Source organism: Typopeltis vanoorti, chromosome 23, assembly GCF_054136105.1.
Source record: "Typopeltis vanoorti isolate ZY-2024b chromosome 23, IOZ_Tvanoo_1.0, whole genome shotgun sequence".
NCBI classification, from domain to species: domain Eukaryota; kingdom Metazoa; phylum Arthropoda; class Arachnida; order Uropygi; family Thelyphonidae; genus Typopeltis; species Typopeltis vanoorti.
The window spans coordinates 58,327,552-58,615,909 of record NC_143571.1 but is presented as its reverse complement, the minus strand read 5'-3'; the positions used below and the strand labels follow the sequence as shown (position 1 = coordinate 58,615,909).

Here is a 288,358-nt window from a genome sequence, read left to right as displayed (position 1 = left end):
AAAGCTTTTTGATTTGCAATTCTTCATGCAAAATATATTCTACACGGTCTTTTGAAATGCCTATAGTCATAGCAATTTCACGCACTTTGAGTCGCCGGTCAACCAATACCATATCGTGCACTTAATCAATGGTTTCTGGTGTTGTTACACTTTTTGGACGTCCTTCACGTGGATCATCTTCAAGGCTGGTACGGCCACGTTCAATCTCGGCAGCCCATTTCTTAATTGTCGAAAACGAAGGAAGAGTGCCCATAAACGTTTATGAACTTCGAGTGAATTTCTTTTAGCGTTAAACCTTCTTTTACAAAGAATTTTATAAACGCACGATACTCGATTGTATCCATTTCAAGGGATACAGACAACACTTTTGCTTCAGACAGCTGTATAAAATTAATCACTTGATAGAATGACTTGCAATTTCACATCGATGCTAATGGCAGATGTCCCAACGTAGAAAAAAAAATCTTGCCAATAATGTTGCGATTTATGGTCAAGGCCGAGAACTTTTTCGACAACCCTCGAATATACTATTGAAACATTATTGTTATGTTTTTTCATAAAAATAAAAATAAAAATTCAGCATACATATTAGTGAAAACATTAGTTTCTGATAAATGTGTTTGTTCAAGCCACGTTTTCTCCTGTCTACTTCAAAGCTTATGTAGATTTGATTGTCTATATGTATGTGCTTGGAAACATATATGTCCTGTAGCTACTTTTTCTGCATGACCTTCATCAACAGTTTATTATTTTTTGGTCTGTGGGCAGTCCTCAGTCCTCCCTGTTTTCAACAATCTTTGACAGACTGTCATGTCAGAAACGTTAATTCCACTACGGCAGAAAATTAATTTCCACTACATTAATTGTCTACAGCAGATCATTTTGGATTCATTTTGCTTTTTCTAATAATAAATGAGCTTGAATAAGCGAAGTGTTCCTTTTTTTTTTTGCTCACATTTTCCTTTTCTCCTGGAAGAAAAGAAAAATGTATGCAAAAAAACTGCACTTATGGAAGTCTACAATAATAACAAAAAGGAAGGAGAAAGAATTTCTCAACTTTTGACCCCGATCCATACAATTGCAATGATGTTGCTGTGCTTCACAAATTTCATAGCCTGAACAAATATCGACTAGGTGCTATCTCCATGTGCTTGCTCTGCGACGAATAATTAGTCGCTTTGAAACGGGATCGCTGTGAGTTAGACCTGGCAGAGGTTGCAAACCAATCAATTCACGACAAGCGAATAAAGTTGCTAATGCCAATGTGGAGCAGGCCATGAATAACAGTATTGGTTGCTGCAGTGTATGCACTGTATTAAGACACATGGATGTGCCTTACACAACTGTCAGGAAAATTCTACGGAAGATTATGCATTTCTACCCATTCAAGATAACACTGACACAGGAGTTGAACCTACAGGACTTTGAAACTCAACTGACATTCACTCAGAATACCCACAATTGTCGGGTATGGGCTACGAAAAGCCTACATGCAATCCAACAAATTCCTTTGCATTCACCCAAAGTTACTGTCTGGTGCTGGTTTGCAGCTGCGTTTATCATTGGACGATTCTTCTTTTTGGACATTCGCCAGTCGGGACTTGTGACCTGCTCAGAGCTGCCGAGAAATATTTTCATGAAGGATGGCGTCCCTCCACGCATCGGTCAATCCGTACAGGATGTTCTTCCAGATCATTTCACAGAATCCAGAGTGATCAGCCGTTCGTTTCCCACTGTATGGCCGCCTAGTTCACCCGATCTGAACCCCTGCGACTTCTGGCTCTAGTGATTTCTCAAAGACAGGGTTTATCGGAATCCTGATAACTTATCGGCGCTGAAAGGCAGCATAACACAGTATATGCTCATCATCAATCCCGACCAGTTGCGTTCTGTCATTGACTATACTGTGCAAAGGATGCAGTTTATGATATTCCGGGAAGGGCAGCACATTGAACAGTACGTCTCATGAATGCATAACGGAAGTGAATAAAAATGTGTTATTTATGCTTGGTTTGCTTTTCTCCTTGCACACAGAGAAAAATTACTAAATCTACATCCCGCCCATCATACAGCTCCCTTGGTGGTACATTTTGGAACTACTTTTTTTTCTTCTAAGATATCGCTTCCGCATAACGCACTATGTATTCCTGCAAAGTTTTGCATTTGTATTACTGGGTAACGCTCCACAAGGCCTTAAAGAGGACAACAATTTAATTTTGATCACCCTTCATCCTCTACTATTCGGAGAAATCCATAGAGATATTGCTTTTTCAGAGGCGTTTAGTGAAATCTGTTAGAAAGACCTCCCGAGCAAACTAATTGGAAATCCAGATTTCTCTTTGGTATCGCACTGCATGTCGGCCTCGTTTCCCAAGTGGCCAGCGCATTCGCTTTTTCAAGCCAAGGGTTCGAATCCCACCTAGGGCATGGTTGTTTGTGATTGTCTTTAACTACATATGTTCATTCATACAAATATGTATATATTCTCTCAACATGGATTGGGTCACAATGGGAGAAGTAAACACCCACCCACAATGGGAGAACCCTGCAGTGGGTGAAAATACAGGCTGATCATCTTCTTATGATCAACATGTATGATTCTCAACTTCTTATATATGATTCGAACTTGACACTAAGCAACCTACGTATGTAAAACTTCCTTTACATTTCCAATGATGATAAATGTGTTTCAGAACAGAAAATAATGTTGAACATCTTGCTTATTCCTCTTCAACCATACCATGCTGCTAGTGTTCGATGAATTTCTTTATTCTCTGCAGCAGGCCATAGAAGTTAAATCACTTCAAGAAGGTCTTCATTCATGGATAGTCAAACGATCAGCCAGCATGTTCACGTGATTAATTCAAGACACCTAATTAGAATCTTTTTTTTTTCATTTAAATAGCAACACAATTCATGTTTAGCATTACACGCTAATTCAGCAACAGAACTAATGAAAAACAAATTAAATTAAATTAATGAGGATCATTTCTGATTATATTCTCATTCTTCATCTTTCGGAAGCTATAGACTATTGAAAAACTTGCCTTATATGGCCCACATTAGGAAACCGAAAGGAAAGCATATTAAATGACTATCATAAGCAAAATTAGATGCTGTTTACGTATAATCGAATGCCAAAGAAATTTTATCATAGACTGTCATTTTAGTGATCAAATAGTTCGCGAAATTCGCGGAATCAAACAAGAATATGAACATCCAATATTAACTCAGTCGACCTAATTAGATGATGGAAACGCACTAAGCTTAGTTCATTTCCATCATAGAAACACACTAAGTGAAAAAAAAAACTTAAGAAACTAAAAAAAATTATTCATCAATAATGGGAAAGGAAGAAAAGTGGTAAAATTGAACGTATGCATGTAGCTCGTTATTAATGGATTCTCTCAGCTAAGAAGACCTTAGGAGTCCACAGTTGCAGACCTTCTTCCAGAACACTCCACAACCTCACTTTTCATGTAAGCTCTCTGCTTACAAGCCAAACACCATCTCGGATATTGTGCAAGATCGATTTGCGTGATGTGCATCTTAACTGATCAATAGATACTGTTGGAAATCTGTGGTACAGAGTGACAAATAGCGATACGTATCTGATCAGGTGCACATATTTGGGTGTATATAGTTCTGAGCAGAACTATTTAACACAGTTCATGGTCCTATCTTTTAAATGTGGTGGAAAGATCATTTAATAGATGGAACAATTCAAATCTTTCAAATGTGTATCAAAAACCTCTTTTAAAACCTTTTTTTAAAGAAAACTTCAGCTTGTTCAGCTTGTTAAACAAATTATCCAAAGTAATGGGACAATGTGGCATAAGGTAAGTAATTTATCTCTGAATAAGCATCTCTTTGGAGCATCTCCTTATATATAAATATATATATATATATATATATATATATATATATATATATATATATATATATATATATATATATATATATATATATATATATATATATATATATATATATATAGTTTTATGAAAAAAATTGAATGACTAGAACCGAGATTTAATTAAAAAGGTTTTAATATAAACACACTACTAGTTTCGGCCTGTAACAGCCTTCTTCAAGTGACATTATAAAAGAAAAAACACTAAACATTGAGGGTTAAAAGACTATGAACATCATAGACAGTCTTTATACATAATTAGCATTAAAACGTTGTAGTTGTATTTGAAGCTGTTCTTTCATTTGTTGCATTGTTGGGAGAGTGCGTGCTTGCTGCATCACGTGAACGCCAGTACATGATTACAGCTGAATGACTATCAGGGAGGTTGTAGCTTAAGTTGTTATTTAGATGAACAGGATTGAAGATGATTTCTCTCGATTCCACAATTTTTCTCTCTATTTCGTCACTGCAACGGAAGATGTTTGTAGATTTTTCCCAGCAGACTTTGTGACTTTGGTTATCATCATTATCATCGAGAGAAATCATCTTCAATCCTGTTCATCTAAATAACAACTTAAGCTACTTTCACTCTCCCAACAATGCAACAAATGAAAGAACAGCTTCAAATACAACTACAACGTTTTAATGCTAATTATGTATAAAGACTGTCTATGATGTTCATAGTCTTTTAACCCTCAATGTTTAGTGTTTTTTCTTTTATAATGTCACCTGAAGAAGGCTGTTACAGGCCGAAACTAGTAGTGTGTTTATATTAAAACCTTTTTAATTAAATCTCGGTTCTAGTCATTCAATTTTTTTCATAAAACTATGTATGTTAACCGAGTCAATGATCATTCTGTCATATATATATATATATATATATATATATATATATAAGGAAAAGTGCTTTCATAGCCAATTTTGCACTTATTTTAGAAAAATCCGATGAACTGGTAACAGAAATTAAGAACAAAATGACTAATACTCAAGTGAGTATTAATTTTTTAAGTTTTAATTTATTAATATATAATTAATAGGATATATGATGTTATATTATATTGTTTAGAATAATTGAATAATTAATATTACAGTTATTATACATTTTATTAATTTATAATTATTATCACTGAAAGATTTCGCAATTCTTTTGTAGACTGCACAAGTTTGTATTTACAAAAACACAGCTAGACTATTTATAAGATTCTATGCATCAATGGCATTTTAAAATGAATTAGGCAAATTTCAACATATAAATTCAAATTATAAATATTTATCTATTCTTCATTGATAAAATAATCTCTCTCTCTCTCTCTCTCTCTCTCTCTCTCTCTCTCTCCCTCCAATAATACGAATGATTTATTAGATTCAATGTATAATTTGTTCTCAATTTTTTTATTAAAAAAAAGGTCGGACACAGGCAGGAAACCATAAAGTTGTATATTATACCATGCTAGTGAAATTGAATATTAGAGAGTTAAAAAATTATGTAAAATATTAATCAGCCTAAAAGATTTGCTCTTTCTTCTAAAAAGATCGCATTGCTTCTTTCTTTCTATCTTAGAATGAAATTTTAAATTTGTTGAAACATGCTTAAATACAATACTCAGTTCCGTTTGCAAAATCTGGTAATTAAAGCACATATCGAAAACATGAATACGAACAGTCATTGACAAAGGAATAGTGTAACTACTTTCTTGATTTATTCTGAGTTATATTCCATTAACATTTACTGTGGTGTCAGTCTTTGAAAGTTGGCTCTCACAACAGAAAGAGTCTTAAAATCACTTATTCATCAAGCTTACACCTGCATCTATAACATAAGTAGAGTTCCGAAGAACTGCTTATTGGTAAGAAATCAGCCATTTTGGAGTGGCTTTAAAAATTAACCGTTCTCCCAAAGCTACCAAAAAATACGTGTTTGGCATTAAAATAAGTAAGGAAAAGATTTATGTTATAAACGAATATGAATTTCATAATTCTCGGTTCTGGCAGGGTTCCAAGGGAGTGGGCAGATGATAAGATAGCATCATTGCATACAGCAGGTGGTTCCAAGACAGAGGTATCAAACTACAGACCAATTAATATATCAGGAGTGGTTTTTAGAATATTGGAAAAGTTGATGAAAGGTAAAATACAACAGTGGGTGGATAGGAATGCGATATTCTATAGTGAGCAGCATGGCTTTATAAATGTAGGTCCTGTCTTAGTAACTCATTCACATTTTATAATAAAGTAACAACAGAATTGGATAATGGTAATGACTACACCATGATACTGCTCGACTTTTTCAAGGCATTTGCCAGAATACCATATGGAAAACTATTACAAAATCTGGAGAGGAATGGATATAAGGCTAGTAGCATGGATGGGAGTAGTTGACAGACAGACGCCAGAGAGTAGTGTATGGTGAGTGGAGTCTAGGAGAACGATGGTGACTAGTGGAGTAACTCTGAGAGTACTAGGGCCACTGCTCTTTAATTTGTATATCAGTGACATAGGGAAAGATTTAAGAGGGAACATTCAGTGGTTTGCTGATGATTCAAAACTGGGGACAGCAATAGCTGATAAAGGTGATATATATATATATATATATCCTGCACGATAATTTAAATAAATTGGAATTGTGGGAAAAGGATAATGATTATCAATTTAATGTTGTAAAATGTAAGGTTTATGCACTTCTGGTTGAAAAGGTCACATATGGTGTATCATATTGATGGTATTGGTTTGTAGGAAATTGATGAAGCTAGGGACTTGGGGATAATGGTGGACAAAGAGTTGAAGTTCAGAGGGCATATTGCAAATAGTAAAACAGCTCAATGAATTATTGGATGCTAAAAACACGCTAACAAATAAAGATAAGGAAGTCATTATCCCTCTTTATGAATCGGCCACATCTAGACTACAGCGCACAGATTTGGTCGCTTGGATTTCTTGGGGGACCAGGAGGTAGTCTAAAGGATTCAGAGACGAGTGACCAAGATGCTGACAGGTCTGTGGGATACTCCCTATGAAGATGGGTTGAGGGCTTGTGGGTTACAAAGTTTAGTTGATAGGCGGAAAATAGTGGACATGATAGAAACATTTAAGATATTAAAGGAGTTTTATAAAATTGGTCAAGTGAAATTTTTCGATATGTGACAAATAGAAAACTAGGAACCATCCGTGGAAGTTGTGTAAGAGTGTGATTAATAGACGTTTGCGGACAAGATTTTTTGCATGGAGAGTGGTGAATATGTATAATGGGTTGCCAGAATTGGTTGTGAGTTCCCTGATGGTGAATGGATTCAAGGAGAGGTATGATGGGATTTGTGTGTGTGTGATGGTTGATTTGGGTCTCCCGCAATGAGTCTCCGGACTCCATCCAGATGGCGTACATAATAATAATAATAATAATAATAATAATAATAATAATAATAATAATAATAATAATAATAATAATAATAATAATAATAATAATAATAATAATATTCTATCATTATGTTTAATAAGACATTCTTTATCACGACAGTTAAACTAGAGCAGTTTTGGCTTATGTAGTGTAAACATTTTTATTTATTTTTTCAATAAATATGCACCACAGAACTAAATACTATACATATAATATATATGTGTTAAGATTTGCGGACAAGAGATAGCAACAGTCGTCTTTGGTATAGCTCCCCCTTAAAACCTTGATTCGTTGACAGCTTGAGTTCACAATAGTAATGGCCGAAAGCATGTGACCGGCTGCCCACCGTCTTTCAAAAAGTTAATTACGGCGAAGGGGACTCTACTTAACACCTGAGCAAAAGGCGTTTAGAGGAATTATTTATTTATGTATCTTACTATAGATATAATTTTGCTTTGTCTAATTAAAACGGAATTATAACAAATGGTAAAGAATATTTTATCAATTAACCTTGATTATCGGACGGTTTATTACTGCATTGCAATATATTAATATACCAAATATGTATTGGGCTAGAAACCTTTTTAATTGTTTACATGAAGTATAATTTAAAACTGTTCAGAGTGGAATTTCATATTGTCGATATTTCCGTTGTTTTCCTCTGTTAACTGTCAATTAATGTGCATAACATATTCATGTCAATTCAAAAATTAGTATATTAAAAATTTGTAGTATATTATTATTAAATGGTAACATACTAAAAATCAAATGTGTCAAAAGTTACAGGACGTTTAGGAAATGTTCGCCTGTTTTAGCTTAATTATATTCTACAATTATTGGCGTGTCTAAATTTTTCACTACAAATAGTTCGATGAAACCTAAAGTGTGTATCAATTTTTATTTTAAAATTTTAGGCAAATTCTAATAGAAATCCTAAATGTTAAATTTCATAAAATTCCAAGGGATAGTGTGGAATTGTATTGACAATTCCACACTGTCAGTTGAAATCATTTTGCAATAAAAATGATTCTATTGAAACCAAAATTAAATCACTTAGACATATTCATTAATATTCATTCATTAATTTAAATTTCATGAAATTCCGTCTAGTTGAGATGAGTTTACTATAGTATATAATTACGATATGTATTGTCTTTTTTTCCCCATAAAAATTATCTGATTCGAACTGAAATTAAAAATACCTGGTAATTTTTGTAAAGACCCTGAGTACTAAATTTCTATAAAATTGGTCCAGTCTGAGTTCAGGAAAGGAGAAACGGTAAATGAACAAAACGAAGCTAGTAGATGCTTATGCCAAAGGCACCTAAAACAGTAAACAAACATTTCTTTACCACGAAATAGTAGTTGTTTCTTGTTTTAAGCACAACTTGGCTTTAGGTTTTTGCTTGCCTAAGTAAATAAAAAAAATTTAAAAAAACATTCAATTGAACTCCTATTTTTAGTTTCTTTATACTTTCACAAAATTAAAAATAATTAAATTAAAATAAACTAAAATAGAAAATTTGCATTTTATTAAATAAAAACATTTCCTACTAATGTAGTCATGTTATTTTATTATAATCCCAATATTGACGTTTTTTTTTTTTTTTAATATCAATGGAAAGTCCCATCCTTGTAAAAGTGCTGCCCCAAGCATGCCTTTTTTTTGTTGATACCTAGAGTTGGTTCTTGTAAGAGACTGCATATTCTATCATTTGCTGTTCGATTTCTTTGGAGTAATTTCATTTACAAGAAACCTAAGTTTCAGAGTAAGAGCATGATTCCGTAGAAAACTTCCTCCATCTTAGCGGCATATTGTTTAAGGCAATTACATGTAGCCTGCTTCACTGCTAATAATAATGCTTCACTTCTAACAAAATACATCTCATGCTGCATCGGTTGTCGCGCAGAATAATAAGAGTCGCGTTCATGGCTTACTTATAAGGTCCTGTTCGAGAAGTATATTACAGTCTCCAACAGAAGTCAGTGATATTGCAAATGAGCAACAGAAAGTACAGGATTAATCTTAGAAAGGGAACTATACATAGACACATGGAATATTCGGGGTCTACTGATGAGTGCTCTCGAGATTGTCTGTAAAGAGATGGACAGGTATAAATTTGACATCCCAGGAATTACAGAGACCAGATGGAATGGAGAAGGTCACTTCAAAAGACAGTATGGTAAGCTAGTTGTTTACCATCCTGTCTTTCGAAGTGACCTTCTCCATTCCATTTGGTCTCTGTAATTCCCAGGATGTCAATTTTATACCTATAAGAAGACCAAGAGACTCAAAGCATCATGGGGTAGCTGTGATCCCACTAGATTGGATGTTAGAGAAATTCCTAGTGGATTCACAGAAGAAACATCAACTCGGTTGGATGATTTTTTTGAAGACTAATGAGGAGAACTCACCAGAAATGTTTTGGGAAGGAGTCAAGATGATAATACAGGATACAGCCAAGCGGTATCTCGGCCCAATAAGAAGACCAAGAGACCCATGGATATCAGACTAATCAAAAAGAGACGCAGGGACTGGAGAATATAAGAGATTACATAGAGAAGTCAGAAGCGCCATCAAGCAGGACAACGAAAAGTCTATACTAATAATGAAGAAATAGAGTTCCAGATGAGGAGACCCAATTATAAAAGGATGTTTTATTTAGTTCGTAACCAAAAACACAAGTTTAAGCCCAAATTGAACGTCATCGAAGACAGGAATGGAGAATTATTAACAGAAGAATTTGAAATCAAAAACAGGTGGAAAAAATACTGTGAGGAACTATACAATACAGTGGATAAAGAAAATTTGGAGGAGCCCTCTCACCAGGAAACTTCCCATTTGGAATCTATTCCAATTAGGCATGAAGTTGAAAGAGCAGTTAAGCAGCTTAACAGCAGTAAGTTCCCAGGTGCAGACGGAATTCCAGCAGAGTTAATTAACGCCACAGGGGATGTAGGGATAAGATTGTTTCATAGATTGATTACAAGGATATGGGAGAGAGGATCATGGCATGGAGATTGGAAGAAGTCGATTTTCATGCCACTACATAAGAATAGAGATATGCAGGCTTGCAAGAACTATAGAACTATTAGTTTAATACCTCATGCAACCAAAATTTTATTGACGATCATACTAAATAGGATTGAGGCCAAATTTGAGCCAGAAATGCCCGAGGAACAAGCAGGTTTCAGGAAAGCTAAGGGCACCAGAAATCAGATCCTTTGCCTTAGACAAATCATATGAAAATATAAAGAATTCATACTCCCTCTACTAATGTGTTATTTATTTCGTATTCAAACACAAGTGGTACAGTAGTAAGTAAGTGGTACAACATGATTTACAACAAATTAGGATACATTACAATGAGATCAGCTTAGATTTGGTAGGTGAATTATACAAGGAAATAATAATTAAATATGAAAAAAAGAAGCTATACATAACCTATGTACAATAAATATGGTCAGATGTTCCTCCAGTTTCTTGCACAATCAACTGCTCTTTCTGTACAGGAAATAAGGTCCTCTTTTGTGGATGGAAGAAAGGGGCAAAAAAGAAGGTGTTCCATGGACTGGGTTGTCCCACACTCACAATTGTCAGGCCAGTGAGGCAGTCCCATTTCATGAGGTTTGGTTTGAAAACCTCATCAAATGGGGCTCGAACGACAACGTCCTGTCGTTCGAAGTCTGTTGAGACTTTTCCAAGTATTCCAGTCCAAGTGGGCACCACGTGGAAGATGTTCGGCTGTTGGAATACCAGTATTATTTTCAGGATATAGTGCAAGCCATTGTTGAAGTCTTGTCTCTGGGAGGTTTTTAGGTGGTTCAACAGTTGCTAGGAAGCTATTTTGTGATCTTAGTCTTTGGGGCACTGCAGTCTGGCCGAATAGTGGGTGGCGTTCATCATTCATTTGTCTGCTTCTTTCATCAGCTGAGAATGCAGATCTTCGAATTGAAGGGGGTGCAATATCAGCCAAAGTATACAGGTCTTTTAGTGGCGTTGGTTTCAGGCATCCTGTAATTAAGCGGCAGCTTTCATTCAATGCTGGATCAAGTTTTTCAGCATGGCAGGATCTGGAAAATACCGGGCAGGCGTATTCAGCAGCAAAATATAAAAGGGCCAAGGCAGAAGATCACAGTGTGTTAGGGTCTGCACCCCATTTGGAGGAGGTAAGCTTTCTTAGTATATTGTTTCTTGCATTCACTTTTGCCATTGTTTTTTCTATGTGGGTTTTATATGAAAGGGTGCGATCAAGAGTCACACCGAGGTAGATTGGGTTCCAGGAATGTTCTATTTTCGAGCCTTCCCAAGAAATTTTTAACTTCCTGTTGGCTTCCTTATTGTTAAAGTGGAAAAGGCCAGTCTGGGTTTTCAAAGGGTTTGTTTTTAGTTGATTGCTGGTATAGTATGTGGTTAGACTATTTAAGGCAAGTGATAGAGTAGTTTCAATGGACTTGAAATTTTTTGATTGAGTAGCTATGGCAAGGTCATCAGCATAGATAAAATTTCTAGTTCCTGGAAAGATATGAGGAGATCATTGACGTAGATGTTGAAAAATAATGGAGATAACACACTAATGTGTTTATTAGAGTACTCTAAAGCTTTTGACTGTGTTCAGCCTGTGAACACAGTGAAAAAATCTTCGACCGATAGCCAACTTGTACAGAAAAAAAGAAGCCACGGTAAGACTAGGTTGGATTGACTGATTGGCTTCAGGTTGGAAAAGAAGTTAGGCAAAGATGTTTACTTTCTCCTCACTTGTTTAGTATACATGCAGAAGATATCATGCATGAAGCATTGGATAAGCTCAAGACAGGAATTAGGATAGGTTGCAGATTGATCAGTAATCTAATGTATGCTGATGATACAGAACTCCTTTGTAATGGCAAGAAAGGAGTAGGACAAATTCTTGACAATATTATCAAGATCAGTAATAACAGAGTACTTCAATTCAATCCTAGCAAGACAAAGATTATGGTTCTCAAAAGAAATACCAACAGAGTAGCTTTGTAATGGAGAAAGAATTGACTAACTCAGCAAGTTTGAGTGCCTAGGATCTATTATTAATGTGAATAATTGCTGTTCAGAAGACATCCGGTCATAAGAAGATTAGAAATGACTAAAACAACAGTCAGAGACTTGTCAAAAATCCGGAAGAATGGATCTTTTTCAATGAGAACAAAGTTGAGGATTTTGAATGCAGTTGTTTTTCAAACAGCGGCTTATGGATGTGAGACTTGGAACCTAAAAAAATCGGACGAGGAAAGGATAGATACATTTGAGATGAGGTATTACCGAAGGCTGTTGAAGATATCATATACTGAAAGGCGTACAAATGAATGGGTGTTAGAAAAGATCAGTGGAACTTTAAGGCTCCTTAAGGATATTGACAGAAGAAACTTAAAATATTTTGGACACATTGAAAGGATGAAAGAAGGATTACTCAGAACAGTAATAGAAGGTAAAGTTCCTGGGAAAAGAGGAAGGGGTAGACCGTCAGTGAGATGGATGGATGGATGGTGTGTATGTATGGAGTGACTGATCTTCAGAGAGTTGAAGCTTCCAGAAAAGCATATAACAGGACCACATGGCGAGGCCAGGTGTGGCACATCATCATGTATCGGAGTGACCATACAGTATCTATGGATGCCCAGTGAACATATAGATGGATGCTTCACTTCAGCATCAGTTTTCACTTCAGTATCTATCTCAGAGGAATGATGCTACGGGGGTCACAAATTGGAAAAACCTTCAGCAGAACTATTTACGCATCATGAATACATTGAAAAGGCTGATTTCATATGAATTCCATGGCGATGTACAGATTATCAAGAAGTTTACTATATCACTCAGCATTGATATGAATCACAAGATCCATAAAATCGATCGGCAAGTGTCTTGAATGATAAAAAAATGAAGATGTTTTTTCAGATGGATGCCAGTGGCATCCATTTGAAAAAAAAACAAAACAGGTACTGATTTCTTTGCATGGAGAGACTTCACGTGTTTGCCCATGTATATATATATATATATATATATATATATATATATATATATATATATATATATATATATATATATATATATATATATATATATATATATATATATATATATATATATATATATATATATATATATATACCCAGCCAAAGAAAGACCACTTCTACGTTTTCAGTTCGCTGCCTACAGGAACTTTTTATAAGCCTTTCTTCGACCAATTCCCGAGTTAGTCAAGCTCTGGCACAGGCTAGTCAGATTTTTCTTACGAAACTTAAGCTTTTAATGATATAATTCAATATATATATATATATTGTTAGAGTTAGAAACCTCTCACAAAATGGCCACAGTTGTCTGCCATCTGTGATGTGATTAGCTAAAGGTCGAGAACGGCTGCCTCCCAGTTTCAGAAAAATTAGTTCGGGCTGAATGATCTCGCCTACTCACTTTTGGAATAAAAACATTAACCTATCCCTCAGTCATATGAACTGAACCATACTAGAGGCAGTTACGTAGAGTAAAGTGATACAAAGATCCAGGTATCTTATCTACACTTCTCAGAGGAAAAGAGAAGCCTCTACAATTCGAGGCACCACTAGAATGGCAGATACATTTTGTAATCTACAGTAACACTGATCATTACTTTGTCATCTGGAGATCTGAACTGACGGAGGAGTGATTAGACTCCAGTGAACAGTTGAGGGAGGTGTCTTTTTTTTTCTACAGTGTAATATATGCGAAGACTTCGGGATTGTAACATTGGCATCGTGGAATGGTCCAAAATGTTTTCTTTATGAAGTAACATTATCGTAAATCGATTTTGTTTTTAAATGTCGTTGTCATATTCTCAGTGGGAAAACTAAATGCATCTCTCTCTCTCTCTCTCTCTGGCAAATCTATATGTTCTTCGAGATGAAAACCCTGAGTTTCTAAATAAAAAAAACTCTTCCACCTTTGTATGAGTGTTACAGGGCTTTTCAACCTTCACTTGAAAAGCCCTGTAAACGGTTCCCCTTTAAATCAAACGGAAGGCAACACAGAGTGAAAGGAAATCATCGTAAAGTCCACGACTGACTACGGAGACTGGCTTTAAAACAGTTGTTATAAATCAGATAGGAGATGGTGCACTGGGCTGAAGTATTCTTATTAAATTCATTAATAGTAATACTTTAAGAAGGAATTTAGGTCTGCTAGCAAATAAATTTCCTAGTGAGCTTTCTGTCATGTGTGTATGAGATGTGAGATTTCAGACCTAAACTATAGAATATCACACATTATTGGTGTTAAGAAAGGAACCTAGTGATGTTGTATCTACTACCCAACCGATGGTTTGTAAATGTCTTTAGATAGTACATAAATCTCATCGCCGATGGAGATGCACCCTGTTATCGGAGTCATGCTGTAATACAAGATTACCGGATTATCCTTAGTCCATCAGTAGTATTAATGTACTATATGTTTATAATTTTCGTGGATGAGAATCACAAGAAAAAAATATAAAATTTTCTTTCTTCTTCGTTTTTGTGATTTTCATCTTTGTGTGTGTGTGTGTGTGTGTGTGTGTGTGTGTGTGTGTGTGTGTGTGTGTGTGTGTGTGTGTGTGTGTGTGTGTGTGTGTGTGTGTGTGTGTGTGTGTGTGTGTGTGTGTGTGTGTGTGTGTGTGAGAGAGAGAGAGAGAGAGAGAGACAGTGGTCATAACAATAGATGTTCTTAGGATCGAATGAGCTATGGATGCTCTTTATAATGCACTGCATAAAAATATTTAGCATGGAACGTGCAAGCAAGATCTTTTAACAAAGATGTCACCAATTTCAGGCGTTTCAAATTAAGAGCTCAGGGCTTGTGACTTTTGCTATTGTGAGCACGGGCTGCCGCACACATTGAATCTGAGACTGGAAACTTTCACACAAAATGTTTTCAGGTGCAGTGCAGTGCACATGGGCTGGAAAAAATTTGAGGGAACATTGGCTTGAGCAAAAACCTTTTGCTTTTAGAACTGAAAGTTAGCCGATCTGACACAGAAATGTTTTCCTTTACAAACTCTGGTTTTTCATTCTTCCTCAAAACAATCAAATCGGTGGAGAACATTCAAAGTTGGGACAATATACAGGCCTGATAACTTTAGTTGTTTTGGTTGTAATTCCAACAAAACCAAATAACATCCAAGGTCTGAGAAAAATCCACTAGTGATCTTATTTGCCATTCTTTGTTTCATGATAGCGATTGGTTCTAATAATAAAAGAGGAAAGTGAGGCCATGAGGCTAGAGCATACAATGGAATTCACTTTAACAACTCTACACGTCCGTTTTTATTTCCTTTGCATTAGAGAATCAGAGAAAGAAATATTTGTTTAAACAATTGGAATATATTTGATTGCAAGTCCCATAAAAGCACAATTGGCATGTGTTACTATAAACGATCTTTTGGATCGCCATTAATATCTATGCTGGTAATCATTTATTAATGAAGTTACAACGATTTCCTTCAGTTTCTGTTGGATTTATTAAAACAAAACAGCAGCTGACAAGCATCCTTTTTTTCAGTGCAACTGCAAACACACCGAACATGCTTCTCCTCTTCAACTTTTATTCTATCTACTTCTGTTGCCCTGGAACAGCCTTGCTCATAAAGTATTCCCAAGCAACTACAACCTGAAATTCATCAAGGAAAATATCAATAAACGTCTTCTTTCTTAATGTTCCAGTTCCCTTTCCCCACATGGCACCGATTGGCTTATATTTTCTTCGATCTCTACGTTGATCAAGGAAAAAAAATGTGATTTACCAATCAAAACGTTTTTGTTCCTTTAAATCAAGTTTTTCACTCTTAAATGTTATGAATTTCTGTAAGAATCTGTGATGAATATACTGTTTCAGATTTAATGGTTTTAATGTCTGCCATCATTTATATTGGTTGGAGTTGTGCTACCCTGTCATTTTGATGTTTCATTGGGATGGCTGTTGATGATGATCTCATTTCTCGAAAGTTTAGTCAACCTATAAGTATGTTCTTATCACAGCTGCGCAAGAAGGGATTTCTTCACTTTCGATTTGAAGTGAAGTGGGTTGTATTCCTTGAGAAACACAGAGGGTAGTAAAAGGATGAACGAAGAGAGAGGAAGCATTTCTTTCCCTGAGTTTGGGGTTGAACTATGAAGAAATGTTAAACAGCTACTGTATGTATTTCAATCGATTTAACCACCTTATCGGCCATTAAAGATCAAATACGCATCCTCAAAAGCTTCGTATCTATAATAAATTTCGATGTAATATCAATGGTATTACAATTTTAATATGCACTTCGCATCCATGGAAATGTGGACGTATATATACGTCCTGGCCGGTAGCGTGGTAAGAGAGAGAGAGAGAGACGGGGGACGGAATTATCGATACAAGCTCAGATGACCAGTGACGAGGAATATTTGTAGAAGATGTAAGTAGCAGAAAACTGGTATCCGTGTGAGATTGGGGAGATGTGAGTTATTAATCAACCTGATTGTTCTCTTCTCTTCTGTACTAACTCAAGTATTTATAATAGCTCTTAGAAAGGCCCCACTCAAAATGGAAAACAGTATTCGATAGGTGGGATGATTTTCCATGATATTTGTCCAGTGATGGATGACATAAGTAAGCAGACCTCCTGTTGATCGACAGCTGCGAAATCCATATTGGTGATCGATTGCCTTCAAGATAGCATAGGAATTGAGTGTTGAGACTGCTCTCCTTTATTTAGAATTGAGGTGAAAGAAATTGTACCAAGTTCCAAGCTGCAGAATAGATACTAGTAGGAATATGAAAGTATAAAATGACAACATACAATGGAAGTCAACACACACACACACACACACACACACACACACACACACATTTACAACACGCCTGGAGAAATGACATCAGGACTAGGAGGCTTTTTTGATTTGATATCTAGTTTATACGATATTCTTCTGATCTCATTCTGACAAAAGATCGAAGGAGGCATCGAAGGAATTGGCAGAAAACTAAGAAGTTAGGTTGGCATTTTCTGTAGTTGGTCATGTAGTTAACCATCCAAGTGTAAGAGAAGTGGATGCAATGTTACACAAATGCCATCAGGATATGAATGCTAAAGACAACATGATTTATTTGGACAGAATGCACGTTTCTTACTTTTAGATTTCAAATTCATTTTGGTTTTAATTAGTTCAAATTAGTTAGTTTTTTTTGTATTTATTCCAAGCTTTTGTACAAGCGGTAAAGCAAAATGGAATTTTGGATAAGCGCCAGCTATGATATGCTCTATTATTCACTTGTATAACTTTGACACACCTTTTAGAGAATTAATGCTTTGGAGAAGTAGAATTTAGAGTGGAATGGGGAATAAATGTTTCCATTTATTCCCCAATGTCATCATTCACATGCTCAGCACATACTGTATGTTTCAGTCTGAAGACTGGAAACAATACCCCTACTAAGAGAATGGAGGCATGGAAGTTACCATCGCCCACTTGCCACTCTTATGATGCCACAACAACACATGGTCGAGAGTGGCTTTGTGTATGTTGTTCCGTGTGATAAGAGATCCATAATGCATTGCCTTCTGCATTACCCAGAAATACTTAGTATTTCTGGGTAATTCAATACTTAGTAGGATCACTAATAAGGAAGAGAATTGAATATGTAATAATACTTTGGATTTTGCCACTGTGTTTGATAAGATTCAATAGAACGTGGTATGTAAACTCAAAATGGCCGTGCAAAATAAGCTTTGTTTAATGAATAGGAGAGTGGTTGACTGACAGGCATTAGAGAATAATGTATGCTGAGTCCAAGAGAATGAGGGTAACCAGCGGGGTATAATACAGAATTTTGTACTTTGACCATTGTATTTGAATAACTTGTAATTAATTATATTGGAGTTGGTCTGAATAGTAATATCCAATTAATTACCGAAATACAAAGTTAAGGTTTTCAAAGACGTTTTCGATAAATTTTTGAAAATCAACATTTTCAAAAATGTCGATTAAATCCTTTCCTGACTCCAATTAGTTGGTGATATGGGATCAGTTCAACGTTGATAAATGCATTTTGGATTGAGGACACTGCAAGAAAGTATTTTATTAATGATAATTTGGTACAAGTGGTCAATAAAAGAGACCCGAGCATGATGATGGTTACAATTTTAGTGTCCACATTGATAGGTAATTAATTCATCACCTCAGATAATAGCACTGTTGGAGCAAACCTAACATGTAGGAGTACATAAGCTATTTTTCATGTAGAAGGCTTTAAGAAGACCACATTGTTAATCTGTGTTCTTCACATATGGTTATCTCGATTCAGTTTATAGTAATAAAAGGATTTATTAGGTAGTGGTAGCGAGGGGGGGGTAACTAAGATGATGTATCTAACTCATGGAATTGTTCATATGAAAACAGACAAGGAATGTGTCCTGTTGGAAGTTTTCGGTAGAGACCACATTATGATGTAATTAAAAAGTTTAATAAAAAAAAATAAGCAATTAAAACCCAACAAGTTTCATAAAATTCTTACGACTTACGAAATTTGTTGGGTTTTAATTGCTTATATTTATTAAACTCTTTATTTACATCATAATGTGATCTCAGTACCGAAAACTTCCCATAGAACTGCTAAACCACAGAAACTTAAGTTTGTAACAAGGAATGTGGTCTTCAAAGTTTGAATATCACATTTCCTCAGTGTGTTTTCATATCAACCATTCCATGAGAGGAGACATGATTGAAACGTAAGTTGGTAAGGGATCTTTCAATATAGATATAAGTGAGATTTTACAGCTAATTGGGAAGAACTTTGGTTTATCCATGGAAAACAAGTAAGGATGTGTGATTCAGAAGTCTGAGATCCAGGTTATTTCACATCTCTTGCAATGAATGTGTAGAATGGACTACTAGTTGGCGTAAGTGCATCCTCCTCAGTGAATGTTTTCAAAGAGGGATATCTAGATATGATAGGTATTTAGGTATTGTGTAATTTGGAAAATGACCCTCTCTCAATAAGTTCTCGACTTCCTGGTGGAACTGTATAATAATAAAAACAATATACCTAGAAAGAAAATTGCCTGATATTATTCAATTCTTACTAGAAAAATATTATGTTCACAGAGCAGCTATAGAAAATTATTCAGAGAATATTTAAAATAACTATTACACTAATTTTAAAAATACTTATTTGTGCTTTTCTTTCTCCATTTCACAGGATACGAATATAATCTCAAGATCATTTTCGAAGAGAACTTCAAACTCATTTATAACACAAACCTCAAGTTCAACCAGCATCACATCTGTGCCAACAACAACAACAACAACACGTCAAGAAGTCACAAGAAGTGGGAGAGAAGTCGCTACCCCAGCATTATCAACAATTCAACCAACTCCTTTTTCTTCATCAACTAGCTTACACACAGTATCCTCTAGTACTCAAGACATAGCTATGGACTCACAAGTCTCTACAAAGCGACCGTCATCTGTTACTGAGAGTAGTAGTTATCCACCTGAAACATTTATATTTCCATATACTACTGAAACTAGTTCTTCCGAAAATTTAACAATGTCCACCATTCTCTCTTTATATGAAAGCGACAGTCCATCTAAATATTCAACATCCCAAATTGAATCTTTTCCTGAAAGTACTATTCTGCCTGTAAAATCCACAGTTCCCTATGTTACTGAAAATAGTTTACCTAGAAATGCTGAAACGACTGTAATTCAAACTGTTTCTGACAGCAGTAGCTCATCGGAAAAATCAGGAACATTTACAGTTATGCCTATTTCTGAAAGCAATACTCCAAACGAAATTTCTACGTCAGTAACTAAATCTGGTTCTCAAAGCCGTACTACTGAAATTTCTACGTCAACAACTACATATGGTCCTGAAAGTAGTATTCCATCCGAAATTTCTACATCAAGAACTAAATCTGGTTCCCAAAGTAGTATTCCATATGATAGTTCTACAACTGAATCTGGTTCTAAAAGTAAAAGTAGTTCTCCATCTATAAATTTTATAAATCAATCTGGTTCTCGATATAGTGTTCCATCTGGAAATTCTACATCCGTAATCGCATCTGTTTCTGAAAGTAGTATCAGTACCCCAACATCAATTGGAAACCCTGCAATGTCTTCAATGCAATCTGTTTCTGAAAATAGTAGTTCTATGAAATCGGAAACATCCACTATTCCTAGTTCTGCAGACAGCAGAAAAGTCTCTTCTACTCTAGAAAGCAATGGTTTTTTATCCAAAATTTCTACAGAATCCACCCAGCAATCTACTTCCTGAATTAATACTACCAGTAGTAGTCATTCCGTAAAATTTGAAACATCCATTGCCTCATCCGTTTCTGAAAGTGGTAGCCCTTCTGCACACGCTACAACTAAGTCTTCTGAAAGTAGCAGTTCTTCGTCTGTGAAATCTGAAACGTCCACATTTGCATCTGGTTCAGATAGAAGCTCTCCCTCAGAAAATTCTGCAATGTCTACCACTCAATCTGTTACTCTCGATAGTATCTCTCGATATCAAAATTCTACAAGTCAATCTAGTTTATTTAGGAAATGTTAACTTAATTTATAGTTCTGAAAAAAGCTCACCTAGAAATTCTGCATCATCAACAAGTCAGTCTACTTCTAATGGTAGTAGCTCTTCATCTCGAAAATCAGAATCATTCACAGTTTCGAAAATAGTTCGTCATTTGAAAATATTGCACCATCCATTAGTCAGTCTGTCTCTGAAAGCAGTAGTTGTGCATCTTGAAATTCTGGAAACATTATCAATTTAGTCTGTGTATGAATGATGTTAGTTCTTTATCTAGAAAATCTGAAACATGTATATTAATGTTTGTATATTAATAAGAATAGTGGCCTTTCAACTTTTAGAACAATGAAAATTAAATCTGTTCCTGAAAGTAAAGGGTCTCTATCTAGAAAATCAGAAACATCCAACTTCCTATCGGTTAGCATGGGTGGTAGTTCCTCGTTTGGAAATTTTGTTGCATTTAAACTTCACTGACTTTTTTTGAAAGTGCACTACTGTATCAAAATTTGATTATGACTATGTTTTAAAAGTCAATTTGACAGAATTGATTATTTTAATGCCACATTATTTCAAATTTTGTTTTTGAAATTTCAAATGTATCAATCCTCTCTGCTTCTGAAGCGGCTGTATTCAAAAATTCTCCTGGAGAGTATTGCTACTTCATCAACTACTCAACCAACAGATACATATTTTATTTTAATCGAGCGACTGGTTTATTACATTTCGTTAGATGACAATGTTTTTTAGAAATGATGGCTGTATGCAATTCTGTGTAATCTCTAAATAAAGTTAGAATATAATAATATGCAATATACTAAATAAAATACCAATTTCATTTAGTATATTGCATATTTAGTTTATTAACTCTGGTAGCTATTTTTAAAAGATCCACATATGAAAAATTGAAACAGCAGTGGTACACATGTTTTGGTAAAAAAAAGGAGCTACTGAACACAAGGGATTGCAACATCACTAGTTGATATTAGATTATTCACAACGTAGTAAATATTGTAATCGATACCGATTATAAATAATATTTCTGAACGATACTCAAACAGTTCTTATAGGAAGAAAAGAAATACACACACACACACACACACAACGTGAACTCAGTGACTTCGAGAGAGGTGTTATCATGGGCTGTCGCATTGGTGGCATGTCCATACATGGCACTGCCGCTCAACTGTAGTATCCAAAATCAACGGTTGTCGATGTGATCAACAAATGGAGACGTTCTGGCACCACTAGTGCACGAAAACACCAAGGCCGGCAGCCGAAAAAGGACTGACAGGGACAGGAGGGCGTTAAAAAGGGTGGCACACAAAAACAGGCTATAACCGGCATCGACAATCCATGATGAGTTCCACAGCGCCAGTAACACCATAATGAGCACTAATACTGTGCGAAAAAGAATTCCATTTACTTGGTTTCCACAGAAGAGCAGCGGCACACATGTCGAATATCACGACGAATAAGGCGGCTCATCTGGCTGGTACTAAGCTGCCTTCATGGAATCACAAAGAGCATGTGAACTGGACAATTGATCAGTGGAAAACGATACTCTGGAGCGATGAATCAAGGTTCACCTATTTCCAGTCTGATGGTAGGCTGTGGGTGTGGAGACAATCTGGTAAGCGCTTGTTACCAGATTGTCTTCACCCATTTTGTGGGTTCAAAACACTGTGGTAACACAGTAACACAGATGGGTCACTGGTCACTGTGATTCCATGAAGGCAGCTCAGTACCTTGATATTCTGGATAATCAGGTGCTGTGTATACTGTGGAGTTTTTATGGAACGGACACGTGTTACTATCAAGACGACAGTGCCCCATGTGACAAAGCTGCAGCTGCTATGGAATCGTATGAAGCAATAGGTGTTAAATGACTGCCCTAGCCTGGGCAGAGTCCTGAGCTCAACTCCATCGAACATTGTGATGAATTGGAGCTATTGAGATCCAGAGCAGCAGGTCCTCGATCTATCTCTGAACTCGGTGCTTTTGATGGAGGAATGGAGACAAATTCTACCTGATGTCTGCCGCACATTGGTTGAAAGCCTCCCTCAAAGGGTGCAGGAAGTTATCAAAGCCAAAGGCGGACATACCCGATATCAGGGTTCGCCTGCTGATATCAATTGTAAATTGCTAAAGTGTCCAGACAATTATTGGTAGATAGTGTATATATATATATATATATATATACTGTATATATATATATCTTGACTACTTTTCCAATAAAACCTGTGCAGTAGATTCGAATCTAAACAGAAACAAGGATTTGTTCTTTCATATACTCTCTATATTTGGTTGGAAAGATCTGGCCTTTAATCCTGACCAGGATCTTTATAAGGGTTTTTGGTCTGAAGAGGAATTACTTTTCTCTTAGAAGTCTGGCCAATATAGTTCAAGCCACACGAGCAGGGGATGTTGTAGACTCTGGCATATTTGTAAAAAGGATAACTGTCTTTTGGAGATCTTAAGAATTTGGTCTTTGAAGGCTTAACCACGCTACCGGCCAAGACGTTTATAAACGTCAAGATTATCATGGATGCAAAGTGCGTATTAAAATTATAATACCATTGATATTGCATTGAAATATATGATGCATTCGAAGCGTATGAGGATAGGTATTTGATCCATAATGGCCAGTAAGGTGGTTAAAAGCCACTCGTATTTAATGTGGCTTGAGGAGTCTGGCAATCTTATTGGAAACTCTCCCCGTATATATGGAATTACGATAGTGGAATTATAATGTATATCTTCAGGCTGTCTTTGCAGAGGGGTCACAAAAAAGTATCTTGTGGATCAATTTTCTAGGATAACCATTCTTTGTAAGGTTATTTGATATCAGGGAGAGTTCATCTTTGAGGTCTTTATCATGTGTCGTAATGAGAGAGGCTCTATTTTTTAGCATGTACAATGCTAAGTTTCTAAAATGTGGTGTGAAGAAGTGAAATGCAAGAATCGACCTGTATTGGTTGGTTTGCGATAGACTGTAAGGCTGATGCATCCATCTGTTTGTTTCTTAATTAAAGTGCCCAGAAATGGTAATTGGTTTTCTTTCTCAAGTTCTAAAGTGAATTTAATTTTGTGGTGCAAAGAGTTGATCTTGCTTAAAAACTCAAATAGATCCTTTTCAGTGTTTTTCCAAACAATAAAAACGTCATCCACATCTCCACCACACTGCAGGTTTAGGGTCTAGTTAAGATAAAATTTTACTCTCAAATTTCTCCATGAAGAGATCTGCACAAGGTGGTGAAAGAGGTCTTCCCATTGCAAGATCTGATAATTGTTGATAAATAGTTTTATTCCATTTTAAACAATGATGGAACAGAGAAGTGATGTCTTGGGGAATAGGCTTCTTAAAATGCTGATTACTTCCTCTACTGGAATGTTGGTGAATAAAGATGTAACATCCAGGCTTGCCAGATCTGTATTGGAGATCAAGATGTTGCTTAATTTCTCCACGAAATGTTGTGAGTTACGTATGTAAGTATCCGAATTGCGGATGTGTGCCTGCAAAAGACCTGCAAGATGTTTTGATAATAAATAAGTAGGCGAATTAATTCCATTAACAATGGGGCGTAACACTATTCCATTTTTGTGGACATTGGGAGAGTATAGTCTTAGCGTTAGCGGATGCATAGACTTTAATCTAAGTTTTAAGTCTGTTTGCCAGCTATCCATATTACGTAATAAATCGTTGGTATCATTGTAATTCTTCAATGTGGGGTCTGAATCTAAAACACGGTAGGTAGATGTATCAGATAGTAAGTTATCTTTTCTTTCTAATCACTGGTGTTTGAGATCACTGTAGAGTTACCTTTATCGGCATTTGAGATAATGATTTCTTTATTTTTCCTTAACTTAAAAATAGCTCTTTTCTCTAGAGAAGTGATGTTTTTGTTGGGAGCTCTTGAAGAAAGAATGATACTGCTTTTCAGTCTGAGATCATTAGCTATGGGCTCCGGTAGCAACGAAACTGCCTTTTCTATATTGCATATGTGATGTCGACTTTAGGAATTTGATCAGGGGTAATAGCAAAGTTGAAACCTTTTTTAAATATACTCACTTTTGGTTTTGCTAAAACGTGATCGAAGAAATTAAAGATGACTGTGTTATCCGACACAGTCAAGACTAGGTTTTGACTGAAAACGTTTTTTGTAAAGTAAGTTAAATTTTTTAATTTGGCTTTGTTTGCTGATTGAAAAGGCCTTGTCATAGCTATTATTTATCATTCTATCTAAACGTGACCATATGTTTAGTGTAACAGTTTTAGCGTTTAAGTGGTCTTACATCTATATATCTTTTACCCTGACGAAGCCAACAGCTATAGTTGGCGAAACTAGTTGGTACAACTTAGTTTGGAATAAATCTGACCTATAAACTCAAATAGAAGTCAATCTTTCCTATAGTTCTTGTGGTGAAAAATAACCGTTTCATCATTATATATATAAGTCCATTAACCATTAAATACTGTTCTCATAGTAGAGGTCTTTCCCCTAGGAGCTTCATAATAAAACTTGCCAGAGCAATTTAGTGACCTATCACTCACCAATTCGCTCTATTTTTTTCTCATATACATTTTTATTGCTTGTGTTTTCTACATATATTACATGGTCCTTGTTCATTAGATTGGCATCTCTCATCTGAATCTTTTATAACAGCAGCTACTGAACACTCCTTCAAAGTTAACTTTATGAAAATTTTTTCAGAAAAAAAATTTCTGAAAGTTTAGAGTTAACTCTGAAGGAGTGTTCAGTAGATAGAATGAATTTATTCATCCCTTCAACTGCACTTGGAACAGTTGAAGGGATGAATAAATCACCCTTCTTTCTCTTGTTTTCTAGTGTCTGCAGTCTAAAAATTCTCAATCTGTCTTCATAATCAGTATTCCATAATCCTGGTATCATTTCTAACGATCTCCTTTGCACTCTCTCTCCAATATATCTGAATCACAACGGAAACCAGACCTGCACACAAGTCCAAGTGAGGTTTTATCAAGGGCTTGGAAAGAGGAAAAATGACACCGTTATCTTTACATGTGAATGTTTGTTTAAGCATTGCAATTATCTTTTGAGATATGTATGCAATCTTTGCTACATTTCCCCTTAACTTCAACTTCCTATCTACTAACATTCCAAGATCCCTAGTCTCATCAGTTAAATAATAATTTTAGTTTAATCCTTTATCCAAGTGTAAGCAAAGTTTGTTCCTGAAGTATCTTCAGGACTGAGGCAACTCATGGTAAAGGTGGACCAAGCTCTCATCACTCCTTGTCTTAGTATCTCCCATAATGCAAAGCACAACTCCTTGCAGTCATGTATAATGCTATGCATTAAGGGAAGGGCCACTACCCAGACCGGTTTCCTTTATTGAGGTCTCGTCAGTGGGAGCCAGACCCAGAAGTGGTGAATCACTACTCAATAAAGGTCGAAACCAATCTGGGTAGTGGCCCTTCCTTTAATGCATACCATTATATATGTCTGCAAGGAGATGTGCTTTGCATTATGTGAGATACTGAGACAAGGAGTGATAACAGCTTGGTCCACCTTTACCACAAGTTGCCTGTCCTGAAGATACTTCAGGCACAAACTTCGTTTGTTTGCACTTGGATAAAGGATTAAACTAAATTTATTATTCTAACCAAGTGGGACAAAAACTTCCAACCTCATCCGTTTCTTTAAGCATAATCTCAACAATATGACATTGAATATCTAATCACCAGTGAGTGCATGATTTTACTTTTACTGACATTGAACTGACACCCACTTTCTCATGCCCACAATTCAAGCCTATTCAAATCATTCTGCAAGTACTCCATATGAGCAGCATTCCTGATTATCCTACCTATCTTTGCATCATCAGCAAATACCTCTATGCCACTTGTCAAATCCTTTCCAATACCATTAATGTATAGATTGAACAACAGTGGACTAAGCACTAATCCTTCAGGTACATCATTGGTTACCTTAAATCTTGCAAACTAACATCAACCATATACCACTTTTTGAGATATCCGTCAGCCATTATCTTATCCACACTAATATTCTATAATTCAAACCCATATTCTCCAATTTATGCAAGTCTACCATGGTGTATTGTCAAAAACCTTAGCAAAATCCAAAAGTATCATGGTGTATCCATTCCCCTTGTCTAATTCAATGGTAACATTGTTATAGAATGTGAGCAAGTTGCTAAAACATGACTTTTGGTTAATAAACCCGTGTTGCTCATTGCAAAGTAGATTCACTGTCAACCCATTTTTAAATGTGAGCCCTAACCAATTTTTCCAAATTCTTCACCACCATTTCTGAAGTACTAATTGGTCAATAGTTGGATACATCAATCTTTGCACCACCTGTATGCAATGAAATTACCATACATTCTTTCCATTCCTGCATTATCTTCCTGTTCTGAGACTCATATTTAACAGCCTGGTCAGACAGGCTACACCTGAATGCATTTGGTATCAGGAGTCTAGAAAAACCAATAACTGGTATAAGGCCTAACACAGTCATGGAAACTAAATTATAAAGGAAGGAATGGCAAGAATGTAAGTGTAAGAGTAACATTTATATAACTGTGTTAATGCTAGGAATGGGCTTTGTCATGGAAATGTTGATGAAGAGAGAACGATTTCGACTTTGTGTTCGTCTGGTTCAGACCAATCAAACGTGTGCAAAGAGGTCTACATATGTAAGGCACTAGAAAAGAATAGAGATCTGCAAGTTGTCCAACTGCATCATGCAGACAAGAGTATACAAAAGAACATCCAGGTAGATTGTCTGTATACGAATGTTAGTAGTATCAGAAACAAAACGGTAGTGTTTGTTGCCTTAGTCAATATGTTGGGACCTCAGATTGTAGTCATTAGTGATACCTGGATATCAGAATCGGACATGCTAATTGGTATCGAGCATTAAGGTTACACTATTTTTTAGGAAGGATAGAGATGATAGGAGAGGAGGGGCATACTGCTGACATCAAATTACAATCCAGTTAGAGTTGTGACCTATGATTGTAGTACTACTAACAGTATTTCATGTGACAGTGAGTTTGAAGCCATCTGGTGTGAGGTGGAATATAACAAGATCAATTACATAGTGGGATGTTGTTACAGACTGAGTGGATCGGCTGCTAGTGATGAAGAAATGCATCACCAAATAGAAAAGATGAGCGCAAAAAAGAGTAATCATAATGGGAGACTAATTATCCAAATATTAATTGGGTAGAAGTAGAATCTCATGAGAAGAATGAAAATGCATTTATTGAGCTGTTGCATGTGACAGAAGGAACTCAAGGTCGAAGAATGTTAGATTTGATTTTTTGATTAGTGTCACACGGTGATTCAGTTCAAGACTATTCGGCCTCCATTTGGTGACAGGTCATCATGCAGTACTCACTTCCGGAGTGACTAAATTTATGAATGTTCCATTTAGAAAAGGTTGCATGTTGAATTACAAAGCAGGAAATTATGACCAACTGAGGAGTATACTGAGTTCAGTGGAATGGGATCACTTGATGGATGGGAAGAATATCAACGGTGCATAGGAAGTACCGGGTGATCAGAAGATCAGATGAGTAACAGAAAAGTAAACATTCAATAATTCGAAAAGTATAGACAGTAGCACGATGCGGTTTTCACAGAAATGCACAGAAAGACATGGGATTTCTTTTTAATAATGAAAAATTTTATTGCCAGAATAGTTACATTTGCCACCGACAGGTGGCGCTTCATTTGTGTCAGTAGTTTTTACAGTGGAGCAGCACAGTTTGCAACGCAGCTAGGATTAATAATGCTGAATGTGATGGCAGTCATTCACGAGAATGGCCGTCAGCCATGGCACGACACTGCACAGCATCGAAGAGGGTTTCAGCTGTAATTCCTGTCATATGGCGAATAGCTTCTTTCAACATTGCAAATGACATCAGCCGACCTCTGTACACCTGTGCCTTCAAGTAGCCACATAACCAAAAGTCACAAGGTGTAAGGTCTGAAGACCTTGGTGGCCATTCGTGTCTGAAAGAGCGACTGAGGACATGGTCATCACCAAATGTCGATCTCAGCAGGTGCTGGACAGCACCTGTGATGTGCAGAGGCCCTCCATCCTGTATGAATGTTACAATATGGAGTGCTTGCCTCTCTTGCAAGGAGGAAATGATGCTATCTCTTAAAAGCACTGCATAATGCTCGACTGTGACAGAAACAGTTTGAAATGTACCACTGTGGACTTCTTCAAAGAAAAAGGGGCCTATAATGAATGATGCAGTTAACCTGCACCACGCTGTCACCTTTGGCTGATGCAAAGGGGTTTCCACAATCGTGTGTGGGTTATCTCTTGCACAGATGCAGCAGTTGTGTGCATTTACACTTCCATTAAGCAGATAATGCCTCTTCAGTCCACAGGACATTTGACAGCCAGTCCTCACTGTTTTCCATTTGTTGAAAAGCCCAATCTGCAATTTCATGACGTCTCTCGAAATCGGTTGGTTGCAGTTCCTGTACGTGTTGGATTTTGTAAGGATACCTCTTGAGGATGATCACCACAGAGTACAGTATGAAATGCCAGTTCGTCTTGAAATTTCACGCGCACTGCATTCTCCATGTGCGGAAGCTGCCGATTGTGCATCGGTCTCGTGCACAACTGCAATAGTTTTTTTGGGTCTCCCGCTTCTTGCACGTGCTTCCAAACTGCCAGTGTCCTCGAAGCTTTTCATCATAGCTATCAGTGAGGAACAAGACATCAGTCCCTTTCCACTTCTAATACCTTGCATCGAACGATAGGTGCGCAAAGCCGCACCTGCACATTCGGAGTTCTGATAATACAGCTTAACTAAAAGTGCTTTATCTCATAACAATAACATGTCTCACCTTAGCAGAACGTTTAACTTCGGTAACAAACGTTAAATACTGAAAATTTAACTTCAGTATTCACATCTGAACGCACCTCAAGGTTTAAATAGAAACAGGCAGCAGCTCCGGGACCACTACAGCGCCACCTGTTGGTGACAAATGTAACTATTCTGGCAATAAATTTTTTTGTTATTAAAAAAAATCCTATGTCTCTTGTTGTGCATTTCTGTGAAAACAGTATCGTGCTATTGTCTATACTTTTCAAATTATTGAATTTTTATTTTTTCTGTTACTTTTGGATCACCCTGTATTTAAACAATACTAAAATGATGCAATATCAGAGTGTGTTCCTAGAGTTCAAAGAATAAATAGGGTATGAGTCAAATGGACGTGTAATCTTATTTCACAAGAGATTCATAAGAAAAGGATGATGTGGAAGGAACACTGTGTGCATAAGGATGATGTGGAAGGAACACTGTGTGCATAAGGATGATGTGCACTATGAAAATTATAAGCAGTAGGCTAGAATAGTCACAACTGTTGTATGGAAAGCAAAGTTTCCATAAAAAAAAAAGTTTCTAAAGTTTTTATTCTGAAATCAACAGGTTATGGGTTTGGATCTCACTAGAGAATAGATGTTTGCAACAATCTTTAGGCAGCAGGCAAATTCAATCATTCTGCTTTTGAGAGGTCTGAAAAAGTTGTTTGGTCTCAAGAGTTGGGTTCCAGATTATCTAACTTTAGTCCACCCAATGTACAAGACATCATTTTTATTAAATGGATCATGCAGCATTTGGTACTGTGGATGGAGACTCACTCCACTCTTTTAGCTCAACTAGCTTAATTTGTTGAGAGTTTCTTCACCTGGTTATAAATTAGAGATGCCAAGAAATTATAATGTTTAAACCTTTATTCAAATGTAGGCAAAAAAGTCTACTTGTATATAAACAATATCATGGTAATGAATGTGAAATCACTAGCCTCTATATAAGTGCACTAAGTCATGAAGATATTTACATTTGCTTATATAGTACTTGGATAAATGATCAAACAACAATATAATTATAGGTATTATTTCTGGGAAAATTCCCATGTTACTCCTCTAAAATAAACTATTATTTTAATTGCTAATATATAGCCTACTTTCGTTTAACAATATAATTTGTCATCTTTAATTTAGCTTGATGGTGACCTGTGGTCTTACTGCAAAGATCACTATCAAGTTATCAATTAATAGTCCAATCATTACATTCAACAGAAGTGGAAACATTATGAAATTTTGAAACAAAATTTTATTAAAAAACATGCGAAATGATAATGCTTACTGACAAATAGATATCGGCAGTTTTCCAATTTTTACTATTATACAGAAAAATATTTTCTAATTTAACAAATAATAGTATTCAAATTTAATTAAATACAATAAAAGATAGTTGGTCCGAATGCCAGCATGAATCTGCTTTCATTCTGACTGTAATGCTGAAAACAAGTAAATCATATTGGAGACTTAATGGATTGTATACAGCACTCAGAAAGGATTAAAATAGAATTTAATACTTCCTATATATTTCGTCTCAGTAAATGAGACATCATCTTCAGGGATTACAAAAAAACTAATGTAACATCAAAAACAAATAACACACAATACTAAGCCCAACCACGTGGGTGACACTAAAGTTCTATCTAGGTGGAGTGCCTTCCACCTAGATAGGACTTTTAGTGTCACCCATGCAGTTGGGCTTAGTATTGTGTGTTATTTGTTTCTGATGTTACATTAGTTTTTTTGTAATCCCTGAAAGATGTGTCATTTACTGAGACGAAATATATAGGAAGTATTGAATTCTATTTTAATCCTTTCTGCGTGCTGAATACAATCCATTAAGCCTCCAATATGATGTCCTCACAGCACTTAAGCCTCTACACACAAAAACAAGTAAAGGCACGTGATCATGATGTGACTGGTTTCCCAAAATTTATTTTCTTTATCAAGAATAGCATTCCAAATCAAGCTAGCCCATCTGTTATCTTTTGACATGTTTTTGAAAAGTCACATTGTTTACTTTGGTTATTGACAAATCAACACTTTAAGAAACAGGATTTAATTCAAAACGATAATCTGAGTACCATAGTCTTTCTTGTGGCAGCTACTACTATGCTCTCCTATGATATGGGGGGGGGGGGGGATCTGGAAAGTTCTGATAAACACCTAGAACAAAATAATATTAAAGTGCTGATATAACCACAAGAAAGAACATACTAGTAGCAGAGTTATGAAGGTAACTTGAGTTCTTATATTTTCATATGTTTTTTTATGTAGTTATATCAGTTGCTTTAATATCATTTTTGTTCTAGGTGTATATCATAACTTTCCAGACCCTCTTGCTTCATATATAATAGCTTACTTTTACCTTCTTCACGTCCACAGCTGCCTTTATTTTCAGCCACAGCTTTTCTTTCTGATGGATTCAGGTATTTTTTTGTGCCTTCTGATTTATAATTGCACGACTTTACTCTTTCTATGACATCCTTTACTTTCCAAATCCATGACATCTTACTTTCAGCTACAGCCTTACTTCCTGATGCATTAGGATGTTTTTATAGTTAAAATGAATAAGGAACACTGACTGCTCATCATTGTAATGATGTTATTATCCAGTGCTAGCTAAACCTTTCAAATAACTTGTGAAATGGATCTTCAATTCATCTAATCTTTTTTTTTCCCTTTCCAAATCTCACATGAGAGGGAAGAATCAACTAGAAAACAAAAACCCTATTACATGCCTATAATAAAGTACTGTGGAATATTTTTCTTTGCCTGTAAAATTGTAGGGTGCTAAATAATGTCACTAAAATAACTAATGATAAATTATGTATTATAAACTTATAACTTAATCACTGTATTACAATTATCTTTTTTTTATATCTTTAAAGAACTTCCTACACTAGATAATTATTTCATTAAATAAGTTAAAATTTGAAGTATTTTTCATGGGATGAATTCAAAATTTATTTCTTTAATATATGTTAGAAAAGCATGTCTTAGAAGTCACTGTCATTATAAAGCTTGCAAATACATTGAATTCTTGGTAATTTGTTAATCTGTTAATCAAAATATGCAACTAACATTCTTAACAAATTTATCAAATTTCATAATCAACTTAAACTGCGTTTTAGTTCTTGTTAGGAAAAGAATTTTTTTTTTTTTTTTTTAGTTTTCTTATACCCTAACAAGGTATATGGTTTTGCAGTGAACATTTCCATACATATATGCACTTCTAACTTTATAACAACACTGCTCTTTAAAATTTCAGGATTGTCTTTTTTTTCATTAAGTTCACAATTGTGATTCTCTGATTTTTAACAACTAAATGAAATGAAAAAAAGAAAACAGAAACTTAGAAAACAGACAGCAAAAGCACATGGCAGCAAATTAAGAACATTATGAGTTTCCATCCTGGATCTGAGCATTTGTATTAATCCATCACTACACAAAATGCAATTAAAACTGTTTAACATACAGATACTAAATTATGAAAATAAATCTGAGAGAGATGCAGTACTCTTTTTTCTTTTTCTTTTTAAATCTTATTTGGTATTTTTTTGTTTATTGCTTTTGATCTGAGATACAAGCTATTGTATTCTGCAAAATGCATTTTCAAATTACATTATACTTCTTAATTAACTTAGTCTCAGTTTAATAAATAAAAAAAAGCTTGATAAGTTAAATATTCCAAGTTTTTTAACACACCAATATTTTATAATTCTGACTAGGAGTACAGACATACTATTATAGAAAATGTAGTATGTTAATGATTATAATCATATATAGCCGAAAAAAGTGTGTGTTGTTGAGTATCAATAACATCTGTTCATAAAAACAAACATGCAAACTTAAACAGCTTTTAATTTCACTGTATGGAAATGTACAGCAACAGTTAAGGCAGAATTCTCAAATGAATATATAAATATATCAAGATTTTCTTGCAAACAAGATGAGATTTACTTTGTTCTGCAACCACACAACAACATATTATATTGAAAATTTGTTTATTTCAGCACCTCAAGCTTTTGCAACATATAAAAAAATTCATTAAAAAAGAATAACAAATTTAAAATTCTATACAAGACAACTTAAATATGAATTAATGATTATTTCATTTTAAAATGTTATTCTTGATGCAGATGATATCAAATGAATAATGATTTTTGAATAATAATAATGAATAATCAAAAATCCTGAAATAATAAGATAAAATGTGCCCTACTTTTAATTATGAGCAAAATTCATATTAAGCAATATTTACACAAACTTATAACTTGGATAAAAAGATCAAAAAAATATATATTTTTTTAAAATTTACCCTCTTTACAGCTTAAAGTCATCATTAAAAAACAAGTAATAAGCAACCTCATAAATAATACAATAATAAATTAAAAATTAAATACAACAGGGGATAGTTATGGGGTCAAGTGCACGAAAACCAACAATTTAAACTGCATTTAATTATATTTCCAAGAATAAACAGATTAGTTAGAATTAGAAAAACATCACATATTTCAATACATCTTAATGATAAAATATATATACATATATATCTATATACAGACACAGAAATGGTAGCATGTATATTTTGAAACACTCCATAAATCTCCCAACAGCAAAAAAATAATAAAATCTACACAGCAAGAGAAATATTACTTTAATATAAGTTATTTCAGATGCAGAATTTATCTTGTTTGAAATCATCTTTAAAAGGTACCTGTGGTATAACTATAAACAAAATTACATGATAATCTTTCATTAAAGTTTATTACTGCGGTTATCATGTAATTTTGTTGTCTGGTTGAAATCATGTTATAGCTCATACTGGTTAATTAATATTTTCTCAATATTTGTGATTATTTTACTAAGAAGTAATATCCATATATAAAATGATAAATTTCATAGAATATATGCTACATTTCATTAATTATGCAAACTTTGGAATGCAAAATTAATTAAGGAAGAAAGTTCATGTTATTTGCATAGGATTTGATTCTGAAGTATCAAACTACTTCACACATATTTTATAACCTCTACATACAACAAGAAATAATTGTTAATGTGCAGACGAAATGATATAATACCAACAAGAAATGAATTATTTGGTATGATATGATAGGATAGGATATTTACCATAAGAATTTGGCAATATGACAGTATATTTGCATATACTATCATTTTCCCAAAGGTACTGTATGTTGAGATTTAATAACCTCCAAATATTTGAAACACACATTAAATTCACTAACAAATTTACAGAATTAAGTATCCTTGAGATTGCTTATATGTTTATGCATGTACGAGAGAAATAAAAGAAAAAGAAAAGTGCTTTACATCCTTATGCAGGTATCAAGGAGATCAGTTGTTAATCATTATCTCAATCTACATTTTATCTTTTTTTAAATCTGATAACTTTTAAAAAATTATTTTTTACTTTCATTTTAAATATATCATTAATGCAAACAATAACTTAAAGTGAATCATGGAGTTACTGCGTATCTTCTTCTTCACTTACAGTCTAGGTAGACTGTTGGAGCACTACAAAGGTGACAGCCCTAACATTCTCTCTCTCTCTCCAGAAGTTTCTGTCTTTGGATCTGCTTAACAAAGTGGAGAAAGAAGAATTAGTCCATTTTCTAATATTATTGATGCAGATGATTCTAGGTCCCCCCCCCCCCACTGTCTTCCACCAGAAGTCTAGTCCTAATTTACGTAAGCTATCTGATCTAGCTAAGTAGCCCAGCCACCAGAGCTGTTTCTGACATATTTTAGTGATATTTTCCTGTTTTCTAGCAATGGAGGAGATTTTCCTTTCTAACCTCGTCATTTGTTACATGTGCCGTATATGGTATCTTGAAAAGTTTTCTGTAACACTTCATCTCAAAGGCAATAGCCTTTTCTTATCTTCCTTTAGCAATGTCTAACTTTCACATCTATATAGTCAGATAGAGTTAATAAGGGTATTGATGAGGTAGAGTCTTGTAGCTAGTTGTATTTTATTGTACTTCAAAAGTGGCTGCAATCTCTGAAGGACAACAGTTGCTTTAGCAATGTGTGCTTTAATGTCATGTTTAGACCGGCAAATTTGTGTACTGTTTGCTTCCCAAATAGTGAATCTTTCTACTTCTTCCAATTTTTCATCATTAACTGAAATGTTCATAAGGTTATCGCCTGAAGGCATATTTTGATTTGTGAATACTTATCTTTATTCCATAATCACTAAGTGCCTCATGAACCCTGTCAGTTAATTTTTGTAACTGATGTTCATCCCCTGCTATTAGGTCAATGTCATCGGCAAATCTGAGATTACTGACTTTTTTGCCACCAACTGTAATTCCAATACTGCTGTTTTCCAAGGCTAAGTGTATCATATATTCCAAATAAAGGTTAAAAAGCATCACCGAAAATATGTAGCCTTGACGAGATTTGAAAGGCTTGCGATTGATTTCTATTAACATTTCTGAGGAATAGTAAATAGTTTTTAGGCATGCTATTTTATTATCTATTCCATACTGGTTCAGTATTCTCCACAGTGCCTCATGCCATACTGAATCGAAGGTCTTCTGTATATCTATAAAATTATGAAAGTATTTTATTATGTTCAATATATTTTTCTCCAATGAGATGAATTTAAATAAATGATCTATTGTACTCCTATTTTTATGGAATCCTGTTTGGCTCTCTGAAAGTATTTCTCTCTCTCAAAATATTTTAAACAAGAGCTATTTTTCCTCTTTACAAGGCACAATACATCACCTCTGGACTACACTGTACAGATTTGGTCTCCAGAGTTTGGGGAAAATGAAGCTATGAAATGGGTGTAAAAAAGAGTTACAAAGATGATATCAGATTATGGAATGTAGATTATGAGAACAGATAAAAATATTTGGATTGCAGACACTAGTAAACAGAAGAAAGAAGTAGTGATATGATAGATAACTATACAGTTAACATCAACCTATATCCTATAACAAGGGTATCATAGGATAGCAGTTGATGAAATTTTTTTTGTTAGATGGAAGGTGGGGAGAGATATCTGTGGAAGTTAAAAGGATGAGAATGAGATTTTTCTTTATCACAGGGCAGCGAGCGAGTGCAACAATTTCGTTGAAGTGGTGAATGCATCTGGTATGAACCAATTTAAGGTTATGGGCAGTTAGTGTAGGTGATGTAAGGCCTCCTTGATTATGCGGAGAACTCTAATCATACGTAAAAATGTGAATCAAGTACTGTGGAAGGAGGAGGATGGCTGCAATTTCAGAGCAGCTATTACATATTTTTTAATAATTAGTGATACTGTTATTGCTGTTACCATTATGGTGCTGACTGAATTTCAGAGAGGAATATAGATTCTCACCTATTAAAACAAAGTCAGCCAAGCAGCTGCAAATTACAGTCAACATGCTGCTTTCAGTACTTGACTCACTTTTTTACATGAATTTTTTTTTTTTTTGAAATGGCACTTACTTTAAAATGAAATGAGTAAGCTGCATCCCCACCCCCCCAAAAAAAGTAAAATAACCAAGTCAAAATAGTAAACAATATAGCAGTTGGTAGCAGTATCTGCAAATTTTCTTCACCCTCCTGTGTAGAAATTGTCTGGAATCTTAACATAAGAAACAACTATATTCCAAATTTTGTCAAAAACAGTTGGAAGACAAGGCTCACAAAAATGCTTGAAAAGAAATTACTCTCCCCCCCCCCAATATCTTTACCTCAATCAGATTGGACTGGATTTCCTAGATGGCCTTAGACAACTTAAGAAATAACTACAATCCAAATTCAATCAAAAATGATTTTTAACAATGCAGCCCATAGTTTATCTGTTGAGCAGATTCCTCCCACTTTCTCTTTCATTTTAGTTATTTTAGACTCTTGAATTTCTCAGGAGAGCTTTAGGAACAAACAATATTTCAAATGTGGTTAAAATATGAAAGGATGCAAGCTGTAAAAGTGCCTGGGAAGGAAGTGATTACCCTTCCTTTTTGTCCAACCAGATTGAAATTGTGAACATAATATTCTCCAAGTGTTCCAGTTTTAGATTAATTGGATGAAATGCTTTAAATTTGGTAGGCTCTGCTAAGAGACTGCAGTTTTTATTTTAAATTAAATACTTATCTGAAAAAAATTTCAATTTAAGAAGTTTTTTTGAGTGACTTCTTAAATTGAAATTCAATTTTATTTTAACTCACTAACAATCCCCCAGATACAACTATCTGAGGCTACTACTAGGCATGGCTAACCCTACTCAATATTTTAAGATTGTATAGAAAGACTTATTTCCTTACCAAACAGAAACATAAATTTATTAAAGTTATTTCCATATTGTACTCTAAATAAAATATCCTTATCAATTATAAGTGTTTAAGAAAGTTGCACTGATTTATACACAATATATTTCAAATGTGCAAACTGCCACTTACATTGTATTTGGCTGTTAAATAATGTTTTTTTTTTTATCTGATATAACTTATATTTTATAAAATTTGCTCTGTGCAAGAGTAAATAAAAAATAAAAATATTCAAATAATCAGGAAGGCCCATGTGGTCCTGTAGAAATAGCATTTGCATTCATAGGCACTAGTCTACTCTCAGAGAAAGAGCATTCTAAGTTCGATAGTCGGACTAGAGAAACTTTTTCTAACCCTTTCTTCAACCAATTTCCCAAGTTAGTTGATTTCTTTCACAGATAAATAGGGTTTTCTTTGCAAGAAGCCCAAGTTTTTAATCCCACAACTCAAGAAAAATCAATAAAAAACACATGGCATTTCAGACAATAATGTATTGCATTGGGATTATGAACCATGAAATGGTGTCTACTCTACTCTCCTCACTGGATGCCATTGATAGTTTTGGACAGCTATCTCTGATTGGCTAAGAGTGGAAGTTGGCTGACCCTCAGTGTTCAAGAGTTAAGACAGGGCTGAAATAGCCTTGCCTCCTTATCGGAAAAATAAGTCATTGCTGTATTTTTTTCAATTTCAAAGAACATATTTTTCAACATCTTGAAGTTGAATATAAACTTAGTAAACTGTATATATTCTGCTATAAGAAATTTCAGTGTCAATGAAGCAACTTCCTATTTGATTTTACTTGCTGCATTATAAATAAAGACACAATTCGCATAACTACGCATAGACATGTGCACAAAAATGCTCCAGAGTTGCAGAGTACGTAGAATTTTTTTTTCAGTGGGGCCACGAAGCATCCAAAGCTCATAATTGCATTCTGAGCTACGATTACAGAAGAAAATTAACTCATACAGTCAACCAGGGTATAGCAAACCTGCAGAAATTAAAGGATTGGTTGGGTGTAGCATATATATCCAATTATTTGCTTAAATTTTGTTTCGAATAGCACTCTTAAAAGCATCCTTAGTATTATCCTTAAAAGTCCTAGTCCATATGCTATGGACAATGACTTTTTGATCATTTTTCAGTGCATGCCTGAGTTCACAGATGTATGAGGTAGTGAAATTTGAAGAAAAATTAATTTCTAGCAAGTCCTGTTCTTAAATATATAAGGATAAAGGGAATGGCCACACGATGATGCTGCTGGATTTTGTAAAGGTTTGTGGAACTCTTTATGTAAACTGGAACAGATGGAGATGGATATGAAACTGGTGATATGAATACAAGGGTGGCTAATGGACAGATACCAAAAAATAGTATATGGAGGAACACAATCTAGGAGAAAGCAGGTGATTAGTGGTGTGCTGCAAGGCTCTGTAATTGGATCACTATCGTTTAATTTGCACATAATGATATAGGAAATAATTTGAAAGGAGATATTGTTGTTTGCTGATGATGCAAACTTGGGTAGGGTAATAGTTAATCAAGGTGATGTAGAAAGCTTGCAGTATTATCTAAAAAACTGACAATATGGGCAAAACATAATGGATATCAATGCAAAAAATGTAAAGCTATGCATTTTGGGGTAAAAAGATTACAAACTGTGTACCACACTTAAGTAACTGTACTCCAAGAAATTGATAAAGCCAGGGATCTGGGAGTAGTAGTATATAAAGTTGAAGTTTAGAGAGCATATTGCTAAAGTAACCAGAGTAGCTCACAGAATTATGTGGTTATTGAAGAACAAACCAGCAAGCAGAAATAAGGGAATGAGGAAGTGGTAGAGTATCCAGAAGCAAGTGACCAAGATGGTGAGTGGTCTATGGAATGCTTCTTGAGAAAATAGATTGAGGATTTATCAGTTGCAATAGTAAGTTGATAGGTGAAAAAGAAGGAATATGATAGAAACATTTCAGTTACTTAAAGGATTTCATAGGATTAATACAGAAGAAATATTTTAACAGTTGTGCTAGAAGGCACAGGACAAGCAGTCATCACTGGAAATTGGGTAAAAGAATGAAGACTAGATTTTTCACTTGGAGAGTGGTGAATGAATGAATGAAATAGGTTGCCAGAGTCAATTTGTGAGTGCATTGTCTATTAATAGAAGGTTCAAGAAAAGGTACAACAGATATTGTGTGGCTAATTTGGATCTCCCACAATGAATCTTAGGACTCCATAAAGGTGCCCATGCAATAGTAATAATATGCACATGAAATAAAAAATAAATAAATTCAATTTTTTTTTATAAATATATAACTTTTCGATAATATTTTTCCTAATTTTTTTAATGTTTCCTAATGGTGTTCAAATACATCATGTTAGTGTTTAAGGTTAACACTAAGAATAATGATACAAAGCAAGTTAGTGCCAAGACCTATCACTGACAAAGTCATTCCATCCTTTATAAAGGATCACATCTCAGACACTGGCAAGTGTCCTGATTAGCTTCTCCAATCCTTTAATCACACCTATTGCTTTTCTTCCACTCCTTTGAGAAAATGCACAGTGAAAAGCAAATTAAACAACAAGGTTAGTAGAATTTGCTAATTCTTTTACTCATTCTCTTATTGATTCTCGTAGACAGGCTTATACGTTGGTTATGCATTTCTAAATCACTTAGGGAATTGAACAACGTAGATCCGAATATAAATTAAATTATACTTTAATAAATATCTCTAATAAATAAATATTTGGGAGGCATACATCAGCAGACCTTCAGCCCAACAGCCAAGAACACCTACTTAGCCCGCTAGAGGGCACCATCAGGACTTCTAGGAGAACGATAGCTTCATATCTTCATTCTCAGTTACTGTGGTGTAGTGCCTGCGTGCACGTGCCTTGTTTGCAAGTTCCTTTTGAAAATGGCAACGTGACTTTGCCGAAATATCGGAGATATTTATTTATTAAAGTATAATTTAATTTATATTCAGATCTACATTGTTCAATTCCCTAAGTGATTTAGAAATTCCTTATTGATAATCCCAATATTCCATTTAATCCACTATACAGGACTCTCACTACAGAGAATTCATAGGGACTAGAGCACTAGTTTGTTATAGTGGATAGCTTCAGTGAATTTGGTTTAGAATAAGCATGGTGTCTACCAGAACTTCAATGAGGACTTTGTGGGAGTTACTTATATTGAGTGGCTTTTTATAACAGCGTTTGCTAAAATGAGAGCTGACTGCATTATCTTTAAAACCATCTAGCTAGGCTATCTCTATTATTATATTTAGTTCTTGCATGGTATGCTCAACCTTAATGTTTATTCTTTGCATGTATATCCTGGAAAAATGATCACTTCCTAATTGCAATTTCTGCAACATCCACCACTTTCCAATCACCTCTTTCCATTAAATCATTTTTCCTGTATACTTGCAAAACAACTGCAAGCAATCACCAAGTGGTCAGCATATCCGCTTTTTCAGCCAAAAGGCTACAGGTTTGAATCCTGCCATGCGCATGGATGTTTGTCTGAGTGGTGGTGATGGTGGTCAGCATTAGATGGCATTGCTGTAAATGATGAAGGTAGTTGCAGTTGGTGGAGACGGAGAGTTGTAGAGTAGGAACCAACCTTGATGAGTCTTAGCCTCCCTGGAGGTTATGTAATAATAATAATAATCAAATAGAAATTCAAGAAATTCACTTCCTAACATACATATTACTTTCTCTTTTAAATCCATTTTTAGCATGAATGTAGAGAATGGGATTTAGATACATTTGTAGGCCAAATAAAAGGAGAGTATTCTTTATAATTAAAATCCCCCAAAGAATACCCGCCTTTTATTTGGCCTACAAATGTAACTCCATTCTTCACATTCTCAGGACTATAACAACACCTTATTAGATATCCTATCCTATCCTATATGTCAGATGACTAAGTGAATAGCTTCTTCACTCTCCAACTAACAGGCTGAGAGCTCAAAATTTCACCATGGCCTGGATGATTTTGACTTTAGGTAGTAGACAACTGTCAATGCCTAATGTGAGACCACAATCCTGAACTAACTTGTAAAGGTTCCATGTCTGGTCTCATCTCTAGAGCAGTTTTAGATTATCTAATCTTTAGTCCTTAGTACCTAAGCTACATACTTTTATATCTGTTGTGTGCAACAAAACTCTCTCTCTCATATATATATACGTAGAAAGTATTTTACCTTGGGTATAATAAATGTTAAAGATACCAAGCTTTTTTAAACCTGGTTTTACTCCATTTCCCAAGTAAGCAAACAGACAAATAAGTCAAGTTTGCGCCTGCACGTAATGCAAGTCTAGCTGACTCTGCAGGTAGTGCAAGACCAAGGTAACTCATGGTAAAAGTAGAATAAGCTCTGCACTACCTGCAGGGTCAGCTAGACTTGCATTACGTGCAGGCAAAAACTTGACTTATTTGTCTGTTTGCTTACTTGGGAAATGGAGTAAAACCAGGTTTAAAATAGCTTGGTATCTTTAACATTTATTATACCCAAGGCAAAATACTTTCTACATTTATATCTCCTCCTGAGATTTTTATTTAATAAGGTTAAAATACCTTATGGTAACTTGTTCTGGTAAAATACTTATAAGCTCTGTATTACTAAAATCTTGGTATTTCTAGCTTGGCTCCCACTGATGAGACCTCAATAAAGGTCGAAACCGGTCTGGGTAGTGGCCCCTTGCCTTTAATACAAAGCATCATACATCTCCTCCAGGAGATGTCCTTTGCATTATGGGTAAATATTAAGATTAGTGATCAGAGCTTATTCTACTTTTACCATGAGTTACCTTGGTCTTGCACTACCTGCAGGGTCAGCTAGACTTGCATTACGTACAGGTGCAAACTTGACTTATTTGTCTGTTTGCTTACTTGGGAAATGGAGTAAAACCAGGTTTAAAATAGCTCAGTATCTTTAACATATATATATATGTATGCATTTCATTTTTTAAAAAAGGAGGGTTCTTAAGACACACTAACAAAATGTTTATGGAATAAATTCTTGATATACATTTACTCAAAGGATGTATACAGGATACTCTGACGATACTGCAAAGACTTGTATTATTCTCTTTCAAACTGATATGTCAGGCCTCTAACACATCTCTGCCTTCCAAGACAATACTAACTGCATAATCCACATAGATCTTGATCATCCTCAGTCTTTTTTTCTTGTAATCCTGGCATCAAACACCCATTTCTTAATCTTTCCTCTCCTAATCTCTTCAAATGACCATACTCTCTTAAATCAGCTGTGAACACACATTCCTGAATGCTGATAATGCTAAATTCCTTTCTGATCTCTTTAGGTTTAATATGATTTTACTAGTGATGATGCCATCTGTGCACTCTAACTTTTCTATTTTCCCACTCTCATATCTGTGGTCTCTAGTCTGAATATTATCTTCCATACTGCAAGTTCGGTGTGTTTTAGATTTCTCTCTTATTCCACAGAAATTTATTCAACTGGTCCCAACACTAAACCAGCTTTGTTTATTCTATCACCTTTTTTTTTTTTTTTTCTCATATTTAGTTTACACCTTCACAAAAAAATTGTGCCTAAATAGCTGTAATGTTTAATTTTTTTCAAACTAATTGGCCACTGAGAATATAGTTGAATGTTTTCAATTTTCCTGCCAATTTTTTTACCGCTGACTTTCAGAACCAAATTTATTACAGCAGTCAACTGGGGAAGTATGTAGGGATTCATTTAATATAAATGAATCTACCTGCATTAATTAAAGAACTGATTTTAATATCTAAACTTTGATACCAAATTTAATACCATTTATTTTCATAGTGATAAATCAAGTTATAAAAATATCACTCAACACATTTCAAGGTTTCATGGTAAGCATAGTTAAAAATCAAATTTAAGTAAAGGTGAAAGCTAATGTATCAACATATATCAAACAGAAAACTATTCCTGATATCAGAAATATATATATATATCATGCAGAATTGTTATTTTTTCTAGCATGGCACCATAAAGGCTACTTGAATGATCACTTAAAATAAAAATACTTTCAATGAAAAGCATAAAATGCACAAATTATTATTATTATTACATGACACCTCCAGGGAATCCAAAGACTCATCGAGGGAGGGCACCTACTTTACAACTCTCTGTCTCCACCAACTGCAACTACCATCATCATCTACCACCCACCACCACTAGATTTTCACCTACAATCATAAACATCCATGCCCATGGCAGGATTCGAACCCGAGGCCTTTTGGCTGGAGAGCAGTTACGCTAACTACTCAGTCAACCAGGCCAGGTCATTAATAATATTAATTCTGAATAGAATATTAATTTATTATCTCTAGCAGTATTTTACTGATTTTTTTTTTTTAAACTGTGAATTTTGCTTGGGGAAAAGGAAGCATGTGGCATATCTGACTAACAGATGTGGTAATTATACAACTTTTTTATGGAAATGCTCAACTGTTTAGAAAATGCATTTAAGTGAGTTGCAGATTTTCAATAATCAGTATAATCATGATCAAAAGCTGAAATTAAATTTAGCAACAGAGATGATATACAGTAACTCTGAGGCAGTCAGTGATCAAAGTAGAGGCTCTGAAGTGCAAAGACTGTATTAGAGGCCGTGTGGAATATAGTATGAGGAGGGAGGGTGGATCTGTAAAGTCCTGATAAACACCTAAAACTATTAAAGCAAAAGATATAACCACAAGAAAGAAAATATGAGGCATAAAAACATAAGTTACCTTCAAATCTTTGCTACTTGTATATTCTCTTTTGTGGTTATATCAGTCACTTCAATATTTTATTCTAGATGTTTATCAGAACTTTGCAGACTCCCCCTCCTTGTATAGTATGCAGAGAATTTTAGAAACAAAAATCTTCCTTAAAAACTGAATTTTTATTTTATTATTTATTATTATTATCTAAGACCTCCAGGGAGTCAAGGACTCATCGAGGGAGGCTGTAAATTACCTAACCCAGCTATCATACCTACCCTTGAATTCATTCTCACTGGATGCACTCACTACCCGTAAGGACAAATTATTCCACTCACTCACTGCTCTCTGGGAGAAAAACCTAGCTCTTAACCCTTTCTTGACTGAGAACAACTGTAACTTCCATGGATGCCCCCGTGTTCTCTCTCCGCTTTCTATATAACAAAAAATTTCGTCATTTGAAATGCTATAACACCCATTCAAAAGTTTATAGAGCTCTATCATATCACCCCCTCTTTCTCCTATTAACCAGAGTCTGTAATCCACATACTCGCAATCTGTCTTCATAATCTAAATCCCATTATCTGAATATAATCTTTGTAACTCATCTTTGCACCCTTTCCACAGCTTCTTTATCCCCTTGGAACCCAGGAGACCAAATCTGTGCACAGTAATCTAGGTGTGGTCTTATCAAAGCCTTATAAAGAGGCAAAATTACTTCCTTATCCCTACATGTCAAGGTTCACTTCAACATACCAATTATCCTCTGAGTTGTATTTGCAACTTTTGCTATGTGACCTTTGAACTTTAAATTCTTATCCATCAATACACCAAGATCTCTTACCTCTTCAGTTTCTTGTAGCATAACCCCACTAATATAACATGCTGCTGGAACTCTAATCATGCCAAAGTGCATAACTTTACACTTACTAACATTAAACAGACAGCCATTTTTGTTAGCACAGATTTCCAGTCAATTCAAATCATTTTGTAATTTCTGAATATCAGTAGCATCCCTGATTGCCCTGCCTATCTTCGCATCATCAGCAAACAATTGCAAATCTGATGATAGACCCTGCTTGATGTCATTAAAGTATAGATTGAACAATAATGGCCCAAGAACTGAACCTGAGGTACACCACTGGTTACCTTAAATCTGGCAGATTTACACCCACTGTATACCACTTTTTGATATCTGTCTGTCAACCATCCCCTGATCCAAGTCAATAGATTATGTTTTATTCCCATATTCTCCAGTTTATACAACAGCCTATTGTGTGGTATCCTATCAAATGCCTTAGAAAAATCCTTTATCCAACTCGGCCTTAACATTGTTATACAATATGAGCAAATTGCTAAAACATGACCTTCCTTTAGTAAACCCATGCTGTTCTCTGCATAGTATAGAATGCTTGTCTTCCCATTTCTGTATGCGAATTCTTACAAACTTCTCTAAAATCGTCACTACCACACCAGAGATACTAATAGGTCGGTAGTTAGACACATCAGTTATTGCACCACCCTTGTGCAATGGAACTATATTACATTCCTTCCATTCCTGAGCTGAGACTCAAGTTATACAAATGTGTGAAAGGCCTAGCCAATTCAGCTGAACATTCCTTTAACAAACGGGTAGATATTCCATCTGTCCCTATTGACAAATTTTTATCCAGGTTATGCAAAAGCTCTTCAACCTCATTTTCATGAACTTCTAACTCTTCATCCAACGTAGCAGTAGCACTGTGCACCATACTACATACACCTGGTTGATATATCTTAGTAAAGTGAGCACTCATTAACTAAACAATCTCCTTAGTTTCCGACACTCATGTACCATCTGCATTCAGTAAAGTTATTCTTCCACATTCATTCTTTCTTTTGCTTGACACATAATGATAAAATTCTTTTGGATTGCCTTTAGCTTGCATGGCCAATTTCTTTTCATACTCTGTTTTAGCTTTTCTCACAATACTCGTTACTTTTCTGGCCCGAGCTTTATATATTTCATAACTTCTCTCACTGTTATTCTCACGATATTCTTTCCACATCAACTTCTTCTTGTAGATCTCTAGCTTAATAAGGCTGTACATCCATTTTACTCCCAACCTATTTATTCTTCGAACACTAGGGATACATTAAGATACCGCCTCGTTCAAGCACTTTTTCAAAGATTCCCATGCATTGCTGACATTTTTTCCATTCAGTAACTGATAGTATTCTATCTACCTACCATGGGACCAAAGATAATATTCTTCTAAGTTGATCATAATTTCCAGCTTTGTAATTTAGCATGTAGCCTGATTTAATCGGAGCTTCAATACAAGTAGATACTTCCCAAGAAAGAACAGCATGATCACTGTCACCAATTGGTGGTAAAATAGCCATATTCATAACAGAGATCCCTTCTGATGCTATGAGCAAATCCAACACTCTTTGACCTCGAGTTCCTTCTTTCACATGCTGCTTGAGAAAGTTATCTCGCAACAATTCAATAAATTCCTGTTCTTTCTGATTATGAGATTTCTCTTCTACCCAATCAATGTTTGGAAAATTAAAGTCACCCATAATGATCATTCGCTTGGTACCATAAGGCTAAATTGGCGATGCATTTCTTCATCCCCTACAACTGAGCTGCCAGGTCTGTAGCAACAGCCCACCATATATTTCATTCTGTTAACCTCCACTTCAAACCAAATAGACTCAAACTCATTGCTACATGAAACATTGTTACCCTCATTGTTTTCTTGTATTTCTACCGTAACTGGACTTAAGTCATCTGATATCATTAGTAGCACTCCTCCTCTCCTATCTCTTCTGTCATTCCTAAAAATAGTATATCCGTTACACTCGATCCCACTTACCATATCCGATTCTGATAGCCAGGTTTCACTAATGCCAACAATCTTAGGCCACATCGTATTCAATAAAGCAACAAACTCAACCCCTTTGTTTCTAATGCTCCTAGCATTTGTGTATAGACATAATAAATTACGACCTAGCCTATTCTTATAATTAGATATGCAATGTATTTGGTCTTGTTCTAGAATTTTCTCTTTTCCCTCCTCAGACATACTTAAAAGGTCCAAACCCAAAGCATATTTTTCCACTCCTTTGCCACATACATAACCATGTTCAAAGGCATTCATATCTTTATCTCGTTTGTATACCATAGTTGAACTTTCACACACATTTTCCCCATTCCTCCCTTGATGATCTAGTTTCCCTGACTCTCTGCATTAAGTCTCATACCAAGAAGTAATTTCTCCAGGCTTCTGACCAAATGAATTCAAGTGCAGGCCATCATTCTTATACAAATCTTTTCTGCCATCAAACATACCCCACACATCTAAAAACTCACATCCATATCTTCTACATAGCCTGTGCATGAAATCATTTGCTATCATTGCCCTCCTTCTTAACTCAGTACTATCATATCTAGGTAGTAATCCTACAATTTTTACTCTCTCACATTTCTTTCTCGCTTCTTCCAACAGACCTTTCATATCTTCTCTCATACTATGTTTGTCACCACTTAAATTATTAGTACTTACCAGCACTACCATTTGTTTTATATTTCGTTTTTGGTTTTCAATTACGTTTGTCCTATTTTTAATTTTTGCTCCTGGGAAACTAGAAGTGGTGACTCCCTCGGCAAGCGCAAATTTTACCATACCATATTACCTCTTTTTTCTTAGATATTAATGGACTTACCTTGTTGTTATCAATATTTTGATTACCAAGTTCAGTATTTTCCTGCCTGTTGTTGTCATCCTTTTTCTTATCCTGTCGAAGTTTAAACAAACATTTTTCCACCTTTTCCAATTCCCTGGTCGATTTCCTAATAATTTCTTTTAACCGAGCTATTTCTAATGTCAGCATATCCTCAGATAAATTATTATCATCACTGCAGCAGTGTTTTTGTTAAGGACAAACGCTCTCCTCAGTAGCAACTTTAGCTTTAGTCACTGCCTTGTTACGATGAGTTTTTGGTGCCATTTTCAAGAACTAATAATTTCTCTGAAATTATGTTATAAAACACTTTAGTGCAATAACTACACTAATAAAAGTACAATAATATACTAAAAATACACAATTAAATCTAAGGAAATACTTAATAAATCAACAAAAATCACAAATCTCTCAGGAGCTCTCTGACAATACATCTTTTTCACATGAATATTCCAAAGCTGTTATTTCTCTTCTATCAGAGCAACCAATTTTGAGAACTGTGCACAATATAATTTTTTTTTCTTATTTATGAAAAACAGTATATTATCCTACATTATGTAACATTTGAAGTTGCAAGCAAAAAACATGATTTCCTCCTTAATTTTACATGAAGAGATCATGTGACCTCTTATGTGTGCTGAAAACTCATTAAGAATAAAAAATTATTTCATTTGTTGCTTTTCCTACTGCATTTAAGTGCAGTTTAGCTAGCTTGAATATTGGACATAATTTTAAGAAATATTCAGCTTAAGTTAAGAATTTATATCAACAAGAATTAACAATGCATATCTATATATAATTTTTATTTCATTTCAGACAACTGGCATAATGAATCTATGAGTAAGGAATTCAGCACATTTCAATTATGTACAAAACATTTACAGGGACCTTCAGATAGAGAATCATTTCATTTTGTTTGTTTTTAATATCTGAAATTCTCATTTCTAGTATTAATATAGCAGTTTTGTAAATGACAGCAAACAGGCTGGTTGCTTACAGTTTTCAAAATGCAAAATAAACTGTACTGTTATGAGTTCTTATTAAAAGATCTCCATAAAAGGAGTTTGAGATAATCTGAGATGAAGATGAGACTAAAACTAATCTGTAATGTTCTGACAAAAATTCATCATGAATCTACCAGAATAAATAAAACATGGTTCTACTAATTTTAATCAATGCTATTTGACCTCATGAATTCATGACAGCTAATCATTATTTCATACCACACACACCTGTGTTTAGTATGAGTATATGAAAGAGAGAGTGAAAGAGGTGGGTGGAAGTACAGATGAGCAGAAGTTGCACACAGAAGGACTCTGTAAGGGTCAGAAAGGCACAACTTACATTCGTATGAGAGGAATGCATTCAGACCTTTCATAGTCAAGTTTGGAATAGTTGATAGTTGTTTTACATTTCTTGCATACTTCAGTAGACTAAGAATGAGACTGTAGTTCTTGTGATAAGCCCCTTATGGTATTTCATTTTTTTTTTCCTTGGATTGCCTTTGTAAAAAGAATCATAATTTACAATCATGAATCGTTTTACAATTGTTTCTCTGTGTTAGTTTTGGTTTTTTAACATGTGTGACCAGCACTTGCGATGTGCCTGTTATTATTATTATTACCTGACACCTCCATGGAGTCCAAAGACTAATTGAGGGAGGGCACCTACTCTACAAGGTCCACCAATTACAACAAACTGCAACTACCATCATCATCTACATCAACCACCCACCCACCACTAGTATTTTCACTGACAGTCACAAACATCAATGCCCATGGCGGGATTTGAACCTGCAGCCTTCTGGCTGGAGAGCAGATAAGCTAACCACTCGGCCAACCAGACAAGCTGGAAACACGATTTTGTCATACTTTCTTTAAGTATTCCCCTGATTACTGAGTCTCCATACATAATTTTCTCCTTAACTTGTTTTTCTTGTTTGTTCAGTCAGTCTTTATTGTTCTTTCGGATCACCTGTTTCTTTCAGCCCTGCTTAACTTCGCTTCTGCAGTTTTTCTATTTCGCACTTTGTCCTATGAAGGATAATATTTAAGGGCACTATTTCTTTATTAATATCCATTTTGTTCTCCTCTATTTCCATGGCCACACGCATTATTAACATCATTTTCCATCTTATCAGTATTTGTTGCGTTCTCATCACCTAACACATTCACTTTTAAAAGACTTAATACATATTCTCTCTTTCCAGTTTCAATTTCCTTCCACATATTCTTTAATTTTTTCGGCACATACACCGCATTGAATAATATCCCACAAATTCAAATCGTCAGACAACGTGGTCTTTGTCACCACTGTTTCGCGCATTGGTGCCATGCCAAAAATATCACAATAAAAATGTTATAAATATACTAATACTCTAAAAACATGAAAATCTACACTAATACATTATAATACTCTAATTTTCTGATGAAAAACAACAAAACAGATAAAGATCGCTAATTTCACACAGTCCGTGCAGTTAGCATAGTGGCTATACGCTTCGCAACCATATGCCTGGGAAAGGAGTGTCCTAGGTTTGATTCCTGTCGATGACGTGAGCAGCTCAAGGATCTTCCTCAGTCAGAGCCAAGTTAGCCAGTCTTGGGCGTGGATAACAGGGTTTATTCCCCCCAGTTTATCTGGTTTTTCATTCCGCAAGCAGGCAAACCAGCCCCATGAACACACACAGATTACAGTCATGAATATCGCCCTTAGGGGATGAAGCAGAGTGGCAGCGAACCGGCTGCATTAATATGCCAGTAACCTTAGGAGGGGACTCAACCCGTCCTAGGACATATGAGAAGGATTTCACACAAGTTCTAAATTATACGACCACTCATTATATAACCTTGAACCCAAATATGTTAAAATGAAATGTAAAGCATTTAAGATTTTTGATGTACTTAATGGATTCTGATAATTGTAATAATTTCAATCTTCTTTATTGTAATTCACATCTGCTAAGAATTGGGATATCTGTTGTTCTTTGTAAAGACATTCTTTTAACAATAACAAAGACAATATGTCAGCCATTATTTACATGAAGTGCACATGCTCACTGAGGAATTTGATGGTGACTGACAGCTGACAGAATATTCAGCACCATGGCAAGGGGGAAAACAAGAGGAGAGAGACTGTAATTTTGAGAATGGCAGCTAGAAAATTTAATTTTTTAGGAAATTTTTAAGAAAACGTGACAGTCTGAAGAATATTAACAGAAGATTCTGCAAAGGAATCACAGCACTGTGAATCTTTAAACTGGAGGAGTTGAGACCGACAAGTGATCAGTAAATAAAAGATCATTTGAATAGACATTCTAATTCAATATTTGAGGAAACGCTAATGAAAACTTTTATCTCCTGTCTAAAGGATGATGGATCTAATGAAAAAAATAATGAAATTAGTAAAATCTAAAATTTTAAAGTGGCAGTGATTGTGATGGTGATCTGTGCATCATATTGAACTGCATGAGGTAAGATTAATTATACTCCAATGAAATAGGAGATGAATGATAAATAAAAAAATTTAAAGAGATAGTTTTGTATTTTCAGAAAAGGCTGAACAAAGAAACTGACTAAAGAACACATTGATGTAGAAATTTGTTGTGAAAAGAAAATGTTCAGTCTGATAGACGTGATGAAGTATATATTGAACACAGTAATACAATGAGTCAGAGAGTGAATGATTTTATTCTTTTAAGATAAAGAAGGCCTTGGATCCAATCAGTTTTCTAGCAATTTATGTAATTTTATTTAAAATGTATATATTGTTTTACTTTCATTAAATGTATATATTTTTTTATTTAGTCTCGAGTCAATAATATTCTGGATTCTAAAAAGAAATAGAGTTATAGGTCTTGAAAGTTTATTTTTTACTTGGTTAGAGTATAATAAATTTGGTTTAATCCTTTATCCAAGTGTGAGCAAACAAAGTTTGCGCCTGAAAGTATCTTCAGGACTGGGGTAAGGTGGTACAACACCAGGGCAACTCGTTGCAAAGGTGGAGCAAGATACCAACACTCCTATCTCAGTATCTCCTATAATGCAAAACACATCTCCTTGCGGATATGTCTAATGTTATGCATTAAGGGAAGGGGCACTACCCAGACTAGTTTCGACCTTTATTAAGGTCTCTTCAGTGGGAGCCAGGCCCAAGTGGAGATACCAGGAAGAAGCATTAGTAGGTCATCTCTACCTATAGGAGTTGCCAATTGGTGTGTCACCCTTGCTCCAGCTTTGCAACGAGTTGCCCTGGTGTTGTACCACCTTACCCCAGTCCTGAAGATACTTTCAGGTGCAAACTTTGTTTGCTCACACTTGGATAAAGGATTAAACTAAATTTATTATACTCTAACCAAGTGAAAAATAAACTTTCAACATCTTTCTCTAAATCCAGAGTAATTTATTAAAAAAGGGTGACACACCAATTGGCAACTCCTATAGGTAGAGATGGCCTGCTAATGCTTCTGCCTGGTATCTCCACTTGGACTTCTCGGCCTTTAGGCTAAGTTCAAGGTCAGTAAAGAGTGCCCAAGTCTTGCACTACCTTAAGGATCACCTGTAACCAGAGACCATCTGTGGATTCCAGTAGCAGATTATACCAACCAATGAGAGAGCTTCATTCCTGCCGCCCAGAACCTCCTCGTGTGGCCGATACTACAGCTGGGATTGAAATCACGCCGACGTATGAGAGAGCTCCAAAACTTGTGGTAAGCCTGGAAAAGATTGCAGCTTTGGTAAGAAACCTTTGTTTTATCTCTCACGTTTCCTTTGTCTGGTTTACACTCTTTGTCTGCTCGAATTTAAGTAGAAATCTATGAGAACTTTACTATTTTAACATAGCGCCCTCCCATATTTCTTGAGCAATGTCTTCGGCCTTACTGAGGGTGAGAACCCTTGCCTTTGAAATAGACGAGACAATTGATAAGAGGGTGTTTGCTAAAACTATCAGTAAGAATGTAGGGGCAGAAAATATCTCTGGTTTTACACCGTACGGGGGCGGCAAGTTTCAGGTCGTCTGCAAAACCGCTGGAACAAGAGATAAACTACTAAAGGGTATTGAATGCGAAGGGAAAAGTTTTCTTCCGTTTGTAGTAGGAAGGACAGTCAAAATAGTGAAAACAGATAGGTTCCCGATCGAATATCTAGAGGAAGACGGCAATATAATAGCTAAGGTTTTTTCGCAATTTGGGTCAGTTCGCAATATAAAAATTGGCACAGACGCCGATTTCCCTCAGTGAAAATCGGGAGAAGTGTCGTTCTCCATCATGATGGATAAGGAAATCCCCAACTTCATTATGATCGGCTCAGCCAGGGTGATGGTAAATTATCCTGGCGTGAGGAGACAGTGTTTTCGGTGCGGGTCGCTCGGGCACCTGTCCGCAGATTGCAATAAAAACGGATGTAAAAACTGCATGAAGTTGGGTCACGCGACAACCCATTGTAACGCACCCTGCCTGAAATGTAGGGATGCTACCCACAAGGTCACCGATTGCTCTAAAAGAACAGCGGCAGAGAGAACAGGAGGCACCATATCGCCAATCCCAGCTAACATTCCTGCAAATAATCCGGAACCTACAGAGAGAGACTCCCCTACGCCAGAGAAAACTGTGAATGAGGCTCACGTTATAGATCAGGCCTTGTTTCCAACACTTCAAACACCAGTCATAGAAGACATAGCTAACGGAAATCATTCACCGCCCAGCAAAAAGGCAGAGTGGAAAACGAAGGGAAAGAAAAAGCGTAAAGCAAGGAATAATACTGAAATTGAAGAAAACAGCAATGAATATATAAAGGAAAGAACGGAGGGCAACTCCAACACCACCACACGACCCCTTACACCTGCAGTCAAAACTAAGCAACATAATGAAAGTGAAGATGACACGTCAAATTCGGAGGAGGAAGAAACAAACGAACCCAAAACCGACACCCAAGAAAATGAAACAGAGGAGATGGAAACGGCCACTACTATGACAACAGAGGTTGAACCTACCCCCCCCCCCCACACACACCCAGAAATCATAGGAGACGAATGGTTTTGCAGCCGACAGGCAGATAAGACAAACATGACAACCAGACAATGTGCAGGAAACAGAACCTACCGAAGATTCAGTCACGAACGGTTCTGTAATCTTGAAACATTCCAAGCAACCCCAGTATGTAAAGGACAAACTGTTCAAAAAAATGAGTACAGATGGGGAACCATCGTTCATATTCTTCAGGAACAGCACGGGATTCAAATGGGGGGAACTCTACTTTGCTGACATCACTAAGGCTGAACCAGCTCCAGTACAATGCCACCTAAGACTAAACGAGACGCAGGCTACCGCGTTCTGCGAACTGATAAATTCACTATCACACGTGGAGATGAAGACTCAACACCCACAAACTCTAATGGATTATGCCAGGAAGTTTTCAAAGAAGAAATGAGGGAGGAAAAAAAAAAAAAAAAAAAAAAAAGGTCCATATATCTAGTTCACATAGGAAGGGGAAGATCTGAGAACCCGAGCTGCAAAGGCTTACATCGAGGCGGTGCAGCTCCTTGTGGGCTGCATCGCTTGGGCCAGGCTCTTCCCCTCTCCTTTTCTGTTCCTATATCTGTCCAGTCATGTGTATGTATGTATGTGTGTGTAAATGTATGTACGTGTATGTAAGAGTCCTCTATTCATTTGTTTTCCACTCACCTTCCCCGGACAGCCACCTGAAGAGGTGACTGGCCGGGGAGGGCTGGGAAAAAGAACGGATGGAGTGAGGAAATGTTGGAGATCTGCTTGGTTTCTCACTCTTGAGTGAGGCCAAGTAGATCGACTGAGGCCTCTGTACCTAACTACCACTATCAACTCTACCTATCTACTCCTCTCTTACTATCAAGCTGGCTCTCAGCACAACTTTTTACTCTTAAAAGGCCAATGATGAGATGATATGAACTCACATTCTATCTGGCTCCCACTGAGGGAACCTCAATAAAGGTCAAAACTAGTCTGGGTAGTGGCCATTCCCTTAATGCATAACATTAGACATATCCGCAAGGAGATGTGTTTTGCATTATAGGAGATACTGAGATAGGAGTGTTGGTAGCTTGCTCCACCTTTACAACGAGTTGCCCTGGTGTTGTACCACCTTACCCCAGTCCTGAAGATACTTTCAGGCGCAAACTTTGTTTGCTCACACTTGGATAAAGGATTAAACTAAATTTATTATACTCTAACCAAGTGAAAAATAAACTTTCAACATCTTTCTCTAAATCCAGAGTAATTTATTAAAAAAGGGTGACACACCAATTGGCAACTCCTATAGGTAGAGATGACCTGCTAATGCTTCTGCCTGGTATCTCCACTTGGGTCTGGCTCCCACTGAAGAGGTAGAATGGGAGTTCATGCCTTTCATCACTGGCCTCTTTAGATTTAAAAAAAAAAGTTGTGCTGAGAGTCAGCTTGATAGTGAGAGAGGAGAAGAAAGATAGAGTGGATAGTAGTAGGTAGTTAAAAGAGGCCTCAGTCGATCCACCTGGCCTGACTTAAATGCCAGCACCAAGCAGATCTCCGACATTATCTCCCTCCATCCGTTCTCCGGCCAGCCACCTCTTCAGATGTCTGGCCGATGAAAGAAGTGAAAAAACAAATGCAGGAAGACACACATAAATTGAAAATCAAAAGAACTAGGACACACATAAACAGAAACAACAAAGGAGCTAGAACACGCATAAAGAGAACAACAAAAACAGAAACAACAAAGGAGCTAGAACACGCATAAAGAGAACAACAAAAGTCGGTGAATTAACAGAAAAGTACTGCAAGAACGGGGGAAGAGCCTGGCCCGAGTGATGCAGCCCGCAAGGAGCTGCACCGCCTCGCTGTAAGCCTTCGCCGCTCGGGTTCTCAGGTCTGCCCCCTCCTATGTGGATTAAGCGTGAACATACAAAAACAGAACCAAGAAACTTAGAAGGGGCTTTTTTTTTTTTTTTTTTTTTTATGTCATATTTGCCCTGCTATCTCTTACCGCTTCCTCATAGTCTTTTACCACGTTTTCCATCACTGTGAGTACGTGTACTGACTCTTCATCATTAAGTTGCCATATTCTCTTCAAGCATTCATTCCATTCCGCTCGGTCGTAAGTGACTTTCCCAAACTTGAGCCATATTTTAAGACTCTCTAGCTCACCTTCACATTGCAAAGCCACGTCTCCCTTTTCTAGCCTAGCTCCCACTGATGAGACCGTATTCGCCAAGACGTGAAAGACAGCTCCAGTTCGAAGAAGAAAGAACCTGTGCCTACCAGTCGAAAAGAGAATCCATTTCCCGCGGCCCGAAGAGAGAGCTCCATGCTCACTTTCTACAGAAGTACCTCGGTGTTGGTAAGACCTTTTTTCTTATTATTGGCTCTTTTACCCATTCCTTCTGGTATCTCTTTGCTTGTTGTGAGGGACACCGGGCGTTCCCCGACTTCGCCCTCCTTTACCTCCCCCCCTTCTACAGCCAGTAGTTAGGTCTTCCCCCAACAATGCCGTTATTCTTACCCAGAACTAGAATGCTTGGCATCGAAGTCAAGCGGCTCCCAGATGAGCGGACGTTAGTGAAAGCTCTGATTGATACAGTAGGGGCAGAAAACATATACGGTTTCACACCGTACTCAAAAGAAAGATTCCAAATTGTAGTTAAAAATGACCAAACAAGAAGCAAATTATTAGAAGGTTTTCCCTGTGCGGGACAAACAATTAAACCTTATTTAATAGGGACTTTACGAAAGACGTTAAGAATAACTAGATTTCCCTTGGAATACCTGGAGAATGAAGACAACGTCAAGAAATTTTTTAGCCAATGGGGCGATATTATTAATATCAAAGCATTTGAACATCCAGATTACAAAGGCTGGAAAACAGGCGACGTTGAAGTACAGATGGATATGAAAAAGGAAGTTCCCAACTTCATTTTAGTGGGCCAAACAAGAGTCATGGTTAACTACCCGGGTGTTAAAAGATTGTGTTTCCGATGTAACTCTGAGGGTCACCTAGGGGCAGAATGCCCAAAACTACAGTGCAAAAATTGCAAATCAACAGAGCACAAAATAGTAAACTGCACAGAAGCTTGTCTTAAATGTGGGGACTTGACCCATAAAGTGAACATGTGCTCGCACAGAACAACCTCAGAAGTAGCCGGAGGGACCATAATACCGATCAGGGCTATACCCCTCAGTACACCTGAGGTATCATCAGGGAGCGATTTTCCAGAGCTCCGGCAACAGACCAAAAAAGAAACACTAGCAGAAAACACAACCTCCATGAAACCCGTAACGGGTAAGACACCCAGGGCAACCCGCCACATCAACGAAATAACAGCCAACTTCGAAACCCACAGCAAAGAGGAAGAAGTTGTAACAACCAGCGCCCCAATAAAGCGCACAAGAGAGGCAGAAACAGAAGAGGCAAAAAAGGCTAAACAAATCAGCCTACTCTCGTCAGAAGATGAAATGGACAACATCCAAACTACAAGCCAACGCGAAGGCACCCAGCCCCTTGAGGAGGCGGTAACAAAGACAGGAAACCTATCCCCAGTAGCGGACCAACCTGCAGAACCCCATTCACATATCTGCAGCACGGACATTTATAGCATCACAGAAATGGAATTTCAAAACGACCTCGTTATGGATATTCCAAACAGCTCCAATAGTGAATCACAGGTGGAACATGTAGAGCAACAAACAGACAACACCCCCCCTTCCTCCAAATACCAACATGGATTTTAAAATTGCCACTTTAAACACCAACGGTTTACGCAACCCCTTTGCACAAAGCACTGTCTGGAAGCTAATGTTAAGGTACAAAATTAATATCCTCCTGATTCAAGAAACCCATTTTTATAAGCATTGGGACGTGGAGAACTTCTCGAGAAGCTACCCAGTCACTAGCTACTGGTGCTTTGGGGATGCTCATTGCGAGGGGTGGGGATACTAATTCGCCCCCCAATCGCAGGGGGTTCTTCAACGTCCAGAAGGACGCCATGGGACGTCTAATAACGGTAGACTGGAAGTACGGTGGCCGTACCATCCGGCTTGTTGCAGTATACGCCCCGAACAGCCCATACCACAGAAGCGGTTTCTTCTCTGCCCTTGAAAACTACCTCTTGGGAGCAGAACACCTAATAGTAGCCGGGGACTGGAATTGTGTGGAAGACACACGGTTGGACAAAGTAGGCGGGAACGCAAACTCCGGAACCGCCGCTCTAAAAAGATGCTGTGTAAATTTTGATCTCGTCGATGTCTGGAGGAGGAATAACCCATCGAAGGTAGAAACAACGTGGTGCCGCGGCCAGATATCGACGAGACTAGATAGGGTGTACGTGTCCCAAAACTTGGAACAGTATGTTCAAAGGACACGTCACACCACAGCACACAACATGTCAACAGACCACAAATTGGTCATTTTAAAAATTACACTCCCAGAGGTTATGGAAACAGCCAGAGGTCCCTGGAGGCTTCCTCCTACCTTTCCCAGTCTTTTTAGCGACCAGCTACAGAAACTCTGTGATGAATGGACAAACATCAACTGGGACCTGGAAAACCGGCTGCACTTTAAGTGGCAGGCTAAGGAACTGTTTCAAAAATGTGGGCGCGAAAGGGTCTACCAACAACGTAAACGGCTGAGGGATCTCTACAGGGAACTTGGCTGGTACCGGTCAAGCGAACGGAGCGGAGTTCCCTGCGGACATCTTATCAGACAGGTAGAAATAGAGCTGCAGCAAGAGCGGCAGAGTAGAGCCGATGACCTCGACTTTCGAACGAGACTCTATCTCAGAAATTTGGAAACACCCTCTGCCGCATTCTACAATCAACAACGGGTGGCAGCAAACGATGAAAGAACGATTTACCAGATCGAGGAGAAAGGCCAGATTCTAAATTCAACCCATGAAATACTCCGTCACTTTCACCAGCAGTATCTCGGCATCTTCGCTGACCAGCAGGGCACGGATGACTTCAGTGAGTGGGACGTCAAACGTTTTCCCGAGCATCTTAGCGCCCTGCATGACAGGCCGATAACTGCAGCTGAAATAAAAGCCATGTGCAAAACGATGAAGACAAAAAAGACCCCAGGGCCAGAAGGACTGGGGATAGAATTCTATAGATCTATCTGGGACCTTGTACTGCCAGCACTAGTAAAGATCTTTAACGAATTCCTCACTTCGGGAAACATCCCCGAGGAATTCGCTAAGAGCTATACAATCTTTATCCCCAAAAAAGACCGAGATCGGACTTTGTCAAATAACTGGCGTCCCATCTCCTTAACTAACTTAGACTATAAACTTTTCGCAAAAATTATCTGTACACGCATTAAGGGCGGAATAGAAAACATAATAACAAGTTCACAGGTCTATGGAATCCCAGGTAGATCTATGGAATTTAATCTCTTCCTGCTAAGAGACCTAATCAGACTGGCCAAGGAAAAAAAATACCCCCTGGCACTTCTCTCCACCGACCTGGAAAAAGCGTTCGACAGCGTCAGCCACACGTACTTACAGGACACCCTAAAAAAAGTGGGCATAGGCCCGAGACTTCGGCGTACAATTAAACATATGTACGCGGAGGCCTCGACACAACTGTCTATTAATGGGTTTCTGACAGAACCAATCCGTATAAAGAGAGGGGTTAGGCAAGGCTGCTCACTAAGCCCTCTTCTCTTTTCCCTAGCATTAGAACCCCTCATTAAAAGAATAGAGAACACCCCTGCAATTAATGGTATTCCACTGCCCCAAGTTTCCAAACAGTGCAAAATAGTAGCATATGCAGATGATGTAGTGGCCACACTCAGAGACTCTGAGTCTATCTGCATCTATCTTGACATACTGCAAAACTTCAGCATAGTCAGTGGTCTCCGAGTTAATGCACAAAAAACCAAAATCAAAAATTTTGGAAATTTCCATAACACCGGACTTCCCTACGGTTTAGCGCTGCATACACAGCCGCTAACAATACTAGGAGTTCCCTTTTCTGAGTCGCTAGCTTTACCAGTTAAAAAATTACAGGAAATAAGTACGGAAAAGATAAGTCTATTCAAACCGACCTTTTTCTCCTTTTATGGCAGAGCCACAGTGATAAAAATAATCATTACCCCAATGCCGATGCACACAATCAATATCACAGGCATCACACTGCTACAAGAAAACTAATTATCCAAAAAACTCGTAGATTTCTTCTGGAATGAAAAAAAAACATGAGGTTAAAAAACAATACTTGCAACTAAAACATGAAGAAGGGGGGTACGCTCTGCCTGATCTCAAAAGCTTGCTTTATGCAAATACATTCAAAACCGTACGGAAGGCCTTAAACTCAAACCATATTTCAGGCCTCCTAATTAGATATTTTATAGGACTTTTCCTCCCCCTCTTTGGAACCACGGACTATGCTGGACCCCGTGCAAGGGTTGTGCCCAAGTGGTACCGCACACTAGTAAAATCACTCACAGTACTTAGAGACAAAGGAACAGAAATCCTCACACACAAACCAAAAGCAGTATACTGGGATTTCTTCCAACTCTCCAGGCGTGATACACCAAACCTCGGGACAAACAATGAAATTCTCTTTAAAAACATCAAGAATAGCTGGGGACAGCCTTTTCATCGGGATCTGGCCTGGCAAATAGCCTATGGGCGGCTCCCGGTGAAACAGGTTAAATCTAGGTACGTACCCAGTCCGTGCGATCCCTTTTGTGATGTCTGCCGGGGCGTGGAAACGGTGGAGCATTTCTTTTATTTTTGCCCACCAGCCCAACGCGTCTGGCAAAGACTGAGCACAGCACTGGGAATCCCGATGCTATCACTAGAAGAGGTCATATACTTGCAATTCCCGCCACCAGTCAACAAGACCCAAAAATTTGCCATTTTTTTAATTAACGTCTTAAAGTATCACATCTGGAAGGTACGGAAAAAATCCCAGGTACGGGACGCAAATTTAATGTACGCAGGAATAAGGAAAGGTTTCTTTTTTTACCTTCCTAAATTTCTTGCCCAAGAGAGACATCTACTAGGCGACTTTAAATTTGTGAACAAATACTGCAAACCACCGAAAATATGCTTTCTTATACAGGGACGCATCAAGCCCTGTATATTTCTTTAGTATCTCCAAAACTCCACCTAACTCTCCCTAGGAAAAGTAACAACCACTCTGTTCTTCCTCGCCACAAAGCTTTCGCTGGCACGGTTTCCTTTACTCCAAATAAGGGGGGTAGATCTGAGAACCCGGGCTGCGAAGGCTTACTGCGAGGCGGTGCTGCTCCTTGTGAGCGGCATCTCCCGGGCCAGTCTTCTACCCCATTCTAAGTCCCAGTGGTACCAAGTTTGCAAGTTCCTTATTTTGTTTCCTTTCAGTTCAACTGACCGGACCTTAAGTCCTTTGATTTTTATGTAATTTAAAAAAAAAAAAAAAGTTCTAACTGAAATTATTGTTTTCAAAACAGGTCAATGGATCTCCTTCATAGATAACTGATGAAATTATTAAGGATAAATTTATAAGTGAACTATTAGTCAAAATTTTTATGGTTAAATTTTCTTTTTTTTTTTTAACAGATAAATTGAGAATGTGTCACAGACCAATTAGCCATATAAGGCTAAACTGGTTGACTGAGGCCTCTTTTACCTCCTACTGTCCTACTCTATCTTTCATTATTCTCCTCTCTTACTGTTCGCTGACCCTCAGCATGCTTTATTCTCCAAAGGCCGATGATGAGAGACATGAACTCCCATTCGACCTCATAAAGGTCAAAACTAGTCTGGGTAGTGGCCATTCCCTTAATGCATACCATTAGACATATCCGCAAGGAGATGTGTTTTGCATTATAGGAGATACTGAGATAGGAGTGTTGGTAGCTTGCTCCACCTTTACAACGAGTTGCCCTGGTGTTGTACCACCTTACTCCAGTCCTGAAGATACTTTCAGGCGCAAACTTTGTTTGCTCACACTTGGATAAAGGATTAAACTAAATTTATTATAGAGTTATAGGTCATTGCACCAGTCAGACTGAACTCTTATGTAATTACTTAACACTCAGTGTAAACACAATCTCTTTACAGAGATAATACCATAAATGGTGCAGCTGAAAGATACTTTTCAAATAACTGGAACAACAAAGTTGATGTAATGATGACATGATAAACAAAAATACCTTGACGTACCTGTTGTTTGACCTGTTTCTTTGTAAAAACAGGTTTTCAATGTAGAAGAAATGAAGACCATCACTTTGGTTTATTTAGATTTATGGCCAAAGCTACTCAGGCTACGAGGTCAGTGTATTATGTATGTTAAGTGAATACTCTAAATGGTCAGTTTGCCTGCTTTACGGGATGAAAAACCACTTCAGCGAGAACCATTCTGTAACTTACTACAAGCAAGTTAGAGAAATGATTCTCATCAGAGAGAGTGAAGAAAATAAACCATGGAAGGAAGGAAGGAAGAAAAGAAAGAAAGAAAACACTAGAAGTCAAAGAGATCCTCCTTTATGGCATTTGGTATTGATAAATTAGAACATGAGGTGGGAAAAGTGACTTCTGTAGTATATTTTGGAAGGAGAACTGGTTAAAAAATAAGATCAAGAGTGTTTGGAGAGAGTGAAAAGGGTTATCTAGTATTCTGGTTAGCAGAAGGAAGATTTTCAGTAGATCACAGCTTTACTGTATATACAGGGTGGTTCAAAATTCCATGTACAAACTTTGAGGGGAGGTAGAGAACATCAAACTCAACCATATTCACATACGAAAGCATGACCAGAAATGCCACCAGAAAGTACTAACAGGGACACAAAGATACAGAAATAACACAAGGCAGTAAGTAGTGTAAAAAATTTTATTAGGCGTAACCGAACAGTTCAATAGTAGTTGGATACATAACATGGTAAACGAGGTGCACGTCTGCCATCTCAGCGTTCGTAAAACGACGCATTTTCTTCGTACGACGATGAAGGCTTGAATGAGGAAGTCCCAACTGCTCATCTGGAGCACTGGAGAACAGCGCCACCTATCACTTTTGGGTGGCATTTCTGGTCATGCTTTCCTATGTGAATATGGTTGATTTTGAAGTTCTCTACCTCCCTTCAAAGTTTGTACGTGGAATTGTGAACTGAATATTGATATGTCGACATCAAAGTCAGCTTGAATGATGATGATGATGATATCATTGTTAGGATAGCTAGACTGCAGACAGTCAAACTTCACAAATAAAAAAAAAATAAAAAATAAAAAAGTCAAAGAGATCAGAGTGAGTTTCAGAATCTGGGGAGTGGTAAGACAGTAGATGAATGTAACTGAATGAGGAAAGGAAACCTTAATCCAGAAAAGTCAAAAACAAGCATTCTAGATTTAACATTCCCATTCTCTGATAGGAGAGACATCAGATTACACAAAACTATAATTGCTGCCATTGTTGTGGAAGGAATTGTGCAAGTATGGAGATGTGACAATGAAGATGTGCAGTTATAGTTGCTGTGGCTGATATTTGAGTTTATCAAAAATATCATGTTGGGTCTGGATGTGATACCTTGTATACAAGGTATATAAACACAAATATACCTTGTATATTTGTGTTTATACCACAAATGTTGGTATGTTTTTAACATTTACATTTTAAACAGTCTTGGTGACTGAGTGATTAAGTCTCTGCTTCGTCACCAAAAATTGTGGATTTGGATCCCAACTACTGCATGACTGACAGACTCATCAAATAATAGCTGACATTCAGTGCACTGTGTAATAACCAATAACCACGGTGAGTGTTACACAGGATGACTAAAATAAAAACCATATAATATAGCATGTAATATTGTGAAGTTTATTTTTTTTATCTAACCAATACACAAAAGGTTGCTAAAATAAATAGCATCACTGCTGTGTATGGCCATTACTAAGCATATATGTGAAGTAATACTAATTAAATATAGGTGGAAGGTAGGCTAGGTGGCGAGTGTAAAATAATGGTCATCATGTGGGTTGCAGCAAGATAAATTAATTTTATATTTATTGTGTGATGATACTGTGCAAATTTTAGACTAAGTGTTGTTGTGCAATGTTAAATATTTTAGACAGCATTATTTTAAATTCTTTGTTTCTTGTTTAATGCTCTAAAACAAAATGGCAATGAGAAGGAGATTGCCGAATAGATCGGCATGAAATACAAATAAAGTGAATGGTGGATTTTTTTGACAATGGTATGGTGCTATGAATGTAATATATATGCAAGGGGAGATGTTGCTGATGTTTATGGGAGAGGCAGAATAAGAGAAAGGAGTGAATTTGGATATGCAGAAAGTGCAATATGCTGATGGATCACACCTGTGCATATTGGAAATTTAGACTGGTTTTATTTTCTTTTTATAAATCAATTCAGAATAAGGAACATGCAATCGTAAGTGAAACAGATGCCAAGAAAGATTGTGCAAATGTTAAGAAAGCATACGAAACTAGGGGCAGCAAATAATCTGCTTACTTCTTATAAGTTGACATGTGCATTGGACAAGGGAAGTGGATACACAGTAGTATACTTACATAGTTCAATACTAGGGCAACTCATAGCAAAGGTTGGTAAAGTGCTCTAGTATTGAACAATGTGTTTTAGCGAACGCTACCATCCGCCGAAACTTTTATAGTTTGCTATATATTCGGCATGAACTCTTTGATTTCTATCTTTGAGTTTCTTATTCGGCTTTGAAATAATGTGGGATTTAATATCCCCTTAATTTAAATCATTTTACATCACTGAGATGAAGCCTTTTGGCTCTTTATTTTAGTATACTTACATTTTATAAAGGCTTTTGATAGACTGCACATGATAAGTTGATAATTAAACTAGAATGAATGGGATTGGATATTAGAATATGCATTGGGTTGGAGATTGGCTGTCTGGTAGGTATCAGCAAGTTGTGCATGGGAGAGCAATATTCCAGAAGAGGAAAAGTCACTATTAGTGTGCCCAAAGAGTCTATTTTAAGGCCATTGCTGTTTAACCTTTATGTTAATGATATCAGAGAAGGTTTGAATGAGGCTATCCAGTTGTTTGCAGAGGATGCAAAGTTGGGAAGAACTGTGAGGAGTAGTTGGCTTTACAGAAGACTTGAATAGAACTGAGTGAACAGGCATGGGAGACATAGAGAAGCTGCCAGTTTAATGTTTCAAAGTGTACATTAAAGGTTTCAAAATTTAGAAAACAAAGATGCAAAATATACACATGTAGGGAATATATTGAAGGAGGTGAAGGAAATGAGATCTAGGTGGATAGGGATCAAAAATTAAGACACACTGTTAAAACTATGAAAACAACACAGCAAATTCTGGCAATGATGAGAGGACAGTGACTTGTGTAAAGAGATTCTGGGTCGATTATATATAAGTGATCAGGCCATATATGGACTACTGTGCAAGATTTGGTCACCTGATTTTCAAAAAGATGAAAAGGTACTAGAAAGGGTCCAGAGGCAATTGACAAGATGCTATTTACAGTCTCCTATATAGGAGAAGGGGTAATATGATAGAGACATATAAGTTAGTAAGGAGTTCTTATCATATTGAAGAGTTTTGTGGTGGAATATGAGGGGGGGGGGGAACAAGAGATGATCCTTGGAAACTGCATAAGGAGGATATGAGCAAAGGAGTGAGAAGTAGGTCATTTGCATGGAGAGTGGTGAACAATTGGAATTCATTGCCTGAGAATGTGGTGTCCGCAGAGAATGTATTTAAGGCAAGGTATAACTTTTAAAGGTACCTGTGCCATAACTATAAACAACAAATTACATGATAACCACAGTAATTAACTTTCAGGTGATTAAAGTTAATTACTGTGGTTACTGTGTAATTTGTTGTTTAAAGCAAGGTATGATGAGCTGTGTATGTGACAGATGACCTTCCCCCATGACTCTATAGGTCTGAGAATAATAATAAACATGAGGAAAATGTTTACATTAATTCAATAATTTTAAAAGCATCTTGTAGTTTCTTGTTGATTTCTAATTAGTTCATCATCAAATTCATTTCTATGTGCTCTCAAGTGGTGAACAGGATATTTGAATAGTATTATACAATTAAGAGTACATTACTAGCTTGTTATCAGTAATTTTCCTCCAAATTAGTCTATTATTTGATAAGACTATAAGATCTGACAATACTGTCAGATCTCATATTTTGGTCTTCTAACATACCCCTCTAACTTACATCAATCAAAAAAGACCTCGGTCTTTTCTTTATGGGTTAAGAAGCAAAAAAAACCCCAGAGACATGCTACCCAATAACATATTTCGAGTCGAGAAAAACCAACAGTGCTCACCACATTCAGAAGAGGGAAAAAAAAGCTCAAAGAACACAGGCAACTATTAATGTGTAAGTAAAATGTTTGTCTTTTCAATTCTTAGGATTATATACACATGAAAGCATGTCAGATGCTTTCAAAATATACCAGTAATCACAGAAAGAAAGAAAATAGTGAATACCAGTAATAATACATCTCTCACATGGGCTACTAACTGGTCTATGCAAGTAAGATTGTTCGAGGCATTTAGCAGAAAATATTGTATGATAAAATAATCTCATCAGTCTGATAATAACTATATGCAACAACTGTAGCATATAATTCTAATGAAATATTATATATCTATCTATATATATATATATATATATATATATATATATATATATTTCCCCCCCCCCCACACTGATTTCTCTTTATTGTTTGGCATGTTCTATCAAAAAGCCTCACATTAACTTGCACTATAGTTTTTTATATTGTGTGAGTAAAAAATAAACGGAACTTGCTTATGGGACAAGGCAAGCTCACACATTTTCTAATAACTATGAGAATTAGATAACTATGAACAATGAATAAGTGTCGAATAGCTGCTGTATATGCTTCAACAGATTTAGAGGGGAGTAGGAGAATTACTGATGCCAATTCTGATAAGAATAACTATAGAAATATTTGTTAAAAAAAATAAATTAATTAAAAAAAATGCAATCAGCAGAAACTGAATTGGCAAAAACTGAAATAGAATTGAGTGAATGATGAGAAGCTGGGAATTCATTAATTGAACTGGCATCTTTTTTTTTTTTTTAAGTTATTACTTCTCATTAGTCCAAGCTACTAACTTTGTACCAACCCCAAATCTATCCAAACTTGGAATATTGCTTTAACAATTGGGATGTGTACCAAAACCCTCTCTAAATACGAGATATATGATATGATGTTCAGAAGAAGGTAGTTTGGCTGATTGGTGAACACCTCCCCTTCTCTCAGCTTCTTCTCTTCAGTCAGTCTCTTCTTTTTTTTTCTCTCTCTCTCTTATAGATGGCCAAGCTTCCACACTGTGCCTCTTCTGCAGATAAATCCATGGGTACTGTTCAGCAGAACTGGTATTTATCGTCTCACACCCCAACACATACACACATTTCTACTACACCTGCAATAACATGAGCAACAGCTGTCAACATCTTTTTACAGTTAAATTATCAACTTACCAAAGAAGCTGCTATTCCCATCATTCATCTTTCATTCCACCTCATGGGGAAGGCTGTTCCACAGAACAGACTATCAAAGAATATATTTGCTCTTAACCTCTGCCCACAAATAGCATTTATTTATTACAGCACTTGCAGCCTATTGTGTGTAGGAGCAATATAAAAAGAAAAATAAATAAAGTTTTTATAATAATTTTTGGTTCAATTTAAGGATTTTTCTTTTTTTCCCTACTTGTTTAATGAGCTGTAATTCAATTAGAAGTAATAAATAAAATTTAAGAATTTGCTATTTATCACTAAAAATTTTAGTTAACTAGTTTTATACTCTTGACTGCATTGTTAGTCAAATCGACAGCACCTTTAGTTTTTAACTAATAGGCTATGGGGTTGAATTCAACTGCAGGTGCTGATGTTTGTGAATGTCATTAGGTGGTAGATGATATTATCACCCAGTGGGAGACCACACCATCACCCTGAATTATTATTCAAGGTGATGAATTATCTAATCCTGAAGAATTATCTAATCCTTAACATAGCCCAGACTCTGAAAAAAGTAGTATAGGTTCTAACCTGAGATGGGCAGGTGTGGAGAGGAAGGAAATATCAGCTAAATATCAGGTGCATCTGTTAATTTTTGAGTATTTGTACTTTTTGTGTTATATAAAAAATTAAATTTTCTATTAGTAATAGTCTCAGTGTTTTACTAGCTTTGACTGCACATTAATTAGGATCTAATCTTGTGTAATTTAGTTCTTAATTAGCTATCTTAAAATTTCATATAAGGATTAAATTACCATGATTACATATTTTCAAAATATGTAATCATGGTAATATTTACCTACTACATCAAAAGTAAATGGCTAATGAGGCTGCATTGCATATGAATATATCACATGCATTTATCGTATATAATATTAAACATAAACAAAATTATATTAAACAAACAATTGCATAAAATTACTTAAATATAACTGAAAATGAATTAAACAATAATAGTAAACTTTGTTCAGCTATGTTATTAATGAAGTTATAATGTTAGAAATGTTTTAATAATATATAACAAGCAGTGATGATGGAAATACAGAAATCACGGTTAATAACCTTACATAGTAATATGAATGTGAAACACAAATACAATAAAAAAAAACTCATTTGATTGACTGAGGATATGCAATTCAAAAAATTTTAGCAGTTCAATATGAAACTGAAAAATAAAAAAATTATTAATATACTGAAGATATTAGGTCTCTTATACTTAATACAAATTGTCCATTTGTATTCAAATCTTTCTACTGACCATATTGACATAAAATGTTAATATAAGAAGCAGCTAGAAGAGATGGGATAATTAGTCATTTCCTGATTGGCAACCAGCTTGCTTTCAAATGTCTGATCTGAACTTGTATTGAAGAATAAAAGGTCTTAATTTAATACTAGTGTTTATTGATAGTATATAATAAAGTATTTCAAATATTTCTTACCTAGGAAATATTTAAAATACTTAAAATAAATCAATAAATGCATAGTTCAGCCATTATAAACCATACAAAAGAAAAAAAAATAAAGCAGTTATGCATTAAGAGGAGCATATGTATTAAGAGAGAAAAAAAAAAAACTTTTTTTTTTTTGAGCAGAGCCACCTATTAGAAATGAGCTGATGTAAAAAAATAGCAAATACATTTGAAGGATATATTTAAAAACATACTGTATAAATTTAAAGATTTCTTAATTGAAAGATATAACATATCCAATCAGCTTATAATAATCTGGTGTTGGGATGAGCATTAGTACTCTCAAGCATTCTACATTTGAGTTCAACTTATGCCACTTGGCCAACCAGACCAATAAAATGTAGGCTTAGATTCTAATTGCGACATAGATGTTTGTGAATGTCATTAGGTAATAAATGATTTGAATCACCTGATGGCTACTACAAGCTTAAAATAGCTTAACAAAATACAATGTTTGGGCTCCAGGGTGGAGTTTCTATATTATTTAATCCCAAGTCCATACACATTATTTATGTTGCAAAGATTTTTCCCTTTGCATGTGCACACAATTTGATTATATGTATAAAATCAAATTCCCTTTCTGGGAACAAACTTGGATTTTGCATCTTGCAAAATAGCCAAACTAGGTAGAAGAATATATGCAATTAACAGACATACAATACTTCTACTACCAAAGGTTTAGTACTATAGATGGGCTAAGCGTAATAAAAGTTACATTTAACCAGGAAACCCTTATCTAGATGCTAAAAATAACAAGTCACTTCATGTCTAGCATATTAGCAAGGTAGTGGACTCATGACAGGCAATGAAATTTATGACCACTAAAACATACATTCACAAACATTCATGCCTACAGCAGACATGTCCTATTTGTAAAAGAGTGAGCCACATGGCCAACAAGGCTGGCAGAATTAAAATATGATTCAACAAAGGATAAATGCTTTGTTCTGTGGAAACCTTTGTTCTTTGCCTGTTTTCTGCTAGTAAACATTTTTAGTTTTATCATATAAAGAGATTACTGTTTGTTATCACAATAAATAAATTTGTTATATAGTAGTGAATGAAAATAATTGTGCTCAGCTAAATCATCTTCATGTAGAAATATTAGATTAATATTTAAATACTTTATCTGTACAAACTTGATAATATACCATCTTTCTACTCCAAATTTCAGAATTGTACCTGAACAATTCCTTGAAATGTAGAATGTTTCATCGAAAATGTAACTCTATGGAGGAAACTGCCCCATTGTTTCACCTTTTTCTGAGTTATTTCTACCTACATAAATCAAAATTTTGAAAACATTCTTCTCAACCTGATATCCTGTACTGAAGTAAAAATCAATGCTGATCATACTTTAATATCACTTTACATGATAATATGACACTTCCAATTTATAATTCATGACTAAACATTTAATGAGTATTCAAATAACTTATGCAAAGAACAATAATTAAAACAGGCTTTTCATGTGAAGAGAAAAAAAAAAAAAGATTAAGCATTTTAAGTACACAAGTGAGTACATTTCAGCTGTGCTGTTATGTTACTGTTTCACAGTCAACATAATTTACTTGATAAAAAATACAGTTATAGTGTTCCTCGAAATGTCATAATTTCATTTTCACACTGGGATTCTATCTACAGATAAAAAAAAAGTTCATAAGAGGTTTGGTAATATTATAGATATAATTATCATCATCAAATTCCTGACATGTACCCTCAAAGAGTGTACAGGATATGATAGTACTACATGAAAAATTTACATCATTACTAACTTCCTATCTACAATTTTCCTCCAAATCAGTCTGTTACTTGTCAAGACTCCAACATTATCAGATCTTATATTTCTATCGTCTAAGGCACTTTGTACCGTATCAATTCACCTATATCTTGGTCTTCCTCTGGGTCGTTTTGCTCCCAACCTGGCAGAGAACACTTGTTTTGCTAATCTTTCCTCTTCCATTCTGTTTAAGTGACCATACCACCTGAGATTAGCTCTGCTAACGCATTCCTGGATGCTGACAATGTCTAGTTCTTTCCTAATAATCTCGTTTTTAATATAATATTGCCACTGATGCCATCTGTTCACGCCTCTAATCTTTCTCAGGACTCTCATATCTGCAGTCTCTAGTCTTTGGTCAGGTGTTTTACTTCTGACCCAGCTCTCAGATCCATAAGTTAAAACTGGTTTGAACACTGTGTTGTATACAGCTAATTTAGTTTCCCGACTAATTTCATTTAACTATTTTTGAAAAATTAACAGAATGGACTTAAAGAATGCTGAGGTAAGAATGAAGAGTATTAACTACTATTAAATTATGTAGCACTTATTTTGTACTTAATCACTACTACTACTTTGTAAAACTGATGCTAATAAGTGATGTTTTTGGACATGTCTTCAGCATTTCCTGATCTAGTATTAAAATGTGATCAACACTGGAACTTTTCCAAAAATGATAGCATTATGTTACCCAATTGCTTTAACATCTATCAGAGTCTGTCAGCCAAAATTCTTTGTACCTACAAATCTGCTTGCTTAATGTGCACAACAGCAACAACAGTTCTGTTTCTTAGTGCTTCACAAGAGAAGTGCTAAAGTTTAAAGACACATCATGATAATCATTTGTATATTTGCAAAACTGCTGGACTAGTTTGTTGAGTAAATATGTATATCAGTGATACCTTCAGGTAGTAGATGATTTTCATTTCCCATGTAGACCACTATCCTGTTTATTGGGGGTCTAAAGTGTCTTGAAACCGTTCCATGTTTGGTCTATAGAACAGAGTTTCCAAATTGTCTAACCTTAAGCAAGTTAAGAGTTTCTTTGATTTATGACAGGATCACAAAAATCATGACAAATATTTGCATTGTTTATCATCATTAGAACTTTAACTCTGCACTGGAATTATCAGCTGTATTGGTGTTTATTAGCACTTCAGACATGATTATTTCTTCCAGATAACTGTTCAGAAAATATAGCGATTCCAAAACTTCACACAGCAAAGTGATATCATTGTATATGATATCACTAGGTGGAACACAGGACAAAGATGGTACAAAATAAATAACCAATCATCAACAATTTAGGTTGTCAAGCATATAAACTTCACTTGAAATGCAAATAAATTAAGAATTTCTAAAAGAATTTCAAATACTATAAATTCTTCAAAGTTTTTCTGTACTGATCAGTTTCCCCCTTAATGTTCACCTTAATGTAAAGTTTCCCCTTTATGCCACCTTATCATCCCACAGTTAAAAAAATATTTCATGAATTTCTGAATTCGAATTTTCATGCAAGATACTAATACAAATAATATAACATGAATTAATTTAGAAATGCACAGTTTCTATAAAATGATACATATTTTAAATGCAAATATTTATTGAATTGTTTTCAATTAAGGAAGTAAAATATACTATGAATGAAGTTGTGAACAAGTGTAAAGTTTTTTTTATTATTATTATTTTTATTTGAATTGAAACAAGCTCATTGTGAAGTTCATGTGTAGTTCAGGATGTGAGAAAACTCTCACTACAGGGAATTTTGAAACATCAGGAATAATTTGTTATACTGGAGTGAACTTCTTTTAGAAAGATGATGCCTAATGAACTTTGGTCAGGACTTCTCACTTGTTAGTTACAGAGAATGAATCATAATGGTCACTAAAAACACGTACTAACCACAGTCATGACTATTTAATTCGTAAATATTTCATCCCAAGTATCTTGGGACATCATCAGTACAGTAGTTCAAACAATACTAGGAATAACCTACAGTTAGGATGCATGATTACAATGGAATCTTAATATGCATGCAGTAATATGTTATATATTGAGATTCCATTGTAATCATGTACCCTAACTGTATGTTATTCCTAGTATTGTTTGAACTACTGTAATGATGATGTCCCAAGATACTTGGGATGAAGTAATTACGAATTAAATAATCATTACTATGGTTAGTACATGCGTTTTTTAGTGATGAATTCATCACAGGTTTCGTTATATAAAAAAAGAATCATAACGGTGTTTGCTATAATAGGAGTCCACTGTATAGTGAAGCTGCAACTGAGATCTTGCTAAGTGCACTTCGTCATTTTCAGAATAAATGAAACTACAATGTAGTAATTTTCTATTTTAACTCTTATAGTAAAGTCACTTTCAATGTACATATTCCCTTGCACACAGAAAAAAAATCAGTTGATGTATCGTTGGGAGCATGAGGTGACCACTAAAATGGTACTTTTTCTACCTAAGCACTAACCTATTCAGGAAATTATTATTAAGAGAGACCACTAGGGAGTCAGAAACGAGGAAAAGGAGGCCATATTATTTGCACCAGCTATTATACCTGTTCTTGAATTCACACATGCAAGTAGCATGAATTAATTCAAGTGCACACACACACAAAAAAATAAAAAAAAAGCCAATGGCAATCCATTCCAATTATTGCAACACTACTAGAGAAAAATCTAGCACTACCCCCCCCCTTCTTCACAGCATTCATTCTCAACTTCCAAGGATGCACTTGCATCCTTTCCCCACCTCCATAAAATGAATAATTCCATCTACTGAAATTCTGTATAACTGTTTCAGAAGTTTGTAAGTCTCAATAATACCACCCTTCTTTCTCCTGTTTGCTGGTGTCTGCATCCTACAAATTCTCAATCTGTTTCCTAATCACTATTCCATAATCCTGATATCATTTCTAATACACTCCTTTCCACTCTCTCTCTCTCTCTCTCACCACACTATCAGAATCACCACAGAAACCAGACCTGTGCACAATAGTCCAAGTGAGGTCTTATCGAGCCTTTGTAAAGAGGCAAAAATGACTTCCTTATACATGTCAAATGGACATCCAAAATTTGTTGTACAGATTTTCATAATCAAAGGTTTATCCAGTGGCAGCTGGTGACAATAGAAACAGGTGGGGCCAGGGGCCAAAAACTACTTAATTTTTTTATATTTATATAGTGGGTTCTATTATTGATTTATAGTTATTATTTCTATTACAATAATGTTTAGTCAGAATCCACTGATGCATTGAGTTATTAATTTTTTTAAATTGTTAGGACGTAACACATACATGGGCTCAACGTATTAATAACACAAAAACGCGAAAGATTTGCAGTTGCGGGCATAGCTCAACGGACTAGAGCAAAAAAAAAAAAAAAAAGAAAAGCTCAACGGACTAGAGCAATGAACCGGAAATCCAAAGATACTGGTTCAACTCCAGCTGGCCTCCCTGCAAAATGTTTTCATTTTTCAAGTGTTAAAACAAAAAAGTTATTATTTCTATTATTTATTTTATAAATCAATGTCGAAACTTCCGAGAAACGTTTTTCCAATAAACTATCGATTTTGTTCATAGTTAAAATGTATGGTTTATGGACATAATAAAAATTTAAACTTTAAAATAAATTATAACAAAAAACGACAATAATAATTAAACACACTAAAAACAATAAAACAGATCAACAATGAGAATAAATAATAAGACAATGAAAGAATCGCCCACTATTTACATGCAAATGCAGTGACTGGGCCAGACTAAACTGGCCTCAAGATAAGCGTTGCGCCCGGTAAACAAACACGATCACTAGTGCACTTGCCTCATACGTGCCCTGTGTTCTACACATATAAAATAGGGCCAGCCATGGCTGGCCCCAGAGACTGTACTAAGTCGCATTATACAATACTGCCACAAAATACTACAGTAATTTTTTTTTTAAACAATAAAAGATATTGGAAATAGATCAAAAAATAATAATTACAAGAAATATTTTTTTAAAACTACAATTATTGGGCTAGTTATACAAATATAGGTAGGGCCTGGCCCCTATGGCCCCTATACACAAGCCGCCCCTGGGTTTATCCTATCTACCTGGAAAGTTATATCATGATATCCTCCTCATTCTATGGAAGTGCATAATTTTCAATAAACCATTAGGTGAAAAAAAAGGGCCTAACACTTGTGCTTTTAGTTGAACATCATATGTTCACTTTGGAGGAATTTCTTTCAATGTTTGGCTATTCAGTGGGCAAACTAGAACTCCAGATTTCAGAATTGTACCTGAACAATTCCTCGAAATGTAGAAGAAACTGCCCCATTATTCATCTTTTCATATATAGTCAAAGCAAATTGGCTTGTTTATCACTTTCAGTGATATGCTCAATGATCTGCAACTTGAAGAGCTTATACAATATATATATGACTAAGAGTTTATAAGCAAAACATTTAACATTTATTTTAATTGTCAACATGACATTTCATCCATATTGCACAGGATTTCTTCAGGCGTAAACATACAAACTAGTAGACAAAACAGGACTTACAAAGGTAACAACTATTATGCAGCTATAGAAGAGAGTGATGTTATTTAAAAATATTTCTAACTGCATGTTGCATTGTCCAGAAATTGTGCGTGTTTATGCATTCTCATGCATGTGTTTGGCTAAGGAAGGCTAGGATGTACAGATAACCCCCGTATAACAAGGCATTCCTACAACACAGTTCAAGAACTGGGGAAAATTTTAAATTCATTTTGTTCGTGGAGTATTAAACATTTTAACACTTCCACTGTTTTCTTCTTTGTACTATTCTTTGTATGTATTATTGAACCTTTTTTTAAAGAAGTGTTAAATATTTCTCTTTTGCAAATTAATTTGTAGCCCTGAACAATGTCTGCCAGAAGTAAAAAAGTACCTCTTAAAAGACATTTCATCTCACTAGAATTAAAAATACAGATTTTGGATCATCTTAAAAAGGGTGAAAGTATCATATGCTGCAAAACCTTGGATTTAAATGAAGCAACAATCTGGACCATACAGAAAAATGAACAGAAAATTAGAGTTTCTGTTGCTGCAGGCTGTTCTATCTCCACAAATATGACAGCTCATCCCACAGCACCAATACTTGGAAAAAACCTCTTAGTACGTGAATTGATGACTGAACAAAAAAACAGATCCCACTGGACACACCAATGTTATTAAACATAAAGCTTTAAAAATTTACAACTACTTAAAAGAAAATGTAGAATCTGCTATTAACCCCGACTTTGTTGTTGGCAAAGGTTGGTTCAGCAGTTTTAGAAAACGCTTCTCATTACAAAACATAAAAAATACAAGGGGAAAGGCAATAAGCTGATAATGAAGCTGCCAAAACTTATCCAAAGGAATTGCAAAAAATTATAGAACAGGGTGAATATACAACATATCAGGTTTTTAAAGATGACAAGATGAGCCATTGGTGGAAAAAAATGCCCAAGAGAACATTTATTATAAAAATTAAAAATTTGCACACCAGGTTTTAAAGCATCAAAAGACCATGTAACATAACTTATGTGCAGTAATGTTTCAGACGATCACATGGTAAAATCCATGCTAGTTTATAAATCCCTCAATCCTCGTACAATGAAAAACCTAAATAAGAGTGCTTTATCGGTATATTGGATGGCAAATACGAAAGCTTGGGTAACTACCGATTTATTTAAAAAATGGTTTCTAAACTGTTTTGTACCAAGTGTGGAAAACTACTTAAAGCAGAAAAATGTAGATTTTAAAGTTCTATTGATGTTGGATAATGCACCCAGCCATCTGAACGATTTAAATCACCCAAATGTCAAAATAATTTTCTTACCACCAAATACAAGTTCATTACTTCAACTGTTAGATCAGGGAATTATAGCTACATTTAAAACTAATTACATCAGGAAATCATTGCAATGGGTTTTGAATAAAGTGAACTACGAATCTATCGAAGTAATGGAGGCATGGAAACTTTTACAATTTTGGACTGTATTAATCTCATAACTTCATCCATCAATGAAATAAAACTGACAACATTAAATGCCTGTTGGAAAAATATATGGCCAGAGTCAGTTCAAAGCAAAAATCTAATAGAGCCAGCAGAAAACAGAATGGATGCAATAATAAACTTGCTTAGTCTCTAGGAGGGGAAGGTTTTGATGATATGAATATCAAAGATATTCAAAGAATTACTGGTGGAAGAAGAGACTGATGAAGCAAATTTGGTGGAAATGGCATCTGGGAAAAACCAAATTAATTCAGAGGACGATAGCACAGACGGAAACGATGAAGTTAAACATTTTACCCTAAAAAGCATAAAGAAAGGCCTAGACTTAGCCAAACAATTGGAATTATATCTTCTAAATGAAGATCCTTCCACTGAAAGAAGCACAAAATTTAAGAGAAAACTTCACAAGTGCTTAGCTCTATACAACGAAATTTATCTCAGCTCAAAGCAAACAATTGAAAATAACAGATTTTTTGCAAAAAGTAGAGCATAGAACTCAAGATGCTGCTGCTGAAAAAAGCTGAAGATGAGGATATTTTGCCAGAAAGAAAATGCTCTCATTTAATGATGCTTAGTAGTGATGACGAAGAAAACATTATGTAATTATGTAACATTACATAATAATATTAATATGTAATACTTTTGATCAATTATTGTTTTAATAAACATACATCTCTCTTAGTTATAAAAAGAAAGCTAGTATAGTTTTTTAACTTTTGGAATCTAACTTTGTTTTTTGTTCTAGTTCTTTGTTTCGTATAACACGAATTCGCATAACACAGCATTTTTTAGGAACCTAACAACCGTGTTATATGGGGATTACCTGTATACAGGCAAGTTGATACTTAGATTAATATTTAGATGTTTAGGATCTAATGCCATTTACAAAGACTCCCAGATTTTTCTCTCCATTGTAACATAGCAACAGCATAATGCACTTGATATCTCATTTGCAAAGCAAATTGTAGGTTAGCTGAAAGGAGCACGTGATGACAAAGCTGAGGCTTCACTACTATGGTATTCAATATCTCAAATGTGTTCTTCAATACATTGTTTAACTGATTTTTCTGTCCATAGTAAGATGACCGGCAATAAAATAAAAAATATATATATTATTTTATTTTATTTATTTTTTATTTTTTTCAATTCCTTTGTGAACAGTGGAATGAGAAATGCCCAACTCTGGGTAGGGCAGGCGACTTCTTCAGGTTTTATAAAAATATATGATCAAGAACGTAGTCAATTCATGAGTTCTCAGGCATCCTGTAGACTTACATTTCTTAACATTGTTGGTTTCTTTAAGCTGATTTAAAGAAACACAACTGGACAGACCTGCCATGGTTGGATTAGCATAAAAGATTTATCCCAATTCTTGTTGAATACACAAATTACTGAAAAATATTTTGAATACCATAAAAGCATGAGTTTTTCTGTTGAACTATTGACACCTTGATATGAACTGATCAGAATGAGATAGGTGTGCATATTACAAACTGTGCAATATGCACAACAAATTGGTATAACAAATATTTGCATTCAAAATACTCAATGCTAAAATCTTATAGATGAAATAGTAAGCTAGCAAAAAAATAAAAAATTAAAAAAAATAGCAAAGTTCATTTCTGTTTTTTCATCTCTATTATCTTTCTATTACATAGTTCTCCAATTACTCAGAGATATATAAATTCATAAAGAATTATTTTTGGATTCTGTATAAGTCTTTTGTGCAGATAATATGACTTTAAAAAAAAAAAAAAAATCGGCTAATGCCTTTTTATTCCCGTATATAAGAAGTAGGTAAGGCCGTTTAGCCATATCTAACTTTTGGAGACTAAGTGGACAGTTCAATCTCCACTGGTACCCAATCAGAGATAGCTGGCCCAAGGTTATTACTAATTAAGCGGCACGCAGTGAAGAGAGACGGTTCAACAAGTGCCGCCATCTTGTGGTCCCAACACTCTTATTTAATGTCTGAAATAATGTGGGTTCTAATGTCGATTTTCTTGAGTTTCCGGGACAAAAAACCCGAGTTTCCGGCAGAAAAAACCTGTTTGCCTGTGCCAGAGATTGACTAACTCAGGGACCGGTCGAAAAAAGGCTTAGAAAAATTTCTTCTAGTCACCGGCTAGATTCGAAACCAAGAAGTCTTCCTTTGTGCGGTCAAGCGCCGTGGTGTTCAAATGTCACATCCACTGATAATATGACTATTAGGAACAAATTATTATCACCTTCAAATCCTTATTTACTTACAGATATTCAAGTAGGCTAATGCTTAATTTTAACAGGACAAGCAGTTAGTCTTGTGCCCACAGTCTACATAAAAACTCAGCCATCTTGGTTTACAACAGGCTAACTTAGTTCTACTTGTAAAAGGTCTAATTAATCCTCTGCATCACAGGTAGGATTTGAACTCAGATCTCTTTCCAAGCATGCAACATGGTGAAACCACTGAAAGTCATGGAAAGAAGGGCGATATAATCATTTTTTATCTGTGATGTTTTCCCATAACACTTGTAACCCAGAAATGGACGGTGGGAAATTTGTGTGGACACTTCTCCATATCCTCTGTGTTTTTTAGAATGTCATAAGGAGGTAAAATATAACAGTTTACTGGAAATACAGGTTGTTTTGCAGGCTTTTTATTTCCTCTAAAATAAATTTATTCCAACCCACATAAACAATGCTTAATAAACCTTAAAAAAAAATCTTGTGCATATTTATGTTTCTTTTGTAAAAATAAACTAATCAGAAATACCGAGAAAACCTGACAGTTTTCAATGAAATTTTTCATCTATTATAATTTTTCCACTTAAATAAAAATGAACAACTCTGTCACTTAAAAAACATATAGAATGATAATTATGTTGTGGAAAAGAATAATTTAGAAACTACTACATGCTAATATAAATAATTGCTAAAAAATTTAACTGAAAAATTCTGAGAAAGTCTTCTTTCCCTTTGAGAAATGAAGTATATAATTTTTACTAAATTTTAAATATCATATAAATGGGTATCTATAAGAGGATTTTTTATGCAATGGATTAATTTATATGAAATTATACTAAAAAATAGATATCTTATATTCTCTGCTTATTGCAATATATACATGTCCTACAACTTAACATATACATTCATCTTTTTAAACATTTTCATCAAACCTAGTTACTAATAAACAGGTAGCAGATTTAAACTGTCTAACAATTAATAGAGTGGATTTCTCCTTTGTTATAATATTCCTGTTTTACAAATGGACATTAACTGTAGTATTCCAAATTCCTTCAATCAATAAAAGCACATCATTTTAAATAGTGCTTAAAACTGCAAGACATCAACAATTCTACCCACTGTAAAAATTTTAGATGGTCATAAACAAGAAAAAAAAAATCTCATTTTGATGCAAAATATTTCATAAATAACAACAGCATTCAAAAATAACTTACTTTCTATTACAGTTGCAATTAATTAGTATATATAATGAATTCAAATGTGTATGTATGTGCATGTATATATACACACACATTCATATGTACATATTGATAAATGACAATGTTTGATATGTTTGTTCATGAGTAATATTAGAGACATTTAAAACTCTAACAGATACTATAAAATATTTATGATGTGGTATATATACAGAACATGAATATGCTTCAGAGAACACACGTCATTATAATAACACAGCAAATATTAGCTTACCTCCTCTGAACATTTAGAGCTGAATAATTACACCCCAACTTAATTTAGCTCTATTATGGAATGAATTACTTAAAAAAAAAAAAAAATCTCTTTATCAGAATACATCTCAATGTTTTTTTCCACTTTTTTCCCTCTTCATCAATGTGTAGTTGGCTGATCATGACTGGTTAATTCACACACACCTTAAAGAAAACATTGCAATTCTGCAGAATTTTTTACCAGATTATGCAGAACATTTGGCCCTGAAAATTAGCACTTGTCCATTATGAAACAGAAATGTGAATTTTAATCAAACTTCATAAGAAGCAAGATTCTCAAGATTTCTTGGTGCATTCTGGCAAGGCAGCATCCAAAACATAGGTGGTCCTAACATATAAGACAAATAAGATAAAGCATTAAAAATATAGAATTATACAACTCAATAATAACAATTAAATGGCATAACAGTTTCAAATTTCATATTATTGTAACTGGCAAGTGACTTTGAAAATATTATTATTATTAAGAGAGAGACCTCCAGGGAGTCAGAGACTCATCAAGGGAGGCCACATACTACACACACCAGCTATCATACTTATTCTTGAATTCATTCACACTGCTTGAACTCACAACATCAAATAGCAATCCATTCCAATCACGCACCACCCTTTAAGAGAAAAATCTAGCCCTCACACCCTTCTTGGCAGCCATCATTCTCAGCTTCCAAGGATGCCCTCCCGTCCTTTCCCCACCCTCCATAAATTAAAAAATTCCATCAATTGAAAACCTGTATGACTCTTTCAGAAGTGTGTAAGTCTCAATCATATCAACCCCCCGTTTCTCATGTTTGCTAGTGTCTGCAGTCTACAAATTCTCAATCTGTCTTCATAATCAGTATTCCACAATCCTGATATCATTTTTAATACTCTCCTTTGTACTCTCTCCAATATATCAGAATCGCAACGGAAACCAGACCTGAGCACAATAGTCCAAATGAGGTCTTATCAAGGCCTTCTAAAGAGGCAAAATAACAACCTTATCTTTACATGTGAATGTTTGTTTCAGCATTGAAATTATCTTTTGGGTTGTATTTGCAATCTTTGCCACATGGCCCCTAAACTTCAACTTCATATCTAACAACACTCCAAGATCCCTAGTCTCAGTTTTTTCTAGCCTAATCCCACCAATATAATACGACATTGGATATCTAATCATGCCGAAGTGAATGCTTTACATTTACTGACATTGAACTGACACCCATTTTCCCATGCCCACAATTCCAGCCTATTCAAATCATTCTGCAAATACTGCATATCAGCAGCATTCCTGATTACCCTACTTATCTTTGCATCATCAGCAAGTGTGTAAGTCTCAATCATATCACCCCCTGTTTCTACTGTTTGCATGTTGCTTGTCAAATCCTTCCCAATATCATTAATGTACAGATTGAATAACAGTGGACCAAGCACTGATCCTTGTGGTACACCACTTGTTAAAACCTTGCAGACTCAGATACCCCATATACCACTTTTTGATATCTGTCACTCAGCCATTCTCTTATCCATGCTAATATTGTATAACCCAAACCCATTTTCTCTAATTTATGCAGCAGTCTGCAATGCTGTATTTTGCCAAAAGCTTAGCAAAATCCAAAAGTATCATGGTGTATCCATTCCCCTTGTCTAGTTCAATGGTAACATTGTTATAGAACAAGAGCAAGTTGCTAAAACATGACCTTCCCTTAGTAAACCCATGTTGCTCATTGCAAAGTAGGTTCACTGTCAACCTATTTCTGAATGCAGGCCCTAACCAATTTTTCCAAAATCTTCACCACCACTCCTGAGATACTAATTGGTCGATAGTTGGATATATTGGTCTTTGCACCACCCTTGTGCAATGGAATTACCATACATTCCTTTCATTCCTGCAGAAGTTTCCCTGTTCTGAGACTTATATTAAACATCCTGGTCAAAGGAATGGCAGTTCAGCTGAACACTCTTTTAGCACCCATGCTTATATGCCATCAGTTTGTGCAACAGCTCTAATACCTCGGCCTCACACATCTGCATTTCTTCATCTAGTGAAGAGGTAACAGTGAGCTCAATTTTGCATTCACCAGGTTGATAGCTTATTATTAGCTGAACAACCTGTTCTGCATCTGTAACCCCTAACGCCATCTGGATTTAGAAGTTATTCTTTCATATTCATTCTTTCTTTTACTTGCAGCACATCGATAGAATTCTTGTGGGTTGTCTTTAGCACAGTGAGCCAGTTTCTTTTCATAATCAGACTTTGCTTTCCATACAACAGTTGTGACTATTCTAGCCTGCTGCTTATAATGATCATAATGGATGGCATCCTTATGCAAACGGTATTCCTTCCACATCGTCCTTTTCTTACGAATCTCTTATTTAATAAGATTACACATCCATTTGACTCCTACTCTATTTATTCTTTGAACTCTAGGGACACATTCTGATAATGCATCATTTAAGTATTGTTTAAATGCTTCCCATGCACTGTCGATACTCTTTCCATCCAGCAACCGATCCCATTCCACTGAACTCAGTATACTCCTCAGTTGGTCATAATTTCCTGCTTTGTAGTTCAGCATGTAGCCTTTTCTAAATGGAATATTCATAAACTTAGTCACTTCCCAAGTGAATACTGCATGATCACTGTCAACAACTGGATGCAGAATAGTTACATCTTTAACAGAAACACCTGCGGACACTATAATCAAATCTAACTCTCTTTGACCTCGAGTTCCTTCTGTCGCATGCTGCTTGAGGAAGTTGTCATGCAACAGTTCAATAAATGCATTTTCATTCTTCTCATGAGATTCTACTGCTACCCAATCAATATTTGGATAATTAAAGTCTCCCATTATGATTACTCTTTTTGTGCTCACCTTTTCTATTTGGTGATGAAGAAATGCATCCGATCCACCAGGTCTGTAACAACACCCCACTATGTAATTTGTCTTGTTAGATTCCACTTCACACCAGATGGCTTCAAACCCACTGCCACATGAAATATTGTTAGTAGTATTACTACATTCATAGGTCTCAACTGTAACTGGATTTAAGTCATCCAATATCACTAGCAGCACCCCCCCCTCCTCTCCTATCCACTCTATCCTTCCTAAAAATACAATTTACAAAATATAATTTCAAAGAGAGTCTTGGAAAGGAGAAGAATTAAAAAAACTAAACTGGAAACTATATTTCTCATATTCTCTTTTCTTCCTATATTTACCAAACTTTTCCAATCACCTTTGTTAATCTATCCTAAAAGTTCACATTACCTTTGTATCATAAAATATAAGACAGTGAGGAATACACTGAACCTATTAATTCTCAATAGAGAACCTATAAAACAAGTAAAATATTTCAGCTAGGCACATTTTTTAGTGAAGATGGCAAATTAAATACGGAAATAGATAAAAGAATATTATCTATTTCCGTTCAACAATCAGCTTTACTTATAAAATATTATCTATTTTATAAGTAAAGCTGGTATAAAAGAAAACCAGTTGAATAAATATATATGGAATAAGAGAGAAATTAGCCCATACTCAAAAACACAATACTCAAAGCAGTTTTAAGTTAGTGATCTGAGAGCTGAGTTAAAATAAAGTACTTTATCAAAGATTAGAGACCAGATATATGAGTTCTGAGAAAAATTAGAGGCCTGAATAGATGGCATCAATAGCAGGATCATATTAAAAATAAAGCTATTAGAAAGGAACTTGACATTATTAGCATTCAACAATATGTGCACATGGCTAATCTAAGGTGGTATGGTCATGTAAAGATAACGAGAGAGAGAAAAGGGTTAGTAAAACAGGTGTTTAATGCCAAGAGGGTAGGAAAAAGATTCAGATGGATTGTTTCAGTCAGACTGAATTGTTAGATCTGTCAATATTGAACCACTGAAAAATATGAGACTAATTTGATAGAACAGGAGATAGTTAATAGAAGATTAGTAATAACGTAATCGTATAGTGTACTATCATAGTAACCTGAACACTTCTTGAGGGTATTATCAGGAAATTGATGATGTATTCCTTTAGTTCTTTGTCACCAGACAAAGAATTAAAGGAATTCAGTGTGATACATGTGTATTTAGCTTGAATGTCATCTAATCACAACCTTAAGTACAATGTAATAATCCATTCTTCATCTCTACTTATCAATATCCTTTTTAGTAATGTACTAATTCTCAGTGTTACCTTCTGCTGGAAAGGAGTCCTATAAATTTCAATTGCTTGTCCATTATCACTATTCCTTTTAGTAACGTTTCTTCAAGGATTCTTCATGAATTCAATCTATATGCTTCCTTCAAACCAGCTTGAAAACTGTCTTCCTACCTACCACCAACAATGGATACATTACCACCGCTTTCCTTACCAGGTGTCTATCAAGTACCCTGCTCGTGTCATCTTTAATATTTTGGACAGCCCAGCTATTCTGCCTTAATTAGAATTGAAGAACATCAAGACATTTTTAAATCTGACAATTCTGGTCTTGCTTCTCATGCTGTTATTGACACTACACACAGAATTCTTTGGAAACAGGCAAAACTACTTCTTCACTCTATCAAGTTCAAATTCAACTGTCTCTTCTTTGAAACATGTGAAACACTAAGAAATCATCCAAATCTGAACCAAACAGCCTGTATGTCAATATCCAAGTTTTGGGAAGTGATCACTTTAATTGTTCATAAGTTTTTTGTTTTTTTTTAATTTATAATTATTTTATTTTTAATTTATGCAACCTATTGCAATTGTTCCTTTGAATGCTAATAATGTAATATCATACTTAAGCTGAGACCAAGACATGAGCTAATACACACGATTCATGACTCATTATTTCATTATTCATCTTTTGGATCTAGTTAATGGTCTATCGCCTTGGTGATGTCCATGTAACATTACATGAAACATACTGGAGTTTTTTAATAAATTCTATATAATTTCTGTTATGAGTGTGAAACAGTAAACCTGGTCATACAATATATCCACATGATTCATGACTCATTATTTCATTATTCATCTTTTGGATCTAGTTAATGGTCTATCGCCTTGATGATGTCCATGTAACATTACATGAAACATACTGGAGTTTTTTAATAAATTCTATATAATTTCTGTTATGAGTGTAAGTCATGAAACTTACTTTAATATCCATAACTTACACAGTTATAGTTGAGTGTGAAACAGTAAACCTGGTCATACAATATATCCACAGTGCTAGACTACTTAAAATCTTTCTGAAGGGAGAATTAATTTAACATTAAATGACTTACTGAGAATGGTTTAAGCCACCTATATATATAACTTAAAGAAACAGTTTTCACTTGTTTCAAAGTTATTCTAATAAAGAACATAATGATAACTTTCAAAAAAATCTATGCTTAGAATTCACTTCTTGAATCATATAATTTCTTCACATAAGTCCAATTTATATTTTTCACATTGTATTAAAAACAGTTTATAAAAAAATAAGCTCTATGTCAAACATGTTATTTTGAATCAAATTAAAATATTAAGTTACAATAAATGTTAGACAATACTGTTCTTTTAATTGCAGTTTTTCAGTATGAAAAACATAATAAAATTACTGAAATGTGCCCTTGGCAGAGGGGGGGTGGGGGGTACTCCCATCTACAAAAGGTTCATTATAAACCTATAGTACATTTTGTACTGTAGATGGGCTAAGAATTTTTTTTATCAATTTTTTGATAAAATGCATATATATATATATATGAATATTATCAAAAAATTGATAAAAAAAATTCAATATATATATATATATATATTGTATTTTTCATTTATTTTTTACATAATCCAGAAATCCTGCTCTAGAGATCAAATAAAACTTTTTTCAAGTCATTCCAGATCTCTAATAAGCAGGATAATGGTCTCACACTACGCAATGACATTCATCTCACACCTACCGACAATTACAAACATCTGTGCCCATGGTCAGATTCGAACCAGCAGACTTGTGGTTGGAGAGCAGGTACACTAACCACTCGGCCAACCAGGATATTATGATAGTACCAAATGAAAATGTTACACCATTGCTACATTCTTAATTAATATTTTCCTATAGTTTTACATACTATTTGTCAGAAAGTTAATATTGTTAGATCTAATATTTCGGGCTTCTAAGAAACCTATTACTGTATCAATCCAACTAGATCTTTATCGTCTTCTGGGTCCTGCCATCCTGCCAAAAAACATTTCTTTTTCCCTAAACTTTTCTCTCCCATTCTGTTCAAGTTACCATAGCTTCTGAGATTAACTCTGCTCACAGATTTTTGAATGCTAACAATGTCAAATTCGTTTTTAACACCTTCACTTTGAATGTAATTTGTTGACTTCCCTAATCTTTCTCAGAATTCTCCTGTTGTCTCTGATTAAGTGTTTAATTTCTATTCCATTTCTCAAATCCATAAATTAAAACTGTTTTGAACACTGCCTTGTATATTGCTAGTTTGGTATTTTGAGAAATTTTGTTCTTATTCCAACTAAATTTATTTTCCATCTAAATTTTCCTATCATATCAGATTTGCTAATTCTGTTGTCTATTTCTAAATATAATTTGCCATCTTCAGTAAAAATTGTGCCTAAGAAATGTTTTAATTGTTCTACATGTTCTTCATTCAGAATACAATTGATGTTTTCAATGCTTCTGCATTTTTTTCATTCTCTTTTTCCTTTTATTGCTGATTTTCATACCAAATTTATTAAAGCAGTTATTCAGTTTAATCTAAGAATCCTGCAAACTTGAACAGGATTTATTTAGAAGTATAGCATCATCTGCATAAAATAAACATCTGAGATTAATATCTCCAATTCTTATACCAAGTTTCATACTACTTTCCTTTGTAATATAATCCATATAGATGATGTGGAGATAACATGCACTCTTGTCTCACACCTCATTTAACATCAAATTATCTTTTTGTACCTCCTTTAATTTTTAACTTCTTACTTACAGCTCAAATGTAGACTGTATTGGTTGATGAAATGTCCCATTTAAACTATATAGTTGTAGTGTTAATAAATCACAGATGGGTTTACCTTATGTATATATTTTAATTAGTATAAAATTTTCACCCCAGTATCAAGGGCATCTTCAGCATGACTTGCAAATTAAACTACAAGAGAAACTAGTATATTGAACACACTGACATGTGAAATGCATGTACATAACATAGAGTGTCATGGTCTAATTATATTGAGGTTCTAGTAAAATCAATTTTAACAAGATTTAAAAGTGAATAAATGAAAATAATAAAATAAAAAAATAAAAAATAAATTAATATATGTATAATTAAATTTAAGTTAATTCTAGAATTTGTGTGAAGAGCTATTTCCCATAAGAGGGATAATTAAGTCCATTGTTTTTATTTAGATTTGGTCACCGTAGCAAGGCCTTAACTCTTTGTATAAATGTTCCAAGAAATTACTTTTATGAAGAACCTTATGAAGATACTAGGGTAAAATTTTCATGCTAATTAAAATATATGCATAAGGTAGATAGATTCATTTTAAGTTATTTATTAAATATCATGTCTCACATTCCTATAGTCATGTTATATTGCTTGAACAGTATTTCTCGTCATATGCTTTTTCCAGATCTACAAAACATAAATTCAGATCTTTGATTTAATTTCCATGATTTCCCAACAATTTGTCTTAAAATGAAAATCTGATCTCAAAAACCTCTATTTGGCCTGAAAAACCAACTTCAAGTTTTTCCCACAATTTTCTTTAGTCTTTGCTCAAGTATGGTTGCATAACTCAGTACCAAGAACAGTGAAATTCCTCTGTAGTTCTCACATTGTTTTATTTCCCTTTTTAAGATGGGTAGTATGAGAGGTCTACTCCAATCAACTGGAATTCAACCCTTGAAAACAGATATAGATAAAATTATTTAATTACTTTATTTTATGTTTGTAAGATATATTACCAATCAATAAATGAAGAACATCAAAATGTGAGAAAGAATTGATTGTATTCAAAAAATGGTCATACTTGAATACATGTTGTCTGCTTATGCTAAACGAGTGACTTACATAATTGTGGCTAGAATCTGTTCTGAGCATATGTCAAGATTTCTGCCTTGCTATTGATCTTTCTCTATAATTAAAATTATAATTACAGAATTAACTCACGTAAAATATTACTTATTAGTAGAATTTTCGCCTGAGTATCAGCATCTTCAGTACATGTATAAAGCTAACTGAACAATAACTGACAATTCCAAAAGGTGCCACCTAAGTAGCTAATGTAAGATAACTAAAAAAGGTTAATAAATTTCCTAACTTATTAAAAAAAAAAATATATATATATATATATACATATATATTTATATATACAATTAAAAAAGCTAGGAAAGATTAGCTGATTTATAAAGTACTATCTCCACAAAGATGATAGACGTAAACCATTGGATCTGTTTGAGAGTGAAGCAAAGTTTCACGTTTCTTTATAAAGCCATTCCACGAGGAACCGGCTTTTGTGAAGGACTCTGTCTTGTTCCAATGAACTATGTCTAGTGTTGATGGCATGTTCTGAAAGTCCAGACTGTTCAGGTTCAAGGTATTGAATATAAGACTGGTGTTCTTCTAGTTGAATAAAGGCAGATCTTCCTGTTTGTGCAAAATAAGATAATCCAAAAGAGCAAGGAATCTGGTAGAATGTGGAAGCTTGTCCTTTGGAGAAGTGAGAAGGGTGGAGATTTTTCTGAATGGTCAAAAGGCAACAAAAATATTTAGTGGTTTTAAAACTTTTGCTATGCATTCATTGCCTTGCACATAAGAGATAGGAATATGCATTATTTCTTCTGTATTAGTGAATGCATAGCAAAAGTTTTAAAACCACTAAATATTTTTGTTGCCTTTTGACCATTCAGAAAAATCTCCACCCTTCTCACTTCTCCAAAGGACAAGCTTCCACATCTCAGTTATCCAGGAGTCTATCAGATTCCTTGCCCTTGTGGATTATTTATTTCGGACAAACAGGAAGATCTGCCTTTATTCAGCTAGAAGAACACCAGTCTTATATTCAATACCTTGAACCTGAACAGTCTGGACTTGCAGAACATGCCATACACTAAATATTTTTGTTGCCTTTCGACCATTCAGAAAAATCTCCACCTTTCTCACTTTTCCAAAGGACAAGCTTCCACATCTCAGTTATCCAGGTGTCTATCAGATTCCTTGCTCTTGTGGATTATTTATTTCGGTCAAACAGGAAGATCTGCCTTTATTCAGCTAGAAGAACACCAGTCTTATATTCAATACCTTGAACCTGAACAGTCTGGACTTGCAGAACATGCCATCAACACTAGACATAGAGTTCATTGGAACAAGACAAGAGTCCTTCACAAAAGTCGGTTCCTCGTGGAACGGCTTTATAAACATGTGGAACTTTACTCCACTCTCCTAATTTAAACAGATCCGATAGTTTATGTCTATCCCCTTTGTGGGAGATAGTAATTTATAAATCCGCTAATCTTTCCTAACCTTTTTTAATTATATATATATATATATATATATATATATATATTAATAAGTTTGGAAATTTATTGACCTTTTTATCTTACATTAGCTACTTAAGTGGCAACTTTTAGAATTGTCAGTTATTCTTTAATTAGCTATATACATATACTGAAGATGCCTGTGATACTCAGGTAAAAATTCTACTAATAAATAATATTTTACATGAGTTAATTCCGTTATTATAATTTTAATTATTATATCTACTCATGGTATTTCCTTACTGAAACATGATCTCTCTCTCTCTCTCTGATTCAAAATAATAGAGATGTGAGAAACAAACAATTGAAATATTTAAAAAGGAACAGAGGTATTAAAGGAAATGGATTGGTAAAAAATACAGAGTAACTTTAAAGGGCATTAAGATCATTCTCATTAGCAAACAAAATTTTTTAAGTCTCATATAACTAAAAAAATCAGAGTGATGAGTTTTTGGAACATATTTTCTGAATTTTCCTCCTGCTGAGAAAAACATAAATGGGATATTCATAGTATGTTTCACTAAAGGAAAGTAAGACTTATGTTTGAGACAAACAATTTTCTTTCATGGAGAAAAATGAAGTGGGAAAGGAAATGCATTTTGTTCTTCAGCTAAGTTAGGTGCAGGTTATTATTATTGAGAGAGAGAGAGATCCAGGGAGTCAGATATCTCTGAAAAGGCCATTCACACCAGCTGTCATACCTGTTCTTGAATTCATTCATGCTACTTGCAAATACAACATCCAACGGCACTCCATTCCAATCATGCAATACTCTATAAGAGAGAAATCTATCCCTAACTCCCTTCTTGACAGCACTCATTCTCAACTTCCATGGATGCCCTCACATCCTTTCCCCCCACTCTCCATAAAATGAAAAATTCAATTTACTAAAATTCTGTTATAACCCTTTCAAAAGTTTGAATCATATAATCCCTCTTTCTTCTGTCTGCAACCTACAAATTCTCAATCTGTCTTCATAATTTGTATTCCACAATCCTCATATCATTTTTAACACTTTCCTTTGCACTCTCTATCACTGTATCAGAATTGCACTCTCTATCACTGTATCAGAATCACCATGGAAACCAGCAGACCAGCTCTGCGTGCAATAGTCCAAGCGAGGTCTTATCAAAACCTAGTAAAGAGACCAAATAGAGACTACCTTATCTTTACATATCAAGGTTTGTTTCAGCATTGCCATTATTCTCTGAGCTTATGCTACATGATTACATAATTGTGGCTAGAATCAGTTCTGTTCTGAGCATATGCAAGATCCTGCCTTGTCATTGATCTTTCTTTTTCTCTCTATCTTTACAAATTTTGCTATATGACCCTTCAACTTCCTGTCTACTAAAACTATAGGATGCCTAGTTTCATTAGTTTCTTCAAGCATAATCCCACCAATATAATACAACATTGGATATCTAACCATGCCAAAGTGTATGACTTGACATTTATTAACAATGAAATTACAGCCATTTTCACATGTCCATAATTACAGCCTATTCAAATCATTCTGAAAACACTAGATATCACAGCAGCACTCCTAATTATCTAATATATCTTTGCATCATCATCAGCAAATAGCTATATGTCAAATTTTTTCCAATGTTATTAATGTACAGATTGAATAGCAATGGACGAAGGACTGATTCCTCGAGGCATCAGTCCTTCACCACTGGTTACCTTGAATCTTGCAGATTCACACTCTCCATATACCAACTTTTTAATATCTGTGAGTCAGCCATTCTCTTATCCATGCCAATAGTTTATAATCCAATCACATATTCTCCAATTTATGTAACAGTATTCCATGCTATATTCTGTCAAAAGTCTTAGCAAAATTCAAAAGTATAATGGTTGAGTTTTTATATTTTTTTTAAGCTCCAATTAATAAGGAGAATTATTATTCTAGATAATGCAGAGGGAAAAAAATCAAACAAGATAACTGTGTACTGTTGTGTTTTGAAGTATAGAGGTAAAAAAATATTCTTCTGAGATGAGAGAGAGAGAGAAAAGATGACTTCAATATTGAACAGTACAAAATATAACTAAAAATGTTAACACGTTTGCTGCCAACCATGAGTATACTCATATGACACTTACCGTTGGTAACGAGATTACTCGTACTGACCTTGCTTGGCATGCGGGGCAAGCAACAAAAGTGTGTATACTTGTAGTTGGTATATGAGCCTCACAAGCCAACTACGAATATACTCGTATGTCGATTACCGCTGCCAACAAGATTACTCATACTGACCTTGAAGTGAAATTGCTTGACATGGGTAACAAACTATGCCCGAGAAGCTTGGCAGTGAATGTGTTAATGATCGATTGAAAGGATCATGATGTATTCTTTTTTTTTAGTGTTGCAGGGTGATCAGCATTCATTTTAGAAATTATGGACTTTACAACCGTGTTATAAATAACTCTTTTAATTTCCCGACGTTTCGATATTCATATTAAGATCATCTGGAGCATATACAAATATACAGGACAAGTTGAGTTACATTACATACAGTAAGCTAGAGAAACAATGATTTGATCACAAGTTATTCTAGTGGCATATTAGAAAAAAAAAAAAATTAATTATTTAGAAACTACATCAAGCTAAATTCTCTTTATAATAACATGAGCAAACATTCTTTCTTTTTCGGTCCTTTTTTTGGGGGGGGGGGAGCTGAATCTTAGCCTTATAAAGAGGGATAATAACTTCTTGATATTTACTTGTCAATGTATTCTTCAACATTCAAGTAATCCTTTGAGTTATTTTATCAATATTTTCAATATGCCCTCTGAGCCATAATTCTCTGTCCACCATTACCCCCAAAGTCCCTAGCATCATTAATTTCCTGCAGCCCAGTAAAATCAATGTGATCCTTTTCGACCAGAAGTGCATAACCTTAGATTTTGCAACATTAAATTAATAATCATTATCCTTTGCCCACAATGCCACTTTATTTAAATCATCCTGCAGGATATCTACATTACCTTTATCAATTATTGCCTTCCCTAGTTTAGCATTGTCAACAAACAATTGAATATCTCCCTTTAAATCTTTCCCTATATCATTCATATACAAATTAAATGAAAGAGAAGTGATCCTAGAAACGGGCCTAGTAGGCCGATTTGCACCAACCTTTATAATAGCATTCCATTATCATCTCATAGTCTTTGATTGACATACTATGCTTTCAGCTCTGTAATTGAAGCACCGGTCAAACTTTTATGTTGTCTATCCAGTTTATTCTAGATCTGTCTCTTCAAGTTTTCCATGCTGAAAAAGAGGCAGACCTAGGATAAACTGGATAGATAATATAATATATGGCTTTGCAAAATCAAACGGTATCATATGTATCCATTTCCCTTGTCTTATAAAATATCAGTAAATCACTAAGGTATGCCTACTACAGAGTATTGCATTCCTATCACCCACTGCTTCATTTTATTTTTAACCACAACTCCTGGAATATTAACTGGTCTGTAATTTGTGACTCTTCTGTCTTGGAGCACCTTTAAACACCTTTATGTAATGGAACTATCTTACCTATTCCACTCCCATGGACCTTTGCCAGGGCTGAGACTTAGATTGAACAATGTCACCTGCGGCACTACTAGTTCTCTTGTATATTTACATAGCACATGGGCTGGCATGTCATTCAGTCCCAGTGCTGTATTCACATTGATAATTTTCAATATGTTGAGCACTTCCTGCTCATCTACGTCAATTCTTACATTAGACTCTGTCATATCAGCAACTGCAAAATCCCCACTTGGATGATACATGCCTGCATCATTCAGCAACTCAACTCTTTTTTTTTTTTTTTTTTTTTTTTTTTTTTTTACTTCTATCACTTTTCTTCCAATGCCATTGATTCAAGTCATCCTTCCATACTTCCTCTTGCTTGTGACAAAAAAAAAAAAAACTCTTTTGAATTAACTTTGGCCTGCTTTGCTAATTTTCTCTCACAATCTGATTCATCTTTCTTACTATACTATCCTTCTTGCTTGAACTTTATGTTCATGAGTATGCTGATAGCCTTTTTTTTTTCGTATTTGCTCCACAATGTTTTATTTTATTGCAGCTCTTGTACTATATCCCTACTCATCCACTTAATCTCCACTTGGTTTATCCTCCTGACTGTGAGTATGCAAATCTAATACTGTTTCTCCCAAACAATCCCTGACCACTTTTCATGCATGACTGACATTCTTTCCTTGTAACTTTTCAAGCCATGGCACTCTTTGTGAATCCTTTTCTCTATACTGCTGGAAAAATTATATGACCTATCTTGAAGTTTCATAATGTCAATTTGCTTGTGATAGATGGTGTAGTGGGACAGTGCATAGAAGTATCTTTCTGTTTTCATCGGTTTTTCTATAAAATTAAGCAGCCAAGTTTATTCTGTTTAGAGGCATTTAGGAGAGCATTGTTTTTTAAATCGCATGCATCTCACCATCAACCATCACAAAAAATCGGTATTATAAAAACACTAGCAGATAGGGAATATAGCATTTCCCAGAGTATAGAGAAAAGAAGCTAAGAACTCGAATGCCTCAGTCCTATCCTTCTGCAAAATGATTACAATAAAAAAAATAGTGATTCTAAAAGAAACTATGAGACAAAGAGATGAATAGAAAAAACAGGAATATAAAAGAGCAGTACTGCATCCTTATATGAGATCTGTTACATCCAAGATTTCTATGATATTGCATCAACAAGGAATAAAAGTATTTTTCTCACTTTTTCCCCCCCATTTTAAAACACTTCATTCAACATCAAGTTATTTGATCATAGCCTCTAATGAAAGTAATGAAGTTTTATTTTTAACCAGGAGATGGTATCTCATGTAATTAATTTAATTTCTTCACAGACTGTTGGTCCCTACCAAACATTAATTTTAACAGATACACTCTCAAAGGTACCTTGCTGCTGTTTTGAAAATACATAGTAATTCCTATCTATGACAACAGGTAGCACTATTTATCTCTCATCCTGTTATAAACTAAAACCGATCCTGCTCTGCAGAATAATCTTGAAATAAATAGATAAATCAGATAAATATCAATAAATAGAGCGATACCATGAAACAAAAAATTAATTCAACAAGACTGATTTTCATTTGTTTCACTGCCAATTGTAATTCTTCAAACACTCTCTTTAACCCTTTAGTATGTATGCAATGCTGTTAACATAGCATTGAGTAAGCTTTTCTTCACATTTCACAACATGAATTAGCTTAGTGTAATTATATACTTGAACGTACATTATGAAAAGGTTTTTTAATAGTGCTATTTAATAATAATAATAATAATATACAGGAATACCTCGATTATCGCGGTTATTGTTGCCACGAAAAATACCGCAATAATTGGGATAAATAATGCGTGTAAAATGGGTGATCAATGCCAAGGATTTTTCAAATCTATTAATTAAATTTTATATATCAAGAAAAAAAGAAATGTGTTAAACGTGTTAAGTAAAAAATGAAGGTTCATTAAGAAAAACAAGATTATTCTTTAATCTTTATTTATATATAAGAAGTTCATACAGTACATACAATTATTCTTTCTTGGATAAAAAATGGTGTAGAGTTGTCTGGTGGAATTTTTTCTTTCTTTTTTCTTCGTATAAAACTCGGTAGCATCAGATGGAATTTTCAATTTCCCAATGAACTTTCAGTGATCGCTCGAGATTAGGATCGCCTTCCAAGATTTTTTCTTTAAAATTTTCAGCAATTCTAAACATTTCGTCCATTTCTTTGAGGGTAAATTTCTTCGGTGCCAAGTCAATTTGTTCGTCATTATCATCGATTTGAGCATCTTAAGCAAGTTCTCTCTCGAGGTTAATTAGGTCTTCATCATCCAGCTCCTTATCATGTGACTGAAGCAGGTCCTGAACATCACCTTTTTCAATTTCTTTTAGTCCTAGATTGAAGCCAAGCTCAGTTATGTCATTGCCACGCTGCTCTGAGGTTGCTAGAAGTTACTTCACTCCATGCTTCCTTGACATTCTCAATGCAATTTTTGATATTGAATGCCTTCCAGAATTCTGTCAAAGTCATAGCTTCATCTCCTGTAGTCTTTTCTATTGCTTGTGAAAAAGTTCTTCGTAGGTAATATGCCTTAAAGGATGCGATTACACCTTGATCCATTGGCTGGATGATGAAAGTGGTATTAGGTGGTAAATAAATAACTTTTACATTTTTGCACAAATCGTTCAGTGCTGTTGGATGACTAGGTGCATTATCTAATATCAACAAGATTTTAAAATCAAGATTAAATGACTTGCAGTATCTTTCAGCTTCAGGACAAAAACAGTTTTTAAACCAATCCTCAAAAATAGTTTTCGTCATCCAAGCTTTTCTGTTGAATCTCCAATGAACAGGGAGAAAATTTTTATCTAAACTTCTAAGCGGGTGAGGATTTTGTGAACAATAAATAAAGAGAGGCTTCATCTTGTAATCTCCAGAAGCATTGCCACATAGTACACGCTCCTTCGAAACCTTGTAGCCAGGCTGTGATTTTTCATTCTTTGCTAAAAATGTTTTAGTGGACATCTGCTATTAAAATTTTAAAAACTGTTTCTTTTGGAACTCAAAAACACTTTCAACTTTTCCAAAGTTGATATGCAACGTAACTGCATGGACTAATGAATTTTCAAGACTACACAGATGGACCGTTGAAAATCTGTAGCAAACAGGATAATCTTTTTCACTGATTACATGTAAAATTATTTATAACAGCTTAAGATGTTATGAAGATCATGTCAAAATGTATCAAGAAATGAAAGACATCTACAATGGATTCACTTTAATCCGATTCAGATGTTAAAAGGTTTGGTAATTTGAAAAAGAGAAAGAATTATGTCACTGATTATGTTAGGAAGTGATTTTCTATAAGCAAAATTAATGTACATCACCTGCTAGAATATTAACAAAGTGTATTCACTCACAGCATTCTATATGGTGGGTTTTAGAATTGCAAAATTCAATAACTACCAGATCTATGGTATTATTAACTGCTTAACACATCCTGAAGTCCATAACATATTCATGATATCTTGTCCACAACCTAATGAATATTTGAATTCTTATATATTATACATTTCTTATTCATGTGCTTCTGATTCTCCCTTTCCCCAACCCTTAAACCCAGAACAAAATCACTTTCATCAGTATGGAATAATCTAACACATGCTGCATAAACAATCCCATTACTTCCACAAAGGTCACTTACACCATCTTCATACCTACTAAATTCGTTCTCTTTCTTTCTTCCTTTTTTCCTACTTATGCAAAATAAAATAACTCCTCTATGATAACTTTTAGAATGCTTCATGTTCTTACTATTTTCTTTTGCCTTTGAGGAAAAACAATATATAAGCTTCTGAAGAACATTTTGAAAATGCAGTATAATTACAAACTTCATCAATACAAGTTCTTGATGTTACAATAACAAAATCCTTTAAAAATCCCACCTTATGCATAAGATGTTTATAAAAGCCTCTTCTGGATGGGCTTGTGTAGCTCGCTGAGTTTATAAGGCTTGTCTTAAATTAAACACCTCTTCCACATATATCACATCACCAAAAGAAGTTAGTGATGTTACAATAAGAATAAAGATCATTTAAGAATATTACCTCTTCCGCATACTTCACTCAAAAGAGCTATTTTGGGTTTTCTAGGTCTGTGAGGACCTTTTTTCTGTAACTGTTCTATGGCTGTTTCATCTGTTAGAATTGCCTGAAACTATTAAATAAAGAAGATTATCATCATATTACAGCAGCTCTCTATAATGATCTCTATACACAACAAAAAGAATAACAATGTAATAAAATGTTGGAAGTTTTTTTCACTTGGTCAGACTATAATAAATTTAGTTTAATCCTTTATCCAAGTGTAAGCAAATAAAGCTTGAGCCTGAAGTATCTTCAGGACTGAGGCAACTCGTGGTAAAGGTGGACCAAGCTCTCACATCACTACTGGTCTTAGTATCTACATAATGCAAAGCACATCCCTTGCAGAGATGTATAATGCTATGCATTAAGGGAAGGGCCACTGCCTGGATCCGGTTTCGACCTTTATTGAGGTCTCATCAGTGGGAGCCAGACCCAGAGGTGGTGATACTAAGGTGGAAGGAATGGAGAAGTCATAATAACCTATACAAGTTGCCAAAAGATGTCTCAGCTTATTATTAAATTACTCTGGATTTAGAGAAAGATATTGAAAATTTTTTCTGCTCGGTTAGACTATAATAAATTTAGTTTAATCCTTTATCCAAGTGTAAGCTAACAAAGTTTGCACCTGAATTTTTTCAGGACAGGACTATAGGTAAATATGACTTCTCCATTACTTCCACCTTAGAATCACCACCTCTAGATCTAGCTCCCACTGACGAGACCTCAATAAAGGTCAAAACTGGTCTGGGTAGTGACCCTTCCCTTAATGCATAGCATTATACTTCATTACTTCCACATTATTTTCCACAAGGAGATGTGCTTTGCATTATGGGAGATACTAAGACAAGTGATAAGGGCTTAGTCCACCTTTACCACGAGTTGCCTCAGTCCTGAAGATATTTCAGGAGTAAACTTTGTTTGCTTACACTTGGATAAAGGATTGAACTAAATTTATTATAGTCTAACCAAGTGGAAAAAACTTCCAACATCTTTCTCTAAATCCAGAGTAATTTAATAATAAAGTGAGACATCTTTTTGCAACATATATAGGCAAATATGACTTCTCCATTACTTCCACCTTAGTATCACCACCTCTGGGTCTGGCTCCCACTGACGAGACCTCAATAAAGTTCGAAACCAGTCTGGGTAGTAGCCCTTCCATTAATGTATAGCATTATACATTTCCCAAGGGGAATGTGCTTTGCATTATGGTAGATACTAAGACAAGTAGTGATGAGAGCTTGGTCCACTTTTACCATGAGTTGCCTCAGTCCTGAAGATACTTCAGGTGCAAACTTTGTTTTCTTACACTTGGATAAAGGATTAAACTAATTTATTAATGTAATAAAATATAAGGGAAAGTTAGTAAGTTACAAATTGTTATAAAAAAGTGAAATATAAACATCAGAAAAGCATTTATATCGCTACATAATGCTCAACATTTATACATTTGTGGCATCTCTTTATCACAGCAGCAGAGAATTCTGTCTGTTGTCTCAGCCAACTCTACATCTCATTTTCATTGCCAACACGAGTCTCACATTAGGCAATTGAAGCCTAAATGGTTTGAAAATATTCTGTGTTTGATCTTTATAGCAGTATTTCCAAATTATGTAAAAAAAATAAAGAATGCAAAAAAATATCTTAGTCCACTTATAGTACTAGCGTACTACAGGTTTATGAACTTTTCATGAGTGATAGGCACAAAAAAAATTATACCGACTAAAACAGATTTCACTCATGTTCAAAAAAACTTGTCTACCAGGATTTAAATCTATTTTACACATATGAAGACTATAAAAACTCTTTAACAATTAAATGGATACCAAACAATATTAACAGCATTTATAACTATATTTAAACACAATTAATGTTTAATTAATTTTAAATTATATATATTTATATACATAAATACAGTAAAATCCCTTTTTTACACTTTTCAAGGGACTGATGGAAAAAAGTGTAAAAAGCAGGAAATGTAAAAAAAAAAAAAAAAAAAAAAAAAAAAAAAAAAAAAATTAAAAAAAGGCTAAAAGATGACTTACTGCTAGTATGTGAGTCTACATACCAGATTACAAAATTTAATAACTGAAAATAAATGAATTTACAATTACTTACATTTATCTATTTAAAAAATCTTTAATTGTCGATTATTTTTGCTTTTCATTTTTTTTTTTTTTGACATAGCGCCAGATTGCTTTGCATTGGGTTCGATACTTGACCTGTTTTTAACTATCGTGTTCAAAGTGGACACGGAGAGTCCAAGATCTTTTGCTAAATGCACACGTGTTCCGGCATGCCAATCTACAAGTTGCAGAATTGCCATCTTTTCTTCTACCGAAATACATTTTCTGTCTTTTTTCTCCATGTTACTAACATGGATAATCCACCAACGCAACTTGAAAGCAACTTTCACACACTAAATTACGTAGCAAAAATTCTGTAACATCAATTCATACTGCGATTGAAAAATCACGGTATCGCTCATCACTACATTACTGCTGCAAGCGTGCAAATCACCTTTATAGCAGAAACAAAACTACAGCTGAAAGCAACGCCATCTGGGAACAGAAATGCGCAGATTTCCGCAGAAATCGATTCGAAAATCACTACTGTCACCTGAAAAAAAAAACGCAAATCACGGGAAATAACGTCCACATCAAGTTGTTAATGGCAGGAAAACAATATATCGTAAGAATAGGTCTTAAGATGGGACCAATGGAAAATGACGTAAATCACAGGAAAACGTAAATTGCGGGAATAAAATCTGGGTTTTACTGTATACATAATTTTATAATAAAAATTATGTATATTTTTAATTAATTTTAAATGTTTAATTGATTAATCAAAAATAAACAAATGAATTTTCTGAAGCAGCTTGCAACAGACCTAACATTCAGCAAAGCAAAAGGAAATATATATATAAATTTCCTTTTTATGATACACATAACTAGCAATAAAAAAAAAAAAAGCATTGTGTAAGACCTAAATTTATGAATTCATATCCTTTTTCAACTATGGACTAAAGATTTTAAACTAGCCTCAAGTTCTGTTAATACGTTTTGCTGATGACAGTACTAGTATACTCCTCCCCTGATATAACAAACCAAGTATATTAAAATTAGAGGGGGGGAAAAAATGAAACTTCAATTTCTTAACCATAAATACACATCTCCATGCCATCTTTAATTGGAAAAGAGAAAAACTTTATCAGTTTCACAGTATTTCTTCTCATAAAAAAAAAAAAATGCTTCCACACATCTGCCAATATCTGGATTGTCAGATAATAAATCTCTCCTCTTAGACTAATGCTAATGTTTAGTCTTTTCTAACACAAACACATCATCGCTGTGACTTCCTTAAATTCTAAAAGAAATTATGTATTGTTTTTATTACTTCTCTTCATAGCAATGGCTTACTTCATTCAAATTTCTCTCTGTAAAATGATAATACACATTTATACACAAAAGACAAGAAATCTATAGCAAATCAGAAACCTAGAAAAGGTTAAAAAGCATGCTCAAAAGACTCATTCCATGTAGGGTCTCCAAAGACAGTAGTGATAACTGTCACACCAGACAAACAAAAATTCTCAACTAAAATCTGTTGCAGTACTTAAAATACTGTTCCCACTGAAAATAATAATAAATATCCTTGATACTAGAAGAGTGAGCTTTAACCTGATCAACAACTCACTATTTTGCTCTTCATCAAATAAATGATCCATTCAAATTTATGCCTGCTCACAAGCACTTGCACAAATGTTCAACTGAATTGGCATCCATACCCCCCCCCCCCCAAAAAAAAAAAAACAGTGAGCCGACAACCACCTTCAAATCTGCTGAAACAACTTACAAGGGTGGTCTGAAAAGTTCTCGGCCTTGACCATAGATGGCAACACTATCAGCAAGATTTTTTTTTTTTCTAAGTTGGTACATCTGTCATAAGCATCCATGTGAAATTGCAAGTCATTCTATCAAGTAGTTTGTTTTATACAGCTGTATGAAACAAAAGTGTTGTCCGTATTCCTGGAAATGGATAAAATTGAGTATCATTCGGTTATAAAATTCTTTGTAAAAGAAAGTTTAACACCAAAAGAAATTCATTCGAAGTTCATAATAATTTATAGGCACTCTTCTCCCTAGCTTTTGACAATTAAGAAATGGTCTGCCAAGTTTAAACATAGCCGTACCAGCCTTGAAGATGATCCACGTGAAGGATGTCCAAAAGTGTAACAACACCAGAAATCATTGCACGACATGGTACTGGATGATGGGCAAGTCAAAGTGAATGAAATTGCTGAGACCATAGGCATTTCAAAAGAACATGTAGGATATATTTTGCATAAAGAATTGCAAATGAACAAGCTTTGCGCAAGATGAGTGCCGCGCTTGCTCACAGCGGATCAAAAATGCACTCGTATGAAAATCTGTGAACAGTGCTTGGAGCATTTTAACAAGAATGAAACTGATTTTGTGCATTGATTTATTACTATGGATGAGACTTGGATTCACCAGTATGCACCAGAATCTAAACAGCTCTCAAAGCAGTGGATAGAAACTGGTTGTTCAGCGCCAAAGAAGACAAGGTCATGGCATCGATGTTTTGGGATGCTAAAGGCATTTTGTTTATTATCTTGAAAAGGGTAAAACAATAACCAGGGAATATTATTTTAACCAGACTAGACAGAAAAATTTGTGAGAAAAGACCCGGTTTGCAGAAGAAAAAAAAAATCATCTTTCATCAGGAAAATGCACCTGCCCACAAAGGTGTTTTGGCAATGGTAAAAGTAATAGATCTGAACTATGAATTGTTGGAACATCCACCCTATTCCCCAGATTTCACTCCCTTTGACTTCTATCTCTTCCCAAAACTAAAACTCTCCCTTGCTGGTCAGCATTTTTCTTCAAATCAAGAGGTGACTGCAGCTATAGAGAGGGGTATGTTGCAGATCTTACTGAGAACCACTACAAGGACAGGATAATGGTGCTAGAGCATTGCTGGAATAAATGTATTAGTCTTAAGGGAGATTATGTTGAAAAATAAAAATAATTTTGAAATTATAAATTCATTTTTTCATTGTTAGGCCGAGAACTTTTAAACTGATAAGCTGGTTTGTTGTTTACTGGTCACACTGGACTAGTAATCACCATAGCAGCATAGATGCTAAAAAACAATAAAATATGAAATGAATGGATACAGATAAAAATGTATAAAATGCATTTTTAAAAAGAAAGGTGTACAAAAACAAGTCTATAAATGGATAAAAATTACTTGTAAAACAATCAATGAGAAAGTGGAAAAAGTTCACAAACAAATAAAAAATAAGGCATTAAATCTATTAAAATATGATGAACGGTGAGTAGGCATTAAAAAATTCACACAGGTATGTTATCACCTCTCAGAAGGAAGGAGCAGGTGAGATGACCATGACCTATGTGGATCTGAGCAAGTACAACTTCCTCTGTTCAAACCCTGCACAGACTAGACTGCCATAATTTAATTTCCGGTAGAGCTTATTATTAGTCTCTCTATTCCATGACGAAGGCCACTAGGATAGAAGTTTGTATCTAATAATCTGCCAGTAGTCAGCATATATGAAATAAGCAGTTGGTGGATGATGAAAAAAATGTCATCTTCAAGGTCATCCTCTCCTATAAGAGAAAATGACCTTGCTAATGCTTCTACCTTAGTATCTCCACTTGGGCCTGGCTCCCACTGAAGAGACCTCAATAAAGGTCGAAACTAGTCTGGGTAGTGGCCATTCCCTTAATGCATAACATTATACATATCCGCAAGGAGATGTGTTTTGCATTATGGGAGATACTGAGATAGGAGTGTTGGTAGCTTGCTCCACCTTTGCAAGGAGTTGCCTGGTGTTGTACCACTTTACCCCAGTCCTGAAGATACTTTCAGGTGCAAACTTTCTTTGCACACACTTGGATAAAGGATTAAACTAAATTTATTATCAGTTGGTGGATGTTTGAGAAACAAGCTGACCTTGTTGCAGTATCTGCAGCCTCGTTTTCCTTTATCTCAACATAACTTGGTATTCAACAAAAGCACACATCCAAGTGTAACTTCCATAATTGAAAAAGGAGATATTAGATTTAAGAGAGCACCAGATGTTTTTGTAGCTCTAGACTTTTAATTTCCTGAAGTGAGTCTGAATATATTATGCACCTCTGGTAGTAATACAATCTAATAATTTGGTGCTAACTCTATTGCATACAGATCAGCTGTAAAGTTGGTACACTCTAGTGGAATTTATGCACATCTAATGCTGCCTGGAAAGACAGAAGATCCCACTATGGCCTCTGATTTTGAACCACTTGTGCAGACAGGCACAAAATCAGAGAATTCAATTCTATGAGCTTCAAAGAGCTGCTTTGAACATGCATAAACATCCTTTCTTCATTTAGTTTTGTTTGGTATTGTAATACTGTTAACATTAAAATTATGAATAATGTCCAACACCTAAGCCTGTCGACTAGACTGAAGTTGCTATGGCTTCTTTTGCCAAGATTAACACAAAAAATTCATGTACACACAAAGACATCATTCATTAATTTCCAGCATCTGGACACTCCAAAAGAAAAAATTCTGTTCATTCAGCAAAGCAATGTGGGTGACTGAAGTGATGCAATGACTTTCAGGATAGTTTTGTCATGTTACAACATGTCTATATAATGCTTGGAAAGAAGAATGAGGAACAAACAGTCATGGTGCCCACCTTAATAAGATGTAGGACCTCCTTTCACTGCAATGACTGCAGCAATCCTACAGGACATACTTTCCACAAGCATACTACAGTGACAAATATGAAATTTGGACCATTATTCCTGTAGACATGTAATGAGATCCTGGACTATTGTGGAGCAGACGTCCCTTGACCTCACCAAATGCTCCAGTTCATCCCACATATCTTCAATAGGGTTGAGATCAAGACTCTGTGGAGGCCAGTCAAGTGTGGTGATGTTCATGTCCACAAACCACACAGTTATAGTCTTATGACATGATGCATTGTCTTGATGAAAGAGACAATAGCCATTTCTATAGAAACGTCACAGAGTAGGAAGCATTGCATTGTCCAGAATGCTCAGATACTTCTCAGAGTTCATTGTTCATGACATGACAAACTGAGGTACAAGGCTAAACCAGGAAAAACAGGACCATACCACACACCACACCACCTCCAAATTTCATAGTGGGGGTTACATATTATAGTACAAGACATTCACTGGGCATCTGCCACACCCATCCAGCTGCTTGGTAGAGGGTGTAGCATGATTCATCACTCCATAACACAGCTTTCCAAGCACCCACATCCCGCTGTCAATGCTCTTTGTACCACTGAAGACAATGCTGCATATTGGTTCAGGTAATGTGGGGCTTACATATTGTAGTACTACAATGGAAACCCATGTTGTAAGCCGCTGATTTGGGAGCATCATATTCCTCCAATTTATGCTGCCTACCAACACAACTCATTATATGGCACAATGCACCTGGCCCATGGAGATGTCCATTTACTTCTTTCCAAGCAGTGTACATATCTACTTACAAAACAATATGCTAGTATGCCCAATTTCTTTATAAAAACTGTCCTGAAACATTTTGAACAAACCTCATATTATATATTTAAATGGAATATTATTAAATAAAACAGACATAATTAAATAAGTACAAATTAAATTTTTTGCAATTAAAATTTATTTACAAACATAAATTATTTACAATTATATTTTTTTTCAAAAAAAAATTTTGCTTATCAAATAAAATCTGTTTTTGTAAATTTTTTAGACTAACTCAGGCTCAACATTCAGCCTCAGACTTGTCGAGTCTCCCCAAACCCGAGGCATGATATAGGCCATGAGCCTAACAAACAAGGGAAGATGAGATAAAACTGTAATACCTTTGAATTTTTTTTTTGCCATCATTCTCACACTGTTCATTTCATTTAACAATCTTTAAAAGCTTTATTCCAGTTACCTAGAATTTCTTTAGCTTCAATTTTTATGCCACCTATGAAAGGAATAAAAGATTATTTATAACTGCTGATTTCCTTTTGCAGTGCTCTTTCTCCCATTTCTAAGATTTTTCAACCTGATGGCTGAACACTTTGCCACCCTCAATAATATTTATCATCTGCCCTGTTACCAATGTCTTCCCATAGTTTTGTTTAGCTATTTTAACAAATACTTTTCTTATATTTTTCTCCGTATTCTTCCAGGACACTAAGTGGCTTGTTTGCCAGGAACTTTTGATATCGTCTTTTCCCAGATTACCTTTTAACTTTTTTGAGTCCATGATGATGATAACTATTTTAAATACTCTCGGACAACTTCACTATATGCCTTCCTGCTGAATCAATCAACATTTTCTTCACAGTTTGTCACTAAGTTTCAATGGCTTAGTTCTGGTTTAAAAACTTTCACTTTTTTTTTCATGATATTTGTATATTGAGTCTACAGCTCATCTCTGAAAACTGCTTAAGTTTGATACTTCTTGAAAGTTTCTTTGAAATTTTCTGTTTACTATGATGCTTATTTTTATTTGAAAAATTAATTGGTGATAACATCTCTTTCAAATCTCATATACTTTTTTTTTATCCTGAACAATAGTGCTGTGTGCAGGTAAGTGATAACGAAGGAGAAACAAGGAATCTGTTGATATGCTTCATACACTGCAGATCAATCATAGTCACTGAAGAAAGCAATATAGACAGAAAAAAAAACGGAATGAACAGCTACATGATGTGAAAAAGCTGACAAACTTGTTCAATAGGTTTGAAGGTGGTTAATGAATGAATGCTGATCATCAACTGGCTTATGTTAAGCTTGAGATAAAATGGAGAAATGACAGTAACTGACTATGCAGAGCAGTGCTCATGAAACTACTTTTTTATGTTGAGTCCATACATGAGAGGTAGGGTGATCAACCTATAGTCAATTAGTATACAAGAAGGCTACCCATTGTAAATGAGGGTGGTATTAACTAATTAGTCGTATTAATGCTGCTGCGGCGTTGTAATATTTTAATTATCTTTAATATAGTCTCTTTAATGCTTTTGTACTCTTTCGTATAAAAATTTATTCCACCTTTCCCACTACTTGTCGTATGCCTATGAGTACTGGATAATTTATTTTTATTTCGACTGTGCCACCAGTATTGTTTTTATGGCATAAGACTCAGTAACACAGCCAGTAGATCTCTCTCTCTTTCTAGCATAAATTTCTTCAATCAAGTTTACATAAACAGCCATGGTTCTCAAGTATTTAAACTATGCTTTTAATGCCTTATTTGTTTCCTGCTCACAGGTCCATGTTTATTTGGGAACAGTGCATTGTAAATTAAAAGATTAGGCGGCACTTTGTTGTCATATAATCAAAACACATTTATTTACATTAATACATTAATTAAACTACTAATTATTTATATGAAGAGCCAAAGGCTTCAATTCGGCGACATGAACTTATTTAAGTTAAGGGATATTATATCCCATATTGTTTCTTAGCTGAATAAGAAACTCAAAGAGTTTCATGCCGAATATAGAAACTATATAAAGTTCGGCGATTCCAAGCGTAAGAAAATACTTGGATAGTGCAGCACCTGATCCATTAGGTAGTGCAAGCTGAGGCAACTCATAGAAAGGGTGGAGCAAGCACTCACTGATGAGACCTCAAAAAAGGTTGAAACCGGTCTGGGTAGTGACCTTCTCTCATAATGTTGAACAATAATACAGCTCCTAGGAGCTAAGTTCACATTATGGGTAAATATCAAGAATAGTGATCAGACCTTGCTCCACCCTTTCTATGAGTTGCCTCAGCTTGCACTACCTAATGGATCAGGTGCTGCACTATCCAGGTATTTGCTTACGCTTGGAATCGCCGAACTTTATATAGTTTCTATATTTGGCATGAAACTCTTTGAGTTTCTTATTCAGCTAAGAAACAATATGGGATATAATATCCCTTAACTTAAAACATTAATTAAACGATAGAGAGGTTACTCTCTCTACCTATCCGTTAAACCTTTAGATTAATAAAACAAAACTTTCCTTTTCAATACTAAATAACCTTACAGTACAATCACTCATTTACTTCTCTGCTTATTAAATCATATTATTGAAACTCTAGTTTACTCACAAAGAGGTTAGCTAGCTATGCCAAGTTATCTCACAAATCATACACCAATTAATAACAAATCAAAGGACTCTCTCATAGACACTGCAAATTCCTAGTACCTTATATCTTAACAGTCCATCTAAATTAATTCTCCTATATTACATAAAAGAAACATGGAAAAAAATTGGAATGAACTCACATATGCTCTGTCTTCTGGGTCGTGCACTTATTCAAGGATTTTTCACCAGAGTCCTAGACTTTACTTCCGTCTCGGGTCTTAGATTTTCTTTCTGCAGTGTCCTGCTTCACCTGTGCTTCATGAACGATTTTTGGCGGGGTTTCGGAATGCTGATCTCTGGCACTCTTGGGCTTTGGAAGAGGGGTCCAGTATGCGGAACTTATGCAGTCTCGTTCAGAAGGCAATGCATTCTCCGCTGGGCGCTGAAGTCTGCTCCTCATCCTCGATTATCATCTTCTGGTAATCTTCCACAGCCAAATCCAAGATCGAAACAGCCTCAGGTGGATCGGCCTCCCTTTCTCCCCAACATCTGGCATGCCCCAGCAATAGTCATGTCCTGTTTCCAACTGCCGATCTCGGTGTTCTCCTCAGTCCCTTTTTATTTCACGTTCTCCAGGACCTTACACGAAGGGTTGAGGTCCCCGAAGAATTCAATGCAACTCCTTGATCTTCTGTTTAGGCCGACCCGTTCTTCTCCTGGTGTACTACACAAAATCTGATTAGTCAGACACCAGAACTTCATGTGATCCGAGCCGACCCCTTTTAAGTACATCCTTGGCGGTTGGCATATACAGAGCACGTAAACAAAGGTTTTCAAAGCACTTAGTTAAAACAAAGATATATAGTTTCTAGTGACACAGCATTTTCCTTTGTTACTAATTCTAACCATTGCTTATTTACTACATTTTTGGGCAGGTTACATTTTCCTTAGGATTATGTACATTCTTTTATACAAGTATATTTTTTTCAACACAAACTTTTTAGATGTGACCTCTATAAAAATCTATATAAAGCGCTCGTAAAATATTACGCTACATCAAATTTTACACCGTGTCAGATTCCTTCCTAATATCTTTATTTATAATATGATTCTGCCACTAATATCATTGGATCACGTAACTAATTTTTCTCAAATTTGCATAGTAACCTAGTTCTCAGATCCATAAGTTAAAACTGGTTTGAACACTGTCCATATCAATTAATTCTGCTAATTTCATAGCAGGTTTTGCTAATTCTTGTCAATTTCCATATTTAATTTTCCACCACCATCAAATTCCTCACATGTACTCTCAGAGTGTACAGAATTTATGATAGTAGTAGTACTATTTGAAAAGATTACATCATTACTAACTTCCTAACGATAATTTTTCTCCAAATTAAGCTGCTATCTGCCAGAATTCCAATATTGTCAGATCTTGTATTTTAGTCTTCTAAGGTACAAGAAATCTTATTGTATCAATACACTTAAATCTTTGACTTCCTCTAGATTTTTTTCCTGCCATTCTGGCAAAAAAACACTTGTTTTCCTAAACTTTCCCCTCCCAAAATGCTTAAATGACCATATCGTCTAAGATAACCTCAGCTTATACATTCCTGAATGCTAAAAATGTTAAGTTCTTTCCTAATATCCTCATTTTTAATATGATACTGCCATTGATGCCATCTGTTCAATCCCCTAAATTTTCTCTTAAATCTCATATCAGTATTCACCAGTGTTTCATCAAGCATTTTATTTCTAATCCAACTTTCAGATCCATAAGTTCGAACTGGTTTGAATACAATCTTTTACAGCTAGTTTAGTTGCTTAGAAATTTCTCTCTTATTCCATATAAATTTATTAAGCTGACTTCCTAAAATATCAGCTTTGCTAATTCTGTTGTCTATTTCCATACTGAATTTGCCACCTTTACTAAATATTGTGCATAAATAGCTGAATGTATACTTGTTTTACAGAATTGCCATTCAGGATGCAGTGATGCATTCAATGTTTTTGTCTATTTTCATGGACTTTTATTGCTACTGTTTATCAAATTTATCACAGCAGTTATTCAATTTACTCAGGAATTTGTACAGACTGTCATCTGTCAGAGAGTTGACACCAGGGGTAGAATCACAAAAGTGTAAAAGCTCACACAAGAAAGCACTCATAACAACATGAGCATCATGAATTTCCTGATATGTACCCTCAAGGAGTGCACAAGCTATCATGACAGCACCGCATGATTAATTGATCATGATATTACTATCCTATAAACAATTTTCCTTAAAATTAGTCTATTACTTGTGAGCACTCCAGTATTGTTCGTATCTAACATTTCGTGCTTCTGACTGAATCAATCCACCTAGATCTTGGTCTTCCTCTGGGTCCCTTTCCTACCATCTTGGCATCAAACACCTGTTTTACTAACCTTTCATGAATGAACACAGCACAGAGGAACAATAAAATACAAATTGATTAGATCCTATATTTTGTCTCTGTCAGAGAGAGAGATGACACCAGAGCTCCCATTCCGCTTAAGTGACCATGCCACCTTAGATCAGCTCCGCTAACACATTTTTGAATGCCAATATCAAGTTTTTCCTCATATCTTCATTTCTAACATGATTCTGCCACTGATGCCATCTGTTCAAGTCCCTAATTTTTCTCAGAATGCTCACACACATCTGTTGTTTCTAATCTTTAATCAAGTACATCATTCCTAACACTCAAATTTATAAGTTAAAACTGGTTTGAATATTGTCTTGTATACTTGATAGCTTAATGTTTGGCTAACTTCTCTCTTATTCCATATAAATTTATTGAACTGGCTACCAAGTTGTCTATTTCCAAATTTAATTTGGTATCTTCACTAAAAAATAAACTGCTTGGAAGGAAGTCAGCAGACACAATAGTGAGGAACAAACAGGCATGGTACCCACCTTAATGAGATGTAGAACCTTCTTTCACTGCAATGACTACAACATTCATATGGGGCATATTTTCCACAAGCATACAATAGTGATCAATAGGAATTTTGGCTCGTTCTTCCTGTCAGCATGTCACGAGGTCCTGGACTGTTGTGGGATGGATGTCCCTTGCAACCGATGCTCCAGTTCATACCACAGATGTTCAATAGTATTAAAATTAGGGCTCTGTAAGAGGCCTGTGAATTGAGATGTTATTCATGTCCACAAATCATGCAGCTACAGCAGGAATCTTATGACACAGTGCATTCTTGCTGAAGGAGACAATGGTCAGTTTCATAGAAACACCAAAGTAAGAAGCATTGCATTGTCCAAAATGTTCAGATACCTCTCAGAGCTCAATGCTTATGGCACCACAAACAGGACCATACAATCACACTACCGCCTCCAAAATTCATAGTTAGGATTACACACTGTTAATAAGATGTTCACCAGACATCCACCACACCTGTCCATCTTCACAGTAGAGAGTGTAGTGTGATTTATAGCTCCATAACACATCTTTCCAAGCTTCCACATCCCACTGCACAGGATCTTTGCAAAACTGAAATGTGATCTTCGTAAAATGTAAGCAAGAGTACATTGAATAATTTTTCTCTCAAAGAAAAGTTGTTTTGGAGTTTAAGCAGCTCCATTTGTGCTGAGCCTGGCATTTCGGCAGCACTGACACTGAATGGTATTGAGAATACATCTAAAGAAGACTGTGGGTTACGAAAATCACTCAACCTCTCTCCGAACTCGCTTAGCAACATGGCTAAGTGAGTTCATCAAGAGAAGAACAAGTTGGACTCAGCGAGAAGCTGAAAATGAGTTAAGTCTTTTTTTGTGAGTTGTGCCTCCCAAAGTTTGAGCTTGGCCACAAAAAGAAAACTTGTATATCACGAATTCCTTTTTCAAGAAAAAAACACATAGAAAGTGGACATGGAAAAGTCTGAATGGAAAAACTAGTGAAATTGACTTTATCCTCAGCAATAAGAAGAAAATCTTTCAAGACTGTTCTGTTATAAACACCTTCAACATTGGGAGTGACTATCGTATGGTACACGGTAAAATCCAAATAAAGTGCCAAAAAGAAAGAAGAAAAATGTTTCCGAGATCAAAGCAAAACATAGATGTGCACAAATGCAACATTAAAAATGTTGACCATGAACATGAACTAAACAATAGATTTAAACATCTTATTATATATGACATATGCTATAGACAATGTTGATCTATCAAAAAGTAATGACATTACTCAAAACCTTTTACAATGCTTCTTGAAATATCTGGTACCACAGAACAGAAACAAGGTAAAATCTCTGAAGAAACAAAACAGCTTATGAAGAAACGAAGAGAAACGAAACAATAAATTAACTTACAGATTAAAATTGAATACACTGAATTATGCAAAACAATCAGAAAAAGTATCACAGAAGAAATAAGAAAATTCAATTGTAAATTCATACAACAAACTATTGAAAACAACAGTAGATTCAAAAAAGTCAAACAGCAATTGATGAACAGATGGTTGCAGTCAAACTACAAGACGGTGACCATCACCAGGGATAAATATGCTATAGCAAAAAGAGATGAAGAATTTTAATGAATATTATATCAGGATGATGAATTAAATGAAGAAGAAGACAACTACGACACAGCTGAAGTACCACATATTCTACCAGAAGAAGTTATGTGGAGCATCCAAAGCTTGCAAAATGGATAAGCTGCAGGTGAGGATGGAGTTATAGCTGAACTTCTAAAAACAGGTGGAGAAATAATCTACAAACCTTAGCAAAACTATTTGCTTTATGCCTGAAGAAAAGTGATGTACCAACAACATGAAAGAAGGCTACCTTAATTCTGATACATAAAAAAAGTGAGATAGAAGATGAACTGCCAACCTATCAGTGGTTTACAAAAGTCTTAGCTCATAGGCTTTGTGCGACTCTGGACCTAGCGCAACCAAAAGAAAAAGGCAGGCTTTCGAAGGGGCTTTAGTACAATGGACCATATTCAATTTGTACAGCAGATTATTGAACGGTGTAATGAATATCAATTACCACTATGTCTCAGTTTTATTGACTTTGAGGAAGCCTTTGATTCACTTAAAACTTGTGCAATACTTAAAGCATGACGAAACCAACAAGTGGAGGAGCCATACATCAGAACCATCAAATCAGCATACACCAATGGCACAGCAGCAATTCATTTCAATTGCTGTTATCGTTGTCCTAAGTATATGTAATGATCTACTTGTAATGATCTACATTTACGCTTTGCAGAGGACATAGTTATCTTTACTTCAACTGCGCATGAATTACAGACTTGTATCCATGAACTCCAAATTGCTAGCAAAACAGCTAGCCAAAGATAAACCTAAAGAAGGCCCAACTTATGTTCAATAGCTATGTCCAACCAGAAATAATAAAAATCAATAGTGAGGAAATTAAACAAGTAGATCATTACATATACTTAGGACAACGATATCAATGGAACAAAATATCATGGACAAAATTAAAAGGCACACGATGCTTGGATGAAAAGCATTTGGAAAATAACAATCAATATTCAAAAGCCAAGTACTATTATGCCTGAAGAGAAAAGTTTTTAACCAATGTATTCTTCCTATACTAACATATGGCTGTGAAACATAGACACTGAATGCAAAGGAAATTCAGAAATTAAGAACAACACAATTTAGTATGGAAAGAAGTATGCTTTTGGTATCACAAGATTGGATCACAAAAGGAATAATACATGGATACAAAGTCAAACCAAAGTCTCTGACATCGAACGAAGAGCGAAACATCTGACATGGCAATGGGCTGGGCATATTGCTCGAAGACAAGATGGACAAAAGAAGTACTGGATTGGATTTAACGAGAAGAAAAACGACCACAATGCCGACCTAAATCACGGTGGATTGATGATACCATCAGATTTGCAGGAGTGACATGAAAAAGGAGAGCCATGGACAGACAGTTTTGGAGTAATCTTGGAAAGGCCTTCATCCAGCAGTGGATCGACAATGGCTGATAATGATGATGAATATCAGGGGTGTATAGCAATATCACCGATATTATATTTTTGAGTTAAAGATACCAAGCAATTTTATAAGCTAGGTTTTAATCCTTTTTCCCAAGAACTCGCTATTGACAGTCTGGTCCCTGGGGATGAATTCTTGATGCACAATGCTGTGAATGTCGAAAAAGACGATGAGCATGCACTTGGTCGAGCTGCGGACCTGCCTTGCCTTTTTCGGTTGTGGAGATGATGGGCTCTTCCACTGTGAAGACTGTTGCTTTGTCTCAGTGTCGTACCCATACACCCAAGTTTCGTCACCGGTAATGATCCTTGACATGAAGGATGGGTCATCTATGGCAAGCTGACAGAGTTCTTGGTAGACTTTGACATGGTGTTCCTTCTGCTCTCCTGGGTCAGCAGCCTGGGGATGAACTTAGCAGCAACACAGTGCATGTTCAAATCACACGTGAGGATCGCCTGGACTGTTCCATATGACACACCAACAATGGCAGCAATGTTGCGGAGTGTTCTCCGATGATCTTCATCCACAAGTTGCCAAATGGTTTCGACATTTTTGGGGGTTCAGCTCGTTGAAGGTCTTCCTGATCTCTCGTTGTCTTCCAGTGATGTTCTTCTACTCTTGAAGCTCACGTGCCACTCAAAACACCTCGAATGACTCGTTACAGCATCGCCGTAAACTTGCCGAATTATGTCAAACATCTCTGTCGCAGATTTGCCCAGTTTCACACAGAATTTCACATTCTCTCTTTGTTCTAACTTGCTGTCCATGATGAAATCGCAGACATGGTAATGCACATGGTCAGAATAGTACCAGTTGCACAGCTCCCGATGTACACAGGACGATGTCTTTTGGCATACTGACTTATGAAGGTCGGTGCTCCCTGTGACTGTGTGTACAGCCTTGTTCTGCCATCTGTTGGCATGTTACAAAACTAGTCTCAAAACTTTTTGATACCACTTTGTACATTCTTATTTGGAATTATCATATATATATATATATATATATATATATATATATAACTACTTACAATTCTCATTCAGCACTGCCTTTTACACAAATGCTTTGTTCACACTTAAGTGCTCCATCCTGCGTTTCCTTCCATCTGCTGGCTCATTCTTCCTGTCAAATTCCTTCTTTGTCTGAGTCAATTATTCTATGCCCTTTAGGACCTTTAACATGGCAGCAATGTGCAGCTCTTTCCTTTCCACTCCCGACAACAGACTTGATGTGGCAGTGGACCCAGGTAGAAGATTCTGAAACCAAAGACTTATGACACTTCTTTCGATGACTAACAACAGACCATACATGGCAGTGGACCCAGGTAAGAGAAGATTTAGAAAACCCTAAGACCAAGTGTCCTTGACATCTCACCTTATATGGACCCAGACTTCCATTGTAAGAATGTGCCCGCCTCTCGAAACTTCCATATGTGGTCATATATTGACCTTCGGACATGCTGACATCATACTTCATGCATCTTTGGAAATTTTCATATTCCTCACTATTCTTAGAATTAGACTTATTGATTAGACATGCGTTAACAGCGTTACATGATGACGTCATGTGCCACATTACGTCATGTAACGCTGTTAATGCTGTTATTTAAGCTATTAAAATTATAAGATTATTACAGACAAAATTAACATTTCTCTAGGTATATTCCTGTTGAAAGTTTATTTTTCACTAGGTTAGAATATAATAAATTTAGTTTTATCCTTTATCCCAGTGAGAGCAAACAGAGTTTGCGGCTGAAAATATCTTCAGGACTGAATATAATGTTGTACCATCTTACCTTGGTAAGTAGTGCAACACCAGGCAACTCGTAGCAAAGGTGGGGCAAGCTACTAACACTCCTATCCCAGTATCTCCCATAATGCAAAACACATCTCCTTGTGGATATGTATACTGTTCTGCATTAAGGGACTGGCCACTACCCAGACTAGTTTGGACCTTTATTGAGGTCTCTTCAGTGGGAGCCAGGCCCAGAGTTGGAGATACCAGGCAGGAACAGTAGGAAGGTCATCTTTACCTATAGGAGTTGCCAAAAGATTTGCCACCTTTTTTTATTAAATTACTCTGTAATTTAATAGACATTAAAGGTCGAAACTAGTCTGGGTAGTGGCCAATCCCTTAATGCAGAACAGTATACATATCCACAAGGAGATGTGTTTTGCATTATGGGAGATACTGGGATAGGACCGTTAGTAGCTTGCCCCACCTTTGCTAAGAGTTGCCTGGTGTTGCACTACTTACCAAGGTAAGATAGTACAACACTATATTCAGTCCTGAAGATATTTTCAGGCGCAAACTTTGTTTGCTCTCACTGGGATAAAGGATTAAACCAAATTTATTATATTAGGTATATTCCTCTTAAAAAACATGTAAAAGTGATCATGATAAGTTAATAGTTACATATCATGAGAGATTTTACTCTGCAATAGCCTAAGAACCTCCAATTCATCTACCTCTGTTCCCACATTCTTTATCACACGTCACAGCATTAACCTCACTTGAACGATATACCTTTGCAAAGTGGTCACTCAGTAACTCAACTATTTTATCTGCTTTTGTCAGATTCATGGTTCCATATTCTTCCATATGTCATTCATCCTCTTACTTGCGACATAATAAAAAAAACTCTTTGGAATTTCCTTTTGCCTGCTCAGCTAGTTTCTTCTCAATCTGATTTTGCCTTCCTTACCATGCTGGTCACATTTCTTTCCTGATCGCTGTACTGTTCATGAGTTAGCTGATCATCTTTTGCCTTATATACCCTTCACAACATTTTCTTTTTTTGCAGCCATCTAACACCTACCCAATTTGACTTCCTGACTTTGGGTATACAGTGATATTGCTTCTGTCAGATAACTCTTGACTATCTCCCATGCACTGTGAACATCTCTCCATTGCAAATCTTTATGTCAGAGTACTTCAAGCTGCATTGTATTCATATCATAACCATCTTGAACCTTGTACCATCTTGTATATGTGGAACTACCTTGTAGTTCCACATATATCCCCACTGAGAACCAATGCATAGTATTTTTCTTGTGTGCACAATTAATGTTTGGCGCCTTCCAAAAAAGTTTTTTTTGAATAAAATGTGAATAAAACGAACAGGAAATGAAAAACAAATGAAAACCGCTTTACAGTATATTACCTACGGATTAGTCCTACTTATATACATTTTTTCAAGTTATATAAATTTTCAAAATAATATAAAATAGTAATATAAAGTTAAGAGATTTATTCAAATATTCTCAAAAATTATAGTGATATAATCGGGTCCAGGAAATAATTTCAGAATTTATTTGTTTGTTTCCGGGAAGATCTGAAGGGGCCAGAACGGAAGACGACGTACATTCATAATTATATGTACCATTCTGTACCATTCGTTGTTTGTTTAAACTCTTATCTCATATTTTTTGACATCTTTTAGGCACCTTTTCTTCTGTGGCGCCTGAGTATATTGCACACTTTGCACACGCCACCAGCCAGGCCTGTCCCCACCCCTATATATTCTGTCAAGACAGAATATTCTTCATGGGTTGCAATCTTCTCATCTTAAGATTTGGTTTAATGCTACTGTTATTTATTATTTAGCAGGATCTTACCTGTTTTAGTCTATTCTGTCTCATTAACACAATTATGTTCAAGTGATATTTCTTCAATTCTTCTGCCAGCTCGACTTCTTTTCTGTTAACACTTCTTTTGACGATGAGGTCATCTTCATTTGTGCTAACACAGAGTTTGTTCCAGTTGCTATTGTCGCTATTTGTTCTGGTTACCTAACAAAAACAGCAAGGGCCTTGTTAAATTGGACAATGACGAAAATGGCATGAAATTTCATTTATGTTTCTTGATGTTTGTTTCTGATTTAAGCCAATACAGAATATGGTTTGGTCAGCTAAGTTCCAAATTGCCAGCCCATCCTTGTTCATTTAGTGTCTGGTAGATATCTACTAAGAGCCTCCGTAGCTCAGTCAGTATAGACAAAGGCCTTTGGTTGGAAAGACCTGGGCTCAATTCCTGTCAGTGAAGTGAGGAACCTCTATTTGGTCTCTTCAACAGAAGGTGAGTTAGCCGATCTCATATGGAGATGGGGGGGGGGTTCATCCAGAAACTTGGGTTTTTCATCCCCCAGAACAGGCGAACCGGCCCTGAACACACATACTACAGCCAGAAATACTGCCCTCAGGAGGATGCAGCAAGGAGTGATGACCTGGTTAAAATAACTAGTCATAAGTCCATCATTAGGGAGGGACTCAACCCACTCTAGGATAGATGGATGAGTAGGATAGGATAGCTGTCTACTAATAAGATGCACCATGTGAAGTGAAGGTGAGGATTGGATTTTAAGTTAAATGTCTTAGTTGGTTCTCTGCATTCTTTAAAGTTTATGTGGAGGTCTCCTCCCAGTTATCCATCCATTGTGATCCTTAAGTGACCCCCAATTAAATCAATTATATAAATAAATATCTTATTTAAGTTAAGGGGATAATAAATCCCTCATTATTTTATTTTAAAGCCGGATAGAAACTCAGAGATCGAATCCGGCTTTAAAATAAAATGAGGGATTTATTATCCCCTTAACTTAATTTATGCTGCCAGAAAAATAGCCTCTTGGCTCTTTATCGAAATATCTTATTTACTTTCTTTGTTATGAATTAACCTACAAAAAAAATAATAAAAAATAAAAACAACTGCCAGTGCATAAGCTTGTCTACAAGTTAGTCTGATCCAGTAGCTATTGCATAAAAGCCATGATACATTATTATATATAATACTTTTTATAAATGTATTAATTATTGCAACTTACCTGATCACACATTATTGCTATTACAAAAATTCCAAATAAGATACTTTCAATTAGAAGAATCACTGAATGAATCCTGCATTTAAAAAAAAAAAAAATGTAATAAGCATCAAGAATCAGTGATCGAATTAACAACTACTGATTCATAATAATGCTTAACAGTATAAACAACACCAAGAGGGAAAAAAATACATTTATTAAACTCACTAATATTTTGCTGGTTTTCTGACCTGCATCATCAAAGCACAATGATAACTGTGACAGGCACACAGCACTGAACTAAATAAGTATAGAAACAATTTAAATTGTAACTGACACCTAATGTTCTTACACTGTGCCCTCTATGAGCCAGATAACTACAAAGTTAATATAGGGAAGTCTGGCTATTAGGTCTTAAAATGATAGTCTCCCAGATCTTTGATAAATTAACATGACCATTTATGTTGAGGTTGGAAGAGTGCTTCATAGCTGATGCTGATTCTTTACATATGTTGATTTCTCTACATATATAACACATGCTGACTAAAACTACTTCACCATTATCCTGAATGCAAAGTTATGCACTTTGGACAGAGAAGCTAGAATGAGGTTTACCATACTGGAAGAACTTTGTTTCAGGAGGTGGAAGCAAGGAATATGGAGATTTTGGTTGACAGGGAACTGAAGTTCAGTGTAATTATTGTGAAAGTTGTTAGGGTTACCCAAAAAAATACTGCTATAATGCAAAGAATACTGATTTGTATGGATAAGGATATAACAGTTCCACTGTATAAGATTCTAATTAGGCCTCATTGGGATTTCTGTGCACAAATCATCATCTGGCTACATTGGTGATAAGGAAACACTGGAGAGAGAGTGTATAGGCAAATAACTAAGACTGTCTCAGGACTCTGGAGGCAGATTGAGGGAATGTGGTCTTCAGAGCTTGGCAAACAGGAGGAGGATGATATGATTGAGACATGTAAGTTGGAAGAGGAGTCTATCAAACAGAAACAGGGGAATTATTACACAGGATAATGGGTGACTCAAGAAAAAGAGGTCATCCCTATATGGAAACTATACAAAGGCCATGTGAGTAAAGAGGTGAAAAAGATACTTTTCTTTGTTGGCTAGTGAACAAGTGGAATGCACTGCCAAAAGTGGGTATTCAGTGCTCCAAGGAAAGGCATGATAATTGTGATCTGTGAGTGTTCAACCTCATACAATGAGTCTTCGGACTCCATGGAGGATTGGAAAATAATACTATCAACAAATACCTAATATGTACCTTGAAGTGATATGATAGTACTACATGAAAAGGTTATGTCACTTAACTTCCTACCACTAATTTTCTGCCAAATTAATCAGCTATCTGTCAGGACCCCAATATCATCTGATCTTATATTTTAGTCTTCTAAGGCACAAGAAATCTTACTATATCAATACACTTCAACCTTGGTCTTCCTCTGGATTTCTTTCCTGCCATTCTGGCAAAAAAAAAAAATGTTTTTGCTAATCTTTCATCTCTCCCAATTTGTTTAGGTAACCAACCATACCATTTGAGATTAGCTATGCACATACATTCCTTCATGTTAACAATGTCAAGTTCTTTCCTAATATCCTAATTTTTAATATTCTGCCATTGATGCCATCTGTTTGCACACAACCCAATCTTTTTCAGATTTCTTATATCTATTATCTCCAGTCTCCAATCAAATGTTTATATTTCTAACCTCTCTCTCAGATTCATAAGTTAAAACAGGTTTGAACACAGTCTTGTATATGGCTATTCTAGTGTTTTGAATAATTTCTCTCCAATTCCATATAAATTTATTCAGTTGATGCCTTAAAATGCCAACTTTGCTAATTCTGTGGTCTATTTCCATATTTAATTTGCCACCTTCACCATAAATTGTGCCTAGATGGCTGAAATGTTTCACTTGTTCTATAGGTTTTCTATTCCAGATACAGTAGATATTTTCCATGTTCCTGCCTATTTTCAGAGTCTGTCTTTTATTGATGATTTTCATACAAAATATATCTTCTTTCCTACTATCTACTCAGGATAAATTGCCTGCTATCTATCAAGTACCCTGTTCCTGTCCACTTTGCTATTTCAGACAGACTGGCTATTCTGCTAAAAACTCAATCCAAGAACACCAAGATTACATAAGGTTTCTAGAATCAGAGGGCTCAGGCTTGCTTCTCATGTCAGTACTGTGTATTCCTTGAAATGTGCACAACTGTTATTACCCTAATCTTTCAAGCAGACTGCATGCTTATCTCCAAGTTTTGAGAAGTAATCACCATAAATTGTTCATAATTTTTTAAAAATTGATTTTGAATTACACAACTATACCTGGTTTCCTGGAACTTTAAAAGCACTTTTTTCTTTTCACTTAGCTGCAACCAAGATATGTGGAAGTATACTCATGATGTTTGACTCATTCTGTGTTCATACTTTGAATGTTACAACCAATTATTTTGCTCTCTCTGAATGATGTCAGTGTTACAGTAATCAAAATATAGTTTTTAATAAATTCTAATTTCTCTTACATTCCAATTTAAATCTGTTTTTCAAAGTATTATTATGTCTAACCACATATTTTTATAAAACATGTAGACAGTGCTGTGCTTTATGCTTTTTCTCTCTCTATCAGAACACAAGCTGACTTGTTTGCCAGGAACTTTTGATATGCTTTCTTCTTTTCCTTGCCTGACTAATTAATCATGGAATTAAGATTTTGCTATCCTTACAGACAACTTTACCACCAGAACTTTATGTATACATGAAATACATAATACTAGTAGTAGATAGTTTGTGTTAAACCAGTAGCTGCAGAAATCAATTCTTCTGATTAATAGAAATTTTCCTATTCCTCTTTTATACCCCTCATCTCAAAGTACATGATGAATCCAATCAATATTTATCTATGAGTAAATTTTTTCTAGCTAAAGCTTTGCATACAATCATAAATAAATTTATCTCGGTATCAGTCTACTGTATATTACCATACAATGCCATATGCAATATTCATATCACCAGAGTGTAACTGTGAGTCTTCAAGAATTCTGAATTTATAAAGCAAGTAATTTGCTTTCATGTAGTGAAATATTTCCTAGAACAGTTTTATTTTATGTAATAGTAAAGCAATTAAGTGACTTCAGAAAAGAAATGTTCTGCATGATAAAGGTAAACTTTGCCAATCAATTAAGCCTAGTTCTTCAGTTTGAATCTTATGAAAATGGTTTTAAAGTCGATTCACTCTGTTCTCCAATCTTTAAGGTGAGAGACCTTGTAAATACAATTTATTAGACTTGTAAGGACTTGATCTGAAGCCTACCAGATAAACAAACTGACAATATTTATTATATGTACATATATATATTATATTATATATTTGCAATAATACAGTAATTTTATTACTGCAAATATTTCAACCAGAAACTGACTGGTCATCATCATCAGTGCATCAGCATAATCACAAGGTGGAAGCTACATGCCAGATGCTGCCTAATGGGTGGTTACAATAAAATAAGATTACAAATTAAGGCACAAATTTAAAATTAAGTGATTTAAAATAAAATTAACTTTAATTACATAATGAAATGACACAGAATTATATTAAATTAAATTTAAAAAACAAAAAAATAATAATTATAATGGAAGGGGGGGGGGGCATTATTGCTTGCATTTATGAGATGAGATTTTCTCAAATCTTGGCAATAGAGAAGGCATTCCAATTTAAATTTGGGTGATGCAGAAGTGCTTCAGCATTCTCTTTAAATAACCACTCAAACCTAAACCTGCATTGATCTAAAATGTAAGTACTAAACCACACGATATCATTTTCAGTGTCCACTCCATGCTGAGCAAGACCAGGTTTATTGTTGTTAATATAAGATTGGTGTTCTTGTTGCTTTTCAACAGAATGTCCTATTTATCCAAAGTACAAGCAAAGGCAATGAACTTAGTAAACACCAGGGGGGAGGGAGATAGAGAGTGGGGGCCCATTTTATTTTTCTTTCGTGGATGGCAAACCAAGAGAAGATTTTGTTGATAGAGAAAAAAATAAGAACTAAATTATATCTTTTCAGGATCTTAGTAACTGTCTAAGAGATGCCTGCAATATATGGGATAGAGACTCAGTGTACAGATTCAAGGTTTTAGGCAATGGGCTTGTAAGAGTCCAAGATAATTTAAACTTGGAAATTGGAGCAGAGATTTGATTCTCTGTTAAGCAAAGATTTGAGGATGCCTATTTTTTTGAGATGGATGATGTGCTGAATCTTGCTGTATGTAGTGGCCTGTGAAGGTAGATTTCCAGTAAATAGAAGTAGCAAGTATTTCAGAATGAATATGGAAAAGGAGGACATACAGGACATCTAATTGTCCATCCTTTTCTTTTTCTGTAGTAAAGTTGATGCATGGGTGTAGGCTGCTGATTTTGATTAAAAAGGTAAGTAGAGATTCTTCTGAGTCTTGCCAGATGGCAAACACATCTACCCATCGAGCCCAAAAGGAAGGTTGGGGTTGTATTGAAGAGAATAGGGATTCTTCAAGAGATATTCTAATTAGAAATTAGCAAGTGCAGGTGACAAGGAGCTTCCCATGGCAATTCCTTCAATCTGTTTGTAGAATTGGTTCATGCAGATGAAATAGCCTGAGTGCATAACAAAATCAAACAGTTCAACTATGTCTGCAGGAAACTCATCTGATAACAGCTGGAGAGTGTCAGCCAGAGGTACACTAGTAAACGAGGACTGGATATCAAAGCTAATCATGAGGTCTGTAAAGCTGAAGGATTAAGTTTTTTTTTGTCAAAAAAATCTGATGAATTCTTCAGGGAGGTTTGTGTATGGCCAGTGCAGAAGCTTAAAAGACGAGTTAGGAATTTGGTTATGTGATAGGTGGGGGGAGAGTCTATGCAGTCCACTATGGGTCTGAGTGGAACTCCTTCCTTATGTATTTTTGGAAGGCCATAAAAATGTGAACTCCTACCAAAATGGATCTTCAATTTTTTATCTTTGAGATCTTTACCCCAACTAATCACTTTGTTGAGTAAGGAATTAAGTTAGTTAATTTGGCTGTCGGTAGGGTTCTAGGGAATCTCCTGGTAAGTGGACTGATCTTGTAACAGATTTTTTTTCTGTAAGCAATGGTATCCATGATAACTACAACTTCACTCTTGTCTGCTTTCATTATGGTGAGATGGTTATTATGTCTTAATAATTTTAGGATGTTGATTCTTGATTTCAGCTAGAGATAAGTTTGAGGGAGGAAGTTTAGCTGAGTAATACTGAGGGGACTTTGAGTCGAAGTTTATTAGTACTATCACTTGATAGGGCATGCATCGAACTTGGGCTGGAGTCCCACAAGGTTCTGTTTTAAGCCTACTCCTATTTTTCATCTATATGAACAATATCCATCCTCACATAATAAATGACACAAAAATAGCATGCTATGCAGATGATATAGCAATCTGACACACAAGCAGTAATCCTCAATAATCTGAAAAATCCTAAAGAATTCAAGAAAAGGTTTAGAAAGATGGGCAAAGGAATTTAAACCCAGATAAACCCAGAAAAAACAAAACTGAGCATCTTCTTCACTGCTAGAAAAATAGACACAATTACAAAAATCAAATCAAAATATATAATACCAAAATAGAAAATAAAGTTTCCAAAATACTTAGGCCTAACCCTAGATACTGAACTGAGATTTACAACTCATATTACAAATATATCTAATAAAGCTCTTATAAAGCTTAATATCATCGAAAGGCCTTGTGGAACAAAGTGGGGTGCAAAACTGAAGACATTCAAAACTACATATATGGCACTCATACAACCTACTATGGAATATCCAGCTTCTTCTAGTTCAAAAGAAAAACTTGACAGAGTACAATCAAGAGCGGCAAAATTATCATAGGTGCAGTCTCATCCATAAATAATCTAAAAGCTCAACAAGAGTGTGGGCTTCACATACTAGAAGGCAGAAGAAAACTCTCCACAGTTAAATTCACTAACAGAATCAGGAGCCACCAACAGGATCACATCTCACTCGGGACTTTTGATGCCTGGACAAGAAAATCTAGACTAAAGAGATCATCTACGTTACAATACGATCAAGAAATTAGTAAAACAGATTGACTTAAGAGCACCTATCCATTGAAAAAAATGAGCCATTCTTTTCCACTGTTCTATCAATAAATGAATATTAGTGAACTATTGAAATTAACAAAATTCAAAATTTTACCTAGCAATATGTACAACTCTACTTGATAAACTATCATCATCATGTGTCATCTAGAATTACATTCTAGACCAGCTTACTTACACACTAGAAAGTATTTTTAACCTGGGTATAGTTATGTTAAAGATACCAAGCCATTTTTAACCTGGTTTTACTCCATTTTTTCCAAGTAAGCAAACAGACAAAATGTCAAGTTTGCGCCTGCAATTTATGCAAGACTAGCTGATCCCACAGGTAGTGCAAGACCAAGGCAACTCGTGGTAGAGGTGGAGCAAGCTCTGATCACTAATCTTAATATTTACCCTTAATGCCAAAACACATCTCCAAGAAGGGGATGTATGATGTTTTGTATTAAAGGCAAGGGGCCACTACCCAGACCGGTTTCGACCTTTATTGAGGTCTCATCAGTGGGGAGCCAGGCTAGAAATACCAAGATTTAGTAATGCAGAGCTTGTAAGTATTTTACCAAAACGAGTTACCATAAGGTGTTATAACCTTATTAAATAAAAATCTCAGGAGGAGATATAGATGTAGAAAGTATTTTTAACTTGGGTATAGTTATGTTAAAGATACCAAGCCATTTTTAACCTGGTTTTACTCTATTTTTTCCAAGTAAGCAAACAGACAAAATGTCAAGTTTGCGCCTGCAATTTATGCAAGACTAGCTGATCCCACAGGTAATGCAAGACCAAGGCAACTCGTGGTAGAGGTGGAGCAAGCTCTGATCACTTTTCTGATATATCCATTTTTCATGTGGTTTGCTACTGATGACACCTGTTTACTTATCTTCTTTGCACATAAGACCGACATCTGTTTCTTCCAGGTTCCTCTATCCTGAGCTACCAGTTTGGTTTCTCTCCAAGCTCTTCCAGCCAATCAGTCTTCTCTCCTTTTCTGTCATTCTCTGCCTCAAGTTAATTTAAGCCTTCCCATTTTCCTTCTGAGATTTATGTCAAAGTTACTCTAGGAATCTTTCTGCTTTCTATTATCAGTATGTGCCCAATCAATTACCATCTGCATTTTTTTATTTCATCAGTGATGCTTTTTTTTGCACAGTCAACTTATATAAGTTATTTGTTATACATTGGGGCTAAAATATTTTTAATATTTACAAATACATTTCGTTCAAAAACTATTTAATTTAGTTTTTTTTTTTTTTTTTTCAGCTTTCATGTCACTGATCCATATACATAATACAGCTTTAATGTTGCTACTGAAGATCTTTATTTTGGTTTTATTATTACATTTTGAAGATTTCCATATATTATTTAATTTTCTGAACACAATATTAGCTTTTGTCAGTGTTTGCATTTCCCTGCCAGTTCCACCTTCAGTATCTACATTTGTAAATGCAAATTCTTAACTTCTATAGCATGCTATTTGATTTTGATCTCTTCGTAGCATTTGCTGTTTAGTTTAAGAACTTTTTGCTTTAGTCATATTTATTTTAAGACCAATCATTTCAGCTGTTTTATACAAATCTTCTGATTTCGTTTCTATCAGGTAAGCAAAAAAGTTCATGCGGTTTTTCATAATAAAAATTAAACAACTGCAGAAATTTTCATAAGATATTTTATTCATTAAAATAAACACCTTCACAATCTACAACTCTTTTCCAACGAGATACAAGTTTGTAAATTCCACTTTTATAAAATGTTTTGTCTTTAGAAGTAATAAACCTAGCAACCTCTGCTTCAATCTCTGTTTTATTGCAGAACTGTCTATTTTGCATATGATCATCTAGTGCCAAAAAAAGGTGATAATCACTTGGAGAAATGTCAGGAGAATATAGAGGATGAGGGAGTATCGCCCATCCGAAAAGGCAAGTTTTGCAGTATGAGGTTTTGCATTGTACTGTAAGAATGGCACTTTCTTCCAATTAACTAGTCCTGGCTGTTTCTGAAGTAACGAGTCCTGCACCCATTCGAGTAGCATTAAGTAAATCTCAGCCGTAATTATTTGGCCTGCAGTGAGAAACTCGTAGTGGGCAATACCAGCTCCAGTCGACCACATACAAAGCATAGCTTGCTGGGGATGAAGTGGTGCCTTTGAAGTGCTCAGAACTGGATCATATGATAATAACCAATGATAAGGTTGCTTCCAGTTAGAGTACAAGATCCATTTTTCATCATAAGTGAGCAAGTAATCCAAAAAAGTTCGTTTTTATGAAGTGAAAAAAGTGAAGAACTGATAGCCTTTGAAGTTTATTGTCATGATAATGCATGTGGAACCCATTTGCTTAGCTTCCACGATTTTCCCAGTTGATACAAGTGTAATTGAACTGTTTCACCGCTTACATTGTTAAACACTTGTGAAAGTTCTTGATATGTTAATGTAAAATTATTTTCCATAGCAGCACATAATTCTTCACTGCACTATAATTCTTCCTGAGCATGGTGCATCTTCAAGTGATCACCAGAAAAAAAAATTTTAAACCATTTCTACGCAGTACGTTCTGCTACCACATCTTTTCCAAATGCCACACATATCTTACAGATTTTAATTTACAGAAAAAAGAGTACACACCAATTGACTGATGCATATCTGTGCCTTATGACACACACAAAAATTGCACTCTGCAAACCACTACAAAATTATTATTATTACGGGTATCTCCATAGAGTCAGTAGACTCATCGCGGGAGACCCAAACTATCAAAATAATATCTATCATATCTCTTGTTGAATTCATTTACAGACGAAGAACTCACAACTGAGTCAGGCAATACATTCCACTCATTTACCACCCTCCAGGTGAAAAACCTTGTTCTCACACCCTTGTTAACCACACTTTTCCTTAATTTCCAAGGATGACCTCTTGTTCTTCCATCACTATCACACAGCTGAAACATTTCCCCTGCATTCATCTTATAAAAACCTTTTAGTAATTTAAATGTTTCTATCACATCCCCTCTTCTCTGCCTATCAACCAACCTCCGCAATCCACAAGCTTTCAATCTATCAATGTAGGGAGCATTTTTTACATCACTTACCAACTTAGTCACTCGCCTCTGAACCCTTTCCACAACCTCTTCATCTCCAAGGAATCCAGGTGACCCAGACCTGAGCACAGTAATCCAAATGTGGAAGTATCAATGCTTTATAGAGGGGGAAAATAACCTCTTTATCTCTGAATGTTGGTATGTTCCTGAATAACTAAGTAATCCTATGTGCAATATTGGACACCTTAGCAATGTTAATGAAGAATTATTTTCAATAGCAGCACATAATTCTTCACTATCGATAATGGAAGGTCTTCCTGAATGCAGTGCATCTTCAAGTGATCACCAGAAAAAAAAAATTTTCAAACCATTTCTACGCAGTACATTCTGCTACTGCATCTTTTCCAAATGCCACACATATCTAAAGATTTTAATTCACAGAAAAAGAGTATACACCAATCATTGCAGCAAAGCCTACCGAAAACTGCAAGAACTCTTTTTGGTTCCTGATATTATCATTGTATTTTGATGATATCAACTATAACATACGATTCCATTTAATTGCTCTTCTTGCACCTGTAACTTTTTTCATAATCTAATCAATGACTATATTAAACAATAACTCAGACATTACATGACTTTTAATAATTAACTGCAATGTTTGTCTGTTAATACTGTCAAATACTTTATCAAATCTATAAAATTTAGGTGTAATGAGCTAAATTCTGTGCTTTTGTCATGTTGTACCATCATTTTGTATATTGGTTTAAGCCAATAAGAATACAATTTGGTCGGCTAAATCTCAAATTGCCAGCCCATCCTCATTCGTTCAGTATCCAGGTAGATACCCAACAGGGTGCACCACGAGAAGGTGAGGATTGGACATTAGGAATTTATTGAAATTTATAGGAATTTTTTTAAAGGAATGCAGAAGCCCTGGTCGGTTCTCTGCATTCCTTTAAAGGCTATGTGGAGGTCTCCTCTCAGTTATACAGCTTTGACCCTTAAGCGTTCTCTGCCAGGTTGGCAGGAAAACGACCCAGAGGAAGACTAAGATATAGGTGGATTGATACGGTACAAAGTGCCTTAGACAATAGAAATATAAGATTTGATAATGTTGGAATCTTGACAAGTAACAGACTGATTTTGGAGGGAAATTGTAGATAGGAATCTCGTAGACAGGCTTATACGTTAGTTATGCATTATTAAAACACTTAAGGAATCGAACAACTTAGTTAAGGATATAAATTAAATTATACTTCAATAAATACTTTCCGATATTTCGGCAACGTCACGTTGTCATCTTCTAAAGGAACTTACAAAAAAAGGCACGTGCACGTAGGCACTACAACACAGTAACTGGGAATGAAGAGATGAAGCTATTGTTCTCCTAAAAAAAGTCCTGATGGTGCCCTCTAGCGGGCTAAGTAGGTGTTCTTGGCCGTTGGGCTGAAGGTCTGCTGATGTAAGCCTCCCAAATTTGCGGCAGTCGCATACAACCAAATTTGTTGAGGTTTGGAGAATTTCTTAGGGCTGAGGCTGATTCCATAAATAGTCTTTCGAATTTGTATTTGCTACGGTGTATTACTGTAGCTTTCTTCCACCATATTCTGTGGCGTGTATCCAGAGCATGGTCTACAAGACCAAAATGGCTGTACTTGTGAAAACGGATGTAGTCCTTGTGTTCAGAAATTCTGATATTCGCTGTCCTGCCTGTTTGGCCAAAGGAAGACAGTTTACAACTGCAAGGGACCTGGTATACACCAGGTAGGTCTAGGAGAAGTGGTTGGTCTTTAGCTACAGTAATACACCGTAGCAAATACAAATTCGAAAGACTATTTATGGAATCAGCCTCAGCCCTAAGAAATTCTCCAAACCTCAACAAATTTGGTTGTATGCAACTACCCCAAATTTGGGAGGCTTACATCAGCAGCCCTTCAGCCCAACGGCCAAGAACACCTACTTAGCCCGCTAGAGGGGCACCATCAGGACTTTTAGGAGAACAATAGCTTCATCTCTTCATTCCCAGTTACTGTGTTGTAGTGCCTACGTGCACGTGCCTCTTTTTGTAAGTTCCTTTATAAGATGGCAACGTGACGTTGCCGAAATATCTGAAAGTATTTATTAAAGTATAATTTAATTTATATCCTTAACTATGTTGTTCAATTCCTTAAGTGTTTTAATAATGTAGATAGGAAGTTAGTAATAACGTAAATTTTTCATGTAGTACTATCATGTAGTACTGTATACTCCTTGAGGGTACATGTCAGGAATTTGATGATGATGAATTCTGTGCTTTGTTCAATGATGTTCTTTAAAGTAAAAATGTGATAGTATTCCTATCTGTTCTAAAACCAGCTTGTTCATGGCTTAATACCTTCTCTACTTCATTTTTAATCCTATTTATCAACATTCGAAAATCAATCTGAAAATTAACGTTCTTGGGCATGGAATTTTTTTGATATCATTTATCTGCTGTTCCATTTTTTTAGCAGTCAAGAATAGCCCTGAAAACTCATCACAACATGGCAATACCTAAAGCACAAGATTAAGTTCTTACTTCTGAGGAGAATCTTTGTCCCAGTGAGCAGAAGCATTATTGCAGTGATGATGATAATAATATATCAGAGGATAATCTGACATTGGAAATATCTCAATTAAATGAAATTATTAAAAAGCTGATCAGAGAATTGATCAGCTTTTTAATAAAGTTGAGAAATCATTGGAATATAACATACAAATAATTGAGAAATCATGCGAATATAACAAGGATCTGTATTTAAGTTTCATAGATTTGGAAAAGGCATATAACAAGGTGCCAAGAAGAAAGTTGTTTAATATGCTTCAGTTATATAGTGTAAATATGGTGGATAAGAATTTGAAGTTCAAAGGTAGCATAGCAAAAGCTGCAAATACAACTCAGAGGAGAATTGTGATGTTGAAGTGAACCTTGACATGTAACGATAAGGCCTTGATAAGACTGCACCTGGACTATTGTTCACAGATTTGGTCTTCTGGGTTCCAAGAGGATAAAGAAGCTGTGGAAAGGGTGCAAAGAAGAGTTACAAAGATAATATTGGGATTATGGGATTATATTATGAGAACAGATTGCAAGCATGTAGATTGCTGATTCCGGTTAAAAGGAGAAAGAGGAGTGATATGATCGAGGTCTATAAACTTCTGAATGGGTGTTGCACGATATTGTATGATGAAATTTTTCATTATATGGAAGATGTTTGTGGGGGGGAGGAGATGGGGACATCCAAGGAAGTTAAGTTCGTTTGCAGTCAAGAAAGGGATGAGAGAGAGAGAGGATTTTCTTTCACAGAGCAGTGAGTGAATGGAATAGTTTGCCTTTAGAAGAAGTGAGAGTATCTAGTGTGAATGAATTTAAGGGAAAGTATAACAGCTGGTTTGAGTAATGTATAGCCTCCCTCAATCAGTCCTTTACTCCATGGAGGTCTCAGTTAATAATAATATTCTATAGAAAATTTTTTGCATATACTTACAGTAGGCTAATTCTCATCGAATTCTCACATCTAGTGAAATTTCCTTTCTTAAGGATTATAATTATCATTGGTTCTTTCCACTGTTCAGGTATCTTTTCAATCTCTAGCACATTGTTAAAGATCACTTGCAGTTTATCAGAAGCAGTTTCTTTAGTTGTCTTAAGCATTTCTATTGCTATATTATCATTGTCCAAAGCCTTTCCACTTTTCATTTTCTCTATTACATTCGTTATTTCATTTTTAGATATAGGTTCTGATGTAATATTTAAATTTATGCTTACAGGAGATTCCATTATTAAATTTCTGATTATGTCATTTATATTGTTGTCTATATTTAGAATTTCAAAGTGTTCTTTCTGTCTTCTAACAATCTCATCCTCTTCAGTTAGCAGCAAACCAGCTTTATCTCTTATAGTATTTACTTGCTTCTTTTCTTCAGAGCATACTTTTCCTTATTATCTCATGCAGTCTTTCAATGTGCCCTAATGTTGCAGCCTTTTATGTTTATTCTGCCAAACTGTCTGCATAATTCCTTTCATCCTCTCTTGCAGATCTTTTAACTTTTCTTTCTCTCTATAATTGCTGAAATGCATTTCCTTAGTTCTCTGGGATTTAGCACTTTCAAACATCATTTTAACTTTGAGCCTTTCTTCTATGAGTCTCCAGTTCTTGTCTAATAACCAATCATTGTGTTTTTTCCCCCTTCTTATCACCCAAACAATCTCTTGTAATCTGATTATATACCACTGTAAAATTTTTCTGTTGCATTTCAATCATGTCTTAGAAGACTACTTTCTCACATTCTAGCTTCTCATTTTCCAAAATATGAAATTTGTTTGTTTTTTTTTATCATAACAAAAATGATTTTCTCAATTTCATTAGTTTCTAATTTAGATATCATATTTTACCCTTCCATTCTGATTTCTAAATATTTTCATCCCCATGTAGTTTAATTTAAATTCTGGCTGTTATTATCATCTGGTTACTTCCCTAATTTTCTCAGAAATGTCATATCTGTGGAATCCATTTTTTTGTTTTATTTCTAACCCAGCTCTCTGATGCACATTTTAAAACAACTGGCTTGAACCTCATCATACATACTACTATCTTAGTCTTCTGGCTGATTACTCATTTATTCCATATGAACTCCCCACCATACTAGATCAGCTTATTCTATTATCTATTTCCACATTTTAATTTGCCATCTTCACCAAAAATATGTGCTTAAGTAGCTAAAAGGTAGAAGTTGCTTTATACAAAGAATGCAGTTGCTTTTTTCGTATAAATTTCTTTTTTTTTATAAAAATCAAAATATCACAGAATATCAGATTTAATTATTTTCCTTAATAATGTTGTTCATATAACTTCATATAAGAACAGAATAGATGGACAGCTTTAACTTGCACCTGCTTGATTTATCAAATGATCTTTATATACATCCTTCAAAATATTTAAAAAAAAAAAATTAAATAAGGCATCCAGCAAAAGAACCATAAAATAATAGCTATATTTCATAATTATTATGCAATTTTTAACAAAACTGCATAATAGCTATGAAAATCTGCATTAAATAAAAAAAAAAAAATGAAGAGAGAGAAAACGGAAGACTCATCAAATAATCAGTGAACTTATTATTATTATTAGGATAATAATAACTATATTAAGATCTCAAACAGAAAATACAGTAGTAGGCTTTCTATTTCAGCATGAATAAACACTTAAGATGCAAAGTCTTGTTATACAAATGACTCTCACTACAACAAACTTGTAGCAACCATATGAATAGTTCATTATAGTGAACAGTCTGATAAGGTGTCTTTCAGCATACTAAGAAGTTTAGTTAGGACTCGTTAGTAGTTTGTTACAGTGAATGACAGTAAGGTTTCTATACTGAGAGCTGACTGTACTAGATTTATCTAAGATGGTCACAACTTCATAATTTCCTGATAGGTATTCTCAAGGAGCATGCAGGATACCATGATAGTACTACACAGTTAATTTGACATTATTGCCAGCTTCCTATAGAATTTTCTTTTGAATTAATTCATTTATTAAGTCTCTTATTATTATCACATTCTACATTTCAGTCTTCTAAGAAAACGGTAACTGTATCGATCCATATAGGTTTTGGGCATTCTCCAGGTCTTTTTCCTACCATCAATTACAAATGTTTCATTAACCTTTGCTTTCTTATTCTATTTAAGTAAACATACCATCTCAGTTTATCTCTGAGATATACATTCCTAAATTATCTTTAATAATTATCACTCTTTTCTAATAATGTAACTTTAAATATGATTCTACCACCAATGTCATCTGTTCACACACCTAATTTTCCTCAGAACTCTCATCTGTGGTCTGTAATCAACTGCTTTATTTCTAATGCATTTCTATGGATAATGTTAATTTGTTCAGGCTAATTTCTCTCTTATTAAATATATTTATCCAATAGGCTCCCACCATACTAGCTTTCTTTATTCTATTACTTATCTCTCTATATATAATTTCTTGCTTAAACAGTGCACCTTAAACAGCTGGAGCCACAGATTCTCAAAACAGAATACAGCTGTTACTTTCAACACTGATTCCTATTTTCTAATTTTTATCTTTTTATTGCTGATTTTCAAAACAAATTTATTGTATCATTTATGCAATAAAGTTAAGGGCCCCAAAGACTAGTACTGGATTGTTATTGCATTATGTTATCCACATAGAGGATGAAGTACAACATAGATAATATACACTCTTGTTTTATACCTGATTTTTCATTAAACAATCTCCATATATCTCCTTCATTCTAACTGCTGACTTACAATTTAGTAAAGGCCACACAGGCAGCACAACATGCACACACACGTGCTGAAAAGTTCTGATAAAACACCTGAAACAAAAAACTGATATAACCACAGCAGACTAAGGAATTTTTTAGGATTTTTTTTTTTTTGTAATATATTTTTTACATAGTCCAGCAATCCAGTTAATCTAAAAGACCAAACACAGAACTTTTTCAAGACACTTGAGAACTACAAAAAGCAGGGTAGGTGGTTTCACACTAGATAATGAAATTTATCTTGCACCTAAAGACAACCACAAATATCTGCACCTATGACAAGATTTGACCAGCTGGATAGAAAGTAGGTACATTAACCAGTCGACCAACTGCCTGACTGATTTTTTTTCAAAGCTTTCGTATATTTTTCTTATATTAAACTTGAACATGTTTTTATTGAAAATAAAAACATGTACAAGTTTATTCTGTAAATTGATCTTGTTAGTCTCCACCTCACACAAGATGGCTTTTAACCCACTGCCACATGGAAAATTGGTATTACATGTATTGCAGTCATAGCTTTCTGCCCTGACTGGACTGAAATCATCCAATATCATTAACAGCACACACACCTCTTCTATCTGTTTATCCTTTCTAAAAATACAGTAATGTTTACACTCTTAATAATAGTTAGTATATTATATTTGCTTCTGATAGCCAGGTCAATGCCCACAATCTGAGGACCCAACATGTTCACCAGGGCAACAAATCTGCCATAATTTTTCTTAGCCACTTCTTAAGTTTCTGCTTATAGATATGTACTATGATAGTTCAATTTCAACATCTGGAATCCAACCTTAACTAAGTCAAAAGAATTGTAAAATTGGAAGAAAACTCATAAAAAAAACTTTTTTTTTTTATAACTTTATTTTTACTACTGTAGAATTTTCACCTAAATACCACAGACATCATCAGTACAAGAGCACAGAATTACAAACAATAACAGACTATTCTAAAAAGTGCCACCTGAGCAGCTAATGTAAAATAACTAAATAAAGGTCAATTTTCTAAATTATTAAAAAAAATTACATAAATATATACATAGACCAAATAAATATATACATACTAAAGATTAGCAGATTTAAAAATTGCTATCTTCCAGAAAATAGGACAACATAAACATCAGATCTGTTTAAGTTAGGACAATGAAGTAGAGGTGCATAGATTTCTATAAAGACATTCTTTGAGGAAATGGCTTTTATGAAGGACTCTTGTCTTGTTTCAATAAACTATGTTTAGTGCGGATAGCATAACACCTTACTTCATTGTCCTACAAGGGTTGTCTGAAAAGTTCTCAGCCTCGATCATACATGCCAACACTATCGGTAAGATTTTTTTTTTTCTAAGTTGCTACATCTACCGTAAGTATCCATGTGAAATTGCAAGTCATTCTATCAAGTAGTCTGTTTTATACAGCTGTATGAAACAAAAGTGTTGTCTGTATCCCTTGAAATGGATAAAATTGAGTATCGTGTAGTTATAAAATTATAACTACACGATAAGTGTAGTTATAATTTTATAATTGTAAAATTATAACTACACGATAAGTGTAGTTATAATTTTACAATTATAAAATTGTAAGGTTTAATGCCAAAAGAATTTCATTCGAAGTTCATAGGCACCCTTCTCCTTCATTTTCGACAATTAAGAAATGGGTTGCCGAGTTTAAACATGGCGCCGTGCCAGCCTTCAAGATGATCCACGTGAAGGACATCCAAAAAGTGTAACAACACCAGAAATCATTGATCAGTGCGTGATATTGCTCAGAATATAGGCATTTCGAAAGAATGTGTAGAATATATTTTGCATGAAGAATTGCAAATGAAAAAGCTTTGCACAAGATGGGTGCTGCACTTGTTCACAGCAGACCAAAAACGGACTCGCATGAAAATCTCTGAACAGTGCTTGGAGCATTTTAACAAGAATAAAACGGATTTTGTGTGTCGATTTATTACTATGGATGAAACTTGGATTCTTCATTATACACCAGAATCGAAAAGCAGTGAAAACAGTGGACAAAAGCTGGTTGTTCAGCGCAAAAGAAAACAAAGTCGGTTCCATCAGCAGGAAAGGTCATGGCATCAGTGTTTTGGGATGCTAAAGGCATTTTGTTTATTAATTATCTTGAAAAGGGTAAAACAATAATGGGAAATATTATTCCAATCTTTTAACCAAACTAGACAAAAAAATTCGTGAGGAAAGACCCAGTTTGCAGAAGGAAAAAATCATCTTTCATCAGGACAATGCATCTACCCACAAAGGTGTTTTGGCAATGGGAAAATTAAGGAATCTGCACTATGAATTGTTGGAATATCCACCCTATTCCCCAGATTTGGCTCCCTCTGACTTCTATCTCTTCCCAAAACTAAAACTCTTCTTCACTGGTCAGCGTTTTTCTTTGAATCAAGAGGTGATTGCAGCTGTAGAGGGGTATTTTGCAGATCTTACTGAGAACCACTACAGGGATGGGATAATGGCGCTGGAATAAATGTAATAGTCTTAAGGGAGATTATGTTGAAAATTAAAATAATTCTGAAATTATAAATCCGTTTTTTCATTGTTAGGCTGAGAACTTTTCAGACCACCCTCGTAACTTAAATAGATCTGATGGTCTATCTATCCTCCTTTGTGGGAGATAGGAAAGATTTGCAAACTTAAAAAAATACTAACTTTTGTTTATGTACATATTTATATAATTTTTTTTTTCACAAGTTAGGAAATTATTGACTTTATTTAGTTATCTTACATTAGCTACATGTGGCGATTTTTAGAATTGTCTGTTATTGTTTAATTGCCATTCTGTGATCCAGTACTGATGATGCTATGATACTTAGGCAAAAATTCTACAGTAATAAAGTTTTTGACATGAGTTTTCCTGTTTTTACAATTCTTTTGATTATGCAAACTCACAATATTTCTTTGGTGAAACAAACTTCTGACTAAGTCTTCTGATTATGCAATAACCACTGTACAACTTTTATACATCCACTACTTTATTTGAGCATTTCTGGTTAAACATTATCCACTCAAGTTGCGTGTTTGCACATTTTGGAGATTAAATCTATTGCTTATTGCATTTCCCCTTATTCTGTTGCTTGTTTCATTTAACAATCTTCCAAAGTAGGAATTACGCCATTCAAAATTTTTTTTATTCCCTATCTTCAATTACTATGTCACTTTCATAATTTTGATTACTTTTATGGTATTCTGTTCCATTTCTAAGCTTTTTTCAATTGCTTCCTGAACATTATCACTGTAATATCTATCTTCTTACCAAACTCTTCCTCATGACTTCTTTAGCTTTTTTTTTTTTTTTAAACACACAGCTTTCGTACAGAGAAGTCTAAAGACTCATTAAGGGAGGGCATCTACTCTACAATGATATGTACCCTCAAGGAGTGCACAAGCTACCGTGACAGCACTGTATTAAGTTCATGATATTACTATCCTATCAACAATTTTCCTTAAAATTAGCCTATTACTTGTGAGCACTCCAGTATTGTTCGTATCTAACATTTCGTGCTTCTGACTGAATCAATCCACCTAGATCTTGGTCTTCCTCTGGGTCCCTTTCCTACCATCTTGGCATCAAACACCTGTTTTACTAACCTTTCATGAATGAACACAGCACAGAGGAACAATAAAATACAAATTTATTAGATCCTATATTTTGTCTCTGTCAGAGAGAGAGAGATGACACCAGAGCTCCCATTCTGCTTAAGTGACCATGCCACCTTAGATCAGCTCTGCTAACACATTTTTGAATGCCAATATCAAGTTTTTCCTCATGTCTTCATTTCTAACATGATTCTGCCACTGATGCCATCTGTTCAAGTCCCAAATTTTTCTCAGAATGCTCACACACATCTGTTGTTTCTAATCTTTAATCAAGTACATCATTCCTAACTTCATTAATTCATTAATGTTTGGCTAACTTCTCTCTTATTCCATATAAATTTATTGAACTGGCTCCCAAGTTGTCTATTTCCAAATTTAATTTGGTATCTTCACTAAAAAATAAACTGCTTGGAAGGAAGTCAGCAGACACAATAATGTGAGGAACAAACAGGCATGGTACCCACCTTAATGAGATGTAGAACCTTCTTTCACTGCAATGACTACAACATTCATATGGGGCATATTTTCCACAAGCATACAATAGTGATCAATAGGAATTTTGGCTTGTTCCTCCTGTCAGCATGTCACGAGGTCCTGGACTGTTGTGGGATGGATGTCTGTGAATTGAGATGTTATTCATGTCCACAAATCATGCAGCTACAGCAGGAATCTTATGACACAGTGCATTCTTGCTGAAGGAGACAATGGTCAGTTTCATAGAAACACCAAAGTAAGAAGCATTGCATTGTCCAAAATGTTCAGATACCTCTCAGAGCTCAATGCTTATGGCACCACAAACAGGACCATACAATCACACTACCGCCTCCAAAATTCATAGTTAGGATTACACACTGTTAATAAGATGTTCACCAGACATCCACCACACCTGTCCATCTTCACAGTAGAGAGTGTAGTGTGATTTATAGCTCCATAACACATCATTCCAAGCTTCCACATTCCACTGCACAGGATCTTTGCAAAACTGAAATGTGATCTTTGCAAAACTGAAATGTGATCTTTGTAAAATGTAAGTAAGACTACATTGAATAATTTTTCTCTCAAAGAAAAGTTGTTTTGGAGCTCAAGCAGCTCCATTTGTGCTGAGCCTGGCATTTCGGCAGCACTGACACTGAATGCCATTGAGGATGGCATTGTAAACTGAAATAGGGCTGAGATATCGGGAGGAAATTTAGGTTTCGCTCTAAGGTTTCTTTGAGGGGAACATTCGTGAATAAGGAGGAGACGTCAAAACTGACCATTATGTCATTATGTTGGAGTGTAAGGTTTTCTATACTGGCTTTGAAGTGGGCTAAGTTTTTTGTGTGTGATGGTGTGTTGCCAGTATAGCGTGAGAGCAAACCACATCGCCAACGATATTAGATCGGATGTAGCCTGTGTTCTCACAAAAGCAAAACCACCAAAAACCAACATATCCATTAGTGAATACAAGTGCCTACAAGAATTGAAGAAAAACAAAGAAATAGTTATCACCAAAGCAGATAAGGGGAACACCACTGTGGGTACTCAATCTTAATGACTACACAGGTAAGCTTAAGGCTTTACTATTAGATCGAGCTACTTACCTCCCTATTCAATACAATCCCATCAACTCTCAAATTAGAAAACTCCATAGGCTCCTTAAGAAGGTCACTTCTTGGCCTCTGAAGATTACCAACAGACCCTAAAAACCATTATAACACTCTAGACCCCCCCCCCACGCATATATGGGCTCCCAAAAATACATAAAGAAAATGTGCCATTACGTCCCATAGTGGATGGCATTGATTCCCACACTTACAAACTAGCTAAGCATTTAGCCAAAGTGCTCTCACACTATACTGGCAACACACCATCACACATAAAAAACTCAGCCCACTTCAAAGCCAGTATAGAAAAACCTTACACTCCAACATAATGACATAATGGGTCAGTTTTGACATCTCCTCCTTATTCACGAATGTCCCCCTCAAAGAAACCCTAGAGCTAATCCAAGCTAAATTTCTTCCCGATATCTCAGCCCTATTTCAGTTTACAATGAACTCAGGCTATTTTCGTTTGGCAGGAAAAATTCTACAAACAGATAGAGGGGACAGTCATGGGTTCACCACTCTCCCCACCCTTGGCCAACTTCTTTATTTATGGAGGACTTTTGAAGAGAAAGCCTTAAACTCAGCCCCACAAAAACCTACCATGTGGCTTCGCTACGGTGATGATGTGTTCGCTATTTGGCCACATGGCCCGGATTCACTCCTCTCCTTCCTAACACACTTAAAACAACCAACACCCTAGAATCAAGTTCACCCTGGAAAAAGAGAAAAGCAATAACCTCCCCTTCCTAGACACACTAGTCACCCGCCAACCTGATGGAACCTTGGTTTTCTCAGTTTATAGAAAACCCACCCATACAGGCAGATACATTTACCAACAATCCCATCACCCCCCCCCCCACAACAATATGGAGTTATTAAAACACTATTCAACAGGACAAAAATAATCTGTTCAAATGAATCAAGCCCTAACCACTGAACTAAATCACATCCTTGACACTTTCTCAGCCAATGGCTACCCCTCCAAAAGAATCCAAAAAATACTTAAACCAGTTATCCACAACCCACCTTCCCCCCCCCCCCCCCCTCACAAAAAAGATTACTCTAAATCCATCACCATTCCCTACATCCACGGCACTTCGGAAAAAATCAACAAAATCTTAAAAAAAACGTGACTTGACCACTTGTTACAGACCATATAGAAAAATTGGCATCCCTTATCTGCTCCACTAAAGACCAACCACTTCCCCTAGACCTACCTGGTGGTATACCAGCTCCCTTGCAGCTGTAAATTGTCCTACTTTGGCCAAACAGGCAGGACAGCAAATATCAGAATCTCAGAACACAAGGATTACATCCGATTTCACCAGTACAGCCCACTCTGGGCTTGCAGACCACGCTCTGGATATTCGCTACAGAATAAGATGGAAGAAAAGCCACAGTAATATGCTGCAGCAAGTTCAAATATGAAAGACTATTCATGGAATCAGCCTCAGCCCTTAGGAACATGCCAAACCTCAACAAATTTGGATGCATGAGACTGCCCCAAATTTGGGAAACATTTATCAGAAGAACTTCAGCCCCAAAGGCCAAGAACTACCAATATAGCCCCCGCAGGGGGGTACCATCAGGACTTTAGCAAAATGGAAGCTTCCTCGCTTCGGTTCTCATTTGCTGTTATGTAGTACTTGTGTGCACTTGTCTTTGTATTAAGTTCCCAAGAAGATGGCAACATGACGTTTGCCGAAATATCAGAAAGTATACATTAAGTTCATTTAATTTATTATTTCTAGTGTATGCTGTCAATTCCTTAATTATTAGTTACCATGTTTAACCAGCATATAAGCCTCTTATCAAGGGAGGAATAGGGAAAATGTGTGTGAAAGTTCAGCTATAGTATGCAAACGTGATAAAGATATGAATGTCTTTGACATGATTGTGTATGTGATGAAGGGATGGAAAAATATGCTTTGGGTTAAGACTGTTTGAGTATGTCTGGAGAAGGAAATGAGAAAAGTTTTACAAGGCCAAAAAGATTGCATATCTAATTATAAGAATAGGCTTAGGTGTAATTTATTATGTCTGTACAGAAATGTACAGAGGGATTGAGTTCATTGCTTTATTGAATATGATGTGGCCTAAGATTGTTGGAATTAGAAAAATATGGTTATCAGAATCAGATATGGTAACTGGGATCGAGTATAATGGGTATACTATTTTTAGGAATGACAGAAGGAGATAGGAGAGGAGGAGTGCTACTACTAATGATATCAGTGACTTAAGTCCCAGTTAGGGTAGAAATGCAAGAAAACAATGTCCCATGTAGCGGGTCAGTTTGAGTCTATCTGGTATGAAGTGGAGGCAAACAAAATGAAATATATGGTGAGGTGTTTGCTACAGACCTGGTGGCTCAGTTGCAGGGAACAAAGAAATGCATTGCCAATTTAGCTTTATGGGTACCTAATGAGTGATCATTATGGGTAACTTTAATTTTCCAAACATTGATTAGGCAGAAGAGAAATCTCATGATAAGAAAGAAGAGAAATTTATTGAATTGTTGCGAGACAACTTTTTCAAGCAGCATGTGAAAGAAGGGAACTCTAGATCAAAGAGTGTTGGATTTGCTCATAGCATCAGGAGTCTCTTAAGAATATGACTATTTTACCACCAGCTGATAACAGTGATCATGCTGTGCTTTCTTGGGAAGTATATAGAACAGGTTACATGCTGAACTACAAAGCTGGAAATTATGATCAACTTAGAAGAATACTATCTTTGGTTGCATGGTATAAGTTACTGAATGGGAAAAAATGTCAGCAATGCACGGGAATCTTTGAAAAACTGCTGAGGAGATATCTGAATGTATTCCTACTGTTCAAAGAATAAATAGGTTGGGAGTGAAATGGACATGCAACCTTATTAAGCAAGAGATCCACTAGAAGACAATGTGGAAAGAATATTGTGAGAATAAAAGTGAGAGGCATTATGAAATATATAAAGCAAAGGCCAGGAAAGTAACGAGTATTATGCAGAAAGCTAAATCGGAGTATGAAAAGAAACTGGCCATGCAAGCTAAAGGCAATTCAAAAGAATTTTATCGTTACTCCGCAAGCAAAAGAAAGAATAACTTTATTGAATGCAGATGGTATTCTAGTGTTGGAAGCTAATGAAATTGTTCAATTAATGAATGTTCACTTTGCTAAAATATATCCACCAGGTGTATATAACATATAGACACCATGCATATGTTTATGAACAGTGCTACTGCTACATTGAATGAAGAGCTAGAGGTTCATGAAAATGAGGTTGCAGAACTGTTGCATAACCTGGAAAGAATTTGTCTATAGGGACAGATGGCATATCAGCCCATTTGCTAAAGGAATTTTCAGCTGAATTGGCTAGGCCTTTCACACATTTGTACAACTTCAGTGTCAGCTCAGGAATAGAAGAAATGTATGATAGTTCCATTGTACAACGGTGGTGCAAAACTTGATGTGTCTAGCGAGATCTACCATTTCTGTATGCGACTTCTTACCAAGAAGTCGCATACAGAAATGGTAGATAAACAAGCTATACTCTGCAAAGAGCAGCATGGATTTACTAAAGGAAGGTCATGTTTCAGCAATATGCTCATATTTTATAACAATGTTACTGCCGAGTTGGATAAATGGAATGAAGGGATACCACACAAAAAGGCTATTGCATAAACTGGAGAATATAGGATGGGAATATAAATTCATGACTCGGATCAGGAGATGGTTGACAGACAGATATCAAAAAGTACTATACAGTGGGTGTGAATCTGCCAGATTAAAGGTGACCAGTGATGTACCTCAATGTACAGTCCTTAGGCCATTATTGTTCAATCTACAAGGGTGGTCCATAAAGTTCTCGGCCTAATAATGAAAAAACGGATTTATAATTTCAGAATTATTTTAATTTTCAACATAATCTCCCTTAAGACTATTACATTTATTCCAGCGCCATTATCCCATCCCTGTAGTGGTTCTCAGTAAGATCTGCAAAATACCCCTCTACAGCTGCAATCACCTCTTGATTCAAAGAAAAAACGCTGACCAGCGAAGAAGAGTTTTAGTTTTGGGAAGAGATAGAAGTCAGAGAGAGCCAAATCTGGGGAATAGGGTGGATATTCCAACAATTCATAGTGCAGATTCCTTAATTTTCCCATTGCCAAAACACTTTTGTGGGCAGATGCACTGTCCTGATGAAAGATGATTTTTTCCTTCTGCAAACTGGGTCTTTCCTCACGAATTTTTTTGTCTAGTTTGGTTAAAAGATTGGAATAATATTTCCCATTATTGTTTTACCCTTTTCAAGATAGTTAATAAACAAAATGCCTTTAGCATCCCAAAACACTGATGCCATGACCTTTCCTGCTGATGGAACTGACTTTGTTTTCTTTTGCGCTGAACAACCAGCTTTTGTCCACTGTTTTCACTGCTTTTCGATTCTGGTGTATAATGGTGAATCCAAGTCTCATCCATAGTAATAAATCGACACACAAAATCCGTTTTATTCTTGTTAAAATGCTCCAAGCACTGTTCAGAGATTTTCATGCGAGTTCATTTTTGGTTTGCTGTGAACAAGTGCAGCACCCATCTTTCACAAAGCTTTTTCATTTGCAATTGTTCATGCAAAATATATCCTACATGTTCTTTTGAAATGCCTTTAGCAATTTCACACTATGAACTTCAAATGAATTTCTTTTGCCGTTAAAACCTTCTTTTACAAAGAATTTTATAACTGCATGATACTCAATTTTATCCATTTCAATTGATACAGGCAACACTTTTGCTTCAGACAGCTGTATAAATCAAACTATTTGATAGAATGATTTGCAATTTCACACAGATGCTTATGACAGATGTACCAAATTAGTAAAAAAAAAAAATCTTACTGACAGTGTTTCCATCTATGGTTGAAGCAGAGAACTTTTCAGACCAATCGAAATATTCCCGTTTTGTGACCACATGTTTATTAGAAAACTGTTTTTTAAAAACTAAACAAGTACTAAAAATAACCTGACAAGTTTCATTAGTCGTAAGACTAACATATTCAGGAGTAAAGAGAACTAACAGTTTAAAGCATAAACTATAAGAAATTACAACAAACAAGTTCATTTGTTGGTATTATGAGCACCAAAAAAGTTCATTAAAAAAACTGAATAATAGATCTATACAACTGTTAATGCGTGTTAGTTGGAGACAATGCTATTTGTTGTTGAGTTCTGTGGTTCACGTTCACTCTGTCCAAGGTCTGAAGTGGGTAAATTTTTAATAAACAATGAGCAAACTTGATTTAAAATCAAACTTTGGTTATTGTTGTATTGTGTAGGAATTTTAATCATATTTGTCGCCTCTTTGAATTTTCTTGTGAAACAATTCTTATCAATATAGTACATGTTTGTTCTATCCCAGCATACATAATGACCGGTAGAAGCTGTGTGATATCCTAAGCCAGATTTATGTTCTCTCTTCTTTTGTACATCCTTTTGATGTTCGCTCATGCGGATTTCCCCCGATTCAAATCTCCCTGTCTAGACCACGTAGCAGATGCCACAGGAACAATGAATATTATAAACCACTGGTTTTTTCGTAAGGTGATGTGAAAATCAAGTTTCAGAGGATGAAGAGGTATTTTTATATTTTTTGTTCAAGTGGTAGGAAAGTCACTTTTATGTTGTACTTGTAGAGTAATTTAGCTAATTTATCTGTTACATTCTTGATATAAGGAAGGGTGACTGCGTTCTTGAAGTCTTGTTTATTTAAGTTTTTTTGTAGGTGCTGTATTGAGAATTTTCTTAATTATCTTAGTTGTGTAACCATTCAGTTGTGGGATCTGTGTTAAATATTGTATTTCTTCTGTACTGGGGATGTTGTATGCTTTATCCCTTAAGGTTTTTATTAGGCCTATATTTTGCATCTGGTGGTGGTGTGAGGTAGCATGAAGAAATCTTCCTGTGTTTGTTGGTTTTCTATATATGGAGAATGATAACCTTCTAGTTCCAGAGTGAATTTTATGTTTGGATGCAAGTTATTAAGATAGTCTTTAAATGCAGTCAGTTGTAGTGCTGTTCCTGGCCAAAACATGAAGATATCGTCCACACAGCAGAGCCATATTTTTGGTTTTATGTGACAGTTTTGTAAAACATTATTTTCGAAATTTTCAATGTAATTTTCCTGCCACTTGAAAAAATATCAAGATCTCTTCATCCTCCGAAAGGTAATTTTCACATCACCTTATGTAAAAACCAGAGGTTTATAATATTCATTGTTCCTGTGGCATCTGCTACGTGGTCTAGACAGCGAGATTTGAATGGGGGGAAATCCGCATGAGCGAACATCAAAAGGACGTACAAAAGAAGAGAGAACATAAATCTGGCTTAGGATATCACACAGCTTCTACCAGTCATTATGTACTCTGGGATAGAACAAACATGTCCTATATTGATAAGAATTGTTTCACAAGAAAATTCAAAGAGGCAGCAATCATCATCATCATTATCAAATTTCTGCCATGTACCCTCAAGGGGTGTACAGGATATGATAGTACTACATGAAAAATTTACATCATTACTAACTTCCTATCTACAATTTTCCTCCAAATCAGTCTGTTACTTGTCAAGACTCCAACATTATCAGATCTTATATTTCTATCGTCTAAGGCACTTTGTACCGTATCAATCCACCTATATCTTGGTCTTCCTCTGGGTCGTTTTCCTGCCAACCTGGCAGAGAACACTTGTTTTGCTAATCTTTCCTCTCCCATTCTATTTAAGTGACTGTACCACCTGAGATTAGCTCTGCTAATGCATTCCTGGATGCTGACAATGTCAGGTTCTTTCCTAATATCCTCATTTTTAATACAATATTGCCATTGATGCCATCTGTTCACACCTCTAATCTTTCTCAGGACTCTCATATCTGCGGTCTCTAGTCTTTGGTCAAGTGTTTTACTTCTGACCCAGCTCTCAGATCCATAAGTTAAAACTGGTTTGAACACTGTCTTGTATACAGCTAATTTACTGTTCGGACTAATTTCTCTCTTATTCCACATGAATTTATTCAATTGACTTCCCACCATACCAGCTTTGCTGATTCTGTTGTCTATTTCTATATTTAATTTACCATCTTCAGTAAAAATCGTGCCTAAGTAGCTGAAATGTTTTACTTGTTCCACAGGTTCTCCATTCACAACACAGTTGACATTTTCAATGATTCTGCCTATTTTCATTGTCTTTGTCTTTTTATTGCTGACTTTCATACCATATCTATTACAACAGCTATTCAATTTAGTCAGAGAATCTTGCAGACTTGTAGCAGATTTATTTAGAAGTATAACATCATCCGCATAAAGCAAAGAGCTGACATTAACATCTCCAATTTTGATATCAGGTTTAATACCACTTTCCTTCATAATGTGATCCATATAGATAATGAATAACAGAGGGGATAATGTACATCCTTGTCTCACAGCAGATTTAACATTAAACCATCTTCCTCTACTTCCTTCAATTTTCTAACTGCTGACTTACAACTCAAATAAAGACTAAGTATTGCTTGATATAATGCCCCATTGACACCATATAACTGCAGCATATTGAATAGCTTCTCTCTTGGCACCTTGTGAGGCAGCAGATATGATTAAAGAGGCAGCAAATATGATTAAAATTCCTACACAATGCAACAAAAATCAAGGTTTGATCTAAAATCCAGTTTAGTCATCATTTATTAAAAATTTATCCACTTCAGACATCGGACAGAGTGAAAGTGAACCACAGAACACGACAATAAATATCATCGTCTCCAACTAACGCACATTAACGGTTGAATAGATTTGTTATTCGGTTTTTTTTAATGAACTTTTTTTATGGGGGTGCTTAAGGGTCAAAGCTGTATAACTGAGAGGAGACCTCCACATAGCCTTTAAAGGAATGCGGAGAACCGACCAGAGCTTCTGACCTAATGTCCAATCCTCACCTTCTCGTGGTGCACCCTGTTGGGTATCTACTTGGATACTGAACGGACGAGGATGGGCTGGCAATTTGGGATTTAGCAACCAAATTTTATTCTTATTGGTTAAACCAAAATATAGAATGATGGTACAACATGACTAAATTTCATGCCGGCTGGGGCGTCGCCTTGTTTAACCGGGCGACCCCCGTTGTTTTCGCCAGGGAACCAGGGCGAACAGCGAAAAGTCAGCTACTGGAACAAATCTGAAAATAAACTCCAACTCAACATCACCAGAGTTAAAGATCGGTACTATCAACGTAAGAAGCCTGAATGCAAAGAAATGGAGCTAGCTGAGGAATTAGATAAGTACCAGATCGACATAATAGGGGTGATTGAAACAAAAAAGACTAAAACTGGTGAGATCTTTCTGAGCAATAAATACAAAATGTTATATTCAGGCAATGACAATCAAGGAAAAGAAGGAGTAGCCATAGTATTCAACACAAAATACGAGGCTAATCTTCTTGAATGGCAGTCAGTCTCAAGTAGAGTAATGTGGGCAAATATGAGAATGGGGAACTGGACAATGAGACTTATTTGTGCCTATGGTCCCACAGAAGGTTCTACTAAGGCAGAAGTGGAGGAATTTTTTGAGGCTTTAGAAAAAGCAACTGACATAATGAAAAATGAAAAGTTGGTCCTTGTTGGGGATCTAAATAGCAGAGTAGGAAATGATTGTGAGACATACAAAAATATTTTGGGAAAATTTGGAGAAAAGAGCAAAGCTAATAATAATGGCAAATATCTGTTGGATTTCTGCTCAAGACATGGACTGGTTATTACTAACACCATGTTCCAACATAAAAATGTGCACAAATTCACATGGAGAGAAGAGGCTAGGAATAAGAAAAGTCTCATTGACTATGTTATTTTTGATAGTGATGTTTTCTCTCTGGTGCAGGACACCAGAGTGTACAGAGGATTTGAAATTGGAAGTGATCACTATTTAGTCTTGAGCAGGATAAAATTGAATTTCATATTGAAAAGAATAACATGTAAGAAAGTTTTAAAGCGAATAAAAGTTGAGCAGCTCTCAGATGTGAGCTGTAGACTAAAATACACAAAGATTATTGAAGAAAAAATGAAAGAGTTTGAGAACAGGAATCAAACCTTGGAGATTCAGTGGCAAACTCTGAAGAAAACATTGATTGATTCTGCCAGAGAGGCATGTGGTGAGGTTGTCTGTAAGGATAAAAAAATCAGAACTCCCTGGTGGACACAGGAAGTTAAAGAGGCAGTGAAGGAAAAGAAGAAAGCATACCAAAAGTTCCTGTCAAATAAGTCAGCTTGTGCTCTTAGAGAATATAGAGACAAATGCAAGAATGCTAAACACTGTGTAAAACTAGCTAAACAAAAGTCATGGGAGGACTTTGGCAAGACTTTGGAGGAAAGAGTGCTGTAAAAGGAATTAGAGATGATAAAGGTGACATGAAAATGGGAGAAAAAGATATGCTTGAAGTATGGAGTAATTACTTTGAAAAACTGCTAAATGAAACAAGCAGTGATGACAGCACAGTGGTAAAAAACGCTGACCAGGCATGCAGTCAGGAATACATATCCATACTTGAAGTAGAAAAAGCCATCAAAGGCTTGAAATGTGGAAAGGCAGAGTAGATGATATTCGACCAGAAATGCTGAAGTATGGTGGTATAAGAGTCTTACAGTGGCTGCACTGCATAGTTCAGAAAGCCTGGACAGAGGGACGAATTCTCGATGATTGGAGTAGAGCTCTCATAGTACCCATATATAAAAAGGGAAATAAAACTGCATGTGAGAATTACAGAGGTATTTCCCTACTGAATGTTCCTGGCAAGATATATGCAGTATACTTGAGAAACGGTTGAGAAGAATTGTGGAAGAAAAACTTGGTGAAGAACAAGCTGGATTCAGGCCAAATAGAGGCTGTCAGGATCAGATCTTCACTTTACGACAAATAGTTGAGAAAGCATGGGAATATAACAAAGATCTGTATTCAAGTTTTGTCGATCTGGAAAGGCATATGACAAGGTGCCAAGAGAGAAGCTATTCAATACGCTGCAGTTATATGGTGTCAATGGAGCATTATATCAAGCAATACTTAGTCTTTATTTGAGTTGTAAGTCAGCAGTTAGAATTGAAGGAAGTACAGGAAGATGGTTTAATGTTAAATCTGGTGCGAGACAAGGATGTACATTATCCCCTCTGTTATTCATTATCTATATGGATCACATTATGAAGGAAAGTGATATTAAACATGATATCAAAATTGGAGATGTTAATGTCAGCTCTTTGCTTTATGCGGATGATGTTATACTTCTAAATAAATCTGCTACAAGTCTGCAAGATTCTCTGACTAAATTGAATAGCTGTTGAAATAGATATGGTATGAAGGTCAGCAATAAAAAGACAAAGACAATGAAAATAGGCAGAATCATTGAAAATGTCAACTGTGTTGTGAATGGAGAACCTGTGGAACAAGTAAAACATTTCAGCTATTTAGGCATGATTTTTACTGAAGGTGGTAAATTAAATATAGAAATAGACAACAGAATCAGCAAAGCTGGTATGGTGGGAAGTCAATTGAATAAATTCATATGGAATAAGAGAGAAATTAGTCGGAACACTAAATTAGCTGTATACAACACAGTGTTCAAACCAGTTTTAACTTATGGATCTGAGAGCTGGGTCAGAAGTAAAACACTTGACCAAAGACTAGAGACCACAGATATGAGAGTCCTGAGAAAGATTATAGGCATGAACAGATAGCATCAATGGCAGTATTATATTAAAAACGAGGATATTAGGAAAGAACTTGATATTGTCAGCATCCAGGAATGCGTTAGCAGAGCTAATCTCAGGTGGTATGGTCACTTAAACAGAATGGGCGAGGAAAGATTAGCAAAACAAGTGTTCTCTGCCAAGTTGGCAGCAAAACGACCCAGAGGAAGACCATATAGGTGGATTTATACGGTACAAAGTGCTTTAGACGATAGAAATATAAGATCTGATAATGTTGGATTCTTGACAAGTAACAGACTGATTTGGAGGAAAATTGTAGATAGGAAATTAATAATGATGTAATTTTTTTCATGTAGTACTATCATATCCTGTACACCCCTTGAGGGTACATGGCAGGAATTTGATGATGATGATGATGACTTTTTTGATGTTCATAATACCAACAAATGAACTTGTTTTTTGTAATTTCTTATAGTTTGTGCTTTAAACTGTTAGTTCTCTTAACCACTGAAGATGTTAGTCTTACGACTAACGAAACTTGTCGGGTTATTTTTAGTACTTGTTTAATTTTTTAAAAAACAGTTCTCTAATAAACATGTGGTCACAAAAGTGAATATTTCTATTGAACTTCTTAATCACAGAAACTTACGCATGAACTTTTCAGACCGCCCTCGTATATATTAACTTCTCTATTGGCTGAGATGGATGAAATAGTGAGACCAAATTGCACTTCTTATCTATGTTATTCAACAGGTGTTATAGAATCATATCCAGATTTAGCTCATCTATAAATGTCATGGCTGGTAGTGGTGTTAGTGATATCAGGAAGGATCCAACATCAGATGTGCAACTGTTTGCTGTTGACGCAAAGTAGGAAGGGCAATCAGGATGTTACTGATATTCAGCAATTACAAAATGATTTGAATAGACTGGAAATTTGGGCAAATGAAAATGGCTGTCAATTTAATGTTAGTAAGTGTAAAGTTATGTACTCTGGCATGATGAGATTTCCAGCGGCATATTATATTAATGGCATTATGCTACAAGAAACTGAGGAGGCAAGGGATCTTTGACATAATGGTGGATAGGAATTTGAAGTTCAAAGGTCACATAGCAAAAGGTGCAAATACAAATCAGAAGATAATTGCAATAAGACTACACCTGGATTATTGTGCACAGATTCGGTCTCCCGGGTTCCAAGAGGATAAAGAAGCTGTGGAAAGGGTGCAAAGAAGAGTTACAAAGATTATATCTGAATTACGGGATTTAGATTATGAGGACAGATTGAGAGTATGTGGATTACAGACTCTGGTTAACAGGAGAAAGAGGAGTAAATATGACAGAGGTCTATAAACCTTTGAATGGATGTTATAGGATATCATTTGAAGAAATTTTTCTTTATGTGGAAGCTGGGGGAGAGAACATGGGGGCATCCATGGAAGTTAAATTTGTTAAAAGGAAAAGGTCTTGGTTTTTCTCCTACAGAGCAGTGACTGAATGGAATAGTTTGCCTTTAGAGATAGCGAATGTGTCTAGTGTGAATGAATTTAAGGGAAGATATGACAGCTGTTTGGCTGATTTATAGCTTCCCTCAATGAGTTCTTATCTCCCTGGAGGATAATAATAATAATAATAATATTTGATCATTTATGATCAAATATTATCTACTCCAGCTATCTTTCCACATTTCAAGTTTCTCATGACTTTTTATACCTCAATAGTTAATATGTATTCCTGTTTCCATTCTTTCTGAAAATTTTCTACTATTTTCTGTCACTGCTTGTTTCGTTAACAGTCTTTCAAAGAAATTACTGCAGACATCTAGGATATCCTCACCTTCAGTTTTCATATCACCTTTAATATTTTAGATTCCTTTTACAGTACTCTTTCCTCCATTTCAAAGCTTTTCCAATAGTCTCCAGAACATTTTTCCATTTTTATGATATTTATCTTAAATGTTCTTACTGAAGTATTCTCGTAACTGCTGTTTAGCTACATTTACACAAAGCTTAGCTTGCTTACATTTTTCTCTGTATCTTTTAGGGCATCTGCTGACTTATTTGCTATCAACATCCAGTATGCATTCTTCTTTCCAACGACTGCTTCTTTAATATCTTGTTTCCACAATGGTGTTCTTATTGTGCTATTCTTGCAGACTTCATAATATGTCTCATTAGCTGAATCAATCAATGTTTTTTTCTTCAGAGTTTGCCAATGTAACTACAAAGTTTGGTTTTTGTTTTCAAATTGTTTCATTTTTTTATTTCAATAATGTTTGTATAGTTGAGTCTACAGTTTACCTGTAAAAGCTACTCAACTTCAATTCTTTTCAAAAACTTTCTTAAATATATTTCTTTTCAATTTGATATTCATTTTTATCCTACTTCGAACTATCACTTTCAATTTTAATTCTGTTAACTTTCGTATTGTGAACCAGCACATAGTTATCACTATCTACAATAATTATTCCATTTCTTCCTTAGAACTTTCTGTGGGACCATTGGTACAAATATCCATTCCCCCTCCACCCATTTTTAAGTTTGCCCACAAAACCCTACTTGAAATTGCCTTTGAATCAAGAAGTTGATCTTCATGTTTGGTGTCGAATATTAATGCTACTCCTTCCTTTCCTTGATTGTTATTGCATGAATATAACATCCTATACTTATTATTTAGTAAGATCTCATTGGTTTTTGAGATCTTACTAAATTTGAGATCTTCTTTCTCAGTGATGCCAATTATATCCACATGGTACTTTTCCATTTCTTCTGCAAGTTCAATTTTCTTTCCATTAATACTCCTTATGCTGATGGTTCCTATGTGATATCACAGGTATATGTTAAGAATCAACATTAGCTTGCCAATGAAATGAAATCGCTTCATAAAATGTTTTACCTACTGGACTATATGTTAAAGTTTTATACTCTACTAATGATACTAATAAAATGTTTTATAATTTTCTCTAAAAATATGTACAAATTAAAATGAGTATTTTTTTTTTCATTTTTAGTATATAAAACATTGTGTAATAGCACTTACACTCTATGTTGCTTAAAAGTAATTTCATGGTTGCATTCCATACAGTCTTTCATCCAAGAAACTACCACCATGGCAATTGTATACATGCTAGCCAAGCCTGTTAGAATAAAACGGAAATGTATTCATGTTGAAAAATAAGATTCTTTAGAGAAAAAAAATATATATATATATATATATATTTGAAACTAATGGGGCACTTTTAATACGAAAGTGACAAGTATAAGAAAATAACTGAAACACTAAATTTACAAATGCAAATCCTACCATAAATACTAAATAATGAAATGTTTTAGTCTCTGAAACACACTACATAAAATTATTCAAAAAAATGATGACAAATTATATGAGATTTAATAATAAAAATACAACATAACATGCAGCACTACATATCAGAATTAGAAGAGAGAGAGAGAGAAAGAGTGAGTGAGTGAGTGTGTGTGTGTGTAATTTTCCAAGATTGTTTCATTTCTTTCTCTTATGACAATATAACAAAAAATCCAGTCCTCATTCTGTGGAGACTGAACTGTAACTGGCCAAAGCAGTGGGAAGCAACACAATGGCAAAGGAGCTAAGAATCACTGGAGGTATCACAGCCATTTTGATGATGACTGTAGCAATGTATAAAGAATGATCCTTTTCCTCCGATTCAAGATTTCTTGAATAGGAAGAGGGATTTGGTAAAATTAACTCAGGCTTCAGTGAAGTATGGAGAAAGAGGAAAAACATTATAGAACTACATAGTGGATACCTATGTACACAGAGGCTCCAAGACTGAGGTTGCAAATTATAGACCAATTAATATATCTGGAGGGGTGGTTCAAGTTTTGGAGAAATTGGTAATAGAATTCAGGACTGGGTAGACAGCAATATGATACTTTATAAGGGGCAACATGGTTTTGTGAAAGGTAGGTCTTGCCTCAGTAACTTGCTTACTTTCTATAATAAAGTAACAGCAGAGTTGGATAAAGGAAATCATTACTCAGTGATATTGCTAGACTTTGCAAAGGCATTTGACAAGATTCCACATGGAACTCTGTTGCATAAATTAGAGCAAATGGGTATGGATCTGAAGCTGGTGATTTGGATTAGAGGATGGTTGGTGGATAGATACCAAAGAGTGGTTTACAGAGGAGCTGAGTCCAAGAGAAGGCAAGTGACTAGTGGTGTACCTCAAGGTTCAGTGCTTGGTCCTCTATTTTTTAATTTGTACATCAATGATACTGAGAATACTTTGAAAGGAAATATCGACTTGTTCACTGATGATGCAAAATTAGAAAGAGTGATAGCCAATTCAGATGATGTAGATATCTTGCAGGATGACTTAAATAGGCTGATAGCATGAACTAAGGTAAACAGCTGTCAGTTTAATGTGGCTAAGTGTAAGGTGATGCACTTCGGGAGGATAAGATCACATGCTGTTTACTATATTAACGGAACTGAACTGCAAGAAGTTGACGAGGCAAGGGACTTGGGAGTTATTGTGGAAAGAGAATTTAAGTTTAAAGAGCATATTGCAAAGACTGCCAAAACATCACATCAAACTGCATGGTTGTTGAAGAACACACTAACAAGCAGGGATAAAGAAGTTATTGTTCCACTTCATAAGACATTAATAAGACTGCATTTGGGCTACTGTGCACAGATCTGGTCACCTGGATTTCTTGGCGATGAAGAAATGGTGGAGAGGATTCAGAGGCGAGTTACAAAGATTGTTGTAGGTCTGTGGGATGTTCCCTACGAGGATAGACTGAAGATCTGTGGGCTCCAAAAACTAGCTGATAGATGTAGGAGAGAAGATATGAAAGAAGCATATAAATTATTAAAGGGATTTTACAGGATTGATATGACATTTTTAAGACCAGTGCAGGAAGAGAGAGAATGAGGGGGCCCTCCCTGGAAATTATGCAAGAGTGTGGTTACCAAGGATGTTAGGACTAGATTTTTTACTTGGAGGGTTGTGAAGGGGTGGAATGAGCTGCGAGAAGTGGTTGTGAATGCTTCATCTATGAATGAATTTAAGGAGAAGTATGATAGGTATTGTGCAAATAATGGTTAGTGTGGGAATGTGGGGTCTCCACGATGAGTCTTTTAACTCCATGGAGACACCATTATTATAATAATAATAATAATCTTCACTAAAAACTGTGCCTAAATAGATGAAATATTTTACTCTCCATATCATCGTTTTATATGTCCCCATTCAGAATGCAGCTGAAATTTTTATGTTCCTGCCTATTTTCATAATTTTGGTCTTTTATTGCTGATTTTCATGCAAACATATTACAGCTGTTATGCAATTCAGTTAGAGAATCCTGGAGACTTATACTGGATGTGATTAGGAATACAATTATTTGCATAAAGCAAAGAACTAAGTTGCTCTTAAGATAACATTCTCCCACCAAATTAATGCAAACATATTTGTTTAGGTTAGGAGAATTCTTCATAGCCATGGCTGACTCAAAAGATAATCTTTAGGATCTGTAACGGATCTGTTCTAAATAGCACAGTTTTCTTCCATCTAATCCTGTGTGCAGGGGTGTCCAAAGTGGTCTGCCAGTCCTGACTTGCCATAATAACAGCAACCAACGTATTTTTTTATGTTCTTCCAGGCGGATGTTAACAGATCTTCTTGTCTGCCTATAGTATATAGTAGGCAAAGTCACAGTCACACGAAACTTCATACACTCCAGGGTATGTAAAAGGGTGAAGTTTATCCTTAGGTGAGCAGAGTTGCTAATTTAACATGAGCTTTGAATGTGGTGCGAAGGCTATGTTTCATCAGTACTCTGGCTATATTTTCTGATGTACCTCTGACATAGGGAATAGAAATGGTAATGTTGTGTTCCTGCGTATTAGGGGAGGGATGGGTAATGGAGCTATGGAGTATTTTATCTATTTTGTAGGAACTGTAGCCATTGGCCAAGAACATATGGCACAGATATTTGAGTTCTGTGGACAGAGCTGTGTCATTAGAATGAATGGCTCTTGCTCTGTGTGTAAGTGTTTTTAAAATGTCATACTGCTGGACTGGATGAAAATGTGATTATGCAGATATCTTCCTGTGTGTTGGTTTTCAGTAAATGAAAAAAGACAGTGATCCATCTGAAAGGAGGGTGACTCTAAAGTGTCGGGAAAATGTAAACAGTTAATATTTCTGCTGTAAAGTGGATTTTGGGGGTGTTGACTGTTCAGGTAGGTGACAAATTCATCCAAAGTGTCCTGTCCATGGGGCCAAATGGCAAACATCATCAACATAGCATAACCACACTAGAGGCTTGAATGTAGCTGTTGTAAGTACTTTGTTTTCAAAGCGTTCCATGTAAAAGTTTGCTAAAGGAGGCGAGAGGAGGGAACCCATAGCAGTACCATTAATCTGTTTGTAGATTTTTCCTCCCCATGTAAAGTAACCAGTATGCATAGTGAATTTGAATAAGTCAAAGATATCATGGGGAAATTGAGACTTGATCAAATCAAGAGTGTTCTATAAGTGATATGTTGGTAAAATAAAGAGTTGACATCAAAACTAACCATTATGTCATAATTTTTAGGATGTGATTTTAAACTAGTGATTTGAAATGGCCCTATGACCCATAGTCAATAGCTTGTCCAACAGTTAGCCAAGTCTCTTGCTTCCCTTACTGGCAGCTCCTCTACTTATGTAAAAAATTCAGTCCATTTCAAATCACCAGTTAGAAATATAACCAATTAATAAAACATCGTTTTATAAAATAGTTTGTTTGGTGTTGTCAATAGTGTTAAAAAATAAGTCATGAATAGATAATGAATGAGAGGGGAGATAATATGCATCCTTGTTTTATACCTGATTTTACAATGAACCATCTTCCGTTATTCCCTTCAATTCTAACTGCTGACTTAACAACTTAAATACAGACTGTATTGCCCTGTATAGTGTTCCATTTACCCCGTATAACTGTAGTGTTTGGAAAAGCTTTTCCCTGGGCACCTTGTCATATGCCTTTTCCAGATCTACAAAACTTAAATACAGATCCTTGTCATTTCCCATGATTTCTCAATTATTTGTCATAAAGTGAAAATCTGATCCTGACAACTTCCATTTGGCATGAATCTGGCTTGTTTTTCTCCAGGTTCTCTTTCACTATTTTTATCAGCCTCTTTTCAAGAATGCTTGCATAAATTTTACCTGGATTACTTAGTGAAGTCAACTAAAGAATTACTTAGTAAAGAATTACAAGTCAGAGAGGTTGTTCCTGGAATCAACAGAAGCCTTGAAACATACTCCAAACCTCAAGAAGTATGGCTGTATAAATCTACCAAAGATTTGGGAGACAGTCATCCTAAGACCAAATTAATATCTGTTTTTTTTTTTTAAACTTAGATGGTGACTAATTAAGACTTTAGTCTTTGTGTTGCACACTACAATTATTCATACTAGTCCCACTGTTCACCAGATTGTTGTTGTCTTGCTACTATAACAAACTTTGTTTGTGTGCTCTGAAGATGCTGGATATAATACCAGCGAAATATTAGCATTTAAGTTAATAAATAGTTATTTTCTTATCAATCTGTGTTCGCATCTATACCGTTAAAATCCAATCAACATGTGCGACAAACACATAATCCTTTCCAAACACTTAGTAAAGAAATTCCTCTGTAATTCTGGAATTCAACTTTATTCCCTTTTTTACAGATGGGAACTATGAGCGCTCTATTTCAATCACCTGGAATTCAACCTTCTAAGTTATATGAATTATGTAATATAGTCTCTGCAATACTCATATACCTCCACATTTGAGCATTTCTGGTCAAATATCACCTATTCCAACTGCTTTTCCTCATTTCAAGTTTTTGATGGCTTTTTCTACCTTAAATACTGATATGTACTTCTGTTTGCATTTCTCTTGAAAAGTTTCTTCTACTGTTCTGTCACTGCTTGTTTAATAGTCTTTCAAAGTAATTACTCCAGGCATCTAGGATATCCTTATCATTAGTTTTCATGTCACTTTTATCATCTTTGATTCCTTGTGCAGTACTTGAAAAGCATCACTAAGGTTTTTTCAACAGTCTCCAGAACATTTTCCCCACCTTTCTGATATTTACCATCTATATTCTTACTGAAGTCTTTCCATAACTTTTATTTAGCTACTTTCACACATAGCTTAGCTCTCTTGCATTTTTCTCTGAATTGTTTTGGAGGATCTACTGACTTATTTGAAATATTTTATGAGGAAATCTGATACATGACTAACAAAGGAAAACAATAGCTTAAATTATTATGGGAGACTTCGATGCAAGGACTGGCCAACAATAAGAAGATGAAATATCAGCTGATAAATTTGGCTATGATGAACGAGATGAATGTGGAAACCTTCTAGTAGACTCATCAAAACTCTTCATTAAGAACTCCTTGAAAAGCAAAATAGATTATATCTTAACTAAACAAATTCATAATTATTTTACAAATTTAGAGACACAAATCACATGTTGAGATGATTATTTTACTAATCATTAATAAAATAACACCTGACGTTTTGACCCTTGTATTGAGGTCATCATTAGAAGGATATATGTGTATAGCGAACCAAGCTGCATGCTCTTGCACTCTATACTGGTAAATTAAATCTACACTGTTAATTAATCTTTTTCTTAGCCTGACCTCTAGCGATATTAAATAAAATAAAAGTTGAAAAAATAAATAAATAGAAAAAAAATTAAATATATAAAATAAAAAAATTAAAAAAATAAATAATAAATTAAAAAAAGATTATAATTAATAAATAAAATAAATAAAAAACTACAATAAACTCTGCTAAAGTCCTCATGTACTAAGATTGTTCTGGATTTGTACAGTTCAGATTGTTATACTATGATTTTCTTCAGGACTTGTGCAGTTCACGTTGCTATGGAATGTTGAGGGAAAAACACTTCCAGTCTTCTTGTATTGGGATTTTTCTTTGGCTTGTTCTGGTTGCTATAAAGGTTGCAGATGGGTCCTCCACATTCTTGGAATGGTTAGGCCATCATCATTTTTGTTTAGATTTGGGTTATGTTTGAGCATTTCCCATGCTTCTTTGAATCTCCTCTCAAACTAGGTTTTGGTGCGGTGTAGGGACTTGGTATTTTTCCAATCAATTCTGCGATATGTTTGGAGTGCATGATCAGAAAGGCTGGTGTTTTCAGAATGGAGGTATTTAATGTGTCATTTGTGTTCGTCCTTCCTAATTGGGATGGTTCGCCCTGTTTCCCCCTATGTATGGTAGGTTACATATGCATTGTTTTTTGTATACCCCCTGAGTGGGCTAGGTGTGGAGGAGAATCTTTGGAAGAACTGAGTAGGTGTCTTAATTTTGTCGGGGGTTTAAAGATGGTTTTGAGGTTGTATTTGTGTAGTGTTCTGTCTAGTTTTTCGGAAATGCCTCTAACATAAGATATGAAAATAGCATTCTTGAAATCTTTTTTGTTTTTACTAGTATCTCTGTGGAGGATCTTGTGAATAGTTTTTTTACTGTATCCATTTTTTATAAACGTATGGTTGATGATCTTGTATTCCTGATTTAGAGCTTGTTCATTTGAACAAACAGTTTGAGCTCTGGGTTTAAGGGTGCTTATGACACCTAATTTTTGTGTTGGGTGGTGATAAGAATTTTTGTGTATGTACTGGCCTGTGCATGTAGGCTTGCGGTAGACTGAGAAGGAGAGACAGCCTGAGGGAAGACGTGTGACGAGTGTGTCTAGGAACAGAAGAAGGTTGTTTTTTTTTTCTGTTTCAATGGTTAATTGGATACATTTGTGTTGTTTGTTCAAGTGGCTAAGGAATGTATTTAGTGCTCCGCGGCCATGGGGTCAAATGGCGAAAATATCATCGATGTATCTGAGCCAAATTTTGGGCTTTAGACACGCTGACGCTAGAGCTCTTTGCTCAGTCTTCCATATAAAAGTTAGCAATTGGGAGGGGGGGAAAGAGTGGTTGTACCCATGGCTGTACTCTCTTTTTGAAGGTAAAAACTGTTTTGCCACACGAAATATCCTGAGCGGAGTACGTGGGCAGTGATGTCGTGTGGAAATATGTTCTGTAGGAGTAAGATAGTATCAGTGATCGGGACATTGGTGAAAAGGGAAGTTATGTCAAAGCTGACTAATAAATCTTGATCGTTGAGTGTAATGTTTTTAATTTTGTTTATGAAATGTTGTGTATTTTTTATGTAGGAAGGGGGACTGACCTACCAATTCCTGCTAATTTTTTGGCTAAGAGGTAATTTGGACTGTTGATTCCTTCAACAATCAGACATAGTGGTGTGTCTATTTTGTGTATTTTTGGCAGGCCATAAATTCTGGGTGAGTGGGCATGATGAGGTATTAGTTTTTTTGGTTGTTTCTTCCAGCCACGTGTTAACGGATTTAATTAATTCAGTTGTTTTCTTTTTGATACGTTTTGTGGGATTGTAGTTCAACATTTGGTAGGTGTTGTGATCCGATACCAAATGGTTCATTTTCTCTATGTAAGTTGTCCGATCTAAAACAATAGTGGTATTCCCTTTATCTGCTTTTGTGATTATAATTTCCTGGTTATTTTTTAAGGATTTAAGAGCCTGTTTTTCCGTTTTGTTTATGTTGCTGTTTAGTTTTTTGTTTGAATTTAGTATATATGATGTTTCCATGCGTATTTTATCAGCTAGATTGGAGAGGAGGGATCTCAAACCTCTCCTGATATGATAAATGATATCAAGTTTGTTTATTGACCTCGGCGCAATGGTGTAGTTTAGACCTTTCTTCAGCAGTGAGAGTTCACCTTGGATGAGATTGTAGTTTGATTGGTTGATAACTAAGTTGTGGTCCGATGGTGGTTGGTTGCTCCTAGTTTCATTTGTGGGTGATTGGCTGCTCCTTTCGTTATGGCATCCTGATTGTCTTGTGCTTTCATGTTGTTGTAGTGCTTGAAACTTCATTATTAATTTTTCCTTGTTTTTCAGTAACAGGTGTTTGGTCGAGTCATCTGTGATCCTGTCTAAAATATCCCAAATTTCTGGATTAATGTAGTCAAACAGCTCTAATTTAAGTTGTAGAACTTTGGCTTGGGTAGATGCTGGGTTTTTTCGTGCCTCATGGATCTGTTCTCTTAACAAAGCTTTTTCCAATCAGGCATAGATATGGAGCACTTTAGCTGATTTAAACTTCTTCTTTAGCTTAATGCAGTTGGGTATTAAGTTGCTGTTTCTATATCGTTTCAAAAAAGCTAGTTGATTAGTTAACGAGGAAACACGTGTCTTTAGCTTACCGTAGAGGCTGCACTGTTTGTGGGTCAAATCTCCATGGATTATGATGACTCTTTCTTTTAAGGTTACACGGTGATCAGCATTCATATTTACGAATTTAGGGACACAAAACACACGTGTTGAAATGATTATTTTACTAATTATTAATAAAATAACACTTGACGCTTCAACTGCTTGGTTTTTTGTTTGAATTTAGTATACTCCATGCGTATTTTATCAGCTAGATTGGCATGGGGAGATTAAGTGGTTTCGCTTAAAAGAAAAGAGTGTGAGGAACCATTTTAGGAAGAAAGTGTTAGAGAGGATTTCGGATGGATTAGAAAGTGTACAAGACTGGTGGAGACATAATTCAAAAGTAATTCTAAGCTGTGCAACTGAGGTGCTTGGTGAAACATTCGGAAAGATTAGAGAGCAGAAGGAGGATTGGTGGTGGAATAATGATGTAAAAGAAGCAGTGACGGCTAAGAGGAAGGCAAAGCAGAAGTGGGATGAGTCAAGAGTAGAAGAGGACAGAGAGGAATACAGAGAGAAAAAGCGAGAAGCCAAGAGAGTTGTTGCACAGGCGAAGGCCATGGTATATCAAGGCCTTTATGATCAATTAGAAACAAAGGAAGGACAGAGAAAGATTTATCAATTGGCAAAATGTAGAAATAAGGCATCAAAGGACATTGTACATGTGAGGCAGATCAAAGACACTGGAGGAAGGATATTAAGGAGGGATGTGGATATAAGAAACAGACGGAAAATATACTCTGAAGGGCTTTTGAATGAAGAAAATGCAATGACTCACAGAGAAGATGGGGAGCCTTATGAGGGGATGGTGCAGAACATTAGTAGAGTGGAAGTGAAGGAAGCCATAAAGAGCATGAAGAATGGAAAATCAGTGGGCCCGACAGGATCCCAGTGGAGGCATGGAAGGCACTGGGGGAAGAAGGAATTGACCTGCTGTGGGATCTGTTAATAAAAGTTTGTCAACAGGAAAATATACCCAAGGAATGGAGGAAAAGTACTCTTGTCCCCATCTACAAGTGTAAAGGGGATGCTAAAGACTGTAAGAATTACAGAGGAATAAAGTTGATGTCCCACACAATGAAAATCCTAGAAAGGGTTCTTGATGGTAGATTGAGGAAGGAGGTGGAGATTGCAAAGAAACAATTTGGCTTCATGCCTGGTCAATCGACGACAGATGCTATCTTTGGGGTACGACAGATAATGGAAAAGTTTCGAGAGAAGCAACAGGAGCTGCATCTGGTATTTATTGATCTGGAGAAAGTATATGATAGAGTGCCAAGGCAAGAAGTCTGGAGGTGTCTGAGGGAGAAGAAGTTACCATAGAAATATATCAGGTTGGTGCAGGAGATCTCCCCCTGCCAATCTAGCTGATAAAATATGCATGGAGTATACTAAATTCAAACAAAAAACCAAGCAGTCGAAACGTCAAGTGTTATTTAATTAATAATTAGTAAAATAATCATTTCAACACGTGTGTTTTGTGTCCCTAAATTCGTAAATATGAATGCTGATCACTGTGTAACCGTAAAAGAAAGAATTAACTAAACAAAAATTATATCATACAAGACTGCACTCTTTTTAATAAATTCAACACATGCAATGATCACCAAATGGTGAGATGTAAAATGTCCCTGAACTCACAATAAAAAAGATAGATATTGATAATGAAGTTCAAGGAAAATCGATACAACAAATCTTCTGAACCATTGAAAAGCATTTCAGATGGAACTCAAACACCATTTCTCACCACTAGAAAAAATCTGAGAGGGAGAAGGATGACATAACAGCAACAGGTAACCCTTGTATAACGAGGTACTTATACAACACAGTTTCGATATAAGACAGTCTACAAACTGTAGTAACCCTTTATCTTTTCATATATTTTTCAACGAGCGACTTAAAAATCAAATTTTATCTTCGTTAAATTTGTGTCTGCCCGTATCGCACATGTAGTTATAAGTAGCGAATTTATATTAGGAGAAATACCCTTTAGCATGCATGTACATCAATTGTTTAGCTCCATATAAAGTATTTATTGTTGAAAATTGTCTTCATTTTCTGCCAGGAAAGCGCATTAAAAATCATAAGTGTGTTAATCTCAAGCTGAGTACTTTATTTTTTAGTGAGTTACATACAATATGTAATGCTCTTTTTTTTTTATGTAAAAAAAATATATTTTTACAGTAATATCCACTTAGAGCACTTTTGCGATATAGTTGAAAACTAAATGAGTGAATTAATTGATGGGGAAATAGATTTAAATGAGGAGGAACTGGAACAATTAATAGATGACGTTGAACCAAAATGGCAGGGCAAGTTCTGCTGAAGATTCTGATGAATCCGTTAAAGAATTCAGTTTAAAGAAATTAGCAGGATTGGACTTGGCAAGAAAGTTATTTTATGGATAATGATCTCTCAATGGAAAGCTCCGGAAAATTCACGAGACAATTGGATATTTGTTTAGCTCCATATGATGAACTTAATAAAAAATTGTAGCATAGTGGTAAGCAAGATCTTATTACTGACTTCTTGATAACTAAACCAGCCGAAGTATGCAATGAGAATTATACTAATGATGTCCAAGAGATTTCAAATGATGACGATTAAAATATACACTTTATTTTATTTTGCCTAAAACATTAATGTATTATGTGCAATGAAGTTTACGTACAATTTATAATTTTTTATAATTTTATACTATGTATTTGTTTTCTTAACTTACATGAATTACCTGAATTAAATAAAAATATATTTTTATTGAATATGTCATTGTTTATATAATCTTAAAAGAAAAAGAGAAAAAAAAATGATTTCAGAACCTAACCCTACTTTTTCTATATGATCTGAGTTTTGTATAGCATGATTTATATAACGTGACATTTTTGTGGAACCTAACATCCGTGTTATACGAGGGTTACCTGTAATAGGAAAATTACCAAAACATTGATGGAAGCAGCCACAAAGAAACCTGGAAAAAAAGCATTCAGAAAAGACAAAGTGCTCATGCAGAAATGAAGAAATATGAAGAAAGGAAATTTATCATCAGCAGTGGAGCATGCTGAAATTTGCAAGATTGTATCGAAGTGCATTACTGAGGACATAAGGCATACAATTGTGAGCTTATCCAGAAAATAAAAAATAATCAAAGCCTGCTTGTGCAAGACTGGTATCAACTGGGAAATGGAAGAAGTAGATAACAGGTCTTAAAAATTGATGGTGAAATTACAAAAAATAGAAAGGAAATTTTGAAGATAGTAGAAGAACTTTATGAAAAACTGTCAAGACTATAATAGGAATAAAAATCAAACCTAAGGAAAAAATGCTACCAGTTCTGTGAGAGGAAGTTATCCATGCTATCAAGAAAATGAGCCAAGGAAAAAAGGCCTTGGTGGCAGCATTACTGTGTAAGTATCTTAAAAAGCAGTATTTGCCAACTATTTACTAAATAGTCTTGACAAAGGCCTACACTCCATAGAGGAACAATGCTACAACAATTCCTTTACATAAAAAAGAGACCAAACAAGACCTGAAAAACTATCTGTAATTTCTACCTGTGATTTACGAGGTGTTCACAGGGATGCTGTTACACCATCTGAAGAAAGTGTTTTCCTTTGCTCAACCACATAACAAGCTTTAGAAGTTGTTTTGACATCATAGATGACATATAAGTACCATGAGAACTAATAGAGAGATCCAAGAAATAGAGATTCCCACTCTGCTTAGCATTTGTTGACTATAAGTAAGCATTTGATTCTGCAAGAATATCGGCAGTCACCAACTTCATGAAGTCTTGTTCCATAGATGATACCTACATTAAAATTATTCCTAATATCTGTGAGAATGTGACAGCAACAGTTAGGCTTTTTTAAAAACACAAGCCTGTTAAAACTGAGAAAGGAGTACACAAAAGGTGAAATCATACACCAAAATCTTTTAATGGAGCATTGCATGATTTTTCTAGAAATGAATTAAGAAAGAAAAGAATCAAAATTAATGGAGGCCACCTGATAGATCGATGCTTTTCTGATTACATCATTATTTTTGCAAATACTCCACCAGAATTAAAAAACATGATTTGGGAAGTAAAACAGAATAGCAAAGAGGAAGGATTGAAGATGAACTTGAAGACTAAAGTAAGTAATGATCAAAAACTTTAGAGATATGCTATATGTTGAGAATGTAATGCTGGAAAATGTGAATAATGGCAGAATCCAAGGAGAAATGGACTGACATGTGAAACTGGCACGAAGTGCATTTGGTAAAAACCTTAATATGTTTAAGAACACTTGTGTCTGAAAAGAAAAGTCTAACTGATGCATCCTATCAATTCTTACCTATGGATCGAGATCTAGACTCTTACCTGAAGAGATGGAGCCTCCATAGCTCAGTTGGTAAAAACGAAGCCCATTGGTCAGAAAGACCTGGGTTAGATTCCTGTTTATAACATAAGGTCATTTCCTCACCCCAGAGAAACTTGGGTTTTTCATTCCTCAAAAGAGTCAAATCACACATATCTACAAATACAGAACACTTCAGAGAACGATGGTAATCTCCACTGGCCCCTGACTAGGAAGTAGTAACTTCTGATCAATACCTCATCTCAGATACAAATGCTAACACTGGTATCCTAGATACTCCCATAGTTAACAACAACCTGGAGAGATGTCCAAAAGCTGAGACAACTCAGACTTAGAGAGACACATGATGGGAATTACAAAGCACAATAAGAAAATGAATACACAGATAAGAGGAATAAGAATGGAAGACATCGCCATCCATGTGAAAACTCTAAAATGGCAATGGGCAGGTCAAATTGCTACTGACTAACATTAGAGTACAAAAATATTGAACTGGACTGGAAAAGACTGTAAAAAACCTAGAGGATGACCATTTAGTCAGTGTAGAGATGAAATCAGGAAACATGGAGTAGCCTGGCAAACAAGCAACCCAGGACAAAAGTAAGTGGAGAAATCTTGGAAAGACCTTCATCCAGCAGTGGACTGAGAATGGCTGATGATGATATAAAGTGAATAAATAAATATACACTGGTTTCCATAAATTAAGGAACAAAGGGAAAAATCACAATAACTCAAAAATTGTATCATCATTTTTATGCAATTGATGAAAAGCAGTATGTTATGAGATGTGAAAGAAACATGCACAAAACTGTAAATAAATATTTTAATTTAGTAACAAATGGGTACATGAAGATAATGGTCAATAACAAGAGGCACTGTCAGAGTGCCTCAATAAGGAATGTGGTCTCCCCTCTACAGACTACGTGTTGTCTAGCATGCAGGCCACCTTCCATGAGGCTTTCTACACATAATGGAAGCAGATATTCTGCAGCTAATGCAAGGTCAGATTATAGTTCATTCTGGATAGCACTCCTGTTTTGGTGATCAGATAACAGGAGATATCAGTCAACCATTACAGTTGTAGTCCATTGCCTTCCTTCATTGTATTTCCAGAATGCTATTTGTAACTTCTGGAATTGGTTCCACATTCTGTGAACCATGAAATGCCTCATGTGCAATCTGGCTACCTGCAGCTTTTTGTAAGCCTCTAGTCTTATAATGGCTCACCTTCAGAATTCATCTGTTAAATGATGTCATGTAGCTATACCCAAGAAATTTCTATCATGAAATGTCATATTCTCACTCCAGACATGAAATGGTAAACACTCAAAAATGTCCGCTTTTATGCTGTGGCTCATTTGCATATACTGCAAATGAGCAGTAACAATCATCTGTAAACAATAACCAGACTCGGCATCACTTTTTACTGATGCCATCAATAGCAGAATCATATTAAAATGAAGATATTATGATGGAATTTGATGTTTTAAGCATTCTTGGAGGTAGACAACTTGCATTGCACAGTGAAACACTACCAGGTAATGAAAGTTATTTCAGTCATTTGTAGATTAGGATCTCCAGTTTCTTACTGCCCTCTTTCTTCTTGTATGTAAATGTGAAAATATGAGTGGTAGCCTTATTTGGGTATGCTTTTCACACAATAATTACTAAACTAGGGATCCAGCACTTCCTCCATTCAAGATTACAGTAGTAACATGGTTTCCTCAGGCCAACTATTAGGCTGTATATGGGGACAGATCTATTGGTAGCGGTTCAAGAGCTCCTGCTACTAATGTGCTTCCTCTACATCTGAAGGGGATATGAGCATAACAGCTTGCAGGGGATATTTTGAATACCACATTTGGATTGGGGTCTGGACATGTCCAGTGTGGCAGTCATGTTTGTCCACACCCCTCTTAAAATGTTCCTTCTCTATAAACTTTTCTAACATGAAAGATAGCATAAAAATGAGTGTTTCTGAGGTTAAGAGAGAAAAAAAAATCTCCCACCGAACAACAACAAAATTCAAAATTTCAAAAAAATATTAAAAATACAATAAAAAATTGTATTTTTAAATGTAATTTAAATTGTATTTAAATGTATAAAGCAATAATAATGTACAAAAAAATTCTTGTGATTATAAAAAACCTTTTATGATAATTTATCTCTGAAAGTTGATCATATATAATCTAATCACTCAAGCAGTAAGATGATCTTTGGAGATTTCAATTGCCATAACTTGATTGGCTTTCCTTTTACAACTTCACCAAGCTGGAAGAAAAGCTAAATTATTGTCAGTAATGATTTAACACCAATTATTAACATACATGTGAGAATTGCAGGATAATCTCCACCACTCTCCCAACAATCTGCACCTTTTCTTAGCCAATTCTCCTTCCAAATACACTACCGACATTAGCTCTGTTCTTTGCAACTTTGAAAATAACTTTGTCCATCTTTCTTTTTCTATAGATCATTTTTCTCTTAGTCAATTTCAGCCTTGTATCCTCACCTACTGCACCACAATGTTAGCAGCTGGGATGACCTTTGGAATTTCTGTCTCTTTGCCATGATCTGACTATTAGTTCTGCTCTCCCGATGCAAGTGCTTACTCTGATCTAATAAATTATTCTTGCTAACATGAGTGCCTTGATTTCCCCATTCTACTTAAAATTCCAACTCTTATCCAAACCTTAGTTTTTCAATAAATGTGTAGAAGCCAAGTTAAAAAATGCTGCATACACACAATGGCTCAAGCTAAATAAGTACACATCTATATATATATAATAAATATTAACTAAATTTATTTAACTAATAAATTATTATGCCAATATTTTGCCTTATCACCAAGGCATCTTCATGGATGCAAAGAAATACACTGAGTATGTGTATGCAGGCACAGTAGCAAGAAAGTAAGACAAAGTGTGAACAGAGGAATCCTACAATTCTAACTGCTGTACTGTACAGAAATTTTTTCTGGAGCATCTCAGAAAAAATCTCATGTGTTCTAAAAAAGTATAACATACAGACCACCTTCAAGCCATACAAAATCTAGCTACCATTATATTGCATCCCTTACTCCTGAAAACTATCCTACTTTGGACAAACAGGAAGAACAACAAATGTCCATCTGGAAGAACAAAGGAACTATGTCCATTACCTGTAATACAAGTATTCTGGAGTAGCAGACTATGCCATGGATATGGATCATTGGATTCAGTGGAAAAAAATTCTACTCTTATACAGGAGCGCTGATGTAAATCCAAGAATCTGCTTGAGCATTACAACAAATCATAACAAACTTAGCTGCCTCACTTTACCAAAAATCTGGGAGACCATCGTGAGGCTTTAGCAAGTTTCCACCAATGCATCTATAGAGGACAACCATTAGGATTGTAGTATCCTGCATTCACAACACGTTTGCTTTCATGCTAATGTGCCTACATGCATGTGCTCAGTATATTTGACTGTGCCCATGAAGATGCCCTGGAGACCAAGCCAAAATATTGACAATAATAACTTATCAATTAAATAAATTTACTGAAAATAATTAATGGAGACAAAACATACATGTTGAAATAATTACTTATACTTATGAAAATAACACTTAATGTTTCAACCTCTGTATCAAGGTCATCATGAGGAAAACATACATATGCACAGGACACAAGCTATATGACACTATCAGATCATCCCAAAAGAAATGTCATTTTTATACTGCACTTGTTCAAACATGTCTCAGCTTGTATAAACATGAGTTTTTAAAGTACTGTTAAGCTGAGGCAGCCTCATTCTAAGGAATTCACCTTGCAAGAACATCATACGTAATTTATTGTTTAATTAAACCTTTATTACAATGGAGGTCACTGAAGAGCACATTAGGCACATCATGCATTAGGAGTTCAAAAGGCAACGATTCTGCTAACGAGGGGATTCTTGTAAGAATCCCTTAGCTCTGGATGCCCTGTCTCTATCAATAATAATATGCTGCAAGTTGCTACTGCAAGAAATGCCAACGCAACTGTTGATTCTATTTAGCACAAACTGTTGAAGATTTAGCAAAAGAACTTAATTCATCATCATCATCGACCATCCATTGCCATTTGCAAGAACTTAGAATAGTGTCTAAGCTCAGCAAGTGAGTTCCTCACAAACTGACAAACAACAATCAAAGAAAGCAAGTCAACATCTGCACTGCTCTTCATTCTCAAGAGGTTCAATCTCCGTTTTTGACTCATGTAGTCACCGATGATGAAAATGGATACTTTATAAGAATGTTAAGCACCGAGGACAGTGGGTTCATTCAGTGGGAACAGGTTAAACCTCAGCCAAAACAAAGCCTTCACCCTCAAAAGGTTTTGTTAAGTGTTTGGTAGGATATGGCTGGTATTATAACACTTTGAACTCTTGTCACAAAACCAAACAATCACATCTAAAGTATACTGTGAACAACTCGATCAATTGAATGAAAAACCGAAAGAAAAGAGGTGTTGTCTGGTTAATTGAAAGGATGTTGTTTTTCACCATGATAATGCATGTCCTCACATTGCAAGAACCACCTATACCAAGATTAAGGAACTCAGCTGGAAAAAGCTTCCACATCTTCTGTATTCTCCTGATCTTGCATCTTCAGATTATTACCACTTATTTTGAAGTTTGCAACATTTCATTAATGAAAAACAATACGATATATTAGAGGGACTGAAATTGAGCCTATATGACTTCTTTGCCATCAAACCTCCTGAATTCTATACAAATGGCATTATGAAGCTTTCAAAACGATGGAAGAGCATTACTGATTCAAAATGAGAATATATACTTGATTAATTTAGCAAGTGATTTATCTTTTATATCCTTTCAAAACTTAATGCTAAAAACGACATTACTTTTGGGATGACCTGACACACAAAAGTAAGATAATTCTAAATGTTTTGTTTATTATTTACCTTAGCCTGACTTCTGGTGAAAAAAATAATAAAAATTAAAAATTATACGCAAATATAAATTAACAAAATAAAATACATTTATATATATATATATATATATATACATTTATATATATATATATATATATATATATATATAAGTATAATAACATACAGATAAAAATAAAATAAAATAAAAAATAAAGTGATGAAAAAATTTTTTTCGACAGAGGTCAGGCTAGGATAAACAATTAACAAAACATTTAGATTTATCTTACTTTTGTGTAATGTCATGTAGCTTGCGCCTTTGCATATGCATGTTTTCCTCATGATGACCTCGATACAGAAACATCAAGCATTATTTTCATAATTATAAGTAATTATTCCAACACCTGTATATTTTTCTCAATAAATTCTTCACAATGAATGCTGACAACCGTGTAACCTTGAAAGAGAGAATTAACTATGTTTTTTTGGTATTTATTATTAACCAACGTGTTTATTCCACTGAACATCAACCTGAGTGATCACACGAATGTCTAATATACCAGATTAGGTTCAAGTTAAAGACTCCAGCCTCTCATTAAGCTTTCATTACAGCATGAGCCAAATGTAAAATCATCAGCACAATATCAACATAACTCTCCAGTTGCTCATTGTGTGTCATAGTGGATCATTAATCTGATTTTTCTATCAATGCTAGATCACTCCAAGCATTGTACTTTCCCCTACACTCTTTCTCTTATACATTGATGACTTAGCATTGATGTTCAATCCTATTCACAGCTTCGCTGACGAAAGTACACTCCATTCCTCTTCATCATTCACTAACACTTCTAGTATCCACATGATTCAATCTTCAATGGACAATGCTTAAACATATTTCTGGCCTATTCCTCATTATCTCTCACTTTTGATTAACTGAGCTCACCACTGACTTCTCATCTAGCCTACACTGGTATAAACAAATCATATCCATAGCCTCTTCAACTACAAACAAAGTTGATACTCTTTTTTTTTTTTGTCCTGACCATTTACTATAATTCTGCTCAACTCCTAATTTATAAATTCTAAACTTGCAGAACCCTAGAATATTGCTCCCACATCTGGGAGTAGTGGCCAAAAAAATGTCCCACAGAATGTCCTTCTATTAAAAATTCATTTAATATATGATCTTTCTCTCAACGACAGTTTTGTGAAATAAATCAAAAATAAGGAACCAGAAGTGTTAAAAAATTGCAGAAAGAGTTCTGTTGTGTCATCAAGTAAAAATAATTAAGTAAAATGTAAGTTCCAATAGCTCAAGGAATTCAAGTAGTTGTGCTACAAAGATGATGATGCATTTTGTATAAAATATATCCTGGACTGCTAATAGTAACTCTAGATTACTGCGAGGTTTTTGAGGACCTTTCAGAGTAGAGATATTTAGGTTTTTGTGAGGCATCCAATTGTTATTTAAAAAAAAAAAAAGCTGTGAAATATGCTTCAGCAGAAATCACCTGCAAAACACACCTCTGCTGCTTATCAAAGAAAGATGGATTCTAAATATCTGAACATCTTAAATGATAACATTTCATATACGAGTAGCTTATTATGCAGTCGGATCCAATAAACCATTTACTGACTCCAAAAAACTCTTGATAAAGAGTTTTTAGAGTCAGTAAATGGTCAAACTTAATAACCCTGCTAATTTAGGCCAAGTAATAGAACAGCAACAAATGACATGAAATGTAAAAAATTTGCACCAGTTATTACCAATGTCATTAAACAAGAATTAGTTAAGAAAATCAGACTCCAGTAGAGTGAGTCTTCTTCTAGATGCTTCTATAAAATAAATAAAAAAAAATAAATTTTAGCCTATTTTTTCTACCCACTACCAGGTGAAGGCCACTCCCATTGTGGGAGGTTTGGGGTCTACTGCTCCCATGGTGATCCAGTCTCATATAAAGGCCAAGAATTAACTTGGCCTTTATATGAGAATAATCACATAAAAATAGATGAAAATCAAAAACTGAAAGAAGTATGTTTCCATAATCATCTTCGATACTGATTAGAAATTTTCATTGAAACAGATGGGGCAAGTAACATTCTGGAAAGAAATAATGGACTAGTGGCAAAATTAGAGAGAGGTACCAGATGTTATATCAACACATTGAACTGACTTTTGTTGCTAAAATTGAAACAGTAGTAAAAGAAAAAAAAAAATAAGAAGTATATACTTTTACAAGAATTCAGCAAAAAGAGTGGAAAAATTGGGAAAAGTAGCAGCCATGTTACAAACAAAAATCCTGAATTTCAAGTATTTATGTTCAATAAGGTGGATATCTAATAGAGTGGGAGCACTGCCTGCACTTCTTAACTACTCTGTAGTGTTAATGCATTTAGAAGAAACGGACATTGGAAAAGGAGATAGATGATGCTGCAACATCAAAAGGCTTGTTGAAAAAAAAAGAAAGACAATCCTTTGCAATAAAAATCCATATTTTTCCCTTACATTTTTTAACTTTATCCAAGTAATTGTTGATGCCTCAAAGAAATTATAGAAGTCTCACATTTCTACAGAAATTTTTAGGTAACATAAATAACCTAGGTATATACAATGCTATTTAGCTAAAAATAACATCTCCCACCCATCCCCAACCAGACTATATATACACCACATTCTTAACTTACATTAACCACCATACTGGCCTTGACATAAGTGTCAATAATTACATAAATGCAAAGTGTCCATTGTAGTAAACAGAACATTTGGATACTATTGAAATAACATTGATATGTAGCTTATATTTGTAATATATTTCATCTGTGTGGTCATTTGAGTGGTTTAAAAACTGGGCTTACTTCTGGAACAACATAAAATCAGAACAGACTACTAACCTCTTTATCTAGAAGATAAAGATACCACTTTCTTCGGACAAATTAAGAATCACTAGGATCCTCTCTCTCTCTCTTTTTCCCATGCAGGGGTAAGAGAGAAGATCCTACTGCCATACTTTGGAGAGACAGAATGGACCACCATGGTAAGAAGAAAAGAACATAAAAAATATACTGGGTATATGGACAACCAAAAGGTGGGCTAGCACAACACACCTTGGATGAAGACCATTTCATCACATGGGGAAAAAAAAGCAAAGTTACTACAAAGATTGTGGTTTAAATCACAGAGAGTGTTCCTGGAAGGAGACAGCTCATGCCACAGAACTCAGTGAACTAATAGAAATGATGGTATACAATTCTGCATAAATTTTGTCACACCGCCCTATCCATAATAACAGATCACCACAGAGAGCACCACTGTTGCCTTCCATACACATGAACTGGCGATCACTGTAATTCTATTCTTCACGGAATGTGTATCTTCAAAGTGTCTTTGATAATGCTATTTGAACGTGAAACATCAGGTTGTAAATACTTAAAAATACTTAATTATTAAATGATTTATTTCACTGATGTTTCTAAGTAGTTTATTTTAACATACTTCAAATGGCATTAACAAATATCCAATATTATAAAAACAAACGTGTTACTAACAGTTCAAAAACAGGTAATGTATTGAAAGATACATTTTAAAAATTTCTATAATTAAACTATGCAAATTATTTACTCGAATGAGATAGATGTTAGTGATTTTCTTTCTTGAATACTGTATTACGATATATCATTCATTTTCTACAGACAACATCTATTATTTCCTAAACAAAAAAAAAAGGAAATGATAGATATAACTAGTACTTTTTTGGGGGACGCAATGCGTATGCAACATTATTTTAACTTTCAAGTTTTCCTGCTAGCAAAGAATGTGTACCAACACCTATTGTTTGACAAAAAAAAAGCAGTGGATATATATCCCTCTCAAAAAAACAAAGACAATTCCAATATTTATAACCTCTATAAGTCTAATATTTGCAATCAATTTAAAAGTATTCCAAACTTTAATTTAGAATAAAGACAATAGCATAGTTAAATTGGTGTAACATTAGGATTATTATTCAGTATACTTGAAAATCAATATACTTACCTACATAAATTAGGAACTGGATAAAATATTTCTGATTGAATTCTCCAACACAATTATTAATCCTGAAATAATGGAAAGTAAAATGAAACTTTAACATATTAATGTTGTTTCTTAAAGATTTTATAGATGAGTAAAAGAATATCATATTTAACCATTTTGCAACAGATTAATGAGAAATTTTTTTTTATCCAGGTAATCATCAAGATCAGCTTAACTACTTTTCTCAAAATTTATTTTTTTCCCCTTCTATCCTTCAGATATATTTACTTTAATCATTTACAAAAGCCTAAGCTAAATTGCTAGCTGCAGACTTCTAGGAATGGAGAGTACTTTAGAGTCATTAGTTCCAACAGCCATTCTGGTATGATATTTGCCCTGTCTAATGACTCAAAACATTTCTCTATTTCTTTTCTATCATAATCATCTGTGAGACCATTGGGCACAAATAAGTTTCACTGTCCAATTTGCTGTTTTGAAATTTGCATACTCACTCCCTTTCCTGACCATAGTGCCTAAACTAGGAATGATCTCCACTTATTATTTAGCAAGATCTCATCTTTTAGTATTCTTAGCTTCAGTAACAATTATGACAACATGGTATTTGTAGAGTTCTGCTAGCCCCACCTTTTAACAGATGCTTATTATGCTGATGGCAGGTATCTTTAATTCTTGAAACTATTCCAGTATCTGATTCACTCCTCACCCTTATTCACAGAAGAAACAGCAAGCCTTTTATAACCAAGTGGCACCCCAGCCATTACAATATCTGACTGAAGTTCAGCATTACCATTTATGTAGTTTGGCCAATATGGAATATAATTTAGTTGGCAACATTCCAAACTGCAATCCTAATTCTCATTCATTCACAACCAGGCAGATACTTACTATGGGATGTGCCATGGAAAGGTGAGAACTTGATCAGAAGCAACCGTCAGTTCTTGCATTCCTTATAAAATATATAAATCTCCTTCTAGTTATGTAGATTCATCCATTAATTGGAAGAGCTAATGATAATGTCAAATACCAGCTCGATTTACAAATTAAGAAGAACAACATAATACCAGCATTTATATGTCTGCCTCAGTAGCACAGTTGGTTAAAACTAATGCTGGTGTAACTGCAAAGTTACACCAGCATTAGCTTTAACCAATTAAAAATTTTTTAACCATTAAAAATCTGAATTTATAAGGCCTGTCCTTTTTTTTTTTTAATAAAAATATACACTAACCCAAAAAGTATTGGTGATAATAATGTTGACACTGATATAGTCAAATTCATTCACATGGAGGATACAAAATAGGAAATGATGGTCATTTGGTTCTAGGAAATAAATAAATAAATAAATAAAAATAAAATCAGCATTCCACATATGAAAAAAAATAAAAAATAATAATAATAACAATAATAAGTAGAAGAGCTTTCTTCAAATGAAATGGTGAACTGTAGAACCTGATGTATAGTCTAAAGAGCTGAGCAGGATTAAATTACCAACCAGGGTTTAAGACATAATGGTTTCCATTTTCAAAGGGTAGCAAAGCCTGTAGAAGAACACATGGAATATTGTGGAAATGCCTGTTAGAATGTAACAGGGGGATTACCCCCTGGCAGGTTAAACAAGTTAAAAAGGCAGTCCAGAAGAAGAAGAAAAAGAGCAACTAAGTCTTGATGAGTAGATCATTAGCATGTACCTTTGAAGAAGAAAAAAGAGCAGTGTATAGCAGATAGTTATGGGGAAAAAAGTGGAGAAAATAGAGATGATAGATGTTACCAGAATGTGGGAATTCTAAGGCTACTAAGAAGAAGAAGAAGGCTTAAAAACAAGGAAAGGAAGCAAGGATTAATGAGATGGAAACTGGGTTAAGAAGGGCAAAAATGATTACTTTAGTGAATAGATAAGATATAGTACTTAATAAGATTATCAATTAAATGAAGTTAATAAGGTTATCCCAGTGAAAAATGGTTTAGAGATCAGAAGTTAGGGTTATTCTAGAATATCTAATTACAGAATTAGATATTCTAGAAGTTTTGTTAATAGCACATGTTATGACAAATGAGAAAGAGTAGTGCAATATGCTGTAATGAGCAAAACTATGACTGAATTTGCAGTCAACTGAAGAGAGTTAGTGATTACTGAAGGAATAGGGTATGTGAAAGAACAGAGACCTGAGGTAACTCAGCTTTAAGTGCAAAATATGATGATGAAGATCTACAAACCATTATACATAATGTGCTACCAGAGAGATAACTGGTGACCAAACTGCAAAATACAGACAATAAGCTACAAATGTAAATTTACTTAATAGGTCTTTGTACCAAATCCAACAAACTGTCTTTGAGATATCAACCATTTCATTTAACATTTTCCATAGTAGTTCTAATAGGCGAGTGAAGAAAGCTATGCCAACTCTGTGGCATAGTTGGAAGAATGACACTCTTCAACCAGAAAAGATCTGCATTTCATTCTCATGGCATGGAAGCTATATATATGCTTTTCAAATGAAGATAAGTTAGCTGGTCTCACAGAGGGGTAGCAAGGTTCGATTGCAGAAACTTGGGTTTTTCCTCCCATAAAACAGACCAACCAGAAAGCACAGATTTACATACTGTTCAGTTGGTCATTGATGAGATAATGCAAACAGTGAATCATGTAGTAGAGTGCCATCCTGAAGTGAGGCCTGCTCCTGAGGTGTCATCAGATAACAATAAAAAAGATCTCCTGTGAATTGACAGTGGCAGAATCTATGTTAGCAACTACTGAGAGGTTTCCATGTATTGTGGAAGATGACATTTTTATGTCAATCTATCCATAAAACCACTACTGTACTATTGTGCTGCAGATTAAAAAAAAAAAAAAAAGTACAATAATACTGAAAGTAAGTTAAGTTTAATAAGATAGAAGCCCTGCTTCTGAAATCCAAACACAGAACTTTCTCAAGTCTTCAGGCCTCCATTACGTATGGTGGTAGTCTCCCACCACATGATTTATCTACAACCAAAAGGATGAATTTCTTCATTACATTACAAACAAAAAAGGCAGGGAAAATCCTAATGCCTGTTAAAATTGTAATGCCAGTCTGGTTGGCCAAGTGGTTAGCATATCCACTCTCCGGCCAAAAGGCTACAGGTTCAAATCCTGCCATGAGCATGGATGTTTGTGATTGTCTGTGAAAATATTAGTGGTGGTAGTAAGCAGTAGATGGCATTGGTGTAGTTGCAGTTCATTAGTTGGTGGATTGAGTGGCAAGAGTTGTAGGTGCCCTCCCTCAATGAGTCTTTGGATTCCCTGCAGGAGTCACGTAATAATAATAATAATTTTTTGTTGTAGCTTCACCTTGTAATCATGCTGATACACTGATTATGACCAGTTAGTTTCTGGTTGAAATATTTGCAATAACAAAATTACTATATTCTTGTGAATACATGTATTCACAAGAATACAATGTGAATTCTTGTGAATACATGAAGTACTCATTGCGAGAGACCCAATCTATCCACACAATCTATCATACCTCTCCTTGTTGGCCCTCATACAGTATCATATTTTTATCTACCCATTCTTGAATTCTCTACCAATTTTTCTAGTACTTTAACCATCGTGCCTGAGATAATGATTGGTCTATAATTTGCTACTGCAGTCTTAGAACCTTCCTTATGCAAGGGAATTATTTTGCCCTCTTTCCACTCCCTTGCAACTCTACCAGAGCTGAGACTTAAATTAAAGAGCCTAGTCCAAGAAATTGCATGTTCCCTTGCACATTCTTGCAAAACCCTAGCTGATATCCCATCTAATCCCACAGCTGTATTTACACTGAGATTCTGCAATATTCTAAGAACCTCCAATTCATCCACCACTGTTTCCACATTAGTGTCTGTCACATAGGTTAAAGTAGTAACCTCACTAGGATGATATACCCTTGCAAAGTGGTCATTCAGTAACTCAACTATTTTATCTGCTTCTGTCTCTTCATGACCATCATTACTCATTAAGGTTAATCTTCCACAGTCATTCTTCCTCTTACTTGCCACATACTGAAAGAACTCTTTGGGATTTCCTTTGGCCTGCTTGGCTAGATTCTAATCATAATCCGATTTTGCCTTCCTTGCCATGCTGGTCGCCTTACTCTTTATATACCCTCCAGCTTCTGCAGCTCGTGCTTAATGATATTACTCCTCCATCTAACTCCTACCTGATTAAACTTCCTTACCCTAGGTATACAATTTAATACTGCTTCCTCTAGATCAGTGTTTCTCAACCTGTGGTCTGCAGGCAGACTTAAAAAATTAATTAAATAAATATATATTTTTTAATCATCTAAAGTAATTTAGCCCTCCCTCCCCGCAGTTACTCCTCTGTGACGTAGTGGTCATTTTAGGCATTTTAGTGGTCCTTGGGCTTAGAAAGGTTGAGAAATGCTGTTCTAGATGACCCTTAACTATATCCCATGCACTACTAACATCCTTACCCTGCAGTGTTTTATGCCATGGCACAGATTTCAGCTTCTTCCTAAGCTTGTCATAATCACTTGCCTTGTAGTTTCACATATACCCCTTCTTGAGAGAATAATCCTCAATGTGTACAATCTCCCAAGTCAAGACTGCATGGTCACTTTCACCAATTGGAAGCAATGTGGTCACCTTGGTTATGGCTAGCTCTTCTGATCCTATGACTAGGTCCAATACTCTTCCATCCCTAGTCCCCTCCATCACATGTTGCCTTAAGTAATTATCTCTTAGCAGGCGTATAAATTCTATTTCCTTCCTGCCATTATCTTTCTTCCTTTCAGTCTATATCTCCATAGTTCAAGTCCTCCATAATAATCACTCCACCTGTACTCGTGCTAATTTGGCGATGCATGTCTTCCCGATCATCTGTGAACTCCTTGGCCAACTGTATATTTTGTCTTATCTTACACCAGGTTGTTTCAAATTAACAGCCACCCTCCCCTATCTCCTATTCTTTTTGGCTGCAATAATAATTGGGAACAGAGGTGGATGAATTGGAGATTTTTAGGATATTGCAGAATCTCAATGTAAATTCAGCTTTGGGATTAAATGGGATATCAGCTAGGGTTTTGCGCGAATGTACAAGGGAACTGGCGATGTCTTTGACTAGGCTCTTTAATTTAAGTCTCAGTTGTGGTAGAGTTCCAAGGGAGTGGAAAAAAGACAAAATAATTCCCTTGCATAAGGGTGGTTCTAAGACTGCAGTAGAAATAATAACAATTGAAGAGTAGTTCAATCTCTACTGGTCAATCAGAAATAGCTGACATAAGACTATCACTAATAATTATAAATGGCATCTTGAAGCAAGTGCTGGCATCTCATGGTCCCTAATATAGCATATTATTTATCTGAAGTAGGATGGGTTCTACAGTTGATTTTCTTGAGTTTGCCAGATGAAAAACTCAAATTTCTGGGGTCAAAAAAACCCCACTTGTCTTTGCCCAAGACTGACTAACTCATGAAGGATAAAAAAAAAAGGTGTAGAACGAGTTCCTCTAGTCGGCAACTAGACATGAACTAGTTTAATCTTTAGAGGTACCTGTGGCATAATTAAAATTAATAACTTAACATGTATAAAACCAACAGTAATAACTTTAATGAATTAAAGTCATCACCTTTAATTGAAGTATCATCGTATTGGTCATTGAAGTATCATCTTATTCCCACATATTTTCCTATCAACAAAATTTCTCACTCGTTGCCATCTACAAAAGACAAACTGGCACCTCTATCATTAGCTGGTGTTTACCAGATACTGTGTGAATGTAAGTTATCATACTTTGGACAAACAGGCCATTCTGTGGAAAAAAGAATGAAGGAACATCAGTATTATATCGAATACATGAAATCATAAGTCTGGTCTAGCACAACATAATATCCAGTGGGTTAAAGCTTGTCTTCTCCACAGATGCAAGTTTAAATATGAACGCCTTTTCAAAGAAAGTTGCGAAGCCCTTTTAAATCGGCCGAATTTGAATCGAAATGACTGTCTCTCTCTCTCTCCTTATCTCTCTCTATTCTTATCTTATGCAACCATCAATGAAATAGTTTTTAAGAATTATTTAATAATATTTTATTAATATTCATTTTCTGGCAAGAGGGAACAATTTTAATTGGTAATCCACCGACTGTTCTGTACTTTGTATTCCATTCCTTTAACTGTTTGTTCCACACTGATGATGTACTGTTACTTTCAGTATGAAATATTTGTACCTTTAATTCATTAAAATTATTACTGTTGGTTTTATACGTGTTAAGTTATTAATATGAACTAGTTGCTGGCTAGAGGAACTTTTTTCTGACAGCTTTCTTTAGATGGCCTAGTGCTATGGATGCAAACCACTTCTACAAGATTACACAGGTGTTGAGTGCAATAGGAGGATAATTTGATGGCCAAGATGTCCAACTGGATATCTTAGGAATAAGTAGGATATGAATTAATTTCCAAGCTGACAGTCTGGGATTATGTAACCAACAGAATAGCAGAATAAGGGGAAAAAAACACAAAATAGAAGTAAACAAAGAACAGAACTTGCAGAAACAGCATCAGTACCAGGAGACTTTTTAAAAGCTTGGATGGAAGAGATTCTCATCTTTTTCAAAGAAGGCAGTTAAAGTAATGGGCATATGGGAAGAGACTACCTACAAGAAATGAAGAAAGAAAATGTCAATATTTTTTGCTTCTTACTGCAATAAAATCATTTAAGAGCTGGGTTGGAATTATTGCTGCAGATATAGGCTGTAACATTGGCATGGAGTCAATGTATCGTGTTTGTTAGTTATATGTGTTCTTCTGGCCAGTTTGCATATTTTGTGGGATGAAAAACCTTTACGATCTCCATATAAGACCAGCTAACTCAACCTTCAACTGAAAAGCTCTTATGAAGGTTTTTCACATCACCTGAGCACAAAACAGCTGGAAGCAAGGGTTGGACATAAACTATAGCCGACTGGATATTTGTAGTAGCTTTGGCAATGGAATCAGAATGAATGAACATCCTTCAGACACACTGCAAATTTTCATGCTAAAGCTCCTTTAAAATCAGTTTTGGATGAGTTGATAATCAGTTTGCAAAAAGTTTTACCTAAAGTACAGCCACAAAAGGAAGACAGATATTTACAAAATCCAGATATGGCTTGATTACTCTCTTGGAAAGTCCTAGCAGACTTCAGGGTGAATTATGGTTTAGATGTGGGATGGAATTTTAAAGTGGACAGAAAAATGTTTATATACCTATAAAAATAATTTTAATACAGTTTTCATTGAAGATATTTGAATCAGAAAACAGCAAACAATTCAACATAAAATAAAGCACGAGAATCACAAAGATAATACCACTCAGTAATTTATAATGCTAAACACGCAGACACAAGCAGCTATGTAAATCAACTTCTACAATACCTGGAAATTAATACCAGTAAGAATTAACATGAGATCTTTTTGCATGTTATCTACCTCATGACAAATGCCACAGAAAATTTGAAAAACTCAATTAGTCACTCTTGATATTTTTAAGCTTTGCAGGCTTAATAAGCAATCTTTCATCATATGGGATGTCTTCTACAACTTGCTTGCCAACTTTCTCTTTTTCTGGTTGCACGTTACATATGATGATGAGGGATGGATTGATGTTTATCCTCAGACTTTGCAACTAATGATTTTGTTTCCAGAAAGCTCTGTTATTTTCACCTATTCTCTTCAAAGAACAGTTGTGATGACAGTAAACCACACCCTTTCCATTTGACAAATCTTACACTACACAAATCAATAAAGCATCCAAGATCAACTTTTGCAAATCTCAATTCTGATATCCAAATCATTCCTCAATGGAGTTATGATAAACTTAATTTCAGTGCTAGTTAAACCTCCATCCTGTCTCATATCTTGTAAACGCTTCTTTCAATTTTAATTCTGAACAACACCAAATCTCCAGACAAATCAAGATGAGATGTCTTTCTTGAGATAACTCAAAACACAATCTTTCTTGGCATGGAGGATACATTGTGGTTGGTCGGTGAATTTAGTGCTCCTGTAAAACTGGTGATTTTTGTCTATTTTTATTATGTTTTATAGTATACTAATATAGATTTTAGTGTTTTTAGTGTATTTATTATTTTACCACATATTTTTATTAAGATAGTTCAATAATTAGTATACATTTAAAATGGCACCAAAAAAGGGCAAGAAATGTAATGATAAAAAAAGCACCACAGGTGAGAACAAGAAGGTTAGGCCCACTAACAAGGTTATTAAAGATATGGAGTAGGTTAATGAAAATGAATTAACCCTCAAAATAGCAAAATTGAAGCAGATCATCAGAGAGAGAGAGAGAGAGAGATGATGATGATGATGATGCAGGAATTGCAAAAGGTCAAGATGGGGTTTAAATGAACAGAGGGAGAAAAATGAAATTAAACAGGAAAATAAGATACAAAAAAAAATAACAAGGAAACAAGTAAGTCAGGAAATAACGGTAAGTGACGTTGTTAGTAAAAAAAAAGAAGTTATTTGCTATAGTGACTCTTTAATAAAACATGCTATTGATGAGAGAGTTATAACTTCGAGCTTTCCTCGAGCAATTCAAAAACAGAAAAGAAAAGTAAATGAAATCATAGATGTAGTAGGTACTAAAGACTTAACTGGCGATAAGTTCAGTATGAGAGAGGACATGAAAGGGTTGTTGGAAGAGGCAAGAGTGAAGAGTGAGAAAGTGAAAATAGTCAGTATTTTACCTTGCTATGATAAAAATGAATCAAGAAGAAGAGTTATGATATGATGGCAAACAATTCGAAGCGTAGGCTGTGTAGAAAGAATGAATGCGAGTTTTTGGATATGTGGAGTGAGTTTGAGAGAAGATTGGATTTGTATAAGAGGGATGGCCTGCATCTGAATGCGAATGGTATCAGGAGTCTATAAAAACTAATAACTGGTATGAGACCTAACACAAAGAGTCAGGGAAACTAAATTATAAAGGGAGGAATGGGAAGAATGTGAGTGTAAGAGCAACAATATTATATAACAGTGTTAATGATGGGAATGGATTTTGTCATGGAAATGTTGACGAGAAAAGAACGATTTCGGCTTTGTGTTCATCTGGTTCGGACCCATCAAACATGTGCAAAGATGTCTGCATGCATAAGGCATTAGAGAAGAATAGAGATATGCAAGTTGTCCAACTATGTCAGGCACAATGCAGACAAGACTATACAAAAGAAATATCAGGTAGATCATTATGTCTGTACATGAATGCCAGGAGTATCAGAAACAAAGGGATAGAGTTTGTTGCCTTAGTCAATATGTTGTGACCTCAGATTGTAGGTATTAGTGAGGCCTGGCTATCAGACCTACTAACTGGTATCGAGTGTAGAATATTTTTAGGAAGGATAGGAGAGGAGGGGCATGCTGCTCATGATGTTGGATGACTTGAATCCAGTTAGAGTTGAGACTTATGATTGTAGTACTACTACTACTACCAATATTTCATGTGGCAGTGAATTTGAAGTCATCTGTTGTGAGATGGAATCCAACAAAATCAATTACATAATGGGGTGTTGTTACAGAACTAGTGGATTGGTTGCTAGTGATGAAGAAATGCATCACCAAATAGAAAAGATGAACATAAGAGTAATCATAATGGGAGACTTTAATTATCCAAATATTGATTGGGCAGCAGTAGAATCTCATGAGAAGAATGAAATTGCATTTATTGAGCTGTTGCAGACAACTTCCTCAAGCAGCATGTAACAGAAGGAACTCGAAGTCAAAGAGTTAGATTTGATTATAGTGTCAGAGGGCATTTCAGTTAAAGACGTAACTATTCTGCCTCCAGTTGGTGACAGTGATCATGCAGTACTCACTCGGGAAGTAACTAAATTTATGAATGTTCCATTCAGAAAAGGTTACAAGCTGAACAAAGCAGGAAATTATGACCAATTGAGGAGTATACTGAGTTCAGTGGAATGGGATCGGTTGCTGGATGGAAAGAATACTGACAGTGCATGGGGAGTATTTAAATAATACTTAAATGATGAGATATCAGAATGTGTCCTGAGAGTTCAAAGAATAAATAGGGCAGGAGTCAATATAAGCAGCAGGCTAGAATGGTCACAACTGTTGTATGGAAAGCAAAGTCTGAGTATGAAAAGAAAGTGGCTCTGCATGCTAAAGACAACACACAAGAATTTTATTGATATGCTACAAGTAAAAGAAAGAATAAATATGAAAGAATAACTGTTTTAAATCCAGATGGCATGAGGTTTACAGATGCAGAAGAGGTTGTTCAACTAATGAGTGCCCATTTTGTTAAAGGTTATCAAAATGGTATGTGCAACATTGAACTCACTGCTACCTCTTCACTGGATGAAGAAATTCAGGTGTATGAGGATGAGGTATTAGATCTGTTGCACAAATTGAATAAGAATTCAGCAATAGGGACTAATGTCAGAACATGTGTCAATTCCATTGCACAAGAGTGGTGCAAAGGCCGATGAATCCAACTATCAACCAATTAGTATTTCAGGAGTGTTGGTGAAGATTTTGGAAAAATTGTTAGGCTTGCATTTAGAAATCAGTTGACAATGAATCTCTACTTTGCAATGAACAACATGGATTTAGTAAGGAAAGGTAATGTTATAGCAACTTACTCACATTCTATAACAATGTTACTATTTAACTAGACCAGGGGAATGGAATACACCGTGATATTCTGGATTTTGCTAAGGCTTTTGACAGAATACAGCATGGTAGACTGTTGCATAAATTGGAGAAAATGGATTTTTGGGTTATAGAATATTAGCACAGATAAAAGGATGACTGACTGACATATATCATAAAGTGGTATGCGAGGGATGTGAGTCTGCAAGATTTAAGGTATCAAGTGGTGTACCACAACAAGGATCAGTGCTTGGTCCACTGTTATTCAATCTGTACATTAATGATATTGGGAAGGATTTTACAAGCAACATACAACTATTTGCTGATGATGCATAGATAGGTAGAGTAATCAGGAGTGCTGCTGATATGTAGTATTTGCAGAATGATTTTGAATAGGCTGGAATTATGGGCAAGGGAAAATGGGTATTAGTTCAATTTCAGTAAATGTAAAGTCATTCACTTCAGCATGATTAGATATCCAATGCCGTATTATATTGGTGGGATTATGCTAGAAGAAACTGATGAGGATAGGGATCTTGGAGTGTTAGCGGATTGGAAGTTGAAGTTCAGGGAACATGTGGCAAAGATTGCAAATACAACTCAAAAGATAGTTATAATGTTGAAACGAAATGTAAAAATAAGGATGTCATTTTGCCTCTTTACAAGGCCTTAATAAGACCTCGCTTGGACTATTGTGTGCAGGTCTGGTCTCCTGGTTTCCGTTGTGATTCTGATATATTGGAGAGAGAGTACAAAGGAGAGTGTTAAAAATGATATCAGGATTGTGGAATACTGATTATGAAGACAGATTTAGAATTTGTAGATTGCAGACACTAGCAAACAGGAGAACGAGAGGTGATACGATTGAGACTTACAAACTTCTGAAAGGGTTATACAGGATTTCTATTGATGGAATTTTTCAATTTATGGAGGGTGGGGAAAGGACAAGAAGGCATCCTTGGAAGTCGAGAATGAAGGCCACTGAGAAGGGGGTGAGGGCTAGATTTTTCTCTCAGAGGGGATGCATGATTGGAATGGATTGCCATTGGATGTTGTAAGTGTAAGCAGTGTGAATGAATCCAACAATAAGTAAGATAGCTGGTGTGTGTAGTATGTGGCCTCTCTCGATGAGTCTCTGACTCTCTGGAGGTCTCGTGATAATAATAATACCTCCTCAGCATCCAAGAAACTAGGTTTTGTCTTTCACTCATAACATCACTTTACCTCTGAACAACAATGAACTATTACAAATCACAAATCCCTTCAATCACTGGATACTATTCTTGCATTTCAGATGGTGTTCCTAAGATCTTCTTAAAAATACTTGACTTCATATAGAAGATAGCAATTAGCTTCTATATGGAGTCCTGCTCCATATAGAAGATAATTGCTATACACAACACTTTCCTCTCCAATGGCTACAGCGATAACAGCATTAAAAAAATAATCAGGTCCTTCCTCATTACCTGGTCTTCTCTCCAGAAAGAGTTTAGAAATGCCGTCATCATACCCTACATCTGAAAAAATAGCCAAGATTTTAAAAAAGTACAACCTACACATGGCATTTAAGCCCCACTGCAAACTTGCTACCCTTATCCACTCTACAAAAGATCAGCTCCCTCCTCTCTCAGTGCCTGGAGTCTATAAAGTACCCTGTTCCTGTAAACTGGCATACTTTGGACAGACAGGCAGATCAGCTACTATCTGCCTGGAGGAATATAAGTCATACATCTGCAACCACGACTATGGTCAGTCAGGCCTGGCTGACCATGTCTTGGATACAACCCACAGGATCTCATGGAAAAAAACCACCATGCTCCACCACAGCAAATTCAAAAGAGAGAGACTATCCTTAGAACCAGCAGCAGCTCTCAGGAATCAACCAAATCTTAACAAATATGGTTGCATTAAGCTTCCTAAGATTTGGGAAATGCTTATCATCAGATGTCCCATTTTACATTCTAGGCCACCTACAACCACCCTTAGAGGGCGCTCCACCTAGATAGGACTTTAGTGTCACCCCTGTGGTTGAGCTTAGTATTGTTTGTTATTTGTATTTATGTTACATTAGTTTTTTTGTTTTTTTTTGTAATCCCTGAAGATGTCTCATTGACCGAGACGAAATATAGGAAGAATTAAATTATGTTTTAATCCTTTCTGAGTGCTGCATACAATCGATTAAGCTTCCAACATGATGTCCTCACAGCACTTAAGCCTCTACACACGGATAGTAGTTCACAGTTTGTTAGTGACTTTCATAGAGAGAGAGAAGTGAAGAGGAGAGAGTGTTTGTGCAGGTAGGATTATTATCTGTGAACTGGTAGTGTGTATGATGTAGAAAATTATTCATTTTTCTTGTATAGTGTGCTTGATACATGACTAAGAATTTCTTTATCCACTTTATATAATAATCTTTGTTGTTATACAGACTTTTATGTGCTACAAATTATTCTTCACTTTTGAAGATTTAGCCTCTAGTTTGAATCAGCAAAATATCAAGGGACTAAATAAATTCAGCACTTTATTATGGTTTTGTGCATTAATATTATCAAATAATATGAATTATAGGCATACTTTTTGAGCAATGCTTTCAGGTGAAGAAACTACATATTGAAATAAATACAGAGCACTGAGCCAGTTGAATAGGCATATATGGACTGTGGAAAGAGGGAGAGATGAGAGAGATCAACCAGAACATTGGGCTCATAGCATGTAGGCTATGCAAATTGTGAGAAATTTTGTAACATCATCGCTGTTAAAAGAATCAATCGAAAATGGAGATTACTGTTGAGGACTGAGAAAAACTAGGAAAGGGAGCAGATAAGATCACTGGATGTTATCTGCAAACTAAAGGAATAGCCTGTGCAAGTAAAAGTTGGAGAGAATTTTAATAGCACCATAGTTGTTTTGAACTGAACTGGAACTTTCTTTTCCTGTAGTTTATGGTGAGATTAATTTGTAGTAATACTTATTCCAAGGTGGCTAACTATATTAAAAAAGAACTTAGTGTTACCGATATTCAACTCCGTGGAAAGAACTGAAGTCATGAACTTTGAAAGAGGTTATTGTTGTTGTTTGAAATTATGGCTGAAGCAGCTAATAAGGCTACGAAATCAGAATACCGTGTTCGTCAATTATGTGGCATGTTCTTCTGACTGGTTTGCAAATTTTGTGGGATGAAAAATCCAAGTTACTGAGAGGACAAACCCTATGCCCTATATGAGAACCAACTTACTTCTTCACATGGAATTTGGTCTGAAAGAGTGGTACCTGGGAAATTTATACCTGTGTTTCACTTACCAGCTTTTCTGGATCATACATAATTTTAAGAATATAATAAGATATTTGAATTATATAAAATGTCACATTTATATATAAAAGATAATATACTTGCCACGGACAATGATGATCCATTCTCCTAATACATCTCTGGCAAATACGACAATGGTGTGCTCTTGGTGGTCTGTATGTTTCACACCGAGAACATACTGTCCAATCCTCCTTAAAAGGTAAAGTTTAAATTTGAATATATTTATGTATTTCCTTTTTTGTACTTTTCTTCGCAATAATTTTATTTTAAATTAATTTATTATTATTATTATTATTATGTAACACCTCCAGGGAGTCTAAAGCCTCATCAAGGGAGGGCACCTACTCTACAACTCTCTGTCTCCACCAATCCTCCAACCACAACTACCTTCATCATCTACACTATCGCCATCTACCACCGACCACCACTACTAGTATTTTTACAGACAATCCCAAACATCCATGCTCACGGCAGGATTGATGAAGTCCAGATAATTAATGAAAATGATGAAGTCCAGATAAATCATTCCAATGGACAGTGATAATAATAAGAAATATGTGCAGACAAAGAGCATCAGTAATTAATTGGTTGCACATGGGTGAATGAAAATTCTATGCAGAGGCAGGTAGATTGTGACAAATTAGGACAGAAACATAGTTCTTCCAAAAGTATGAGTATGCATATACACTGCATGGAAAGAAGCCAATGAACACCATAGTGCGAGGAAGAAACAGCAATATTGCCCACCTTAATAAGATGCAGGACCTTTCGCTGCAATAACTGCAGAAATCCTATGGGGCATCCTATGTACTATAATGATCAATGGGAATTTTGGACCATGCTTCTTGTAGGCATGTAACAAAGTCCTGGACTGTTGTGGGATGGATATCCCTTCATTTCACCCAATGCTCCAGTTCATACCACATTTATTCGATAGGGTTGAGATCAGAGCTCTGTGGAAGTCAGTGAAATGTGGTGTCATTCATATCAACAAACCATGCAGTTACAGCAGCAGCAGCAGCCTTAGGACACAGTGCATGGTCTTGCTGAAAGAGATAATGGTCACTTTGTGAAACGTCACAAAGTACAAAGCATTGCATTGTCCAGAAAGTCAAGATACCTCTCAAAATTCAATGTTCGAGGCGCCACAAACAGAGGTCTAAAACTAAACCAGGAAAAACAGGACCATACCATCACACTACCACCTACAAATTTCATAGTTCAGGTTATGCACTCTGGTAAGAGACGTTCACCAGGCATCCACCACACTCATCCATCTGCTTGGTAGGAAAGGTAGTGTGATCAACTGCTCCATAACAGTTTTTCAAGCTTCCATGTCCAAACCAACATCCAGTATGTTAGTTCAGATAATATGAGACTTGTATATTGCAGTCCAAACATAGAAACTCATGTTGCGAGTCTTGGTTCTAAATGTTTGTGCAGATTCCTGCTCGAGTTGATGCCCAGAACTCTGCATTCAATGTGTCAGCCAACAAATGGTGGGTTCTACATATTATCCTTCGTAGCATCCTATATTATGGTATCACTGATTGTTGCCCTGTGATGGCCCAATTTGTAAACAAATGACCAAACAGATAGGCCTGAAATGTGGTATCCTATCACAATGCCTCTTTCAAACTCCATAAGTTCACATTTTGCAGCCATTTCACCCAGACACAGTTACACTGACTTGGGTGCATCATATTATTCCAATTTATACTTCTTTCCAAGCAGCATGTGTGTGTGTGTGTGTGTGTGTGTTGGATAAGAATATACAGTGTTTTTCTTGGACTTTGCAAGACATTCAATAGATTACCACAGGACAGACTGGTGTAATAAGCTGCAGAAGATTGGATTAGATAACAGATTGGTTAGATGAACTGAAAATTGGCTTTCTGAAAGATACCAGCAAGTTATGTATGATGGAGCAGTGTCTCAGAAAAGGAAGGTCACCAGTGGGATGAATCAAGGTTCTTGAGCCCCTACTGTTTAAATTTCATGTGGATTCACTGTAGCTTTTCAAATGTTTGCTGATGATGCAAAGTTAGATAGAACTATCAGGAGTATTACTGATGTTAATTCTCTATGGGAAGATTTGAATAGATTTTTAGCTTGAACAGATAAGTGGGAATGTAGTTTTAATATTAATAAATGCAAGGTGTTACACAAGGTACAGCGATATAAGACTATGTACTGTATTGATGGAGGTGTGCTTCAGGAAGTGGATGAGAGTCGGGATCTTGGGGTGATGGTAGACTAAAGAGCACATCGCAAGTGTGCAAAGACTGCACATTGTATTGCCGTTATGATAAAAAGTACATTGAGATGTAGGGGTAAGGAGGTAGTGGTGTATGACTACACATGGACTAGTGCTCGGATTTGGTCACCTAGTTTTAACTGTGATGTAGAAACATTAGAGAAGGTCCAAAGACAAATGACCAAAGTGATATCAGGACACTGGAGTGTTGGTTATAAAGAGCATTTGAGGGAACAGGATTACAGAGGTTGGTGGATAGGAGTTAAAATGATATTGAATGTTAGATACTCTCAATTTAGTTAAGGGGTTCTATCAGTTTAATGCAGAAGGTTACAAAAAGAATGAATGATAAGATGGGAAGAACAAGAGCACATCACAGGAATTGTATAAAGATGTGATGAAGAATGGTGTGAGGAGTAGATTTTTTACATGAAGAGTTTTTAGTGAGTGAAATATGCATTCCCACAATGTATTCGAATAAATGTAGTGCAAATAACTACAAAGTTCATTATCATATACAGACATGTTGCTGGTGGAGTGAGCCTCCCAAGATATGTCTGTTGACTACATGGAGATTACCAAAATCTAATAATAAGTAATTTTTTATTTATTTATTTATTCGTATGGCATGAATATCAAAACATGCAGTACAATACACTTAAATAACATATAAAATTAAAAGTCAAAAGTCATTTTAAAAACAAAAAAATTAAAAGGTTACATCCATATTGGTCAGATAGTTAATAGCTTCGGGTGTAGCACTTAAAAAGTCCAATTTGTCTCCTGAATATGCTCTGAGATAACACTGAGTCACAATATGGTTCACAGTTTGTCTCTGAGCTCCACAATCACAATGCGGGGATGGTCGTTTACCCCATTTAAAAAGCATGTCCGCAAATACACCATGACCAGTTCGTATCCTATTAAGCTGAGTCCAGGATTTTCGTGGGAGGTGTGAGCAAGCATCAAAACTTTCTTGTAATTCATTGAGAGAAAATTTTGTGATGTCATCTGTATGGCTCTCCCACTGTTCTTTCCACTTTTGCTTCAAGTCAAAGTTAGAATGTAGTAGTAGTTGGGCTAATTGTAGTGGCGGATGTCTTGATCTCAATCGTCATACACTTAAGCCTGGGAGATCTAAATGTATTGGTATGGCTGTGTTCTCCAAGATTTTCTTATACTCATGTAAGAGAGCCTTAGTCCTGCGCAGATTCGGTGGAACAATGTTACTAAGAGCTGGAAACCAGTGTGTGGGCGTTGATTTAATTGTGCCAGAAATCAGTCTCATTGTATTATTTAGTTGGCTATCAACAAGTTTAACATGTGTGCTATTTAGCCACACTGGTTAGCAATATTCAGCAACAGAGAAAACTAGACCAAGAGCAGTAATCCACAGATTATCGGCTGTTGCTCCCCATATATATTATATGGGGAGTAGTTAGGGAGAAACTGTACTTATATATTACTTATATAATAAGTAACATATAAGTACAATAGTGAACAAGTTTCAAATTAACATGAAAACATAAGGAAAAGTGAACAAAAAAATTAATATATATATATATATATAATCATATCATACATATATATAGTCATACATATATAGAATCATTTGAAAAGCATGCCATAGAGAATATCTGCAATATAAAGCATAAAATATGGTTGCATTGTGTGGATGATATTTTACTCATTTGGCCAAGAACTGAGAGAACATTCACTTTATTGCATGTCTAAACAATCTAGAATTCAGATAGGAAGAACAAGAGGCCATCCCAGGATGTTGTAGAAACATGTGGTGAAGACAGGTATGAAGAGCAGGTGCTTTACATGGAGAGTTGTTGGTGAGTGTAATGAATTACTTCAACCTTAGTATCCCTCCTGGGTCACGCTCCCACTAACGAGACCTCAATAAAAGTCAAAACCAGTCTGGCTAGTAGCCTTTTCCATAACAAGGATATGCACATTGCATTATAGAATACTAAGGCAATTGATGCAAAATTATTAGCCTCTATATACAAGTAGCTCAGTAGTTAACTGACTTCATGTGCAAACTTTGTTGAAAGTTTATTTTTCACTTGGTTAGACTATAATAAATTTAGTTTAATCCTTTATCCAAGTGTGAGCAAACAAGGTTTGGGCCTGAAAGTATCTTCAGGACTAGGGTAAGGTGGTACAACACCAGGCAACTCATTGCAAAGGTGGGGCAAGCTAACATCACTCCTATCTCAGTATCTCCCATAATGCACAACACATCTCCTTGCAGATATGTATGATGTTTTGCATTAAGGGAAGGGCCGCTACCCAGACTAGTTTTGACCTTTATTGAGGTCTCTTCAGTGGGAACCAAGCCCAAGTGGAGATACCAGGCAGAAGCATTAGCAAGGTCATCTCCACCTATAGGAGTTGCCAAACGGTGTGCCACCTTTTTATTAAATTACTCTGAATTTAGAGAAAGATGTTGAAAGTTTATTTTTCACTTGGTTAGACTATAATAAATATTATAGTCCAACCAGCATTATAGCATAACATTATACATATGCGCAAGGAGATGTGTTGTGCATTATGGGAGATACTGAGATAGGAGTGATGTTATCTTGCTCCACCTTTGCAACGAGTTGCCCAGTGTTGTACCACCTTACTTATACTTTCAGGTGCAAACTTTGTTTGCTCACACTTGGATAAAGGATTAAACTTGGATAAAGGATAAAGGTGTTGTACCACCTTACCCCAGTCCTGAAGATACTTTCAGGCGCAAACTTCGTTTGCTCACACTTGGATAAAGGATGAAACCAAGAATATATTTTCTTGGCATCTTTAATTTATTGTGGTAAATTTTGTTCCTTTCAAGTGTTTCTTTAAATTTAGAAATAAGAAATAGAAGATATGTCGCTTCTTCAGGAAAAGCATCACGAGGACATCAGTTTCTCGTGATTTTTTCCCTTCAGTACCTCTTTCAATTCCTTCAGAGCTGTTGAATAAACTGTTGCTGTAACAGTTTAATCTTTTTTGATGTATTTGGTAAGGATTACACCATCCATATCCCAAAAGACAATGGCATGAATCTTCTCTGCTGATTTTTGGGTTTGGAACTTCTCTTTCCATGGAGAACCTTTATGTCTCCAATCCACTGACTGTTCTTTTGTCTCTGGGTCATAGTGAGGAAGCCATGTTTCATCACCAGTCGCAATATGAGCCAAACCTTTTGCACCTGATTTCTCAAAATGACCAAAAATCCCATGAGATGACAGCACACATTCTCTCTTTAGGTCGGCTTTCAAACACTTGAGGATCCACTTCGTTGAGAGCTTTTACATGTGCAGATGTTGTTGAATAATGATCCCAACTTGTTCCCTGGACATCCCTAGTCTCTGCAATGTTTTTGGCTCATATTCACCTGTCATCAAGGATCATGGCATGCACTGCATTAATGTTTTCAGGTGTGACTGCTGTGGAGGGGCTTCCTGAATCCTGGGGACATCTGTTGTCTCAGGATGCTCAGTTTTAAATTTGGCCACCCATCTGACAACTGTTGGATATGCTGGGGCACCATCCCCTAAAGTTTTCACAAAAGTTTGGTAAATCTCATTTGTGAACTTTTATTGCAGCACAAAAAACTTGATAACAGCCTCTGTGTCGTCGAATTTCTCAAAACCTCTGACATGTTCTTATATGTATATCCTAAAAAAAAAAAAATTTATTACAATCCTTTCTTTTAGGGTTACACAGTGATCAGCATTCATTTTAAAAATTTTTATGGAATTTACAACCGTGTTAAAATACTTTTTATTATCCCGACGTTTCGATCTTCACATTAAGATCATCATCTGGAGCGTACATAAATATACAGAACAAGCTGAGTTACATCATTAACTGTAAGCTAGAGAAACAATGATTTGATCACATGTTATTCTACTGGCTGACCTCTGGTGAAAAAAAAAAAAAAAAAAATTACATCAAGCTAAATTCTATTTTACAATGACAGGAATAAACATTCTTTTAGATGGTTTTCTTTCAGAAACAATTGGTGTCCTATTTTTAGTATTACAATTCTTATTTTTGATTTACAATACTGGATTTTCCACAGTCCTGTTTATAGTTGTTCTTAGTGAGGAAGGTCGAATATATACCTTCCATATGTTTGGGATTTTTAGACCATCATTATTGTTCAGATTGGGGTGGTTGATAATAATCTCACAGGCTTCCTTGAATTTCCATTCATACCATGTTTTAGTGTGATGTAGACAGCTGGTGGTTTTCCAGTCGATTCTGTGTAAGGTATTCACAGGGCATGATCAGAAAGGCTAGCTTCACCATAATTATTATATTTAATGTGTCGTTTATGTTCCTTTTGTCTAATAGGAATTGTGCATCCTGTTTCTCCTATATATGGTATGTTGCAAGTACAATAAATCCGGTATACTCCAGGGTGACAGACAAACTTCAAATTTGTCTATCGATTGCTATAGCACCGAAATCGATAGACAAACTTGAAGTTATTTGTAATATGGAAAGAGGCCTAAGATTCATACCTAATAACATAGCAGACAAAATACGTATAGAAACTGTTAAAGATACCAAGCAATTTTAAACCTGATTTTACTCCAATTCCCAAGTATGCAAACAGACAAATAAGTCAAGTTTGCGCCTGCACGTAATGCAAGTCTAGCTGACCCTGCAGGTAGTGCAAGACCAAGTTAACTCATGGTAAAGGTAGAATAACTTTTGGTAGAATAATAAATACTTGGGAAATGGAGTAAAACCAAGTTTAAAATTGCTTGGTATCTTTAACATTTATTATACCCAAGATAAAATACTTTCTACATTTATATCTCCTCCTGAGATTGTTATTTAATAAGGTTAAAACACCTTATGGTAACTTATTCTGATAAAATACTTATAAGCTCTGTATTACTAAAATCTTGGTATTTCTAGCTTGGCTCCCACTGATGAGGCCTCAATAAAGGTCAAAACCGGTCTGGGGAGTGGCCCCTTGCCTTTAATACAAAGCATCATACATCTCCTCCAGGAGATGTGCTTTGCATTATGGGTAAATATTAAGATTAGTGATCAGAGCTTATTCTACCTTTACCATGAGTTACCTTGGTCTTGCACTACCTGCAGGGTCAGCTAGACTTGCATTATGTGCAGGTGCAAACTTGACTTATTTGTCTGTTTGCTTACTTGGGAAATGGAGTAAAACCAGGTTTAAAATTGCTTGGTATCTTTAACATTTATTATACCCAAGGTAAAATACTTTCTACATATAGAAACTGCAAACATTTTAAACCATAGCAAAGCAATAACAAGCAACATAACTAAACACGAATTAACAGCGATAAAATCACTTAAAACAAATCTGAACATTAATAACCAGAGCCGATAAAGGAAATGCCACTGTCATTTTAAACCGTACCTTGTATATAGAAAAAATGAATCTGCTGGTCTCTGACAATAACACATACAAATTAGTTGACTACAACCCAACTAACAGAACAAAAAACAAAACAGAGAAACTACTTAAGTCAATTACCACATGGCCCGAAGATACAGTCAAGAAACTGTTTCCTCACTACGCGCACCACCCCAAGAATTTACGGGCTACCAAAAATTCACAAAGAACATACCCCGCTAAGACCTATCGCTGAAGGAATTGATAGCCCGACGTATCACTTAGCCAAAAAATTAGCAGCAACACTCAAGGAGTTGGTAGGTCATTTCCCCTCCTATATCAAAAACACACAACACTTCATAAATATCAAAGACATTACATTAGAAAAAGATGATATATTAGTCAGTTTTGACGTCTCTGCCCTCTTTACGAATGTCCCAATCAATGACACAATCCTTCTCCTACAGAACAAATTCCCTCCAAATATCACAGCGCTCTTTGCGCATGTATTACAGTTGGGTTATTTTGTATGGCAAAATGCCTTCTACTTACAAAAAGAAGGAACAGCCATGGGCTCGCCATTATTCCCCCTATTGCTAACTTTTACATGGAACATTTTGAGCAACTTGCCCTAGATTCTTCCCCTCTAAAACCCAAAGTCTGGCTTAGATACGTTGACGATGTTTTCGCAATCTGGTCCCATGGCCGCCAGATATTAGACACATTCCTTAGCCACCTAAACAAACAACACAAACACATACAGTTCACAATTGAAATCAAAAACACAACACACTTCCGTTTCTAGATACACTTGTCACACGTCTTCCCTCGGGCAATCTTTCCTTCACTGTTTACCGAAAACTGACACATACGGGACAATATATACACATAAACTCCTACCACCACTGAACACAAAAACTAGTTGTCATCAACACGCTAAAAAACAGAGCTCAGATGATCTGTTCCAGTGAACAGACACTGAAAGACGAATTTAAAATTATCAGTAATAACTTACAAAAAAACGGATACAGCCAAAACACTATTAACAAAATTCTCTACAAAACCACAATAAAAAACAAAGACAAACCAGACTACAGTGAAACTATAACCATTCCCTACATTAAAGGAATATCAGACAAAATAAACAGAGTACTACAAAAGTACAACCTCAAAGCCACCTTTAAACCTCCTGCAAAATTAAAATGCTTACTCAACTCATCCAAAGACCCACTCCCTCCACTAGCCCACCCTGGAGTATACCGGATTTATTGTACTTGCAATATACCATATATAGGAGAAACAGGATGCAATATACCATATATAGGAGAAACAGGATGCACAATTCCTATTAGACAAAAGGAACATAAACAACACATTAAATATAATAATTATGGTGAAACTGGCCTTTCTGATCATGACCTGAATACCTTACAGAGAATTGACTGGAAAACCACCAGCTGTCTACATCACACTAAAACATGGTATGAATGGAAATTCAAGGAAGCCTGTGAGATTATTATCAACCACCCCAATCTGAACAATAATGATGGTCTAAAAATCCCAAACATATGGAAGGTATATATTCGACCTTCCTCACTAAGAACAACTATAAACAGGACTGTGGAAAATCCAGTATTGTAAATCAAAAATAAGAATTGTAATACTAAAAATAGGACACCAATTGTTTCTGAAAGAAAACCATCTAAAAGAATGTTTATTCCTGTCATTGTAAAATAGAATTTAGCTTGATGTAAATTTTATTTTTTTTTCCACCAGAGGTCATGCCAGTAGAATAACATGTGATCAAATCATTGTTTCTCTAGCTTACAGTTAATGATGTAACTCAGCTTGTTCTGGATATTTATGTACTCTCCAGATGATGATCCTAATGTGAAGATCGAAACGTCGGGATAATAAAAAGTTTTTTTAACACTTGTAAATTCCATAAAAATTTTTAAAATGAACAATTTATTATAATTTGATGAAACATGGGGGTTGAAGGTTTTAAGAGATGTTCTTTCTTGTGGTTATATCAGTTGATTTATCATTTTTGTTCCAGGTGTTTATCAAAACTTTTCAACACCCCGCCTCATATGTATACACACTTTTTTCCTTTTTGGCTCAAAGAAAGTAACACACAAGCAGCCATACACCTCTAACTATGGAATTAGTAGAAAGACACATTGGCATCATAAATATCCATGCTTACCAGTGAGTCAGCCACCTAATATTTGATAAATATCACTTAAAAATATTTAAGTTATCCATTGCACTGATTTTGAATTTCAGATGTAACACTGATCTTCTAACTTATCTATGGGGGGGAGGGATTCTGATTAAAACCTAGAATAAAAATAATATTAAAGCAACTCTTCTTATATATCCTAAAAGAAAAAGAACAGATTATTACAATTTGATGAAACACGGGAGTTAAAGGTTTTAAAAGATGTTCTTTCTTGTGGTTTTATCAGTTGGTTTAATATCATTTTTGTTCTAGGTGTTTATCAGAACTTTTCATTCATGCCCTCCCCCAGTAAATGTTGGCAAAATGGCTAATGCGTTCATACCTTTCTCATCATTAAAACAGTTCACTGAATACTTGACATTATGTTTTTATATTCAAGTGCATGTGACAAAAAAAAAAAAAAAGATTGAAGCATATATGTACATGTAATAAAAACTTATATACTTAAAAAGTATAGTCTGTAATAAAAATTTCCCGTATGTTTGGCATAGAGTGTCCATTGTTAAAATACAGATAATCCCACATATGTTAGTCGTATAGCCTATAATACAATAGAATCAAACATTAGCAGACAGCAGAAGTAAAAATACATTTACTGAGAAACAACTGTACATTATTCATTCTGTATGACAGAGATAGAGGTGCAGGAAAATGAGGAAGAGCTGTTGCATAACCTGGATGAGAATTTGTCAATAAGGTCAAATGGAATATCAGTACATTTGCTAAAGGAATGTTTGAATGAACTGGCTAGGACTTTCATATGCTTATAAAACTTGAGTCTCAGCTCAACAATAGAAGAAACGTATGATAGTTCCATTCTACAAGGGTGGTGCAAAACCTGATGTGTCGAACTACCAACCTATCGGTATCACTGGTGTGGTAGCGAAGATTTCAGAGAAATTGGCAAGAGCTCGCATACAGAAATGGATAGACAAACAAGCTGCACTCTGCAAGGAACAGCATGGGTTTACTAAAGGATAGTCATGTTTTAGCAATTGCTCATATTTTATAACAATGTTACGGGCGAGTTGGATAAAGGGAATGATACACTATGACAATGTTCGATTTTACCACACAAAAGGCTGTTACATAAGCTGGAGAATATAAACTCTTGACTTGACCAGATTTAATATGTGATCAGTGGTGTACCTCACAGTTCAGTCCTTGGGCCATTGTTGTTCATTATATACATTAATGACATTAGGAAGGGTCTAACAGGAGATGTGCAATTGTTTTTATTTTATTTATGTTGAGCCCATGCAGGAGAGGTGGTTTAATCAACCTATAGTATATTAGTACCATGTATAGGTAGTGGGTTGGGAAAGGAGAAACTTGTTTACAGTTGATTTAAAAGCTTGTATATTGTATTCCTTCAGAAACATCAGAGAAAAGACTGTTCGACAATATAGCAGTAGCAGGGATGAAGGAGGAGGAAAAGAAACTTGTTCTGTGGGTTTAAGGTGTACTGTAAAGGGATGTCGGGTGGCAGCTGCATGTGTTCCAATGGACTTAGTACTGAGTGGGAGAATTATTGATGTTATTTCAGATGAGCATTTACCATGAAATATTTACAGAATACATAATGCAGAAACCAGACACCTGTGCAAATGTGGGAGGAGTGAGTTGGCAAGAGATGGGTTATTAATCAATAACTGCTCTACTCTGTATTGAATCAAGCATTTTGAGGGAACTCTTAGGGGCCTCACTCCAAATGTGAGAGCAGTAGTCTACAGCTGGGTAGACTTATGATTTGTAGAAAGTTAACAGTTGTTCAGAGGTGAAGTAACATCCTGAGCAAAAGAGAAATCCTAGATTGTTAGCAGCTGAGGATGCAATGGTTGTGATGTGATGATTCGAAGAAGAGAAATCTCATCTTGTCTGGAAATTTGAGTATTGTCAAAAATAATACTGGGAGATCATGGTTCTTTTTTGTGAGAAAAAAAAAAACAGAACCAGGTTTTAATAGCATTGAAATTGATGAGGTTATCTGAACTCCACTGAAGGATGGCTTGGAGATCAGAATTGAGAGCAGTGGTTGTTGATGTTTTGTTGGTTGAGGTGAGTTGTGTAGAGTAGTGCACTCCTCCCTTTCAAATGAAAAGAAGGAGTGCAATGAGGTGTCGTCTGCAAAACTGTGTACTGGGTTGAAGGTCAACTGAAATAGGTCATCGATACATAGAAGGACCAGGGTTGGTGAGAGAACAGAACCTTGTGAAACCCCGGCATTAGTTGAATGACAAGAGAAACCATTGACCATCACACATAGTGTACATCCATACAGCTAATAAGCAACCTCTACACTGAAGGTCACTTATTAGCTGGGTGCCTTCGAGCTAGGGTAGGAGCTGTGATATTTCTCTCTTTACTTTAGAGGACTTAGGTGAATGAGACAGGGCGGTAGTTTGACAACAGTGATTTGTCACCCATTTTAGGAATGGGTTGAATATAGGCCAGTTTCCAGCCTAAAGACACAGGATAGGAGTCAGTTCTGGTGCACAGACCTTCAGGACAATTGGAGGAATGCCATCAGGGCCAGGAGACTTTTTTGTGTCCAATTTGGACAATATTTTTCTGATCTCTTTCTAGCAATGATGTGAAGATAGGCAGGTCAACCAGGGATGCTACTGATATCAAGCACTTACAAAAAGATTTGAATATGCTGGAAATGGCAATTAGTTTAATGTTAGTAAGTGTAAAATTATGCATTTCGGTGAGATGAGATTTCCAGCAGCATATTATATTATCATAGTTATGCTACAAGAAACAGATGAGGCTAGGAATCGTGGCATCTCCTCCTTATAAAGCCTTGATAAGACTGCACATGAATTAATGTGCACAGATTTGGTTTCCCGGATTCCAAGGGGATAAAGAAGCTATAGAAAGAGAGCAAGAAGAGTTACAAAGATTATATCCAGATTATGATTTAGATTATGAGGAGAGAGTGCAAGCATATGGATTACAGACTCTGATTAACAGGAGAAAGAGGGGAGGGGAGGGGGATATGATAGAGGTATATAAACTTCTGAACAGGTGTTATAGGATATCATCTGATGAAATTTTTCGTTATATGGAAGCTGGGGAGAGAACACAGGGCCATCCATGGAAATTAAGTTTGTTTGCAGTGAAGAAAGAAGAAAGAGCTATGTTCATCTCTCACAGATCAGTGAGTGGAATGGAGTCCTTTAGGGATAGTGAGTGCATCTAGTATGAATGCATTTAAGGGAAGGTATGACAGCTGGGTTGGGTGATGTATGGCCTCAATGAGTCGTTGATTCTCTGGAAGTCTCAGGTAATAATAATAATAATGTTGGCATCTTGACAGGTAAGAGATTAATTTGGAGGAAAGTTGTAAATAGGAAGTGGTGATGCAAGTTTTTCATGTAGTACTATCATATCCTGTACATGCCTTGAGGGTACACATCAAGAAATCGATGATGATGTGATAATAATAGTATAAGTTCACAACATGGACACAGTTGAAAATTTTTTTTATTTCATTGATTCATTAATCGATAAATTAATCAATTCACGTATTGTGGATCATCATGATTGTAATACAGTTGAAAATAAAAAAAATTAACAACAATGAAGGTATACGAAGAATTCAACTTCTCCTTATATGCTGTTGTGAGATAGCTAAAAAAAACTGAAGACATTAAGATCGACTGAATGTTCAAGTGCATGTGATTTTAAAAAAAAATGGTTAACAATATAGTTCTTAATAATAATTTCCCATATTTTTGGCACAGAGTGTCCATTGTTAAGGTACAGATTTGGTCAACAATGAAGAACTTCAGAACTTTCTTTAAAGGGATGCTTATATTTATGGGAACATCAGTGTAGCAATTTGGCATCATTCCAAAGAATCCTGTGGATGATATAAGTAATGTTCTGCTAGACACGATTTATTCTGTTTCTTGGAAGAAATGCAGGATTGCTGTTCAGAAAGGCATACAGAAACAGATCAACTTGTTTGTCCAAAGCACAATAACTTGCAATTACATGGGACTGAATGGATTACAAATAGCAATAGAGATGGAATTTTATCTTTTGGAGACGAGATGGTATCAATGAGTTAATTGGATTTATAAGCTTGAAAGTTATGGAAATATCAAACTTCTCTGATGTGTGAGAAATGCACTCTGAAATGCCTTCAATATATGGGATGGAGATTCTGTGTGAGTGTTCTCTTCTAATAGAGGGTGAAGAAAAATTGACAATTTTCACTACTGTCTTAGTGTTTGTAACAATTGTGATGGTAGAATCTTTAATGGTAGAACTTTATTTTTTTGAAATAGATCACACAAAGAATAGATAATATGAGATCTGGAAAGAAGGCATTCAATAATGTCATATTTTTGTGAGGGATTATGAGCCCAAGTCTGGATACACAGACCTTTCCCCTGATGTGTTTTCAAAGGAATACAATGCACAGGCTTTAAAATCAACTGCAAACAAGTTTCTCTTTTCCCAACTCACTACCCATACACGGTACTAACAGACTATACGTTGACTAACCCACCTCTCCTGTATGGGCTCAACATAAAAAAATAAAATAAAATAAAATGTACATCTCCTGTTAGACCCTTCCCAATTTCATTAATGTATATACTGAACAACAATGGTCCAAGGACCGAACCGTGAGGTGAGGTATACCACTGGTCACACCTTAAATCATGCAGATTCACACCTACCGATATGAGTCAACTGGGACTATCTTTCCTTGATGTCCTTATAAAACAAGAATTGGATGGTTCCTTATCAACATATGCTTTTTTTTTTGCAAAACCTACCTTTTCTGGTCTATATATCCAGACTTAGGCTCATTATCCCTCACAAAAATATGGTATTATTAAATGCCTTCTTTCCATAGCTCATCTATTCTTTGTGTGATTCTACTTCAAAAAAAGAAAATTCTACCATTAAAGAAACTGCCATTCTCAGTTGTTACAACTCCAAGACAGTAGAGAAGATAACCATTTTTCTCTGCCCTATATTAGAAGAGAAGACTCGCACAGGATCCCCATCCCATACATTCAAGGCATTTCAGAGTGCATCTCTCATATCTCAGAGAGGTTTAATATTTCCATAACTTTCACACTTATAAATCCAATTAGCTCATTAATATCATCTCCAAAAGATAAAATTCTATTGCTACTTGTAATCTATTGAGTCCCATGCAAATGCAAGTTATTGTGCTTTGGGCCAACAGACTGATCTGTTTCTATATGCCTTCTGAACAGCAATCCTACATTTCTGCCAAGAAACAGAACAAATCACGTCTATCAGAACATGGAATTACTTGAAACATCCACAGGATTCTTTGGAATGATGTCAAATTGCTATATGGATGTTCCCATAAATATGAGCATCCCTTTAAGGAAACTTCAGAAGTACTTCAGAAATGACCAAATCTATATCTTAACAATATACATAAATATTGGAAATTATTAAGAACTATACTGTTTAATTATATAAGTTTATTATATGTACATATGCACTTCAATCTTTTTTTTTTTTAAATCACATGCACTTGAACTTCAATCGATCCTAATAGCATCAGTTTTTTCCTTTGCTGTCTTGTGACTGTATAAGGATATTCCATTCCATTTTTCATATACATTTATTGTTGTTAAATTTTTTGATTTTCAAACTGTATTACACTGACGATGATCCATGATACATGAATAGAAAGATCTGTAATAATTCATTTATCTAAATTAAAGATTTTTAAGCTGTGTGTACATGTACATTATACATTTGAGATAAAAGAAAAAAGTTAACACTGGATTTGAAAAGCTGTATATTTCACTTCATGAAATACAGAAGTACACAATAAGGTATGTTGTTCTCTTATTTTCAATATGCCTTACTCATTATACAACTTCCAGAAATGGTCCACCCTAATCCTTATTCCAGCTAGTTACTCCTGAGGAAGGAGTAACTAGATACTTCACAGTATCCATATGGTAAGTTTGTAAGTTCTTCTCAATGATTTATGTCTCAATCATATCAATCCATTTACTTCTATTCACCAAGCTCCACAGCATATCCCTATACTTGACATTTCATGATATTAATATTACCCATCTCTCTACTCTTTCTAAGATCTTGTCTCTCTGAAATGTAGAAAATCAAACACGTACACAATAGTCCAGACGTTGAAGGGTTGAAGTGATATGAAGAAGTTTCATGTTTATGATCTACAACAGGGTTTCTGAACTGTCTAACCCAGGGTTTCCCAAACTTCTTGCTAAAGTGGAGCCCTAAAGCAAGCAAAATTTTTTTGCAGAGCCCTCACAACTCAACCTTTAAAATAAACATGAAAAAAAAGGAAGAAATCAATAAACCCTGACCATTTTACAATTTAGTAATCTGTAGTAAGTTTATTTTTCACTTGATCAGACTATAATAAATTTAGTTTAATCCTTTATCCAAGTGTGTGCAAACAAAGTTTGCGCCTGAAAGTATCTTCAGGGCTGGGGTAAAGTGGTACAACACCGGGCAACTCCTTGCAAAGGTGGAGCAAGCTACCAACACTCCTATCTCAGTATCTCCCACATCTCCCACAATGCAAAACATCTCCTTGCGGATATGTATAATGTTATGCATTAAGGGAAGGGCCACTACCCAGACTAGTTTCAACCTTTATTGAGGTCTCTTCAGTGGGAGCCAGGCCCAAGTGGAGATACCAGGCAGACGCATTAGCAAGGTCATCTCCTCCTATAGGAGCTGCCAAATGGTGTGCCACCTTTTTATTAAATTACTCTGGATTTATAGAAAGATGCTGTAAGTTTATTTTTCACTTGGTCAGACTATAATAAATTTAGTTTAATCCTTTATCCAAGTGTGTGCAAACAAACTTTGCGCCTGAAAGTATCTTCAGGACTGGGGTAAAGTGGTACAACACCGGGCAACTCCTTGCAAAGGTGGAGCAAGCTACCAATACTCCTATCTCAGTATCTCTTTGGCAGCTCCTTAGGAGGAGATGACCTTGCTAGTGCTTCTGCCTGGTATCTCCACTTGGGCCTGGCTCCCACTGAAGAGACCTCAATAAAGGTCAAAACTCGTCTGGGTAGTGGCCCTTCCCTTAATGCATAACATTATATATATCTGCAAGGAGATGTGTTTTGCATTGTGGGAGATACTGAGATAGGAGTGTTGGTAGCTTGCTCCACCTTTGCAAGGAGTTGCCCAGTGTGGTACCACTTTACCCCAATCCTGAAGATACTTTCAGGTGCAAACTTTCTTTGCACACACTTGGATAAAGGAGTAAACTAAATTTATTATAGTCTGACCAAGTGAAAAATAAACTTACAACATCTTTCTCTAAATCCAGAGTAATTTAATAAAAAGGTGGCACACCGTTTGGCAACTCCTATAGGAGGAGATGACCTTGCTAATGCTTCTGCCTGGTATGTCCATTTGGGCCTGGCTCCCACTGAAGAGACCTCAATAAAGATCCAAACTAGTCTAGGTCATGGCCCTTCCCTTAACATAACATTATACATATCCACAAGGAGATGTGTTGTGCATTATGTGAGATACTGAGATAGGACCGATGTTAGCTTGCTCCACCTTTGCAACGAGTTGCCCAGTGTTGTACCACTTTACCCCAGTCCTGAAGATACTTTCAGGCACAAAATTTGTTTGCACACACTTGGACAAAGGATTAAACTAAATTTATTATAATTTAGTGATCTGTAAATGTAAAAATGTTAAGTTTATTTTAATGACTAAAAGTGCAGTTGTTGTTTTGAACTGCAGAGTTTTTCAATGTCTGGTATGATGGATGTAACTTATGGCATCATATCATCGATTCATTAATTTAAAAAAAAAGTGAATATTTGTAAACAGGATTCATGGAGGCCTAGAATTTCAGTTGTGGAGCCTTAAGGCTCTGCAAATCCTGTTAGAAAACCCTGGTCTAATCCATAGCCTACCCAAAGTACTAATGCAAGATAGACCTACGATCTTTTGTAAATAGAATTCACATCACAAATAAATAAATAATAATAATAAATGTGGCCAAACTAACACCAACCCTTTCCAGTCTTTATATGTGATGGTCTTTTTTTAATTCATTAAAAAAAAAAAAAAGGAAATCTTTACCATCTTTAAAATATATTCTCTAAATTTCAATCCCCTATCAGCTAACCATCATTCCAAAATTACATGCCACATCAACTCTCCTAGAACATGGCCACCACTATAATATTCAACTCTCCATCACTGAATTCCAAAGTGCCATGCACGTTGAGCTGTTTATCCCTACTCATCAACACAAAGAAGCAGCAGCTTATTCAAACCTTCCTGAATAGTCATCAGCTGTTATTAATAGCTCTCCTAAAACTTTGCATCATCTGCATATAATTAGTACTATCAATGACCTTTCCTGCATGAAACTTTGTAGATAACTGTCCATCAAAAAGATAAAAAAATGCATCAATTTACATACAGAGAATAAAAGCAAATATAATAAGTGAACCTCAAAAGTATGTTGTATTAAACCCTATTATACTTACTTTTTGAAGAGGAGATTTAGTGCCAGCATGCATATCAGAAAAATCCAAATTATTATGTGGAAGAGGAACAATTCCAGGATCAGAAAACACTGCCCTTATATGTGCCATGATCAGAAGGAAGATAATTATATTAAAACACAGGACATTAAAAGCTCCCCATAAGCTGAAAAAATAAAATAAATAAAATTTAATAAAATTTAAAAAAAAAAGGCATTTTAGAAATGTTCAGAAAATTCTTGAGAATAATTCAAACATGATTTAAAATGATGCACTAGTTTATGCTTAACCCATAATTAGTTGCACCTTTTTCTGTTACATAATTAGGTGCATGAGGTCAGAACATCAGAAATCACTCCTTACTCCACATTCAGTGTCGGAGTAGCAAGAACTTAGCTACTCAAAATCGCAATAAAAATCAGTCATTGGTTTTGTCAGAAATCAAACTTGAATGATGGCTGGGATCAAATAGATTACACGTAACTATTTCAAGTTAAAGAGAGAGCTAACTTAATAGCTAAAACCAAATGAATATGAGAAGATGCTGATTTTCAATGGAAGAATTTCCATTGAAACATCAGTTAGATATTTCAATGGAAACAGGGTTACAGGGTTGACATTGTGGAATTCTTTCACTTGGTTGAACAGTGGGAAGGAGTGATGACATGGGGCCATCCCTGGAAGTTACGAAAGGAAACTGTGAGCAAGAGGGCAAGGAGTGGTTTCTTTGCATAGAAGTTGGTTGAACCATGGAATGCATTGTCTGATAGAGTGGCGAGAGTGAGAACAGTCAATGAATTCAAGGAGTGGTATGATAGACTTTGTTTCCTAGGAGGGACCTCACACGATGAGTCTTGATAGACTGTGTTTCCTAGGAAGGACCTTACGTGATGAGTCTTTTGACTCCATGGAGGCCTGAATAATAATAATCAGCACCACCCTCCTCCTCTTCCCTTATTCTTACAATAAGGAAAGAGGAGAAGAAGCATAACCCACGAGGTGATCAAATGGATGCCAAGGAATTATTTTTATGAAACTCAAATTTAAAAATACAAGCATAATGGTCATGATAATAGTAACAGATTAACAATATGCACTTTTACTGCAAATAAACATCAACACAAGGTGCAATTTGTTATCATTTTGCCATGAATAACTATTATTGAAATTCACTTCATAAGGCTATGGAAAGAGCATTGTGTTTGGAATGAAAATTATCAGTTAAGTTGTTCAAGATTTAAAGATAACTCAGGCAATGGCATATTCACAAACTTTGTTATCCTAAAATTCATCAATTTTATTTATTTATTTATTTTTTTAAATAAGGTTTCCAGTTAGAAACCTTTAGGACTAATAAATTTCTAATTGGAAGAATTCTTGAAGTGATCAACGGAGTCAAACACAAAATTATGCAATTTATGATCTGCTGCATGTGAAACGACACACACAGAAGCTTATGGCAGTGAACTAAGGAGAATTCAAGGGAGTTTTTTCATTATGAGAAATTATTCTTTCATAATCATTTCTCCTCCTCTTGACCACATAATGAAACAACTTCCTTAGATTTTCCTACATTCATCACAGGAGATGCTTCCATTCTACACACAATCCTATCTATCCTACTTGAACACTGAATTATAAATATCTGTGCACTCATTACCTATGTTGGCATCACATTCCAATCACCTTACACTATCTTTGCAAAGAACCTACTTCTCATTCCCCTGTTCATGATACCATTACATATCTTCCAGAGATGACCTCTGGTTCTTCCGTCACCCACTGCCCTTCCTAATAGCTACCTCTACATATACATAAGCTCCTCTTATGCTTCTATATCTCTTCTCCTTGTATGTGTCAATCTCTGCAAACTATACTATCTCAATCTATTAAGAGCAACATTCTAGAACTACTACACTCTTATATATTCACATCTGGACACTTTCCACTATTTTTTTCTCATCTCCCATTCTTAGACATGCAACCTAATCAATATTGCAGCCATCCTTTATATGAATTTCACCACAAGTCGCTTAAATTCTTGTAGAGCTGCTTATACATTGGTTACATATAGCTTTTAATTTTTCAGGAAATTACAACATATACTAGAATATTAATTATAAAAAACTTTAATTAATAATTTCGTATATTTCAGAATGTTACATTGCCAACACCAGGAAAAACAAAAAACAATGATATGTGCACACAGGCACTAACACTGAGCAAATGAGGCTGAATAAAGATATAAATTTATTCAACTGGCTGCAAACCACACCTGCTTTGCTTATTGTATTGTCTATTTTCAAATTTAATTTGCCATCATCACTAAAAATTGTCCTTAACAGCTGAAATACTTTACTTGTATACTTTACATTCTCCATTGAGAATGCAGCTGAAGTTTTCTATGTTCTTGCCTACTTTCAGAGTTTTGGTCTTTCTATTGCTCATTTTCATGCCAAATTTGTTGCAACTGTTATGCAATTTAGTTAGAGAATCAACAAAAGTCATGCCTCGAGTTCTAAATAGTACTCCCTAGTAGGCTAAATTAGGTTGTCTTGACTGTTGGGCTAACCATCTTAAAATATATGCTTCCCAAATTTGGGGCAGTCTCATGCACCCAATGTGTTGAGGTTTGGAAAGTTTTTCAGAGCTGAGACAGATTCAAGGAATAGCCATTCATACTTGTATTTGCTGTGGTGTAATAACAGCACAGCCTTCTTCCAGCATATAGGTGGGTGTCCAAAGCATGGTCAGCAAATCCTGAAAATGCCTGTATGAGTGGAATTGGATGCAGTCCTTGTGTTTGGATATCTTGATACTGGCTGCAATAGGACAGTTTGCAACTACAAGGAACGTGGTATACTCCTGGTAAGTCTAGGGGATGTGGCTGGTCTTTGGTGGAGTAGATAAGACATGACAATTCATGTGATCTGTAACTGGTTGTAAGGTCATATTTCCTTAGGATTTTTGATAATTTTTCAGATGTTTCCCAGATAAATGGAATGATGAAAAAAAAAATTAACAAAAATCTGACCTTACCACCACAAATTGGCATCTCTTATCCGCTTCACCAAAGACCAACTGCAAGGAACCTGGTATACTTATGGTAGGTCTAGGGAATGCATCTGGTCTTTGGTACTATCCTACTACAGCCAAACAGGCAGAACAGCCAATATCAGGATATCTGATCACAAGAACTACATCTAGTTTCACATTCAGGACTTGTTGACCATGCTGTGGCTACCAACCATATGATAAGTTGTAAGAAGGCCACTCCACTGAGATTTGAAACTGGTTGGAAGCTTGGGTGATGAATGGCAATATTGTAGTCTACCCAAGTGGGAAAAAACTTCCAACATTCTTTCTCTAAATCCAGAGTAATTTAATAATAAGGTGAGAAACCTTTTGGCAACTCATATAGGCAAATATGACTTCTCCATTACTTCCACCTTAGTATCATCACCTCTGCAGACAAGCAAGCAGGATTATTGTTACTTTATTATTATTACTTTACACCTCCAGGGAATCCAAAGACTCATTGAGAGAGGGATCTCCACCAATCCACCAAACTCAACTACCTTCATCATCTACACTAATGCCATCTACTGTCGACCACCACCACTAGTATTTTCACATAAAATCACAAACATCCATACCCAAGGTGGGATTCGAACCTGCAGCCTTTTGGCTGGAGAGTGGATATGCTAACCACTTGGCCAACCAGGCTGACAAAAAGAAACCTGTACCTGCCAGGATTCAGGAAGGACAGAACTACAATTCGACAGATTTTGACAATTCAGTTAACAGCTGAGAAAGCTAGAAGAAAAAACAAAAACATATATACCTGCTGTTTATTTTCAGAAGGCATTTGAGTATCAACCAGAAAATAACATTAGCAGTGCTAAAATCCTATGGAATTGACAGAAAACTAATAGCTATATTAAAAGATGTTTATAAGAATGCAGTTGCAGCAGTTAGAATAGGTGATGATTTGGAGAAATGGTTTAAAACAAGCAGAGGTACTAGAGGAGACCCAATATCACCAAGCATTTTCATTGCACATTTAGAAAGAGCAATGAATAAAATGAAGGAAGATGCAAAAGTGCATGGGATGAGAATTAACAATCTGAGATTTGCAGATGATATTGTTATTATTGAAGAAGGCGAAAGAGAACTACAAAAAAACATTGAAACTGTTAAATGAGGAAGGGAGAAGATTTGGACTTGTTATGAACTTGGAAAAAATAAAGACAATGGTATTTGGTGAGAAGAACATGAAACAAAAGATACAAGTGGATGGAATTGATATAGAAAATGTAAAACAATTCACATATTTGGGAAGTAAAATGACATAGGATTTGTACTGATAAAGAAATAAAGACAAGACTTGCAAAGGAAAGAACAAATCTGAAGGCCATGGATAACATCTGGAAAAGTAAAGTGATCAGCCCAAACAAAACTAAGAGTGCTGAAAACATGCATCTTTAGCGGTGTACTGTATGGATCTGAAACGTGGGTAATAAATAAGAAATAGAGAAAAAGAATTTTGGCATTTGAAAGAACTTGTTACAGGAAGATCCTAAGAATAGGATGGGTACAGAAAGTTACAAATGAAGAGCTCAATCGGAAGATACAACCAAAGGAGAATCTAATGCAGAAGATTATAAAACGGAAGCTGCAATTATTTGGACACATCTGCAGAATGAGTGAGGACTAGAAGATAAAGATATTCGTATTTGGTATTATGGATGGTGTGTGAACAGAAGAGGTAGACCATACAGAGAATGGATAAATGACATAAAGGACTGGTGTGGAATGGATGTACGGATACTGCGACACTGGACAAAGAAAGATGGAGGAGGCATCGGACACCAACAGGCAGCGAGTCCATGGTTCGTGATGATGAACTCCATTTCTAAGCTTTTACAAATAGACTCCAGAACATTATGCCACCTTCCACATATTTATCTTCTATATTCTTTCGAAAATTATAAGAAATTTTGTTTAACTACTTTTACACACAGCTCAGCTCTCATTTTTCTGTATTCTTTTAGGTCATATGCCAACTTAGTTGCTAAAAGCTTTCAGTATGTTTTCTTCTGTTTCAGAACTGCTCTGCTGTTCTTGTTTTTCTATCCTTCCAAATAACTTCACCATATGTCTCCTCAGTTGAATCAACAATTGGTTTCTTCAGTGTTCTTGTAAGAATTCAAGGTTTGGTTCTTGTTTTCAAACTGTTTAATTTTTTTTAATAATGTTTGTATGGGCAAGTTTACAGTTTACCTGTAAACTGAAGGTAAAGTTGTCAGCAAGGAGAGAAAATAAGAACACTATGGTGGACACAGAAATTTGAAGAAGCAATCTTGGAAAAGAAGAAAGCATACCAAACGCAAATAAATATACAGATATCCTAAAATAATACAGAAAAAAACTAAGAGAGCTAAGTTTTGTGTAAACCAAACAAAAGCCACAGGAAGACTTTGAAAATACAGCAGATATATATCATGCAGGCAGCAAAACATTCTGGAAGCTACTGAAAAGGCATAGAAAAAGATGAAAGAGTACCATAAAAGAAATCACAGCTGATAAAGGTGACATGAAAACTGAAAAATAAAGCTATCTTAAATGTCTGGAGTAATTATTTTGAAAACTATTAAATGAAACACACAGTGACAGATCAATAGTAGAAAATTTTCAACAGAAATGCAAACAGGAGTACATATCAACACTTGATGTAGAAAATAAAAAACCTTGAAATGTGAAAAGGAAGACTGAATAGATGACATTTAAATAACAATGCTCAAATATGGAAATATAAAAGTTTTGCAGCAGTTACAGTGCATAATTCAGAGGGTGTGATCAGAAGGTTGAATTCCAAATGATTGGAGCAGAGCTCTCACAGTTCCCATCTATAAAAAAAAAAAAATAAGGATAAAGGTGAATGTGAGAATTAGATGAATTTCTTTACTAAGTATTTATTATTATTATTATTCGTGAACACCTCCAAGGAGTCCGAAGACTCATCACGGAAGGACACCTACTATAAAACTATCTCCACCACTACACCGAATCTATACTACCAATCATCTCCATCAACACCATCTACCGCCCACCACAACTAGTATTTTTTGTCTGTAAATTGTGTGTGTTTTGAAGGGCCGATTTGTCTGTATGCAGGATAAAAATCCTGCTACCTCCGTATGAGATCGGCTAACTCACCTTCGATTGAAAAAGTCCGCAAAGATTCCTCCCATCACAACGAGAATCGAACCTATTCCAATCGAAGGGCACAACGTACCATCGTTCTTCCAATTTATGCAAGCATGCTTGAAGCGATGCTGAGAACAATTGTGGAAGAGAAATTTGGAGAAGAACAAATTGGGTTCACCAAATAGGGTTGTAAAAATCAGATTTTCACTTTAGAACATATAGTTGAGAAGTCATACGAATATAACAAGGATCTGGAGAAGACACATGACAATGGGTACAGAGAAAAGCTTTTCAAAACACTACACAATTACATGGAAGCAGAACATAATAAACAAAGTAATATTTAAGTTGTAAATCAGAAGTTAGAATGGATAGAATGGATACAGGAAGATTGTTTGATCTCAACTCAGGTGTAAGACAAGAATGCACATTATCTCCACTCTTACTGATCATCGATATGGATTGCATTATGAAAGAAAGTGTCATTAAACCTGATATTAGAAATGGAGATCCTAAACTTTAGATCTTTGCTTTATGCAGATAATGTTGTACCCCTAAACACATCCAGTACAAGTCTCTGGGATTCTCTAACCAAATTGAATAGCAGCTGTAACAAATTTTGCATGAAAATCATCAATAAAAATATCTAAACTATGAAAATAGGCAGGAACATTGAAAACTTGATCTCATTCACAATGGAGAGCTATAGAACAAGTAAAATATTTCAACTATTCCAGTTACTAAGATTTTCATCCACCATATACCACTTCTCAGCAATTTGTTGCACATAACAGGTCTGGGATCAAATTCTTTGCTAACATTAATTAAAACCCACACCACATCCATATGTCACATATCACTGTTAATAAAGGTGCCAGCATGCCATACCATTGCATATCATTCATGCCCTCCCCCCCCAAAATGCACTGCCACTTTCTGATATCTATCCATCAGCCACCAACTTATCAAAGTCAACTGTTTACATTCCAATTTTATATTCTCCAGTCTATGCAACAGCCTTTCATGTAATATCATACATATGCCTTAGCAAAGCTTAAGTATCATAGGGTATCCATTCTCTTTATCCAACTCAGCTGTAACATTATAAAATATGAGTAAATTGCCAAAACATGACCTCCCATTAGTAAACCCATGCTTTTCTGTACAAAGCATAGCTTGTCTCTCAAACCCATTTCTCTATGTGAATGCTTACCAAATTCTCTAAAATCTTCATCACCACTAAAAAGACCCTGATATGTCAATAGCTTCCACAGGAAGCTGACTCAAGTTATACAACCATATCAAACATCAAGCCATTTCAGTTGAACATTCCTTTAACACGCATGCTGATATGCCATCTGGCACTAATGCTGAAATGATATCTAGGTTATGCAACAATTCTTGAACTTCATTCTTATGTACCTCTATCTCTTCATCCAATGTACTGGTAGCACTATGTACATGCAGGTGGTTGGCAGATCTTAGTAAAGTGAGCTCTCATTATTTGAACAATCTCATCGGCTTCTGACACAAGGGTACTGTCTGCATTCACTAATGTTATTCTTTATTCTTTTATATTCATTTTTTTTCCTTTTACCTGCAGAACAGCAATATATTTCTTTAGGGTTGCCTGCACAGATAATTTCTTTTCATACTCCAATTTAGCTTTTGATAAAATACTCTCAACGTTTCTTGGCTGCATTTTATACATCCGTAACTCCTCTCACTCTTATTCTCAGAATATTTCTTCTACATGATCTTCTTATGGATCTTTTGCTTAATAAGGATGCATACCCATTTCATTCTCACCCCTATTTGTTCTTCAAATTCTAGAACATATTCAGACACTGTCTCATTTAAGCATCTTTTCAAAGCTCTCCATGCATTGCTGATATTCTTCTCATTCAGTAACTGATAATTGGATTAAAGATAACATTCTCCTGAGTTTATCATAATTTCTTGATTTGTGGTTCAGCATGTAACCTGTGCTAATTGAAACATTCATATAGTTAGCTACTTCCTACAATAGTACAGCATGATCATCACCAACGATGGCAAAACATTCAATTTTAACGGAGATCCCATTTAACACTATTTGACCTTAATCTTGCAACATGTCAATAAATTCTCTTTCAATTCTTATCATATGATTTCTCTTCTACCCAAGTCTCTCATAATAATTACTCACTTGGTACCAAACAGGGTCATTTCAAAGTGCTTTCCTTGTCTCCTGCAGCTGAACCACCATATATTTCATACTGTTAGCCCCAACTTATTTTGCTTTCATGAGTTTCTATGCTAACTGGACACAAATCATTTGATATCAGTAGTAGTACCCCCCTTCCTAAAAAAATACTATACTCTTTACACTCCATTCCAGTTATTACATCTGACTGATAGTCAGGTTTCACTAATGCCAATAACTTTCGGCCAAAACATATTCAACAAGGCAAAGAATTCTACCCAGTTTGTTTCAAATGTTCCTGGAATTTGTGTAAAGACATAAGTTACCATCTAGCTTTTGCATATACTTACATATGCAAAATCTATAATCTGCTTAATCCAGATGGGTAACTTACACTCAACTTACACTGTTGGATACACTCAAAGTCTGAACTTAAAGTGTAAATTTACACCCTTCACCCATTTCATAATCATGCTCAATGGCATTCATATCACTGTCATGTTTGCAAACTATAGCTGAATTCCCACACAATCTCACGATATTCATGGAAGGAAAAATAGTAAATATATTTATCGTTTTTTTTGTTGTTTTTTTATAGCTAGCAAGTATTTTCAGTACTTGGGTATCTCAGCTGATTCAGTGCCTAATGTTGTTACCACCTTTACTACATCTATTTGTATACTCCTTTTAAATTCACCTTTACAGTAGAATAAGTTTCAAATTTTCTTACATGCATCACAATTACTTCTAGTTCCATTTGTCCTACAGACTGATTAGGTTTGTTACTAAGGTTGCAAAATGAAAAATAAGGATGTGAAATAAATACTTATGCTGTATCAGAAAAAGAAAACCAGGATGTCCTCTTAAGAGATTCAATGATGACTTCTAAGGCCAGAACCACTCTAGGCCTAAATCCTTGATAAGCATGATGATGATGATGCTGTATCCATAATTATTTAAAAATCTGATATGTTCGATTTCTGTCTAGAATGAATATATCTGTAATATTCATTCATACTTCTCATGCAGAGGAAGTGTGAAATTAAGAAATCAGAAATCAGAAAACGTATAAATGTCACCATCTCCAAAGAAATTTAAATTTGGAAAATAAAGTATTAAAATCTCATCAAAGTATAAAGAAAAACATATTATTCAAAAAAGCACACCAGATATATTACATATCTGGTCACTTTATTTAGCAATCCTGTAAAATGGGCAACTTATCTGTTTTATTGTGTTTTCTTAGAAAATGAATGTGCTATATACAGTATACGAGTGATGATTTATTTTTATATTATTCTATAGTATAGTAACTAGTCAAATGGTACCAAAAATGAACAAAAATAGTGAAGTTGAGAACAAGAAGGAGATTTGTTTTCAATATCCTAAAGAGAATCTTCAGGATATTGAAAATGAATTAACCTCTTATTGCAAAATTAAAACATTAGACAATGTGGAATTATAAAAAAAGTTGAAATTATAAAAATAGCAGCAAAATGAGAAACAACAAAACACAGAATCAGATAAGATATGACAATGAAAATCAGGGAAGTCGATTATAAAAAGATGATTTTGTATGGCAATTCCATCATGCTGGCCTGATTGGCCTGATTATATCCACTTTCAAATCAATAGTGAATTCACTCTGTAGGTTTAAATCCCACCATGGGCATGGGTTGTTTGTGATTGTCGTTAGATGGGAAATGAATTTCATTGTCCAGTACTAAGTTTAACACACATAAACCACAGTAGTAGGTTTTTTTTTATTACGTAAATATTTCGTCCTAGGTATCTTAGGACATCATCAGTACAGTAAGGCAATACTAGGAATGACAAAAGAAAGGGCATGTACGTACGTACAAAGGAATCCAAATTGCATGCAGTGGTGCACTGTGGCCTGAACTTAAATTAAATTAAACTAAATTACTTAAATTAAATTAAAATTAATTACAGTTAAGTTATTATTTTACACAATTTTGTATGACAATTTCCCATACTTTAGGGATGGCAAGAACATCATTGCAGTTTAGATTTGGTCTGTGGAGTAGGGCTTCAGCACTTTCTTTATATAAATGTTCATATTTATATGAAGTTCTGTGTAGAAGTTTTGTCTTTTTCCAATGGATCTTGTGGTTTGGGTTTTCAACTCCGTGTTGAGCAAGGCCTGATTTATGCGGTTTGATGAGGCGGATATGGTCTTGATGTTCTGAAATGCATTTAAAAACTGATCTACCTGTCTGTCCAAAATAAGAGAGTTCACAAAAACAATGTCCCATTTAGACCTGTCGTTGATTCAATTAGCAGCCGCATAAATCAGGCCCATCAAACCACATAAATCAGGTTTTCAACTCCTTGCTCAACAAGGAGTTGAAAACCCAAACCACAAGATCCATTGGAAAAAGACAAAAATTCTACACAGATCTTCTTATAAATATGAACGTTTATAGAAAGAAAGTGCTGAACCCTACTCCACAGACCAAATGTAAACTACAATGATGTTCCTGCCATCCCTAAAATATGGGAAATTGTCATACAAAATTGTGTAAAATAATAACTTAACTGTAATTAATTTTATTTTAATTTAAGTAATTTAGTTCAATTTAATTTAATTTAAGTTCAGGCTGCAACGCATCACTGCATGCAATTTGGATTCCTTTGTGTGTACGCGCCCTTTCTTTTGTCATTCCTAGTATTGCCTTACTGTACTGATGATGTCCTAAGATATCTAGGGTGAAATATTTACGTAATAAAAAAAAACCTACTACTGTGGTTTACGTGTGTTAAACTTAGTCGTGAATTCTCCACAGTTTCTCTATATAATCACTGTCCAGTGTAGACCACTACGTTGCTTATTGGAGGCACATAGTGTATTAATAAAGTTCCGTTTTTTGTCTCTAGAGCAAGGTTTTTTGGACTATTGAAAAATATATATATATAAAATATCAAAACATTTTTTTAAATATATATAATTAATAAAAAAATAGAAAAAAAATCCTTAGCCTACTCATGGTATGAATAAACTATAGGTCTACAAATAAAACTTTTGTGAGAGGGAGCTACATAAAAAAAAAAAAAAGTAAGTAAATCAAAAATAAATAACATGCCACTGATGTTTATTAGTTTGTATTTTGCCAGAGCAAAAATCAAAAATATAACAAGTACAATAAAAAATAAAAAAAAAACAGAAAAGAAAAGAAAAGAGATGGCAATTCTAGTAGGTGTGAAGATTTAACTAGTGATAGGTTCAGTATGAGAGAGGATATGAAAGGATTGCTGAAAGAAGCAAGAATGAAGTTTGAGAAAGTGAAAACAGTATTTTACCTAGATATAACAGAAATTAATTAAGAATAAAAGCTATAATGACAAACAATTCAATGCATACGCATTTTTGAAGAAACAGACTGTAGAGTAAGTGGGCAGGAAGAATGGATTTGTATAAAAAGAGACATCAGCAATAGATTTGGTATCAGGAGCCTGGAGAAATCATTAATTGAAATGAGACCAAACATGGTCACGGAAACTAGAATATAATGGGAAGAATGGTGGGAATCTATAACCACAGTACCTCTGATTGGGGAAAATGACTATGTAGTCTTGTCCTTGGAGGTTGCTGAACATGTGAAAATTTCAGTCAAGAAAGGGTTTATGCAGAACTACAAAGCTGGCAATTATGACCATCTTAAGAGGCACTTAGGAGAAGTGCCATGGCAAAAGAAACTACGTGGAATAAATGTTATTACTGCATGGAGAAACAGTAAAGTTTTAGCAAGGCAGTATCAGAGTGCATACACAGGGTAAGGAGGACAAACCAATAAGGATTAAGTAACTGGATGAATAGCAATATAAAGCAGGAGCTGCACAAGGGAGAAGGATAATTAGTATGGTAAAGAAGACTATATCAGATTTTGAGAGAACATTAGCTAAACATTCCAAACTATTTGTACGCATAGGTTTCTGTGGTTTAGCAGTTCAAAAGAAAGATTCCAGTATTCCAACCACATGTTTATTAAGATAAATGAAAATAAACAAACGCAACAAGTTTCGTATGTCGTTTGACTTGCATCTTCAGGGGTTAAAGGTAACTAAGAGTTTAAACACAAGAAATGAGAAATTACTCAAAATAGTCCATTCTATGATGTTATGGCCGTCTAACTGTTCATTAAATTAAAAAATCCGAATTCAGAATCTGTGCATGCTAAGTTTGAACAATGCCAGATGTTGTCACGTTCTGTTGTTCACGTTCACACTGTCCAAGGTCTGACTTAGGTATATTTTTTATCAATGCTGACCAAACTTGGTGTAGAATTAGGCCCTGGTTTTTGTTGCATTGCATTGGAGTTCTAAGCATATTAGCAGCTTCTTTAAATTTCCTTGTGAAACAGTTTTTTTTTTTAATATAAGACATGTTCGTTTTATACCAGACTACATTATGGGTGATGGAAGTTGTGTGGGATGCTAGGCTGATTTGTGTTCTCTCCTTTTTTGCACGTCTTTTTGGTGTTTGTTCATACGAATTTCCCCTGATCTTCCTGTCTGGCCTACATAGTAGATGACACAGGAACAATGAATTTTATATATATCTGGTTTTTTTGAAGGGTTTTTTGAAGGGTGATGTGGAGGTTTTGGGGGGATGTAGAAATCTTGATATTTTTTCTAGCAAAAGAAAAGCAACTTTAATGTTATGGTTGCTTAGTAATTTGGCCAATTTGTCGGTAATATTCTTGATGATGTATGATTGCGTTCTTGAAATCTTGCTTTTGTGAGATGTTTGTAGGAGGTGTGTTGAGGATTTTCTTGATTATCTTAGGTTCAAAACTATTTTTTTTTTAGGATCAGTGTTAAATAATGTAATTCTTCGTTTGTCTTTTTTTTCTGTGCTGAAAATATTGTAAGCTCTATCCCTCAAGGTTTTTATTAAACTTATTTTTTGCCTGAGGTGGTGAAGTGAGGCCGCATTAAGAAATCTTTCTGTGTTGGTGGGTTTTCTATAAATGGAGAAAGATAATCTATTATCTTTTTCATTGATTTCTATTAGGGTATCAGGAAAAGGAAGTTTTTTATGTTCTTATTCCAAAGTGAATTTTATTTTGTTGTGTAGATTATTAAGATAATCTTTAAAAGCAGTGAGTTCCTCTGTCGTTCCTGGTGATGTGATGAAAATATCATCTACATAACGAAGCCAAATTTTCAGTTTTTTATGATAGTTGTTTAAACGCATTATTTTCAAAATTTTCCATATATAGGTCAGCTAAAGCTGGAGAGAGAGAGAAAGAGAGAGAGGGGAGGGCATTACCAGTCCTTTTTGTTCCAAAAATTTCTCTTGATACATGAAAAATGTATTTTTTATGCAATGTTTATATAGTTCTACAATGTCCGCTGGAAAAAGGTCTTCAAGGAGATTCACTGTTTCATTTCTGGGAGCATTTGTAAAGAGGCTGACTACATCCAAACTTTATTATTATTATTATTATCCCAAGACCTCATGAAGTCAAAGATTCATTTGGGAGGTCCTTTCATCACACACACATCTCATCATACCATGTCTTAAACACACTCAAACTCCTTGCAGACACCACACTCTCAGGCAAGGCATTTCAATCATTCACAACTCTGCATGGAAAAAACCTGCCTCTCACTCCCCTACTCACACCCTCTTTATACAGTTTCCAGGGATGACCTCTGGTTCTCCCCTGATTTCCCTCTATTCTCTGTAGAACTTCTCCACCATTGACTTACCAAATTGTAGGTCTCTATCATATCTCCCCTCTTCCTCCTGTCCACCAGACTCTGCGAATTACATCTTCTCAATCTCTTCTCATACTCGATATTCCAGAGGTCAGAAACTACCTTAGTCAGTCGCCTTTAGACCCTTTCCAACATCTCTTCATTCTTCTGTAAACCCGGTGACCAAATCTGGACACAATAGTCCATGTGTGGCCTAATCAAATCCTTATACAACGGAACAAGAAACTCCCTACTTCTACACGTCACTGTCCTCAGCATCATTCCCAGAAGCCTTTGTGTTGTCATCACAATTTTAGTGATGTGTCCCCTAAATTTTAGATCCTTACCCACTATCACCCCCAGATCTCTTATTTCCTCTACCTCCAACAATATATTCTCACCAAGCATAAATTCTGCATCCCATCTTTGTTTTCTAAATTTTAAAACCTTACATTTTGTAACATTGAACTCACATCCCCATTTCCATGCCCAATCACTCAATTTATTCAAGTCTTCTTCCTTATCCACTATCACCCCCAGATCTCTTATTTCCTCTACCTCCAACAATATATTCTCACTAAGCATAAATTCTGCATCCCATCTTTGTTTTCCAAAGTTTAAAACCTTACATTTTGCAACATTGAACTCACATCCCCATTTCCGTGCCCAATCACTCAATTTATTCAAGTCTTCTTGCAAGGCCACAACATCTTCACTACTCTTTATGGTTCGTCCAAACTTTGCATCATCTGCAACGAACTGAATATCTCCATCCAAATCTTTGTCTGCCAATATCATTAATATACAAGTTAAACAGTAATGGCCCTAAAAGAGACCCCTAAGGCACTCCACTAGTGACTTTCTTTTTCCTGGATATCACACCCCCCATATGCAACTTGTTGATACCTATCAGATAGCCAGTCTCCAATCCAATGCACTAATCTAATATCCAACTCCATCTGCTCTAGTTTGACTGTCAACTTATCGTGAGATACTCTATCAAAAGCCTTTACGAAATCCAAGTATATTACTGTGTATCCTTCTCCTCTGTCCAAGGAAGCAGTCACTTTATTGTAATAAGTAAGTAGATTACTAAAACATGACCTCCCTTTAGCAAATCCATGCTGTCCATCAAAGATAATACCATTGTTGTCAACCCAACTCTGGATCCTAGTTCTCACAAGCTTCTCCAACAACTTAACCACAAACCTGACACACAGATAGGCTTATAGCTTGATGCTTGAGTTCGATCACCTCCTTTATGAAGTGGCACAATCTTGCCCTCCTTCCACTCCTTAGGAACTTGACCAAGTGCAAGACTCGTATTAAAAAAATATATCAAGGCAGGTGTCAACTCCCTAGCACATTCCTTCAGAATATGTGGTGATATATTATCAAGTCCCACAGCCTTATTTACATCTAGTTTACTCAACTCCCCAAACACCTCTTGCTCACTTACAGTCAGTCTCTCCTACCCATCATCAACTGCTCTCAATCTCTCCATGAAGTCACATTCACAAGATTGAAAGATCTTTATGAACTGCTCATTAAGTATCTCCACCACACGTTTTGCAACAGCTGTCTTTATACCATTTTCTCCAATCAATGTCATCCTTCCATAATCATTCTTTGTTTTTCTGGCTACATATCGAAAGAACTCCCTAGGATTCTTTTCGGTTTCATTAGCTAACTGCTGTTCATACCTCTCTTTAGCTACTCTCACCAACCAAGTCACCCTCCTTGCCTGGTCTTTGTAGACCTCATGAAATTGGTTATTTCCACTTCTCTTATGCTACCTCCACAATGCCCTTTTTCTCTGTATCGCATGCTTAATCTCTTTATTCATCCATCTCACACCTACCTTATTTAATCTTCTCACCCTTGGAATACATTTAGACATTGCATCTATTAGATAGTTTTTGAAAATCCCCCAAGCTGCATTGATCTCTTTTCCAGCTAACTCCTCATTCCACACTACACCCACAAGCTGTCTCCTGAGCTCTTCATAATCACTCCCCCCTTGTAGTTCCACATATTCCCTTTTCTCACAGGGGTCCTCGCACTGCTGGCAACCACCCAGGTAATCACCCCATGGTCATTCTCACCAATTGATGGATGATTTGACATGTCATTTATAATTACATCCTCTGATGAGATGTAATTTGACACCTCATTTATAATTATATCCTCTGATGAGATGACATCCTCTGATGTCATCTCATCAGAGGATGTAATCATCACCAAATCCAAGACCCTTAATACTCGGGTGTCCTCTGTTACATACTGTCTGAGGTAGTTATCCCTCAAAAACTCAAGAAACTCATTTTCTTTACTTCCAGTTGCTATCTCATCATTCCAGTCTATATTGCCATAATTAAAATCACCCATAATGATCACCATTTTCTTATTTGCTTGGCTAATTTGACTATACATTTCACTATCACCACCATCCACATTACCTGGTCTATAACAACATCTCACCAAGTATTTGATTCCATTCACCTCTATCTCACACCATACTGCCTCAAAACCACTGGCACTATTTCCGTCTTGCATCTCTACTTTGTATGGACATAACTCTTTCTCTATCATCAATAGCACTCCTCCTTCCTTTTTACCCCTTCTATCTCGAAACACATCATACCCTTCCATCTCTATTCCTGTTAGGATGTCATCCTCTTCCAACCATGTCTCACTTATTCTGACAATCTTTGGGTGAACAGACGCAATTAGTGCAACCATTTCATCTGCCTTGTTTCTTATACTTCTAGCATTGGTATACAAACACAACAGCTCATTTCCGGATCTACAGCTAGTTCCACTGATATCACTCACTCGATGTGATCTCTCCGTGCTCGACTGGGGTCATTTCCCTTTCTGCTTCTTCATTTTAGAACCCTTTGCAATTCCATCTGTTTCCTTTTGATCCCTGATCATCCCATTACTTTCCTGCCTACACATGCTCTCACCTCCTCTTGGAGCATTCACCTTTCTCACGCTGTGTACCCCTGTCCACCCTGAACCTCCCTGTTTCCCTGCTCTTCTTGCACGCCCATTCTCTCATTTTCTATACTCATACCACTCACTTCCCCATTCATATCCATTTCTTCAATCTCTCCTGTCTCACTCTCCTGCTCTTCCACATCACTCCGCTCTCGATCTGATTCATTCTCTCTATTAACTTCTCTACCTTCCAGCAGCAGTCTCTCCAAGCGACTCACACCATAACCACTCAAATGCAGTCCATCGCTCCCATACAGCTCACTTCGTCCCTCGAACTCATTCCACATATTAACAAACTGTACTTCCATCTCCTCACACAAGCCAAGATATCTGAAGGTTCTATGTATATATCCTTTACCTTCTATAAAATGTGCACTGTTCTTAATGAATTATGATGTTTTTCCTATGTGTGATAAAATCATGTTAGTGAGGTGTTTTGCAAGATTTGAGGTCGGAGAGTCTCTTCCATGCACTATCGATCTTAAAGGAGTATCTTTCTTATGAATTTTTGGTACTCCATATATCCTAGGTACTAATGGGTGTTTTGATTGTTGAGTTCTTTTTAGTTCACTCCAATTGGGTATATTTTTAATTAGATCATTGGTTTTATTGTGAGCTCACCAGGTGGGATCTCTGTCTAAGGGTGTATAGGTATTAGAATCTTCAAGATGAATTTTCATTTTTTTCTTATAATCCTCTGAGTTCATGGCTACCGTCTTTGAAAGATTATCTTAATAATCTGCACAACAACATAAAATTCACTTTGGAACAAGAACAACATAAAAAAACTTCCTTTTCTTGATATCCTAATAGAAATCAATGAAAAAGATAATAGATTATCTTTCTCCATTTATAGAAACCTACCCTACCAACACAGAAAGATTTCTTAATGCGGCCTCACTTCACCACCTCAGGCAAAAAATAAGTTTAATAAAAACCTTGAGGGATAGAGCTTACAATATTTTCAGCACAGAAAAAAAAAGAGAAACGAAGAATTACATTATTTAACACTGATCCTAAAAAAAAATGGTTTTGAACCTAAGATAATCAAGAAAATCCTCAACACACCTCCTACAAACATCTCACAAAAGCAAGATTTCAAGAATGCAATCATACATCATCAAGAATATTACCGACAAATTGGCCAAATTACTAAGCAAACATAACATTAAAGTTGCTTTTCTTCCGCTAGAAAAAATATCAAGATTTCTACATCCCCCCAAAACCTCCACATCACTCTTCAAAAAAACCAGGTGTATATAAAATTCATTATTCCTGTGTCATCTACTACATAGGCCAGACAGGAAGATCAGGGGAAATTCGTATGAACAAACACCAAAAAGACGTGCAAAAAAGGAGAGAACACAAATCAGGCCTAGCATCCCACACAACTTCCATCACCCATAATGTAGTCTGGTATAAAACGAACATGTCTTATATTAAAAAAAAAACTGTTTCACAAGGAAATTTAAAGAAGCTGCTAATATGCTTAGAACTCCAATGCAATGCAACAAAAACCAGGGCCTAATTCTACACCAAGTTTGGTCAGCATTGATAAAAAATATACCTAAGTCAGACCTTGGACAGTGTGAACGTGAACAACAGAACGTGACAACATCTAGCATTGCTCAAACTTAGCATGCACACAGATTCTGAATTCGGATTTTTCAATTTAATGAACAGTTAGATGACTATAACATCATAGAATGGACTATTTTGAGTAATTTCTCATTTCTTGTGTTTAAACTTTTAGTTACTTTTAACCCCTGAAGATGGAAGTCAAAGGACATATGAAACTTCTCAGGTTTGTTTATTTTCATTTATCTTAATAAACATGTGGTCGCAATACCGGAATCTTTCTTTTGAATTCCAAACTAAATCCAAAAGGTTTTTTTTTTTTTTAATGTGGCAAGTAGGAGAAAGAATCATTAAGGAAAGATAACTTTACTCAGTGCAAATGGTAGGAAAGTGACAGAAGCAAAAGAAATAGTTGGGTTACTAAGTGATCACTTTGCAAAGGCATATCATCCAGACAGTGACTTTGCAGTTACTGAGGTGACAGAGACTGATGTGAGCATTGAGCAAGATGAACTGGAGATACTCAGTATATTGAAAAATATCAATGGGAATACAGCAGTGGATCTGGACGGTATGTCTGCTCATGTACTACGAGAATGTGCAAGTGAACTGACAGTGCCTGCGATGAAGTTTACCCCTTGGATACCTCTTCACACAGGATCAAATGGAAGAAAACAAAAGTGCTGACATAAGTCGGAGAGAAAGAGAGATAATGTTTTGGGAATCAACAGCAGCTTTAAAACATGATCCAAACCTCAATAAACATGGCTGTATAAATTTACTAAAAATATGGGAGATGGTCATTTTAAGATCTAATTAATACTTGCTTTCTCTCTATTTCCAACATAGATGGCACCTAATTAGGACCTTAGTTCCTTGTGTTGTCCTTTACAATTTTTTTAAACTAGTCCAACTGTTATACCAAATTGTTCTTTCTTCATACTGTGACAAACTGTTCTTGTGCTCTGAAGATGCTGGATATAATATCAGCAAAATATCAGCTAATATGATGATAAATATTAATTATTTTCATTCTGTGTTGTAATCAATACCATGAAAATAAATTAACATGTACTGCCAACACAAGTCTTTCCATGCCTCTGACAAAGTCGTTTACTCTCTCGGCTCTGGCAAGGTTCCAAGGGGAGCTTTTTAAAAGGTAGGTTCTGCCTCAATAATTTATTCGCATTTTATATTAAGGTGACAGCAGAAGTCAGAGCAAATGGGAATGGATATGAAGCTGGTGGTATGGATAGGGATGGCTGATAGACAGAGATTAGAGGGTGTTGTATGGTGGAGTGGAATCAAAGTGAATTAGGGTGACCTAGCATTCTGTACTACAACCACTATAGTAGAAGATTTGAAGGGAGATATTCAGTTGTTTTCTAATGATAAAAACTAGAGAGGGCAATAGTTGATAAAGGTGACATAGATATCATACAGGATGATTTAAATAAATTGGCAGTGTAGGAGAAGGACAATGGTTGTCAATTTAATGTTGTAAAATGTAAGGTAATGCACTTTAGGATGAAAAGATTACATACTTGTATCATATTGGTGGTACTAGTTTACAGAAAATTGATGAGGCTAGGGATCTGGGGGGTGATGGAGAAGAGAGAACTGAAATTCAGAGAATAAATTACTAGAGTTGGCAAAATAGCTCAGAGGGTTATTTGGATGCTGAAGAACACAGTGACAAATAAAGATAGGGAGGTTATTATTCTTCTTTATAAAGCTATGATTTGTCCACATGCTGACACTAAATGTGCACAGATTTGGTGATGTGCATTTCTTGGGGATCAGGAGGTAGTGGAGAGGATTCAGAGACAAGTGACCAAACTGATGACAGGGCTGTGGAATGGTCCCTATGAGAACAGATTGGGGGGGAGTATGTGGGTTGCAGAGTTTAGCTGGCCAACTGAGGAGAGGGGATACAATAAAAACTTATAAATTACTAAAGAGATTCTATAAGATTGATACAGAAGAAATTTTTCAATACATGGGAAGTAGGGGTGCTTAAGGTGTCAAAGCTGTATAACTGAGAGACCTCCACATAGTCTTTAAAGGAATGTGGAGAACCGACCAGGGTTTCTGACCTAATGTCCAATCCTCACCTTCTCATGGTGCACCCTGTTGGGTATCTACCTGGATACTGAACGAACGAGGATGAGCTGGCAATTTGGGATTTAGCCGACCAAATTGAATTCTTATTAGCTTAACCACAAAGTAAAATGATGGTACAACATGACTGAATTTATTCTGGCTGGGGCATTGCCCAGTTAAACAAGGCCCCCTGTTCTTTTCATCAGGAAATCAGGGAGAAGAGTGAAAACTCAGCTAGTGGAAAAATTCCTGAAACACATCCCAAATCAACATCTCCAGAGTTCAAGATTGATAATATCAGCTTAAGAAGCCTGAGTGGCAAAGAAATGGAACTAGCTGAGGAACTGGATAAGTATCAGATCGACATAATAGGGGTGACCGAAACAAAAAAGACAAAAACTGGTGAGATCTTTCTAAGCAAAAAATACAAAATGTTATATTCAGACAATAACAATCAGGGAAAAGAAAGAGTAGATATAGTATTCAACACCAAATATGACACTAATTTTCTTGAATAGCAAGCAATAACAAGTAGAGCGATGTGGGCAAATATCAGAATACCACAAAGTAAAATGATGGTACAACATGACAGAATTTATTCTGGCTGGGGCATCGCCCAGTTAAACAAGGCCCCCTGTTCTTTTCAGAATGGGGAACTGGACAATGAGACATTTGAAGCTTATTTGGCCCAAAGACCACAGTCCATTTTTACCTACTAAGATAAAAGTGGACGAATTTTTTGAGGCTTTAGAAACAAATGACACAATGAAAAAGGAAAAGTTGGTCCTTGCTAAAGATCTAAATAATTGTCAGCTATACAAAAAAATTTTTTGAAAATTTGGACAAAAAGAGAAAAGCTAATAATAATGGCAAATACCTGTTGGATTTCTGCTCAGGATTTCTGACATGGACTAGTGATTACTATCACAATGTTCCAACATAAAAATGTGCACAAAAAGGAGAGAAGAAGCAAGAAATAAGGAAAGTCTCATTGACTATGTTATTGTCGACAGTGATGTTTTTTCACTGGTGCAGGACACTAGAGTGTACAAAGGATTTGAAATTGGAAGTGATCACTATTTAGTCTTGGACAGGATAAAATTATATTTCATACTGAAAAGAAGAACATATAAGAAAGTTTTTAAATGTTCTCCTTTAACTTCTGTAACTGCAGACTAAAATACACAAACCTTGGAGATTCAGTGGCAAACCCGGAAGAAAACACTGATTCATCCAGAGAGGCATGTGGTGAGTTGTGGTCACAGGAAGTTAAAGAGGCAGTGAAAGAAAAGAAGAAAGGATATCAAAAGTTCCTGGCAAATAAGTCAGCTTGTGCTCTTAGAGAATACAGAGACAAATGTAAAAAAGCTAAACACTGTGTAAAACTAGCTAAACAAAAGTCATGGGAAGACTTTAGTAAGAACATAGAAAATAATTATTGAGGTATCGAGTAATTACTTTGAAAACTTGCTAAATGAAAGAATCAGTGTCAGCACAATGGTAAAAAACATTCAACAGGCATGCAATCAGGAATACATATTCATACTTGAAGTAGAAAAAGCCATTAAAAGCCTGAAATGTGGAATGGCAGCTGGAGTAGATGATATTAGACCAGAAATGCTCAAGTATGGAGGTATAGAAGTCTTACAGTGGCTGCACTGTACAGTTCAAAAGGCCTGGACAGAGGGAAGAATTCCAGATGATTGGAGTAGAGCTCTCATAAATCTTACCAATAACACTCAGTAGGGAAATATCTCTGTAATTCTCAGATTCAGTTTTATTTCCCTTTTTATAAAAGATCACTATTTAATTTTTGTAGACCCACAAAAGGCATCAAGCAATACTCAGTCTCTATTTCAGTTGTTAATCAGCAATTAGAATTGAAGGAAGTACAAGAAGATGGTTTAATTAAATCTGGTGTCAGTCAAGGATGTGCATTATGAAGGAAAGCGATATTAAACCTGATATCAAAATTTGAGAACCTATAGAACAAGTAAAACATTTCAGCTACTTAGGCACAATTTTTAGTGAAGATAGTAAACAAAATATGGAAATAGACAACAGAATTAACAAAGCTGGTATGGTAGGAAGTCAACTGAACAGATTTATATGGAATAAGCCATAAATTAGTCAAAACACTAAATTAGCTGTATACAAGGCAGTGTTCAAACCAATTTTAACTTATGGATCTGAGAGCTGTATTAGAAATAAAACACTGAACCAAAGACTAGATACGAGAGTCCTGAGAAGGATTGGGGTGTGAACAGATGGCATCAATGGCAATGTCATATTAAAAATGAGGATGTTAGGAAAGAACATGATATTAGCATCCAAGAATGTGTTAACAGAGCTAATCTCAGGTGGTATGGTCACTTAAAAAGAATGGGAGAGGAAAGGTGGACTGATACAGTAAAAAGCACCTTAGAAGACAAAAATTTAAGATCTGATAATGTGGGAGTTTTGACAGCTAACAGATTGATTTGGAGGGAAATTGTTGATAGGAAGTTAGTAATGATGTAAGTTTTTCATGTATCCTGCTTTTCATAATATCCTGTACACCCCTTTAGGGAACATGTCATGAATTTGATGATGATGGGAAGTAGGGGTCACACTTGGAAGTTGACTAAGAGTATAGTTAGTAAGGATGAGTGGACTAGGTCCTTAATTTGGAAAGTGGTAAAAGGTTGGAAAGGATTGTCAGAGGTAGTTGTGAATACTCGAACAGTGAACAGGTTTAAGGAGATGTATGATAGGCATTGTTTTAAATGAATAAAGTGTGTCTCCCAGGATGAATCTTATGACTACATGGAGTACCCATATAAACAATAATAATCTGCCTAAGAGTTATCATGTCATGTAACTATGTTATTGATAGGAATGTGTATTATCATGGAAATGACTGAGGTGGACTTATTAAAACATCTATAAAGATGTCTGCATAAGTGAGTGGATCAGATAAGAATAGTGATCAACAAGTTGTCCAACTAGGTCCTGCAGACAACATGAGTGAGTTTACAAATAAAGCATGCAGGTAACTTATTATGACTTATTATGTCTATATACAAATAGCAGGAGTATCAGAAACAATGGGATGAAGTTTGTTGCCTTGATGAATGCTTTGGCACCTCAGATTGTAACCATCAATGAGACATGACTATCAGAGGCAGATATACTAACTGATATGAGTGTAATGTAACAGGTACAGTATTTTTGGGAAGGATATTCAGGTTAAGAGAGGATGGGTGTGCAGATAATGATATTTGATGATTTGAGTCCAGTTAAAGTAGAAAGCTATGGCTGCAATACTAGTAAAAATTTTCCATAAGTAAGTTTGTAGAGTGGTAAAAGTCATCTAGTGTGAAGTGGAGTCTAACAAGATAAAAATACACAGTGAAGTAACAGACCATTTTTTTTCTATGTTGTGCCCATACACAAGTGGTTGGTTGAACAACCTATAGTACATTAGTACTGTGTACGGGTAGTGGGTTGGGAAAGGAGGAACTTGTTTACATTTGATTTAAATTACTGTAAATTGTATTCCTTGGGAAATACAGCTGGGGGAGACTGTTCCACAGTGCAGCAGTTGCAGGGATGAAGGAGGAGGAAAAGAAACTTCTGTTTCTAGGTTACTGTTACTGAGCAGTAGCTGCACGTGTTCCAACGAGCTTAGTACTGAGGAGTGGAGGAATTATTAATGTTATTTCAGATGAGCATTTCCCATGGAATATTTGTAAAATATACATATTGCAGACACCAAACATCTGTACAAAAGTGGGGGGGGGGGGGGGAGTTGGTAAGAGATGGAATTGCTCTTCTCTGTATTGAGACAAGCATTTTGAGGGAGCTTTTAGGGGCCCCACCCCATATGTGGGAGAAGTGTTCAATAGCTAGGTGGATTTGTGATTTGTATAATGTTAACAGCTGTTCAGGGATGAAGTAACATCTTGAGTGAAAGCGAAATCCTAGTTTTTTTTGAAGCTGAGGATGCAATGGTTGTGATGTGTTTATCCCAGGAGAGGTTTTGATGTGAGGTTTTGATAATTCCAAGAAGAGAAATCTCAAACTCTGGAAATTTGTGTAAACAAATCATCAAAAAAAAATACTGGGAAAAATGGTTCTTTTTTATGGGAAATAGGACAGAACTGGGTTTTATTAGCATTGAAATTGATGAGGTTATCCGAACCCCATTTGAGGATGGCTTGGAGATCAGAATTGAGGGTGGTAGCTGATACTCTGTTGGTTAAGGTGAGTTGCGTAGGGTAGGGTTTTTCAAATGAAAACGAGGAGTGTAATGTGCTATCATCTACAAAACTGTGTATTGGATTGGAAGTCAACTGAAGTAGGTCACTGATATATAGAAGGATCAGGGTTGGTGAGAGAACAGAACCTTGTGGAACCCCGACATTAGTTGAATGGTGAGAGGATAGGGAACCATCCACCATCACACTCAGTGTGTCCAGAGAGAAAGCTGGCAATCCAACAGAAGTCCTGGCACAGACTGAATGATGGTAGTTTGCTTAGTAAGCCTTTGTGCCAGACCTGATCAAAGGCATTGGAAATATCAAGTGCAACCACTTGAGATTTGCCAAACTTCTCCATGGCATTTGTCCAGAGATGGATGACATATGTGAGCAGATCTCCTGTTGATTGGCAGCGACAGAATCCATACTGGAGGTCATTAATTAGGTAGGTATCTTCAAGGTAGTGTAGGAGTTGGGACTTGATGATTTTTTTCATTACTTTAGACAGGACTGAGGTAAGCGAGATAGGGTGGTAGCTGGACGGCAGTGGATTAATTGCTGGTAATGATGAAATTCATTACCAAATAAAAACTGTTTAGCAGTTGTTACTGTTAAATTTGTATATAAATGCTAGCTTGATAAGGATAGCAAAAATGCAGTATGAGCAGCAGTTAGCTAAAGCAGCCAAAAAAAAATCCTAAGGAGTTTTTTCGATATGTTGCCAGTAGAAGAAAGAATGATTATGGTAGGATGAGATTGATTGGTGAAAACGGAGGAATGATAACCACTGCAGAGGATATAGTTGAGATATTTAGTGAGCAATTTCTAAAGGTATTTCATTCTTGTGAATGTGGCATCATGCAGAACTTGAAAGCAGTGGGAAAGGAGGAGGAGGAGGAACTGTTAGTAAGTGAACAGGAGGTATATGAGGAATTGAATAGACTTGATGTAAATAAGGCTGTGGGACTTGATGCTATTTCACTACGTGTCTTGAGGGAATGTGCCAGAGAGTTAATAACAGCTTTTGTATATCTTTTCAACATGAGTCTCTCACTAGGTCAAGTTCCAAAAGAGTGGAAAGAGGGTAAAATTGTTCCAATTCATAAGGGAGGTGATAAGAGTAAGGGTTTGAATTATAGACCAGTCTGTGTGTCTGGAGTTGTGGTCAAGGTATTAGAGAAGTTAGTTAGGAATAAAGTTCAGAATTGGGTTGACAACACAAAAATACTCTTTGGTGGCCAGCATGGATTTACTAAAGGAAGATCGCGCTTTAGCAACCTGCTTACTTTTTATAATAAAGTGACAAATGCATTGGATAAGGGTATTGCATATACAGTGCTATATTTAGATTTTGCAAAGGTGTTTGATAAATTGCCACATGACAAGCTGGTAATTAAATTGGAACGGATGGGGCTGAACAGTAGATTGGTTCACTGTATTGGAGATTGGTTGTCTGATAGGTATCAGCGAGTTGTCTATGGAGGAGCGATATCCCAGAAAAGGAAAGTTACTAGTGGTGTACCTCAAGGGTCTGTTTTGGGTCCATTGCTGTTTAATTTGTATGTAAATGATATCTGGAGAGGTCTGAATGGTGATGTGCAGTTGTTTGCAGATGATGCAAAGTTGGGCAGAGTTATCAGGAGTAGTGTGGATGCTGTAGCTTTGCAAGAGGACTTGAATACACTGTCTGAATAGGTAAATAAGTGGAGATGTCAATTCAATGTTTCAAAGTGTAAGGTTTTGAAATTTGGGAAGCAGAGATGGGATGTAAAGTACACAATCGGTGCGAATATCTTGGAAGAGGTAGAGGAAATGAGAGATCTGGGAGTGATTGTAGACAAGGACCTAAAATTTCAGGGACATGTTACTAAAATAGTGAAGACAACACAGTGGATAATGGGAATGATACAGAGGACATTGACTTGTAGAAGTAAGGATGTTATGGTTCCTTTGTATAAGGCTTTGATCAGGCCACATATGGATTACTGTGCACAGATCTGTCACCTGGTTTTCAAAAAGATGAAATTGTATTGGAAAAAGTTCAGAGGCGATTGACTAAGGTGGTTTCTGGTCTCTGGAATGTAGAGTATGAAGTCAGATTGACAAAATGCAATTTGCAGAAATTGGTGGATAGAAGGAGGAGGGAGGGATATGATTGAGACATATAAGCTGTTAAGTGGTTATTACCAGATTAACGTCTGGGAGGTTTTGCACAGAATGGGTGAGGATAGCAGGAAAACAAGAGGTCATTCCTGGAAGCTGTATAAGGAGGGTGTGAGTAAGGGAGTGAGGAGCAGGTTTTTTGCATGGAGAGTGGTGAGTGATTGGAATGCTTTGCCCGAGAGTGTGGTGTGTGCAGAGACAGTGAATATATTTAAGGCATAGTATGATAAACTGTGTGTATAACAGTGGACCTCCCACGATGAGTCTTTGACTCCATGGAGGTTTTTATAATAATAATAATAATAATAATAATAAATGATATTGGGGAAAAACTTGAATAATGTGACATACAGTTGTCAGATGATGTAAAATTGGGAAGAATTATGAGGAGCAGAACAGATGTTGTAGCTTCCCAAGTGGACTTTAATATACTGGATGAATGAGCAAATGAGTGGGCTGCCAGTTCAATGTAGCAAAGTATAAGGTTTTAAAATTCAGGAAGCACAGATGGGATACAAATATAAGACAGGTGGGAATATCTTAGAGGAAGTAGACAATTTGAGGGATCTGAGGATGTTGGTGAACAGGAACCTGAAATTCTGCAAAAACTGTGAAGACAGCAGAGTGCATCATGGCAGAATGTATAGAACACCAACATGTAAGAGTGAGGATGCTATGATTCCACTGTATAAGACTCTGATCACACTGCATGTGGATTAATGTGCACGGCTTTGGTCACCTGGTTTTCAAAAGGATGAAAAGATGTTGGAATGCATTCAGAGAATATTGACTAAGGTGGTTTCTGGTGTAATGTTGAGCAAGAAAACAGATTGAAGGAATGCAATTTGCAGAGTATAGAAGGAAGAGGGGAGGGATGCAATCATCAAGAAAATAAGTTGGTAAGGGGTTATTACCACATTAATGTGGATCAGATATTTCATAGAATAAGGAGAGAATTGTATAAGGAAGGTATGAGCAAGAAGGCAAGGTGTAGGTTTCTATGTAGAGGGTGGTAGGCGGTTGGAATGCATTACCTGAAAATGTGATGGGTGTGGAAATAACAGCAAATGCATTTATAAGTCAGCTCATTATACCATAACTCGTAAGTCATGGTATGATGAGATGTATGTGGGATAGTGGACCTCTCGTAATGAATCGTTTGTCTCCAAGGTGGTTTGATCATGACGACAATAATAATAAACTGTATGGGAGTTAAGTGAGTAATCATCAGGCCATATTTAATCCTTTTCATTGATTGGCTAGCAGTGAACTTTCATGAAAAGAATTAAATGAATTTACTGAGTTGCAAGATAACTTCCTCAGACAGCATCTGATAGAAGGAACTTAATGTCAAAAAGTGTTAGATCTGATTTTGGTATTAGAGGGGATTTTAGTTAAAAACATGACTATTCTGCCTTCAGCTGGTGACAGTGGTCATGCTGTACTGACCTGGAAAGTAGGTAAGTATATGGATATTCCATTCAGAAAAGGTTATGTGCTGAATTACAAAGCAGGACCTTTCCATTTAGGGAGTTGTCTGCTGAACTACAAATTATGACCAACTGAGGAGTATACTAGGTTCTGTTCCATGTTATCAGTTGCCAGATGAGGAATATATCAGCAGTGCATGGAAAGCATTTGAAAAATACCTAAATGATGCAATACCAAGTGTCACTAAAGTTCAAAGAATAAATAACATAAGAGTGAAATGGATGTGCAATCTTATTAAACGAGAGATTCTTAAGAAAAGCTTATATGGAAGGAATGCCATGTTCATGAGGATGATGTCAACTATGAAAATTATTATAAGGTGTTGGCCAGAAGAGTTCCAAATATTATAAGGATAGTTAAGTCTGAGTATGAAAAGAAACTTGCTTCGCAAACTAAAGACAATGCAGAAGAATTCTATCATTATATAGCAAGTAAAAGAAAGAATTGATGTGAAAGAATAACTCTACTGAATTCATATTGTATGTGGGTGACAGATGCAGTACAGATTATTCAATTAATGAGTGTCCATTTTGCTAAGAGCTGGTGGGGTAGCTATATGCTACCATACTAGGGAAATGATTGAGCAAGATGGTTTCCCGTTGCCTTCCTTGCTGTATATATCCTATGACTGTAACCCGTGTGTTCACGGGGCCGGTTTGCCTGCTTGCAGGATGAAAAACCCCAGATAAACTGGTGGAAAAACTTTGCTGTCCATGCCCAAGACCAGCTAACTTGGCTATGGCTAAGGAAGATCCTTAAGCTCCTCACGTTGTCGACGAGAATCGAACCTAGAACACTCCTTCCCCAGGCACTTGCCCACATTTTATAATAATGTGACTGTTGAGAGTTACAAGGGGAACAGACACACCATGATACTTTGGACTTTTCTAAAGCTTTTGACAAAATACTGCAAGGAAAGCTGTTGTGTAAGTTGGAGGATATGGGTTTGGATTACAAAATATTAGCGTGGATTAGAAGAGAGAGAACAGATATCAAAAAGTCGTTTATTGAGGATGTGAGTCTGCAAAATTTAAGGTGATTAGTAATGTACCCTACAGGGATCAGTCTTTGGTCTGATTCATTGATCCATTTTTATCAATCTTTACATTAATGACATTGTGAAGGATTTGATAGGTGACATACAGCTGTTTTATGATGATACAAAAATAGGCAGGATAATCAGCAATGTGAATGACATACTGTACTTGCAGAATGATTTGAATAGGGTGGAAATGTAAACATGTGAAACTGGCTGTAAGTTTAATGTTAATAAATGAAAATTATGCACTTTGGTGTAATGAGATATCCAGCATATTATACTGGTGAGATTATGCTAAAGTTCAAAGTTCAGGCAAGGGATCTTGGAGTTTTAGTAGACAGGAAGTTGAAGTTCAAGGACCATATAGCAGAGATTGCAAATACAACTCTGAGGATAATGTAATGCTAAAATGAACATTCACATGTAAGGAAGTCATTCTGCCTCTTTATGAAACTATCTGTACTATACTAAAGGAGAATGTTAAAGATGATATCAGGACAGTGGAATATAAATTATGAGGACAAATTTTATCAATTTGCTGACTGCAAAAGCTAGCAAACAAGAGTGATATGACAGAGACCTACAAACTTCTGAAAGTATCACAGTGAACAAATAGATTTAATATTTGATTTTATGCAAGGTTACAGGGAGGGGGGATGAGAGAGCATCCATGGAAGGAGAATGAATGCAGTCAAGAAAGTTGTGAGAGCTAGATTTTACTCTCACTGAGCAGTACATACATGGAATGGATTACCTTTGAAAGTGGTGAGTCCAGGTAGTGTGAATGAATTCTAGAACTGGGATGACAGCTAGTATGGTTTAATTTGATGAGTCCCTGACTCCCTGGAAATCTGTTTAATAATATCTATGAAACAGAAAACAGTGGATATCATTAAACTGTCATTTAATTCATTCTATATGCTGTGCTTCATGCCATTAAACTGCCAACTTGAGATCTGTCCTACAACTTCATGCTTTAGGTGTTTGAGATGATCCATTGCTGTGGCATGACAAAGCTCCAACATATTATGCCTTGATTATACAAGAATTCCAAAATGATACAAATCCCCATAGCTATTATATGGAAGTGATACAGTTCTTTCCCGCATACCTGGGTATTTAATTCCACAAAACAAGGGCAAACAGAAAAGTAACAGCTATGCAATCACTGCAGTGGTGAGTGAACAGCTATGATCTCAACATGTAACAATTTGATGCGAGGTTACTGAGGTTACATCGCTGTTTACATGTATCTGAACATCAGTGAAATAAGCTACTCAGAGGTCACTCACATTAATTATAAACACCATGAATTAAGCTGCGTTTTGCACAGAACATGAATTATACTATATTGTGATAATGACAGGCAAAATGTACAGATGTCAGATCAACCCTAGCATGGTATGCATGCAAAATATCTCTGATATGGTAACCCATCCTATATGAAATATTAAAAATCTGCCTATTCCCAGGAATGAAAGTTTTCATTGTGAAAGAAAGAGATCGATATTCATCATTATTACGTCCTCTGATGCATCACTACCCACCAGGTTTTATCAGTACATCAGAAGATGAGCAGGCTAAAGGTTAGATAATCTGGAAATTTCGCTCCAGAGACAAACTTTTTTTTTTTTTTCAATAACTTCATGCCAGATATAATAACTGGGTGGTGGTTGGTGAAGAAATTCACAGACATCGATACTCATGATAAGATTCGAAACAAACAAGCTAAATAGGAAAATGTGCATTCTTAAAGAAAATCATTCGCGAATGTCTAGAAGCTTATGTGAGTCAAAGAGATTATTAATTTATTAAGCAGAAATCGAAAATGCTAACTACTTCCGGAAGAAATTCTCATGAGGAAACTTGCAGTATGTGGCTTACCAGCTAATATTATTCCAACTCGCAAAGTATGGTCAAATGCTGCGTTATATGAAGTGACAACTTACCTTCTTGACATTGTAGGGATTACCATCCATTGTACGACAGCGTAATCTGCATATAGCACTGCCACATAAGTTAAAACTATGCATACGACTCCACAAGGATCTTTTCTGCAAACGACCATTGTCTTAATGATTATCTTTACAACAGATTACGTGGTTAATATTGGGATGTTGCAGATACACTCAGCAGTAGTGCACAGCCAAGTATACCTGACAGTAAACATGGCAAAAGCTGTCACCGCAGGATTTATGGAAAACTTAAACTTCTCATTAATAGATCTCTGTTACACAAGCTGTCATTCGTAACACGCAGTATATCCATCTTCAATATTCTTAAAAACATCTACTTTGCAAAACACCCAACTCCACTAATGCTAGAAACTGACGATATACTAACATGACACCAACTATGTACCGCCAAACGCACAGTATCAAATTGTAAACATTATGATGTATCAGGGGATTAAAATTTAATCATATGAAGCCAGTCCAGGAATCACTGAAATATAATAAATAATCATAACCGATTGAAACTGCAATTCCATCAAAAACCGTGGAATTGCAACAACCTGGCAAAATTTGTAAAAGAGTAAGATTTATCATATTTAACATGTCCATCAAGTTCATGGACATGTAAGAATAATAAAGAAACCTTCAAGTTTATGAAAACAGACTGCGAAAATGAAAACAATGCATATAAAAAAATTTTATGAATTATGAGTTCATTTATTCAACAGAAAATAAAAAATACTTTATTAAAATAAAGTTCAATGAATTTTCTTTGTTATTTTATTGCAAGTATCAATAAAATTTTGCAGTATTCCTTGTACCTGCAATTCGTCTGCATCAAAACTCACATCAGGCACTGATTTATCTATATCCTTATTAGAAACCTTAGCAAAATAATCACTCACTAATTCAACTAATTCTTCAAGTTCTGTTACCATCATACCAGGGAATTTTTAAGATATCTTTCCATGATAATTTTTTCCTCTTATTGGCTAAATAGTGAAAGAATTCTTTGTGATTCCTTTCAGTTTGTGCATGCTTTTGCCTTCCATATTTGGTAACCTTTCTCGTCTGCACTTATATTATTCATGGATTTACTGACTTCAGTTCACCTTATAATCTTCTACACTTCTTTCCTTAGCAACTCATGCCTAATGATGCTAGTTATACTCTGACATATCACCCTTTTCATTCTCCTAATTCTAGAAATGCAGTCTGATATTGCATTTTTCTAATACCCCCTTGGTCATTTCCCATGCACTGTTAACATTTGTCATTGCAGATACTCGTGTCAGAGCACAAGTTGACCCTGAAATTGACATAATCTCCAGATCAGTAATTCCACAGGAAACCCTTCTTCACAATATTCAACATGCCTAAACACTCCTCCCAGGACAACAATGGTTGGTCACTCTCTCCATTTGGAGGCAATATGGCTACCATGAAGAAGGATAATTTCTTTAATGTTATCACCAAATCCAACATTCTCAAACCACAGGTTCCCTCCATCACATGGTGCCTCAAGTAACTATGTTCTAATAACTGAATAAATTCCATTTTAACTACAAATGCCTTCTTTCGACTTCTTCTGATTTGAATCTCTATAATTACAGTCCCACGTTATTAATCAGTATGGTATCTTATGTATCTTACACAATAACTTACTTATCATACAATATACGTTTCCCCTGGGAACTGGTAGGGTTAAGGACCACGTGATGACAATAGGTATCTACCTGACTCTCTCCCCCAGATGCCTGTGAATATCATTGTCAGCATTATATCGGCTGTTAATTACAGCTAAGTGTGGAGATCAGCTGCTCACAGTCTCCAAAAAGTTAGATGTCAAAACAGTATTACCTTCTAATTCTGGGTAATAAAAGGCATTAATATATTATCTATCTATATTATCCTATTTCCATTAATATATTTTGCAACAGCACTTATGTCGTTCTTTAGCAATCAGGTCTGTCTGAAACCTACCATATCCTCTTGGATTTATTTTTCAAATTCAGTACCAACTTTCTGGTAGCTATAATTGAGTAGTTCTATTAATCCTTATGTTTCAAAACAAAAGAGGAATGGAAGTTTACATACATGTTAGAGAGGATTTCTTTCTTTTTTAGTGTTGACAACAGTATAAAAGAAATAAATCCGCTAACGCTTTTTATTCCCAATATATAACTGTGTAGAGTTTGTTGCCCTAAACAGTATGTTGGGGCCTCCGATTGTAGCCATTAGTGAGACATGGCTATCAGAATCAGATATATAGGAATCGAGTGCAAAGGATATGCTATATTTAGGAAGAATAGAGAGAAATCTCAATTCTAACTGATTTCTGCTAACGACTTGAAATCAGTTAGAGTTGAGACCATCTCACACCAGACAACCATCTGGTGTGAGGTGAAATATGACATGATCAATTACATAGTAGGTGTTGTTACAGACCTAGTGGATCGGTTGCTAGTCATGAAAAAATGTATTATCACCAAATAGACAAGATGAGCATGAAAAGACTAATCGTAATGGGAGACTTTAATTATCCAAATATTGATTGGGTAGAGCAGTAGAATCTCATGAGAAGATTGAAAATGTATTTATTTAGCTGTTGCGGGACAACTTCCTCAAGTAGCATGTGACAGAATGAACTCGAGGTCAAAGAGCGTTAGGTTTGATTATAGTGTCAGAGGAAGTTTCAGTTAAAGATGTAACTATTCTGCCTCCAGTTGGTGATAATAATCATGCGGTACTCACTTGGGAAGTGACAGCATGTAAATTTTTCTGAATGTTCAATTCAGAAAAGGTTATACACTGAACTACAAAGTAGAAAATTATGACCAACTGAGGAAGATACCGAGTTCTGTGGAATCGGATCAGTTCGTGGATGGGAAAAATATCGACAGTGCATAGGAAACTAAACAACACTTAAATTATGCGATATTAGAATGTGTCTGGAGAATTCGAAAAATAAATAGCATGTCAAATGGATATGGTGAGAAAAAGACTGAAAAAGTTAAACGAAGAGACTCAAAGAGAAAAGGCACCATTTATTAAAGAAAATAATTTTGAATGGAATATACCAAATGAACTGCTGTCTAAATCACCTGGTTATGACGGATGTTCTACTTAACTGTGGAAGTAGAGGTTGCATAACCCCATCACTTTCGTGCTTGAACTTTTTAACAAAATAATATATACTGATGGAATTCCAGATGACTGGAAGACAGGCATCATAATGCCAATTTTCGAAAAAGGAGATAAACGAATGTGTGAAAATTATAGATCCATAAGACTACTAAGTAACAGCTACAAAACCTTCACACAAATGATACAAAATAAAATCCAAGCTTTAATAAATTAAACAACAGTTGAAAAGGAAGTTGGCATCAGACATGGGAAATCTACTATAGACCATGTTTCTACAGTTAATTGCCTGAGTGAAAAGTACTGGGCATACAACTTACTTATATAATCCTGTTTTATTGACTTCAAAAAGGAATTTAATTCCATTGATAGCAATAAAATAAAACAGGATTATATAGGTAAGATACAAGGCTCATGATAATTTTTTATAATACCAAACAAACAGTCAAATTGAATTTAAAAAAAATCAAATAGAAAAAAAGAGTTATGCAAGGTTGCTCGTTCTCACTCACATAATTGATTTACTGTCCATCTCGAAGAAATATGCCAACCCGACACCGAAGAACCAAATCTATACAAATGGCACGATATATCAATTACATTTAATATGCAGAAAAAAATTAGCTAATGCCTATAATTCCCTTATAGGATGTAAGGTCCATATTAGTCCTATCTAATTTTTTGGAAACTGAGTGGCCAGTTCAGTTTCAAAAAAAAAATAAATAAATAAAAAAAAAAAAAAATAATAATAATAATAATAATAATAATAATAACAATAACAACAACAACAACAACAACAACAACAACAACAACAACAACAATAATAATAATAATATTATTATTATTATTATTATTATTATTATTATTATTATAAGTAGAGCCTGTGTAGCTCAGTGGATATGGCGTTTGACAACCACGGCGCTGGACCGCACGAAGGAAGACTTGGTTTCGAGTCTAGTCGGCGACTAGAGAAAATTTTTCTAAGCCTTTTTTCAACCGGTTCCCGAGTTAGTCGATCTCTGACACGGGCAAGCAGGTTTTTCCTCCCGGAAACTCGGATTTTTCGTCCTGTAAACTCAAGAAAATCGACCGTAGAACCCACATTATTTCAGACATTAAATATATTGTGTTAGGGTTAGGGACCACGAGATGTCGGCACATTTGAGCCGTCTCTCTTCACTGAGTACCACTTAATTAGTGATAGCCTTGGGCCATCTATCTCTGATTGGTACCAGTGGAGATTGAACTGCCCACTCAGTCTCCAAAAGTTAGATAGGTCTAAATGGCCTCGCCTACTCCCCGTAAACGGGAATAAAAAGGCGTTAGATGATTTTTTTTTTAAGGGATCTCATAAACATAGCGAACAACAATACTGAAACAATGGATCTTGTAACACTAGACCAAGAAAAAGCTTTCGACCGCTTTGAACACCTCTACCTCTCCAGGTGCTTGAAAGCATTTGGCTTTGGTTCAGGCATCTTTCATTCTATTAAAACGTTGTATGTCAAGGCACAGTTTTGCATGAAAAGAAACAACAGGCTTACCATAACTGTACCATACAGCAGAGGTATTAAACAAGGCTGTCCACTCTCCCATCCTCTGGGTGCGCCACTGATATTATTAATTACGGAAAACCCACTAGAGAAACTAAATTCGACGACGTATACCAAGAATTCATTGGATGGGTAGAATAAAACTGCATCAGACGCTTTCCCCCACAATCGTTACAAAAGACAACCCGGAAGACCCAAGCTACGAGAACTCGACACTATCAAATAACAGACAACAAAGCCCAGAACAATCACCAAATCTCAAAATTCCAACTCACGGCCCCATCCCATACTGGATACACCAGAAACACAAGGTAAATTCCAAAAAGAAGAAAATATCCAACACCAGGGACAAACACACACACAAACTGATGTAAATGGAAACTGACAACGAAACAAAGGAAAGAGTACCCGCCGTTACATGGCAATGAGCACTGGACATCCGTCGCCACCTCACCCAGAACGTTAAAAATCATATTTACGAAAGCCACCAATACGGAAGAAGGAAAATGCATCCAACCTAGAACCTCTATCGATTACAGGAAACTAACCAAATTCCTTGAAAACAGCAGCGTACCATACCACACATTCACACTCAACAGTGAAAAGACCCTCAAATTAGTGCTCAGAGGAGTAACTGAAACGATCTCAACAGAAATCACAGCAGACCTCCAAAACAAAGGATTCAGGCCAGTCAAAATCAGCCGCATGCACAGAACCAATAAAACACTATAACCCCCTAATTCTGATACGGCAAGCAGTACCGGATTATGGGACTGGGTTACTAGGCATCCATCCTGAATGCCAAACGTAGAGGGGGAGCCAAACGTAGGATTTTGAGCAAATAAAAGCATATGAAAAAATTTGGGGTTTTCTCTTTTCTCTTTATGTTAACTAAAATAGGCGATTTAGACGAATTAAGAAAACATTGCATGGATTTGCATTCAATTCTTAATGCTGAAAATAATAGTGACTTTGGCGGAACGAACTCTTTGAAGAAATTAAATCTCTAAAGTTTACTTCAGGAAAACATCAATTCGCCATTAGAAACTTTACGATTTTTAAAACCAAGCAATCTGTAGAATATAGTTCCAAATACGTGGTTCGCGTAGAATTTTGCAGATAATTCCTATAACGGTAGATCGTCAATGGAGAGTGAGAGATTAAATTCTTTAGCCTTGTTATCTATTGAAAATGGTGTTGCTCAGAAAATAGACATTAGTGAAAGAGGATAAGATTGCTAGAGCCTCTGTTACTAATGGCGTAGGCAAAGTTAAGCAAGTTTGATCGCGGTTAGTAGTTGGAAGGCGATCAATCGTTCGATGCTGTTGGCACATCCTTCGGTGAGTCTTTGGACTCCTGGAGGTCTCACATAATAATAATAAAAGCTTTTGCAGATTTAAAATCAAGAAAAAAATATATAAATTGTAGCTCAGTGGATGTGGCATTTGCACACCATGGCGATTGACCGCATGAAGGAAGACTTCTTGGTTTTGAATCTAGTCGGCGACTAGAAAAACTATTTCTAAGCCTTTTTTCGACCGGTTCCCGAGTTAGTTGATCTCTCGCACGGGAAGCGGATTTTGTCTCCCGGAAACTCAGGTTTTACGTCCCGTAAACTCAAGAAAATCGACCGTAGAACACACATTATTTCAGACATTATATACGAGTGTTAGCGTTAGGGACCACGATATGGTGGCACTTGTTGACCCGTCTCTCTTCACTGCGTGCGGCTTATTAGTGATAGCCTTGGGCCAGCTATCTCTGATTGGGTACCAGTGGAGATTGAACTGCCCACTCAGTCTCCAAAAGTTAGATAGGGCTAAATGGCCTTGCCTACTCCCCGTATACGGGAATAAAAAGGCGTTAGCTGATTTTTTTATTATTATTATAAATAATAATAATTATAGTAATAAATTATTATAATAATAAATGAATAAATAAAATAATAATAATAATGTTATTATTATTATTATTATTAGTAGTAGTAGTAGTATTTTATTTTATTTATTTATTTATTATTATTATTATTCTGTCTGCCTACACAGAGGGCGCTGTTATTTGCAGACGTACGTTGTATCGCTGCTCCTGGTTTTATAGGTTTAAAGTGTTAATTAACTCATGTTTCTAACTTGAAAGTGCTACTACTTAATTCTACTAGTCACGCTGAAGACAGGGATGTTCAAATTACCAAAATCGGATAAGTAAGATTCGAATTTTCAGTGTTGGAAGTTCATTGAGTGTACTGCAATCACCAGCCAACGAAGAACAAAGGACGTCGCCATTTTAAAAGTCGCACTATAGTCGCTAACGGGAAGAAAGGCTAAAGGTCACCGAGACAGCGAAGTTCAAGCAAAATGAGCTGTAACAAATGCAATAAGCCATTAAGCGATGAAGGGGATGGGCGGCAGTGTTCCGGATGTAACAAAAAACAACACTTCCACTGTTCAGGGATCTCAGAAAGCACGTGGAAAGCAAAAGGAGCTGTGAAACGGACCGAATGGCGATGTCAACAGTGCCGTGAGAAAACGAAGAACAAAGACCAGACACCAAAGAAAAGTAACGACGCACATCAAGGTAAGCCGCTTCCGGATCCTAAAATTATAGATAACTTTGAAGCATTTAAACTCATGGTGAAAGACTTATTAAATGCACACATGGAACAAATTAACAAAAAATTCGAGGAGTATGAACATTACATACAGTTCAATAACGAGACCACTGAAGAAATGTTAGGAACCGTCCGAGAAATAAAGACGAAATTAACGGTAGCGATAGAAACGCAAGAAACACTCCAACGCGAAAATCGAGAATTGCGGAAAGAAGTAAACACACTCAAGTGCCAAATGGAACACATGCTATAAAAAGAAAGTGAAAAAGAACTTCAAATTGAGGGTATAAAGAAAGAAAATGCAGATGACTTGAGCAACATAATGCAACTGATCAGCAGCAAACTTGGAATTCCAGAAATCTGAGAGACTCCATTCTTACAGCAAGCAAGAAAACAAGGACGACAACAACGATCCTAACTGATAAGAAACTCCCAACCGCAATCTATATAACGGAACACTGGACTCCATACTTCAAAAATCTTCTATACCAAGCAAGGAATTCAAAACAGAGAAAAACTACAAGTTCCTGTGGACAAAGAATTCCCAGATATTTTTGAGAAAGAATGAAAACACTCGAGTATACATAATTACAAGTGAATCTGACTTACACAGCCTACCAATGTAAAAAACTAACTCTTTACATCCTTAAAAATAAGATTAGAACTCATTTAAAAACTATATAATGGAGATCTCAAACATAGGCGAATATATCCAGTCAGACAACATAAACTTCAAGGTCTTTGACTGTTTGAAGAAATGGTCAGACAACATTTCCACCAACACCAACTTCACAATCATACGCACAAACATAAGAAGTATAAAAAAACATTGGCTTACACTGATAACATAGCTCAATTATATCATGATAAACATAGGTGTGCTAATACTGACCGAAGTTGCGATAAACGACACAGAAATTTACGCATACAACATAAATAATTACCAAACCTACAACTTATGCAGACTAACAAAAGAGGAGGTGGTATTGTGGCATTTATCAAAGAAAAATACAATGTGACAGAAAAACAAACTCACTTCGAACATGCGGAAACACTAATTTTGGAACTCACAAATAGCCACAATTGTATCAAATACACAATGAACACAATATACAGACCCCTAGATAATAATCCACTCAGTTTTCTTCACGAGTTAGAAACATGGCTAAGTGGCATTGGACCACGTACAATACACAGGCTCATCCTAATAGGAGACATTAACATAAATACTCTTGACCACGCTTCTTCAACCACTAACACATATCTTGATATACTAAGTCAGTACAACATAAACCCTACCATTAACTCCCCAACAAGAGAAGAAATACTCAATAACTCACTAACACAATCATGCATTGATCATATCATTTGCCGATCACTACTTTGTCTCAACTTCGTTTTATTACGTTTCCTACCCCCCCCCCCCTCCCACCACCACAAAATTCGACAAAACTCGATCATACTAAAGAGCATTGTCGATAACCAAGTAAAAAATACAGACTGGAATTCCCTACTTAAAATAAATGATCCTGTAACATTATACGAGAATTTTCAACTAAAGTTCACAGAAATATACAAAAAAGCAACAAAACCTACACAAACGAGGCGACAAACAGACAACAATCCATGGATCAATGGCGACATACTAAATACTAGTACTGAAAAAGAAAATCTATGGAAAAAACTTAAAAAGTCACCCAGTAATACACATTTACAAACCTTATACAAAAACACAAGAAATAAACTAACAACAAAAATTCGTAGGGCAAAAAGACGCTACTACTTCCAAAAATTCATGGAATATAATGACAACATTAAGCAAACGTGGGCTACACTCAACGAATTAGTAACCCGAAAAAAGAAAACTTCAGCACAAGATTTTATTGCAAAAAGCTTCGATCAGGACACAAACCAAGAGGAACTAGCAGACTCATTCAACCATGCTTTCACAAACAACATCACAAAACTCAAAAAAAGACAAACTACCGACGATCAACAAAAAACTACCAACACAAAGCCAACAACAAACGATGTATTTTCCACCCATAACAAAACAGGATCTGAAAGAAGCAATCCTACAACTAAAACCAAAGACCACTCCAGGAATAGACAAAATAAGACTCACAGACCTTATAACACACTTTGAACAAATAAATCCAATACTTTTGAAACTCATGAACATAATATTCGACACAGGCATTATTCCACAACAACTAAAAACTGCAGTAATTACGCCAATATACAAACACGGCAAAAGAAACGATACTCATAACTACAGACCAATAGCTACACTACCAGTGATCTCAAAATTTCTAGAAAAAATAACACACACCAGACTACAGAACTATTTACAGAAGTACAACATCATCTCACAAAACCAATACGGCTTTCAGAAAACAAAAAGCTCCATTACTTTATTAGAAGACATCGCCGACACAATAAACAAAGCTCTCGACAAAAACAAGTACACCGTCCTTATACTGCTGGACCTAACCAAAGCATTGACACACTTGAACATGACATACTACTCACCAAACTATACTCAATAGGTATAAGAGGAACACTGCATGCATGGTTCAAGAACTACCTCTCAAACAGAACACAAGTAACAAAAATAGGTACATGTCACAGTCGGAGTATACATGTAAAACACGGTGTACCTCAAGGTGCCATATTATCATCCACTCTATTCAACATATACATTAACGATGTTCATAATATATCCATAAGAAGTCAAATATTTCAATACGCAGATGACACTGCACTACTAGGAATCCACACAGACATTAACACAGCTCTCTGCAAAGCACAACAAGACCTTAACGAAATCACAACATACTTCCACCAAAACGCAATTCTAATCAACGGCACCAAAACACAGATGTTGATGATATACAACCCAAGAATCATACGCCCGCATCACTATCGATACATTGTCACACATACCGCTGCATTAACAACAAAAATACCTGCCAATCTTCCGAAATCAAACCTGTAACACACGCAAAATACCTTGGTCTCTATATAGATTCCCACCTTAAATGGACAAAACATAGAGAATACCTAGAATACCTACACACCAAACTCCGGATCATCACAGCAAAACTCTTCCAAGTTAAAGACATTATTCCATCCTACATAAAAAACTACTATATCACGGTATCTGGGAATCCCTACTCAGATACGGAATAACAGTCTATACAAATACATCAAACAGCCACCTAACAAAATTAGAAACACTACACAGGAAAATCGTGTCAACAGTGATCTGGACACCTTACACGCAACAACCAATATCCAACAAGCACATGGCGATACACAGAATTCTGAGCATTAAAAACCTGAAACACTACATGACATTAACAAGGAATTACTTCAACATCATTTATCGAAACAACAGACACATATCGTATAACATGACCTACAACAACTCTCTACATCCCCACACCCTTCAACAACTCAAACGGTTCTTTTGTGAGATCACATCAGATACCCATGCAACTCAACAACCTAGCAAGAAAGTTAAAACATGTAGATAACTACAGAACATTAAAAAACGAACTCTGGAAAATATACCAACAAAGTTAAGAAACCATTAACACTAATATACACATCACAAATCACTAGCATCCAATGCCTACATCCCATATATAAACAGTAGCAACAACACAAATAGTGAAGGCTAAATCCCACTCTCTTCATAAAAGCTAACCCAAGCTTGGAAGTAGGTGGGATTAACTTGCCTCACTCATCTACAAGTAATCCTTATAAGCAAATGCAGAAATTTGTATGTATAATCATTCTTTCTCAAACTCAAAAAATAAAAATAAATAAATAAAATAAAAATAAAATAAAATAAAAATAAAAAATTATACAAAATATTCTGTATAATCTTCATTGTTAATATTAGAAGAACATGTGTTTTAAATACATAATATAAAGGCAAAAAAGTATTATTAAAAATTTTAATTGGAATCCAATGTAGAAATGCAGCACTTAGTGCTGAACTCTGTAAAATTATAAGATGCAATGTCACATAAGATGTTTATTGTATGTATAAATATTTTAGTAATCAATAAAATTTTATTATTATTATTATTATTATTATTATTATTATTATTATTATTATTATTATTATTAGGGCCTACTCCGTGGAGTCGTTAGACTCCTTGAGGAGGCCCTAAACATCATGCCAAGCAGGGTCGAATATTTACTCAGTATCTATCATATTTCGCGTTGAACTCATTCACAGTCATGGCATCTACAACAGAATTTGGCAAACTATTGCAGTCATTCACCTTTCTCCAAGCTATACATTTAGTTCCTACATCCTATCTAATAACATTCTTGCTCAGTTTCAAAACGATGCCCCCCTCGTTCTCCCACCACCAGACCTGTTCTGAAAAATTTTGTCTGTATTAATCTTCTAAAAACACTTCAGCAATTTAAAGTTTCAATCATAGCACCCTTTATCTGCCTGTCAATCAATTTCTGTAACCCACATATCTACGACCTGTTTTTCGTAAGTTTCATTCCATAGAACTGCCATCATCGGGGCATTCGACACTAGATCCTCTCAACCTCCTCCACATCGATAAGAAACCCAGTTCACAAGATCTGTGCGCTAGCAAGATGGTGTTTTATCTATGCTGACCATATTTCCTTGAGACAAAAATGGAACATTGGGATGGCAAAAACTGGTCAGAGTTAAGTAATATTCTACATTCATGAAAAAGTAAGACCATAAAATAGTTGATTACATAAACACATTATTTTTGCCAAGTTTTTGCAACCAGCAAAATTGGTGGTCGGTTATCTGCACACAAAGCAACAATTTTGTTTTGTTAGGCAAATTTGTCACTTACTTCCTTCAACATAACACACTGTATGTCGGATATTTCACCAGGTAAGGAACTAAAGTCTATTTTGCCAAATTGTGGTGTCTTGAGCACCACAATTTGGCAAAACGTACCGCACAATGATTGGAAAAAGTTTTTTGGAAAATGTCTTTTTTGTTTGATGTATCTAAACTGTCTGTAATGCTTTTTGTTTTATTCAAATCCTCTATTACTTCGCCCAATATGTGTGTGGTGATAAAACATTGATAATTTCTGCTTCTGATTTGGTACATGCTGAAGAAAATTTTGGTTCATCAATTTCATTTATCAACGTCGACAAACAGTCATTTGGGCGAAAACCTTCGGCCGTGATGCACAGTATGATAAGCAACAAGAGCTTCACTTGCTGCAATTTTATCAATTTCACTATCACTATCACATCTCACTATAAACGAGCTGATGTTTTTAACTGAAGCCAGAGTCTTTTCAGCATCCTTATGTTTCTGACTACGTAGATGTTGGTTGATGTCACTTCTGCCTCCATGAGCAAACGGAAAAATGGACATTACGATGTTGGCATACCACTTTTGTGTTCCATTATTACACAGCTTGTCCAGTTTAATAAATTTGAATTCTTTCTGGAGATCGTCATTAAAACTGCAGTTTCGCCTCTTTGACATTGCAAGGATAGAATTTAACCTTTAAAAAATTACAACTTTTAAAAAATATGAAATTTACACCACCAGCATTGAATAACAAAGCCCCGGTTAGCATACAGGCAGAATAAAAACTAACGCCACAGCAGAACAGGCGCCGCGTCTGAGACGTGCAAGTGTTGCCAACATGCACTTTTTATTTTCTCTCAATAAATTACTGCAGATATCGATATTTAGAATCGAACAATGCGATTTCCATGGTTATACAAATTACTGGTATCCATGATATTGATATACGGTTATAGGTTATGAATAATAATTTATGATTGACCAATATTAAATTATATATAGTTTTTATTTAAAACGACGGGATGGTATGGAAATATGAAAAAAAAAAACGGTACTGTCCCGTTCAAAACGGTACTGTCCCGTTCAAAACGGTACATATGGTCAACCTAGTCTTATCAAATCTCGATAAAGAAGAATAATAACCTGCTTGTTTCTGCTCGTCAAAGTATTCATAAATAACAAAGTAATTCGATGAGTTGCTTTAGCTGCTTTCGCTATGTGCATAGTAATCTTTACCTCACTAATTCACCAACACTTCCAAACACCTGGCTTCATAAATTTCCTGGAATACAATTCCATCAATGTGTTATAGAGCTGGTAATCTTTTCACCCCAAATTGCATAACCTTACACTTTGGCACATTAAACTGACATTCATTCTGCTTTACCCTACTGCCAGTCTATCCAACTCATCTAAAATTTTAACATCATCTTTATTAACTATTCCTCTACCCAATTTAGCATCATTGGCGAACAATTGAATAATTCCTCTAAGATCCCAGCTGTATCATTAATGTACAAATTGAACAGTAGCGACCCTAAAACAGAGCCATGTGGCACGCCATTAGTCGCATGCCTTCTTTTGGACTCTATTCCTGAATATGCTACTCTGTGATATCTCTCCATCAACTACCCTGTTATCCATCATCAACCCAATACCGATCCCTATTTGCTGCACTTTATATATTAGAATTCCATGTAGTATCCTATCAAAAACTTACAAAGTCCAACAGTGTCATTATAAACATATTACCTTCATCCAGCTCAGCTGTTTCTGAATTAAAACCTAAGCAAGTTATTGAGTTATGACTACCCTTCACAAAACCATGTTGCCCCCATAAAGTATCCCATTTCTGTCTATCCATTTCTGTATTTTACTCCAGACGAACTTCTCCAATACTTTCACAACTCCTGATATGCAGATCGGTCGTAATTTGTTACATTAATCTTGGAGCCTCCTTTCTGCAATGGAACTATTTCCCCCTATTTCAATCCCCTTGGAACTAACATAGAAATGAGACTTAGTTTAAACAATGTGATCGAAGGCACTGAAAAGTTCCTAACACCTTCACATAAAACTAAGCTGACCATATTTCCTTGAGACAAAAACGGGACATCGAGATGGCAAAAACGAGACGGGGTTATGTAATATTCTGTATGCATGATAAAGTAAGATGGTAAAAAAAAGTTTTATTACATAAACATATTGAGCTTACCCTTATTCTTCGATGACAGAACCCATACAAAAATTTAGGTACACATAGATGGGGGACTGCATTTCACCACGATCGTACGATGAATATTTCTCCAATGAAGTGATCTTATGCAGCATATTTCGATCATTCACACCTTATCATAAAACTTCCTACACTCTATCACACAATTTTGTCTTACAACTAACATAGCCCTTTGTCTCAACACTTATTCCTTTGATCTTAGAAATCCTTAGATTTCTCCTTTGACCACATACTGTTCATAACAGAAAATATTCTCTCAACAAGTGCTGTACTTCCTGGAAGACAAAGAAAAAACTCTACAATATTACAAAGCCTTCAAAGTCTAGGCGTTTTTTGCTGATTTCAAAAAAAAAATGCGTAAACATCTATCAGACACAGGAATGTGTTTCTTTATTCCATGTATCCAACTTTTCACAATTATAGATTTTATGAGGGTCCACCGATCCACAAACGATTTTAGGTTATAAATAATTGACCAATATTAAAAAGTGTATTTATAGTTTTTATTAAAAACGGGACAAAATTGACATTTTTATTAGTACGACGGGACGTCCGGGAAATATAAAAAAAAAACGGTATATATGGTCAGCCTACATAAAACTCAATCTGGTACCATCTAATCCCGTTGCTGAAGCCATATCAAGATTCTGTAATATGCTATTCACCACCATTTCATTTATCTCAGTTCCCAAATAAGTCTTTGCTTCTCTCCTTACTGCAATATCTCCACCAGGATAATATGATCTTCCAAAGTGTTCTCTTAGCAATTCCACTTTTTCGATTGATTCAGTTATCTCCCTATCATCGACATTCATTAAAATAATTCTACCATAAGCATTCTTCCTTTTGCTTTGGAATTATCTTTGGCCTGCACTACTAATTTCCTTTCAAACTCTACTTTTGCCTTTCTTATCACACTGGTTAGTTTTCTTGCCTGTGCCTTGTACTGCTCATGAGCCTGGTGGTCACCTTGAATTACCTCTGCGATTTTTTTTTCTATAGCACCAGCTTAATGGTGATATTCATCCATTTAACTCCCACTTGATTTACTCTCTGACTGTTGGTGTGCAGTATGCCATTACTTCCCTCAAACAGTCCTTTACCACTTCCCATTGACTATCGACATCCAGTCCTTGCAGTTTCATATATCATAACAATGATCCACGCAATCTCTTAAGCTTGTCCTACTTACTAGCCCTGTAATTCCACATATATGTCAGAGGTGGATCAAGAGGGGTATCAGACCTGGCAGCAAAAGGGGCCCTGAGCCCAAATGGTATCTGAGCGACAACTTTTCCAAATGCAGAATTTATTTAAAAATTTTGACTGCTCCTATTTCCAACTCATTGGGAGAAAGATCTTTTACTGTCTCAGACAGGGTATAAAATTAGTTAAGTAGTATACGATGTCAGAAGAAAGATTAAACAGTATTGCGCTATGGGATACAAAACAAGAAATATTAAATAACATCCGTACGTCGAAAATAATTGATGAATTGGCTAGATAAAAATGGAAAGAAAAAATTCTTTAACTATTGACTCCAACATAAATATATATATCCTTTTTTTTAAAAAAAATTTCATTATTTTCTTTAAAAAAATCAAAAAAAAATCAGCTAACGCCTTTTTATTCCCGTATACGGGAGTAGGCGAGGCCATTTAACCCTATCTAACTTTTGGAGACTGAGCGGGCAGTTCAAACTCCACTGGTACCAATCAGAGATAGATGGCCCAAGGCTATCACTAATTAAGCGGTACGCAGTGAAGAGAGAAGGCTCAAATGTGCCGCCATCTCGTGGTCCCTAACCCTAACACAATATATTTAATGTCTGAAATAATGTGGGTTCTACGGTCGATTTTCTTGAGTTTACAGGACGAAAAACCTGAGTTTCCGGGAGGAAAAACCCACTTGCCCATGCCAGAAATCGACTAACTCGGGAACTGGTCGAAAAAAGGCTTAGAAAAATTTCATCTAGTCTTGTAATTTTAATTTTTCAAATATATTTTATGCCTGATGTTATTATAAATAACATTTATTGCAATATTTTGAAATAAAAATATTAAATCAGTATACAACTTGGGTGGTCTGAAAAGTTCTCGGCCTAACAATGAAAAAGCAAATTTATATTTTCAAAATTATTTTTATTTTTCAACATAATCTCCCTTAACGCTAATACATTTATTCCAGCGATGCTCCAGCGCCATTATCCCGTCCGTGTAGTGGTTCTCAGTAAGATCTGCAAAATACTCCTCCACAGCCGCAATCACCTCCTGATTCGAAGAGAAACGCTGACCAGCGAGGAAGAGTTTTAGTTTTGGGAAGAGATAGAAGTCAGAGGGAGCCAAATCTGGGGAAAGGGTGGATGTTGCAACAATTCATAATGCAGATTCCTTAATTTTCTCATTGCCAAAATGCCTTTGCGGCCAGGTGCATTGTCCTGAATGAAAGATGATTTTTTTTTTTTTGCAAATTGGGTCTTTTTCCACCAATTTTTTTCCCAAAACATCCCAAAACACTGATGCCATCACCTTTCCAGCTGATGAAACCGACGTTGTCTTCTTTGGCGCTAAACAACCAGATTCTGTCCACTGCTTTGACTGCTGTTTGGATTCTGGTGTGTAATGGTGAATCAAAATCTCATCCATAGTATTAAATCGAGTTTTATGCTTGTTAAAACGCTCCAAGCACTATTCAGAAATTTTCATGTGAGTGCTTTTTTGATCTGCTCTGAGCAAGCGCGGCACCAATCTTGCGCAAAGCTTTTTCATTTGCAATTCTTCATGCAAAATATATCCTACACATTCTTTTGAAATGCCTATTGTCTCAGCAATTTTACGCACTTGATACGGTCATCAAATATCATGTCGTGCACTTGATCAATGATTTCTGGTGTTGTTACACTTTTTGGACGTCCTTCACGTGGATCATCTTCAAGGCTGGTACGGCAACGTTTAAACTCGACAGCCCATTTCTTAATTGTCGAAAACGAAGGAGAAGAGTGCCCATAAACTTCTATGAACTTCGAATGAATTTCTTTTGGCATTAAACCTTCCTTTACAACGAATTTTATAACCGCACGATACTCAATTTTATCCATTTCAATTGATACAGACATATAAAACAAACTACTTGATAGAATGGCTTGCAATTTCTCATGGGTGCTTATGGCAGATGTATCAACTTTTTAAAAAAATGGTGCCGATAGTGTTGCCATCTGTGGTCGAAGCCGAGAACGTTTCACGCCACCCTTGTATGTGTGTTTACCTTTTTGTTATAGTGAAGCCTAGTTCTCTTTGTAGCATATAACCACTTTCAAGGGGGGACGTAAAATTTTACCGCCAGGGTCCACCAGCCGGCTTAATGCGCGACTGTATACCCTCCTCTGAAAATTCCCACATATAGCCACCTTACAGGTCAAGCCCTTATGATATCTTTCTCCAATTGGAAGCAACATGGTCATTTGGTTATAGACAAATTTTCGGAAGCAGTTACTAGACCAAGCATGCTCAGACAACTAGTATATTCCATCCCATGCTCTCTAGAGTAATTATTCCTTAGTAAGTGCATAAATTCCATTTTCTTCCTCCCACATGTCCCTCTTCCTTCCAATCTATATTCTCATAGGTGAATTCCCCAATAATAATTACCTGTCTTCTGGTCATTGAGCAATTCGCCGATGCATACTATCTCCATCATCGTTTCCATCCCTTGGTTTATAGAACAACTCTACTGTGTGTATTTTGCCTGCTGGCCTCTATCTCACACCAGAGAGCCTCAAATGTGCTATTTTCACTGTCCTGCAGTTGAACTTCTATTCTCTTTGGTTGCAGTTCATCAACTATAGTTAATAACGCACTTCTACCGACCCCATTCTTTTCTCTCTATCCTCCTGAACACACTATAATCTTTACATTCTATCCCAAAACTATATCATCTTTTGTCAGGCATGTGTCACTAATGGCAATAACTTTTGGCCAGGATGAACTAACCAATGCCAAAAACTCTTCCATCTTATTCCAAATTCTCTGGGGATTAGTGTACATAAAGTGCAAACGGTCCTTAGTCCCATTACTATTCTGATGCTTTATACTAACTGTCCCATTCTGGTTTGTTACCAGTGGTACTAACTTAAAAATTTTATACATATTATTACACTCATCTGACTCACTGATATCTGCATATCCATTCAACAACCCCCTCCCGCCTTAAAAAAGCTCTAATGCACTGATTTTGCACATCCACTTTCACCTCATTCAACAACACTTTTTAAAGACTCTGAACACCAAATCCATTCAGATGCAAGCCATTCTTCTTGCATAAGTTCAATTGCTATTAAGTGCACTTCACACATCCACAAACTCCACTTTATTCCTCTTGAATAACCTACGCATCGAGTCATCGCTATTATGGCCTTCAATCTCAACTCTACTCTATTATACCACTGCAACAGACTCAAGATCTTAAATTTTTCACTCTTTTCTTTTGCTACGTTCAGTAATTCTTTTATGTTCTCCTCGTGCTATACTTTTCTCCTTTCAAGTTATTCCTTCCAGCCAAAACGATCAACTCTATTACACTAATAGCCTCATTAATATCATTACTTTTTGAACCTAGGATTCATCATTTTGTCAATCTCTCGCCAATTACAACTCTAAAGATAGAATCGCCATAAAAGATTCGTTCCTTGATTTGTCCTCTCTTAGTCAGGCAATCATTTCTCTTTTCTTGCGCTTCTTTCTTTCTGAAATTAGCTGAACAACTCGCCAGATATTTCTGCATTCATTGAAGCTCCCATTTCGTCCTGTGTATCACTTCGCGTATCCGAGCTATTTTTTTTTTATATATTTATTTTGTGACATCTCCAAGGAGTCAGAGGACTCATCGAGTGAGAACATCTACTCTACAACTCTCCATCTCCACCACTCCATCCACCAACTACACCGAACCTCTACTATTATCATCAACATCAACGCCATCTACTGCCCATCACCAGTGGTATTTTTTTTTGTCTGTAAATTGCATGTATTCTGAAGGGCCGATTTTTCTGTATGCGGGATGAAAAATCCGAGTTTCCGGGAGGAAAACCCTGCTACCTCCGTATGAGATCGGCTTACTGACCTTCAAACTGAAAAAGCCCACATAAAGATTCCTCCCGTCACGACAAGAATCGAACTTAAACCTTTTCCAATCGAAGGGTGCAATGTACCATCGTTCTTCGAACTGCGGTACCGAGACTTTTACAGTCAACTATTCATTATATACTATTCATATTACTGCAACTAATCATTCTTTATATCTGCCATACCTCAAACGTTTGACTTTTAACCCCTGTTTCAATCCATCCTGTCTTTACGTCGTCAGAGATATTTTGACCCGAATTCTCTGTTCCGTTCACCGCTTCATTCTCGCAATCTGACCAGCATTTTTGACCTCGCTTTCATAGCATTTTCGGCACACTTTCCCACAACTATAAACCAAATTTCTTTTTTTATAAACCAAATTTTTTTTTGTAATCTGCACATCTCTCAAACATTGTACAATACGAATTCCCTTCGGTTGAATTCGTTAAATAATGAGGCCTTCAATGCCATTGTTTTGTTTCGCATCGGTGCCCTGTGCTACGCTACCCAACGCAATTTACCGTGCGGAAAGAATACAGTATATCAACTATTTTGAAAATAAAACTTTTCAGTTAAATCTAATGAACACCAGAAAGCCATTTAATTCTAACGCAATTTTTAACTAATATCACTATTTTTTAAACTAACCAACTTAACTTTCGGAGCTCTCCAGACTATTGTTGTTGTACGAACACTTCCATGGAGTCCGAAGACTCATTGCGGGAGATCCAAACTATCCATACAACCTATCATGCCTCTCCTTGAACCCATTAACAGATAAAGCACTCACAGCCGACTCTGGAAACTCATTCAACTCATTCGTAACTCTCCAAGCAAAAAATCTAGTACTCACATCACTACTAACCACACCTTTATTCAACTTCAAGGAATGAACTCTTCTTCTGGATTCTCTAGTCATGTGCAAAAACATTTCCCCTATATTAATCCTATTAAACCATTTAAGTAACATTATTGTTTCTGTCATGTTCCCTCTTTTTCTTCTCTCAACTAACTTCTGCAATTCACAAACCCTCATAGGGATCATTTCACAGACACTCACCATCTTCGTCGCTCGCCTCTAAATCTATTCCTACCCTTTCTCATCTCCAATAAACCCAGTAAACCAGACTTGAGCACTCTAATCCAGATGTAATGTATCAAGGATGCTTATATGCAGACGATATTATTATTTTGCCAGAATCTAGAGTATAAACGGAAAAGACAATAAAAATTTTAAATGAAGAGGAAAACTAAAACGATGAAAATCAAACTAAGCAAAATTAAAACAATGAAAATGGTAGAGATTAGGAAAATTTTTAATATACTTAGAAAATCATATACTTGAACAAGTAACACAATTTACATATAATGGCAATCTCATTACTCACAATCACACAGAAAATGTAAAATGAAAACTTAAGAAAGGATGGTGTAATGTGAATCATCATCATCATCATCATCATAACACTAATTATGGGTATAGACCATATTGGTCTATTCCGGTTTCATTATCCATCCAATATCCTTTTTTGAGGTCTACCCTGCCTTCTCTTTCCAATTGGCTTATATTTTAGTATTTGTTTAGGATGTCGGGTGTTGCCCATTCGGTTCACATGTTCAATCCATTTCAATCCAAAATCAATGGAAGAAAAACTAAACAATTTTACAATTGTTTAGTTTTTCTTCTATTGATTTTGATTTTAGTTCTTTTAAAATGTCTTCATTCTTTTTTTTTATCTAATAATGTGGATTTTGCAGTTCTTCTCATAAATCTCAATTCACTTGTTTTTATTCTTTGTTTATCTTGTTTATTTATTGCTCAAGTTTCACTGCTTGAAAATATACGCTTGTATATTTTCAAACGTGTTTTTTTTTTTTTTTTAGTACTTTATTTGGATTGAATGTTCCATTTATCAGCTTATAATCTGTAAAAATTTTGAAGTTTTTAATTTTATGTCTTTTTCTCCTTCATATGATATTTCACATCCAAGATAACTGAAAGTATTTATCTGTTCTATTATTTTATTATTAATAATTATTTTGCTTTTAACTGGAGTTTGTCCACAAAATGCCATTGTTTTAGTTTTATCTATGGAAATTTTCACTCCAAACTGTTCTACTATAATGTTTAAATTATATATTGCTCTTTGTAAATTGTCTTCCTTATCTGATATTATTACCTGATTATCTGCAAATAATAGCGTATTTATTTTGTTATTCCAGGAAATTTCTATACCTTGATTGTTTAAGGCAGTAGTTCCCATAATGTGCGCCGCGACTTCCTCACAGGGGCACCGCTATTACAAAATTTTCATAATTTTATTCCCATTTTCAATTCAATGTGATAGGACGCGACATCTAGCGGACCTGGTGCAAACCAGTAACTCACTTAGTAAAAACTAAGGCTCTAAATAGAGCCTTTGTAAAAACTGGTTGCAGAAGCCTCTACAAATGGTTACTAGACGGCGCTCTAAAATAATTAAGTTTCTCGAACTTTCTCGGTACTTTGTGTTCGTATATAAATAGCTTCGGTTTCGCGCGGTCTTAGTGGATGGTCGTGGCAGTCGCAAAGAACGAACGTGTTATTTTAGACTGAGCCTGATTACATTGCATACAAGGTTTCTCAGTAATCTCACATTGCACTGGTGCTAACACAGTGTGATTCCTACTGTCTCCCCTTCTGCACGAAATGTGCAAGAGGTCAAATGGCCGACAGGCCCCACCTGCAATGAGGACCAATGGTGGAATTAAGGTTTTATAGGGAGGTAGGTTTCTAAACTGTGGCCAAGTGAGATATTGATACTCCTTTTCCCCAATTAGTAGGTTCTAATAAGACTTTGCTAGTAGACCAACTCAGTCTACAGGACACTTGCTGGCAGGCTTCAGCCCTGCGAGATTATACACTGCTAGTAGTCCGTCTAGGTCTATAGGCTACTTTGCTAGCAGGCCCCTGGCCCTGCGGGATTATTTATACTGCTATTAACCAATTTCTGCTGGCAGAAAATCGCCAATTTGACATGGATAACATCAAAGAATACATCCAGATCCTTAATAAGGAGCAGTCCCTAGAGGTACTCAAACTCACAATAGGCAAGTTAGAATCTGACTGGCCAGGATTTATAAAACAATATATTCACTCTAATGATCAGGATGGAGAGGAGGAGGAGAATGAGATCTCACAAGATGAACTCATTGCTGCTCTGCCACCAAAATCCCCCTGTCAAAACATTTCTCAAGGGGAGCACTTCAACAAAAGAAGAAGAACTATAGAAGTCCAGATGGATGAAGATATACCAACATTAGAAGTCCCGAGGAACACCGAAAAGGTTCCACCAGTGATACTAAGGGACAAGGACAAATGGACCACTGTCACATCAGCCCTTATGGAACATAAAATCGCATATTCCTGGGCTAAATATCAAGATGAAGGAGTCCAAATCCAACCAGCCTCAGTCACTGACTCCAGACAGCTGACAAGATGAATGGACAACAAAAGTCTTCCATATCACACTTTTGCTTTACCCAGTGAGAATAATCTCAAGGTTGTGCTTCGCGGAGTGACCGAGGGTGTTACCTGTGAAGAAATCACTGCTGATCTTATGAGTTGGAGCCTAACACCAGTGAAAGTGAACAGGATGTTCAGGGCAGATAAACGACCAATGCCACTAGTACTCGAAGTAATTGATAAGACACAGAAAGAGATTTATGAACTGACAACGATATGTGGCCTCAGAATTTCTACTTGAACCACTAAGGAAAAAGTCGACAGCTGGGCAGTGCCATAGGTGCCAAAGGTTTGGCCATGCCTAAACACTTTGCAAGGCAAATTACAGGTGTTTAAAATGTGGTGAGGACCACCAGACCGTCATGTGTACAAAGCCAAGAACCACTTCAGCTAAATGCGCCAATTGTGGAGGACCTCACCCCACTAACTACAAGGGATGCATTACACATCCAAATAACAAAGGGTCAGGAAAAACTACCCTTCCAACACATTTCAGCGATGCTCAAGACAGCCGTGCAAGTCACACCCCAGTCCAAATTATCTCCAGCTCGATAACTCAAGAAAGGAAACAAATGCCTAAAACTTATACAGAAGCAGCACGAACAAAGGCTACTCCATCTTATCACCATATAAGCTCAAATCTAACATAAGTACTAACTGCCTCACTAGCTACCATGTTACAAGAATTCAGTTTGACGAATCCTTCGCCGTCCTCGACGAAATAATTTCTACAAGGTACCCACTCAATTCTGACAGCCCTCAATAATGAATAAAAGAAACTTTCATCCCAACTCTCTCCTGATCACTACATGGAATGCCAACGGACTCAATAACAAAATTATGGAGCTGCAAGAGTTCTCTCACAGACACAATCCTGATATAATACTGGTAAATGAAACTCATCTCAGGCCAGCTAATAATCCCAAATTGCGGAACTATATTATGTAAAAAACAGATAGACTCACCAGCAGCAGAGGAAAAACAGCTATATACATTAAAAACTACCTAAGCCACAATGTTCTGATCACTCCCCAAACCAAGAACCTAGAGATAACAGGCATTGAAGTTCATACCAACAATGCTGGCAATATCAAAATCTATGCTGTATATAATCCACCCAGAATTCCATTGCTGGTATCTAACTTGGACTCCATTCTCGGCTTCACAGATTCCATCATCATGGCTGGTGACTTTAACGCCAAACATACAGCCTGGCATAGCTCCACAATCAACGACAAAGGTCGAACTCTAAACCATTACTCAATGCAACATTCTATTGTTGTAATAGGACCCACAGAGCCCACCCATCACAGCTCAACTGGAAGTTCAGATGTACTGGACATAGTCGTCCTCAAAAACATCAGATACCAATATCAGATGGAAACAATAAATGAACTTTCGTCCGATCACAACCTTATTCTGTTTCAACTTGGTACACAAGAACAATTCTCCCCTCCCCACTCTTTCATATCTTGGGACAAACTCTCCAGAATCCTACCTGATCACATTGTCCCAGTCCCTACTGTTCACACTAAAGAGGCGATAGAATGGGCTACAAACAACCTTACCAGTCAAATCAAAAATGCAATAAAGTCAATCACCCAAACTACAGTCTTTAATTCAAGTGGTCGGATCCCTGAGGAAATCATGGATTTAATTAGACTGAAAAATAAAACCAGAAAGAGGTATCATAGCACAAGAGCCCCTCAAGATAAAAAAAATTTGAATACATTGAGAGAGGACTTGAAAGTATTGTTAAAGGTAGCGAAAGAAAAGAGTGACAGAGTTAGAATGGTGAGTCTGTTACCGCGGTATGACAGAGAGGAGTTTAGAAGGAGGGCCATAATCGCAAATGATATTATGCGCAGGTTATGCGGACGGTGTGGTGTGGAATTTGTGGACGTATGGAATGAGTTTGATGGGCGAAAGGACTTATACAAGATGGATGGACTGCATTTGAATGGACTTGGTGTGCGGAGACTGGAAAAAGTGTTGCTGAATGAAGTGAAAATGGATGTGCAGAACCAGGGAAACTAGAACTACCAAGGAGGGGGGGAAGTGGATATCCAGACATCAGTGAGACAGTTGAGTGTAAAAATGTATATAATGTACCTGAGCCAGCAATAAGGACAAAAAATGGGAATGGGATATTTAGAATAACGCATCAAGATAGGGGTGGGACAAAGGGAACACTGCAATTCATGTATACTAATGCCAGGAGTATTAGGAACAAGAAGGAAGAATTTTTGGCCTTGATTGGCTCTTCCTGGCCACAGGTTATTGGCATTAGTGAAACATGGCTGACGGAAGATGATATAGTTAGTGGGATAGAATGTGTAGGTTATAGTATGTTTAGGAGGGACAGAGAGAATAAAATTGGGGGAGGGGTGTTATTGATGATAGCTGATGAACTGCATCCAAGGAGAATTGAAGTATTGCAGGATAGTGAAAGGAGCTCATTTGAGGCTATTTGGTGTGAGATTGATACTGGCAGAATAAAATATACAGTTGGGTGCTGCTATAGACCAGGTGATGGAATAGATGGTGGAGATGCTATGCATAAAAAAATTGATGAAATGAGTGGAAGGAGGGTAATTATTATGGGGGATTTCAACTATGGTAACATTGATTGGAAGGAGGAGAGGACACATGTGAGGAAGGAAATGGATTTTATTCAATTATTAAGGGATAACTATCTGAAACAGCATGTAATTGAAAATACTAGGGGTGTGAGAGTGCTTGACCTGGTAATAGTATCTGAGAATTTGACTGTAATGAATATGACCATGTTACCACCTATTGGTGAGAGTGATCATAAGGTCTTGACCTGGGAGGTGGCTAAAGGTGTGAAATTTGTGATTAAGACAGGGTATATGTGGAATTACCGTGCTGGCAAGTATGACAAGCTTAGGAGATTGCTTGGATCAGTGCCATGGCATGTACAACTGCAAGGGCTGGACGTCGATAGAGCATGGGAAGTGATCAAAGAGCATTTACAAGAGGTTATGGCTGATTGTATACCTAAGGTCCGAATAGTGAAACAAGGAGGGGTTAAATGGATGAATAACACCATTAAGCTTGAGCTGCAAAAAAAGAAACAACTATGGAGGGAATTTAAAGAAAGGGGTGACCTGCAGGCACACGAACGGTATAAAGTACAGGCTAGAAGGGTAACGAGTGTGGTAAAAACAGCAAAAGCCGATTATGAAAGGAAACTAGCTATGCAAGCAAAAGAGAATCCCAAACAGTTCTTTCAATATGCTGCAAGCAAGAAAAAAACTGTACATGGCAAAATGATTTTAAGGAATGACGATGGTAAAGAGTTCACTGAACCAGTCGATATAGTGGAGTTACTGAGCGCGCACTTTGCAAAAGTATATCATCCAGGTGGTGACGTTGAAAAAATGAAGGAACCATTAGTTTATATGGGAATTGTGATGAATGAAGTGGAGGTGAATAGTCTATTACAGAACCTTAATGTGAATACATCTGTGGGATTGGATGGTATACCGGCACGGGTCTTGCATGAAGCGGCTAATGAATTATCAGTGCCCTTGACCATGTTGTTTAATCTGAGTCTCAGGTCTGGCTTAGTCCCGAAGGCGTGGAAAGAGGGGAAAATAGTTCCACTGCATAAAGGAGGATCCAAGACTATGGTTGCAAATTACCGACCGATCAGCATATCAGGAGTCGTTGTCAAGGTCTTGGAGAAAGTAGTCAAGGGAAAAATACAGAAATGGATTGATGAAAATGAGATACTGTACAGAGGACAGCATGGCTTTGTGAAGGGTAGATCATGCCTCAGTAACTTGCTCAAGTTTTATAACAGGGTGACGGCTGAACTGGATAAGGGAAATGGGTTTACAGTGATACTGCTGGACCTGGCAAAGGCATTTGACAGGATACCACATGGAATTCTAATCCGTAAACTACAACATATGGGAATGGATATAGGGTTGGTGAGATGGATAGCTGGGTGGTTGATGGAGAGATATCAAAGAGTAGTTTATTCAGGAGTAGAGTCCAAAAAACGGCCTGTGACTAGTGGTGTGCCACAGGGTTCTGTTCTTGGACCACTGCTGTTTAATCTGTTCATTAACGATATAGGGAATGGTCTAAGTGGGACAGTTCATTTGTTTGCTGATGATGCAAAGTTGGGTAGGGCGATAGTGAATGCAGAAGATGTCAAAGTCTTGCAAGATGACTTAGATAGATTGGAGTTCTGGACTAAGGAGAATGGATGTCAATTTAATGTGACAAAATGTAAGGTTATGCATTTCGGAGTGAAAAGATTAGGAGCAGTATACCACATTGGTGGAACTGTACTCCAAGAGATTGATGAGGGCAGGGACTTGGGAGTGTTGGTGGATAGGGAGATGAAGTTTATGGGGCACATTGCGAAAGTAGCTAAATCAGCTCATCAACTCACTTGGTTGTTGAAAAATACCTTGACGAGCAGAGAAAAACAAGTTATTGTACCTCTGTACCGAGCCCTGATAAGACCTCATCTCGACTACTGTGCCCAGATTTGGTCACCTCGGTTCCTTCTTGATGGGGAGGAGGTTGAGAGGATCCAGAGGCGAGTGACTAAGATGATAGCAGGTCTATGGAATGCACCATATGAGAACAGGTTGAAGATTTGTGGGTTGCAGAAACTAGTTGATAGGCGAAAAAGGGGAGATATGATTGAGACATTCAAATTGCTAAAAGGATTAATTCAGATGATATTTTTGAGATCAGGACTGGTGGTGGGAGAACTAGGGGACACCCATGGAAGCTGGGCAAGAGCGTGGTTAGCAGGGGTGTTAGAGCTGGGTTCTTTACTTTTAGAGTGGTAAATGAGTGGAATAAGCTGCCAGAGTCTGTTGTGGGTGCTGTGACAGTGAGCGAGTTCAAGGCAAGGTATGATAGATACTGTGAGAATGTTGAACAGCTGTGTGAACATGATGTTTAGGGCCTCCCTCGATGAGTCTAAGGACTCCTGGAGTAGCCCGTGGTAATAATAATAATAATAATAATAATAATAATAATAATAATAATAATTAAACAGACAAGTCCGTGAAGCCCTCCAAAAACATTGAAACCAAGAATGGGAATCTAAGCTAACAAAATTAAACCAGGAAGACAACTCTATTTGGAAGTTTCTGAGAACCTTCCTTACTAAAAGACAACTTTTACCCACAATTCAGACCACGAAAGGAACAGCTCATACTGACAAGGAAAAGGCAGAGGCTCTGGCCGACAGCTTGAAAACTCAATGCAACCCCTCATATGAAAATTTGAACATCAATCTCATCTACAAGATTCACCGCCAAGTTAGGCAGGCCATAACACAACAAAAAGATGACCTCGAACCTCTCACACCCACGTCTCCAACAGAAGTTCTAAACATTATAACCCACTTGAACAACAATAAAGCTCCAGGTTCAAATGGAATTACAAACAAAATAATTAAACTACTCCCCAGAAAAGCCATTGTTCTTCTAGTCAACATAATTAATGCCATTCTCAGACTCAAGTATTTCCCTTTAACATGGAAAATAGCAAATGTCACACCAATCAAAAAGATTGGGAAAAAACGCCCAATTCCCTGAAAGCTACAGACCTATCAGTCTTCTGTCTAACCTTGGAAAGATCGCAGAAAAAGTAGTCCTTACTAGGCTTCAATCACAAACGGACCAACTACATATAATCCCAAATGAGCAATTTGGATTTAGAAAAAAATCACTCCACCATTCAGCAGATCCCCAGGCTGATCGAATATATCTCCGAAGGCTTCAACCGGAACCTTCATACAGCTGCAGTCTTTATAGATGCTGCAAAGGCTCTTGATAAGGTGTGGCATCAGGGTCTCCTCTACAAGCTCATCGCATTCAATATGCCTACTAATCTAGTTAAAATAATTCACTCTTACCTCAGAGACAGATGCATGCAAGTCAAAATAAATGAATCTGTATCAACCAGATGCAAGGTTCTTGCAGGAGTGCCACAGTGCTCACTCTTGTCCCACTTGCTGTTTTCTATTTATATTGCTTATGTCCCTCAAAACCCAAGCTCAACAATCATTGCATTATATGCTGATGACACTGCATTATTAGCAAGATCTCTCAGCCCCAAACTAGCTGTCAAAAGACTCCAAAACGGTATCCACACAATAGAGAAATGGTTGAGGAAAATCCAATCCAATCCACAGAAGAGTTCAGCCATACTGTTCACTAGAAAAAAGCCTCAAATCAAGGAAGATGTACATTTACTAGGTGTTAAAATCCCATGGCAGAATACAGTCAAATATCTCAGAGTAATTCTAGGTAAAAAACTACAATTCACCAATCATATAGAACACATAAGTTTAAAGACATCCAAAGTAATAGCGCAGCTCTACCCCATGATCAACAGAAAAAGTAAATTCGATACTCAGGACAAACTGCTCATATACAAGATGGTAATATGCCCAGTCATCACTTACGCATCTCCTGCATAGAGTCATGCTTCGAATACAAATATTCAAATGCTGCAGAGAATACAGAACAAATGTTTGAGAATGAGTTTGGATGCTCCGTGGTTTATCAGAAACACCCAAATTCACAGAGACGTCAACATTCCCTACATCGCATCTCTCCTTCACGACCTAGCTGAAAAGTTCTTCATCAAGACAATTAATCATCCGAACCCACTGATCAAACAAGCCTCAGACTATAATGAAGCAGATTTCTGCAAATACAAGAGACCCAAATCAATTCTATGCTCAGCTGAACACAGCTAATCTCATGCCCTTTTAGGACGAGCTTAAAGCTCAATAATTCTCCACCCAAAGAACCTTCCTTTTCAGTTGGAGGGGAATATGAAAAGCATTCATGCTTCACCCATCAAAACAGTATCGTTCTGCGTTCTGCGCGGTCTTAGTGTTGAATTAGTTTTCGGAGATTGTATCAACTCAATATTGTTGTGATTTAGTCAAGTGAAGTTTTTGAAGTATTTCTTCTCGTATGCATTTTTAAAAATGGATAGGTTTTTACTAAACAGTAATAAGCGTTGTGAGAGAGAAAATGAAGAGGGCACACCGTCAAATAATAACAAGAGTACGAAGAAGCGTAAATATCGATCGAAAATATGATGCCAGTTATTTGGACTTTGGTTTTACGTCGACAAAAGTCAATAGTGAAGGGAGGCCACAGTGTGTACTGTGTATGACAGTTTTGACACCAGAGTGCATGCAATCAAGTAAGTGAAACGCCATTTAGAAACCAATCATCCCAGCATGGTTAGTATATCTCATGGCTACTTTCCCAGAAAGTTAAAAGAGTTAATTCAACAAAAAGTTAGTTTTTATAAGCAGGCGTCTATAGTAAGCAATGCTTTGCTGGCATCTTACAAGGTGGCACATAGAATTGCAAAATATAAGAAGCCTCATACCATCGCAGAAGAACTTATTCTACCGGCTGCTGTAGATATAGTGACCATTACGGTCGGTGAGTCTGCTGGGAAGCTGCTTTCAAAAGTGCCTTTGTCCAATAACACCATCAGTCGCAGAATACAGCACATAGCGGAGGACCTGAATGATCAATTAATTGAAAAAATAAAAGTGAAGGAATTTGGGTTGCAGCTGAATGAGGCCACAGATAATAATGATGATGATGCTCACTTGATTTGCTATACACGGTTTATAGATGGTAATAGCATTGTTGAAGACCTTCTCTTTTGTAAAAGTGTCACTGCTGGTGCTAAAGCTCAAGCCTTGTTCCAGATCCTTGCCACTTTTATAACCGAAAATAATTTGAAGTGGACTAAGTGCGTTGGTGTCTGTACTGATGGTGCTCGTTCTATGTGCTGCTGTTATGGAGGATTGCAGGCACTTATTCGAAGCAAAGCCCCTGATGCACTGTGGACCCATTGCGTTATTCACAGGGAGCACTCTTGTCAAAATATCTGAGTCCTACATTGAACCAGGTCTTAGAATATGTAGTAAACTTTATAAAACGGCCGTTGAAGGCAAGGTTTTTCAAAAACTATATGAGGATATGGGATACGAGCACACGTCTTTTTTTACTACAGCACTTCGCGATGGCTCTCTCGTGCTAATGTTTTGTCTCGTACATTTGAACTGTGACAGGAAATTTATATTTTTCTTAAAGAGAAAGACCACAAGTATACCGAAAATTTTGTGAATGAAGAATTTTTGGTAAAACTAGTATACTTATGTGATATTTTTGAAAAGATGAATGCTCTGAATCTCTCCTTGCAGGAATGCAGCATGCACCTTTTAAAGTCGATTGAGAAAAATTTAGCTTTTATAAAAAAAACTGAAACTATAGAAAAGAAAAATGAATGAAGACGGAGGCAAAGAATGTGTCCCCTTGTTGGAACAGTTTTTGACCTCCAATGGAGTTGATTTCTCTCGAGGTATGAAATCCATTTTCACAGCTTATCACCTGGTTTGAGAAATATTTTCAAAATGATAATATCGATAAATTTGCATGGATTTAAGATCCATTTAATGTCAGTGCTCCATCTGAATTTACTGCTGCAGAAGAAGAGAATCTTATTGAATTGTCTTGCGACAATACGTTGAAAACAAAATTTAGCAGCATGGAATTAACTGAATTTTCAATATCAGTAAAAGATGAATATCCCCTTCCGGGTGAGAAAGCTCAGAGAATTTTAATTCCATTTGCGACTTCTTATTTGTGCGAAGCTGGATTTTCGGCGGTCGCTGTGATAGAAATTAAGTATCGCGCGAAAATCAATGTAGAGAAGGAAATGTGTGTGGCTGTGTCCAGTTTGATTCCAAGATTTGAGAAAATGTGCGATGATCAACAGGCTCATCCAACCCACTAATGATAATTAGTTGAATTTGTTCAGTTACTTTTTTTGTCATCTTAAATACGTGTTTTATTTATTTTTACCTAACCCTTTAATTTAAAAAAAAAATTATTCGCTATTTCGCAAAGTGTACTTTGCGAAATAGCGAATAATTAGAATTTGACATTGAGCGCCTTGGAAAAATTTGGATTCAGCAAAGTCGCCGCGAATCGAAAAAGTTTGGGAACCACTGATTTAAGGTGTTCCACTGTATTAATATTTCATTAATGTAAATATTGAAAAGAGTTGGAGACAGAGGGCATCCCTGTATTACTCCTTGGTTTATAGATTGTTTTTCAGACAACTTTTCATTTATTTTTATTTTTATTTCATTATCTTTATATATATTCAGTATTGCATGTAATAAAATATTAGGTATATTTATTCTTTGTAATATATCAAACAGTATATATCTTTTTACTTTGTCAAAAGCTGCATCCATTGTAGAGCGTCCTTTCCTAAATCCATTTTGACATTCTAATAATACTTTTTCACTGTATATTTTTAGTTTTTCATTAAGTATTCTGCTATATATTTTGTAGCATGTATACAGAAGTGTAGTCCTAAAAGAAATACCTTGGAAACAAAAATCCAGAGCACGAAGTGCGGCATTATTATTATTATTATTATTATTATTATTATTGCGATATGCGACGGCCATATAATAGAGAGACTGTCTTGTTTTCTGAAACGAAAATGACAAGGGTGAAGCTGCTATTTTTTGACCGAAAGCGGGAAATGCATTATAAGTCTCATTATTATAATTCTTGTAATTTATTACAATGAATTAAAAATTGTTCATAGTTTTAGAAAAGTACCAGGGCGTAGCCCTGGCCCGACTACACCCCTGTGTATTCAATAAACTAATACCTCTGTAGTTAGCAGGTTTTGTTTTATCCCTTTTTTAAATATAGGTATTACTATGTTTGTATTCCATTCTATTGGTATTTGTCCATTTGTATACATTTTATTTAAAAATTTTAGTACTCTCTGATGAATTTTTTTTCCAGTAAATTTATACAGTTCGGAGTTTATCCCATCTTCTCTTGCTGATTTGCCATTTTTTATTTTATTTAGGTTGTCCTTTAATTCTTTCATTGTTATCATATCATTTAAAGTATTTTGTAAGTTGCTGGTGTAGTTATCTTTGATGGTTGTATTATCCGTCCAAAGATCTGTAAAGTAATCCAAGAATTCTTTTACATCTATTTCACAATTTATATTTGCAGTTTCTTTTATATCTGCATTCAAATGTTTTAGTATTTTGTACGCACTGGGTCTTATTTTGTATATGTCATTTTCTAGATATGATACAAATTTTTCCCAGCTTTCTCTCTGTCTCTTTCTCTCTGGTTTCTCTTTTGTCTATTGCTAGTCTTTTTTAATATTCAATTTCATCTTCTTGTTTTTTGCTACTTAACCATCTTTTAAAAGCCAGATTTTTATTTTCAATTATTGTTTTTATTTCACATAGAAATAAAAACAATAATTCGTATTTATATGTATTTTTTTATTTTTATGATATTTTTGTGTGTTCCTAGACTTTCATATGCTGCTGATGCGATAATTTCTTTTATATTATTCCATTCTTTCTCAATGTCTTCATTTTCTTGTATTTTTCTAAGTAGTTATTAGTCCTCAGTTGATATAAATTTCTTATACTTCAATCATTTAGCAGTCTTCCTTTGTAATTAGATTTTTTTTCTCTAGTTTGTTTACTTTTTTGTATTTTTTTGTAGCCAGTTTGGTGGAAATCTTAGTTTTGCCTGTGCTAAGTAGTGATCTGTATCAATTTCTAGCCCTCTTCTAAATTTATCGTCTAGGAAGAGGTTGCTGCTTTTTCATTTACTATAAAGTAGTCTATTTTTGATTTTTGTCCTCTTGCGCACCATGTATATTTAATGAATATTTTTTTTGTTTGTAAAATGTATTCATTATTTTTAAATTATTATATATTGTATAATAAATGAGTAGCTTTCCATTTTTGTTTACTGTTGGTTCTCCAAATTTTTTTATATTATTGTTAATTTTTTTCATTCCTATTCTGGCATTAAGATCTCCGGCTATAATTATATGGTGTGTTTTATTTAATTTTTCATACAGTATATTCCTTGTAACTCTTTGTAAAAGTAATTACTTTCTTCTTCTTTTCCTTCTTCAGGGGTATACACTCCAATAACTATTAAATTTTCTATATTTAATTTTAATCGCACTTCTAATATTCTTTCATTCCAGTATGCACAATGAGTTATTTTTGCTGTAATTGATTTATGGATCCAAATCATTACACCACCTTTTGCATGTATTTGTTTGTCCACTCAACTGTATATGATATTGTAGTTAGCTGTTTCTTTTGTTCCTTTAAGTTTCTTTTTTGTTTCTGTAAGAACTGCAGTTTCTATATTTTCGTCATTTAAAATTTTATCTAATTCTTCTTCTTTATGTGCTATGCTTCTAACGTCCCATGTAGCATATTTCACCAAGTTTTTCTTTTTCCAAAGTTTCTTAACCTTTTCCAATTTGCGGTCGTTTCCCATGTTTTCTGTCCAGTTTGGATTCCGTTGAGACTTGAAAGCAATATGCGTTTCCCTATGTCGAGTGACTAGCATGACGATAAGTATCCTAGTGGTGGGGCTGCCACCTTAAGACAACTAGGTTTGCCTTTTTTTTTTCGTAGATAGTGGAAACTACAGTTTGAGAGGAAAGAGTCACCCTCTCGCTCTCGAATTGCTCTAATAGCACTGGGGGGAAGCAGTAAGAAGTAAGAGAGAGTAGAGGGAAAGAAGAGTAGACGATCAGTCTCCAGATATGATATACTAAGTGTATATTGTATGAAGTAAGATCGGGTCTAGTTTTGGGTATCTCGGGATTGCCATGCCCGTGGATTTTTTAAAATACATAAAAATAAAATGAATCCTCCAATGTCCATTTCTTCCGAAGTACATAAAGCACTCTTTTAGTCATATTTATTTATGTAAAACTTCTTTACGTTTCTATCTTATTCCAATTTCAATATTATTCTATAGTTTAGATTTTTCAAAAGAGATCAGCGATATCTAAAGATAACTTCATTGATGCTAGGTGTGCAGAAAAAAGACTATTGTACATTCCTTTTTTAATATACTGTAGTCACTATAAAAAGTTTTCTATAGTCACTAGACTATAGAAAACTTTTTGTACGCTTTTATATCAGTGTATACCATGATTAGTCTATCTTTAGAAGTAGTAGATAATTTTATTAAGATTTCACACTAGAAGAAATTGAGGATTTTAATCCAACAAAATTAAAATAAATAAATAAATAAATCATAAAATTAAACAGGAAAATAAGAAACAACAAAGCACAGAAACAGCTAAGTGACGTTGTTAGTAAAAAGAAAGAAATTATCTGGTGTGGTGACTCTTTAATAAAACATGTTATTGATGAGTGAGCTATAACTTCGAGTTTTCCTGGAGCGAAAATTAAGAATATAAAGGATAATTAAGAATATTCAAAAACAGAAAAGAAAAGTATACATGAAAGGGTTATTGGAAAAGGCGAGAGTGAAGAGTCAGAAAGTGAAAATCGTCAGTATTTTACCTACCTACAATAAAAATGAATTAAGAAGGGCATGGCAAACGATTCGATGCGTCGGTTGTGTTGAAGGAATGAATGTAGTTTTTGGATGTGTGGAGTGAGTTTGAGGGAAGATTGGATTTGTATGAGTGACGGCCTACATGAATGCATTTGGTATCAGGCTATGATGGCAAATTCGATGCGTCGGCTGCGTAGAAGGAATGGATGCGAGTTTTTGGATGCGTGGAGTGAGTTTCAGGGAAGATTGGATTTGTATATACATTGGATTTGAATGCGTTTGGAATTAAGAGTCTAGAAACAGTATTAATTGATATGAAATCTAACACAGAGAGTCAGGGAAACCAATAAAAGGAGGAATGGTGTGAATGTGAGTGAAAGAGAGAAAATGTTCTATAACTGGGTTAATGACTGGAATGGGCTTTGTCAAGGAAATGTTGACGAGGAGAGAACTATTTTGGGTTGTCTTCGTCCGATTCGTACCCATCAAACGAGTGCAAAGATGTTTACATGTACGAGTATAAGGCATTACAGAAGAACAGAGATATGCAAGTTGTCCAACTATGTCAGGCAGACTGCAGACAAGACAATACAAAAGAACGAACAGGTGGATTACTATGTCTGTACACAAATGCTAGCAGTATCAGAAACAAAGGCACAGTTTGTTGCCTTAGTCAACATGTTAAGACCTCAGATTGCAGGTATTAGTGAGACCTGGTTATCTGAATCAGAACTACTAACTGGCATCGAGTGTGAAGGGTACAGTATTTTTAGAAAGGATAAAGAGTATATGAGAGGAGGAGGCGTGCTGCTAATGATATCAGAAGATTTGAATCCAGTTAGAGTTGAGACCTATGATTGTAGTTCTACCACTATTAACAATAGTTTATGTAGCAGTGAGTTTGAAGTCATCTGGTGTGAGGTGGAATCTAACAAGATCAATTACATAGTTGGGTGTTGTTACATACCTAGTGGATCGGTTGCTAGTGTTGATGAAATGCATCATAAAATAGAAAAGACGAGCGAGAAAAGAGTATTCATAATGGGAGACTTTAATTATCCAAATATTGATTGGGTAGCAGTAGAATCTCATGAGAAGTATAGAAATGAATTTATTGAGCTGTTGTAGGATAACTTCCTCAAGCAGCATGTGACAGAAGGAACTTGAGGTCAAAGAATGCTAAATTTGATTATAGTGTCAGAGCGCATTTCAGTTAAAGATGTAACTATTCTGCCTCCAGTTAGTGACAGTGATAATGCGGTACTCACTTAGGAAGTGACTAGGTTTATGAATGTCCCATTCAGAAAAGGTTACATGCTGAACTACAAAGCAGGAAATTATGACCAACTGGGGAATATACCGAGTTCTGTGGAATGGGATCGGTTCATGGATGTGAAAATATCGACAGTGCATGGAAGCATTTAAATAATATTTAAATGATGCGATATCAGAATGTGTCCTGAGAGTTCGAAGAATAAATAAGACAGGAGCCAAATGTGTATGTAATCTTATTAAGCAAGAGATCCGTAAGAAAAGGACGATGTCGAAGGAATACCGTGTGCATAAGGATGGCGTTCGTTATGAACGTTATAAGAAGTATACTAGAATAATCACAACTGTTGTACCGAAAGAAAAGTCTGAGTATGAAAAGAAACTGGCTCTGCGTGCTAAAGACAACCCCCCCAAAATTCTGTCGATATGCTGCAAGTAAAAGAAACAATGAATATGAAAGAATAATCCTTCTAAATTCAGATGGGGTGAGGGTTACTGATGCAGAAGAGGTTGTTCAACTAATGAGTACCCATTTTGATAAAAGCTATCAACCTGGTGTATACAACATTGAACTCATTGCTACCTCTTTGCTGGATGAAGAAACTCAGATGTATGAGGAAGAAGTATTAGAGCTGTTGCACAAATTGAATAAGAATTCATCAATAGGGATTGATTGGATATCAGCACGTGTATAAAAGAGTGTTCAGCTGAACTGGCTATTCATATTAAATAACCTTTGACCAGGTTGTTTAATATGAGTCTCAGAAGAGGGAAGATTCCGCAAAAATGGAAGGAATGTATGGTAAGTCCACTGCATAAAGGTAGTGCAAAGGTAGAGGTATCGAACTATCAACCAATTAGTATCTCATGAGTGGTGGTGAAGATTTTGGAAAAAAATGTTTAAGGGCTCGCATTCAGAAATAGGTGGACAGTGAATCTCACTTTGCAATGAGTAACATGCGTTTACTAGGGGAAGGTCATGTTTTAGCAACTTGCTCACATTCTAAAATAATATTTCATTGAACTAGACAAGGAGAATGGATACACCATGATAATTTTGGATTTTTGCTAAACGTTTCGACAGAATACAGCATTAAAGACTGTTGCATAAATTGGAGAAAATGGGTTAGGGTTATAGAATATTAGCGTGCATAAGAATATGACTGAATGACCGAGATCAAAACGTGGTATATAAGGAATATCGGTATACGTGGAGTAAGGTAACCTGTGGTGCAACACAAGGATCAGTGCTTGGTCCACTGTTATTCAATTTATACATTAATGATATTGGAAGGATCTGACAAGTGACATACAGCTATTTGCTGATTATGATGTAAAGATAGGTAGGGTAATCAGGAATGCTGCTGGTATGCAGTACTTGTGCAGAATGATTTGAATAGGCTGGGCATGTGAAAATGGATGTCAGTAAATGTAAAGTCATACACTCAGGCGTGATTAGATATTCAATGTCGTATTACATTCGTGGGATTATTCTTGAAGAAACGGACGAGGTTAGATATTTTGGAGTGTTAGTAGATAGGAAGTATGTGACCTCCCTCGATGAGTCTCTGACTACATGGAGGGATCTGTTAATAATAATAATATAATAAATGCACACAACCTCAAGTACCTGGTTGGTTGGAAATAAGGCAGATTCAATGGTATATGCGTCCTCTATAGTATATTTCATAATTGGGAGTGTCGGCTAGTCTATTTACCTCTTATTTAAACATGCATTTCCGAGAGATAATCTCAGCAACAACTTCTCAAGAGACTTGGGAAGTCATCCTCAGTTAAAACCTCTTTATACAGTTTCTAACATCTCAGCTGAGATATAAACCTTCAGTATCAGAAATAATAATATAATAAAAACAATATACTGTACTTCTTACACTCGTTAGTGAAACAAAGGCGTTCATGGGTTTATTTTGAAGGTTATTCTGATAGTTACAAAGGTAAACTTAAATTAAATATACGAAAGAAGTGTTATTATGTAAAAATCGAAAACAAATGCAGAAATTCTATGTTTTTCCCCTTCAGGTATCGATAAAGAGAGTTCTAGGATCAAAAAAATCAACTAACTCCTTTTCTTCTCCTAATGGGAGTAGGCGAGACCGTTTTAAGACTATCTAACTTTTGTGAGACTGAGAGGAAAGTTCAATCTCGACCAATAGCCAACCAGAGATAGCTGACCCATACCATCAATAATTATACATGGCGTCTGGTTCCTAATCCTAACAATGCTTACTGTCTGAAAAAATATTTATTATTATACGGGAACCTCCATGGAATTCAAAAACTCATCGCAGGAGACCCAATCTATCCACACAATCTATCATGTCTCTCCCTGAACCCATTAACAGATAAAGCACCCCCAACTAACTCTGGCAACCCACTCCACTCATTCACAACTCTCCAACAAAAAATCTAGTCCTCACACCATTACTAACCACACCTTTATTCAACTTTCAGGAATGGCAGGGATGGTCTCACGCTTTTCACGAACCATTAAGATTCTTAGCTGTAGACTTCACAACCGCGACGTCTCAAGGATAAGGTGGTTGGCCCTATGCCTCCTGGTGTGTGTGTGTGTGTGTGTGGGTGTTCACAGGGCCCGTTTGCCTATTGGGGGGCAGCATTTTCAGGTGAAAAATCCCCTATCTCCAGATGAGACCGGCTAACTCTCACCTTTAGTCGAAAGAGACCAGATAAACCTCACATCTTAGACGGGAATCGAACCCAGGTCTTTCCTACCAAAGAGCTTCGTCTATACCGACTGTACCGACTGAGCTACGGAGGCTCTAATAATCACTCGATCTCTACTCATTGTGCTAATTTGGCGATATATGTCTTTCAGATCATCTGTGAAGCTCCCTGGCCTGTTGTAACAAGCAATTGTATATTTTGTGTTACTGGCCGTAATCTCGCACCAGATTGTTTCAAATGAACAGCAACCCTCCTGCCTGTCTCCAGTTCTTTTTGGCTGCAACTCCTGCCATAACTTCTCTTTCTTCCCTGGAAATACTAAATCCTTCCATTCTATCCCTGTAACTACATCATCTGCTGTTAACCGTCTCACTAATCGTCTCACCTTTCTTACGACAACCTAACTTTTGACGAGTTGTGCTAAACAATGCAAAAACCGGCTCCCTCCTGTTCCTGATAAATTTGGCATTAGTATATAGAAAACGCAGCATCCCTTTAGTCCCCCACTCACCTTTACTTTCTCAATTGACCACCCTATTCAATATGTTGCATAAAAGTCTAGATTCCATACTTGGTCATTCTCGCACTCATTCGCCTCATGAGCGCCATCACACAAACTCACTTGCTGTCACTCTAATTAATTAAGTTTTCCTGAATTTGCGCTACAGCATGCGCAGTGAACAAAGTTCTCTTCGATCACCAAATACCAAATCCATTTAGACACAGTCCACAGATCAACAAATCCTACATCATTCCTTCTGCACAAGCTACATATAGAATCTTGGGCTACCAACGCCCCCTTCCTGAATTCGCCTCTATCATAGCGTGGTAGAAGACTTCACCTTCTCGTTCTTTAGTTTTGCCTCTTCTAACAACTCCTTTGCATTCTCCCTAATAGAATACTTCTCGCCTCTCAAATCATTTGTACCAACAAAGACAATCATTTCCTTCGACTTACCTTTTTCAATCCGGATCACGTAGCTTATATCGTAGCTAATTTTTGCACCAGGGGGAAACAGGATTTTGTCACACTTTCGTTAAATACTCCCCTGATCATTAAGTGTCCGTACATATTTTTTCTCTTAACTTGTCTTGTTTGTTCGGTCGGTCTTCATTATTCCTTCGGACCACCTGTTCTTTCTCTTTTCAACCCTGCTAATCTCTTGCAGCTTCTGCAAATTTTCAATTTCGCTCTTTTGCTATGAAGTCCATTTCGTTCTCCTCTATTTCTACTGGCTCACGTTCAACATTAATAACATCATTTTCCACGTGACCGTCGGTATTTGCTGTGTTTTCATCACCTAGCAGACACTCTCTTTTGAAACACTTAATGCATGCTCTCTCTCCAGTTTCAATTTCCTTCCACATGATGTTTAATTTTCTCGACGAATACATTTTACACATTGCCCAGTACTGAATATAATCGCGCAATTCAAATCGCAGGTCAACGTGGTCTTTTCCGCCATTGTTCGTCGCATTGGTGCTATGCCGACAATATCACAATAAAAATGTTATAAATACATTAAAATACTCTAGAAACACAAAAATCTACACTAATACTAATTGTCTAATGAAACTAAACTCCAACGTACGGGTTCTACGGTCACTTTTCTTGAGTTTACGGAACGATAACCCGAGTTTCCGGGAGAACAACCCGCTTGCCCGTTCTACTAACTAGGGAACCGGTCGTAAGAAGGTTTATTAAAGTAAAATTCCGATAGTCACCGACTAGAATAGAACTTACGACAACCTTTCTTCGGATAGTCTAGTGCTGAGGACACACACCCCTTTCACTTAGTTACATAGGCGCTCAGATCTAATAATCGAACAACTACAAAAAAAAAAAAAAAAAAACATTCTCAGAAATGACACAATTCATACAGCTTCACTGACAATCGAATGCAAATCTGTATTTGCACAGTTTAAAGATGTCAATTACAGACAATAACTGCAAGTATTAGGATTTATGCCCGATACGTGACGGCACTTTCCCTTGTTATATAGAATGATTAGCGATTTTTTCCATTCTGTGAGTATATCTTCTTTTTCCATATTAAATTTATCACCTTAATATAAAAAAAGGAAACAAAAATGAATGCGAAAATTAGGAGGATATCGCTACTGTCAGCATGCCACAAAATTTTATATAATTATTATACTAAAACAATCGTACCTCATGCGGGAAAAAATATAGATGAATAAAAAACAAGATTCCAAAGAAATAGATCATCAGTAGACGAAAGTTTTACACTTAGATACTGAGGAAACTGGGAATATAACCTGCATGTCTATATTTTATTTATAGGCTTTCTAAAACCATATGATATCATTTATAGAGAATGCATTTATAAAGAGTCAGCCAAAGCATGGTAATAGCTATTCTAATTAGATCTGAACCTTTTGATATTAACCCTTTCGCCCATCCCTTTAAATTTAAGATTAGAAAAATATATTAGAGAACATGTAAAAGACAACACAAACAGAAGAGTAATATTAAGATATGCAGATGATATATGCCATGTGGAGAAAATACTGAATATATTATTATTATTATTATTATTATTATTATTATTATTATTATTATTATTATTGTTATTATTATTATTATTATTATTATTGTTATTATTATTATTATTATTATTATTCCTGACACCTCCAAGAAGTCCGAAGACTCATCGCGGGAGGACACCTACAACTCCATATTATCGTAGAATAACATTTAAAACACTCAAAATTGCTGCTGAAAACATAGGATTACAAATCAACTAGGATAAACCTCAATATTTAAACGTATGCAGAAATCACAGTCAATCGGAAAATGGCCAATTTACTATTAATAACTTGACATTCAAAAGAGTCGCTTTCTTCAAATGTCTTGGAACATAAATTACTCGAGATGATAAAGTTAGTACGAAAATTAAACCTGGAATAAATACCTCCAACAGATCTTATCATTTACTACATCATTTACTATATTCGAAAATTCTATGAAGCATAGTTAAAACAAAAATGTACAAGACAGTCATTAAACTTTTTATTTTGCATGGAGCAGAATCCTGGAATATAACAGATCAAGATGCAAAAGCGTTGCAGATATCTGAAAATGAAATCCTCAGAAAAATCAATGAACCTGTAAAAGATAACTGAACGAGTCAATCGAAAAGAAGACATAAAAATAAAAAAAATCAGCTAACGCCTGTTTTGTTCCCGTACAGGGATTTGGCGAGTCCGTGTTAACCCTATATAACTTTTGGAGACTGACTAGGCAGTTCAATCTCCACTGGTAGCCAATCAGAGATAGCTAGCCCAAGGCTAGTACTAACAAATCGGTATGCAGTGAAGAAGGAGGCTAACAAGTGCCGCCATCTCGTGGTCCCTGACCCTAACACAATATTTTTAATCTCTGAAAATAGTGTGGGTTCGAGGACCGATTTTCTTGAGTTTCAAGAACTGTATGAACTATCTAGATCTCCGTTTCTAACTGATGAAATCAGAGTATGCAGATTGACATGGCTCGGACATGTGGAAAGGATGGCTAGGAAAGCATTCAGTATGGTCTGATGGAAATCGACCTAGAGGTAGACCACGGATACGCTGGGAGGGTAATATCCAAAAAAAAAAGCTTAGGTGAGATGGGAATCCAGGACTGGAAAGAAAGAGTGAAAGAGCTAAAGACAGAAAGGAATGGAAAAAGTTGTTCATGCAGAAAATAACTTTGGAGGTTCAGCAAGCTGAAGAAGTGACAGTAACTGTCAGCCGTATCACCCTACATGAAAATAATTGATTTATCAAATTTATGGTTGCTATCAGTATATGCGTGAAGGATGGACAGGCTGCTCAAGTCTTCAAAAGGTAGGACTAAAGGACCTCAACCAACTCATTTTAGGGAAAAAAATGGTATTACAGGATTTTCTCCTTAAAAATGTCAATTTATATAGAAAAGTGCTCACTACTTACTTCACATTTTACTGTACGTTTATACATGCTTCTTATCTTTCCTCCTCAAACACCCCAGAGATAAGGACAGAGTATTCAGCTTATTAGTTCAATTAAAATGGTCTATAATTAATGAAAGCACAATGCTACATTTATGAAAATTACGCAAATCGGGTGTAAACGTTTTTATCTGTGTAAATATATCATTTTTATACGTGAATGTTTATTATTTCCATAAGCTGTATAGCTTTGTGGAAGTGGCGTTTGTAACCATAGTGCTAGGCGCTGGTCTTGGGTAAGCTATCTATGATTGGTTACAATTGGAGAATGAACATTCACAAAGTTTCCAACAATTAAACAGCGTGAAAACAGCCTATACTACCCACTGGAGTGAATAAAAGATATTAGAGGATATTTATTAATATGGTTTATCACTAATTCATCACATGTTATTGTGAACTCCAAGATCTTATTATTTCTAGTTGCTTTTCATTCTGCTTCATTTTCATTTCATAGTTCCTTACAATTTGCTTCACATAACCATCGCGAAATTGGTAAAGGTTGACAGAAGGGCTGATACAGAGACTGTGGACCTATGGAGTGTGTTTGATTGAAAGAAGGATTTGTATAAATCCCATGGTATCTAAATGGACTACATCTAAATGGTTTTTCTGTTAGATGTCTAGAGACAGCTTTGTTCACCGAATATGCTGAAGCGCAAATTCAGGAAACTTAGAAATTAGAGTGGAGATACAAGTGAATGTATGTGAATAGAGTAGTCAATTCAGGAAGTGAAGGTGGTTGTGGCCTAAAGGAATGCTAGAATTTTCCTATATACATATGCCAGAAGTATTAGGAACAAGATGGAAGAGTTTTTCGCATTTTTTAGTGAAACATCGCCAAACGTTATAGGCATTAGTAAGACTTCGCAACAGCAGATGATGTAGTTATACGGATAGTAGAATGTGAAGGGTTTATATTATTAGGGAACATAAAGAAGACAGGATGCAGACAGGCATACTGCTGACGATAGTAGATGAATTGCAGCCAAAAGAATAGGAGGTGGGCACGAGGGTGGCTATTCATTTGAAGCAGCATGGTGTGAGATCAAGGATCAAGGCTAATAAGACAAAATGTACTGTTTGTTGTTGCAATAGCCTAGGGGATTCCATGGATGATCAGGAAGGCATGCATAAGCAACTTATTACAATGAGTGCGGTGAAGTGATTATTATGGGGGGGGGGGCTTCATCTTCTTTGGAGATATAGATTGGAAGGAAGAGAGATCACATGGCAAGAAGATATTGGAATTGGAATTTATACACTACTGAGATATAATTATTTGAGGAAGCATGTGCTGGAGGGGACTTGGGGATGCAAGAGTTCTGTAACTGGTCATAGGTCAGAAGAGCTATCCATAACTAAGGTGGTGACATTGTATTGCACTGAGGGATGTCACCATTCGGTCTTGACTTGGGCAAGTGTAAAAAAGTGAGCAGTATTCTGACACAAGGTATATGAACTTAATATGAAGCTCGAGGGATTTTATGATACAACACAGCTCTGAGCTTCATACTAAGCTTCTCTTAATCACATGCCTTGTAGTTTCATATATAAGTTGCACACATATATTGCTAGTAGTACATGGGAGATAGTTAAGGGGTATCTACAGGAAGGAACATGAAATCCTTTACCTAAAGTAAGGAGAGTTAATCAGAGAAGAGTTTGATAGATAAGTAATATCATTAAGCATGAGCTTCCGAATAGGAAAAAACTATGGAGTGTATATAAAGAGAAAGATCACCAGTAAATTAATGAACAACCCAAGGGTTAGGCAAGAGAGGTGACCAGTATGGTAAGGATTGCAAAATCAGATTACGTGAATAAACTAGTTAATCAGGCCAAAGAAAATTCCAACGAGTTCTTTCACTATGTGCTAAGTAAAAGAAGAAATGAGTATGGAAGAATAACCTTAATGAGTGCTAATGGTCACGAGGTGATAGAAGTAGCTAAAATATTTGAGTTACCTAGTGATCACTTTACATATCATTCATGCGAGGCTAATGATGTTATATAATGTGACAGAGACTTATGTGGGAACAAAGTTGGATGAATTCGAAGTTCTTAGGAGACTGCAGAATCTCAAAATAAATACAGCTGTGCCATTAGATTAGATATCAGCTAGCGTTTTGCAGGAATATGAAACAGAACTAGCACTGCATATTACCAGTCTCTTTAAGTCTTGGTTCTGGTAAAGTTCGAAGACAATGGAAAGAGCACAAAATAATTCCATTGCATAAGCGGGGAGGATTCTAAGGCTGCAGTAGTAAATTATCGACTTATCAATATCATAAGAGTGGTCGTAAAAGTATTAAAAATTGGTCAAAAAGAGAATTCAAGAATGGGTAGATGAGAATATGATACTATATGAGAGGAAGCATGGCTTTCTGAAGGGTATGTCATGCCTTAGTCATTACTAATTTTTTTTTTTTTTATAATAGAGTGACAGCCGAGTCGGATAGAGTGGTTAAACAATTATTATGCTGGATTTTGCAAAGCACTTCTAGAGAACACAGAAATCTTCTACACAAATTCTAAAAAATAGCAATGTATATGATACGGGTTATGTGGATAAGAGGGGTGGCTGCTAGACAGATACCTGGAAGTGGTATATGTTACAAACAGCCATGGTATCTTCTTTCGCTGCGATCCAACAGGGCATACTGTCCACAACGATAGCGATCAATGGGAATTTTGGACCATTCTTCCTGTAGACATGTAAATAGATTTTGGATTGTCTTGATAGTGTCTTGTGTTGCACTCTTTCATGAATTTTTCCTATGAGGCTCCATATTTGAGAGCAAGTGTTCTCTTCCAGGTTGACAGGAAAAAGACCCAGAGGAAGACCAAGATATAGGTGGAATGATACAGTAAAAAGCCTTAGATGTTTGTTCAAAAAGGCAAGTTTGACTTTTCGTTTGAATATTGACAAATGTAGGGAATCGAACTGACACATGAGGTTAAGAAAGGCAGAAGTTACTTAAATGTTTCATCTGAAGATGTTTGATATAAGGAATTGTTGAATAACCAGAATGATATTTACACAACTTATGAATATTTGGTTTCCTGGACTACATCCAAAGCCAGCTTCAAGAGTTTTTCTTGTGCCGAATTTAATTAGGTTATCTAGCAGTGTTTGAAAAAGAAAGTGTTTCTAATTCGCTCAATCTGATATCTGGCTCAGTAAATACTCACAAAGACCATTTTGATGCTTTCCATTTTTTATAACACATTCAAACTGACTTCATGATTAGTTGCATATTAAAGAATAAAGGATAAGGAAGGAATAAAACTCAGCATATTTAAGGTATATATGCGAAACCAACAATTTTTATTAATCACACATTGTCAAGTAATGGAAGTTGGGTGGGTGCATTAGCTTCCCAGTAGCATAGCTCATGCAAGGGCATAAACATGTATTCATGTCAATGTCTTTGACATTGCTGCCTTTTCGCTTGCTTTCTCTTTACGTAATTTATCCACCAATAATAATAATTAATATTATTATTGGCTACTCCATGGAGTCCTTAGACTGCTCAAGAGAGGCTTCAAACTCTAGTAGTAATCACCATTTAGGCAGAGCCTCTGTAGTTCGTGAGCCTGTAGCTCAGCAGAAGTGGCTTTTGCACTCCACGACACTTGACTGCACGAAGAAAGACTTGGATTCAAATCTAGTCGCAGACTAGAGGAACATTTACTAAGCTTTTCTCGACTTAGTCGATCTACGGCAGAGGCAAGCGGATTTTTCGTCCCATAAACTCAAGAAAATCGGCCGTCAAACCCACACCATTTTCAGACATTAAAAGTATTGTGTTACGGTTAGGGACCACGAAATGGCGACATTTGTTAGCCGTCTTCTTCACTGCATACTGATTATTTACTGAAAGCCTTGGGCCAGCTATATCTGATTGGCTACTAGTGGAGATTGAACTTCCCACTCAGTCTCCAAAAGTTAGATAAGATTAAAACGGCCTCGCCTACTCCCTATACAGGAACAAAAAGGCGTTAGCTGGTTATTATTATCATTATTAACATCTAACCTCTATGGATTATATATTTAGTTTAATCCCTTATCTAAGTGTAAGCAAATAAAGTTTACTTCTGAAGTATCTTCAGGACTTGGGCAACTCGTGGCAAAGGTGGCCTAAGTTCTCATCACTTTCATTAGTATCCCATAATGCAAAGCACATCTCCTTGCAGACATGTATACACATCTCCTTGCAGACATGTATAATGCTATGCATTGTGGGAAGGGTCACTACCCAGACCGGTTTCGACCTTTATTGATGTCTCTTTAGTGTGAGCCAGACCCAGAGGTGATACCAAGGTTGAAGCAATGCAGAACTCATATTTCCATATGCCACTTGCCAAAAGGTGTCACACCTTATTATTAAATTACTCTGGATTAGAGAAAGATGTTGGAAGTTTTTTCCACTTGGTTAGACTATAAATCATATACAGTATTTAGTTTTATCCTTTATCCAAGTGTTAGCAAACAAAGTTTGCACCTGAAGTATCCTGACTGCCCCAGTTCTGAAGAGTCGTATTTCCCATGACTATTTCCATGGGAAATGTTCATCTGAAACAGCATTAATAATTCCCCCACTCTGTACTAAGCCCATTGGAACATGTACAGCTGCTCCCCAACATCCTTTCACAGTATACCTTGAAAGGTGTACTGTGGAACATTCTTCCCCCTGACGTATTTCCTAAGGAATATAACATAACATATAGGCTTTTAAATCAAATGTAAACAAGGTTTTCCTTTATCTACCCCTACCCATAACGTACTATAGGTTGACCAGTCAACCTCTCGTATATGGGCCCAACGTAATAATAAAAATAAAAATTTAAAAAAAAAAGGAAAAAAAAAACGAATGCAGACGGTAGACAGACAGACATCGGGCTTCCAACAGTGTATCGCAATCAATGAATATGGGTAAATGTGACGACATTAGCAATTTTGATCACGGACATATTATTAGCACAACACAAATGGATCATTCTCTCACCTAAGTGGTACTTAAGGGTTCTTGAAGGCAACTGTATTAAGGGTCTAACCATCAGTGGACGTACCAGCACCTAAGTGGTGGCTAACCACATTCCACTGATGACCAGGATAGATGTGCTGTTCTGGCTCGTACAGACCAATAGTGGCACAAATTACACAGTTTTAATGTCAGAGATCCAAGCAGTGTCAGCGAGTGAACTGCATGGCATACCTTGCATACCATTGGCTACAAGAGCGATGCCTTAATCATGTACTGTTGACAGCTTGTCATTAGGAATTGTACCTTGCCTAGTGTTCGTACCATCAAAACTGGACCTCTGTAGAGTGTACCAAGTCATGCGGTCTGATGAATCTTTTTATCAGTTGTACTGGGGAGTCTGTGGCATCGATAGCATGAGACCATGGCTTCTTCATGCCAGGTCAGCTCTGTTTAAAGTGGTAGTGGCTCTGTGATAGTTTCGGAGATCTCAGGTAAGACATTAGGTCCTTTAGTGTGTGTCTGGAGAGATCCTTAAATGCTGCACACTACCAGAATGAGTATGTGCTGATTACCTATATTTTCATGCTATACTACCCTGCTGAGCAATTGGACAGGTGTGGCAGATGCCCAATTAACATCTCTTACCACAGTGCATAATCCC

General features: G+C 35.8%; 1 protein-coding gene across 2 annotated transcripts; it reads right to left on the bottom strand.

The window, feature by feature from the left end:
- Positions 1–80,245: 80,245 nt before the first annotated feature.
- Positions 80,246–239,693, bottom strand: Dnz1 (DNZDHHC/NEW1 zinc finger protein 11). Of its 2 annotated transcripts, XM_090412977.1 has the most exons (8): positions 239,285–239,693; positions 207,602–207,764; positions 189,270–189,376; positions 175,219–175,280; positions 153,651–153,747; positions 119,181–119,253; positions 98,185–98,293; positions 80,246–81,372 (listed from the first exon to the last, which is right to left on the bottom strand). In XM_090412977.1, the coding sequence occupies exons 1-8, from the start codon at positions 239,401–239,403 to the stop codon at positions 81,296–81,298; spliced, it is 807 nt and encodes a 268-aa protein (XP_090269103.1). In that variant the 5' UTR covers positions 239,404–239,693; the 3' UTR covers positions 80,246–81,295. The 2 variants fall into 2 exon arrangements, with proteins under 2 accessions (XP_090269103.1, XP_090269104.1); XM_090412978.1 differs by lacking the exon at positions 98,185–98,293.
- Between the last annotated feature and the right edge of the window lie 48,665 nt (positions 239,694–288,358).

What these genes read in the sequence shown, in the direction of transcription:
- Dnz1 (XM_090412977.1), bottom strand. Translation starts at nt 239,403, where the DNA reads ATGGTCGTTTGCAGAAAAGATCCTTGTGGAGTCGTATGCATAGTTTTA. An exon ending in ACTTTTAAGCAACATAGAGT is followed by an intron (nt 119,254 to 153,650) that starts GTAAGTGCTATT and finishes TTTTAAATGCAG; the next exon opens with GATTCATTCAGTGATTCTTC. An exon ending in GAGTGAAGTATGCGGAAGAG is followed by an intron (nt 81,373 to 98,184) that starts GTAATATTCTTA and finishes CTTATATGTTAG; the next exon opens with GACCACCTATGTTTTGGATG.